Source organism: Elephas maximus, chromosome 2 (genome assembly GCF_024166365.1).
Source record: "Elephas maximus indicus isolate mEleMax1 chromosome 2, mEleMax1 primary haplotype, whole genome shotgun sequence".
In the NCBI taxonomy this organism is placed as follows: Eukaryota; Metazoa; Chordata; class Mammalia; order Proboscidea; family Elephantidae; genus Elephas; species Elephas maximus.
In genome coordinates this window covers 170,815,936-171,018,626 of record NC_064820.1, presented here as the reverse complement: position 1 = coordinate 171,018,626, position 202,691 = coordinate 170,815,936, and the positions used below count along the sequence as shown (strand labels likewise).

General features: G+C 44.2%; 2 protein-coding genes across 4 annotated transcripts; one reads left to right on the top strand and one right to left on the bottom strand.

The window, feature by feature from the left end:
* Window positions 1-1,688: 1,688 nt before the first annotated feature.
* Window positions 1,689-37,384, top strand: FAXDC2 (fatty acid hydroxylase domain containing 2). Its single transcript, XM_049874179.1, has 9 exons — window positions 1,689-1,849; window positions 25,266-25,313; window positions 27,402-27,493; window positions 27,626-27,729; window positions 30,972-31,093; window positions 35,212-35,417; window positions 35,855-35,960; window positions 36,336-36,502; window positions 37,228-37,384. Exons 2-9 carry the CDS (start codon window positions 25,266-25,268, stop codon window positions 37,382-37,384), a joined length of 1,002 nt encoding a protein of 333 aa, XP_049730136.1. The 5' UTR covers window positions 1,689-1,849.
* On the bottom strand, window positions 28,184-201,085 carry LARP1 (La ribonucleoprotein 1, translational regulator). Of its 3 annotated transcripts, XM_049874176.1 has the most exons (20): window positions 200,745-201,085; window positions 188,544-188,766; window positions 66,623-66,684; window positions 66,295-66,360; window positions 65,120-65,294; window positions 64,117-64,245; window positions 63,833-64,039; window positions 63,571-63,733; window positions 62,375-62,519; window positions 58,992-59,166; window positions 58,700-58,869; window positions 56,059-56,451; window positions 55,065-55,188; window positions 54,741-54,946; window positions 54,187-54,293; window positions 52,760-52,911; window positions 49,475-49,619; window positions 45,900-46,009; window positions 45,606-45,733; window positions 28,184-43,926 (listed from the first exon to the last, which is right to left on the bottom strand). In XM_049874176.1, the coding sequence occupies exons 2-20, from the start codon at window positions 188,563-188,565 to the stop codon at window positions 43,717-43,719; spliced, it is 2,889 nt and encodes a 962-aa protein (XP_049730133.1). In that variant the 5' UTR covers window positions 188,566-188,766; window positions 200,745-201,085; the 3' UTR covers window positions 28,184-43,716. The 3 variants fall into 3 exon arrangements, with proteins under 3 accessions (XP_049730133.1, XP_049730131.1, XP_049730132.1); XM_049874174.1 differs by lacking the exons at window positions 188,544-188,766; window positions 200,745-201,085 and adding an exon at window positions 105,668-106,395; XM_049874175.1 differs by lacking the exons at window positions 63,833-64,039; window positions 188,544-188,766; window positions 200,745-201,085 and adding an exon at window positions 105,668-106,395.
* Between the last annotated feature and the right edge of the window lie 1,606 nt (window positions 201,086-202,691).

Here is a 202,691-nt window from a genome sequence, read left to right as displayed (position 1 = left end):
GGGCAGTTCTACTCTGTCCTATAGGGTCGCTATGAGTTGGAATTGACTCGATGGCAGTGGGTTTTTGGTATGATGTCCATGAGGCAGGATTAGAGGCAGTTATGTTAATAAGGCAGGACTCAGTCTACAAGATTAGGTTGTGTCTTGAGTCAATCTCTTGAGATATAACAGAAGGGAGCAGAGAGAGGTACCTCATGCCACCAAGAAAGTAGTGCCAGGAGCAGAGTTTGTCCTTTGGATGGGGGGGGTCTCTGTGCTGAGAAGCTCCTAGACCAGGGGAAGATTGATGACAAGGATCTTCCTCCAGAGCCAACAGAGAGAGAAAGCCTTCCCCTGGAGCTGGTGCCCTGAATTCATACTTCTAGCCTACTAGATTGTGAGAGAATAAATTTTTCTTTGTTAAAGCCATCTGTTTGTGGTATTTGTTTTAGCAGCACTAGATAACTAAGACATCTAGAAAGGAAAGAGGAACCAGATTAAGGGAGGCCTTGGAGGCTAGGTGATGAGGTTTGATCAGTGCACAAAGCAGGCTTGGTCTGCCAGAGAATATATATCCACATATAAATAATTATCTGGAATACCAAAAAAAATACTGGTATCTGTGAAAGGAGAGATGTGGAAAAAAATGAACAAGCTGTACAAAATTAATTTCCGAGCAAGCACTGAATGTTTACTGAGCCCTTACTTCCTGCAAGGAATTGGGCAGGAGAAGATGACCAAGACATGGTCCTTTATTGGCCAAATAAAGTTTGACACATCTATACACTGGGCATCACGCAGTCGTTGGAAAGAACATGGCAACTCTAAAAGGCACTGTAACAATCTCCACGTTTGAGTGTTACGTGAAAAATGCAAGGTGCAGAACAAGCACATACGTTGTGTGGTTTCTAAAAGAGGAGGGGAAGACATATGTTTGTATTTATGTAGACAAGATCTGGAGGGATATACAAGAAACTCCTCACAAGGGTTGCCTCTTGGGAAAAGTAGGGGCTTGGGGAGGAGTGAAAAAGACTTTTCAAAAAAAAAAAAAAAGACTTTTCACTGCCCACTCTTGAATCTTTTGCATTTTATACCATATGTACATATTGCCTAATCAAAATTAATTTTTAGAAATTAAAAATTTTACATCAGTTCCTTTTCCCAAGAGTGCTGAGCATTTCACGTCATGGATCCTGCATCCTAACTTCAGACCGGTTTCAACCAAAGTGTAAACTTAACCTGTACAGGTGTGCTTTTCCTGCGTCTAGACTGCTAAGTAACAGCTGATGCATCTTCCACCCTTGCTGCGGCCTCTGTTGCCCTCAACAGCATCAGAAGCAATGAAAAATGAAAGCACAGCCCTCTGGTCCAGGTAACCTTTTTTATCAAGTCAGACTGCCTGCCCCTCTGCCTTAAACATTCTCTGATATCCACACCTTTTATTGAACTTATCTCCTATGGGACAGAGGGGCTGCGATACCTTTTCTCAAACTGAGGAAGGTGAAGGCAGTTAAAAAAAAAAAAAAGAGCCCACCCTCTAACCAAATGCGCTTTTTCCAGCTCCCATTTGAACTGTGTATTTCCTCTAGGCTTTTTTTTTTTTTTAAGGAGATGTGGTCTACCATCTCTTCCGCCCTTTAGGAAGAATGTCGTTTTTGTTTCCAGCCCACAGGGACTCAAAAAAACTTTTCTCTTGTCTCATCACGTGCCTGGCCGGAACCAGTCGGCAGCTCTGTCACGCAATCTCATCGCCTGCCTCTCCACCCACCCGAGCAACCACTAGATTACAAGGAAGAGCGGCCGGGAGGAGAAAGCAGGCCTGAGCTCTGGCTGGAACCTCGGGGGAGCTTGGAAACAGCCGACTCCGGAGGTAAACAGGAGCTTCTGGGGGTTGCTGGGAGGGAAGCTGTTTACGAATGTCAGGACGGATCCAGGTTCATGTAAACAAGGGCGAAGTACATTTCTTGCTACCTCCACCATCCCCTTCCTTCTTCACTTACAATACAGGTTGGATTTGCCTGTGGACGAGGTCCTGGGACGTTTTCTTAGCACACCAAAACCTCCTGTGGTCCAGTCAATTCAAGCTCATAGCGACCCTAAAGGATAGAGATGAACTGTCCCCTAGGGTTTCAAAGCCTGTAAATTCTTTACAGAAGCAGACTGCCACATCTTTCTCCCACAGAGAGGCTGGTGGCCGGTGGGTTTGAATTGCCGATCTTTCCGTTAGCAGCTGACCGATTAAGCACTGCGCCAGTAGGGCACCTTAGTATACAGAATACCCTAAATGCCTCTCTCTGAGGTCTGCTCGGTCTGCCTGTGTTTATACCAAATACTGCCTCTGTTATCTTGTTTTTCTAGCAATTGACAGGTAATTACATTAACTCTGATGGACTGAGTTTGGCTTCAAAGTCATGTGAAGAAGCAGCTCCCAAGACAACACAAAAGAGGAAAATCAGACTAGAAGAGACTTTTGAGAAGCAACAACATCTAATTGCTTCTCTTCTTTAACCTGCCAGGGTCACCTGGAAAGGATGGGCAAATTACAGCAAAGTCTTAAAACACGTCTGGAGAGAGATGAGATATGGGGTGAACAACCAGTCAGAGCTGTATTGATGTAACAGACTGGAATTTATTGTCAGTGGCTCTGGTTTTAGAATTGTTGGTGGCCTACTGAAACCTATGCAAGGACCTCCACAGAGGTCATTGGGTAAGGGGCATGCAGCCAGGGTGGGCAGACGGAGGTGAACAGGAGGCCAGTGTTTTTCAGGATGCTCACTCAGGCTTTGAGGGCCTAAAGCAAGCGAGACAAGATGCAGACCTGTGTGTTGCTTCCGTTTCATGTGCAATTCCAACTAAATTTCTCTGGTTGGGATATAGAGATTCAATTCCATTTGCTAAAACAAAGTCTCAGAATATGAGTTTACTTAGGTAAAAATGTCCTTGGCAAAAAGGGGACAGGGGCTGAAAAGTTCAATAGCAAATGTTGGACTTACTCTGAGGGCAAAAAAACAACGGTTTTAATTAATTTCTCCCTTCTTTCATTTATTCAACAAATACATCCTGGGTATCGGTCACATGTCGGTAGTGTGCTGGGGGCTGTGAATCTCACAGTAAACATGAGAGGCAGGCTCTGGGCCTTGCGGGGCCTGCAGTCAAGAGGAGGAAGCAAACTCTTAAAGGGTGCAAGTGCCTTGTGGCAAAAGGAATAAAGGGAGCATTGCTAAAAGTGTTCAGAGTAAGTAGTTTTTGCCTGAAAGTTTAGCCTTTTCCATCATGTGTTCCAGCCACTCTTTTCTCTCTATAAGCCTCAGAAATGTACAGACCTTGGTCATAGCTGCCCCTCAAAACCCTCTTCACCAGAGGTTCTGACTGTGTGATTATGTTTGAGCCAATCTGCTCAGCCCTGGACTACAGACAGCAGAGCCTGAAGGCACAAGGGTTCTAGTGTTTGTGTCAGCGCTACCACAAGCCACTAGTAGCCAAAAACCTTCTTCTCCCTATGTCATTTCCCCACTTATGAAATAGTATTTGCACAATTCAAAAATCACATGTAGCACCAGGCCAAGAGTTAGAAAACCTGGATTTTTCCAGAAACCTTGTGAAATTTAGAGCATGTCATTTATGCTATCTAAGCCAATCACCTTAGTTATAAAATGGAAGGGGTAGACCAGATGACCCATGAGGTCTTTTCCTCTTGAATAAATGAGTCTAATTTCATAAACTGTTTAGGAAAAAACAATACACATGTACATAAAAATGATTTTTTTTTTACCAATAAAATGGGAACATTCATCAACAATGCTGATTATCTAGAATCTGAGAGAAAATCTGAAAGAATCAGGCTGCAGACAAATAAAATTAAGTTCTCTCTTCTCCTCCCAATCCTGCCCAATTTCCCTGTTCTATGTTCTGAGGTCATGAACATCAGATGTAGCCTCATCGTGTCATTTACCTAGATTGGAGACTCTTTAATAACGAACTTTCACAGTCAGAATCATCTGCCTTCAACAGGGCCACATTAAAATTATCTAATTTGAATAATCTCACAATGTGTCTTAAATGCCCTGAAAACTCATTGCTGTCTCGTAGATTCCGACTCATAACAACCCGATAATACAGAGTAGAACTGCCCCATAGGGTTTCCAGGGAGCGGTGGGTGGATTAGAACTCCCAGCCATTTGGTTAGCAACCGAGTTCTTAACCACTGTGCCTCCAGGGCTCCAGTTCCCTGTAAGGGGAGAATCAAATTGATATTATAAAGTGTTAGAATCTTATTTTTAATTCATTTCATTTCTTCCTCTTTCTTGAGTACATTTCCCTCCCTGAATAACTATTTCATATTCTCCTACATACCTTCTCATTTGGAAAATCAAAGTTATTTTGTATTACTTTATAAAGCAGGTCAAGAAGCATGTCTTATTCATCTTCTTATCACCTGTGTAACATCGTGTCTGGCATGCAATGTTTCTTGAAAGAATGGTTAATATTTTAGAGGAAACATGTCCCATTTTCCCTTTGTTATATATAAAAAAACTAATCCATTATCCATGGCTAATATAGGTCGGCAGTTCAAATCTACCAGGCGCTCCTTGGAAACTATATGGGGCAGTTCTACTCTGTCCTATAGGGTCACTATGAGTCGGAATCGACTCAACGGCAGTGGGTTAATACAGGTCAGTCTCATTCCTATGTGACTCTACAATCCCTGACACCCACTATATTCATCAACATCAGTACAGTTTTAGTCTCAGTTGGTATAATGGGCACTGGATTCAAATCTACCACTAAATAATTACGTAATTTAAAGCCAACTACTATTTTTATACCTTCATTTCTTCAGAAGGAAAATGGGAGTATCAGAATAGATGAGGCTAAGACAACTTGTAGTTCTTAGATGGGAGACTTCAAAGAGTAGAGGAAAAAAGAATTAGAGAGGAAACAGGAATTAAAATGTAATAATTGTAATATTTTAATATATTAAATCTTTACTAAATGTTCTAATTGATTTTATTTACCAAAAATTTTAACTTGACAAACAATGTTAAGGAACTTTGGGTGAAGACCCACCATGTTTGAGGTCTCCCTCAGAACCTTTCTGACTGACTCTGTTCACATAATGCTGAAAGCATGTCTGCAGGCAGGTAGAGAGGCACAGAGAGCAAGCTACTTTGGTATAAAATATTCAGCAGAATGACACGGTATATAGTTTAGAGGAGGCAGCCACCTAGGTAAATATCTTGGGAGATGGCATATGGGCCTACTGGCTTAGCCAAAGAATAAATGGCATGATAGGAAATGCTTCATTGCTTCTAATGAAGTCAGATGTCAGTAGATAAAAGCTGCCACTCCTACAGCCAAAAGGACCTTCCCACAACCAGAAAATAAAGTCATTTTTCCCTTTGGCCAGAACGTTTACATGGAGCAGAGGGGTCTAAAGTCAAACTTACGTAATCATCCCCTAATCACCAGTCTTAGCAACATCTCATTTCCATAAAACAGACACAATGGGCCTCAGTGCCCCACCCTGTGGGATAAATCACAGCTGCCAAGGTCAAGATCTTATTGTACTGACAGCCATACTAGTCTCTCTTGGCTTTTAATTTTGATATCTATTTATACCCAACCTACATCTCATAAAGGCTTGAAGTAGCTTCCAATAAAAGATATGTACAACAGCTACAAATAAAAAACAAAAGCTGATTAAAAATCACTAAGTACCTTTTATATTGTTTTGATGGGGTTGTGATCACAAGAAAATAGCCAGGTGCTTTAATTGCTATTGCTTTGATTTTTGAACCAAAAAAAGGAGAGGATGGAGGAGAAGAAATCATTAGGGCTCTGGTTCTTAATCATAGTTACCTTTAATAATCTAATGAAAGTGATGAATTCTGTTTTAGTCATCTAGTGCTACTATAACAGAAATACCACAAGTGGATGGCTTTAACAAAGAGAAATTTATTTCTTCACAGTAACATGGGCCAAAGTCCAAATTCAGGGCGTCAGCTCCAGGAGAAGGCTTTCTCTCTCTGTAGGCCTTCTCATCAGTCTTCCCCAAGACCAGGAGCGTCTCCGCACAGGGACCCTGGGTCCAAAGGACAGGCTCTGCTACCTGCACTGCTTTCTTGGTGGTATGCTGGCCCCCCTGTCTCTCTGCTTATTTCCCTTTCCTTTTATCTCTTGTAAGATAAAAGGTGGTGTAGGCCACACCCCAGGGAAAGTCCCTAGATCAGGGAAGTGACCTTAGTAAGGGTGTTACAATCCCACCCTAATACTCTTTAACATAAAAATATAAAATTACAATCACAAAATGGAGGACAACCACACAATACTGAGAATCATGGCCCAGCCAACTTGATACACACATTTTGGAGGGGGATATAATTCAATTCATGACAGATCTCTCTACCCTGAAAAATAAATATGGAGAAATTTGTATACAGTTTCAGGGGAGACAAAGACTTCTTGAAGCTCTTCAAGGACTGAAATTAATCTGATTTAGAGTAATTAGTTGCCATCAAATTGATTCTGACTCCTAGTGACCCTGTAGGACAAAATAGAACTGCCCCATAGGGCTTCCAAGGCTGTAACCTTTACGGAAGCAGACTGCCACATCTTTCTTCTATGGAGCGGCTGGTGGGTTCAAACCACTGACCTTTCAGTTAGTAGCTGAACGATTAACCGCTGTACCACCAGTGCTCCTTGATTTAAAGAGAGAGCGAATTACTCCAGAATCTTCAATAAAATGCTTCCTACATTGAGTTCATTTTTAAAAATTTTAAATGCGTCTGTAGTTTTCTGAATAGTTAAAATATGCTCATGGTACAAACTTCAAAAGGCACAAAAGGGCATATAGTAAAAGGATAGCCTTTCTTCTAACCCTGTTCCCCAGCCACCTCACACAATAAGCAACTACTGTAACTACTTTCTTAGATATTCTTCCAGAGATAGTCTGTTATTCTATCCATTGTTGTTGTTATTCTGTGTATTATTCTATGCATACATGAGTAGCACGCACATACCTGCACACTTGCATATGTTCCACACATTGCTTTTTTCATTTACTGGTTCTGGAGAGTACACACAGGGTTGCCTTGTTCCTTTAATAGCTGCAGAGTGTTTCGTTATTGAAGGTACTATAACTTATTTGGAACCCTGGTGGTGTAGTGGTTAAGAGCTACATCTGCTAACCAAAAGGTCAGCAGTTTGAATCTACCAGGTGCTCCTTGGAAACTCTATGAGGCAGTTCTACTCTGTCCTATAGGGTCACTATGAGTCAGAATCCACTCGATGGCAACAGACAGACAACTTATTTTAACCAATCCTCTATTGATGGGCATTTAGATTGCTTCCAATCTTGGGCCATTAAAAACAGTGTCACAGTGAACATCCTTGTACATATATCATTTTATATATACAGGATTACATCAAGAAAAAAATTCTAAGTGTAATTGAGCGTTAAATTTAACTCTGAGCCTACTGGCAGTCAAAGCAAAAACAAAACAAACAAAAAACCAAATTGCCTAATTGTCTTTGCATTCCACAAGAAAACATGCCATTTCTTCCAGGGAGCAAATCTTCTGTGCACTGATTTCTTTATAGGAATTTATCATCTGAATCCTCCCAAGTGTATTGCTTCTCTTGGGGAACTAAGCAATGGAATGAGGTATATCTTCAATGGCAGTTCTGATATTCATGTGGCAGATTCTTACATCTATCCTTGATTTAAAAAAAAAAAAAAATCAAGAAGTATAGTCTGACTAAAAATTGGGCATTCCTTGGAGATAAACTAAAACAGTGTAGGAGGGAAAGGCTCAGTTCTGTGGTTGGAGGCCATGTATCCAAGAGCATGGAGAAAGCCTGAGCATTGTCCTTCTTTAAAGATTACTTGGGTGTAGATCTGCTGTCCTACTCAGTCCTTAGCTCTGGCCCAGATCGCTAGCCCAGTACTTTCTATATGTTTTTGGAATGTTGGGTTTGTGTATCTAGACTCAGTTTCAGTTTGCATCTCCAGGGCTTACCACAGCTCCTTGCGGATAGTAAGATCTTCATAAAGGTTTGTAGAAAGAGCGGATGAGCTCCTAAAAATCCGAAGTCATGTCTCTTTAGCATTGTAAGTTCATGGCAAGGATATAAGGTGGTGATAAGACACTTAGAAAGTGTCAAAGGACAAGACTTTGACTCCTAAGGGAAGTTACTGTGGCATAGTATAGCAGGGGCCTAGAAGCTTAGAAAGCAAACAAACCAAAACTCCCCTCGGCTTTTATCCCAAGCAGGCAGTCATCTCAAAAGAAAGATCAACAGACCCTTTCACATTTCCAAACAAGCACTAAAGAGGTAAATCCATGGTGATATGAGGGCTGTCCCTGACCACAACCCATTTGCAGATATTTCGTCTCCAAATATTTCCCAGTTTGAGGTATTTCCTTTGATGCTTGGTTTCTTTCTTGTCATTAAAACTCGTGACAAGCTTAGCCTTCAAAGGTACCTAGCACTGCCACCTCCCTAGTGTTTAATGACCCATGTTTTTCAAGATTGTAGCAGCAAACTGCCAGATTGAAAATGACCCTGGGTCATACCAGGATCCTATCATTGTATAAAGGACGGATTCCTGAATGGGCCATTATTGTCCTTGGGGATCCAGGCCAAACTCAAGATCAGCCAACAGGAATTGCTCAGGACAATAGAGGCAAGAGAAAATGGTTGCTTAAAAGAGAATTATTTGGAATCCTTGTAAACCCATTTATTAGGTAACATCTGTCCTATGGGGCATGGGTCTTTGCAATAGGTTTGGGCTCAGACTTCCTGTCCTGAAATCCCTGCCCAATTATTCTTCCTCTGGAACCCTCATGTGGTACAGAATATGACTACAGAACACCTCCTACCACTCAAGTATGCAAAGTAATCCCAGCTACCTTCTTGTATTGGGACAAGGAGTGAATGCATGTAGCTTCACTCTACCACTTCTCTTTGGTTGTCATGAGAACTCGCACTGAAGCAGAAATTCCACACCTACAAGTCACAACAGGTTCCCCTACTGTCAGCCAGAAATAGATGGAGTAGGAGGAGGGAACAGGAGTGGAACAGACCCAGGGATATGGGCAGGGCCCTCTATTATCAATTGTTGTTGAGTGCCATCAAGTCAAATGCCAACCGATGTGACAGAGTAAAACTGACTCACAGGATTTTGTAAGCTACGGAAAATAGCTTTGTATAATGAAACAGATCACCAGGTCTTTTCTCCCGCAGAGCTGCTGGGTGGGTTCAAACCACCAGTATTTCCATTAGCAGCCAAGTGCTTAACCATTGTGCCACCAGGACTCCTTTTGTTGTTGTGCCTGCCTTCAAGTCTGCCCCCAACTCATGGTGACCCTGTGTACCACAGAACTAACTGCTGCCTTGTCCTGTGCCATCTCCATGACTGGTTGCAGATTGGACTGGTGTGATTCATAGGGTTTTCACTGTCTGATTTTCAGAAGTAGATCACCAGTCCTTTCTTCTTAGTCCTTAGTCTGGAAATTCCACTAAAACCTGTTCAGCATCGTAGCAACACTGATGGATGGTGGCTGCATATGAGGTATTGTGAAAAAATGGCATGAGGGTGATATCCGACCTCCTGTCTCTTCACAAGGGGGAAGGAGAATCAAGATTAGCAGCCCAAGCCTGATTCCTGAGGCGGAGGTCGGACATACCCCCTCTCTCTGCCATCTTTACCAATTCGGATGCCAACCATCCCTCCCATATATTAGAACTCTTTAATTCTCTGCTGCCTTCAATAATTCATGGATAATTCACTGCAATGGCCACGCAGAACTCACAGACATTACTCACAATTATGGGGTTTATTAAGGAAGTAACAGTTACAATTCAGGCTCAGGAACACTCAGGATACAGTTCTTCCATCAAGATAGCCTCTTCCAAAAAATAGGGATAACGCTAGGAGCCCAAATACATGGCACAAACAGTATACAAAACATTATTAACAATGCAGAAGAGAAACCAGATAACTGGGAGCTCCTACAAATCAAACACCTGTGCTCATCCAGAGACTTCTCCAAAAGAGTAAAAAGATTACCTGCAGACTGGGAGAAAGTTTTTAGCTATGACATTTCCGATCAGCGCCTGATCTCTGAAATCTACATGATACTGTAAAAACTCAACTATAAAAAGTTAAATAACCCAATTAAAAAATGGGTGAAGGATATGAACAGACATTTCACTAAAGAAGACATTCACATAGCTAACAGATACATGAGGAAATGCTCACAATCATTAGCCATTAGAGAAATGCAGATCAAAACTCCATCTCACTCCAACAAGGCTGACATTAATCCAAAAAACACGAAGTAATAAATGTTGGCAAGGTTGTGGAGAGACTGGAACACTTATACACTGCTGGTGGGAATGTAAAATGGTACAACCACTTTGGAGATCGATTTGGCGCTTCCTTAAAAAGCTAGAAATAGAACTACCGTACAATCCAGCAATCCCACTCCTTGGAATGTATTCTAGAGAAATGAGCCTTTACCCAAACAGATACATGCACACCCGTGTTCATTGCGGCAGTGTTTACAATAGCAAAAAGATGGACGCAAACAAGGTGCCCATCACCGGAGGAATGGATAAATAAATTATGGTATATTCACACAATGGAATACTACACGTCGATAAAGAACAGGGAGGAATCTGTGAAACATTTCATGACATGGAGGAACCTGGAAGGCATTATGCTGAGTAAAATTAGTCAGTTGCAAAAGGACAAATATTGTATAAGACCACTGTTATAAGAACTCGAGAAATAGTTTAAACAGAGAAGAGAATATTCTTTGATGGTTACGAGAGGGGGGAGGAGAGAGAGGGGTTTTCACTAGAGTGGGATGCAGACCTCAAATTCTGATAAAAAGACCAGACTTAATGGTCTGACTGAGACTAAAATGACCCTGGAGGTCATGGTCCCCAGACCTTCTGTTAGCCCAAGACAGGAACCATTCCCAAAGCCAACTCTTCAGACAGGGATTGGACTGGACTATGGGATAGAAAATGATACTGGTGAAGAATGAGCTTCTTGAGTCAAGTAGACACCTGAGACTATGTTGGCATCTTCCATCTGAAGGGGAGATGAGAGGGTAGAGGGGATCAGAAGCTGGCCGAATGGACATGAAAAGAGAGAGTAGAGGGAAGGAGTGTGCTGTCTCATTAGGGGGAGAGCAATTAGGAGTATATAGGAAGGTGTTTATAAATTTTTGTATGAGAGCCCAACTTGATTTGTAAAGTTTCACTTAAAGCACAATAAAAATTAAAAAAAAAAAAAAAAAGCCTCTTCCTGGCTGTGCTTGAAGGCACACCTCTCCCTGACCCTTGATCTCTGCCCAAAGGCACTCAGCTTTCTTTCTCCATGAGCTGGGAAGCCCACCATGCTGTCTCCTGCTGCTGGGTCTCTGCTGCCAGGTCTCTGCCACCGCCTATCGCTACCTTCAGTGCTACAGCTCTGTCTGTCTCCTGCTTCTTAGAGCATCTCAGCACAAGGTCCAAAGGACAAGCTTTCTGCTCCTGACTGTTCTTCCTTGGTGGTGGTGGGATCTTCTCTTTCCTGCCTCTGGGAAAGCCAGAGCCCAGCAGTATGGCAAAATTGACCATTCCCTTTGGTGGGTCACCATTACCTTATCACACAGTCCTGCCCAATCACTTGGGTGAGTTAAAAGACCATGGTTAGAAAGACCATGCAAAAGTGATCCATTGCACTGCAGGCCACCCCCGGCTTATAATTTAATGTTTAAATTGCCCGTCCCTATCAAACCAGTACTCAGAGGAGACAAGCATGCTTCTTGATCTTAAAGACTCTTCTGTTCGGGTTAGAACTTTGAGCTGTCTCCTGCTGCCGGTCTCTGCTACTACTTCTCGCTGCCTTCAGTGTTACAGCTGTCTCTCTCTGTCTCCTGCTTCTAAGAGTTTCTCAGTGCAGTGTCCAGAGAACATATTCTCTGCTCTGGCTGTTCTTCCTTGGTGATGGTGGGATCTTCTCTTTCCCGCCTCTGGGGTGGCTCATTTTGAGCCCAGCGGGATGGCAAAACTGACCATTCCTTTTAGGAGGTCACAATTACCCCAGCACACAGACCTGGCCAGTCACTTGGGTGGGAGTTACAAGACCATGGCTAGAGAGGCCACACACACACACAAAAAAATGATCTATCACACTGCAGGTACATTGGGTGATAATCGGTTATGTTGTTGTTGTTGTTTTTAGGTGCCATTGAGACAGTCCTGACTAAGCAACCCTATGTACAATGCAATGAAACACTGCCTGGTCCTGTGCCATCCTCACAATCATTCCTATATTTAAGCCCATTGTTGCAGCCACTGTGTTAATCCATCTCCTTGAGGGTTGTCTTAGTCATCAAGCACTGCTACAACAAATACCACAGGTGGATGGCTCTAACAGAGAAATTTATTCTCGTACAATCTAGAAGGCTAGAAGTCCAAATTCAGAGTGCCAGCTCCAGGAGAAGGCTTTCTCTGTCAGCTATGGGGGAAGGTCCTTGTCATCAATCTTCGCCGATTGAGAAGCTTCTCGGCTCAGGGACCCTGGGTCCAAAGGATGTGCTGTTTTCCTGGCTCTTGTTTCTTGGTGGTATGAGGTCCCGGTGTCTCTCTGCTCACTTCTCTCCTTTATATCTCAAAAGAGATTGACTTAAGACACAACCTAATCTTGTAGATTGAGTCCTGCCTCATTAACATAACTGCTGCTAATCCCACTTCATTGACATTATAGAGGTAGGATTTACAACACATAGGAAAATCACATCAGGTGACAAAATGGTGGACGGTCACACCGTACGGGAAATCATGGCCTAACCAAGTTGATACACGTGTGTGGGGGACACAATTCAGTCCATAACAAGAGTCTTCCTCTTTTTCACTGACTCTCTGCTTTAGCAACCATGATGTCCTTCTTCAGGAACTGGTTCCTCCTCATAACATGTCCAAAATATATGAAACCAAGTCTTGCTGTCCTTGTGTCTAAGGAGCATTCTGGCTCTGCTTCTTCCAAGACAGATTAGTTCTGCTGGCAGTCATGGTATATTCAGTATTCTTTGCCAACTCCATAATTCAAAGGCATCAATTTTTCTTCAGTCTTCCTTACTCCTTGTCCAGCTTTCACGTGCCTATGAGGTGATTGAAAATACCATGGCTCGGGCCAGGCACATCTTAGTCCTCAAAGTGACATCTTTGCTTTTGAACACTTTACAGAGGTCCTTTGCAGCAGATTTGCCTAATGCAATACATCGTTTGATTTCTTGACTGCTGCTCCCATAGGCATTGATGGTGGGTCCAGTAAAATGAAATTTCGGTAACTTCAGTATTTTCTCCATTTAACACAATATTACTTATTGGTCTAGCTGTGAGGATTTTTGTTTTCTTTATGTTCAGGTGCAATCCCTACTGAAGGCTGTAGTTCTGGTCTTCATCATTAAGTGCTTCAAGTCCTTTTCACTTTCAGCAAGCAAGGTTCTATCATCTGTATAATGCAGGTTGTTAATGAGCCTTTCTCCAATACTGATGCTGCATTTTTCTTCATATAATCCATCTTCTTGGATTATTTGCCCAGCATACAGATTGAATAAGTATGGTGAAAAGATACAACCTTGGCACACACCTTTCCTGATTTTAAACCACACAGTATTCCCTTGTTCTGTTCAAACAACTGCCTCTTGGTCTACGTACAGGTTCCTGATGAGCACAATTAAGAGTTCTGGAATTTTGATTCCTTACAGTGTTATCCATAATTTGCTATGATCCACACAGTTGAATGCCTTTGCATAATCAATAAAACACAGGTAAACATCTTTCTGGTATTCTGTTTCAGCCAAGATCTAGCTGACATCAGCAATGATATCCCTTGTTCCATATCCTCTTCTGAATCCAGCTACAATTTCTGACAGTTCCCTGTGGATGTATTGCTGCAACTGTCTTTGAATTATCTCCAGCAAAATTTTACTTGCATGTGATACTAATGATATTGGACTTCGTCAAATATCAGCTGCTCAAACGTGGATGAATTTACATTTGGATTCTCAATTCTGTTCCATTGGTCTATGTATCTGTTGTTGTACCAGAACCAGGCTGCTTTGAATACTGTGGTGGTATAATATGTTCTAAAATCAGGTAGTGTGAGGCCTCCCACTTTGTTCTTCTTTTTCAATAATGCTTTACTTGTCCGGGGCCTCTTTCTCTTACATGTGAAGTTGGTGATTTGTTTCTCCACCTCATTAAAGAATGTCATTGGAATTTGGATCAGAATTGCATTCTATCTATGGATCGCTTTGGGTTGTTGTTGTCGTTAGGTGCTGTTGTGTCGGTTCATACTCAAAGTAATCCTATGCACGACAGAACGAAACACTGCCCGGTCTTGGGCCATCCTTACAGTCGTTATGCTTGAGCTCATTGTTGCAGCCACTGTGTCAATCCACCTCATTGAAGGTCTTCCTTTTTTCCGCCAACCCTGTACTCTGCCAAGCATGATGCCCTTCTCCAGGGACTGAGCCCTCCTGACAACATGTCCAAAGTATGTAAGACACAGTCTCGCTATCCTTGCCTCTGAGGAGCATTCTGGCTGCACTTCTTCCAAGACAGATTTGTTCGTTCTTTTGGCAGTCCATGGTATATTCAATATTCTTCGCCAACACCACAATTCAAAGGCGTCAACTCTTCGGTCTTCCTTATTCATTGTCCAGCTTTCACATGCATATGACGCGACTGAAAATGCCATGGCTTGGGTCAGGCGCACCTTAGTCTTCAGGGTGACATCCTTGCTCTTCAACACTTTAAAGAGGTCCTTTGCACCAGATTTACCCAATGCAATGCGTCTTTTGATTTCTTCACTGCTGCTTCCATGGCTGTTGATTGTGGATCCAAGTAAAATGAAATCCTTGACAACTTCAGTCTTTTCTCCGTTTATCATGATGTTGCTCGTTGGTCCAGTCGTGAGGATTTCTGTTTTCTGTATGTTGAGGTGCAATCCATACTGAAGGCTGTGGTCTTTGATCTTCATTAGTAAGTACTTCAAGTCCTCTTCACTTTCAGCAAGCAAGGTTGTGTCATCTGCGTAACGCAGGTTGTTAACGAGCCTTCCTCCAATCCTGATGCACCGTTCTTCTTCATATAGTCCAGGTTCTCATATTATTTGCTCAGCATACAGATGAAATAGGTATGGTGAAAGAATATAACCCTGATGCACACCTTTCCTGACTTTAAACCAATCAGTATCCCCTTGTTCTGGCCGAACAACTGCCTCTTGATCTATGTAAAGGTTCCTCATGAGCACAATTAAGTGTTCTGGAATTCTCATTCTTCGCAGTGTTATCCATAGTTTGTTATGATCCACACAGTTGAATGCCTTTGCATAGTCAATAAAACACAGGTAAACATCCTTCTGGTATATTCTCTGCTTTCAGCCAGGACCCATCTGACATCAGCAATGATATCCCTGGTTCCACATCCTCTTGTGAAACCAGCCTGAATTTCTGGCAGTTCCCTATCAATATACGGCTGCAGCTGTTTTTGAATGATCTTCAGCAAAATTTTGCTTGTGTGTGATATTAATGATATTGTTCTATCATTTCCACATTCGGTTGGATCACCTTTCTTGGGAATAGGCATAAATACGGATCTCTTCCAGTCAGTTGGCCAGGAAGCTGTCTTCCATATTTCTTGGCATAGACGAGTGAGCACCTCCAGTGCTGTATCTGTTTGTTGAAACATCTCAATTGATATTCCATCAATTCCTGGAGCCTTGTTTTTTGCCAATGCCTTCAGAGCAGCTTGGACTTCTTCCTTCAGTATCATCGGTTCCTGATCATATGCCACCTCTTGAAATGGTTGAATATTGACTAATTCTTTTTGGTATAATGACTGTGTATTCCTCCCATCTTCTTTTGATGCTTCCTGTGTCATTTAATATTTTCCCCCATGGAATCCTTCACTATTGCAACTCAAGGCCTGAATCTTTTCTTCAGTTATTTCAGCTTGAGAAACACTGAGCGTGTTCTTCACTTTTGGTTTTCCATCTCCAGCTCTTTGCACATGTCATTATAATACTTTGCTTTGTCTTCTCGAGACACCCTTTGAAATTGTCTGTTCAGTTGTTTTACTTCCTCAATTCTTCCTTTTGCTTTAGCTGCTCGATGCTCAAGAGCAAGTTTCAGAGTCTCCTCTGACATCCATCTTGGTCTTTTCTTTCTTTCCTGTCTTTTCAGTGACCTCTTGCTTTCTTCATGTATGATGTCCTTGATGTCATTCCACAACTCGTCTGGTCTTCGGTCGCTAGTGTTCAATGTGTCAAGTCTATTCTTAAGATGGTCTCTAAATTCAGGTGGGATATACTCAAGGTCATATTTTGGCTCTCGTGGACTTGCTCTGATTTTCTTCAGTTTCAGCTTGAACCTGCATATGAGCAATTGATGGTCTGTTCCACAGTCGGCCCCTGGCCTTGTTCTGATTGATGATATTGAGCTTTTCCATCGTCTCTTTCCACAGATGTAGTCAATTTGATTTCTGTGTGTTCCATCTGGTGAGGTCCATGTGTATAGTTGCTGTTTATGTTGGTGAAAGAAGGTATTCGCAATGGAGAAGTCGCTGGTCTTGCAAAAGTCTATAATTCGATCTCTGGCATTGTTTCTATCACCAACTAGTATTTTCCAACTACTGATTCTTTTCATTTCCAACTTTTGCATTCCAGTCGCCAGTAATTATCAGTGCATCTTGATTGCATGTTCAGTTAATTTCAGACTGCAGCAGCTGATAAAAATCTTCTATTTCTTCATCTTTGGCCCTAGTGGTTGGTGCGTAAATTTGAATAATAGTTGTATTAAGTGGTCTTCCTTGTAGGCATATGGATATTATCCTATCACTGACAGCATTGTACTTCAGGATAGATCTTGAAACATTCTTTTTGATGATGAGTGCAACACCATTCCTCTTCAAGTTGTTGTTCCCAGCATAGTAGACTATATGATTGTCCAATTCAAAATGGCCAATACCAGTCCACTTCAGCTCACTAATGCCTAGGATATCGATGTTTATGTGTTCCATTTTGTTTTTGACGATTTCCAATTTTCCTAGATTCATACTTTGTACATTCCAGCTTCCGATGATTAATGGATGTTTGCAGCTGTTTGTTCTCATTTTGAGTCGTGCCACATCAGCAACTGAAGGTCCCAAAAGCTTACTCCATCCACGTCATTAAGGTCGACTCTACTTTGAGAAGGCAGCTCTTCCCCAGTTGTCTTTTAAGTGCTTTCCAACCTGGGGGTCTCATCTTCCAGCACTATATCAGACAGTGTTCTGTTGGTATTCATAAGGTTTTCACTGGCTAATGTTTTTCAGAAGAAGACTGCCGGGTCCTTCTTCCTAGTTGGTCTCAGCCTGGAAGCTCAGCTGAAACCTGTCCTCCATGGGTGACTCTGCTGGTATCTGAATACCAGTGGCATAGCTTCCAGCATCACAGCAACACACAAGCCCCCACAGTATGACAAACTGACAGACACTTGGGGTAGAATAGACATTTTTACAATGTTGAGTCTTTCTATCCATGAGCAAGGTATGTTTTTCCACTTATGTAGGTCACTTTCAGTTTCTTGCAGTAGTGTCTTGTAGTTTTCTTTGTATAGGTCTTTTACATCTCTGGTTAGATTTATTCCTAAGTGTTTTATCTTCTTGGGGGCTACTGTAAATGGTACTGATTTGGTGATGTCCTCTTCGATGTTCTCTTTGTTGGTGTAGAGAAATCCAACTGATTTTTATATGTTTATCTTGTATCCTGATACATTGCTGAAGTCTTCTATTAGTTCTGGTAGTTTTCTTATGGATTCTTTGGGATTTTCTGTGTATAAGATCACATCATCTGCAAGAAGGGATACTTTTACTTCTTCCTTACCAATTTGGATGCCCTTTATTTCTTTTTCTTGCCTTATTGTTCTGGCTAGGACCTCCAGCACAGTGTTGAATAAGAATGGTGATAAAGGGCATCCCTGTCTGGTTCTCCTTCTCAGGGGGAATGCTTTCAGGCTCTCTATTTAGGATGATGTTGGCTGTTGGCTTTGTATAAAAGCATTATGTTGAGGAATTTCCTTTCTATTCCTATTTTGCTGAGAGTTTTTATCATGAGTGGTTGTTGGACTTTGTCAAATGCCTTTTCTTCACCAATTGATAAGATCTTGTGGTTCTTGTCTTTTGTTTTATGTGATGGATTACATTGATCATTTTTCTAATGTCAAATCATCCCTGCATACCTTTTATGAATCCCACTTGGTCATGGTGAATTATTTTTTTGATATGTTGTTGAATTCTATTGGCAAGAGTTTTGTTGAGGATTTTTATGTCTGTGTTCATGAGGGATATTGGTCTGTAATTTTCTTTTTTTGTGGTGTCTTTATCTGGTTTTAGTATCAGAGTTTTGCTGGCTTTATAGAATGAGTTCAGGAGTATTCCATCCTTTTCTATGCTCTGAAATACCTTTAGTAGTATCGGTGTTAGAATTCTCTAATGAGTCCATCAGGGCTGGTTTTTTTTTTTTTTTTATTATTGGGAGTTTTTAAATGATCTCTTCAATCTCTTCTATTCTTATAGGTTTATTTAGTTATTCTACCTCTGTTTGTGTTAGTTTAGGTAGGTAGTGTGTTTCTAGAAATTCCATTTCCTCTAGGTTTTCAAATTTGTTGGAGTACAGTTTTTCATGGTATTTCTGTTATGATTCTTTTAATTTCAGTTGAGTCTGTTGTGATATCACCCATCTCATTTCTTATTCAGATTATTTGCTTCCTCTCCTGTTTTTCTTTTGTCATTTTGGCCAGTGGTTTACCAATTTCGTTGATCTTTTCAAAGAACCAACTTTTGGTGTTGTTAACTCTTTCCATTGTTTTTCTATTCTCTATTTCATTTATTTCTGCTCTAATTTTTATTATTCCCCTTCTTCTGGTGCCCATGGGGTTCTTTTGCTGCTCTTTTTCTATTAGTTCGAGTTGTAGGATTAATGCTTTGATTTTGGCCCTTTCTTCTTTTTGGATGTGTGCATTTGTTGGTATAAATTGACCTCTGAGGACTGCTTTTGCTGTGTCCCAAAGGTTCTGGTAGGATGTATTTTCATTCTCATTTGATTCTGTGAATTTCTTTATTCTGTTCTTGATTTCTTTTATAACCCAGTAGTTTTTGAGCAAAGTGTTGTTCAGCTTCTATGTATTTGATTTTTTTTTTTCCCCTTGCTTTTTCTGTTATTGATTTCCACTTTTATGGCTTTATGATCAGAAAAGATGCTTTGTAATATTTTGATGTTTTGGATTGTGTTAAGGCTTGCTTTGTGACCTAATATGCATCTTGATTGCAGGTTTGATCAATTTCAGACAGCAGAAGTTGGTGAAAATCTTCAATTTCTTCATCTTTGGTATTAATGGTTGGTGCATAAATTTGAATAGTTGTATTATTAACTTTTCTTCCTTGTAGGCATATAGATATTATCCTGTCACTGACTGTGTTGTACTTCAGGATAGATCTTGAAATGTTCTTTTTGACAGTGAATGCAATGCCATTCCTCTTCAACTTGTCATTCCTGGCATAGACGACCATATGATCGTCCGATTCAAAATGGCCAACACCTGTCCATTTCAGCTCACTAATGACAAGGATATCAATCTTTATGGGTTCCATTTCATTTTTGATGACTTCCAGTTTTCCTAGATTCATACTTTGTGCATTCCACATTCCATTTATTAACGGATGTTTGCAGCTGTTTCTTTTCATTTTGAGTCATGCCACATCAGCAAATGAAGGTCCTGAAATCTTTATTCCATCCACATCATTAAGGCCGACTCAACTTTGAGGAGCAGCTCTTTCCCAGTCATATTTGCGTGCCTTCCAAACTAAGGCGCTCATCTTCCAGCACTGTATCAGACAGTATTTTACTGCTATTCATAAGGTTTTCACTGGCCAATTTTTTTTTTTTAGAAGTAGACCGCTAGGTCGTTCTTCCTAGTCTGTCTTTGTCTGGATGCTCTGCTGAAACCTGTCCACCATGAGTGACCCTGCTGATATTTGAAATACTGGTGGCATAGCTTCCGGCAACACGCAAGCTACCACAGTACGACAAACTAACAGATGGGTGGTGGATGATCAGTTATAGTGTGGCTGAAACCCATTTTCTGTCTCCATGTGGAAGTTCGGTCTACTCAACACCAAACATCCTAGTTACTTTTCCTAAGTTAGATGCCATCTCCCTGGCTGGGTATCAAATATCCCAGTATTTCTCTCTGAGAGGCTTTTCCTCAAACCTGACTGTGCTTCTCTTCTGCTGTAAGATAATTCACATTGGAAGTAGTGGTGGTGAGCACCTTGCTTATCATTTCCTTCTGGTGTCCTACCTCCTGAAACACTTGAAGTACTTAGTAGGTCATCATGCCCTCTTCCTTTCTCCAGCCTAAGTGATCTCCAAGAAATAGGAGCCTTAGCTGGTAAAAATATATCTGGAGTAATAAAGCCAAGTACAATCTCACAAAAATAAAATATCCCTGAAGAGGAAGATTAACGGTATAAAGTCCAGCTTGAAAATTAGGTCCTGATTCTGGCTGTGCCACTTGTCACTTGTAAACTTTGGGACCTGACCTGCCTTTATCTAGGTTACTTCATCTTTGTCATCTGGCATGATCAGATGATCTGTAAGCTCCTCTTTAGCCAGGTTATAGCACTATCCGAGAGGGAGTAGCAAATGGGTTAATGTGCCGAGTCCTTCGTTTTGGCAAGGATGTAGAAAAATTGGAATTCTTATATGTCACTGTTGGGAATGTAAAATATTGCATCAACATTGAAAAACAGGCAGTTTCCGGAATGGTTAAATATAGAATTACCGTATGGCGCAGCAATTCCAGTATTAGACATATATCCAAGAGAAATGAAAACATGTCCACACCAAAACTTTTACATAAATGTTCATAGCAGCATTATTCCTAAGAGCCAAAAAGTGGAAAGAATGCAAGTGTTCATCAGCTGAGGAACAGATAAACAAAATGTATTGTATTCATACAATGGAATATTATGCAGCCGTAAAAAAAGAATGAAGTTCTGATATATGCTACAACATAGGTGAACTTTGGAAACATTATGCTAAGTGACATAAGCCAGACACCAAAGAACAAATACTGTATGATTCCGTTTAAACAAAATGTGCACAATAGGCAAATCTGTAGATTAGTGATTGCCTGGGGCTGGAGGCAATGGGGAGCGGGATGGGGAACTATGATTAAGGGGTACAGGATTTTTCTGGGGAATAACAAAATTGTTCTAAAATTAACTATGGTGATGGATACGCAACTCTATGAAAATACTGAAAGCCATTGTATACTTTAAATAGGTAAATTGTATAGTATGTGATTTATAGCTCAATAGAGATTTTTTAAAAAGGAGGGAAGAAATATAATTTTAAAGCCTCCTTAGCTCCACCAGCACAGCATGTAGACTTTTGGGTTTTTGCCATCTGGTGGGCGAGAAATAGTATTTTTGTGTTGTCTTCATATTTCTGTTTTTATGAGGGAGGTTGAGCATCTGTTCAGTTCAAAGGGCATTTATATTGGTATCTTTTTACCATATACTAAATTCCCAAATTTCTGGAGTTTCTATTATATTACATATATCAGCCTATTCATATGCAAGCACCACAATCTTAAGTATTAAAGCTTTATAATAAAATAGCAGAATACCAAACAAAGTCAAGCAGGTGGTAACTCAGGGCCAGAATGGGTCCTCCCACCAAACACATGCCACTGTTCAGGGCTGCCACCTTCCCCGAAAAGTCACAGGACCATTTCCAATGTGGAGAAACACTTGGCATGTGTTACAAAATAATAGGAACACCAAGAAATGTGATAAAGAAGAAAAGGCTAAACAAGGCCAGGATTAAAAAGGTCATTCAGAAAGCCATATAGAAGTTGCAGGAATACTTCTAAAGATACAATCCATCATTAAAACTATGCAATTAATTTCTTGAGAATAAGGGCTAGGGATGATGCTGTAGGAGGCAGAGTTCAAACTACAGCAAGGACAAGCAAAGTGAAGACCTTGACAGGTATGGTCAGGTCTATGGATGCTACATTATATAGAGTATGAACCTGGAAAAAAGGGCCTTCCTTGATGGACAAATCCGAACATCAGTTTGCCACACTTGATGTTCAAACTCAACGAACAGAAGACACAATGAAGAGCACTATAACCCTACCACCACCACAAAACCAAGATCTGTTCCTCTAAAAAATGGCAGATGATGCTGGCCTTGACCTCACTATGGGGTCATCATAGGCTCAGACAGACTGCGTTGGTACAAGTGTTGCTTTGACAAAATGGAATGAACTGTCCCAGAGGCTTGTCCACTTCAGTGATCGAGTGTAATTTAAAGAGTGGTGCTACTGTTTGTTTCTCTTCTGAAATATTCCTTGTGTGTCTGTGTACATACGTTGTACCTGAGTGGCACTGGAAACACTGTCTGTACCAGAAGGCTTCTTTGTCTACAGTGCTTTCTTTCTTTTAGCTTGCTGTACTTTGCCAATACATTGGAAAATCTCAGAAACCAGACTTTATAGTTCTGTAGAGCATGTATAAAAGTGTGAGGGTCATATTTTTATAGATACCTGACAGAACTAACATTAGCTAGTTACATATGAAATATCTTCTTCAAAAGTTAGGTCAAAATGCTGGTAACAAACAAAACAAACAAAACAGAAACAACCAAACAACCCTTTAATAACAAAGTATTATGTAATCTATTTAGAATAAAGGTTTCTTGTGTTTTAATTCAAAGTAGTTTTTAATCTCTGTACTCCTTGATTTGTGATGCATAAAAATGAAAGCAGGGAAAAGCACATTGACCTCAAATGCTCACATGACCAAGCACCTCATTCAGCGTATACAGTGGACAATGCTATTTTTTGTGGGTTTTGTTTGTTTTTACCATCTATTTTTTTTTTATGCAGAAATACAGGTTTTTAACCTGTGTTCAGCAGCTGTTAAGTTTAACATTGGAATTTTTATCCAGTAGTCTAATGACTACAGTTTTTTAAGGTTTTTGTTTGATAATTTTCCTTGACTAACCAGAAGAATTCTGCAACATCACATTAGAAAATAAAAATGAGCAAACCTTAATTGCTCCATTTGTTAAATATCAGTTTCAGTAAGATTGTCAGAAAGATGTATCCTTTCACACTTTCAAATGAAGTTCTCAAACACCTTCCTAGTGATTCTTCTTCTAGACAATCCTTGTTGCTCTGCATTTTAAAAGGAGGTTAATTTGCATGGGATTTGCACACTCACTTTTCCATAGAACTGTTGATTGGTTTTAGAAAATCTTGGCCAGCGTTTTTAAATCAACTCGTTAGAATTACTCTTAAATTCTGGTTAAATATGTTCATTCTTTTATCTTAAAGCAACAACCCTTTAATAGCTAGAAGAAATTAAGTGGGAATAAATACGTTTTTTAAAAAACCTTATTTTTTACAGTTGGTAGACCAAGCGTTCCTAGCCTACTCTCCCACACCCCACTACTCTCCCTTTCTGGCATTTTCCTGGCTATTTTTGCTTATTTCCCCATATAAATTTTAGAATCAATTTGTCTGGTTCTGGAGAGGGGGAGGACTTTTTGGTATTTATATTGAGATAACTTTGAATTTGCAAATTAATGCAGGGAAAATTGCTGTCTTCTGTGATGCTGCATCTTCTTACCCAATTACATGGTTTATTTTTGTGTTTGTTCAAGTCCACTTTTGTGTCCTTCAGGAGTATTTTAAAGTTCTTCTCATATAGGTTTTGCACATTTCTTTAAGTTTATTATTAGTTTAGCTTTTTTTTCTTGTCTCATCTATTATTTCTTCTAACTAGTTATAGATATGTAAAGAATATTGATTTCTGAGCCTTAATTTTATATCTTGCTACTGGTGGCCAATTGCCATGTAGTCAGCTCCAGTCCCATGTTTGTCACATTAGAACAGTGCTCCATAGAGTTTGCAATGGCTCATTTTTCAGAAATATATTACCAGACTTTTCTTCCAAGGCATCTCTGGGTGGACTTGAACCTCCAGTCTTGCAGTTACCCAGGGACCGCCAATGAAGGATACACAAATAAGACACAGACCCTACCCTCGTGGAGCTAACCACACACCTGCAGAGATCAGTCCTGTGCTGTGTTTGGCCTCAGAACAACCCTGAATGATGGGCACTATTTTTATTCCCCTTTTTACAACTAAGGAAACAGGCAGGATCAGAGAAGATAATTTGACCAAGGTCACACAACTAGTAGGTGATACGTACAATTGAGATTTGACCTTGAGAAAGATGTCAGCCCAAGGTTCACTGTCTTAATGACTTCTGTATATAAACTTATCTATGGAGTCCTGGTGGCACAGTGGTTAAGAGCTCAGGCTGCTACCCAAAAATGGTTGGCAGTTCTAATCCATCAGCCACTCCTTGGAAACGCTGTGGGGCAGTGCTGCTCTGTCCTATAGAGTTGCTTTGAGTCGGAATCAACTCAACAGCCGTAGGTTATAGAGTCATCAAAGGAGCCCTGGTGGTACTTGGCTGCTAACTGAAAGGTCGGCGGTTGGAACCCACCAGCCGCTCTGCTGGAGAAAGATATGGCAGTCTGCTTCTGTAAAGAGTACAGCCTTGAAAACCCCATGGGGAAGTTCCACTGCAGTGGGTTTGGTTTTTTTGAATGGGGTTGTCATGAGTTAGAATCAACTGAACAGCATGTACATCATGAATAGTCTACCAAGCACTTTCCTTTTAGTGAGCATTATGAATCTAGCCCGTGTGTGTGGTAACTGGACTTCACAGTGGTTAAGAAAGCTGGCCAAGTAAGTCTTGGGCAGAACCTGGCTCATAGTTCATTGGTGCCATAGATGAGGGATAGTTTGGTAGAGTGAGGGCTCAGAGGACAGAGTTCTTCTGACAGAGGGAGTACAGAGGTAGAAAGTCAAGCTATTCAAAAGCAGATTCTAGCACAATCCATTTATTAGAAAGCCAGTTCTAGGTAGACAGAAGTCCCATTCCCAGCCCCCTGACTCATGTTACTGAGGCGCAGACCTCACTCCAGACCAACTCAGGCAGAATCTCCAAAGGTGGGGCCCTGGCAGGGAGTTTTGTAAACTCCGCAGGTGATTTTAATGAGTGGAGGATCACTGTTAGCCTAGCCAAGTTCACCTTGACTTCCCTGGTTGCTTGTGAAAACCACATTCAGGCTCACCTGTGCTTTCTTATTCCAGATGAAAGGAGAAGCTGGAAGTATGCTACACAATGAGAAGCCAAAGCAGGTAAACGTCAGCACCCTACCCACCAAACTGCTGAGAAGGTAGCCAGTGGCTCTTTCCATACCTGCAGTTGCCTGAGGTCTCCCCCAGGGTTTCGGGGTGGTTGGCATGGGGGACGTGCTCCTTTCAGTAGCTGGGCAGAGACCACTGGACTTCAAACTTCCTTATACCCCAAGCCCCTTTGCCTACATGAGAGAGTGCATATGTACAAAGCCTGATAACTGTCCCACCATCATTCCTGGCCTATCTGCTGCAACACTTAGAATACCCCCAAGCCCCAGGCCTCGAGAACCACCCCTTCAGTAAAGTCTCTGGAGACAACAGAGGCCCACTGGGGCCTGGAAACAAACAGAGCCTGGGAACCAGCTCTTGACCCCAGTAACTTCTGCCCTGCATGTTCCCGTGCGTCACAGGAGACCTTTGTCCTGTTTATAATCCTTTCCTTTTGCCTGGGCACCTGGAGAGATGAGGAAACACCACCATCCCTGGAAAAATATTTTAATCCTGTACGTGAAGTTGGGGCTTTTAATTTGACTGTTTAGTTTAATTAAGAAGATGAAAAATTACTCAAAAGATTAGCTAGTAAGCTTAGGGGGCAGTGAGTTTATGTTATGGAGGAGGAACAACTCGAAAAAGGAGGATGAGAAGAGTTACACAACTCGAAGAATGTAATTAATGTCACTGAATGGTACATGTAGGAACTGTTGAATTAGTGTATGTTTTGCTGTGTATATACACAACAACAAGAATAAATTATTAAAAAAAGATAAAAAATTAAATTCAGAAGAGGAAAAATTCCCAGTGAGTCTGGAAAAATTCCTGAAAAGGACCCTCAGAATCCAAAAAAAGAAGAAAAATTGCAAAAGCTCCAGGTAACCAGACTGGCATACTTGGGGTGACCTCTGGCCCATGTTTAAAAAAAAAAAAAAAAAATTCACATTCTCTGATTGGTATGGGCAATCTAGCCCTCAAGAAAAAGAGAGGGAGGAAGAGAAAGAGAGCGAACTTGCTTTCAGAGCTCAGGATCCTGATGAGCACTGGTCCTCCAAAAGCTTTTTACTGGTCATGGAAAATAACTGACTTTTTGGTTATTTGATAAGACATGGAACAGGGTAATGTAGAGAAGAAATGATTCAGCACAGATTCACGTTGTTCAGAATGGAGCAATCAAAACACAGCTGTGCACCTTCAGATCTCAAGTCTGGGTTAAAACGTAGTATCCTATTAGATCACTTCCCCCAGGACAATCCCCCTTGCCTTCTGTACATTAGCTAACTGCAGAGAAGCCCCAGGTGCACACCTTTTGGGACTACCAGCTCCAGTTCTTTGCATTGAAAGAAGATGAGCAGACCTCATTTGGCTCAGAAACACATCATGTGAATGTGATGTGTGTGACTCTTGACCAGCCTGCAGCCCCAGGTAATCTCCCTGGAAGGCAGAGCAATAATAAAAGGCAGGACATGTGTTCATTCACTCTCCTTCAAGGGCAAGAAGGTGGTGTGGGGATGGGAAAATAAGGCCTGGCCTATGAACTCAGTGAAGTTCCTATGGCTGGGCAGGATTTCCTTATCCAGGATTCTGCAGCTCTTTCAAGGACAGCTGTTTGCCACCTGGCCTGCCCGTTGGAATCGCCTGGGGAGGTTTAAAAACCATGGCAGGCCAGGCCTGACCTCCAGAGACTCCTGTAGTTGGGTTGGGAAGGAACCTGAGCATAGGGATTTTAAAAAGTGCCCAGGTGATTCCAGTGTGCAGTTCATGGGTCTCTGAGTCAGCCAGACGCAGTGAAAGCTCTGCCTGTCCTCCTCTGAATGATACAATTGGCTGCTAATTTCTCTGGAATCAGGTGAGTTCTTTTCCCTGCCCCAACCCCAAGCTCTAATTTTCATAAGCACATATACAGCCAGAGAGCTCGTGGTAAGGAAGAGCCTCCCACAGAAGCTGGGAACAGGCCAGCAGATGGGAACAGGCCAGCAGATGGGTGTTGGCCTGGTTGAGATCCTAATCTGCATCACTCCTGCTCTGCCTCAGCAGCAAGCTGGGTATGAAGACAGGAGGCTCACTGGGGCCTGACACTTTCTTGTTCTGACCTAGGAGGGACACATCTGGGGTTCCATGAGAAGGACAGCTTTCATCCTAGGCTCTGGTCTTCTCTTGTTAGTGGCCTTATGGAACTCAGTCACGTGGTGAGTCTGCCTGGCCCCATTTTAACTCAGGACCTGGGGGTAATGTGGTGGTGGTCTGGGGGGAGAGTATGGAGTGAGGGGCTGTCTGCCCACCAGTCTTCACCCAGCAACCTCAATGGTTTTTCTTCCAAGGCACCTGCAGAGATTTTGGGGTGCTTCTGGCTTCTTTTGGCAAGCCCAGTGGGAAAGGCTGCTGTCTACATTTGAAGGGAAGGAGTGGATCCTTTTCTTTATAGGTGAGGCTGGCAGATCACTAATTCTTAGGGTTTGGGTACATGGTTGTAGCTTAATTCTTTTTCTATTGTTTTGTTCTCTACTTTGGGACTTCTCGGTTCATTATTCCAAGAAATGAGGATTTGAACTTTAAAAATGTGGTAACCGCAAAGACTGTTAAAATTGTGGGCAATTTGGAAACAGGACGTCTAAGGAAAGGAGCTGAGATGTTGAAAGAAAGAAAAGAAATGGCTTGTATAAAATGAATGCACTTAAAGCAACAATCCTACTTATAGCTGTAGCCCCATGAGAGCAGAGAGGTGCTCTATCTTGTCGGAAGCTGGGTCCCCTGTACCTGGTCCAACCAAGCTCTCAGTGTTTGACACAAGTAGTCACTCAGTATATATTTACTGACTGCATGAATGGCTGGAAACAAGTCTAAGAAAGTATAATAGAAGAAAAAGTTATTTAAACGTATTTATAACAGCAGTATCTACCATACGGAATTTCCTCAATCATACATTCATTTGATCAAATAATATTTATTGATGTTACTGTGTGCCAAACCTGCATGAGGATACATATGTAAGATGACGTGTTTGCCTAGTCCATTAAAAAACTATGTCACAGTCTCCCAGCCCTGAGCTGTATTTTCAAGAGCTCAAGTTAGATTTGGCTTTTTGTTGCACGTCTCACTGTATGACAAATTCAGACAGGTTTCTCTGCTGTTGGAGGGGAGATAAAAAGTATCAGTTGTTACAAAGCAAAAGTGCAAAAAAAATGGCCCTGAGGATTGTTTTCAGCCAGAAGGAAAACTCTGAAATGGGTTGAGCATTAAATATGACAGACTGAATGGAATCTTAAGCAGTTACTGGAAAGATCAACGCAGATTACAGATGTATGTGGGAAAAGGTATTATATATTGCTATACCCTCTCTATAGGATCACTATGAGTCAGAGTCGACTCAATGGCAGCGGGTTTTTTTGGTATTACAATAGGAGAAACTATACATCTTGGTGAAAATTTTTTAACTTGTTCCCCCCCACCCTTTAATTAGATCGTGGACATCTTTCCCTACCAATTAATAAAGACTTCGTTAATATTTAAAGTTGCTCAGTCTATTCCATTGTATGGAAATATTGTAATCTGTTTAATCACTTCACCACAATGGACATTTAGGCTGCTCAAATGTTTTACTATGATTTAAAAAAATGCTGCCTGCCTTTCCTTCCTCTTTCCCTTTGGCTGAAGGGTGAATCTCAGGAGTGACTTCATTACTAAGTTAAAAGGGTATCTGGGGGCCATACTCTCAGGTTTTTCCAGTCTCTGTCAGACCAGTAAGCCTGGTCTTTTTTTTTGTTAGAATTTTGTTCTATATTTTTCTCCAGCTCTGTCCAGGACCCTCTATTGTGATCCCTGTCAGAGCGTCGGTGATGGGAGCTGGCCACCATCTAGTTGTACTGGACTCAGTCTGGTGGAGGCTATGGTCCATTAGTCCTTTGGACTAACCTTTCCTTTGTGTCTTTGATTTTTTTCATTCTCCCTTGCTCTAGATGGGATGGGACAAGTGGAATATCTTAGGTGGCCGCTAACAAGCTTTTAAGATCCCAGACACTACTCTTCGAAGTGGAATGTAGAACATTTTCTTTATAAACTATGTTATGCCAATTGAGGTAGATGTTCCTTGAGACCATGGTCCCCAGTCCTCAGCCCAGTAACTCGGTCCCGCAGGGAGTTTGGATGTGTCTATGAATCTTCTATGACTTTGCCTGGGTCAAGTCCCTTTTTATTTTTTTAACTTCAGATACTGTCAAATTGCCCTCCAGAATGTTTATACCAATCCATATTCCCTGACGGTGCTGGCCAAATATCTTTCAAGGACCTACTACCACAAAGCAGTGTGGCTGATGGGGAAGAAATGGTACTGGAGGAAGGATACAGAGTCAGAGTTAAGTAAAGCATTGTCTTTGCCCTCTTGTGGTTTTGAATCTAGAGGAAGCGGCAAAACATGGACAAATAAAGTAAATGATACAAGAATGAGGTAACATGGTAATGTCACTTGAGTAAGTGCTAACTGAGGTGGGCAAAGTGCTGTTTGTTTCCAGTAGGAGACCAGTAATACGGAATAACTTCATGGAAAAGTAAGATGTGCAGCAAAAAGCCAAATCAGGCTTGTAAATCTTGATCCAAATTTCCTAAAATATTCTGTAGATCAGTGTTGTGGGATATTAGCAAGTATGGTGACCATATAATTTATCATCCACATCAGGACATTTGTGAGAGTGGAAGGAAGTGTCATCAATAACTGCTGTAATGACAGATATAAATTGAAATTGGCCTGGGCAAACAAGGATGCCATCCTATTCTTAGGTGTTTTGAGAAAAACGGGTTCTAGGGTCAAAAAAGTCTGCGAAATGTTGAGTTTAACAAAGTCTAACAGGTTTCTCTGCTGTAGAAATTCTTAGAGCTTTTAATATATAAATATGGACCATCACTCCAAGAGAGTATGATGACTCTAACCAAGGCACCCTGGAGAGAGATTTCTGCTGTGATAGATGCTGACTAGATGGCATCGAAGGTCCCACCGCTGAGTTACCAGGCCATCAGGGAGTAGGTTTCTTGACTGATTCCTAGTCCAGTGCTCATTTTGAACCATACCATACCACTTTCCTTGCTTCTCCCTTCCTTGACAATTCATAAATGGCTCAATGAATACAAACCCCAGACATCAAACTGCTGTTATTAGTTACCATCAAATTGATTCTGACTCATGGAGACCCCACGTGTGCAGAGTAGAGCTGTTCCAGAGCGTTTTCAAGGCTGTGACCTTTTGGAAGCAGATTACCAGGCCTGTCTCCCAAGGAGCCTCTGGGTGGATTCGACCTGCCAACTTTTTGGACAGTAGTCAAGCGCTTAACCATTTGCCCCACCCAAGGACTCCTAACATTAACCTAAATTCATTTATATTTTAGAGTCCATGATTTATCTCAGCATCCTTTCATATATATATATTTTGTTTCCAACCATCTTGAGACAAAGTTGTTGTTCCCATTTTACAGTTAAATTCAGACACACCCTAAGTGCCTTGTCCAAGTTCCCACAGCTAGTTTGCCACCCCAAGACTGAAGGTAGGCCCCTGATCCAGAACACTAAGACCTCCATGGTAAGGTGCTGTCTGCAGTCACCATGGAACATGTACTCAGTTAATACATGTGCTGCAAGAACCTGAAGTCCTGATTGTTCCCTTCTGTTTCCCAACCTTAGGTGCCATCCAAGTGCCATTTCTGTTCTTCTGGAGCTTCAATGGACTTCTTTTGGTGGTAGACACAACTGGAAAACCTAACTTCATCTCTCGCTACCGAATTCAGATGGGCAAGAACGAACCAGTAAGTTTTGCTGTAGCTTCTCCTGGTCAGAGCAAGAAAGCAAAAGCTAAACTCTTAAAATTCTCACCACTGGTTCAGGAGAGACCATGACCCCAGTGGGCCAAGTTAGCATCTACACCACCAGTTGCCAAGCTGATTCCAACTCATGGCGACCCCACGTATGTTGGAGTAGAACTGTGTTCCGTAGGATTTTCAACGGCTGATTTTTCGGAAGTAGATCATGAGGCCTTTCTTCCAAGGCACCTCGGGGTAGACTCAAGCCTCCAACGTTTTGGTTAACTGAGTGTGTTAACCACTTGCATCACCCGGGAATGCATTATCTATAAGGCCATCCCCAATTTAGAAGCTTAGAGAGAGGGGATAATTTGCTGAACATCTCAGAACCTGCTGGTGGCCAGTCAAGACTATGTTCCAGTCTCCTGATTCCCAGCCCAGGCTCTGTACCTGACTGTACTGCCCCAATTACTGTGGTCAGCATTTTAGGAACATAAGTGACCACCTCTGCTTGGCTCTGAGCTAGAGTCCCAGAGATGTTAGGTAGCTCCCCTTTATCCAGGGGATAGAGACAACAATGGCCCCTGCTGGACCCTGAAATCTGGATACCAGCTGTTGTCCTAAGTGAAGGGTACAGCTGCTGAAACAGTGGAGGAGCCTGCCATATTAGATGGGTGGTATAGATTCTCAATGTGTCGGGGGGTGGTTTTTTAAGTTGTCGTTAGGTATTAGAAATCTCATCAGCCAGATTCCAGGTTCATCACTTAAAAATTCTACCTTTCACCAAACATTTGAACATAATTCAGACAAGTTCTTTGCCACTGCTTAGAAGCATCATCCTTCCTCCATTGTCATGTTCTTCGTTTTCTTTAACGCCTCACCGGAAGCACATTTAACATCCACGTTTTTAGCAACATTCTGTTGCTTGTGCCATATGTACTCTCTAAGACTATACTTCATAGCTTTCCTCACTTCCTCCTGAGCCCTCACCAGAATTGCCTTTGATATCCGTAATTCTACCAAGTCTCTATATGGCAATCTAGGCTTTTACTATTGTTGTTGTTGTTAGGGGCTGTTGTTATAGGGACCATATCTATAACAGAACGAAACACTGCCCAGTCCTTTGCCATCCTCACAATCGTTGCTGTGTTTGAGCCCATTGTTGCAGCCACTGTGTCAGTCCATCTCCTTGAGGGTCTTCCTCTTTTTTGCTGACCCTATTTTATACTTTACTAAGTATGATGTCCTCCAAAGACTGGTCCCTCCTGATAACATGTCCTAAGTATGTGAGATGAAATCTCACCATCCTCACTTCTAAGGAGTAATGCTGGCTGTACTTTTTCCAAGGCAAATTTGTTTGTACTTCCAGCAGTCCATGGTATATTCAGTATTCTTTATCAACACCATAATTCAAACGCATCATTTCTTACTCAGTCTTCCTTATTCATTGCCCAGCTTAAGTTAGGTGAGGCCAAAACTAGGCTTCCCTGAGTACCCTAATGCATGCACCATGTCTTTCCTTGCTTGCCTCCTCACTTCCCATCTGGAAAAACTATTGGCTCTATTTTCAAAGCAGACCAAGAATCCAACCAATTCTCACAAATCTGCTGCTACTACCCTGGTCCAATCACCATCATCTCTTGCCTGTATTATTGCAATTCTAACTGATGTTCCTGTTTCTCCCCTTACTCCCCTATGGTCTGTTCTCAACAAAGCAGCCAGAATAATCCCGAGCCATCTTGTCACTTCTCTGCTCACAAGCCTCCAATGACTCCCCATTTCCCTTGGCTTCAAAGCTAAAGTCCTTACGTAACAATAGCCCTATATGATCTGGTCCCTCCCCATCTCTTTGACCTCACCTCCCACTTCTCTCTACTTCACACACTATTCTCCAGGCACATATGCCAGGAATGTGCCTGTCTCAGATCCTTTTCACTTTACCTGAAGGCTTTCCCCCCCCCCCCGATGTGTGTTAGGCTAACTCCGTCACCTCCTGAGTATCTTTGTTCAAATCTCACAATCTCAATGAGGCCTACTCTGACTTCTCTTATTTAAAATTAATGGCAACTGACCCCCTACCTGGCACTCTCAATGCCCCATTTCCCTGCTGTACTTTTTTTTCCCCCAAAGCACATAACCCCTTTTATATTTTTTTAATTGTGGTAAAGATATAGGTAATAAAACACTTGCCATTTCTGCATTCTTCACATGTACAGTTCAGTGACATTAATTACATTCATCATGTCGTTCGACCATCACCATTAACAGTTCGCAAATTTTTTCATCACCCTAACGGGAGCTCAGGATTCCTGGTGGTTCAATGGTTAAGTGCTCAAACCCACCAACTGCTCTGTGGGAGAAAGATGTGGCAATCTGCCTCTGTAAAGATTTATAGCCTTGGAAGCCCTATGGGGCAATTGTTCTATACGGTCGCTATGAGTCAGAATCAACTTGATGGCAACAGGTTTTTGGTAACAGAAGCTGTGGTCCCTAAGCATTGTGTCTTCTTCTCCCCCTTTCTTCCACCCACCCCTGCTGACTACTAGTAAACTTTGATCTCTATACACTTGCCTATTCTACTTAATATTAAGTGGGATCATACAATCAATATTTGTCTTTTTGTGATGGACTTATTTCACTCAGCATGTTTTCAAGGTTCATCCGTGTTGCAGCATACTTTAGGACTTAATTTCTCTTTATTATATAGTTTTTTATATTTGTTTTTATCTCTGTTATCCCCATTGGAATGTAAATTCCACAAGGGCAAGAATTTTTTTCTTTTGTTCATTGCTGTATTCCCGGCACCTAGAACACTACCTGCTATATACATGAAGTGGGCACTCAGTAAATAGCAGTGGAACAAAAGAGTGAATAAACAAATGCAACTTTCCTGTCTTGGTCAAGGTTTCTAGAAGGGTGTATGGCCTCGTCTTACAAACCAGGCTGGCCAGACCTGGCCTCACAATGGAATGGATCCCAAAGCTTGAAGAGTGAATTCTGAAGTCAGTTAACGCATGTCATGCCTGGGAAGGCTGGAGGAAGAGGAAGGCCTCAAGTCGGGGACCACTGTGAACCCAGGCCCATCTTAGGGCAGAAACCCTTTCTGCTTGTCGAGGGAACTCAGGGAGAAATCCCTTCTGACCAATTCCAAACCAGTTCATCAGGACCTAGGAGGTGGCCCCAGTGCTCTGACAAAGGAAAGGATCAGTGGTTACTGATTCTTGGAGCAATGCAGGCTGCACTATTGAGGTCCAGTGGAGCATTTGGGGCCAGCCCTCCACACCAGAACCTGGGGTGAGAGCTCAGGCAGGCCCCTATCCTGACAGCTCTGCCATGAAAACCAGGTCACAGGAAGTTAAGCAGTAGGGCAGATAGGCAGCTCCCTAGCTCACTTCTGTCTTGGTGCTGGAGGCTAATCCAGTGAGGCTGGATCACATGAGGTGGCAGAAGACCTTGAAGTCTGCATAAGGAGGGGCTATACGACTGAACTGAGATATCACCCCGAGAGTACACAGCCTTCTTCAAGTACCTGGAGGCTCCCCAGGGGTCCCTGCCAGGAATACATGGGGCCTGGCCAGTTTCAAGTCCCATCTCTGCTTTCATCTCGTCAGAGAAATGAGGAGAGTGTAATATTTGCAGAACCACAAGGGAGAAGCCAGACTCAGGCAGAGACTGAAGGCTGCTGGGAGGGGAGTTTCCAAAGGGAGGGATTTCCAAAAGCAGGGACATTACTCATCCACCTAATAAAACACAAACCAAACCCACTGCCCTCAAGTCATTTCTGACTCATAGTGACCCTACAGGGCAGAGTAGAACTGCCCCATAGGGTTTCCAAGGAGCAGCTGGTAGATTTGAACTTCGGACGTTTTGGTAGCAGCCGAGCTTTTAACCACTGTGCCATCAGGGCTCCATTCACCTAATAATAGTCAGGGCCTTATTGCTGCAATGGTTCTAAACCTGAGCGGGGTGGCAGTCAAGGGCTGCTGGCGATGACTAGGTATCACTCCCAGCATCCAACCCGTGAGGGCCTCCTGTGAGCTAGTCACAATGGAGCCTGTTTTCTAGAAGGTAAAGACTGACTTCTCACATTGTCGCCAATCTCCCTCGTTCCTTCTCTCGGGCAGGTGGACCCTGTAAGACTACGCCAGTCCATCTGCACAGTTCTCTTCAACCAGTGTGTGGTCTCTCTCCCCATGGTGACCTTCCTCTATCCATTCCTCAAGTGGTGGGGAGACCCCTGCCGCCGAGAGCTACCTACCTTCCACTGGTTCCTCCTGGAGCTGGTAATCTTCACCCTGATTGAGGAAGTCATGTTCTACTACTCACACCGGTGAGCAGGGTCCCTGCCTGAGCACAGTTGGCTCCTCACCCTCCCTAAGGTTAATTTATAAACAAGGAAATTCAGGCCTCTGAATTGTGGGTATAGGATCAGCACCCCCTGGCCTCAAATGCATTATGTGGTTAACAGGGAGGCAACTATTTGTCCCACGCTGACCACTTGAGACAGCTGAGGAATGCCCAGAAAAGAGCCTTGTCCATTTGCATGTGAGGCAGGGCAGTTCCCTACCCATTTCCTTATTAAATCCTTTCTGGGCACTATCCCTACTTTACAGTATATACAACTCAGGTAAATTGGCCAAGTAACTCCAAATTATGCAGCCTAAAAAGTGGGCCTGGGGCTTCAAGGCAGATCTGAGTGGTATGGTTTTTCATCGTATGGCGGGGGGTGGAGGACTGGCAAATTAACTTTTTTCCTCCATGTTCCAGGCTCCTTCACTACCCAACATTCTACAAGAAAATCCACAAGAAACACCACGAGTGGACAGCTCCCATTGGTGTGATAGCTCTCTATGCCCACCCTATAGAGCATGTGGTGAGGAGCGCTCCACTCTCCCCAAAGGCAAAGGGCAGAGGACCCCAATCACTTTCCCTCGACTTTTTCCTCTTCCCATTAAACAGCTACCATTTATTGCTGACACACCATAAGCTAGGTGCCAGGTTCTCTCATTTAATCCTCCCAACAGCCTTTTAAGTCTTCATTATGCTAGTGGGAAAGCTGAAGCTCAAACAGTTAATAATCTGTTCAAAGTTGGAGCTGAAAAATCTCTAGTGAATCAATGTCCTGAAACTCAGCTTCTCCAGATGTGTCAAGGAAGTCTTGTTGGTGCCACTCAGGGACAAAGTGGACACCCAACTGGGTCCCCTCCATCTCCCTGGGCCCTGCCTTCAATCATTCCTCCCCTTGCAGGTCTCCAACATGCTGCCAGCAATGTTAGGTCCTGTATTAATGGGCTCCCACTTGTCATCCATCACCATCTGGTTCTCCTTGGCCCTCATCATCACCACCATCTCCCACTGTGGCTACCACCTACCTTTCTTGCCTTCGCCTGAATTCCACGACTACCACCATCTCAAGTAAGGTCCCACTCCCCATAGCGAGTCCCTGCGCAATAACCACCACCCTCACTCCTGGGGCTTCTGATGGCAGACACTAGTGGGTGCTAGTGAGGGAGGGGAAGTCTGGCAGTGAGAAAAATCATCATACTGGGACCAGACCACCTTGCCTTTTGCCCTTTTCCTGACACTCGGTCCTCCTGTAACTGGTTTTTTACCTTTAAGTTCTGGATCCTTTCAGTGTCTAGTAAACTGTGCTGACTCTCCTCAGAAAAATGTATATATCCGTAAAAACCTTGCATGCACTTCAAATGGAGTTGTGCACTCTGAGAGCCCCCAGGCTTTTTCAGGTGTGGTCAGTGATTGTCCTGCACCAGAAATCACCTGGGACCCTTGTTTAAAATGCAGGCTCCAAGAATCTGGCAGGTAGGGCCTGGAAATCAGCACCACAATCAGCGTTCGAAGGATGCAGAACAAGCCTAGCTCTGCCAGGGGTTCTCCAACATGTGTGCATCAGAATCATCTGGGCAATGTTGCAGAGGAAGACTCCACTTAGCAGGTCTGGGGTAGCCCCAGAAGTAAACACTTTTAATAGGTCCCCAGGTGATTCTGATGCAGGTGGTCAGGATGATGGGAGAGGTGTGGGGGTACAAGGGCTTTGAAATGCCTGAAGCCCCACAAATGAAATGGAGGTCAGCATGAGGACTTCCGGCACCATGACTGCAGCACCTTCCTCTCTCTGCCAGGTTCACCCAGTGCTATGGGGTGCTGGGGGTGCTGGACCACCTCCATGGGACCGACACCGTGTTTAAGCAGACCAAGGCATATGAGAGACACATCCTCCTGCTGGGCTTCACCCCGCTCTCTGAGAGCATCCCCGACTCACCGAAGAAAATGGAGTGAGGGAGGGCCCGAGTGCCATCCTTCCTGTCCCCTTAGCAGTGGGCTGCCAAGGTGGCCTGAGTCCTAATGATTGCACCTGACAACTTACTTCCTATAGCCATGCACTCTAACGGCATCACGAGGATTTACAGGGCAGGGGGAGTGCCAGCTTCCTGGAAAAGCAGGGCCAAGGATGGGGCCAGGGCTCCCTCAAACTACTGCCCCTGATATTCCTTTAACGGACCAAGAATTGACTCAAGAAGGAAAAATAGCTCCCTAGGTTGGAGGCCAGCTAGAGGGAGGAAGCCACCTTGAGGGCTCCTGGCATGCCCCCGTGGCCTGCTGCTGTAGGAGAGAGGTTCCACCCCAGATGGCTCCTTGTGGCCTAGAGACAGAATGACAATGGTGATTGGGAGACCAAAGGCTAGTGGCTCCAGGGAGAGCTCCTTCCAGTGGCAAGGGATGGGGGAAAACGGGATAATGCTTTGCCACTTCTCGTACCAAAAAGTTTTCTCACTCCCTACTCCTGGCCAGGGCACCCTGGCAAATGGTTACGGGGAGTTCCAGTTCTTAACATTCCAGTCCCCACCACCCCCAAACACACACATAGTGATGAAGGCCCCAACTCAACTCTGCTCACCACCACCTTCTTCCATCTCTGAAAAGAAAAATACCAATCGCGAGAGCTCTTCCCTGGATTAAAACAAATACCAAAAAGATGCAGACCAAACCTCAACTTCAGCTTTATGTGGGAAAATAAAAAGACTGAGCACTGAGGGCCCTGCTAAGCTGGAGGCCTTTTATATACAAAACAGAGTGGCTGGCCTTCAGGGACACCCAACCCGGGTGCCCTTTTGGCCTCTCTGGAGCAGGGCCACAGAGGTTAGCGCTCTCCTCCCGTTTGGAGCCCAGAAGGCAAGTCCTCACTTCTACTACTGCCCCCCACCCCAAGTGGTTAACCAGTTGTCTCAACTGCATATGTTGATTTTTGCAGTGGTACCTTTTTCAAATGCAATCTTACCTGGAACCTCATTATATGAAACCACCAGAGCTAGTGGGGCTGAACTGAAGCAGTCCCCACCCTGGCCTCTGTTTCAGAAGCCACTGACGCTACCAGGAACCCTGTGGCTCCCAAGAGCAATTTGATCTGAAAGAGCACCGTCATCAACTGAATTTTTATATATACTACTACGTAATAACTTTTCATTCCTTTCTGCCAAGAAAACCACCTACCATTTTTATAAAGTATTTCAACTCTGATAAGACTAAGTCTCCAGGCAGAACTGCCAGAAAGGACTTGCTCCTAAGGGACCTAGGACCCTGGAGGACCTGCCCAGTAGGCCAACAAGGCGCTTACCAGGCAGCGTCTCCCCTGGGCCTTCCAAAGCTCTGCCAGCACACCTCTGACCCGGGTGGACCCAGGCTCCCTCCCCAGGACAGCTGGTGCCTGAGCTCTTCCTTCTCACAACTACAGGCCTGCATATATTACTTGTGCTGACAAACACTCGGAAAAGAAAGTCATTCTTTGGTGCATTTAAGAAGGGCAGGGTATGAGGAAAGAGTAGATAAGGAGGAAGGGAAAAAAATTTTTTTTTTCCCTTAAGGTCTTTACATGTTGAGGTACTGTGGAGGACACCTTGACAGGGGCAGAGGGACCTGACCCTATCTTCTGCATCAAGCAGGAATAGCCCTGAGGTGGGTAAACAGAGAATCAAGAGGAAAAGGCTGAGACTCTGAAATTTCCAGCAGAAAATGTGAATGTGAAAAGAGGAACCAGGTAAAATAAACTAGTCTCCTTTTAACTCCAGCGGATATTGTGGTTTCTTTCTCTCCACTGACTCATTCCAATGCTCAAGAATATATGCCATTCGCATTACACCAGTGCAGTTTAATCAGTGGCCTCTGTGTGTGTGGAAGTGAAGTTGAATTTACTCGTCTTCTGCTTCCAGAGTACCAATCGATTTAGTCAGTCTACAGGAGACCTGGGCACTATTTCCTTTGGCCTGTGGATGCCACTGGTGTGTTAAAGTACCTGCGCACCTGGACAGTAGAAAGGAATTCTCTGGAAAGTCATTTCTAATGTAATGTTCTGGTGCTGGCCATAGGAGACAAACAGTTGTCAGATGAATGAATAAGGCCATGCCTCATTTTAAATTCTGTAATTACACATCCAGGCCAGCAAATAAACCTGGATGGGAACATTCAGAATGTGTTCCTACTGCCAGCACCTGGCCTCCTGGATGGGAGGAAGCCACCAACAGCCCTAGGGACCATCATTGGGTGGGGGCTCATTGTCCCACCCTGCTCCAGCTTGTCTCAGGGCCCAGTGCTGACCTGGGTTCCCTAGGACCATGAGAGTTTGAATTGTTAGTCACGCCCTGCAGGAAAATCTGTTCAGTGAGGGGCTGGGGCTGTACCAACCCTCAGTGAGAAGCTAAAAGCACCCTTTCTCTTCCAGGCTAATACAAAGCCAGAAAACTTGAGAGCAGGCAAGTAGGCTGAAGCCCTGAAATTCCATCTTTAGGGTGCTGTGTCTGTCCCTTTTGTGGAGTTATAGCTCCCCGTTTTTCACAAGACACAATGTGGATGGGAATTTAAGCCTGGGAGAAGCTCTAATGACCACTAAGGAAGTCACCTGGACGCACTAGCAGCCTTAAAAGCTCTGTAAGGAGCCCCTGGCCTTAGGCAGACTCCCAAAAAGTACAATGGCAGAGTTTCCGCCAGTGTTTCCTTTTCCATCTGGGGCACTCTTCTCGCCAGCACTGCCAGTCCTCTGGGTCTGGAGAAACCCTTCCTGGGCTCCATCCTCACACCCAGCAGCTGTAACCCCGATGGGAGCCAAGCCAATATTTTGCCTTTTCAAGTTTTTATTTTTATACATTTTTTTTTGTATTAAAAAGAAAAGCATAATTACCACAAATTACAAAGGACTAAAGCAGGACTAGAATAATGAATGAATCACTTCAGCCTGGAAAGCAGATACTCTCAATAATATTAATGTTATAATACAAGCTCATTCAAGTATTTTACATGTTTTTTCTTTTTTTGTCCTTTTAAATGTGATATCCTAGCACAGGGTAAAGATAATGTACTATGAGCATAAGGTGGAACCTTCTCTGCAAAGCCAGATGACAAGTTTTCCTCTCCAGTGAGAAACGGGCTCTAAGTTCTTATCTTCTCTGCCTCTGCCATCAACATGGCCGAAGGAGAGGGTGGGGATGGGGCAAAGCTAGGGACCCCAGCACACAGAAGGCACTCTGGGTCCCATTCAGGAGGGGGCCAGATGATCCACACCACTCTACCCAGCCTTTTGGCAAGCCTCCCCACTGCCCTCCCTAAGACATTTTCCTTGCCCCTCTTCCCCACTTCCAGGGCCTTCTAAGTGGCTTAATTTCTTTCTGTCATAAAATCAAGGAAAGGGGGAAAAAAAGAGCTACAACGGAACAAAACAAAAACAAAACAACTGTGATATCGGGGCTCAGCACCACTATCTGAGCCCCAGGGGTCCAGGCTGGGGCAGGGCTGGTGGCCCTTCTGTACTGGTAGTGCATTTGCTCCCAGTTTCAGGGAAGGGTGAAACAGAAACCCGCCCCTCACCAGGGATGACACATACAGACCTTCTGGTATCTGATGCCCACAGGTCATGTTGGCATGGACCAACCTTGGAAGGGTGGACAATGAACAAAGGAATTTGGGGCAAGGTGTTGCTTTGTGTTTCTGGTCTTGGATCCCCAAGGGAGGATGGTAGGTGTGAAGTGGCTAGTCCTGATGGCCCTGCCACTCCTGAAATGCTTGTCACAGATACATCGGTCCTAAATTCAAGTGTCTTCAGAAAGTGAAGATGTAAACTACTCTTTGCAACATTAACTCCTAACATGTTACAAAAAAAGAAAAAAGCCCTCCCCTCCAATCCTCAGCCTATGTTGAGATGAAATCCTCACCTCACCACCCCAAAGGGGCTTCCTCTTTCTGGGATGTCTGTGGGGAGGATCAGGAAGAGGATGGCAGCCCCCAGGCCTGGGGATCAACTCTAGATAACAGCAGACGTTTTCCACCCTCAATGTTTCCTTATGCTCCCAAACCCAGCACAGGACAAGCACTGAGGTTTCCGTGGTGCTGGATACAGTACAGGGCTGAGTGATCCAAAGGAAAGAAAGAGGAAATGAAAGGGGGGAGGGGGTCCAAGAGTCCGGTGTTTGGTACAATGTGGGGCAGGTGCCAGACTGGACAGGGAAAGGCCTTAGATCCCACTGTCCTAGCAGAGACCAGACACTCACCTAACATCCTTGGCTTTTGAGAGGATTGCATCAGAGACAAAAATGGGCTTCCCACATACCAACCACTGGAAAGGCGGGTGCAGGCTAAAAGGAATGAAGTGCCCAAGACAGAGGGCAAGCATGGGATACTGTCTCCTACCCCCGACCTTTCAGCCCACCAGGAACCAATGGAGAAAGAGGGCCAAGGAAGTTCTAGCAATTTAGCAACAAGACCATAAACTCCTCTCCTGTTGCCCAGTTCCCACTGGGGGTGAACAGGCAGTCATGCCCTTACCCAACACACATCCCAAAGTCTGTGTTGGTCAGTCCTTCGTCACCCTCCCTAGCTTCTGAGGACAGTAGACTCCAGCCATTCCACTGTCATTCACAACCTAAGCAGTTAGTGGCTGGAGAAGAGAAGTCAGGTATACTCTATGTCCACATATACCTTCCTGCCATGGGGCTTCAGCCATTGGCAGGGTTCCCCCCAGCCCCCAACTCCTCCTCATCCCTTGTTCCCAGGCAGGGGCAACCGGAGGGTGGGCAGAGATAGCTCACATGGGGGGGATGCAAGATGGGGAGACCCCACCAGACCTGAGGGAAGAGAAGTCACGTCTTTCTCCACCTTTTATGAGGGACAAAGTCTCCTTGAGGTCTTAGAGATCTTCCAGGCCAATATAAGAAACGATGCCAAGCCTCAGCTGTCAGGTGTTCCATTTTCCCCTCTGGGGCGGAGGAGACATTCAAGCTGAGGACAAGAGTGTTCCAGATCCAGGCCAACTCTGTTCTCCAACAGTCTGAAGCAAACTTGGCTTTGGGGTTCCAAGGGTAGGATGAAAGATGTCACAGCAAGATGGGGCCTGGCGTGAGACAACAGCAAGCAGAGCGAGGACACAACAGAGGCAGCAGTGTACAGACACAGGACATCAGCTTCAAACGATGCAACAGCACGGATATTGTGGGCACAGCTCTGACGGGAGCTGCCCCCAACTCTCTTGCCTCCAGCCAGGAGGCATGGTACATGCAACTCAGTCCAGAGAAAGATTCTAGCCAATCCAAGCCCAGGCACATCCAGAGAAGGTGGGAGCTCTTCAGGTTGACTCCATCGAGGAAAACAGGCATTTGGGTATTTCAGATTCCCGCTCCACAATAAGGCAACTTTTAAAAAAATATTATTTCCAAGAACAAAAAGAAAAAAAATCCAAGGGTAGAGGAAAGACATCACTTTTCAGTGGATTAGGTGGGGGGTTTCTGGAAAAAAAAAAATTTTTTTTTTTTTTTGGTCTTTTATGGTCGATTTTGTCTTTTTTTTTTTTTCTTTCCTTTTTTCTATTTTTCCAAGGATGGAAAGGTCAGAGAAAAATAAAATAAATCATCTTTCAATAGTCTTTTCTGGTATGAGCAGCGTCTCTCTGGGCTGGGAAGTAAGGGCGTGGGGAAGAGGGGAGTGGGGAGAGGCTGAAACCTTCCTCCAAACCCCACTTTTAGATCCTTTGGTTTCCTTCTCCCAGACGCTGGCAGAAGGGTATGGTGGGGACAGCAGGCAGAAAACACGGTGATGGCAAGCCCTAGATGACCAAGGGGCTAGTGCTCCTGGGGCCCAGGGGTGCTGCCAGAAGCTTCCATGGGACATTGCTGGACAACGGGGCCCGCAGTGCCTTCTTGTGGGCTGCATAGTTGACTTGAGGGGGAGCAGGAAGAGGCTGCGGGTGGGGAACAGGGGTGTGGCCTACCAGCCACGGGTAGGCTACAGAGTGATTTTGGTAATCCAGACGAACTATCAATAATTTAAAACTTGATATATATATATATATATATATAAAAAAAAAAATCTCCCCCCTCTCCCACCCCCCCTTAGAAGAAGCTAGGGTATGAAGAGTCATGGGAGGGGGGGAGGGGGAGGGAGTATGTGGAGGCTCCTGCCCAGAGAGGTACCTCTGATAGCCCAAATGGTATTCACACCACTACTCAGCACAAGAGCCTGTCCCAACAACTCCAGGCCTATCCCTTTAAGCCCCCTCTCCTGGGACCAGACACCCCCATGGCCTTTCACCCAACCCACCCCCTTCCTCCCCAACCCCAGGGCTAAAGGGCCTTTCACTTTCCCAAAGTCTGTGTGTCTGAGTGCTGGCTTGTCCATTTGGCATCTTCTCGGATGGGCTGGCCGGTAGGGGTCGTAGGGGGTTGGTTGATCATGGTGGCGGGCCTGATGGAAGACTGGGAAGGGCACCTCTTTCTGCCCTCACCGCTGCCACCTCCTGCTGCCACTGGGTGTCGCTTGTGGTTGCCCTCCTCACCCATAGGGGGCTGCAACAGAGAAGGGTGTCAGGTGATTAGTGAGTACACTACCTATACCCACTGTGTGCCAGGGATGACCACCTAGAGACCATCTACTTCCTACTTCCAATGTAGACAATGAATAGGTTTAACTTTAAAAACTAGTTACCAGTTACACTTATGAAGCACTTCTCCACGCAAAGCATTGTGCTATTTTATGTACATTATCTCACAGGGTCCACACCATCCTTTGATGTAGACATGATCATTCCACCTTATGAATGAATAAAGCACAGAAAAAGTAATTTGTCCAGGGTCCCACACCTGGTAAGAAATGGAGATAAAACTTGGACCAAATTCATCCACCTCTGAAGCCCAAGCTTTCATCCAAACACGTTTCTGCTCCCCTTCTGAGAAGGGCTAGGTTGGTTCAAAAACAAAAAGCCAAACCCGATGCCATCGAGTTGGTTCCGACTCATAGTGACCCTATAAGACAGAGCAGAACTGCCCCATAGGGTTTCCAAAGAGTGGCTGGTGGATTTGAACTGCTGACTTTTGGTTTGCAGCCGAACTCTTAACCACTGCATCACGAGGGTTCTGGATTGGCTAAAAAGATGTTAAACGTGGAATACAATATGCTAAGATGCCTCAGAAGGCCCAGAGGCTCCTAGGAAGTGCCCCATTCCTCTCAAGGCCCTAAAGAGCACCATGAACTAAGACTCAAAAAACCAAGCTGAGCACTTCCTGCTCCACCCTAACAGGCTGGCCTAACAGGGGTTCTCCACATGTGTCTTCCCCCAACCCCACAGGCTGGAAGTACTCAGGATGGAAAAAACAGACTCAGCTTCGTATTGGGCGGCCTGATCGGCCCTGTCACTATCTTGTTAGGTGGTCACAGGCCTCTGTTTACCCATCGGTGCAATGATGATACTAATGAGCCCTGCCGACTTCATATTATAAGGGTTAAATGACGCCTATATAAAGTGCCTAGTACAGAGGCTGGCACATCGTAAACATTTCAATAAATGGCAGCTTTTAAAAATAAATGTGTAGGACTTATTTCTTGCTTTACTGCTAAAACATTAGAAGAGAATAATGACTGGCATTTCCTACTACATCATAAACTCCTTCAAGGAATAAGAGTCCTTCACTCATCTCCGGGGCCCCTGAAGCACCAAGGACAGAAATGTCCCATCAGTATCTGCAAAATCAATTGAACAAATAACTCCAACCACCACTTCCCTAGATTTACCCAAAAGCAATAACCAAGATCCACCACTAGATGTCATCGTTGAGACATTGTTCCAAGAATGGAAGACAATTGGACATCAATTCATAAACCCCTGCGGTTGGCCTCTCTCCCCCAGGAAGAGCAAATACATTTTATTTTGGGTGTCCATCCTAATCAACTAGTGGTGGCTAAATGGGGTAGAGCAGCAAGGAGGATTTTGAGATAAGAGGAAAAGAACATTATGATGGTTTAGCCACATGAGAAAGAAGGGTTGGGAAGAACAAGTATACAAACCCTGCCAGTTAGTCCTCACTGTCCATTCTCACTCTCTATTTTACAGAAAAAAAAAAAAAAAGAAGGCCCAAATGGGCAAAGCGTTCCCGGGTTTGTGGCAGAGCTGGGACCAGACCCAGGTATCCTGATTTCTGCTCCAGTTTTCTTTTTCAGGACAACTAGGGTGAGAAGGATTTTCACTTACATCTACTCGGAAGTCTTCAAGACGTCGGAATTTCCCGAGGTATTCTTGCAATTTGGGGTCAATGTCCAAATTTTTGGCTTTGGAATATTTCAAGAAGGCCCAGAACTTCTCTAGCCCATAGAGTTGGCCTGTAGAGAAAGAGGTGAAGAGGAGCTGAGCTGATGAGAAGAGGAAAGTGAGGCTCAGAAGAGAGGGAGGAGTGATGTGACAGACAGATCCCGGTCAAACCAGGCAGTGAGGGTGGAAAGTGGTCTAGATGACCACAGCTCACAGAGATCCAACTCTGGCTCTCACCAGCTTCGTAGTCCTTTACGGTTTCCTCCTGAAAATCCTTGAATATGTCTAACCGGAACTTCTTTTCCAGGCCATAACTGTAGTATCGAAAAAGGCACTCCAAACCATATCTGTAGGAGAACACAAGTCAGCAAAATCAGGACGCAGTTTCTTCATCCATGAAATGGGGAGTTAAATGTGTCTTTGCATAAGAGATGAACTAGGGAACACTTTACACACAATGAGCTATTCCTGGGAAGTGTACTAAAGCCTTCCAAAGGGGCAAATATTCTTTAAGAAGGGCTAACCCTTAATGCTGGTCTAAGTCGGTCCAACATTAAATAGCTTGCCAGAGGTCAAAAAGCTGGCCCATCCAACTCCAGCCCGCCACCCACACCCATTTATTTACTCCCACTTGTTTATACATATTGTCTCTAACTGCTTTCTGCTACAAAAGTGGAGTAGTGGCAACAGAGATCTTATGGCTCACAAAACCTAAAATATTTACTATCTGCCCTTTAGAAAATTTTGCCAATCCTGGAAATAAATTCTCTGCCAAGTCATGCCAATTCGTAGGTTTATTCATTTATCAGACTCAGAAATTTGGCTTCGAGGACTGTATGTTAAGTCCTGGAAATGATAAAAAAAAATCGAGATTTAGATTTTATAAATGTACAGAGATGCCTATGGCAGCATTACTCAACAAAATCTAAATGACTTATGGAAGAAGTTAAGAAAAATCATGGTAAATCCATATAATGGGATGATATCAGCAATGAACAATTATAATGTAAATGTATACTTATGGATCCTAAAAGATGCTTATCTTATCAGGCGGAAAAGACATGCACCAAAACACAGTGTTATATGTAGAACGATCCCATTTTTAAAAACCCAGACCAAACCCGTTGCCATTTGGTCAATTTTGACTCATAGCAACCCTATAGGACAGAGTAGAACTGCCCCATAAAAATCTCCAAGACTGTCATCTTTACAGAAGCAGACTGCCCCAACTTTCTCCTGCGGAGTGGTTAGTGTGTTCAAACTGCCAACCTTTCAGTTAGTAGCCAAGTGCTTAACCACTGCGCCACTAGAGCTCCTTCCATTCTGAAATCATGTATGTAACCTTTCCATGTGCATATGCACACAGGCTGGAAGGAACACACTTAAATATACTGACACTGGTTATCTTGGGGCGGTGGATGTTCAGTTGGTCTTGTAACGAAAAGACTGGCAAGAAGCCTGATGCAGAATGTTAACAATGGCAGTCTCTGGACTGAGGGATATCTCACCCCCACCCCAGCTTCTTTAAATGTTTCTGTGCTTTTCAAATAACTTAGAGTACATTTTACTGTGAAAATCAGGGGAGAAAAAGCAGCAGGAGTCATAAACTTTTTCAATAGCAACATATTGGAACCAACCTTTTTTTTTTTTTTAATTGTGCCTTAGATGAAGGTGTACAGAGCAAATTAGTTTCTCATTAAACAATTAATACACATACTGTTTTGTGATATTGGTGGCCAACCCCACGACGTGTCAACACTCTCCCCTTCTTGACCTCGGGTTCCCCGTTACCGGCTTTTCTGTCCCCTCCTGCCTTCTCGTCCTCGCCCTGAGGCTGGGATGCCCATTTAGTTCCGTTTTCTTTTACAGGCCTGTCTACTCTTTGGCTGAAGGAGTGAGCTTCTGGAGTGATTTCAGTACTGAGTTAAAAGGGTGTTTGGGGGCCATACTCTTACGGTTCCTCCAGTCTCTCTCAGACTAGTGAGTATGGTCCTTTTTTGAGAGTTAGAATTTTCCTCTATGTTTTTCTCCAGCTCTGTCTAGGACCCTCTATTGTGATCCTGGTGCTGGACTCAGTTTGGCGGAGGCTGTGATAGTTGCGGTCCATTAGTCCTTTGGACTAATCTTTCCCATGTGTCTTTGGTTTTCTTCATTTTCCCTTGCTCCAGATGGGGTGGGACCAGTGGAGTATATCAGATGGCTGCTCACAATCTTTTAAGACCCCAGATGATACTCACCAAAGTAGAATGTAGAACCTTTTCTTTATTGAGCTAGATATTCCCAGAGACCATGATCCCTGGCCCAGTAATTCAGTCCCTCAGGGAGTCTGGATGTGTCTGTGAAGCTTCCATGACCTTACCTTGGTCAAGTTGTGCTGACTTCCCCAGTACTGTGTACTGTCTTACCCTTCACCAAAATTACAACTTATCTATTGTCTAGTTCTAAGTATCTATTAATAGGAGATTGGTTAAGTAAATTATCCATACAGTGTAATACCACGCAGGATATAAAAAAGACCAAGGAACAAAACAAACAAACCCAATTAAAAAAAGGGCAAAGGATTTGAACAGACATTTCTCCAAAGAAAACATAAAAAGGCCAATAAGCACATGAAAAGATGTTCAACATCATTAGTCATTAGGGAAATGCAAATCAAAACCATAATGAGATACCACTTCACACCTACTAGATGGCTATCAAAAAAAAAAAAGAAAAGAAAACAAGCAGTGACAAGGATGCAGAGAAATTAGAACCCTTGTGTATTGCTTGTGGGAATGTAAAATGGTGCAGCTGCTGTGAAATAGAGTTTGGCAGTTTCTCAAAAACTGCAGAATTACTTTATGACAGATCAATTCCACTCCTAGGTATATTCCCAAAAGAACTGAAAGCAAGAACTCAAACAGACACATGCACACTAACGTTCACAGCAGCATTACTCACAATAGCCAAAAGGTGGAAACAATCCAAATGTTCACCCATGGATGAACTGATAAACAAAATGTGGTACACACATACAGTGTTTACAGTGTATACAGTGTACTATTCAACCATATAAAGGGATAAGGTTGTTACATGCTATGACATAGATGAACCTTCAGAACAACATGCTGAGTGAAATACTGCAGATGCAAAAGGTCAAATATTATATGATTCTACTTATCTGAAGTGTTTAGAACAGGCAAATTCACAGTGACAGAAAGTAGAACAGAGGTTACTGGGGACTGGGATAAGGGGAGTTATTGTTTAATGGTATAGTGTTTCTGTTGGGGATGATAAAGAAAATCTGAGAACAGTAGTGATGCTTATAAAAACTGTAAATAAACTTAACACCTCTGAACTGTATACTCAAAAATGGTTAAAATGGTAAGTTTTATGTATATTTTACCGCAACGAAAGAACAAGGAAGTTACTTATGTACAAATAGGGAATAATCTCCAAAATACAGAATTAAGGAAAAAAAGAGCAAGGTGCAAAAAGAGAATGTAATGTAGGCTATCTCTTGTGTAGAAAAAAGCAGTAGGGTATGGGAGACCACATAGATTTGTATTTGCTTGAAGTATTTTTAGAAAGGACCCATAAGATTCTAACAATACTGGTTGCCTTTCGGGAAAGAAACTAGATGGCAGGGGAAAGGGATGAGGAGATCTTTCATTATGTAACCTTTTAAACTCTGAATTTTGCACCATGTGATGTATTACTCATTCAAAAATAATAAAATTTTAATCAAGTGGATACACACACAAGGGATTTCCAACTACAGTCTGCACGCAGGCCCACCAGCACCAGTCAGCCTCCCACTCCAACCTGCTCACCTGTACCCTTCTCTGGCATCCTCCAGAGCCAGCTGCTTGAACTCCTCGTACATCTTTTTGTTGAAGTGATCTCGGAGGAAGAAGGACCAGAACCGGAAAAGAGTGTTCATCTCCTGAGACTGGCCAATGCCCAAGCGTTTCCGCTCTGACAGGGTAGAAAGGAAGAAAGACACCACATGTCTCAGAGCCAGGCTGGCTTTGCTTTGGGGGGTGGCGGGGGGTGCTGCAGCAGGGATGAGAATCCTGGGGCCTAAGGCTTTGTTCCCTTTTCTTACACCTCTATATCCTTGGCTCATCACCTACCCCTTCAGTCATTCAGCAGTAATTTACAGAACACTATTCTGTGTCAGAAACTCCAGTAGCGTAGCGGTTAAGTGCTATGGCTGCTAACCAAAAGGCTGGCAGTTTGACTCCACCAGGTGCTCCTTTGAAACTCTACAGGGCAGTTCTACTCTGTCCTATAGGGTTGCTATGACTCGAAATCGACTCAACAGCAATGGTTTTTTTTTTTTTGGTTACTCTGGGTCACGCAAGTGGGTAAGCACTCAACCATTAGCCAAAAGGTTGGCAGTTCAAACCCACCCAAACGTATCCTGGAGAACAGGCCTGGTGATCTGCTTCTGAAAGGTCACAGCCTTGAAATCCCTATGGAGCAGTTCTAGTCTGCACACACTGGGGTGCCATGAGCCGGAATCAATTCAATGGCAACGAACAAACAACTACTCTATGTCAGGCCCTGATGCTAGGCATAGGGCCTGGGCCTCACCAGAAGCATGTGGTATGAGCTTCTGAAACAGGTCATCCCGGCCTAACTCTCCGCCTCAACTGGGACTGCTCTCATGTGAAGTCAGAACATGCCAGTGTGTGAATAATTTATATAGTTCAACAAATTACATTCTGTTTATTATTACCAATAACTATTTCAGGAGTCCTACAATATTAACAAGTATAAGATACCAGTATTAAAAATATAACACACAATACCAAAAAAGCATAAGCAACAAAAGAAAAACATAGACATACTGGATATCATTAAAAATACAAACTTTTGTGCTTTAAAGGACACCATCAAGAAAGTGAAAAGATAACCCACAGAATCGGGAGAAATACTTACAAATCATGTATCTGATAAGGACCCATATCTAGAATAAAGAATCCATATAACTCAATAATAAAAAAATAACCTAGATAAAAAATGGCCAAAGATCTGAATAAACAGTTCTCCAAAGGAGATATACAAATGGCTAATAAGCACATGAAAAGATGCTCATCATCACTAGCCATTAGAAAAATCCAACTCAAAACCACAATGACACTAATTCACACCCACTAGGGTGGCTGATAAAAAAGACAGTAACAAGTGTTCGCAAGGATGTGGAAAACTGAAACTCTTAAACATACTGCTGATGGGAATGTTATAGTGCAGCTGCTTTGGAAAACAGTCTGGCAGTTTCTCAAAAGGTTAAACATACAATTACCCTATGACCCAGCATTTCCATTCCTAAGCACATAACCCCACCCCCGCCAAAAAGAAAACATACGTTCACAGAAAAACTCCTACATGTTCATTTCGGCATTATTCAAAATAGCCAAAAATTTGTAACAATGAGTGTTCAAAAACTGATGAACGGGTAAGTTAAATGCTGCGAATCTACGCAATGGAATATCCAACAATAAAAAGAAACAAAAGTATTAATACATGCTATGACATGAATGAACCTTGAAAACATTGTGCTAACTGAAAAAGCCAGTCAAAGGACCACATATCATATCATCTTATCCTATGAATGCCCAGAATAGGCAAATCCATAGAAACAAACAAACAAAAAAAGTAGATTGGTGGCTTAGGGGCACAGGGTTTCTTTCTGGTGTGATAAAAGTCTAACACTGATTGTGGTGATGAGCTGCACAGCTCTGTGAATATATTAAAAACCATTTAATTAGACACTTTAAATGGGTAAATTGTATAGTATATGAGTTACATTGCAATAAAGCTATTACTTAAAAAATCACACACCCACCATAAGAAAGAGTTTGGCAATGAACTGTTATGGACTGAATTGTGTGCCCCTAAAATATGTGTATCAATTTGGTCATGATTCCCAGTACTGCGTGACTGTCCACCATTTTGTCATCTGATGGGATTTTCCTCCGTGCTGTAAATTCTACTTCTGTGATGTTAATAAGATGGGATTAGTAGCAATCATGTTAACGAGGCAGGACTCAATCTACAAGACTGGATTGCGTCTGGAGCCAATCTCTTTTGAGATACAAAAGATAGAAGTGAGCAGAGACAGGGGGCCTCATACCACCAAGAAAAAGCAAGGTGAACAGCGTGTCCTTTGGACTTAGGTAGGGTTGCTGCACTGAGAAGCTCCTCGACCAGGAAGATTGATGACAAGGACCTTCCCCCAGAGCTGACAGAGAAAGCCTTTCTCTGGAGCTGGCATTCTGAATTCAGACTTCTAGCCTCCTACACTGTGAGAGAATAAATTTCTCTTTGTTAAAGCCATCTACCTGTGGCATTTCTGTTCTAGCAGCACTAGATGACTAAGACATGAACCAAGAACTTATGAACCGCCATTTGCCAAATGAAAGGGGGTCAGAGAGTTAATTACACTCAAATATTAAAATTGGTTTTGAGCACCTTAACAACAAAAGCAAGAGGGAGAGTATCTACAGTTAAAAGGCATCTATCTCACTTCGTTACAAAAGGAAAACAAGAACATCTCTAGAGGCTCTTTCCTCACACTATCTTTTAGGTCAGGTATAAGCAAACATTTTCTGTAAAGTGCCAGAGAGGAGTTTAAGCTTCCTTAGCTACATATGGTTTCTTACCTACGTACATATAACATACCTCTTAAAACGTAAAAACTGTTCTTAGCTTGACGGCCTTATAAAAACAGGACGTTTGCTAAATTTGGCCCAAAGACCATAGTTTGCCAACTCCTATTTTAGAGAATATATGCCTCACGCATATCCTTATGTGATGAGCAGTGGCCCACACTGGACAACAGCTGACTTGGCATTTTGTCACCTTACAAAAACACTTAATAGACATTTCTAATATCAACAGGTCAAAGAATAGGTATGCTCTCAGTACCAGATTTCCTTAGCCTCCTTCCAAAGCTATTCGGCCTGAGTCTAACTTTATACTTCATGCTGTGATGCCATGCCACTCTGTTCTGAGGTCAGAGAAAATAGTCACCTGCTCCACCAGCTCTCACGCTCTGGGAAAAGTGGTGGTCCCAGAGGCTCAGTCCTCCTCCCACCTCTGTTTCTTACCGTTAAGGCAGCGCCTACGATACTTATGGTAGACGTGTTGTGTGAAGCCATTTTCCTTGAGCAGTTCATGGGAAGGATGCTGGAACTTGGGCAATGACTGAGGGGTACAGCCATAGCTGCCAACTGCAGGTGTCCCTTCCGAAGGGCTGGAGCTGCAGAGGCCATGAAAGACAGTGTCACCAGGTTCCCCACAACAGCTAACCACAAGTTTAGGGAGGGCTCATCTAGTCTCTTTCATGAGCCAAGATCCAGCCTCTCATAGGGCCTTAAACAAACAGGCCCAGGTACTGTATTGGGTCTAATTTATTTTTTGCATCAACCCTAGGAGGTTTACAAAGGATATCACTGAGGCTCACAGAGATTGGGAGGCCTGACCACGGTCACGGAACTATTTAACGGCAGAGATGTGTCCAGTGCCAAAACCTGAGCTTTTAATCATTTATTTATCCCTAGGCAACATTTAAGGAGCCATGTGGTTTTTTGTTTTGTTTTGTTTTGTTTTGATGGCTCAACAGTCAAGCACTCAGCTGCTAACCAAAAGGTTGGCTGTTGGAACCCACGCAGTGGCTTCGCAGGAGAAAAAACTGGCAATTGGTTTCTATAAAGATTACAGTCTAGAAAACCCTATGGGGTGCTTCCACTCTGTCCTATAGGGTTGCTATGAGTCCAAATCAATTCAATGGCACCCAACAACAAGGTAACGGTCAGTCCACATTAATGGGTCACTCCATCTATACATGGTGGAATCCCTGGCGGCAGAGCAATTAAGAGCTACGGCTGCTAACCAAAAGGTTGGCAGTTCAAATCCACCAGCACTCCTTGGAAACCCTATGGGGCAGTTCTACTCTGTCCTACAGGATCGCTGTAAGTCAGAATCAACTCGACAGCAATGGATTTGGTTTTTTGGTTTATCTACATATAGTTTTCTCAAAACCATGCCATTTTTAGTCTCTATCACCTCTGTAGGGCGTAAAGTACATAGGCCAGGGGCTCCCAAATCTTGCTTCAAAACAGGGAATGCTGGATCCATTATACCGAATATAAATAAAAAGGACCTGGGCCCTGCCCCCAAAGATAGTCAGTAAATCTGGGGTAGGGCCTAGGAATCTGAATTTTTATTCAACTACTAGGCTATCCTGAAGCAGGCAGCAGATACCCACGTTTGGAAGTCAACTCACAGACAGTCTCTCTGGGAGGAGGTAAAATCTGGTCCTGTCTGGTTGTATCACTTCTTTAGAAAGAAGCCTTCTCCTTCTCAGACCCTGAACTAAACTCTCCATACTACTCCTGATCTAAAAATTTTAGATTAAGGTCCCTTTCTATTCTCTAATTTACAGACCATAGAAGTTCTTTTTCCTTGGTACAATCGATGTCATGGCTCGTCCATCCAACCCCCAGCTCACCTCCCTCCCTACTGCCCACGGTACCTGATAGAAGCAGTCCGGGGCCTGTGCTCGCGAGAATCCATCACCCAGCCCACATGACTCTCCAAGGGTGGATTTGAGCTGTGTCTTGTCTTCCTTTTCCGAGGCATCTGCAAAAGTCAGTCCAGGATTTGTCATTAATGCTATCTCCTACAAAGGCGGAGCAACAAGCACTCGTAGGACTAAGATCCCCTCATATATATTTACAAAGTATTTTCACATCTATTTTCTCATTTAAGTTTCCTAGCTATGAGCTAGGAACCTGTATGCCTATTTCACAGATGAGAAAGATGAAGCCTGGGAATCAAGTGATTTGTCCAAGATCTCACAGCTGGCCAGCACTCCTTTAGTCTTATCATGGCTACACGGGGCCACCATGCCTGCACACAGTCTATTTTGCAAATGTGGTCACTCAATTTCAGGTGAGGTCACCAGCTTAAGAACACATAGGGAAATGTGGCATTTTCTGGGTTCAGACAGGTAAGAGAGAAAAGCCAAGCACTGGAATGCAGTGAAGTAGGCCCAAAACTCTTCGCAGCCCAGCAGGAGCTCCTCACCTTGGCATCTATTGTCCGTCCTTCCTTCACCACCGGGTAAAACCGTGATGTCTGGCTTGAGTCTTTGAGCTGCGGTGTGCGAGGGGTCCGGGGAGTCCTGGCATTACGGTAGTTTGGCGACTCTGGGACGGTGGTTGGTAGAGAGCGGGCGATGGTGGAGGGCTCAGGAGCACCAAACAACTTGTTGGCCAGAGCATCCGTGGGAACTAGAAAGGCAGGGAGAGGTCAGGGGCAGGCCTGTCACCATCCATTCCTGGAAGGCCCCCAGCTGGAGGGTTCTGGATCCTCCCACACAGGCCAGGGTCCCAGGTGTCTGCCCCTCACCTTGCTGGAACCGGGGTGGCCCAGGAGGGACCTCCTGGTTGGGATCCACAGGAGGCTCAGGGGTCAAAGTGTCAAACTGCTCCCGGCTGATCATGTTGACTTTCTTGAAGTTCTCAACTTCTTGCTACATAGGATCCAAGACGGGTGGGGAAAGGTGTTAGTAAGATGACTGCCTCGGCCTGTTCTGAGATCAGGCCTTACAGGAAGTTGGAGGGAGAGCTCCCACGTCCACATACGTGGAATTCTGGTCCCCACGCTTTCAGCTGCCCAGTCACCATTCCTCAACCCCAGTTACCTTGGCACAAGTGTGCTAAGCCAGAAGAGGTTACTACCTGCCCTGCCCTCTCTGCAGTAAGGCTAAGATCAGGTTGACACCAGCTCCCCAGGAACTGACTGCAGACTCTCCCCAAGATGCTCCAGTACCTCCACAATCTATTCCTGCCACTGTCTTCTTACACAGTGGCTGTGTGACTCTCTCCCTGGCTCCACCAAACACACCACTTATCACATAAGCCCAACATTACCGACCACCAAACATATCCACTCTGTGAAAACCTCGAACAGACATGTCTTGACTGTTTCCAGGCAGCAGCAATCTGTTAAAAGAGCTATCTGTTCTCTATCTTCCATGCTTAAAGCAAGCTCCTTAAACTAAAGGCTTTTAAACTTTGACACATGCCCAAATATTTAAGAACAGAAATGGCAATCTAACTCACTGTATTCCCCACAAAAGTATCACCAACCGCTGGGACCTTAAGTACAACTGCTCCATGAGACAGTTAACTCCCCTGACACATGCATAGCTTCTTGGAGTTTACAAAGTACTTATACGTTTCTTCTCTCTCTTAATGCCCCAGCAAGGTATCAATTATCATTCCCCTTAGGCTCTGGATCAGAAAGACCTCCTCAAGGTCACATGGCCAATCAGCCTTCCTCTTCTCCATACATCACAGGCACCCCAGGCCCCACACTCACAGAGATGTCCAGGACTCACCTTGATCTGGGAATATTCAGGTTCAAACTTCTCAGTCCACAGGTCCTGCTCATAGTAGAAGAGCCCATCATTAATGACCTTGGCCAGCTCAGCGCTCATCTTGGCACGTGAGGTGTGGTTGCCTGTGCGGTCCCCCCCTGGGTGCCGGCGCATGTAAGGTGGTGTCTGGGTAACAATGAGGATCTTGTTGACGTCCCGGTCGTCAATCTCATAGTCAGAGTCCTCATCAGACCAGGCGGTGAAGGTGTTCTTCCGCCCATCCATCTGCTCCATCTCCTCATCAAACAGGAAATCCAGTTCCTCTTGCTCATCCTGATCCTTGGACAGCAGCTGCTGGGAGGGCAGTTGCTGAGGCACAGAGGTCTGGTGGAGGAACCTGGGCTCTTCTGATTTCTAAATTAGGAACAGACCAAGGGGAGAGGAAGTCACTAGCATGCCCTTGGGCCAGGCTTGGGCTTTCACACAAGAGGGCCCCAGCCCCTCAACATGAGTCTGTCAGAACTGTGGCCCTGGTCATTGGTGTCCTCCTTGGAGTCAGCCTGATGGGGAAAGCATGTCCCATAGGAGTTCAGGCTCCTCCACTCACAGCCCACAGCACAGTCATTCACAAACAATTAGAGGATAAGTTTCTTATAGGTAGGGGCTTGTGCCCTTATTTACCTTTATATCCTACATAGCATGGAATTGGGCACATAGCAGACGTTCAACAGGTTGACTTAACTATTTATCCACCTACTCAGCATCCCCAATAAATGGGAAGCTCCAAGAGGCAAGGACCACAGCTGCCTTGCTTTCCATTATATTCTTGGTACCTAGGCTGGGACCTACCAAGTGCAGACGTTCAATTATTTGATAGACGAGCAAGTACATACTACTACCAGGCCCTGTATGAAGAATGTAAAAACAGAATAATGAAGACAACTAGGTCTCTGTACTCAGGGAGCTCACAGTTTAGTGGGAGAGAAAGTCAACCAACCAGCCAACTGCAATGTGGTATAGTAAAGACATAAACAGGTTTCTAGAGTCACAGAGGCTGGATGAACCCTGAAACTATTGTCTTAAGATAATCTTTTTTTTTTCCTGTAATTTTTATTGTGCTTTAAATCAAAGTTTACAAATCAGATCAGTCTCTCATACAAAAATTTACATACACCTTGCTGTATGCTCCTAATTGCTTTCCCTCTAATGAGATAGCACAGTTCTTCCCTCCACTCTCTCTCCTCGTGTCCATTCGGGTAGCTTCTGGCCCCCTCTGCCCTCTCATCTCCGCTCCAGACAGGAGATGCCAACACAGTTTCATGTGTCCACTTGATCAAATAAGCTCGTTCTTCACCAGTATCGTTTTCCATTCCCTATCCCAGTCCAATCCCTGCCTGAAGAGTTGGTTTTGGGAATGGTTCCTGTCCCAGGCCCTAAGATAATCTTTAAACCTTAAACCAAAAATATTCTTCTAAATATTCTTAAAACTAAACAATAGTTTAGCTTAAACTGACAACAGCAACTTGAAAAATTAGATAGGAACCTTAGGGGGCAGTGAGTTTATATTAATAGCAGAGGAACAATTCAGAAAAGGAGGGTGAGAATGGTTGCACAACTCGAAGGATGTAATCGATGTCACTGAAATGTACATGTAAAAACTTGAATCGGTATGTTTTTGCCATGTATATTCTCAGCAACAACAAAATAAAATTAAAAAGATACAAATAGGAGCATGGGAGCACACAGGGAGGGGCACTTAATCTACCGGAGGGAGGGGACAGTGGTGGTTAGGCAAGGCTTCCTGGAAGAAGTGGCTATTAAACGGTGATCTAAACAATGAGCACAATAAACTAAGGTCATCTCTGAAGCCTCACAAGCCCCAGACCAAAGAGGCCCCCAAAGCCCAAGATAGACAGGATGCGGATAGCGGTATGAACACAGAATAAGCCCACACCTGGAAAAAAGGCAGTAATTTTAGTTTGAGAATGAAACAATTCATTAACATTGGCCTCATTCTGTACCATACGCATAGTGTTTTATTATTTCTGTAGCAGTCTAAGTCTTCTGTCCTATCATTTTAAGATGGGAAAAGTGAGGCCTTGAGATATTAGACAAGCTCTGCAAAGTCACCCAGCAAGTCAGCAGGCAGAAGACCTGTGTTCTAGTCTAGACTCTAACTCCACCCTCTGGGCCATCCATCTGTTCCCTCTCCCTTCCCTCTTCTGAAGACCAGAGGGGCTTATATGGGGACAGAAAGGACAAACTCCAGGAAGGTAGTTAAAATGAAGTGATCTAAAGAATGAGCACAAGTAAGCCAGGTGATGAGCATGTTAGGCAGAAAGAACAATAAATACTAAGGCTTAGATAAAGCAAAAAACTGCTAATCATCAAGAAACCTGGGACAGGGCTTCCGGAGGCTGCATGATCTCTTCCTATGAAAAATGCCACTCAAGAACTCATTGGGCTAGGGCACCCTAAGAGATGGTCCCCGTGCAAAATAGAAGTCAGGCCACACAAATCTTCCTGAATGACTGAAGACCTGAGCTCACATTATGACCCTGCCAGCCCCTCAGAGCCCAGAGCTCTGTGCCTATGTATTATCTCCTTCAAACACTCCAGCCAAGGCTCCTATATGCCAGGCCAAGAGACAGACCATACCCACCTTCGGCCGTGCTGGGGAGGGACGAGGCCTCTTCTTCACTTCAATCCAGTTCTCAGAATCCAGGTCAGGTAGACTGGCAGACAGGCCCTTGGGCAGTGTCTTCAAGTTGCTGACCTCCTCCGTTTTGGTTGGCACTGGGGTGACTGCCCGAGGAGAGCCAGGGGCTGATTCTAAAGGGTAGAAAAGTGAGGTCTTCATCCCTCCAGTTCTCCTTCTGCCGCTAGCCCTGAGCAGGACTGTTGGCCAAAGGACGGGCAACTGGAAAGCATCCATACGTCAGCCGGGTACCCACCTGTCTCCTTCTGGTAGTGCTGGCGAGGGACAAACTCGGGGCAGTTGAGAAGCTGGGAGAAATCGGTCTGGGAATAGTCTACTATCGGAGGACCAGGAAGAGGCCACTTCTCAGGCTCTTCCCTTCTGCGGACCTTCTCATCAACTATCTCCACCACCTTGCTGTCCTTCAGGGCCTGCAGTGGGGGAGAGAGGGGAGAAGAAGATGAAGAGGAAGGACTGGGACAGGCTGACATCTGGGAAGCTGGTAAGAGGGACTGGTCCCTGCACAAGCCCAGGAATGAGTCCAGTGCTGGCAAGGGTATAAGAAAACTGGCACCATGATCAATCTTCCATGACTGGTGGACACGTGAGATGTTCAAACTTATAGGAGGGGAACAAGTGAAAGACACACCTACCCTTTGACCCTACAATTCTACTTCCAGGTATCTGCCCTAGAGAAATACTTGTACAAACAGGTGACAATGTGTGTAAGATTTAGGCAAAGGCTATTCACAGCAACAATGTTTGCAATAGGAAAAAAAAAGGAAACTAACTTGTACACATAGACAATTTAAATAAACGACGGCATACAATTCAATGGAATACTACCCTCATGTCATAAAAACAGCTCTCTACACGTGTTGAGGTGGAGAGACCCACAAAATGTATCATTACGTGAAAAGTGCTGTGTACAGGTCAGTGTGCATAAAATCCCTTCTGTGTTTGAATTTTTACATGTATACATACATACATATGTATAGACCAATCTTTTCTAAGATCACAGGTTAAGTGTTATAGGTGTTTACCTCTGTGAAAAAGGATGAGTAGTGGAGGAGTTTTTTTTTTTTTTTTTAATTTTTATTGTGCTTTAAGTGAAAGTTTACAAATCAAGTCAGTCGCTCACACAAAAACTTACATACACATTGCTACATACTCCCAATTGCTCTCCTCCTAATGAGACAGCCCACTCCTCCCATCCACTCTCTCTTTTCGAATCCATTTCGCCAGCTTCTAACCCCCTCTACCCTCTCACCTACCCTCCAGGCAGGAGATGCCAACCTAGTCTCAAGTGTCCACCTGATCCAAGAAGCTCACTCCTCACCAGCATCCCTCTCTAACCCATTGTCCAGTCCAATCCATGTCTGAAGAGTTGGCTTTGGGAATGGTTCCTGTCCTGGGCCAACAGAAGATCTGGGGGCCATGACCACAGGGGTCCGTCCAGTCTCAGTCAGACCATTAAGTCTGGTCTTTTTATGAGAATTTGGGGTCTGCACCCCACTGCTCTTCTGCTTCCTCAGAGGTCCTCTGTTGTGTTCACTGTCAAGGCAGTCATCAGTTGTAGCCGGGCACCATCTAGTTCTTCTGGTCTCAGGCTGATGTAGTCTCTGGTTTATGTGGCCCTTTCTGTCCCTTGGGCTCATAATTACCTTGTGTCCTTGGTGTTCTTCATTCTCCTTTGATCCAGGTGGGTTGAGACCAATTGATGCATCTTAGATGGCTGCTTGCTAGCGTTTAAGACCTCAAACGCCACTCTCCAAAGTGGGATGCAGAATGTTTTGTTAATAGATTTTATTATGCCAATTGACTTAGACGTCCCTGAAACCATGGTCCCCAAACCCCTGCCCTTGCTATGCTGGCAAGAAGAGGAGTTTTTAAAAAACACTCTCCTATACTCTTTTTTTTTATACTCATAGGGTTGCTGCTATGAGTCGGAATCGTCTCGATGGCACTGGGTTTTTTTTTATACAGTTGTAATTTGTAATTTTTTTTCAATCTAAGCATGTTTGCTTTTATTTAAAAAACTTAGAAGGTTTTTAAATCGAAGAGGCAAAAAATGTCAACATTTGACAACATTTGTTGAGGTTATGAGGGAAGAGGCATTCTCACGTACTGCTGGTGGCAATGCAAAGGATACAACCCCTACAAAGGGAATTTGGTAATATCTAGCAAAATCATATACACGTTTACCCTTTAATCCAGATATCCCACTTCTAGAAATCTAGACTAAATACACGCTGGCAAAAATATGAAAAGATATATATACAAGGCTATCACTAAAGCACTAATGCAGTTCACGTATTAGTAAAAGACTAGAAACAACCAAAATGCCCATCCATAGGGGACTAGTTGAATAATCTATGGAGTATCCACATAGTGGTGTACACTATGCAACTGCGAACAGGAATAAAGAATCTTTCTATATACTACTACACAGTGGTCTCTAGATACAGCAAGCAAAAAAAGTCAAGAGATGCAAGTATTATATGCTACCACTTATCTAAGAAAGGGGAAGGATACAAAAAAAAATTAAAAACCTCTAGAAGCAATAACCAACCAAGGTGCAGTAAGCACCCCTTATAACTCAGACTGTGGCATGTAAACACCATAAATACCACACCCCCAGACCCTCCTCCCCTAAAGGAACTATAGTTCCTCAAAAAAAAAAATGGCCAATTTCAGAATTGAGACAGGAAATGTACAAGATGAATCAGGGTATGGGGTCCCACTGGCCAAAGATGGGACAATTTGATCCAACATATCAACTGCCATGGATTGAAATACATAAAACATGTTTGATTCCATAAGCTTGTAATCATACTAAAACAAAACAAAAGCAAATAAACCTTACTGATGACCTTTGAAGATTACTAGGGATTCAACTCATAATTCTGAAAACTGGTTAAAAAAGGGAAAAATCAAGCATTTATCCTGCTCTTCCTGTATAAACTATACCTCCTTGGTAACTGAATAGTGAATAAAGAAAAATTTCTCTTTAAAGAGGTATTCCAGATAACAAAATGTTGACACGTGGACAAAATTAGAATATTTCCATTTTGCAACCCCCACTGAAACAGGCAATGATCATCAGTGGCAGCGTACCACAAGAAGAGAGACAATCAAGCATTATGCACCACCGTAAAGAACACATCGTTATCTAAAAAGTATTCCTGATGACGGAGAAAGAAAAAACAAACAAACCCGAATCTGTTCAGGCCTCTAGATCTACAAAAAATTATGTACTGAAATATTTGTGGATGCAATGCTAGGTTATCTGGAATTTTCTCCAAAGTAATATGGGGGGGGAGGGGAGGGAAAGGAGATGGGGGTATAGATGAAACATGATTTGACCATGAGTTAATAATTGCTGAGGCTGGGTGATGGGTTCATTATACTAGTCTGTCCACTTTTGTAAATGTCTGAAATTTTCCGGAAAAAAGCAGAGAAAGAAAAAAAAACACAGCTAACCAAGCCTTGGGATTTTAGTAGAAGTACCTTTTTTTTTTTTTTTTTTAACCCAGAAGGGGGCTCCCCTCCAGGGTTTTCTGCCTTTGCCCAAACTCCAGCTCCATAATTAAGGACCTTCCTCTCCCCTTCACCCTAGCCCCGGGGAAGCAGACATACCGCAAAGATGAGTGAAATGTCAGTGGTAAGGGCCTGCACTCGGTGGAAGGAAGCAATAAGGGTGATGGGAAGAAAACCGTTGGCATCCATTTTTCGTCGCAGGAAGAAGTCTCGCTCTAAATTGTCCACGCTGAAGTAGTATTCACTGAGTGGAGGGGAGAAGAGGCATCACTGAGGGGTTCCTGCACCATTTACATATGTGCCTTCCGGTCCTGCTGTACACCCAGGTGACTTAGACAGGCTCTAACCTACCTGCTTCCCCACTGTACAGTCTTAAAGGCTAAAAAGAAATGACTTTATTCTTTCATGGCCCCTTGACCTTGGTTCAAACCATTTTCTGTGCCCTTCACTCCCCTGTACATCTGGTAATCTGCTCATCCTCCTTTAAAACCCAGTTCAAATGCTGTCAGTCGCTTTCTCCTCTGCTCCTAAAACACGTATCACGCTCCACTGCAATCAGTCTCCCTGCATGACTCTCACTCCACTATGGACAATGTATCACAGTGGTTAAGAGCAGATGCTTTACAATGAGACTGACACGTGTTCAAATCTGTGTTTTATCGTTTACTATTCTGTGAGACTCTGGGCAAATTACTGGTTCTGTTTGCTTGTCTATAAAATGGGGGTGGGAAAAGCCCCACCTCATCGGAATTAAGTAGATAAAATGTGTAGGATTAAATATGGTAATGCCTGTAAAGCACAGAGCACTGGGCCTAGCCAATAACAAGGACTCAATAAATGTTTGCTAGCATTTTTAATGGCAGCATAAAAGAAGAAAACCACCGCCACCAAACAGAACCTAAATGCCCATCTGTGTTAAGATTATTCTACTTTAACAGAAAAAAAAAAAAAAAAAGGCGGCGGGGGGTACAACAACATAATTATAAGCTTCCATCTTTTCAAACCAAACATTACCAGTTCTGGGTGGTGGGTTCTAGGCATTTTCCCTTTTTGTTAGTGATAATTTCTAATATTCTGAAGGTAAATACGGTATTGCTTCTGTAATAAAATGGTAACTTTATGGAAACTTAGTTTAAAGGATCAGAGAAAGGTTATCCCTCCTGGTGCCAGCCAGAGGTGGCAATGCTACTAGTTCCAGAAGGGCTTGCCAGTTTTGCTCAGCCTAGCTGACACCCTCGGGTGGTCCCCAGCCCCCACCCATCATCTCTCCAGGAAGAAGGCTCCTGCCCACTCACATCTGGCGCTTGATGTAGTCTTTGAGCAGCTCCTGGTCCACGCTGTAAAGCTCGGTGCTGCTGACATTGTCAAAGTAGTAGGTGATGTTGTTCATATACTTGGGAGTGCGAGGCCCCTCTGCAGTATCAAACTTTCGGTAGCCAAACTGGTAGTCAAAATGGGCTACAGGGAAAATGTGTACCATGAGGGAGAGGAGATCCCTGCCTGCCACTCCCGCCGCACCCCCTTGGACATCCCGGAGCCCAAAGGGGCCTCACGTACTTCGAGTGCCACCCCGGCCGCGTCCCCGGCCGCGACCACGCCCCCGTCCACGGCCACGGAAGGAAGCCCGCGCCCCACCAGCCCCATCACTCTTCACACTCGATGTCTCATCCTGGTCGTGCCAGGCAGGCTCCGGTTTGGTCTCTGGTTGCCAGGCTGGGGTGGGGGGGGCCACGGGCACGGGCACATAGGTGGCAGGCTCAGACCCTATGGGGAGAGGGGGCACTGGGTCAGGCCTGAGAGTGACCCCCATGCCCAGGACCTCCATAGTGGTTGATGCATACCTTTGATCTCCCCGCGGCTGGCAGGTGTGTGTCGAGGCTCTGGTGGCCGAGTGGGGCGTGAGGCCAATTTCTCCCTGGGTGCTTCAGGCTTCATGTCTATTTGCAATGGAACCCATTTGTGTTTGTTCCCTGGGAGATAGCAGGGGCACGTGAGAAAGGCTTGAGGAAGAGGCTTTGGGTGAATCACAATCTGGTGACCTAGGGAAAACACCTTCCCCACAATGGACCTCTTTTCCACCTCTAAAATAAGAGGCTGGTAGACCTCGGTGTGATAGTGACTCCCAATATCAATTTCTCCATAGTCATAGAACCCCTTCTAGAGCTAGCCACAGGGATGCCCAGAATCAACACTACACTTTCCAGTCTCCCTGCAGACACATGCCAAGTTCTGCCTATGAGATCCCAGTGAAGGTAGCCAATTCCAGGTTGTGTCCCTAAAAGGAAAGGAGCTGCCCATCCCTATTTCCCCTCCTGATGGCTGGAATGAGAAGGGAACAGCAAGCCATCCTAGATGATGAAGAGCCAAGGACCAACAAGACACAAGTAATTAAAGAGTTGCCATACTTGGCCTTGTCTACTTACACTGAGCTATTAGAATAGAGAATATCTTGTTTAAACAACTCTTAATTTGGGTCTCTGTTAGAGCAGCTGAACCCATATCCTAACCATTTCAGCAGGTCTTGGAAACTCTTGTTTTTTAAAAAACCTTACATGGGACACCAGTACATGAAAAGACAGCAAAGAGTACTCTGCAAGCATGGACCTTGTCATCTTGTTCACTGCTATAGACCTACTGCTGAGACCACCACTAACCAAATGCTTGTTAATAAAGAAAGCCATGCATGGATGGGTGGCTGAAGTGAGGAGCTCTGCCCAGTGGCCTATACTAATTAGCCTCCCCCTGGCTTCTCAGGGGTGCCTGAAATCCACCAGCCCCCATAGTTCCGACATTGTACAGTTTTGCCCTGACACCTTCTCCCAAGTCCTGCTCAAAGTTACGTACCTTTCTTCTTCTGCCCTCCTCGTTGGCAGTCTTCATCCCCATTCTTCTCCTCCCCTGATTCATCTGACTTGGTTTTTGGGCTCTCCTTACTATCGCTCCCCTCTCCTTTCTCCTGTTCCTTCATGTCCTTCTTGGGTGGTGGCTTACGGGCAGGCTGAGGCTTGTGGGGCTGTGGCTGCAGCAAGAAGTAAAGTAACAGGGAGGCAGGACTTGTATGAGAGCCTCCTGGGATGGGAGGAAGGGAGCTCCCTGTCACTAGGACAGGGCAGAAGAAGCGGTAGCATAAGATGGCAGATTAGACTCGGGTATATTCTAAGATCCTATTTTCATGCCTGAGATGCTTTTACCGGGAAGCCTAGCCAAATAGACTAGGAAGTTTGAGAAAAGAATTTATCTCCCCAGTTTCTCAGATTCTAAGTGATGGGGACAACCCCCAGCACAGATGGGCCAGGACCTAGAGGGGCCAAATGTTTACTCCTTGCCACAGGACACCATCTAGGTAGAATCTGTGGGATGGAAGAAATGCTGGCTCCTGGTCTGTTCACACCAAGCCTACCTTTGAACTGAAGTTGGCCACAGCCAATTAGGACTACAGGCCACAAGTCCAAAACAAAAGCATTAAGAGGGAGAGGACTGAGCAGGAGTTCCTCCTCTACTGGGGCCCAGGAGAGCTATTCCTTTTCCTCCTAGCTGAGGAAGAAGGAAGGTTCCAAGACATGTGGACTGGAGGTACCTACTCGGCCTAATAACCACTCTCCTGTTTCACCAATAGGCAATGAAACGTAGTGGTGGAAAATACAGACTTTGGATCCATACAACACATCTGATTTCCATTCCCCACCTGCTCATCTACTCTGTATAATCAAGGGCTAGTGATTAACCTCTCTGAGCCTTAGTGGTCTCATTTATACACCAGAAATTATTAAAGGACCTATCTCAGAGTCCACTGTGGGGGTTAAATGAGATGATGAATGGACAGCACTTGACAGTCCCTGACACTACAAAGGCTGAAATGACGATAATTCTTAGCTATTTTGATGCTGCTCATATTGCACCAACCACTCCTCCTACAAAGACTGAGAAAAGGTGGAACCCAAGGTTCTGGAAGCTTGTGAAGGCCCCAGATGTGTATGTAGATAGAGTTCAAATCTGCCCATCCCTCCCCAGAGACTCACCTGCACACTCTTGTGGGCTATCTCTCCCGGTGTGGGCCAGTTGATTGCATCTCCAAAGTCACCAACCTGCAAGGCACATTTTATGAGAATCCTGGGGGTGACCTTGCCTCTGTCATTCAGCCCCTCACCCAAGATCCAGTTCTACCAAGAGATCAGAGGCCAAATCAGTCAGTCTACCAGAACCATCCACACTGGGGGCCCAGAAAGGGCTTTTCTGCTATTCAGAGAGGATCCAGAACTAGCTGGCAGCCCAGGGGCACTCACTAGGGCAAGAAAGATGCCACTATCTCCAACAAGTCCCCTCAAACTGCCCACTCCTACTCCTTACCTTGCTGCCTTTACGCTGTTTTGGAATTGCTGCTCTCACAACCTTGGCCGGCGCGGAATGTTCTGTGGAAACAAAAAGGGGAGAGTGTGGTTATACTGAGCCCAGGGCGGGGAGGCCATTACCAGCGCCTCACTTTTATCCATCCCATCCCCACAACACACTCAAGTGACTTGCAGGTTTCCAAAGGAGGAAGACATAATGGACAGGGAAAGGAAACCTGCTCAAACACCAGTAACAACTTCATCATCCTCTTCCTGAAGAATCTGTGGAAAGTGAGACCATGGAAACAGCAGGGAGCAAAAGCCCTGGAAGCCCAGACTCTGAGGTTGAAGGGCCCTGACAGAGTGTGGCTCTATACCATCTTGTAAAACGAGGACTGAGGCCTGGAGAGGGTAAGTCTGTAGCAGAGTCGGCATAGTAATTCAGGGCTTCTGAATCATGGAAGGTTTCATTACCTCTGAAAGGGCTTTTGTGGCTCTAACATTCTAGAAGTCTGTGTGTAAGCAGATCAGGACTAGTGGTCATAAGGAAGGCAGTATAAAACTTCTAAGCAGGCAATCAAGAAGTCCAGGGACCTCGCTAAGCCACCAAACCCCAGGGCTAGATCTGTCCTTGGTGGCTGACCTGTACTCAAGGGAAGGGCTGGCCACTCAGGAAACGCTTGCCTGCCTTTCAAGTTTTCAAGGAAAAAGTGGGCTCCCATGTGACCCAACAATTCTGTGTTTAGAAATTTATCCTCATGATACAAATTAGACAAGTGTTTAGAGCTACATATAAGGATGCCCACCAATGTTCTGTGTATACTTTAAAAAACCTGAATGCCCCACATGTCCAACAGTAGAGAACTGGCTAAATAAATCAAAATTCATCAATTGTTAAATAGGTCATTAAAACGGTAATGATCTCTACTAACATAAAAAGATGAACACAAGGAACGAGAGAAGGTTATGAAACAATTCTGTTTTATAAAACAAAATAAAAAATGGGTATATGTACATACACACAGTAAGAACTATAACGATATTACTTTAAGTATTATCAGTAGTTATGTAGTATGCTTATGATAGTTTTTTCTGTTTGAAATTCTCCAGTAGTTTTTGAAGTTTTAACAATGAAAGACATGGGGCTTTATAAAAGAAAACAAGTTTTTTTTTTTTTTTTTTTTAAGGAAGTGGTTCTAATAGGTCCAGTCCCTTCTACACCCACACTTGTTTTCCCAATATGATTCTGAGCCCTTCCTCCCCCAGAGACCCACCGGAAGAGACATCCTGGGGCTCTGCTCACCCACTCTCCTCCCATCACCTTGCTTCCACTGTTTGGCAGCCACTGCCAGGACAAGAGCTGCCCCTAGTCCCTGAGCAGAGAAATTTGCCCAGCCGGTCTCAGAAGGAATGCTGTACTCCTTGATCAGACCCATGATCCCTTAATGAGTAGAGAGTGTCCTTGCCTGACTCCTTAACTACGAGGCCACTGCATTCCTGGCCTCCACCTCCTGCCAGGCCACTTCCCCCTCAAGACACCTCACATACCTTCTGAGAGCTGGAGCTGTGGAACTCCAGCCAACAGCATCCCCACCCCTAGTGCTGGGTGTTGGAGAACTAAAATATTTCCTTCAGTCCCAAGGGGATGAAGCCCCTAAGTCTAGAAGGCTACTCTGTCCCCGCTCTCCTGCTAATCCTGGGATGTCACACACAAGCCAAGGCTGAGGATCAAATGAGGAACAAACAAAGACCAGGTAAAGGCACCTTACAAGAAATATGAAATCTCCCTCATTTACACCTGAGCTATGGACCCACCCTATGCCCCCTAACAATACTCCATGCTACCAGGAGGGGGGCAGGCCAAAGGATCTGCAACACCAAGTTCATTAACAGGAAATCGGAAAGGGGAATCAGGTTCAGAGGGTGAGCTGTTCCTGAAGACTTTCCTCAAAAAGGTGAGGCAAAGTTTTTTCTGGGGTTGCCTGTTTCTTCTTATAAAAAACCCTTTCAAAATTGAGGAGGGCCACACACTGTGATCACCCTGACCGGCATTTTATTCACCAAGATCACAAAGGGGCATGGTGAAGTACTGAAAGTTCAGGCTCCAGACCAATCAGTGCAAGAGCCCTCCCGCCACTAAAAGTCTCCACGGATTCCCTAATCCCTACCAACCCCAAGTTGATGAGGGGCATGTGGCTAGTCTGTGCAAACACAGAAATATTTTTAAACTAGTCCTGTGCAGAAGCCCAAGTGAAGTCTGTTTAAAAGCTCCATCTCCAGTTAGGGTCCCCAGCTGTCCCAAGGATTCAGAGTCCTGATCTTGCTCTGTTCCCAGCTGGGACTCAGTCTACCACTGCCCCAAGAAAGAACAAACTCCTCAAAAGGCAGAAAATCCACTGGGGACAGAAAAACACTTCTGCCTTTAAGCAAAATTCACAGATCTATAAAAATCCAACAGGGCCTCAGGGAAACCGAGGAAGCCCTGGAGGCTCACATGAGGGGCCATCAGGCTGGGAGCGGGGGGCAGGGAGGCCCTGGAAACAACACTAGGTCTGACTTGACTTCAATTACACTGGAACCAAATGAGGAAATGAAGCAAAGCTGAGATCTCTTTCTGGGTCCCCTCCCAGCCAACCACGCTCATCAGGCAGCTGCCACTGTATGCATGTACACACACAGGTATACGAACACACACACCAGTTCCAGCCGGACCTGGCATCTCAAACAGCTCACAACGAAAACCAATCCCTGCTCAGGCACCAGTTCCCACTTCCAGTGCCATCACAGACAAATCATCTCAAACAGCTCACAACGAAAACCAATCCCTGCTCAGGCACCAGTTCCCACTTCCAGTGCCATCACAGACAAATCAGAGAAAGTAAAGCCCCCTGCATTCTGAAGTTTATGGCTGCCACCACCCACCAAAGCCCAGCTCAGGAAACACTAAACACGCCACCCCTTACTTGCCCAAGACAACAGCAAAATGTTGTTAGCTGCTATCAAGCAACCCCACGGAACAAGAGAACATCGAAACACCACCCCCATGATCAGTTGCAGATTCATCCTTTGTGATCCATAGGTTTTCAGTGACTGTTTTCAGAAGTAGATCGCCAGGCCTTTCTTCCCACTCCATCTTAGTCTTGAAAGCTCTGCTGAAACCTGTTCAGCATCGTAACAACAGGCAAGCCTCCACTAACAGACATGTGGGAGCTGTGCATGAAGTGCACTGGCTAGGAGTCAACCCTGGGTCTATCCCATTGAAGGTGAGAATTCCACTACTGTACCACCAATGATCTCACTGTAGAATGTTACTACAGGAAAAAGGACAATATAGATCTAGTCCAACCTTCTCTATTTGCAGTTAGGGAAATGAGGCCCAGAAAGGTGAAGGCCCCAGGGCTAGCTGCAGACTCAGAGTGGGAGCTAGATGTCCTGACTCCCTTTCCAGTGCTCCTTTTAAGCTCATTAGCAATCCCAGGGAGCCTAATGGCTCACATGTGGCCACTGGTAGAGGAATGGGTTAAGAATCTTTCTACAGGAATCTTAGGGCACTGGTAGAGTTACTGACGGCAGGGGGAGGTTCTGACACTGAGGTAGAAGTGTGGAGAGGTGGACCCCACTCAGGGGCCTGGCAGAAGGGAGCCACACCCAGCCAGCCTATCAGTCCACGGGCCTCTGGGGCCCAGCATGCTAGCAGGGAGGATGGCCGACTGAAGCTCCAGGAGGGTCTTCCTCGTCAATTAAGGCAAATGGAAGACTAAAGGATATCTGGAAGAGGAGGAAAGCCATGTTCTGTCCCATAGGACCATGGTCAGTCAGGAGCTAGTACTGACTCTAGTTCTAGGGATAAAGGGGCTTGCTTCCTAAATACACACATGCATTTGTGTATTAAACAAAGCACACAGGAATTTCTATATGCAAGAAGCAATCTGAATTTGGTGGTAGTGCCTACGGAACCTTCCAGGAAGCGCAGATTTATGCCAAATTTACTTTGCTTAAGATTATTGGGGGCAGCGGCTAAACCACTACATATTGCTAGTGAGTGCCAAAGGATGCCAGGACAGAGAGAAATTAATGATTGGGGTGGTGGAAGCAGGGATGGCTGCCCCGCTATAAAACAGAGTGGCTGAATCATACCCCTATGAGCATCTACCTCTCTGAGATTTTGCTTCTTGGCACCTCAACTTTCAAATGCATAACAACGTCCTTTCATTCAAACACTATACTGTACAGGAAAGCAGGACAGCTCCGTGGTTAATTAAGCACATGAACTTTGTTCTGTGATGGTCTTGTCCCTTGCAGGACCTCTTTGAGCCTCAGTTTCCTCATCTATAAAAATGTCATAGCTACCTCCTAGGGCAGTTGTGATGTTTCAATGAACAGAGTATAGTAGAGCACTCAGCACACGGTAAACGCAAAATATCAGAATTCAAATTCACAAAGGAAGCTTAAAATTTCCCCGCAATCCCTTAAAGAGAGAGAAAAACCATCACAACCATCTATCAACATGAAAGAAAAGAATCAGTAAGCATGGGGAAAACTCCTGGGGACTAACTAGTCCAGTTCACCCAATCCAGTTCACAAAACTGAGGCACCTTCAAGCAAGGCCCTGCCTTTGGGCAGTGGTTCCCTGGGGTTCCGCCCCAGACTGACCTGCAGATACAGGAGATTCAGGGCAAGTTTCCACAAGAAAGAGAACAAAAAAGGAGGGAATTTACCATAAGTTCCCAATGGGGGGCTCTGGCCTAAAACCTCTGCTGTGCTAGAGAGGAAGAAAGACCGTGAGGGAAGCCTGGAATTCCTTTGAGTGGAAGAAGTCTAGTCATTCAGTCAGGGAGAGAGTTCAGGCCCCAAGGAGTCTCTCTTGGCCTATATATATATATATAAAAAAAAAAAATCCAAACCCACTGCCTTCAAGTTGATTTCGACTCATAGCGACCCTATAGGACAGAGTAGAACTGCCCCATAGTGTTTCCAAGGAGCACCTGGCAGATTTAAACTCCTGACCTCTTAGTTAGCAGCCATAGCATTTAACCACTATGCCACCAGGGTTTATAGAAAGGAATAAACCTGTAAACACCTGGTACCGGGCCAGATGAAAAGATAGCATTTTTCCACATTGTTGTGTTTTAGAAAGGTTCTAAGGCTGCTGACCTTTTCAAATAAAAGCTATCAAGAAGGGCCAGATCTAAGAGGGCTAAGAAGCAAGAAACTGGTTTAATCAATGGGAAGCCAGTGAAGGTTTTTAGGGGACAACACGCATGGGTGAGTCAAATTCATTCAAAAAAAAAAACTAAGAAGAAGGAAGAGCTGGAATTGAGGGACCTGTCAGGTGAAAGGTGAGACAAGGCTGGGCTAGAGCCCTGGCTGTGGGAATGGGGGCAGGCGTGGATGGGAGAAAGCCTTTAAGGACGGAGAGTGGTTGGCAAAGGACAACCAGATACTAGGCCTGACAAATGCCAGGGAGAATGGGGAAGACCAAATGTTTATTTGGGGGCAAGCATCATCTTCTATATATTGGCATCTGAAAAGACTGAGTCTACCCTGACTGCAAAGAACTTCTTTTAGGGGTAGGGGCTGCATTTTCCAGGGTCCACTCTTACCTACCCTGCTGCCCTTCATGTGGCCAACTCCTGCAGTCAGCAATTAGGTCTCAGGGCAGACACTGCCTCCTTGGGGAACAGAAATGCTCCTTACTGCACTGTAAACATCAAATGTCAGGTTGCCTCTCTGTCCCCATCCACCCCCACCAAAGCATGTGCTCCCAGAGGATACGGACCACTTTCAGAGCAGTAGCCCCAGGGCCTACTTCACAGACACTTGTTTAATAATGGTGAGTTCCTGGCCAACAGCCTCAACCCCCAGCTGGAGCCCCCCAGTGGCAGAGAAACAAGCGTCCTTGAAGCTGCTGGCTTCCAGAGCAACCCAGATGCTAGCCTGGCCTTGACTCAGAGGTAACCAGTTGGCTGAAATCAGCGCTGGGCCCTAGTCCAGATCCCAACACTCATCAATTTCATAACCTTGGGGATACCACAACACCCTCCCTGAGCCTCACCCTCAACTAAAGATGGCTAACATTCCTTCCTTCTCCTATGTTACAGAGTTGATATGAGGACATGTGAGATGGATGAAGTACTTATTTGATGACAAGGTTGTGGCTGAACAAGGTTAAGTAATATTACATCTACACGAGTGAGGGGAGAGGGTTCAAGATCATCAAAGCAGAAGAAGAAAAATGCTAGCAGCAAGATGTACTCATTAATTACAACTGCAGATAATATGTAATGAGTTGTTTACTAGATGCCACACACTGTTCTCAATTCCTTGCACAGATTTTCTTATTTGATCCTTAAAATAGCACCGAGTTTGTTTCTGTAATTGGTACCATTTTACAAACGAGAAAACCAAGGGGCATGACGGAAACGTTATTTGCCATGATCACAGCCAGCAAGCTGTGGTACAGAATTTGAAGCCAAACAGTTTGACTCTAAAACCTGTGCTCTTAGCCACTAAAGAGGGTGGAAGAGACCCAGGGGTCCCAAGTTACCACCTCATTATGGCAAATAGAGCAGGCTCTCAAAGGCAGAACTTCAAGGGCATCACTGTACACATGGGGAAAACCAAGGCCCACTGGAGGGATGTCTAAGGTCACAGAACAGGGCGAGTGATGCCCCTGAGATCAGACACCAGTGACCTGACAATCCTCATCCCTGCCACCAGGCATACTCAGCTAAGGTCCCTTACCTCTAGCACCCCGAGAGCCCCATGAGGAAAAGGCATTGTTTTATGCCCACCTCCCAGTTCCTCCAATCCAGCCATGCCCTGGGACCACAGCAGAGGCTGCTCAGAGGGGCTCTAGGTGACATGGACTCAGGAGTTCTGACATAAGGGAGGCTGCCACCATCTGCCTGAGCTGCAGCCTGGGATCGTGTTTATGGAAGGCAGCTGAACCATCTAAGGGGAGGGTGAGGTGGGTGGGAAATGGAGTCTGGGTTATACCGTCCACCTGTGCCCGTCCCTCTTGGCCAGCCTCAGGGCAGAGTCTGTGAAAAGCCTGGCATTTTCTCAGCTGTCGCCGAGCCTTGGGATGGGGTGAAGTCATACAGAAGCAGCTTGAGACTGATAGGCCTTTCACCCCATCCCCACTGGCCCTAGCACCCTCTAAGCAGAAACATTCTTCCACAGAGTAAAAGAATGCCGGGGTACCTTGCCTCACCTTGTTCATCAGTTCACACCGCCACAGTCACCTCCCAGAGGCCTCTCTCTGCCCAGCCCTCAAGCCCCTAATCCCCCAGACCTGCAGATGAAATACAGGAGGGGGCTGAAGGGCACTCTCAGAGACAGTGGGCAGAGAGAGAGAGGAGGAGAAGGAAACTTCAGAGGATCAGACTATCTTGAGGCCCCGCTGAAAAAAAAACTGCCCAGCAGCAGCCAGCCCAGGAGTGCAGAGTCTGCGTTCCCTTGGCTGGGAAGGAGGAGCAAAGGGCGGGCAGAGCTCTGGTCACATGATACTGGCCAGCCCAGCCGACCCAACCCTGCCCGGGCAGTCTATCTTTAGCCCTTGGCGACCCAGGCATCTCAATGCCCCACACTCCCTGTCCAGAAATGGCTCCTGCCCAGCTCTCAGGTACCACCCCCACTGCTGGTACCAGTCCTTGAAGCCCTGCCCAAAAAATGATTAAATAATAATCATGACAGCTTAACCATATCAGTGACCACTGCTGCTAACAGAAAGGCTGGTGGTTTGAACCAGCCACTCCAAAAGAGAAAAGACGTGGCGATCTGCTCCCATAAAGACTGCACAGCCTGGGAAACCCTATGGAGCAGTTCTACTCTGTCATACGGGGTCGCTTTGAGTCGGAACTGAATCCACAGCAGACGACAACAACTAAAGCCTCCGGCCTCCAAGTGGTGGCTCTCAAATCCAGCCTTTCTGAAGAGTATATTCAGTTCCAGTTAGACCAGTAGTAACAATAACCATCTTTCAGTGAGTGCTGAGTAGGTGCCAGGAGCTGGTCTAAATGCTTTATACATGTGTGATTTCACTTAAGAACTTCGAAGAGACACTTTATTATCCCAGTTTTTCAGAAAGTGAAACTGAAGCAAGGGACTTGTCCAAGGTCACACCATCCATGTTGAAGCAAGATGGCTGATTCCTCATTATTCACAAGTCCCAGTGTAAACTCTCCTCAAGGAGGCTTTCACCGACTGACCAATGTAAAGCGCTACCCAACTGGCAAGCCTGGATCAAGTTCTAATCCAGTCTACAACTTAGTGCCTTCAGAGAAATTATCTTCAGAGCACTTACCGCTACCTGAAATGGCTGCATTTGTGTGCCTCTCACCCTCGCTAGACTGTAATCAATTACTAAGCCCTTACAATATGCCTGCTGTTGTTTGTTAGGTGCTGTGGAGTCAATTTTGATTAATAGTGACCCCATGTGACAGAGTAGAACAGCCTGATAGTATTCTAGACTGTAATATGTATACAAACAGATTGCCGGGTCTCTCCTGCAGAGCCACTGGGTGGGTTCAAACCACCAACCTTTTGTTTCACATGTAGTAGCTCATTTACTTTTCATAACCACTCTAGGAAGTAGGTATGATGATTACTTACTTCCAGTTTACAGATGAGGAAAACTGAGGCTCAGAGAGGCCTCCACACCCCAAGAAGTACTGTAAAATCATGAGAAGGCTGGCTGGCAACCCTGGCAAGCTAGAAAGCACAGCCACTAGAGCTAAGGGGGCAGCACCCACTCAATAGCAGCTGAGGCTCCACCCATGAACACAGGCATATTAGCTCTGCCAGATTTTCTGAGTTTTCAAGAAAAGCAGAAAAACAGTTTTCTATGAAAAATTTCATTCTCAACAAGAGAGTCAGGCCAACCACCAGGCACAGAGCTGGGGCCTGGATTTCATGAGTGAACCCTCTCGGGCAGTCTTGAGGCACAAAGCATTGTGCTGTTGCATGCCTGACAGGAAGCTGCTGACATTAAAGCAGTTTTCCCACAACCCCAGAAGTCAGTAACCACCTCTGGGGTTGCAAACTCATTTTTATTGTCCTAAATCTAGGGTACTATCTGCTGGAAGGAAAAGCTTCTGAATCTCCAAGAAATTATTCTGGATCACCCCCATTACTGTAGTAGAGAGGTTGATCCTGGACCCAGTCTGGGCTACAACACAGTTAAGAAATCTCAATGTACAGATAGGAAAACTGAGGCCCACAAGGGACCAGGCTGTGCCCAAAGTACCAGGGAGTTTTTAGTGGAGATCAACACCGAGTTCCTGACTTCCAATCCAGGGCTTCAACTACAGATCTGAAAGCCAGTTTCCCCCCCTCAACAAATATGCTGTGTACATCTAAACCCACTCTCAGGTGGGAAGGGGGGGCAGGGCCTCAGGGACCCAAAAGCGTTAAGGAGCTGATGGTGCTTGTAACAGAAAACCAAAACCAGACCCATTACCCCAAAGTTGATTCTGACTCATAACGACCCTATGGGACAGAATAGATCTTCTCCTTAAGGTTTCCAAGGTTGTAATCTTTATGGAAGCAGACTGCCACAGCTTTCTTCTGTGGAGCTGCTGGTAGGCTTGAACTAACTTTCGGTCAGCAGCTGAAAACTTCAACCACTGTACCAGAGAGCCCTGAGATTACCATCTGCTTTTAAGAAACACGACTTCTCAAGTGGAAGTAGAATAGATGTCAGAGAAAAGGAGTGCTCTGGTTGAAGTGGGTCTGGGAGGGGCCCAAATGCCATTCCCAACTTTTCCTCTTTACACTGTGCCAGGAAAAGCTGAACCTCTCAGCTCCCTCTGGAAGATATTGGGAAGGCAGGCCCTGGAAGCCTCAGGTACTCTCCTGGCTATCACTGACCTGCTATGTATCAAGCCTTGGCAGGCTGGGCACCCTCACTAAATCTCTGTTTCCTCCTCTCTAAAATGATCAAGTGATAACAGCTTCCACCTTGCCCTGCTGGCTGGGAACACGTGGTAACCTATAAACTCTACAAATGCTGGGGGGTCCCAGAAGCTGATGGAGAGCTATATAGTTCTTGGATAGAGACTAGTTCCCCAAATCCAGGTCACCTAAGCCAGTCCTGCTCCCCAGAAGCCGCTAATTTGCTTCACTCAGTGGAGTTTGGGTCAGCCTGGAAACCTCTCAGAACCCTGGTGGTGCGTAGTAGTTAAGAGTTCGGCTGCTAACCAAAAGGTCTACAGTTCAAATCTACCAGGTGATCCTTGGAAACCCTATGGGGCTGTCCTACCCCATCCTATAAGGTCGCTGTGAGTTGGAATCGACTCGACTGCGGTGGGTTTTTTTTTGGAAGCCCTGTCAGTGCTACATGCTACACCTCAACTGAAGAAAAACAGAGCCCCGGGACCCCACGGATGTTGAACAGGACATGACTCAGCAACCAGGGCACCACTCCAAGTGCAGATCTCCACTCCCTACTTGAAGCATCGGCAGTTACCTTATTCCACCATACCCTTTCCCTTCAGCATATATAAAGGCGTCTGAGGTCTAAGCCCTGATGTGCAGTGGTTAAACCAGTCAGCTGCTAATCAAAAGGTCAGTGGTTGGAACCCACCAGCTGCTCCAAGGGAGAAAGATGTGGCAGTCTGCTTCCGTAAAGATTTAGAGCCTTAGAAATGCTATTAGGATCTCTATGAGTCAGAACTGACTTGACAGCAGTGGGTTTGGTTTGGTGGTTTTTGACCCCTATCCAATGCCCCACCAACAACTTATTATTAGGCTGCCCTGGTGGCGCAGCAGTTAAGAACTCGGCTGCTCACCAAAAGGTCGGCAGTTTGAATCCACCAGCCGGTCCTTGGAAACCCTGTGGCTCAGTTCTACTCTGTTCTATAAAGTCGCTATGAGTCGGAATCAACACGACTGCAATGGGCTTTTGGTTTGGTTAGGTTAAGAGGCAGGGCAGAGCAGCAGTTAACAGCATGGACTTTGGAGTCCATGCTTGGATGTGCCAACCGCAGCTATCGATAAAGTAACTCACAAGGCCGGGGCAGATGGGTCAAATCTGACCAATCTCTCATGCAGCTTCTAACTTGACAGGCATTAGCTAAGCCACACATCAACGAGTGCCAAGCAACTAGGTTCATGAGGAGGCGAGAGGTACCTTAGGGGAAGCTCCTAGGAATCAGACTTATCCTCTCATTTTCCTGAACTATGAAAGGGGTACATGATAGCTTGCTCACAGGATAGCTTGACAGCAGTAATTTTTTTCTTCATTGGGGCAATCCTCGAATCTGTCTGGTGCAACTGCAGGAAGGAATAAACTTGCAAGATTTAGCAAATAAAAATTCAGGATACCCAGTTAAATTTGAATTTCAGATAAACAGTATATGATTTGCTTTTACTATAAATATGTCCCTTGCAATGTTACAGATATACTAAATTAAAAAAAAAAAAGAATTGGCTGCTTATCTGAAATTCAAATTTAACTTAGTCTCCTGCATTTTCTATTTGTTAAATCTGGCAACCCACAAGAAGGAAGGACCACTGACTGCCTCATGTTCCAAATGGAGAGTGGGGGAGTGACTAGAACCCTGGGCTGGGAGTCTGGAGACTGGGTGCCTGTCCTAGTTCAGGGACTACAGCCCTTGCTATAGGAGTTCTGGGTGTGGAGAATCCTGTCCTCTGCAAATCATCGTCCTATTCTTGTACCTGTTGATCACCCTAACCACGTAATTTTAAATACACCCAGGTTTCTGAGGGGACAAGCTACCTCAGACACTACTGCTACAAAGGACTTTAGCCTTAAGATTTTAGTATGCACAAGAATTATCAACCGAGGAGCTTGTCAACATGTAAATTCCCAGTTCCTCAAAAAGCTGAACATGGAACAATCACATAACCCAGCAATCCCAGTCCCAGATATAAACACAGAAGAAGTAAAGGCAGGAACACAAACAGAAACCTCAACACCAATGTTCCCTGGAGCACTTTTAATAGTAGCTAAAAGGTGGAAACAACCAAAATGTCCATCAACACATGAATGGAAAAACAAAATGTTGTATATATACACAATGTAACACTACTCAGCCATAAAGAGAAATGAAGTCCTGATGCATGCCACCTCATGCCGAATGAAATAAATTAGTCACAAAAGGGCAAATACTGTATGATTTTACTTACATGAAATAAGCAAATATATAGAAACCAAAGACTACTAGTGGCCACCAGAGGTGGGAAGGAGGGACAAAGGCGAAGTTTTTGCTTACGGAGCAGAGTTTATCTTATTAGTGGTAGAAGGATTTGGAAAAGGATAGCAAGAATGGTTACATAACTTGAAGAATATAATCGATATTACTGAATTGTACATGCAGAAATTGTTGAGGTGATGTATGTTTTGCTATGTACATTTCACCACAATTAAAAACAAAATAAGTGGATTCCTGGGTAGCACCTTCCAGAGATGTTTGTGTCTGTCCCCGTCCCCGTCCCCGTCCCTGGGAATCTACTTTATAAACAAGCACCCTAGGTAATTATGAGGTAGCTTCTCTCTGGACAAAGCTGAAGTTACTCTGACTTTACCCAATGTTTTTCAGCTGTTAATTTTGGCAAGGGTTAACCAAATCCACAGCACTGCATTTAATACTTTTAAAACAAAGTTAAGAGTTTTAAGCCAGGTAGTATGTGCATGGGTTTTTGTCTTAATATTTTTCTTTACATCCTACACTTATATTCTTTTGTATGTATTAAGTATTTAAGAGTTTCTTGAATAAAAAAATAAAACAGCACAGCTGCATGATGGAGGTGGGCCCCAAACCCTCTCTCTACTCTGCCTCCCCACTCAGCTAGATAGCGGTCCTGAGCATAAGTCAATTTGAAAATGTTTCACTTTACCACTGTGGAAACAGGGGACCAGTGAGTAGTACTACGTTGCAATACCATACCTGTGGTCTAAGCAGCACCTGGTGGGGGGTGGGAGGAGGCTAGGTTAAAATGCAGGTTCCTGCCTCCCCCAAGTTCTCGTCATCAGTTTTGGGGGCAGAACCTGGATATCTGCAGTTCTAACAAGCTTCCTGCACAATGCTGATGTCAATTAATGAATGTCTGACAACCAAGTTGCCAGTGAGACTGCCAGGAAGGGACCCTGGTCTTTAGCTCCAGCCTATGGTTTCACACATGCACAGCTCACAAGTGCAGGAGGTGGTAGCACGTTCTAATTACACACACATACAGCACTAGAGGAGGGGTATGTGAGGCACTCATCCCCTCCATTTGCCCACCAGCCCAATTTCCAATATCAGAAACCAAGAATGGTCAGGCCAAGAAGCCATTAACTTGAGTGCCTTGACAGTAGAGAGGTCACAAGGAATACGTCTGGGCTGGAGTTAGCCCAGAGTTGAAGAACAAAGGCTCTGAAGCAAACTGTCCATCTGCTTCCTCCTTACAGCTAAATGCCAACCACCCTCCCTTACCCCTGCTGTTTGTTCACCCCCAATCCCTGAGGTCTGGGTCATTAAATTAATAATAATGGCTACCTCTCACTAAGCATTTCCCCAGGAAGCCAGGCCTCCTGCTATGGGCTTTTGGTGCATTATGTTTTTTAATTCTCACAACTAAGGAACTGTTATCCCAGTTTTACAGAGCAGACTCAAAGAGTAAGTGATTAGCCAAAGGTCACACAGTGAGGTGTCTGACCCCAAGGATCTGAAATCCCAGGGTACCCCAGGCCTCTCTCAGCACTGCAGGAGATAAACACCAGTTTCCTCAGGTCCCCAAAGGGCTCCAGCTCAAGCTTGTAGACCCTACAGGAGACTGAACCCACCAGTATGCAGAATCCACTTCTCTGAGCCTATTAGCTCACCTGCCAGGTGGGGATAAACTGCTCAGCACACAAGAAGGGAAAAGCAATTAGGAACCAAAGCACTGTTTATTGCAAAGGCAATGCTCTAGGGCCACCTATAACATGAAGGCCTAGGCTCTGGCCAGCTCCAAAGCCTCAAGGGAATTTTAACCTCCTTCAGCTGAGCAGAAAAGAATGGATGGGGGAAACTGCAGAGATCCTGCAGGCAGGAGGGGGTGGGGAGCAGGGATTTTGTATAGGCCCCACTCTATGGTACAGGAGAGAATTAAGCAGAGCATAAACCACCCAGCCAGGTAAATCACCTTTCCTTACTCTTGGTGACCAGGGCTAATCAGTTCATAAGGTACTTTCTCATCCATCACTACATCTAAGCCTCACAATAACAATCCGAGGTACATACAGTAGACAAGGCTCTCTCCATTTTACCGAATGCAGAACCGAGGCACAGTGAGCTTCCCTGGGTTGTCTCAAGAGTATCAAACTGATTTATGGATCCCAGTCCTGGGATCCTGCCACTGTACCATGAGGTAAAATAAACTTAATCATTGGTATCTTGGCTAATTTGTGGCAACAGTGGTGAACAAGACAGCCCCAATCCTGAGAGTTCAGTCTATATAAGGTCTTCAAGCCTTTTTTTTTTTGTGCTTTAAGTGAAAGTTTGTAATTCATCAGTTTCTCATACAAAAACTGATACATTGTTACATGACCCTAGTTGCTCTCCCTACAATATAACAGCACACGCCTTCTCTCCACCCTGTATTTCCCATGTCCATTCAACCAGCTCCTGCCCCCATCTTCTCATCTCGCCTCCAGACAGGAACTGCCCACATAGTCTCATGTGTCTACTTGACCTAAGAAGCATACTCCTCATCAGTATCATTTTATGTCTTACAGTCCAGGTTAACCTTTGTCTGAAGAACTGGCTTCAGGTATGGTTTTAGTTTTGGCCTAACAGAGAATCCAGGGGCCATGACCTCTGGGGTCCCTCCAGTCTCAGTCAGACCATTAAGTCTGGTCTTTTTACTAGAATTTGAGGTCTGCATCCCACTTTTCTCCTGTTCCATCAGGGATTCTCTGTTGTGTTCTGGGTCAGGGCAGTCACCGATGGTAGCCAGGCATCATCTAGTTCTTCTGGTCTCTGGCTGATGGAGCCTTTGCTTTATGTGGTCTTTTCTGTCTCTTGGGCTCATATTTTCCTTGTGTCATTGGTGTTCTTCATTCTTCTATAAGGTCTTTAATCTTAAACCCCGCCCTGTGATCCGTTGACCTTAATAGCCTCATCTTACACTGAGGACCCTTAGCCAGCAAACAGCTCAGGAAAAGCCTGGGATCAATCAGTGATAACTGCCATGGGAAGGGCGAGAGAAGGGACAACAGCCACAAACATGAGTATAATTCCAGTCTGGTAATGACTTTAAAAAAGTTCTTCATCTCAACAAGTATTTATTTAGCCTATACTTGAAATCGCTATGGCACAGTTCTACTCTGTACACAGGGGGGTCTCCATGAGTTGGATCAAATCCAAGGCAACTAACATATTATATGCCAGGTACTGTGCATACAGAAGTGGGTAAGGTTGCCTAGGGTCTAAACTGTGAATCCAGCCAGGCTGATATGAGAGCTTATATGGGTGGTGCTGGGTTTAACGCACTCTTCAGGCGCCTCTCTGTCCCCAGGCAAGATCCGCAAACCTTAAGCCTGGATTCTTCCAGCGGAATCAGGACAAGGCCTAGGAACAACAACACTCAGAAACCCATGCGGGAATTGCGCAATCGGTGCCTCTGTAGAAAGAGCACTGGCATGGGAGTCAGGAAAACGGCATACTTTCTCAAACTCAGCCTCGGATCACCCTACCTCACCACCACCAAGGCAGTGCAGTGGCTATAAGCCTGGGCTCCAACAACCAGGGCCAGAGTCCTGGGTCTGCCACTTGTACCTGCATGCCTTTGGGTTTCTAAAAATGAGAAGAGAGTTCCTGATTGAATGAGATTGTGAGGATTAAACGACCTGATATTTGTAAAGTGCTTGGAAGAGTGCCTGGCACTCAATACTTTCAGTCATTATTTTGGAGGTTTGCAAAGCCTCCTGAATATCTGATTAAGGCCGTGGACAAATCTTTCCACCCAAGCCCACTGGTGAGCCTCCTGGTAAGTACCTTGTTCTGGATGTTTGCTTAGTGCCCCCTTCCAGCTCCAATGCTTTAAAATGTGGCTCTGCCTCAAGAGCTCAGAAGTAAGGCAAAGTGGAAGGGTGGGGCTTGTTTTCCGGAAATTTAGAGCATTTCTGGGCAACACCTCCTCCATCTGGGCAGGACTTCCAGGCCCTCTCAGGCTCAAAGTGTGTCAATGGCTGGCCAAGCATGCAGGAGGGCAGAGAACTAAAGGCACACGTGTGAAGGAAGAGGAACTACAGCACCCGCGCTGGATATGCTTTGGGGTTCATGCTGCCAGGCCTAGTCCTCTTCTAATCTACAGCACCATCAATGCAAAGGATCCCCCCATTTTTCCTTCCCTTAAAGCAATAAGGCAGAATGAAGAGAGACCCAGGTTGGGTACTGTGTTCCCCTTCGTGCCACCTGGGAGACTCCGGCCAAGAGGCAGTCTCAGTTTTCTATCAAATGAGAGTCTACCGGATGGCTTCCAAAGCCACTTTCAACCCTGACCTGCAAGTCTAAGGTCTCCAAAGAGCTGCCACCTCAGAGGGGCAATGGCAATGATGATTCAAGTCAAGAGGTAGAGCAGGGAAGGCTTAGAATGGCGGCAAACATCCCAGAGCAACTAACTACAAGCCTAGCTGCAGAACTCTACTCCTAGCCAGCAATCAAGGCATTGCCAGTCTGCGCTGACCGCACGATCCTTATCCAATTCTTGGCAAGGGGGCATCCCTCTTTAGTGGACAAGCTGCTATGCCCACAGCTCCTGAACAGGAGAGTTAGCAAAGTCAAAGGACTTCTTTTTTCTATATGGGTACAGAATGACCATTGAGTTCTCAGTATCATTTATGACTGGGCTAAGTGCCTCCCTTGTGTTATTAATAAGACTGATGCTTATATTCATTGCACTCTCCTGGATTTTTTCCTGATTAGTTGTGTTTGAAAGGCGGAAAAAAACAAAACAAAAATCTGGCTCTTCCAGTCTGAGCTCTGACCCTGGACAGATCCCTTAATCTCTCCAAAGCTCAGGTTCCTTCTCCATAAAAGGGGGTCACCACCCCCTACCTCAGGGGCATTTGTGGGGATGGCAAGAGATATGAATAAATGGTTCTGAAAAGTCTTAAGAGCTATCCCAAAGGCAGTACCAATCTTTTCAATCCATGAGCTTCACTACTAGATCCCGAGAAAAATCAACAGATGGTGGCCTAGAATCCCCAGCTCTTACAGGTGCCATCTTGGACAGCATTTTGCCTCAGGGTAAAAGAGCTCCCACGGGAATGCAAACCAAGTCACCTCCTTAGGCTACTAGCTCTCTGGGACAAGCCGCTTCCCAGCCTGTGGAGACCCGGCTCAGGGCTGTTGTTCCCTGCCATGCAAGAGCATGGGATGGGGGTACAATGAAGGCACGTAGGCTTTCTGGACCCATGTGGTATTCAAACCCCCAACCATCAGTAGGCTAGTCCCTTTCATCATCGCCAGCCCTCCAACTGGGTGGGTGGGTGGGTGGGTGGGGAGGGACAGCAAGCAGGTGGTGTGCTAAGAGGCAGCCCAATTTCACAGGCTGAAAAACTGAGGAACAGATTTGAGTGTCGGGGAAAAAGGAAAAAAATAAAACTAGGCTCCTGCAAATCTCAGTTCTGCTGAGGAATAGATTAGGTTCTTGCCACACAAGTGGCCTGGTGTAAAGCACACGTGTCCCTGCAGTAGAGTGCAGAACTGTCTGACAAACCACTCAATCATTTAGAGATTTTTAAGTCCCGACCTCACCTGTGCCAGCCCATGTTCCTTCCTGTATCAGCGCAGGCCCCACTTGTCTTTCTCCCACTGCTTATTCACATTTTTTGTCCCCATGAAGCACAGACCAGTGCCAGCCAGCCTCCATGTGGATTCCCAGGACAAACCCAAGTGGGAGGCCTTTGCCCATCCCGCAGCAGTTTCCTCTTTGAACTTTGACTAGTTCCTGAACTAAGCATTAAGCTCTTAGAAGGCAGCCGAGTGTGGTGGAAAGAGCACTTGTCTGGGAGTGAGGGTGCTGTGTTTTAAACACTGCATCCCTGTATGGCATTCTTTGTACGGAGCTTCCCCTATCTGGGCCTGCTCTGCTTCCTTCGGACAACGCAGGTGTGAGCTAGTATGTGCATGTGTGAATCCTGGACCAAGCTCAGTGTTCTCAGATCAACCCCAGGGGGTCTGCAGGGGGCAGTGAAAAAAGGTGAGGCCTCCCAGGCAGACAGAGCTGGGGTGTGTGCACCTTTACTCCCTAGCGATATAACTCTGGGTTCAGGAAAATGGGGAAAACGTTACCTTCCTTACCGAGGCTGCTTTGAGGGTTACAAGAAGGTAAGTGTCAAGAAAGCCTTTGTTTTTAAGTGAAGGAAAAAAAACAAGTCACAAACTAAGATCTCATTTTGTTTTTTTAAAAAAAAAAGAAGTATACACATACTACACTCAAAGAAAAGTCCAGAAATGTGTTAATATGGTAGTCACTACTCACATGTGGAACTGAGCACTTAAAAAATGTGATTACTAATAAACATTATAAAAAAAAAATTGTGGCTACTGTGAACTGAGAAGTGTTTGAAGTGTAAAATACACACCGGATTTTAAAGGCTCAGTACGAAGATTACAAAATATTTCATTAATAATTTTTATACTGATTACATGCTAAACCCCCACGTCTGTCAGCTTGTCGTACTGTGGGGGCTTGTGTGTTGCTGTGATGCTGGAAGCTATGCCACCGGTATTCAGATACCAGCAGGGTCACCCATGGAGGACAGGTTCCAGCTGAGCTTCCAGACTAAGACAGACTAGGAAGAAGGACCCAGCAGTCTACTTCTGAAAAGCATTAGCCAGTGAAAACCTTATGAATAGCAGCGGAACACTGTCTGATACAGTGCTGGAAGATGAGCCCCCCAGGTTGGAAGGCACTCAAAAGATGACTGGGGAAGAGCTGCCTCCTCAAAGTAGAGTCGACCTTAATGACGTGGATGGAGTAAGCTTCCGGGACCTTCATTTGCTGATGTGGCACGACTCAATATGAGAACAGCTGCAAACATCCATTAATCATCGGAAGCTGGAATGTACGAAGTATGAATCTAGGAAAATTGGAAATGAAATGGAACACATAAACATCGATATCCTAGGCATTAATGAGCTGAAATGGACTGGTATTGGCCATTTTGAATCGGACAATCATATAGTCTACTATGCTGGGAATGACAACTCAAAGAGGAATGGCGTTGCATTCATCGTCAAAAAGAACGTTTCAAAATCTATCCTGAAGTACAACACTGTCAGTAATAGGAAAATATACATACGCCTACAAGGAAGACCAGTTAATAGACCATTATTCAAATTTACGCACCAACCACTAGGGCCAAAGATGAAGAAATAGAAGATTTTTATCAGCTGCTGCAGTCTGAAATTGATCGAACATGCCATCAAGACGCATTGATAACTACCGGCAATTGGAATGCAAAAGTTGGAAACAAAGAAGGATCAGTAGTTCGAAAATACGGCCTTGGTGACAGAAACAATGCCAGAGATCGAATGATAGAATTTTGCAAGACCAACGACTTCTTCACTGCAGATACCTTCTTTCACCAACATAAACAGCGACTATACACATGGACCTTGCAGATGAACACAGAGAAATCAAATTGACTATATCTGTGGAAAGAGACACTGGAAAGCTCAATATCATCAGTCAGAACAAGGCCAGGGGCTGACTGCGGAACAGACCATCAACTGCTCATATGCAAGCTCAAGCTGAAACTGAAGAAAATCAGAGCAAGTCCACGAGAGCCAAAATATGACCTTGAGTATATCCCACCTGAATTTAGAGACCATCTCAAGAATAGATTTGACGCATTGAACAATAGTGACCGCAGACCAGACGAGTTGTGGAATGACATCAAGGACATCATACATGAAGAAAGCAAGAGGTCACTGAAAAGACAGGAAAGAAAGAAAAGACCAAGATGGATGTCAGAGGAGACTCTGAAACTTGCTCTTGAGCATCGAGCAGCTAAAGCAAAGGAAGAATTGATGAAGTAAAACAACTGAACAGAAGATTTCAAAGGGCCTCTTGAGAAGACAAAGTACAGTACTATAATGACATGTGCAAACAGGTGGAGATGGAAAACCAAAAGGGAAGAACACGCTCGGCGTTTCTCAAGCTGAAAGAACTAAAGAAAAAATTCAAGCCTTGAGTTGCAATAGTGAAGGATTCCATGGGGAAAATATTAAATGACGCAGGAAGCATCCAAAGTAGATGAAAGGAATACACAGAGTCATTATACCAAAAAGAATTAGTCGATATTCAACCATTTCAAGAGATGGCATATGATCAGGAACCAATGGTACTGAAGGAGGAAGTCCAAGCTGCTCTGAAGGCATTGGCGAAAAACAAAGCTCCAGGAACTGACTGAGTATCAATTGAGATGTTTCATCAAACAGATGCAGTGCTGGAGGTACTCACTTGTCTGTGCCAAGAAATATGGAAGACAGCTTCCTGGCCAACTGACTGAAAGAGATCCATATTTATCCCTATTCCCAAGAAAGGTGATCCAACTGAATGTGGAAATTATAGAACAATATCGTTAATATCACACGCAAGCAAAATTTTGCTGAAGATCATTCAAAAACGGCTGCAGCAGTATATCGACAGGGAACTGCCAGAAATTCAGGCTGGTTTCAGTAGAGGATGTGGAACCTGGGATATCATTGCTGATGTCAGCTGGATCCTGGCTGAAAGCAGAGAATACCAGAAGGATGTTTACCTGTGTTTTATTAACTATGCAAACGCATTCGACTGTGTGGATCATAACAAACTATGGATAATGCTGCGAAGAATGGGAATTCCAGAACACTTAATTGTGCTCATGAAGAACCTTTACATGGATCAAGAGGCAGTTGTTCGGACAGAACAAGGGGATACTGATTGGTTTAAAGTCAGGAAAGGTGTGTGTCAGGGTTGTATCATTTCACCATACCTATTTGATCCGTATGCTGAGCAAATAATACGAGAAGCTGGACTATATGAAGAAGAACGGGGCATCAGGATTGAAGGAAGACTCATTAACAACCTGCGTTATGCAGATGACACAACCTTGCTTGCTGAAAGTGAAGAGGACTTGAAGCACTTACTAATGAAGATCAAAGACCACAGCCTTCAGTATGGACTGCACCTCAACATAAAGAAAACAAAAATCCTCACAACTGGACCAATGAGCAGCATCATGATAAACGGAGAAAAGACTGAAGTTGTCAAGGATTTCATTTTACTTGGATCCACAATCAACAGCCATGGAAGCAGCAGTCAAGAAATCAAAAGACGCATTGCATTGGGCAAATCTGCTGCAAAGGACCTCTTCAAAGTGTTGAAGAGCAAAGATGTCACCCTGAAGACTAAGGTGCGCCTGACCCAAGCCATGGCATTTTCAGTCGCATCATATGCATGCGAAAGCTGGACAATGAATAAGGAAGACCGAAGAGCTGACGCCTTTGAACTGTGGTGGTGGCGAAGAATATTGAATATACCATGGACTGCCAAAAGAATGAACAAATCTGTCTTGGAAGAAATGCGGCCAGAATGCTCGTTAGAGGCAAGGATGGCGAGACTGTGTCGTACATGCTTTGGACATGTTGTCAGGAGGGATCAGTCCCTGGAGAAGGACATCATGCTTGGCAGAGTACAGGGTCGGCAGAAAAGCAGAAGACCCTCAACGAGGTGGACTGACATGGTGGCTGCAACAATGAGCTCAAGCATAACAACGATTGTAAGGATGGCGCAGGACCGGGCAGTGTTTCGTTCTGTTGTGCATAGGGTCGCTATGAGTTGGAACGACTCGACTGCACCTAACAACAACAGCAACACATGCCAAAACAATAATATTTTGGGGTTAAATATATTATTAAAATAGGTTTCACCTGTTTACCTTTTTAAACTAAGGCTACTAAAAAAAAAAAAAAAAGAAATTTAAATTAAATGTGTGCCTTGCATTATATTTCAACTAGACGGTACTCATCTAGAAGAATATACACCCCAACAATGCTCGATAATATTAACGGTGGTTGGTGGACCAGATTATGAGGGGATTTTATTTTTATTAATGAAACATATTTCAACATTTTCCTGCAATGGATTGGTGTTGTTTGAGTAATTTGAAAATGTTCCCCTACAAAAAAAAGTTAAAAGGCCTAACACATATTAATCTTCCCCATCCCCTTTGGTAACCCAGAGCCAGGGAACTTCCTTCACCCACCATGCCTGAAAAACCACAAGGTCAGCATAGCTCTTTCCAGCAGGCCTGCACGTGGCCTGACAGAGCTGAAGAGGAACATATCTGGAGCAAGGGGTGTTAGGGCTTCCCAGCAGGGTTAGAAGTTCCGTGGCTTCTAGCTGGCCACAAGGGCCCCATATAGATCCCTGCCCTGTGAAGACTGATGATGTGGGTCCTTTCTCTCCCAGGAAGTTTTTCTAGCGGGGTGTGGTCTGGGAGAATGTAAAACCAGAAGACATATAAGGCATGAACTCTGAAGTCAGCAAGCCAGAGGCTACTGCACAGCCTCGAACAAGTTCTCTGAGCTCCTGTTTTCCAGTCTGTAAAATGAGGAACCCACAGGGCTGTTATAAAACGAACTGAGATGATATATAGGGTGTGCATGGTGTGCAGGATGACCTCGGCACAGTCTGGCATGCTCCCTAGGGCATCTGTCCTCAACAATGCAAGCCACACGTGAGGCAGATTCTAGGACACCTGGCTGATCCATGGACGTGACAAAAACACACCAGGGATGGATGAACAGATGGTGCACTAGGAAGCAGCCCATTTTACAGGCTGGATTTAAGAGCATGGGATGCAATCCCTTCTTACAAGTTGTGAGAAACGTTCAGCCAGGAGAAATTTAAGAGCAGGGCTGAAATCAGCACTCGGATCCCCAGACTGCCAACCCAGGGAGCGTGCTCTGAAACCCACCCTGAAGGAGATTTTACCTGAAATAAAAAGCCCACACAAGTTTCTGACAAGAAGAACATTCAAGATTAGGCTCATTCCCCACTTCCAGGCCCCACCACCAAGACTTTGTAGCCAGCATATCCCACTCCCACCTGCACTCAACTGTACCCTGGGGCATGGGCCTGGGAGAGGCCAGGGAAGCCCACAAAGAGCCCTGGAACCCAGGCCAGGAGGCACCAGCACTCATTCTGCTTCTGGGGTCAAGAGACCCAGAAACAGGGGAAGACTTCTGCCTGCCTCAGGCTGCTCTGGTCAATGGGCACAGTACTAGTTCAGCTTCAGGACAAAGTTTGAGAGAGAAGAAACTGTAATCAGAAAACTTCCTCTTTAGATTCAAGGCAAAACAGCAAGGTACTTTACAAAAATCAGGCTTAACTCACTATGCTATCACTCACTCCTCTCCATCTCCCACATGGAGTACTGCACAAGTCTGTGCTTTCCTTCTCCCACCCATTCTAGAACTGAACTGAACCGAGTAATCCTAAAGCTGAGATCAGGAGCCCTGGTGGTACAAAGGATTAAGACGTCGGTTGCTAACTGAAAGGCTAGGGGTTCAAACCTACCCAGCTGGCTCCATGGGAGATAAACCTGGTGATCTGCTTCCATAAAGATTACAGCCAAAAAACCCTACAGAGCAGTTCTACTCTGTCACCACGGGGTCACTGAAAGTTGAAACTGACAGCACCTAACAAATAACACCCAAAAACCCAGTGCCTTCGAGTCGATTCCGACTCATAGCAACAAAGCAGAAATCGGATCATGTCACTTCTTCCCACTGCTCTCAGAACAGGATTCAAACTCCTTAAGCTGGTTTCCAAGACTTCCAAATTCTGATTTTTTGAGTCCCTCTCCCCACTCTGCTCCATTCACACAGGACCTCTCTCCATTCCTTGAAGAACTCTAAACTCATACTGCTTAGTACTTGGCTGCTCCTCCAGGCTAGAATACTCATTACCTAGCTCCTTATCAATCCCATCTTGGGTCTCTTTTGGAGGCATTCCTTGACACCTTGACTGAAGCTGACCCCAAATGCATTCCAAGCACTCTCTATTATGTTGCCTCACTTTGTTTCCTTCACAGCACTTAACACTACTGGAAACTACCATGTAGTGTTAAAGACAATGGCAAATTAACATTCCTCTCTTGAAAAGGTGGGGCCCATGTCCCCTTCCCTTCAATCTGGCAGGATCTGTGCTCACTTTGATCAAAACAGTATGGCAAAAGCGATGTTGTGCCCAGGCCCAGGGTCACAGAATACTTGGCAGCATCTACTTCCTGTCCCTTGAAACACTCTAGGAGCCCGAAGCCACATGTAAGAAGCCTTAGTCCGAAATTTCCATGCTGAAGAGGGCTTCTGCAGGTACTCCACTTAACAGTTCCAGCTGAACTAGGCCATTTCTGCCAAGGTATCAAACATGAGAATCAAGCTGTGGTGTGCCCTCCAGACCAGGCTATCGGCCACTTCTGTCACTGCCATGTGGAACATAAGAATCACCCAGCTGAGACCTGTCTGAATCCTGACCCACAAATCAGTAAATAACATGGTTTTATTCTATTCACTAAGTTTTAGATGATTTGTTACGCACCAATAGATAACTCGAAGTACCTTGCTGGTTTACTGTGTCTCCCACTAGAATGTAAACTATTAGGGTAGGCCCCTTCTGTTTTTCCCAGCAGTATTCCTATGGGCTAACAAATAGGAGATTGCTCAAATAAATGTGTTCGATAGGTAATTTTCAATTTGGTGTGAGCTAAGTTAGTTCCTTTCATATAAACAAAGGTTAGCCTCAAGCCCTGGTGCTTTTCTAGACAAGCCTGGCACTCTGAATACTGAGACATCTCTTGAAATGATCTACTTCCTTTTCCCTGAGTTGGCTGGCACTTTGACCCTGGCCTCCACCAGATCTAGGTTCTAAGTCTCAGACCCAGAAGCGAGTCTCAGCAAGCATCCAGCCCAGCCAGATACAAGATGTCAGAATCCTCTCAACAACATCCCTGCCAAGAGATGGGCCACCACTGTTTGCACACTCTGCAAATCTTATGGGGCAGCTCATCTCCACTTAGATAGAAGATATTTTCAAAAAGCCTAGGGCAGAATGCCTCATCCCTAGGGAAAAGAGTCTCAAAGCCTTGACCATTCTCAGGGATGATACTATAAAACTAGTCCTAACTGAGTGGGCGAAGTAAGCCCCATAAGATGAAATCCTTCATTTCAACAAACTAGATCTCCAGTTCAATACATTAAACTTAATCCTAGTGGGAAAGGGCCTTAAAAGATCTTCTAGTCCAACCACTTCATTTACAGACAAGGGAAAGAGGTCCAAAGAGGTTCAATAAGTTACCCAAGGTGTCTCACTCAGCAAGTAAGCCAAACAGCTGGGGACAGAAGGCTGGTCTCCAGCCTCTCCTGTCCAGAGCTTCCTACACTACTACAAAACTCAGACGAACAACTGTGCAGAGGAGCATGGCTGCCTTGTAGAAGGCTCTTTCTCCAAAAAACCTTAATTTGAAATCCCCAAACAATAGGATCACATGCACAAGGTCTCTAGCAAGGACCTTTCCCCTTTGCACCCTGAGGCTATAAACATTTGACTTAGCCACTCTCGCTCCTACATGGTATCTCAGCTGGAAGAGGTCTTAGAAATTGAGGTCAAAGATGCTATACCCACTTCACAGATGAGGAAAGGGGTAACTAAGGCTCACTGGAACCTAAAATAACCCAGGTCCCCTGGCAAGACCATCCCTCAGCTCCCAGAGGGCATTCTACTGCTGCTCAAAGGCCTCAGACCACAATGCCCAGAGGTCTCTTGTTTCCCCCAACATATCCACTCTCCTTGAAAGAACTCGGTAAGGAAGCCAGAGTGGCCACCCCTCTAGGGAGTGCAGTTCCCCTGTCCTTGGCCTTAAAGTTGTCTTCACCCCCTCCTCTTAGGCTCTTCTCCCATAAGGATGCTCCTCTGTCTGTGGGTTGGACAGACTGCTGTCCATTCTCTTCTTTATGATAAAACATACAAAAGGCCCATAGGCTTCAAAAGAAGCTTCGATTAGGGACAGCAAACTCAAAGGCCTACCAGGACCAGGCCATGACATCCCTCATCTAAAGGGGAGCTAGGTCCTGTCACTGGACAGCAGTCATGAAGGAAAAGCCCCAGTGCGGTCAGGTCATCTAATTTTTTTTTTTTTCTTAACAGTTTTATTCAGATATAATTCATATACCATGCTATTCATTCGTTTGAAGTACACAATTCTATGGTTTTCAGCACACCCACACCTCACTTATCCATGTTAGATTCCAAAGACCAGGTCGTTATATGAAAATTGCTGTTAATGCTAAAATGGAGGATGACCACATCAGATCACAAAATGGAAAATAATCCATTTGGGGGCACGGTTCAAAGTTATTACTTGACCACAGCCAAAAACCTACTGACCCTCCACCTCCTACCTGCCACCAAGAGCTTTATCTATAGCGCAACAAGAAGCACGTCTATGCAAATGCTGTATTTCAAGACAACCTGCTTTTCTACCCACTCCAAGCTTTGAGTCTCTGGGCAAAATAATCCTAATTCATCCAATCATTTCTTTCTTATAGAGAGGTGTGTGATTTACTGTCCTGTGTGCCACCTGCTCAGTGTGTTCCTGATTTCCTATCTCCCTTCCACATACCCTGGAATCAGCATCCAGCATCCTGCTTCCAACTTTGCTCTCAACCACATCCAAACTCCATCCCTACGCTAGGCTCCACTTTAGGCAAAACACAAACCAGGCTATTCCACAGACATCATTGGTCTGTCTACCAATGGTCACTGTTGAAATATATACAGAACAGGAAAAGCAAAGAGCCTGCCACTCCCCAAACAAACCCAAAGCTGCAGAAAGAAACTAAAGGTGGAGTGGGAGGGTTTTATTGCAAAGAATCTGAGCCCATCTCTTACTCTAACATCCTACCAGTAGGGCATTCCTAGGAGCCACAATTTGGGCTTCTTACTGCCAGGATGACAGCCCTCACTGATTCCTTAGAGCCCCCTCCACTGAGGAGTTGCATAAGAAGCCTGGTGGCACAATGGTTAAGCGCACGGCTGCTAACCATAGGTTTGGTGGTTCTAACCCACAGGCTGCTCCGAGAAAGATGCTGGCAGTCAGCTTCCGAAAAGATTTAGAGCCTTGGAAACCTTACGGGCAGTTCTACTTTGTTTTATAGGGTTGCTATGAGTTGGAATTGACTCAACAGCACACAAAAACAATATGGAGCTTAGAACAGAGCTAGAACTGGCTTTAAGAGGTGACACGGGCTGCTTAGTCCTGTGAGTGCTCACGACCAAACAGCAGGGACCAATGGGCAGAGGATCCAGGAAGATAAGAAAGGGCTGGCTTTAGCACCTGACTTCTGTTAGCAAAACTGAATGTCTGGGCCAAATTCAAAGCCTCAAAAGAGGAATAATCAATACCTTCTCGATTACTACTTATTACTGTGTGCCAGCCTCCCGTCTAGCACTTACATATCTTCATCTAGCTCACCTTCAGCAAGGATCCTAGGAGGGTGGGTAATGCAGAAATAACCCCATTTACTGAAGTCCAGAAGTTACGAACTAGTCCAAGGATAATGAGCTGCTAATGCCTGGGCTAACTCAAACTGTGGCTGACTCCAAAGTTCATGCTCAACAATCCTGTTCTACTTCCTTCCCAGAACTGAAATGAAAACACAACTGCAATGGAAGTCAAAGGCTTGGGTTCAAGTCTCAGCCTTGCTTCGAACTGACTGATCTTGACCAACTCATATTTCTTTTCTGGGCCCAAAGTAAACCAAAAACCAAACCCGTTGCTGTCAAGTCGATTACAACTCATAGAAACCCTACAGGACAGAGGAGAACTGCCCCGTAGAGTTTCCAAGGAGCACCTGGTGGATCTGAACTGCCAACCTTTTAGTTAAAAGCCATAGGTCTTAACCACTACGCCACCAGGGTTTCCGGGCCTTAAGTACCTAACCTATAAACGAGGGGTTTAGAATTCAACGTCCTCTGGAGTCCTGGGCTCCCTTCTAGCTCTAAATACTCCCTCCCCGAGGGAAGGGAAAACCAAGCCCCTGAGGACATAGCAATGGGACAGAGCTGACACCTTGAAGTTGAGCTGGGGAAACCCGATTTCTATAGTCCAGCATCCTTGGAAACTCACCCTAGCAGCCTATCTTTGGGCAAATGCAAACCCACTATTCTCAGCACAGGTTGCAAAAAACCGCTGCACTCAGCTGAGGGAAGATGGCTTTGATGGGAAAGAAACCTTGTGCACGTGGCTTTGTGTGGAAAAGCCTGCAAAACCAAACTGCAGAGAGCAGCTGGTGGCGGGCAGCCCAGCATGTGGTCCTAGGAAGTCCTCCTGCACCTAGGAAGTCCTCCTGCATGGGTGCCTCCCCTGGTAGATGTGGAAGATTGCCACCTGGAAGTTTGCCCTCCTACTACTTTCTGGGCTTCCTTCTCTTCCCACTCACCAGTGGCAGCAGGAACAAGCAGCCTGGTGGCTTCTGATGGAAGCATGAACTCAGTCTGGGCCAGCCCATTAGCAATCATGCTTCTTCTGGCAATTGAGACGCGTTCTGGTTAATCCAGACTTCTGAAGGATCAGAGAAATCCCATAAACCATAGCCACTTCCAACATCTAAAAAGGATGACAGCTGATAACTGCCTAAGATCTGAACAAGAATGACTCAGAAATCTGCTCCCTATTGTAATCTGGGAATTTAGCCCCAAAGGATCAGGCAGGAAATCCCAAATCTTCCATTCTTAACACTCACTACAAGGCATGACTGCTTACCCTTCCCGTCATCTACACTGTAATCACAAAGAACTGAGTTCCCTGAAACCAAACAGTGAAAGGCTTTCCTGCCCCAAGGCCTCTCCTCAACCAAGAAGGAGGTCTCTTGCCAGGCCTTTGCTCAGTTTAGCCATCGCTTCCTCCAGGGAGGCTTCTCTGACCTAAAGTGACATGGGTTCCTTGCTACATGCCCAAAGAGTCCCACACTTCCCCAGAGTACACTGGATTGTGAGTATGTCTGCCCCCTGACAACAGGGATTTTATTATTCACTGTGGACTCGACAGCAACGGGTTTGGTTTTTGGGTGGTATCCCCTATGCCTGACACACACAGTCAGCACTCAAAATGTGCTGAATGAATGCTGTTAAAAGCATGAGATTCATTCATTCATTACGTAATCAAATGTTCTTCGAGCTGCCTACTATATGCCAGGCACTGTTGTAGGTGCTAGGGATAAGCAATGATCACATATCAAAATGCTGTGCGACAAAAAAAGAAATTTGGCAACCATGGTGATTGTTGCAAAACATGGTGAATGTAGTTAATGTCCCCGAATTGTACATGCAAAAATGAATGAAATGGGAGAGGGTTTTTTATTGATTAATCAGTAGATAAGAACTGCTTTGGGTGAAGGGAAAGACAACACTCAATACATGGAAGGTCAGCTCAATTGGACTGAACCAAAAGCAAAGAAGTTTCCGGGATAAAATGAATGCTTCAAAGGTCAGCGGAGCAGGGGCGGGGGTCTGGGGAACATGGTTTGAGGGGACTTCTAAGTCAATTGGCAAAATAATTTTAGTATGAAAACATTCTGCATCCCACTTTGACATGTGGCGTCTTGGGTCTTAAATGCTAACAAGCGGCCATCTAAGATGCATCAATTGGTCTCAACCCACCTGGAGCAAAGGTAAATGAAGAACACCAAGGTCACATGACAACTAAGAACCCAAGAGACAGAAAGGGCCACATGAACCAGAGACCTACATCATCCTGAGACCAGAAGAACTAGTTGGTGCCCGGCCACAATCAATGACTGCCCTGACAGGAAGCACAACAGACAACTCCTGAGGGAGCAGGAGATCAGTGGGATGCAGACCCCAAATTCTCATAAAAAGACCATACTTAATGGTCTGACTGAGACTAGAGGAATCCCGGCGGCCATGCTCCCCAGACCTTCTGTTGGCACAGGACGGGAACCATCCCCGAAGACAACTCATCAGACCTGAAAGGGACTGGTCAGCGGGTGGGAGAGAGATGCTGATGAAGAGTGAGCTAATTATATCAGGTGGTCACTTGAGAGTGTGCTGGCAACTCTTGTCTGGAGGGGGGATGGGAGGATAGAGAGAGAGGGAAGCTGGCAAAATTGTCTCGAAAGGAGAGACTGAAAGGGCTGACTCAATAGGGGGAGAGCAAGTGGGAGTAGGGAGTAAGATGTATGTAAACTTATACGTGACAGACTGATTGGATTTGTAAATGTTCACTTGAAGCTTAATAAAAGTTAATAAAAAAAAAATGAATGAAATGTTGTTCCATATATTTTCCACAATAAAAATTAACAAAAAAAAAAACAAAGTCCCTGACCCAACGGCGGTAAAAGCTAAGAAGAAAAATGAAGCACGGTAAGACTGATGGGGATAGGGAGTACAGGGGTCACACCTGGTCATTTTCCACAGGGTGGTCTGGGAAGTCTTCTCCATGACAGTGATAATTGAACAGGGACCTGAAGGAATGAGGGTGTGAGCCACTTGACTATCTGGGCACAGAGTACTCCAGGACAAAAGCCCTGAGGTGAGAGGAGTGTCTGATATGCTCCAGGAAAAGCAAGGACAGGTGTAGCTGGAAGGGAATGGGGAAGGAGGATGCGGTGAAGGATGAGGTCACAGGTCGGGGGGTGGGGGTGGCGGCAACAAAATCATGCGTGGTCTTAGAGGATACCAAACGACTCTGGAGACGCTATCAGGGTTTTGAGCAGGAGTGGTAAGATCTGACTTTTGTTTTGTCAGGGTTCCTCTAGGTGGTATGTTGAGGGCAGACTGTTGTGTATCTGCAGGTGCACACGCAGGCAGCAACAGGAGCAGAAGGGAAACCATTAGGAGGCTGCTACAGCAGTCTAGGTGAGAAGTGATGGTGCATAAACCAAGACGGTAATAGAGCAGGAGGTGAAAAGGCGCTTAGATTGGACATATTTTTTCAGGAGTCAATAGGACGTACTGGTAAATTAGATCTGGGGCTACAGAGAAACAGCAGTGTTAAAGACGAACCAATGTTGTTAGTCTGAGCAACTAAACAACAGAGTAAGTCTGAGCAATCAGAAGGACAGAGTTGCTTAACCTCTCTGAGGCTCACTCTCCTTATCTATGAAGCAGAGATAAAAAGAACACTTACTGGGCAGATTTCATGCCACAGAAAATGTAAAGGACTCAGTAAATGGTGCCCTATAGGGTCGCTATCAGTTGGAATCAACTTGACAGCACGGAGTTTGGTTTTGGTTTTTTTATTCCACTGTATTACTTATGTCAGGGCTATCAGGAGCTTTAATAAGTTTGTTGTTGTACACCATAGAGTCAATTACAACTCAGAGAGAACCCGATAGGACAGAGTAGAACTACCCCATACGGTTTCCTAGGCTGTAACCTTTACGGGAGCAGATTGCCAGGTTTTTTTCTTCTGTGGAGCAACTAGTGGGTTCAAATCACCTATCTTTTGGTTAGCAGCTGACTGTTAACCGTTGTGCCACCAGGGCTCCTTTTAATAAGCTCCTACATGTGAAAAGCAGAGTCCCTGTAAGGATGATACAGTTAACACACACAGTTGCTAACCAAAAGTACGGTGATTTGAGTCCACCCAGAGGTGCCTCAGAACATCTACTTTCAAAACATCAGCCATTTGAAAACCTATGGAGCACAGTTCTACTCTGATACACATGGGGCTGCCATGAGTCGGAAATGAGAGGACAGCAACTGGTATATGTGAAAAACAGCGAAAACCATGCAGAGCCCAGGCAGACCATTCATCCAGATGGTTCCCAGCCACTGATAGACTCTAGTTCCTGGGAGAAGCTTGCAAGTTCATTTCTAAAGCAGGGAAGAGAAAAAGGCTATCTTGAGTTGCTGGATTGTCATGTCTTAAGGGCAAAGCATCTACTACAAGTCTGAAATGTTATTACAAAGTACCCTATCAACAAGGGCCTCTGATGGAGGGGTCATCTGGGTTTACTGATAGTACCTCAAACTGATAGGGAACCCCCTCACCACGCATGACAGATTTATCCAGCTGGTGTTACAAAATTCATCAATAGAAGTCCACACCCCTCACCCTCGGCTTTGTCAGTCCAAAGGCTCAACCAAAAGAAAAAAGATGCCACATCAAGACTGTCCCTCTAATTCTGGGAAAATCCCCCAAGGATGTACCCCAGGCTATCTGTCATAGGAAGCTGGCCAGTTGGCCCTGGTAACTATCACAAATAGCCCTTCTTGAAAATTAAGCAAAATTCTGATTATCCACCCCCACTTAGGAAAGGCATGGATAACCCCTCAGAATATGTAATCACCTCAGACTACATATACCTGGCTTTGGAATATAAACCACTCACATCTGTATAAGACTTTTTAAGGTGCTCTGGTAGCTCAATGGTTAAGGGCTTGGCTGCTAACTGAAAGGCTGGCACTGACTCAGCAGTTTGAACCCACCAGCCGGCTTCACAGGAAAAAGACCTGGCTTTTTTTTTATCTACTCCAGTAAAGATTACAGCCTACAAAACCCTATGGGCAGTTCTACTCTGTTCTATCTATGGGGTCACTTTAAGTCAGAATCCATTCCACAGCACACAGCAGGGCTATTTAACTGATGAACTAGGCTACCCCATACTTGGTATCAATTTGATTGTCAAAACAACCTCTGAACAGGGATTAATTCCATTCTGTGAATAAGGAAAAGAAGTTAGGCAAGCTGCCCAAGGTCACAAAGTGAGAACGAAGTGGGCCGTGTTCTTGATTTAAATCCCTCATATTCCCCCTTCCATCTTATGTTTTTTATTAGTCAGGTATCAAAATTTATTTCATGAATCCCAAGCAGGGTAAGGCCATTCTCCTTCCTGGCCACTCCCTTAGTCACTCCAGACCAGCCAGGGAGGTTTGTGAGGCCGACTGAGGCACCTGTGAGCCCTCCCGAGGCAACACCCTAATTACCCCCCTTCGAGCTTGTCTTGGTTTTGCAAACGGGGCACTCCCATCTGCCAAGCTCTTCATTTTAAAGAGGTTTTCACGGTTTCAGGCCTGCTGCTCCACCCCCACTTCCCAGAGGGAGGGAATCCGTGCTGAGTAACAGCTATAAAATGCTTACTCTAGCCTAGGTCCCACTGAAGAAGGGGGTTGGGGGGGTGGGTCATCAGGACTCTGCCCCTCGGAAGGTTCAGGGTTCAAGTCTATCCGTAACTTTCCTCCCACCCCCAAAGGTCCTGGAACCACCTGCTAAACACCTCCCTTCTCTTCCCTGGCAGGCACTTGCTTCCCCGTTTCACCGTTAGAATTCAAGCGTAAAACTCAAATTCTCAGCCTAGCAGAGGAGAGGGGCCAGGCCAAAGGAAGGCTCCCTGCGAAGGCCACCTCCCCTTCTCCCCTTCAGAGGGTGTCCTAATCGTGTGTTTTTAGAAGAGAAAGTGAGTTGAGCTATAAGAAAAAGAACTTTAAGCCCTCATTTATCAACTCTTAGCCTTGAAGTTCTTAGACAGGGGAACACAACAGAACTACTTACAGAATTTAAAAAAAGGCATAATGCCTTTATCATCCCTGAAGAAATAATTCCTTGGTGTAGTGGTTAAGTGCTACAGCTGCAAACCAAAAGCTCAGCAATTCAAATCCAACAGGCACTCCTTGGAAACTCTATGGGGGCAGTTCTACTCTGTCCCATAGGGTCGCTATGAGTCGGACTCGACTCGACAGCACTGGGTTTGGTAATCCAAAGTGGTCAAATCTCATCAACTGTCGAATCGTCTTCTCACAGTTGGTCTATTCACAGCAGAATCCAAACAGGGTCCACACACTGCATTTGTCTGACTGCTTAACTTTTTCTCATTTATAACAGCTCCCCTTTAAAAATGACATTTATTGAAAAATCATATAATTTGTCCTGTAAAATTTCTCACATCCAGAAAGTGGTTAACTGCTTCCTCACAGTCATTTATTCCTCTATCCCCGTTTTCTCTCTAAACTAGCAATTAGATCTAAGGTTCTTTTAGATTTGGGTTCAATTTTTATTTAGCAGGGGGAAATTTTCATAGATGCTGCTATGTACTTTCTATTATTATATCACAAGGCATACAAAATCCCATTACTTCACAGGCTATTCATCAATGCACCGCCAAACAACCAACCTAGGTCCTGAAGCCAAAAGTCTCCAGCCTTCATGAAGGCTTGAGGGAGCTGGGATTCATACTGGAATTCCTAACCACGACGGCAGATACGGAAACCCTGGTGGTGTAGCGGTTAAGTGCTACGGCTGCAAACCAAAGGGTCGGCGGTTTGAATCCACCAGGCGCTCCTCGGAAACTCTATGGGGCAGTTCTACTCTGTCCTACAGGGTCGCTATGCCGACTTGAGGGCACCGGGTTTGGTTTTTTTGGTTATGGCAGATATAGGGTCACTGTGAGTTGAAATCAACTCAATGGCAATCAGTTTAGTTTTGGTTTATGGCAGATATATACATATACGTATATAAAGCTCTACTATGGTTTCTTCTGTGGAGAAAGGATTTATTGGGGGGGAAACAAAAACAAACTTTGACGACATTTAGACCTAATCCAATTCCCTCACTTTGCAGATGAAGAAACAGAGGCAGAGAAAGCATGGGGTTTGCTGGTAGCCACACTGCTGGTCATAAGCAGAAATCAGAAGTGGAACTAACACTTCTAATTACGACATTTATTATAAAACTTAAAATAGAAAATTCTCATCAAATGAAATAGGCAGCATTTACTAGATGCTTACCCTGAGCCTGGCGCTACGCTAAGGGCTTCATAAACATTACCTTAATTCTCACAACCATTTGAAATACAAACACACACACACCAAACCCACTGCCACTGAGTCGATTACAACTCAAAGCAACCCTATAGAACACAGTAGAACTGCACCATAGTGCTTTCAAGGCTGTAAATCTTTATGTAAGCAGGCTGCCACATCTTTCTCCTGCAGAGCTGCTGGTGGGTTCGACCTTTTGGTTAGCAGCTGAGTGTTTAACCACTGCACCAATTATTCTCATTTTGAGGATGAGGGAATGGAGGCTCAGAGACGCTGAGTAATTCACCCAAGATTACACTGCAAGTTAGAAGCAGAGCTGGGACTGAAAAGTACGCACTATAATTCCAGAGGCAGAAGCCTTACTTCCAGTCCACTTCCCATGGTGGGAAGAAGGGGACCAGGATCTGAAGCAGCTCTGAAACTGTGAGGTCACAGAAGACCGATGGATGCCCCAACTACTACAACTGGTGGAATCTGGGGAAGGGCCCAAGTCCAGGAAGGAAAGCAGAAAAGGAGAGCAGAGGTTTATCTGGGGCCAACTCAGCAGATCCCTAGGGTTGCTGTGGGTTACTGGGATTATAACCCTTTTTATTTTGTGCCATCAGTGTGTTGCACTTCAAAAGACCACAGAAAAACATGATGCCCAGACCCTGACCCCTCCCCCATGACTTTTCTTTAAAGAGAAAGTGAGAGAAAGGCTATAGTAATAGTTTTCTTACCACACCAGGTTAGAGGAATACACAACCAACCCACTGATTACCCTGCTGGGGTGGGTGGAGGCTTCTGATGATGATACACTCTCAAGTCTCAACCCACCGCATGTGCACCAGCCACAGTGAACTTCTGGTTCTGTTAGGCTGGCCTTCCCTCACAGCTCTGAGAGCACGTGTGCACTCCCCCAAAAGATAATCTTTATGCAAGACAAATTAACAATTAAAACATTTTTAAACACTCATCATGCCACATTCCTAGCAAAAATAGCCAAATCCTTCATGTTAGAAACCTTTAAGATTACACATACCATGCCCTTCATGTCTGTGCACAAGCAAAAGCCCATTTCTAGGGTGACAGATTCCATACAGTTAATGGAATACTGATACAACACCAGAGGCTGCATTCTCCAACCTTTCCTTTTACAGGTAGAGAAAACAGAGACCCAGAGGGAAGAAGCCTCTTCAGGAAAACTTCCACAGTCTCCCGATATCTAACAGCCACATGCCAGGCACTAGGCTAAATGCTTTACAAGTAGGATCACAATGAATGTTCACAATAACCCCAGGAGGTGGGTAAATCATAATTAAATCTCAATTTTACAAATGGGAAGCTGAGGCACAGAATGGTTAAGTAATTTGCCCAAGGAGGCATGGCCAGCAAGTGAAAGAACTGGCACTTGAACTCATGGGGTTTGGCCCCAGAACTTTCACTATATGTTATCTCTTTCATACTTAAAAGCGGTGTGACTAGGACAAGGAAAAAAAAGCTTTTTTTTTTTTAGTGTTCTCAAAACACTTTGCGGGGGGAGCCGAAATATAAATCCCAAAACTTAAAATGACAAACGTAGACTTGGGAGCTTAAACCAGAAGAGAGAACCCCACAAGAAAGGAGGAATGTCTCAAAACATCTTTTATTACTAGTTACTGCATGTGTCCCTTAAAGTACTAAAACACTAGCATCTGAGCCAAAAGCAGGGCTAAAAATAGGCATTTGCAGCAAGCTTGGAAAGCTTGTAGCTTGCTTATGAGGCATTCACTTCTGTAGACTACTAACACATGCATCACAGAACACAGAAATTCACAAGACCACACAGCCACTCCACTGGTGTCACATTTAAACTTGTCCAGGCTACAAATAAAATGAAGGCTGGAAAAAGGGCCTTAGAGGTCCATGTAGACTCCAGAGAAAGCCACCATCCAATCACCCAACAGACAGTCCAATCACAGAATTTTCTCTTAAAAAGCACCCAAGCCCTAACAACAGGCTTAAAACAGAGAGGCTACTGGATTAATTTGGAGTTAATCTGTCAAACACTACCCCAAAGGTACAAGATCAACACTCTTGCCTTAAAGTTCCAGGAAGACAAGAACACGGCAAATCTACCCCACTCAGAACTGTGCTCTGGGTACTTCAAACAAGTCTGCTCTTCCACTCAGAGGGGAAAGCAAGATGCCAACCAAGTTGTCTTCTTCCCACAATCAATAATCCCAGTGACCTATCAAGGGCCCCTGGACTTACACAAAATGCCAGCTCAGGCACTCAATACCACCTTATATCACGGCTGATTTAAAAGCCACAAGGCAGATTCACCATTAGCTAAGCAGCAGCCCGAGGTGAGAAGCCCAATTTAAACTTCTGAAGAGTGCTCTCTCTCCTGGGGATGATTATACCCCTTTGAGTTTAAGGTGGGGGGGGGGGCGCGGGGAGGGACCAAAGAGTGTCTTAAAGTTGCTCTCCCTCCCTCTGTGGGTGGATCAGGGAAGGATTTGTAAGAAAATGGAGGTTTCAGCACTGCCCTTTGCATAAGAGGGTTCTAGAAGGGGCATGGGGGAAGAGGAGGAGGGCAAAAGGAAGAGAACATGGTTTGAGGCATTATTAGTAAACCCTAAATGTCCCCTCCCCTAAATGAAGCAACCTTGAAAAAAATAAAAATTGCAACATGCCATTTTCAGGTTTGGTTATCATAATTTCCCTAAGACTAAAGGAGTGATCTTACTCCCTTTGATATGAAGGCATAAAGCTCCCCCTTCAACTTTCCCCGTTTTGATCTTCTAAACCATACTGCCTCAGCCAGCACTCTGAAACGGAGTTTTGAAAGAACACTAGGGCTAAGGCCACAGGCCATCATTCTAACTGCAAACAAGGTATTAACACTGGCCCACATCAAAAGGGCCCAGAATTAAAGAATCGAGGCCCACTGTGCCCCCCGAGTCCCAGCAAAGCGGGGACGGGAAGTGCGCCCCATTCAAGCTGAAGATCTATTCCCGGTAAAAGGAGGCCAAAAGCAAGCTCCATATTCTGCACCGCTTCTCTCCTCACGCTGACGAGGCTCTGCTGGGATTTCCTGCACACTCCTCTGAAAGGACAGTGTCCAAAAAGAAAAAAATAAAAGGGAGGTGGAAGGATAGACTCGGGGTGCGCCCGGGGCCCCAGCTTCGGGGCCCCAGCTCCGGGAGCGCCGGCCGCCGGTCACATGCCGCTCCCCGCGCGGGGAGGCACCACGTTGTCCCGGCTGCGGAGGAATGCCGGGAAGGGGGAGACGCGCACTTACACTCGCGCACACGCACACTACAGGACGCGCCGCGCCGGCGGCCCGCACCCGCCAGTCACCCGGAGCGCGACGACCCGCGCGGAACGCAGAGGCCGTGCGGCCGCAAGCAGCCCGCGAGTCGCGGGCGAGGCGCATGGCGCCCAACTGTCACCCGCCCGCCCAGCCCGGCCACTCCCTCCCCCGCCGCCGCAAGCCCCTCGTGTCGCCGCGTGCCCCTCACTCGTCTCACATTTTCCGCCAACCCCCTAAACGGATCCCCCCGCATTTGCCATCGGCTCCCTCTCAAGGCGGAAGGCCCCTGGGATCCGAGAGGGAAACTACCGAAGTCAGTGACACGTTGGGTTTCCTCGTCGCCCCATTCTCCCTGTAACTGACCCCTCAACCCGTCTCCAAATGGCGGTTCTACCGCCTACTATCATCTACTCGAAAACAAAACTTGTTAACTTTTAAATCTCGAATCCCTATACTCGGTGTGAACTCATCGCTGAGTGCTTTGCTGCCCATGACATATGCTCATTAAACATTTACAACATGGGGACTATTGCAACGCTACCAAAACGGGGAGCGTGGGGCGGAGTGAGAAGAGGGGGCTTCCCGAGTAAGGGAGGTTTAAACCAGAAACCGCCTTTTACACCAACATGCGATGGGGAAAACAGGGCCATTTTCACCGAAGCCAGCGCCCACCCTCTCCCGGTGAGGTAGGCCCGGACCACGCCGTTGCCCACTAACCGCTGCGGCCCAGGCGGTGTCCGTGGCCTCCGGGAGGCCGGGCCTCAGGCAGGAACAGGTTCCCGAGTGTGCGGCGGGAGCAGGGCACCACGACCCGAACGAGGCGTGAGACAATTCAAATAAAAAAAAACGAGGCACCACGACTCGTGGCGGACCCCCGGGCCCTGGAAACCGCTGGGGGAGGGGACGCCAATGTCCCCGGAAGAGGCCCCCGGACCCAGAATAGCAGGCTGGGAGACCCACCTGGAGGGGACTGTCCGTTCACCGTGGCCAGGGCCTGCGGCAGCGCGTTCTTAGTCCACGGGTTCACCTTGGGCGGGGGGGCCTCCACGAAGTCTCGCCGTCCGCCGCCGCCCGCGGCTCCGGTTGCTCCTCCGCCAGCGCCCGGCTCGCCGCCGCCGCCCTCCTCCCCGTCGCTGACGGCCGGGCCTTCGGCGCCTAGCGGCTGCAGCGGCCGCAGATTCTCGCGCTCCTGCTGCCCGGTGCCCTCCTTGTACGGCTTGGCGCAGGGCGGCCGGGGTCTCCGGGTGCCTCCGTCCGGCTCCCCCACTCCGACGTCGTTGGCGCCAGGCTCGCCCTTGCCCTCGGGCGGCGGCGGCAGCTTCTTCCTCACCAGCCCCCCGTGCTCTTCGGCCTGCAAGAGCTGGGCGCCCCCCGGCAACAGCGGCTCCACCTGAGTGGCCATCTGCGCGCCCGCCCCCCCGGAGAAGCCGGGCGCGCCCGAGGCTGCCTCCCCCGCCTCGAACTTGGCTCGCAGAACGCCCGCGACTCCTTCCTCCGGGGCGCTGGGCCCCAGTCCCTGCAGAAAAGGGTCGGGGTTCACGCTAGGCGCGGCCCCCCCTTCCGGTCGGATGCGGCCGCCGTAGATCCAAGGCCCGCTGGCGGGGCGGGGGGGGTGGGGGAAGGAGTGCCCCCCACTCTGCGGTCCAGGCCGCCTCGGCGCACGTCCCCCCCCCGCCCGTTCCTCGTAAGGCGCCCCCACCCCAAGCTCAGCGGGCTTCTCGTCCCGTCCCTCCCTCCCCCCCGCCCCCGGGGCGGCCCGGGCTTCCCGGCTCGGGGGCTGCAGCAATATGGACGGACGGGGGAGAGGCGCGGCGAGCCAAGCAGACCACGCGATCCGCGGCAGGCGGCGGGCGGGCGCGCGCCTCGCGGCGCGGCGGGCGAGGGGAGGGGACAACGCAGCGGGAGCGCGCCCGCCGAGGCCAGCCCTTGGCGACGGGCCGGCGGAGGCGACGGGAGCGCGCGCGCGAACGGCCTCGCGTCCCCGCCCCTCGTCCTGCCCCGCCCCTCGCCTCCAAGTCCTCCGTGCACCTCCCTGGCTGGGGTGGGGGCGCTCAGACAGGACGGGGGCGAGCACGTGCCTGATGCAATTCGGTAGAGGGGGGCGCATCCAGGGGGGGTAGGAGAGACGGGGGAGAGAACACGGAGGACTCTTAAAGGGCCAGCGCGTGAGAGAGGCCGCAGGTGGAGCACATGCGAATGGGCCACGCGGCCGGCTCGGCCTGCTCTCGTTCTTTAGGTTGGGTGTCAGATTCGGGGGAAGGAGCCATAAAAGTCACCCCCGCCTCCCAGGATGCTGGTAGAGGGTCCGCATCCTCCCAAAAGTCGCGCCTACACCGCCCCCTCTCCGCATCCCTCTATCCTGGCCTTTCCAGGCCCCGCATGGGTGACCTTGGGCAAACCGCTTTCAACTCCACCGGCTGCGCTGGGTTTCTCCCCTCCAGGCTGACCCGGACGTTGCCGGGGGACCGGGTTCGACTCCAGGCCCGGCAGGCGGGCCCTTGCCCTTGGGCGCTTCGGGTGCCTAGGATGTGGGAGTGGAATTACCAAGGTCCTCACTCCAGTCAAGCCTCTGAGTATTTGTGAGCAGGAAACAGCTTTTCTTTCTAGTGGATTGTGGTTTCTACATAGTTGCTTTGGGAGGAGTTGAACTAGTGCCGATTCGAGACTCTAGGGATTGAAATTTTGTCCTGGTCTTGCCTCTTATGAACTCTGCCAGTCAGTTTCCCCCACCGTAGGCCTCAGTTTCCCTATTGTAAAATGAAGAAATGGTCTATGACAGTGGTTTCATGCTTTAGTGTATATTCAATTCAGTTAATATTTATTCACTCCGTGCTCTGGGTGTCTCTACAGTGCTAGGAAACAGGGTTTGGTAATAAACCAGGCTAACAAGGTCCCTGGCCTCATGGAGCAATTTACATTCTAAACGTGGGGAAAGACAAAAATGATAAACAAGTTCCTGTGTAGAATTAATGCATAAACTGTAGTAATAGGCTAGAACAGATTTGTCCTTCTAGTTTGATGAGGGAACACCTCCCTGAACACAGGTTCCAAAGTGTTTAGAAAAATCAGGCATGGTCTGGAATTGAACCCAGAAATCTGTTTGTCTAACATAATACCCTTAGAACTTCTACACCAGGTGGTCCCATGCCTCACTTGGAGAAGTTGTGTCCTGTGCATTCTGAGGGTGGTCCAGGTTTAACAGAGCTGAGATCTACCTACTTAAGACATAAAAGCCAGGAATGTTGATCTCCAAAATAAGAACACATGACCTGCTGGACAGGGGAGAGGATTTATCAGAGAAGACTCTTGTAACTGCTCCACCTGGGAAGTCTCGGTTGTACATTGTAACCAGGAGTACTGGGGAGAAGTGCTGGTGGGGATAGCCAAGCTCTCCCATAACTTAGCACCTGCCTTCACTTGCTCTGTACATTTGCCTGGAGCCCCCTTTCCTGGCGTAAAAATTGTAATACATAATGCCTGATTTGTTCTCACCCTGTGGGCTTTTTTGAGGAAGCAAATGAAATGCTTCAAAAAGAGGTACCAAGGAAGGTAAGGATTAAAGGGATCACAATCTAAGCACATTCTTCAAAATTGTGTTATATCTACCCTTAATCCTTCCACCACCCACTGCTGTCAAGTCGATTCCGACTCATAGTCTACCCTTAATAAACAAAAAAAAAAAACAAACCCAGTGCCATCGAGTCGATTCCAACTCATAGCGACCCTATAGGACAGAGTAGAACTGCCCCATAGAGTTTCCAAGGAGGCCTGGTGGATTTGAACTGCCTTCCTTTTGGTTAGCAGCCGTAGCACTTAACCACTACTCCACCAGAGTTTCCCTACCCTTATTTATTGATAAATATTTCCTGAAAAAAATTATTCACTCAAAACCTCTCTGAACTTTGTAAAAAGGAACATAGTCATCGTTGTTGGCTCTTTCTTCCAACATTTCTGTAGTTGGTCATGGATGGCCCCCAAACAACTTGTAAGGGGGCCAGGTCTCTGTGTGGACAAGTAACTGGTTCATGCTACCCAGCAGTCAGAGTTGGAGCCAAACAAGCACTGCCAGACCCTGTTATGTAGAGACTGGAAGGGCACAGAGATCCATACACCCCCAGGCTTGCCCCAGAGAGGGGCCCTTAAACACCGATGCGCCATTTTACAGATGGGCAAACTGGGCCCAGAAAAGGCAAGATACCTACATGAGACTACATCTTGAATTTAGAGGCTGTTAGAGGAGGAGTCTTAATGATTGCTTAATGTCTTTGTTTTGCAGTTGAGGAGACTGAAGTTCAGAGAAATGAAGCTACTTATCCAAGCTCACACAGCTAGTCAGTGGCAGAGCCAGGCCTTACACCCAAATCTCTTGATCCTAAGTCACGGAGCTGTTCTACACAAAATGATGGAATTGGGGTTTGAATTCAGGTGATTTGATTCCTGGCCCATTATGTCATTCCATGAGTGCATTCATTTCTAAATATTAATAATGACCAAATAATTAAGAGTGTTAACAAATGGGTAAGCACTGCATTACCAGCTGACAACTTGGTTATTCAAAGACACCCATAGGTGCCTTGGAAGTAAGGCCTGGTGATCTGCTTCCAAAAGGTCAAAGCCTTGAAAACCCTATGACGTACACAGTTCTCGGAATGCAAGTGGTCGCCGTGAATCAGAATAAACTTGATGGCAACTAACGACTTATATTGAACAATTACTATATGGCATGTTCTGTGAGAAATACTTGATATTCATTATCTCATTTAATCCTCACAGTTACCTAATGTTATAAAATTGTGCCCCTCAAAAATACGTGTTGGATGAGACTAAATGGGTAGCTCCTGTCCAGAGGTGAGATGAGAAGGCAGAAAGAGATAGGAGCTGGTTGAATGGACACAGGAAATCAGGGGTGGAAAGGAGGAGTGTGCTGTTACATTACAGAGATAGCAACTAGGGTCACATAGCAATGTATGTATACATTTTTGTATGAGAAACTAACTTGAGCTGTAAACTTTCACCTAAAGCACAATTAAAAAAAAAATATGTGTTGGAATCCTGACCACTGTGCTTGTAATCCTGTTTGGGAATAGGGTTTTCTTTGTTATGTTAATAAGGCCCTATCAGTGTAGGGTGTGTCCTAAAAGTAATCACTTCTGAGTTATAAAAATAGCAGAGTAGACACAAGCAGGCAAAAAGGGGAAAGGAAAATGCCACTTGGAGATCATCAAGGAACAGAAGCTGAAAGAGGCAAAGATGTTCCCTCAGAACAACAGAAAGAGAGCCTTCCCCTAGATCCAGTGCACTGAATTTGGACTTATACCCTCTAAAACTGCCAGAAAATACATTTTTGTTCATTAAAACCACCCACTTGTGGTATTTCTATTACAGCAGCACTAAAAAACTAAGATACTTAATGAGATAGGCATTAATTATTGCAAAGTATCTTTTTTTTTTTTTTTAATCTATTGAGCCTCTACTAGGTGTCAGGCACCAGGCCAGCCCCTGGAGCTGTTATTATCTTCAGTTACAATGGAAGGCCACTGAAGTTCATAAAAGAAAGTGAGAAGGGTGCCTGGTTACAGCTAGCAGCTGAGTATCGGAGTAAGGTTTTTCCAGGGCGGTTTAACTCCCCTGGTCTTGTTCTTACCCACAACACCACACTACCTCCCTTCCCTCTACTGTCACATCCACAAGTATTTATGAAGTCATTAACTACTCAGGCCTGGGGAAGATACTAAAAAGTCGAATGCTGTCTCTCTAAAAGGTAAACTCTAACTGGGGGGACTTAAGTAATTAAGCAATATGTGACCTCAGGCCAGAAAAAGGTAAGATAAGATATGCTTTAGACAGAAAGTGACAAGGAAACAAGTTGGCTTGTGGCCAGGACTTAAAAAACAATGACAAAATCAAACCAAAAAAATAAAAATGATAAAGTGGGTCCAAATACCTACTTGTAATTAATTGTGTGCTTCTTTGCCCCTAGTGTAGACAATTTCCTGAGGAGAAACAGAGGAGGCCAAATGAGGGACTAGAGAGCTGGGAGAACTGGTTTATAACCTGGGCCCCATTTCTTGGTTTGCTGAATGACTTTGAGCAGCCTCCTGAGTCTTCATTTCTCCATCCACAGAACGGGATGCATAATACCTGCTCATCCGGCTTATGGGTGTGAAGAAAGATGCAAGTGCTCTTTAATCTATAAAACATTATTCTGTCTTTTTATGAGGGGGAGAGATGGTCCCTTGAGTTATTTCATTTAATCCTTACTAACCCAGCCCAACCCAGTGCCTACTAGGAAGGAACATTTAACACACTTGGATGTGCAGTTTTATTCCTCTTTGTGTTTGATTTTCCAAAGACCTTGAGTTTTTGGAAGAACTTGGATTGTATTGCTTATCTTTCTCCTGAGTTTTTGGAAGAACTTGGATTGTATTGCTTATCTTTCTCCTGATATCTTTTGTACTTGAGGCTTTTTTACACTGAGATGGAAAAGGAGGGGCAGGGTCAGCAAAGGGAGGGACCTTGAAACAAAGAGACCCTGAAGACTCCTGGGCCTTCTGGCAGATGCCATAAAATTACTTCAGTTCATGGAAGGAGACTCTACCAAGATTTCCTTTTGTAAAGTAGATGTAAACAGCAATAGCTAACATACAGAGAAGAGGAAATGGAAGGGGAAGGGGGAGGGCATTGGACTATTCCCACAATGCCTTGCTTAACCCTTTTGAGTAAATATGACTATTCCCATTTTACAGATGAGGAATGTGCTAGCAAACCTCTAAAACTGAGGCACTTGGCATAATAAAATAGCTGACATGAGGTCTGAATCAAAACTCCATTTTGTTACAAGCTCCTGTTTCTGCATTCCTGAGAATGTAACCTTGACTTCTTCCCATACATATGAATATTGTCTTGGGCCTCTGGTTGGGTGGGACCAGAACACCCTGGCCCAGACTAATCATATTGTTTAACTCTGCCTGGCTCTTGCCCCAGGTCACTCTTAAGGAAATAAGGGTGGGGGTCAGGAATGTGATTGTAGTAAAAGGAGTTTACTCAAGATGTTCCAGGAAGAAGGTAATTAAAAATCGAGTTGTTGATGATGTACCCACCTTGTGTCCATGTGACCATCACATACTTCCCTTTTCCATCTTTACTATAAAGGTACACCTCTCCCTCCGTTCTTTGGAGCACTTAGTAGATCCCTCTCTCCCCTGCGTTTCCCCAATTTGAGAATTGTATTACCCTCAATAAATCTCTTGGCTTTTTACTTTAATAAAGTAAGTGCTCCTGCTCTTAGAGATTTCTTGGTGCCAGAGGGGGATCAAAGGCACGTTATCTTTGGTGGCCCCCTGGGACATTGGGGACCCAGAACTTTGGTACTGGCACAAGCCCCATGAACCCCTTCCATCTCCATGGATTCCTGGACACCATCCCAGGTAAAATGCTTCTCCAGTCGAGCTCCACTTCTTTTGTTGATGTTCTTCAAGATTTATTGTTGGATTCTTTCTTTTACTTTCATTCTCAGTTTAGGCTCTAAACATTTAATGAGTTCATTGCCATGTTAAGTCTGGTAGGGCTGTTACTGCAGTACTCCCAGGTCTGTACTGACTCTAGTTTGACTTTTGGAGGACCAAAGGTTTTAGCCCATTAAGCCTGAACTCACTCTTTGCTTTCTTTTGAGTACTCATTTCAGGTCTAAGTGCACCATTAGGTTTTGGTGTGCATTCAGGTTTCAGTAACATGTGTGAATCCACTGTGTTAGTAGAATGGGGAATGCTAGTTCTAAGGACTTGGTAGGGCCGCCCTTGGGATCCCTGGATGTTTATATGAACAAACACTTCGGTCCTCATACCCTCCTATTTTTGTAACACTGGCATGCTTTTACTAAAGACAATTTAGAGAATAGTGGCTACTGTGGGGCTCTTTTGAACTGGATAAATTAATTTTCTGCACAGTAAATTGGAAAAGGAAGGTTCCCGGATTTGGCAACCACAATGGGATGCCTATTTTGATTGGTATTTGGAAGCCTCCAAAAGAAGTCAAGAAAGTAAAACTGCCTCTGTGCAGAATAAAAGTAAATTGGAAAAGGAAGGTTCCCGGATTTGGCAACCACAATGGGATGCCTATTTTGATTGGTATTTGGAAGCCTCCAAAAGAAGTCAAGAAAGTAAACTGCCTCTGTGCAGAATAGCATTCCAAAATTGACCAAATGATGAAAGGAAATTAAATTTCAGATGCCTGCCCCCTATTTCTTCTACCCCTGTTCCTTCTGCCCCTCTGCTGGCTGACTCTATATCCTTCTCTACCTTCTTACTCCTCTACTAATACCCCTCCTGAGCTCCCTTTCTACCCCAAGGAATCTGCTAAAAATCAGCTAGAAAAACCAGTTATGACATGGTACCAGAAATGCCTTTTAAATTAAAATACTCTTTTCTGAACCCCGTGAAGACCCTCAAAACTTTGCCCAGGAATTTAGAGTTCTGATGAAAATATACGAACCTGGTTCACCAGACCTGTATAAATAAATATGTCAGTAGGAGCAGGAGAGGCTTTGAGATGGATGGAAAATACAGTATGGAAATATCCAGAAAGGTCATTAGCTATAAAAGCCAATGCCTCTGGCACAGAACTAACTCACAGATTCTATCCCCAAAGTTCTTTCCTAGGAAGATAGTTTAAGCCAAAGTCCAAGGTTGTAAACAAGAAAAACATGAGAATATTGATAATTATAGGGACTGCTTAAGCAAATTTTTTGCTGAACACTTGGGCTTAAATCCAACAGCCTGGAGTGGAATAGCTTTCAACTCCATATTCCTAAATGGACTTCACCCTGAATTATCTGAGCTAGTCAAATGCCACAGATTGGACTGGGAAGCTATTCCAAACACTGCTAGAAATTTTATTTGACTCTGGGAGACCAAAGTTTACATCCTCGATAAATGAGCCTGGATTTTCCCCTACCAGGGCACTGGTTTGGGGTTTGTGTTCAAAAACACTATAAGCTGAATATACTAGAAGTAATTTGGAATTTCAATGATCACTTTGGGAAAATGAGTTCCCATCTACTCTGTTATTTTTCCTTCCACTTTGGAAAAATGAGCTTCCATTTGTTTTGCCTTTTCTTTTCTCTTTAGGGAACTTTTGTTTGGTGCTCAGGGTTGTTGGAGGATATGAGACCCCCTCCATTTGAGACTCTGAGAAGTTAAAAAGTTTTGCCTGGAACCTGTTTTTCTGTTGAATTGGATCAATCTTACCAAAGAATTGCTGTATACATTTTAAGAAACTGGGTTGTATACATTATGTGATTTTGTATAAGCCTGATCTTTGAGCTGGCTGCACAGACTGGTGAATTTATATGGTTTTCTGTCTAATTTTGTTCTGAGAGTCTGCCTCTAGTCTAGAGAGTAGTGTATGACTTTCTGTCTTGTATTGATTTGAAGGCTATGGCTGGTGTTTTTCACAGGGCTATCTAAAATCTCAGTTCTTTTCCCTCCCAAGAAAAACTGCTTCTTGCATCTATCTTATGATCTAGACTTTTAGTAGTTACTCTGAGAAACTTGAATTTAAACTGGTCTATTTGAAAAGTGCACTAAAAAAAGGATGGATTGCTTATTTCTGGTATGACAAGGCCTTAAAAAGATAAAAATTATTCCAAATTGCATCTCTAAGTGATCCTATAAAGCATGCAAATGATAGGGTTATGAAAATGCAATGATTTCCTACCTCCAGATGGTATTAAGTTAGAATTGGTTTAACGATAAATAAGTGCTTATATAATTTAATAATCCAAGTATTTCTGGGAACTAATGAAAATGAATTTGTTTTGACAAAGATTTTTATGTTCTGTAGTATGTCAATCTTAAACCTTTCTAAGTAACTTAAGCTAGATATTATATGAAATATGTTTTATTTAAGAAAAAGGGGTGATTTTGTCTTAAAGTAAAATAGGAAAGGGAGGCATAGGACAAGCCTAGAGGGAAAAAATGACTAGCCAAGAATTGATAGGGTCATTTACAAAATTGCCATAGAATTTTATTTACTGGGTGTGATGGTTTGCATTGTGTCCCCCAAAAAATATGTATCAACTTGGTTAGGCCATGATTCCCAGTAGTGTATGGTTGTCCTCCATTTTGTAATTGTAATTTTATGCTAAAAAGGATTCAGGTGGGATTGTAACACCCCCCTTACTCAGGTCACCTCCCTGGTCCAATGTAAAGGGGGTTTCCAAGGCATGGGGCCTGCACCACCTTTTATCTCTCAAGAGATAAAAGGAAAGAGAAGCTGAGAGTGGGGGACATCATCCCACCAAGAAAGCAGCACTGAGAGCAGAGTGTGTTCTTTGGACCCGGGATCCCTGTGCCTGAGAAGGCCCCTGACCAGGGGAAGTTTGAGGACAAGGAATCTTCCTCCAGAGCCGACAGAGAGAGAAAGCCGTCCCTTGGAGCTGACACCCTGAATTTGGGCTTTTAGCCTACTACTGTGAGGAAATAAATTTCTCTTTGTTAAAGCCATCCACTTGTGGTGTTTCTGTTATAGCAGCATTAGATAACTAAGATACTGGGTAAATAAAATTTGTGATAAAGAGAAGGCAAAACTGTGTACCAAGAGAATAGTAAAAGGGAATGAATTTGGTTATCTTTTGTCTTTCAAAATACTTAGGCCAACTTAAGCATATGTAAATGAATTCAGATGACTAATTCTTGTCTCTGACAATGAGCCATAAGAAAGGGGGGTGGGACAGGATTAGGCCTCCTGAGCTCCAGCCTCTGAGGCCATGCAGCTCCAGGGAAGCTTTTAAGGGACTAGTCCCAACTAGATAAAGACCTTTAAAGAGAAAAGAAAGTAAGAAAAATGCTGTCTTACTATAGTTATCAGAAATAGACTGGATGCCCATCATAAAAGAACTGTAAACAAGTTCTCCGCTATTGTAGAGGAATTCTATGAAACCAGAAGGTAGAAATCACAATGAGACACACCGGAAATGGCCTGGGGAAATGTTTACAACCATAGCCAGAGACTTAAGGTTATATCCATATCAATGAATTGGTCAGGTTAAGCAAAGGTGCTGATTTCTAAAACGAGTTGACAAAAATCTTAAAGGGCTAAAGTTAGATTTGGGAAACTATAGGAAATGGTAAAAGTTTGAATAAAAACTTAGAATATTTAAACTTTATTTCAACAGTAATTATGTTTTATGGTATAGAGGCTAAAAATAATTTCCAAAATCTTTGGAATATTATATTGAGTTAATAGATATTTGTTATAATTTAAGTTTATATACTTTTGCTTCTTATGCCACAGAGAAAGGACATATATATTATATATATATATTCAAGTCTGCTAACAAGTATGTTTATTTTTGCCACTTGAAGTGTTATAAGAGAGACGCAACAAAAACAATGCTTAAAAGGTTTATTTAAAGGGAATGTTTGATATGTTCAAAGCTCTTATCTGTTGAGGCTAAAGTTTGATGGCTTAGTTTATCAGATTATTAAGAACTTGAGTGTCAAATAGTATACAGAGCAAAGAGTCGGATTTCTTTCTGTTAAAATATCAAAATGTTCTTTAATTACTGAATTGAAGAGTTAATTTATTCTCCACGTAGTCTGCCTTGAAACTAAGAGTTTCACCTCTCATTGGAATAAAATTCCTGAGTTGAAAACCAAGTTGCATGGCTTTGGGAGAAAAAAAAAACTAAGGCTTTTAAGATCTGTGGTTAAAAACTCAAGTATTGTTTCTTGGTGACCTATGATAAACTCCTGACAAATCTGAAACTTTGTGGAAAGCCACAAAAGATTTGTTCCTGCTTTATAAAAGTAAAAATGCTTAAAAAGGGGTTTATTTAATGTGTTCTAAGTTACATGGAATGTGAGAAGTGCATGATTTTCTTTGGGTTAAAATTTTTTTTCATGTGTTAGTATTTCCTCTTATGTTATTACTTGATGTTAGACAACAAGCACATAATATTATGTCATAATTTTGTTCTTTCAATTGCTAACTTAGCTACAACTTTGTTTCCCTTAAACCTAGCATCATCAAAGCCAATGATTTCAACTGGGGAATTCATATCATTTACCCATGGAGTTTTTATTACACATATTTAGAGACTTGATAATCTTGGTATATTCTTGGTTTATGCTGACTGTATGGTATTATGTCTCAAGATTATCATGTGTTATATCTGAAGCTCTTTGAACATAAGGTTAATCATTATATTTAGAGATATTTTTATCTAAAGTTTTTTAAATTGACTCTATTTGGCTTTGCATTAGTTTTGTAATTAATCCACATCAAGCCTTTCATCTTTAAGAAGTATTATTATGATAAGTTAATCATGGCCGTATTAAATTTTTTCATCTGCAGATAAATTTAACTTTGCTGGCTTTGCTAAAAACACTGGACCAAAATATTTCAACAAAAGATGTACTATATTGGACCTAGGAAAAAAGACTTGATATTTTGAATGTGAATATAACTGGATTAAATCAAGATTTTTAGAACCCATGCAGAAGCAGATGGGGTTTTCAGACCCCTGTTGATCCAGAATTATAGGGAACCAAAATCAACTACACAGGTATGAGTAAACTAAAAGAACTACTATAAGGTTTATATGAGAATATTGCCGATGTTCAATGTTCTATCAACTAGATATAAGAAATGATTTTTTTTCCTTTTTTTTTTTTTTTGGTAAGAATCAGCTATTTTAGTAATTAACAACACTATGCTGGCTACAGAATATCTTACAGTAAGGGCTCTCCTCATCTATTTGGATAGCCCAAATGGCACATCTTGGTTATGTGGCTCTAACTTTTGGCCTTGGCTGCTACCCATTTGACACCCATTTGGATTTGTCACTTATCCAAAGACTTAAAACAAAAACTAAAACACCCTTGCAGCCAGATGCAGACAATTGCAGAGGTAGACAGCTGATCTCAAGATCATAGAGGAAGACTTCATGCAAGTTACTAAAATTTATGGATTTTGCTTAGTGATTGAGGTTATTATTATAATAGCTTTGCTGCATGTTTGTAATCTTATTTCTTAGTAGTTCTATTCATTATGAAAATCCTTTTAAGTTCTATCCTATTCTTTCTAACAACAATGACCTCTAAAGTTTGGAGAGAAAATACATTTGTTAAATTACTCCAATTGGCAGCTAATGCCAGTAATTTGACTGAATGTTGGATCTGTCACCTCTCTCCTTAATCTAGAAATGAAGGTTCATCAGAAGGCTACTTGGTTACACTCAATACCTCCCATGTCTGGATCTCCCCTTTCTGATATTTTTAGCTGGTTGCTTGAAGGTATTGGTTCCTGGTTATGCTCATTGATACAGCATCTAATATATGTAGCTCCGCTGCCACTCCCCTCACTATGTAAAAAATCATGCACTTAGAAGAAACCAAACTTGCAGGAGAAACTGATTTCACAGCTTGAGTTAATTTTTTTTTGTTTTTCTTCTTCGTGTTCCCCACAGCCTTCAGCCCATTAATTCAGTACCTCAGGGAGTTTGGATGTGTCTATGGAGCTTCCATAACCTTGCCTTGTACAAGTTGTAGTATTGTGTACTGTCTTACCCTTCACCCAAGTTACCACTTATCTATTGTCTATTTAGTGTTTTTCCACTCCCACTCTTCCCCTCCTTCATAACCATCAAAGATTGTTTCTTTTTGTGTGTAAACCTTTTCATGAGTTTTTACAGTAGTGGTCTCATACAATATTTGTCCTTTCGTGATTGGCTTATTTCACTTAGCATAATACCCTCCCGATTCATCCATGTTGTGAGATGCTTTGCAGATTCATCATTGCATAGCACTCCATTGTGTGTATGTACCATAGTTTGTTCATCCGTTCATCTGTTGATGGGCATCTTAGGTTGTTTCCATCTTTTTGCTATTGTGAACAATGCTGCAATGAACCTGGGTACGCATATGTCTATTTGTGTGATGGTTCTTATTTCTCTAGGATATATTTCTAGGAGTGGGATTGCTGAATCATATGGTATTTCTATTTCTAGCTTTCTAAGGAAGTGCCATATCTTTTTCCAAAATGGTTTTACCATTTTGCATTCCCACCAGCAGTGCATAAGAGTTCTGATCTCCCTGCAGCCTCTCCATCATTTCTTATTTTCCTTTTTTTTTATTTGTGCCGGTAATGCTGGGGTGATATGCTATCTCTTTGTGGTTTTAATTTGCATTTCTCTAATGGCTAGTGATCGTGAGCATTTCCCCATGTGTCAGTTAGCCACCTGAATATCTTCTTTGGTGAAGTGTTGAGTTAGTATTTTTGATTGCCAAGTTGTTCCTCCAAATTTGGCCCTGTTTGCACCACTGACCTGATGAAAGTCAACTCACCCTGAAGATAAGCCCTATCAATGTGACAAGGTGAAGAAGAAAACTAGCCCAATAACCTTAAGGTCTGGTACTCTTGATACTTGGGCCTGTGACATACCCAAGAAGTCCTTTCAGAACAAAGGTAAGTCCATTGTGGATGTTTAGCATGCCCTAGCAAAGGCTTGAACAAAAGGAAGAAATGTGCTAGCAGACCTCTAAAACTAGGCATTTGGCATAATAAAATGGCCTGACATGTGGTCTGAATCAAAACTCCATTTTGTTACAAGCTTTTGCTTCTGCATTCCTGAAAAGGTAATCTTGACCTCTTCTCATTCATATGCATATAGCCTCGGGCTTCTGGCTGGGTGAGACCAGAAGACCCTGGCCCCTAACAATCATCTAGTTTAACCTAGCCACTCTTAACCCTTTTTTGACTTGTGCAACATATGGTATCCTACCTTTTTTTAAATTGTGCATTAGGTGAAAGTTTACAAATCAGTCTCTCATACAAAAAGTTACACACATCTTGTGCGTACTCCTAGCTGCTCTCCTCTTAATGAGACAGCACATTCCTCCTCTCCACCCTGTATTCCCTGTGTCCATTCAACCAGCTCCTGTCCCCCTCTTCCATCTCATCTCACCGCCAGACGGGAGTTGGCCACATATTTTCAAGTGTCTACTTGAGCCATGAAGCACACTCCTCCCCAGTATCATTGTCTATCTTATTGACCAGGCCAATCCCTGTCTGTAGGGTTGGCTTTGGGAATGGTTCCAATCTTGGGCTATCAAAGGGTCCGGGGACCATGACCATCGGGGTCCCTCCGGTCTCAGATTATTAAGCCTGGTCTTTTTACAAGAATTTGAGATCTGCATCCCACTGTTCTCCTGCTCCATCAGGGATTCTCTGTTGTGTTCCCTGTCAGGGCAGTGATCGGCGGTAGCCTGGCACCATCTAGTTCTTCTGGTCTTAGTCTGATGGAGTCTCTGGTTTATGTGGCCTTTTCTGTCTCTTAGACTCATCTATACCACATGTCTTTGGTGTTCTTAATTCTCCTTTGCTCCAGGTAGGCTGAGTCCAATTTATACATCTTAGATGCCCGCTTGCTAGCATTTAAGACCCCAGACACCTCTCACCAAAGTGGGATGCCCAATGTTTTCTTAATACATTTTGTTATGCCAATTTACCTAGATGTCCCCTGAAACCATGGTCCTCAGACCCCTGTCCCTGCTACTCTGGCCTTCAAAGCCTTTGGTCGTATTCAGGAAACTTCTTAGCTTTTGGTTTAGTCCAGTTGTACTGACTATCCTTGTGTTGTGTGCTGCCCTTCCCTTTACCTAAAAAAATTTATGTCTACTATCTATTTAGTGAATACTCCCTTCCCTCCCTCCCGACGCTCGTAACCATCAAATAATATTTTCTTCTGTTTTTAAACTTTATCTAGAGTTCTTACAATAGTGGTCTCATACAAATTTGTCCTTTTGCAATCGACTAATTTCACTCAGCATAATTCCTTCCAGATTCCTCCATGTTATGAAATGTTTCACAGATTCATTGCTTTTAATCATTGCATAGTATTTCATTGTGTGAATACACCATAATTTATTTAACCATTCATCTGTTGATGGGCACCTTGATTGCTTCTATCTTTTTGCTATTGTAAACATTGCCACAATGAACATGGCTATGCATATATCTGTTTGTGTGAAGGCTCTTATTTCTTTAGGGCATATTCCAAGGAGTGGAATTGCTGGGTTGTATGGTAGTTCTATTTCTAGGCTTTTAGGGAAGTACCAAATTGACTTCCAAAGTGGTTGTACGATTTTACATTCCCACCATCAGTGTACAAGCGTTCTAGTCTCTCCACAACCTCTCCAACATTTATTATTTTGTGTTTTTTGGATTAATGCTAGCCTTGTTGGAGTGAGAAGGAATCTCATTGTAGTTTTGATTTGCATATATTTTTTTTAATGGCTAATGATCATGAGCATTTCCTCATGTACCTGTTAGCAGCCTGAATATCTTCTTTGGTAAAGTGCCTGTTCACATCCTTTGCCCATTTTTTAATTGGGTTATTTGTCTTTTTGTTGTTGAGTTTTTGCAGTGTCATATAGATTTTAGAGATCAGATGCTGATGGGAAATGTCATAGCTAAAAACTTTTTCCCAGTCTGTAGGTAATCTTTTTATTCTTTTGGTGAAGTCTTCGGATGAGTCCTACCCACTTTGTAATGTCTCTGGAGTTCTTTAGAAGTATAATTTTCCCTTTGAAAGTTTTGCTTCCCTCTGATGAGGACTTGCGTAATAGTGAAAGGTGAAAGAAACATTCGTTGAAGCAAAATACCTGGAGTATTAGGAAAACCAGAGGTGCCCCACATACCCAAATGGAAGGTGCCCCCAATAATGCCTGCTACCCAACACCAGTGGGCCAGGTGGGCTTCCACAAATCATGTGTTTTCACATATTTCTCAAAATCTATATTACCAATCAAATATCTAAATATACTTAATGATTCAGCATGCATTCCACTACTGAAAACACACGGTCTCAACAAAAAATTCAAAGCAGAAAATAATTGGGTCTCGAAAGGATTAAGTAAATATTGGTGAGGGTCAGGCAGTTTAGCAGCTCTTAGTAAATAAGGGTGGGGGGTCAGGAATGTGATTGTAAGAGAAGGAATTTACTCAAGATGTTCCAGGAAGAAGGTAATTAAAAATAAGTTGCTGATGATGTGCCCACCCTGTGACCACATAACCATCATGCACTCCTCTTTACTATCTTTACTATAAAAGCACATCTCTCCCTCCATGCTTTGGAGCACTTGGTTGATTCCTCTCTGCCCTGTGTTTTCCCAGTTCACAAAATGTATTACCCTCAATAAATCTCTTTGCTTTTATTTTAACAGAGTGAGTGTTCTTACTCTAAGGAAGGAGCTCAGAGGCAGTCCAAGCCACTCAAGGAGGATGGTAAAGGACAAGGATGGACATGCAATGAAGCTCTGATAATTCACTTTTAATACACTCATCACTCTTAGTTGGATATTGGCCCCATTCCAGCCTGTTTCTCATTATTTTTTTTTTTCTTCTATCCATGAAGCCTCTCCTTCTGCAGTGTGATAGATCACTTTTCTTTTTGCCATGGCCTTGTAACTCCACCAAAAGACTGGCTGGGACTACGCAAATGAAGTGATTGTGGCCCACCAAAAGGATTGGATAGCTTACTAATAACGTAAATAAGGTGCATGGCACCCTTGTGGTGGTCAAGACCATGCAAACAAGGTGTACAGAACCTTAATAAGGGGATTGGTCAGTATTGCCATCCAGCTAGGTTTAAAATGAACCAGAGGCAGGAAGGGAGAATCTCAACGCAACCAAGAAAGAAGAGTCAGGGGTGGGGCATGTCCTTTGGACCCAGGATTCCTGCGCTGAGAACCTCTTAGATCTAGGAGACAGAAGAGCTATAACATGAAAGACAGCAAGAAGCAGCGGCATGAGATGGCAGGGATCAGAAGACCAGTGCAGGGCTTCCTAGCCCACAGAGCGAGAAAGCTGAGCACCTGTAGGCATAGCGGAGTGGGTGCCTCTGGGACCTTATCGGCAGAACTAAAAGAGCTTTGTAACTCTTGCCTGAGCAAGGCAGAGGCCAGGCCAAGGGACTGAGGGCCAGAGACAGACCTGCCTGCGGCATGGCTGAGAAGAGGCTGTTCTGATAGAATAACTGTATCCTGAACATTCTTGAACATGAATTATAACCTGTTAGTTCCCTACTAAACCCAGTAATTGTGAGTATGGTCTGTGAGCTCTGTGTTGCCATTGCAATGAATTATTGAACCCAGCAGAGAAATAGAGAGTACCATGGGAGAGCCATATGGTATCAGAACTGGTAAAAAGTTTGGAGGGTGGAGGCATGTCTGACCTCCACCTCATAGGAATCAGTCTTGGGCTGTTGATCTTGATTATCCTTCTCCCTAGTGAAGTCAGAAGCAGTCAGATGCCATCCACACCACACCATTGTTACATTCACCCATCCCCACTGCTCCTCCTGAAGTTACTGGACTTCTTGAGAGGTCCCATGATGGAATTCACCACTAATTGTTCTCCTCCTTGCAATCCAGCCTACCACAGCTGCCAGAGTCAGCTGACTCTTTGATGTGTTTTGATGGGCCCTACCTCCCAGAACACTGGATTGTGCTCACGAGTCAGCAAAAAAGAGGAAGATACTCAAGGAGATGGATGGACACAGCAGCTGCAAGAAGGGGCTCAAGCAAAACAATGATTGTAAGGATACTGCAGGGCTGAACACTGTTTGGTTCTGCTGTACTTAGGGTCACTATGAGTTGGAATCTACTTGAAGGTGCTGTCATGGACTGAATTATTTGGCTGGGCCATGATTCCCTGTATTGTGTGGTTGTCCTCCATTTTGTGATTGTAATTTTATGTTAAAGAGGATTAGGGTGGGATTGTAACACCCTTACCAGGTCACATCCCTGATCCAATGCAAAGGGAGTTTCACTGGGGTATGGCCTGTACCACTTTTTATCTCTCAAGGGAAAAAAGGAGAGGGAAGCTAGCAGAGAGTGGGAACCTCATACCACCAAGAGAGATGCACCAGGAGCAGAGAGCATCCTTTGGACCTGAGGTTCCTGGGCTGAGATGCTCCCAGACCAAGGGAAGACTGATGACAAGGACCTTCCTTCAGAGCTGACAGAAAGTGTTTCCCTGGAGTCGGTACCCTGAATTCAGACTTCTGGCCTACTAGACTATGAGAGAATAAACTTCTTTGTTAAACCTATCCACTTGTGGTATTTGTTATAGCAGCACTAGATGAATAAGACAGGTGCCTAACAACAACTAACCTCTGCTTAAAATCTCCACCTTCCCACCCAGTGTGACCTGACCCCAACCCTTCTGTCCTACTGCCTTCTAGCTGCACACCCTACACTCCAGCAACACTGGGCCACTCACCATTTTTTTCATGTGACAAATTTTTATTGAGCATCTTCAGTGTACCAGGTACTTCCCCAGGCCTAGACATAGAGAGGAGAGGAAGACACATATGGTCCCTGGCTCCGGAAGCATACTTTCTAACTCCCTATGGGCCCCATGTTTACCTGCCTCAATTCATATTCTTTCTTTCACTATGGCATCACTGTTAATAGTGAGGTCCTGAGTATGAACCCCAGCTTGATCACCACATAACTTTGGGGAAATATCTAACCTCTTTCTAAACCTCAGTTTTCCCATCTGTAAATTGGAGATGCTACTACTACTTATCTGACGTAATTTCAGTGAAGCTTAAATGAGATAACATGTGCAATGTAATCAGCACAGTGCCTGGCACATAGTATGTGCTAAATAAACATAACTTTTCATTAGTTCTGGTATTGCCAAAAATGCCTTTTCATTTCCACTTGTCCAGAATTCTACTTGTCCTTCAAGGCTCAGCACAAAATGGTAACTTATTCACAAAATCTTATTTAATATCCAGAGCTAGAGTAGATTTCTCCTTGCTCTTAACACCTAGTGGCAATTTCCTTAAATTATACAGTATTTTTTTTCTTTCTACGCTGAATTATGGTTACTTACGAGTATGCCAGGTCCCTGGGTGGTGCAAATCATTTGCACTCGACTACTAACTGAAAGGTTGGCAGTTTGATCCCATCCAGCAGCACCACAGAAGAAAGACATGGCAACCTACTTCTGTAAAGATTATAACCAAGGCAATCCTATAGAACAATTCTATTCTGTAACACATGAGGTCACCATGGGTCAGAACTGACATGATGGCAATGGGTGTTTTGTTTATGAGTATGCCTGGAAGAAAGGCCTAGCAATACACTTTCAAAAATCAGCCAATGAAAACCCTATGGATCACAATGCTGCAAGTTGTACATGCAGTCGCCATGAATCAGGGGCCAACTGGATAGCAGATAACAACATGAACATGCCTTATCCTTTAGTCTGGATTATAATGTTTCTTAGTGTCCTTTATAGTACACATCAGTGGTACCTTCTACACAGCAGGCCCTCAGTATTTTCTGAACAAAGGAATGAATGAATGCATCCAGGATCACTCCTGGTCACATCAGTGTTTTAGTAACTAGAGCAACACTGTTGAGGGCATGCAGTGAAGGTCTGATGGTGCTAAATAACACACACTTTTTATACTTTTAAATGATAAAATACAATATAAAAGTAAAATGTGCTAATTTTAGTAAACAGAAAAAATTTAAAGTCTAGCAAAAAAAAAAAACCAAAAACCCATATATAGGCCCTACAGTGGAGTGAATTACCTAATATGGCCCTTCTAGCTGTGGTCTTTGTGACTCAAACATAATGATTGAGTGGGACTATGCAAATAAGGTATTTGGAAACTGTGATAGTTGGGGTTATGTGTCAACTTGGCCAAGCTATGATTCCCAATATTGTATAGTTGTCCTCCATTTTGTGTTGTGGATCCTGACCTCTACAAGTTGATGAGGCAGTATTGGTGTAAGGTGTGTCTTGGGTCTAAGCCTTGCAGGAGGGTGTGACTCAAGTCCCACCCTTACTCAAGTTATACCCTTCCCTGGAGTGTGGCCTACATCTAACATGTACGTTTAGATGGCCTGGTGGGTCTTTCTCTGCATCTGGATCCCACATCCAGTTCATGATCAGTTGACCTCAGGCTCTTGAAACTTGAACCAGAGGCCTGCTGTCTGACCTGCCAATTCTGGAGTTCACTGGCCTCCACAGCCCCATGGGCAGGTGGCCTATCATCTGACCTGATTTGCTGGTTTCTGAAGTCTTGTGAGCCAGCAGCCTGTGGTCTGAGCTGCTGGTTTGGGTTTATCAGCCACTGCAGAGAAGCCTATGCTTGACCCACGGATTTGGGGCTTGCCAGCCTCCGCAACCACATGAGCCATTCCTTTATACAGTTTGTGAGTTCTGTGAGATGCTGCAGTGAATTACAGAACCCAAACACATGAGTACTGAGGGGAGAGGGAGTAGCTGATGTTAGAGATGACGGACTGGTACAGCAGTTTGGAAAGTTGGGCACTTGGGACATCTTTAACCTCTGCCTCACAGGAACCAGTTTTGTGCTGATACTTATAAAAGAAATTACTCATTTAGTCCACACCTGGAAGCAATCACTGACCACATGTTGGTGTATTTTCTTCTAGTCCTTTTTCTATATATATTTTTACATACTTGTAAGCTGTTTTTTTTTTTGCTTTTCCCCTTCATTCTGCTTTATGAATGCTGTCCTCACATCACTGCAAATTCTCTCCATGTAGCCAATTAAGTCTCATTAATTGAGCACCTACGGTATGCCTTACATTACAGTGACCTACCTTTTATTTGTATCACAACATACACTTTCCAAGGAGCCCTGGTGGTGCAGTGGTTAAGAACTTGGCTGCTAACCAAAAGGTTGGTGGTTTGAATCCACCAGCTGCCCTGCAAGAGAAAGATGTGGCAGTCTGCTTCCGCAAAGATTTACAACCTTGGAAACCCTATGGGGCAGTTCTGCTCTGTCCCATAGGGTCACTATGAGTTGCAATCAACTCAACAGCAGTGGATTTGGTTTATGGATACATTTTCCAAAGATCTTTCATACAGACGGACAGACATGGTTGTTCCCAGCTGGCAGCTGAAAAGCTGAGGCCCAAAGAAATTAAGTGACTTGCTCCAGGATTCCAAGGCAGCAGAATCAAGATCAGAACCGGGGTCTCACCCTTCCCATTCCAAACACCTACATCGCACAACAGACACAGACAACACACATAGAAAATGCAAAAAATTCCACGGTCAGCCAAACCCGGGTAACCATGTTCAAACATTCCAGTGTCAGGAAGCATCCAAGTTCACAGAGACAAGTGGAAATCAGCAGCCAAAATAAGGCAGGAGGCAGATTTTCCTGGAAACACGAACATGACTAGTCATAGGGTAGGACCGGCCAACAGACTGTCACTCAGTCAAAATGTCACCAAACTTCCAGGACAGAAGGGCCCTGCCCTAGGGGCTGAGGTGGAAACAATGAAGGGCATACTATGATTCCCTGCCCTGGGGAATAAAACTCTCTGTACCAACACTTTGTTCTCTTCTTCCCAGACTGCTTGCCAGTCCTTTACACGTGACACAGAAAAAAGGGCAAATAGTTTGGGGTCAGAAGAGTTGGGTTCAGGCCCAGCTTTGCCCACGTTCTAGCTGCATGACCTTATGCAAGTCACTTAGCTTCTCTGAGCTTTAGTGTCTCCATCTATAAAACGGTGGAAAAAATTACTTGGCCTTACAAATTTCACTACGATTTTGAGAAGACTGTTGTTGCCTTCAGTTGATTCCAACTCATGGCGGCGACCCCATGTGTGCAGAGTAGAACTGCTCCAGAGGTTTTTCAAGGCTGTGACCTTTCGGAAGCAGACCACTAGGCCTGTCTTCTGAGGTACCTCTGAGTGGGTTCAAACAGCTAACCACTTGGCCAGTAGTGGAGTGCCTAATCATTTATGCCACCAGGCGCTCCACTTGAGAAGATTAAATGAGCAAATACTTGTAAAAGTGCTTTATAGTTCCCGTTCTGCTACCCACTATCTCTATAACCTAGGGCAAGTTCTTTTGCTTCTCTGCCTCAGTTTCTTTATCTGTAAGATAGGGATAATAATAGCACTTACCCCCTAGGCCCCCACATGTCTGTCAGTCTGTCATACTGTAGGGGCTTGTGTGTTGCTCTGATGCTGGAAACTACGCCACTGGTATTCAAATACCAGCAGGGTCACCCATGGCGGACAGGCTTCAGCTGAGCTTCCATGCTAAGACAGACTAGGAAGAAGGACCCGGTGGTCTACTTAAAGAATTAGCCAATGAAAACCTTATGAAGGAAGGCCAGTTAATATGACTATTATTTAAATTTACTCACCAACCACTAAGGCCACAGATGAAGAAATTGAAGATTTTTACCACCTTCTGCAGTCTAAAATTGATCAAACATGCAATCAGGATGCACTGATAATTACTGGTGATTGGAATGTGAAAGTTGGAAATAAAGAAGAAGGATGGGTAGTTGGAAAATATGGCCTTGGTGATAGAAATGATGCTGGAGATTGCATAATTGAATTTTGCAAGACCAATGACTTCTTGTTCACCAACATAAATGGTGACTATATACACGGACGGAAACCCTGGTGGCATAGTGGTTAAGTGCTATGGCTGCCAACCAAAAGGTCGGCAGTTTGAATCCGCCAGGCACTCCTTGGAAACTCTATGGGGCAGTTCTACTCTGTCCTATAGGGTCGCTATGAGTCGAAATCAACTCGACAGCACTGGGTTTGGTTTTTTTGGTTATTATATACATGGACCATGCCAGATGGAATACACAGGAATCAAATCAACTACATTTGTAGGAAGAGATGATGGAAAAGCTCAGTATCAGTCAGAACAAAGCCAGGGGCTGACTGCGGATCAGAACATCAATTACTCATATACAAGTTCAAGCTGAAACTGAAGAAAATAAAACAAGTCCACGAGAGCCAAAGTACGACCTTGAGTATACCACACCTGAATTTAGAGACCATCTCAATGATAGATTTGACGTGTTGAACACTAATGGCCAAAGACCAGACAAGCTGTGGAATGACATCAAGGACATCATACATGAAGAAAGCAAGAGGTCATTAAAAAGACAGGAGAGAAAGAAAAGTCCTCAGTGGATGTCAGAAGAGACTCTGAAACTTGCTGTTGAACATAGAGTAGCTAAAGCAAAAGGAAAAAATGATGATGTAAAAGAGCTGGAAAGATTTCAAAGGGGAGCTTGAGAAGACAAAATAAAGTATTATAGTGACATGCAGAAAGACCTGGAGGTAGAAAACCAAAAGAAAAGAACATACTTGGCATTTCTCCACTGAAAGAACTGAAGAAAAAATTCAAGCCTCGAGTTGCAATAGTGAAGGATTCTATGGGGAAAATATTAAACAACGCAGGGAGCTTCAAAAGAAGATGGAAGGAAGTCACCATACCAGAAAGAATTGGTTAACATTCAACCATTTCAGGAGGTAACATATGAACAGGAACCGATGGTACTGAAGAAAGAAGTTCAAGCTACACTGAAGGCATTGGTGAAAAACAAGGCTCCGGGAATTGATGGAATACCAACTGAAATGTGTCAACAAACAGATGCAGTGCTGCAAGTGCTCACTCATCTATGCCAAGAAATTTGGAAGACAGTTAACCTGGCCAACTGACTGGAAGAGATCCATATTTATGCCTATTCCCCAGAAGGGTGATCCGACTGAATGCGGAAATTATCGAGCAATATCATTCATATCACATACAGGCAATTTTTGCTGAAGATCATTCAAAAATGGCTATAGTAGTATATCAAAAGGGAACTGCCAGGAATTCAAGCCAGATTTAGAAGACAACACGGAACCAGGTATATCATTGCTGATGTCAGACGGATCCTGGCTGAAAGCAGAGAATACCAGAAGGATGTTTACCTGTGTTTTATTGATTATGCAAAGGCATTTGACTGTGTGGATCATACAAACTATGGATAACACTGTGAAGAATGGGAATTCCAGAACACTTAATTGTGCTCATAAAGAAACTTTACATAGATCAGGAGGCAGTTGTTTGGACAGAACAAGGGGATACTGATTGGTTTAAAGTCAGGAAAGGTGTGCGTCAGGGTTGTATATCTCACCATACTTATTCAATCTGTATGCTGAGCAAATAATCCGAGAAGCTAGACTCTATGAAGAGGAATGGGGCAACAGGATTGGAGGAAGACTCATTAACAACCTGTGTTATGCAGATGACACAACCTTGCTTGCTGAAAGTGAAGAGGACTTGAAGCACTTACTGATAAAGATCAAAGACCACAGCCTTCAGTATGGATTATGCCTCAACATAAAGAAAACAAAAATCTTCACAACTGGACCAATAAGCAACATCATAATAAATGGAGCAAAGATTGAAGTTGTCAAGGATTTCACTTTACTTGGATTCACAATCAATACCCACAGAAGCAGCAGTCAAGAAATCAAAGACACATTGCATTGGGCTGCAAAAGACTTCTTTAAAGTGTTGAAAAGCAAAGATGTCACCTTGAGGACAAAGGTGCACCTGACCTAAGCCATGGTGTTTTCAATAACCTCATATGCATGCGAAAGCTGGACAATGAATAAGGAAGACCAAAGAACTATCACCTTTGAACTGTGGTGTTGGTGAAGAATATTGAATATACCATGGACCGCCAAAAGAACGAACACATCTGCCAGAATGTTCCTTAGAAGCAAGGATGGAGAGACTACGTCTCATATGCTTTGTACATATTATCAGGAGGGACCAGTCCCTGGAGAAGGACATCGTGTTTGGTAAAGTAGAGGGTCAGCGAAAAAGAGGAAAACCCTCAATGAGATAGATTAACACAGTGGCTACAACAATGTGCTGAAGCATAGCAACAACTGTGAGGATGGCAGTATTTTGTTCTGCTGTGCATACGGTCACTCTGAGCTGGAACTGACTCGATGGCACCTTACAACAAAAACAACCCCTTAGGGTTATTGTGAAGGTTAAGTGAGTTAATATGTTCAATGTGGTTACAACAGTACCTGTCATATAGGAAGTGTTGAATACATATTTGCTATTATTGTGCAGTGGTTAAGAGTTCAGGCTGCTAACCAAAAGGTCAGCATTTTGAATCTACCAGCTGCTCCTTGGAAACCCTATGGGACAGTTCTGCTCTGTCCTATAGGGTCACTATGAGTCAGCATCGACTTGATGGAAATGAGTTTGGTTTTTGCTTTATCATTATAAAGGGACGTAGTGGTCATTGGCATAGTCAAGAGAAGCATGAAGAAGGCAGAACAAGTGTTAACCCATTTTATAGATGAGAAAACTGAGGCTCAGAAAGATGAGGTGTCTTATCTGGAGTCACACTGCTAGCTGGTGGCAGCTCCAGGATTTCTAAAGTTTCCAAACCCAGCGCACTTCCCCATCAAAAAAACATTTCAGCCATTGCAGGTTGTTAGCCCTCTGGCCAATTTTGGCCCAGAGGCATGTTTTGTTTGGCTTATATAATATTTTTTAACTGAATTTAAATGTGATTAGATGGGCCCAGCACATGCTAGTCAGCCTCAGCACCACCTCCCCATCCCCCCCACCGACACTCGGTGTTACTCCCAGCCAGCCAACTACTCTCATGTAGGTCCGTGTACAGGCTGATGCCACACCTGGCTCCAAACCCCCAGGAACAGACAAGTTTGGTAGGCTGAAGAGGAGGCAGGGAGGATCACAGGTCAGAGGGATCGTGAAGACATAGTCAGGGAAGCCTTCCTGGAGATGGCTGGACTTGAGCTAGGGCTTGAAGTTGGGGAGTAGGATCTGTCCAGTTAAAAGGCAGGGCAGTGGGTAGGGCAGATTCCTTTACGGTTGGTGAACTTCAGGGATGTTTAAAAGTTCCCTTTCCAAAGTTTCCCCAGAAGTCTTCCTTGGTGGAGGAAAGAAATGAGCGGTCCTGAATTTCAGATAAGGCCATGTGACCCAGGAGGTCTAGAATCCACATGTATTGTCAGTGTTTGTTGACTGAGTAACCGATCTGTGTCATTATCCCTGAGGATTTAGCACTATGCCAGGCACCTGGAAGGAGGTGCAGTCATGTGAGAGAAGTGTAAACTATGGCCCCTACCCTCAATGATAATAATAATAATATAATGGCTAACATTTATTATACCAAAAATTAAAAAAAAAAGGGTTTTTTTTTTTTTTTTCTTTTTTTTTTATGAGCCAGGGGCTGTGGATCACAGAGTTTTATGCTTAGGGTGGCACTTCCCAAGGAATATTCCCCAGAATGTGAATGGAGAGTATACTGAGTTGGATTCTATTACCAAATCATCCGGGGAAACATTAGGTTAAGCTATGTTAGGTGAGTGTTTTGCTGTAGCACTTCTCAGGGCCTCTAACACTCATGGCAAATCTTTAAGAAAGAAATAGTGATTGCGGCATTCTTATGCGACACAGAACACATCTCCCTCCTACCCCTATTTTATGTGTGTACCAACGCCTGAGTCTGGTGTTCCTCAGAACCCCCTTTGGAAAACACTGGCTCGAGTTTGTCATGCTGCCTCTCCTTTGCTAGGGCAATACTGGAAAATGGGAAGTAGGAAGAGATCTGCCTTGCAGACCCAGCTCTGCTGCTACTTCCTGTGAAACCTAGAAAGGTTGTTTTTCTTCTCTGGGCCTCAATTGTCCCATCTCTAAAAAAGTCTAGGTGTTCTGGATGCTTCTTCCTATCCTAGCAGTCTTGACAGCAGTTTCTAACATTTCAAACCTCTCTGGCAAAAAGGATGGATGCTGGTCACAGGGGTGAGGTGAGGAAAGGCTGTTGCAAGCTGATGTGGCTGCCTGACTGCCTGACCCAGTGACAGTCACTGGATCAAAGAAGTGGTCAATCCCCATGGCTCTTGGGTCTCTAGTCCCACAGGGTCCCACACAGGGGTGGATTATCCAATAGGCAAGGTAAGCACGGTGCTTACCTTGCTTACCAGGTCATCTGTACTGAACAATTTCACAATTTTTTCCTTTTTTTTTTTTTTACCACTTCAAAGATTTTGCTTCTAGATATGGCTGGCATCTGTCCCTCTCCCAACCCCACAGCACCTTCCTACAGAATCAATGCCTCTTTTCAAATTTACAATCCCTGACAGGGATGGGGAGCTCTGGTGGCACAGTGGTTAAGAGCTCGGCTGCTAACCAAAACGTCAGTAGTTCGGATCTACCAGCCACTCCTCAGAAACCCTATGGGGCACTTCTACTTTGTCCTATAGGGTTGCTATGAGTTGGAATCAACTTGACAGCGACAGGGTCAGGGGACAGGGATAGATCACTCAGTAAGCAAGGTAAGCATGGGCTTACCTGTGCTTGCTTACTAATCTATAGTGACCAATTTCACATGGGTTTCATCACATCTTTGAATGGTTAAAAACATGTGAGATTGTTCACTAGGGATTGGAAAGTAAGCACAAGTAAGCCTGTGCTTACCTTGCTTACTGAGTAATCTGACCCTGGTCCCACAGCACTTGGGTCTCAAGGTCTGTTCGCCGTACATGATAGGAAGAAGAGACTTCAAATGAACATGAGTAGCCCCGTTTTACCTAATGTTCGTAAAGTGCATAGAGATTGCTAGAGGCAAGGAAAAGCAGGCCCGTCTTCTGTGGGTAGCATTGCTTGGTGTGTTTTCTGCCAGCCTCCCAGGGAGACCCTCAAAGGGAAAAGCAGGAGGTGTGCCAGCACCTCTGCCACTCTTTTGCATCAAACCCTCTAACAGCTTTCTATTGTAGCAAGAATAAATTCCAAACCTCTCATGTCAGCCCAGAAGACCCTGTGTGCTCCAGACTCCCTCTACCTCCTGACCTCCCTTCCCTGCCATATGCTAGCCCCTCAAACACACAAAGCTCATTCCAGCCTGGGGGCCCTAGGGCATAGCATTCCTGCTGTCTGGAACCCTTCCCCTCTTCCCACCACACACATACCACAAACTTCTCATCCTTCAAGCTTCAACTTAAATGGTCCCTTCTCAGAGAGGCCTCCCTTGTTCAACTTGGCTGAAGTACTCTGTGCTCTTCATAGCCCAGATCACAATCTCTGATTTTATGTGACTACCTGCTTTTTGCTCATTTCCTCCACTAATATGTAACCTCGGTGAGACTAAAGATCATGGCTGTCTTGCTACCCTTAGTATCCTCAGTGCCAAGCTACTGTTTGGCACAGAAGATACACAATAATTGTGGAATAAATGCTGTGTGGCCTCTGCAAGTTGCTTCCCTCTCTGGGCCTTGTTTCCTCATGTGCGAAATGAAGTAGTTAGATGAGGTGCCTGCTGAGAGCCCTTCAAACTCTGACTGTGCATCTGTGACTAATATCTGGGCCTTGTGCCCAGGAGCGAATCTGGCATTGAGTCTCTACAGCGCTGATCACGGTGCACTGATTTAATCAGGCAGCAGACACCCTGTAATTTAGCATTCTATTGTCCCTCCTCCCCAGTCCCCAGGCTGGGGACCACGCTGTCAGATTTCCAGGATGATCCATTCACAGCCACCCATTTCCCCAGCTCACACAGCCCAGTGCCACGTGGAGAGGACAGCAGACAGGCAGGGGCAGGCTGGGAGAGGATGTCCAATCTGAAAGCCTAAGCCAAGAGGAGGTCTCACCATTATCTTTAGCTGAAAGGCTGGAAGCTTTGAGAGATTTCATCAAATTCTAGAATCTCTGAGTTGGAAAGGGCTTTTGAAGACGCTTGACCCAGCCCTCTGCCTGACTGCCCTCTAAACATTCCCCAGCTGTGATCACCCTGATCCCTGGTGAAGCACTCTGAACGGGGGCTTCAACACCTCTCAGGGCTGCTCATCTGACCAATGAATGCCATTGCTTAGAGAGCTCTTTCATCAGCAGCATGGTGCAGTGTAGTGAGTCAGTACAGCATAGGAGAGAAGGGCCTGGGCTCCCAGCCAGGCTACCTAGGTGCAATGCCAGTTCTGCAACCTCCTTGTTGTGTGAGCTTGAGCAAGCCACGAAACTTCTCTGTGCCTCCATTTCCTCTTCTGTAAAATAGGGAGACTCCTCATTGGACTGTTGGGAGAATTACAAGTGTTAATACATAGTGGAGGGCAGTAAATGTTCATTACTTATTATGGATTGAATTTTGTTTCCCCAAAATGTGTGTCAACTTGGCTAGGCCATGATTCCCAGTATGGTGTGGTTGTCCACCATTTTGTGATGTGATATGATTATCCTATGCGTTATAAATCCTGCCTCTATGATGTTAATGAGGCAGGATTAGAGGCAGTTTTGTTAAATATATAATTTAATGAGGCAGAACTCAATCTACAGGATTAGGCTGCATTTTGAGTCAATCTCTTTGGAGATATAAAAGAGAGAACTAAGCAGAGAAAAGAGGGACCTCATACCACCAAGAAAGAAGTACTGGGAGCGGAGCATATCGTTTGGTTCTGGGGCCCCGGCATTGCTCCTAGATCAGGGAATATTGATGGCAAGGACCTTCCCCAGAACCAACAAAGAGAGAAAGCCTTCACCTGGAGCTGGTGCCCTGAATTCAGACTTCTAGCCTTGTAGATTGTGAGAGAATAAATTTCTGTTTGTTAAAGTCATCTACTTGTGGTATTTCTGTTATGGCAATACTAGATAACCAAGACATTACTATTAACTGCCACCTACTGAGTGTTGTTACTGTTGTTGACGTTGCTGTTTTTAGATCCTCTTGGGCTCTGGTTCTTTAGGTTGGTTGGTTTGCAGAAGAGACAGTGGGGCCCAGCCCAAAGAACATGGGGCTGGATATTCAGTGGGGTGGCTTGCCAGTAGCCTCACTTCATCTTTCTGGGCCCTGGGATCCTAATCTGAAAAACAGGATATTCCCTGTTCTGCTTCCTGTCATAGAAGCAATGTACAGATCAAATGAGAAAATGGACAAGAAGGCTTTGAAAAGTGAAAAATTCTACATAAATGAGAGGGATTCATCTTTTTTGTTGGTGGTGGAAGAGTCCTTTCCTCTTTTAGGCAGGCACATTAGCTTCCAGACAGCAAATAGCTAAACTTGACCTATTTGGCAAACAATATGTTTTTGGTGCTTTCCATGAATTTGGAGCTGGATGTTAATCCCTTCAGAATCTTTTTTTATTGTAAAAAATTGAGAAGGGTTTGATTATAAGCATTTGGGCACATCCCTACAGGATGCAGGGCTTGGTTTAGCTTATTTCTGCCATCTTTGTTTATTATTATAATTATTATTTCTCCAGTTTTTTCTTCTTTGGGAATTTGATTGGAAGGATCCAGATGGAGGGCATTCACTTTGCAAATGTCAGCAGGACAGGGTAGCTCTGAATACTGTATTTTTGAAAATAACGTGCCCACGTAAAAAATGTGTGCACACATATAACACACATAGCTCACTTATGAAAATAGTGAGGGGGGTTGCACAGTTGGCAAAAAACACATAATGCATGCGTTATTTGAGTAAAAATACAGTAATTTCAGGAGGTCTTATGTGACCTTTATTTAACACCTGTCATGTCATTTGGACCAACAGCTGGAGGAGGCCTTAGAGTCAGCCTTCTCACTGCACAGATAAGAAACTGAGGCGCAGAGAGGGGAAGGGGTTTGCCCAAAGTCACACAGCTAGTTAATGCCAGAGGCTTGACTAAATAACCAGAGTTCTTGATTCTAAACTCCATGCTCATTCCAACTGTTCTATGGAATCTTGCAATTTCTCTAAATAAACTTGTATACAACTCTTTAAATTCATAGGAGCTTACATATTGCAAAACTTATTGAACTATATACTTAAAATCTGTGCAGTGTATTATGAATTTAACTGAATTAAAAAAAAAATGATGACCTGGTACAGCAGAGTTTTATTTCATGAGGAGGTCAGCGTCCAAAGTCAGCAATCAGAGCCTAAATAATGGATACTTGAAGGGACTCAAGAAAAGGGACTCCACAGCGGAGGCAGCGTTTTCTAGGATGTTATAACAGCCTGCTGTGTCTTCAGAGGAGGCAGATTAAGTCGTTGGCTGGCGTGTAGGTTCAGATTGTGGGAAAAATAATGTATCTCTATAATAAGGTATTGTTCAATGTGGTGAGACGTGAATATGGTAACCAAGACTGCTAAGGGACAAACAGATTCACATATTTTACCTCAAAGATTCACACACACATATACACTCACTCACCCACACACTACCACACCATATACACAATTTACCTTATTGTGGTTGCGTTTGACAAATCTGTAGAGCCAAGGGTACGTAAGTTAGATATGCCTGTGCTGTGCCTTCATTGCATTCCCTCTGTTTCAGAGAGAACCTAAGGGACTTTGTATTGTAGGACCCTGGGGCTCAGCAGGGGAGTCAGGCCAGAGACAAGGATCTGTGGGTTCGTAGGATCTGGTGGCAAGAGTGAGGTCTAGCCATGTTCAGGGCCCTGAGGGGAAGCTTGGGGAGCTGGAGTAAGAAAACTGGAACAATGGAGAACACCTCACTCAGGGGGAGAGGTTAGGGGTGGGGAACTAGGGAAGAAAAAAAAAATTTTTTTTTTTTTTTTTTTAGGGAAGAAGAAGGAGATAAAAAAGCAGGAGATCAAAGAGAGAGATGAAGGCAGTAGCTTGGGGAAGAGGGTTTTGACGAGGAGAAAGCAAGCATCAAGAACTGACTTGCAGTAGCATTTAAAAAAACAAACAAAAACAGTTGCCGTTGAGTTGATTCCAACTCATGCAGACCCTATGTGTGTTAGATTAGAGCAGGGCTTCATAAGGTTTTCAAGGACTAATTTTTTGGAAATAGATCACCAGGCTTTTCTACTAAGGTGCCTTTGGGTGAACTCGAACCTCAAAACTTTCAGTTAGCAGCTGAGCTCTAAACTGTTTGCCCTACCCAGGCACTCCTGCTGCAATATTATAGAACTAATAATTGTCCTGCACTGAGTAAACACCCTCAAATTTGGAGTGATGGTGGTAGGGGAGACACAACAGAACATGTTTAACAACATGAAACTGGATAAGTTTCAGAACTGTTTGTTAATCATTTACATATTAAAAAGAAAATTTCATGCTTCTAGCTTTTCAAAAGGGTTTGTTCTTTTGGGGATTTTAAACATGCTTTCTAGAATCGTGTTTGCCTGTACACCACCTTTACTCACTGAAAACCAGCTGGTTACAAAATAGTCTGTTCAGTATGACCCTATTTTTGTCAGAAGTCCTTTTCTAATACATGTAAATTATTGCTGTTGGGATATACACCAAAAGATTAACACTGGTTATTTGAGTGCTGATTTTATTCTTTTTGCTAATCTGTATTTTCTGACTCTTTTTTTTTTATGGAGCATGTTGTTACTTATTAAAACAACAACAAGGAAAACTTCACCCCATCTCAGCCTCTGTCTTGATGTCCATAAAATTCACATAAGTTGAGTTTATACTTGTAAGGTTTTATTTTACATATAATTCAAAATCATTGCTAATAATTCATTTTAAGATAACACATAATATTTCCTAGGTAGGGTGGGCTTACTCTGTGCCAGACTTGTGCTTTACATGAATTATCTCATACAATAACCCTTTGAGATAGACACTATTATAAAACCCATTTTGCAGATGAGAAAACAGGGCTAGAGAGGTTAAGCAGCTTGTGCAAACTCGTTTATAAATGTCACACAATGGTCTGACTCCAGGCTGTGCTCTTGACAGCCTGGTGATCGTGCTAGACCGAAATGGTGCAAATTTACATGTCACCCTGTTCATGGGTCTCTTTATCAGCCATGACTAAACCAAAACCAAACCTATTGCTGTTGTGTCAGTTCCGACTCATAGTGACCCTACAGGACAGAACAGAACTGCCCCATAGGGTTTCCAGGAAGCATCTGGTGGATTCGAGCTGCCGATCTTTTGGTTGGCAGCTGAACTCTTAACCACTCAAACAACACTCCTACTGCCTTCCCAATGGCTGCAGGATATTTGGTTCAAAGATATGACAAAGGTCAACCTCCCATCAGAAATCTCAAGCCACTTAACATTCCATGTGAGTCCAGACAGGGCCAACGACTGAGATCAACCCAGGAATCCTGAGTGGACTGGGACTGTGGGACTGTACCCAGGACAGTCACCTTCTCATTTATATATTAACTCCACTGCCCACTCTGACCAACCAGGATACCCACCCACTTCCTAGAACCAACTTCAACCTGAGAGGAGAGCAATGTGCACACAGGGAAGGCTGTTTAATTGTAATGATATAATTTATCTCAAAAGAATGATTATGACTATATAATTAACACCTTGTATTCAGACACTTTCATCTCTAAGAAGCATTGAGAGTCTTACAGATTATCTAAATAGGTATCACATACAATTGCTGGAACCAAAGTCTGCTGTTTTAAAGATAATTAAAATTCCTTCCTCTTTGGAATTAAGAGCCTTGCCTATGGGATAAATAGTGTGCCCACTAGACACATGAATAGATCTAAACCTGGGAACTCTGAACATAGGACTGGAAATGATCTTGAAGAGTCATTTGCCCAAGAAAGATAAATAAATGATCTAAACATACAGAATAATTTCAAATCCCCTGCTCATGGCAGAAATTATTAATCAAACACAGCACTCTTCCCTCCTAGGCCTGGACTTGTCCCCAGAATCTTTCTTAACAGAGCATTTTAGGCAGCCACTACCAACTAATCAGAGTTCAACTCCATTTGCCAGCCTGGAAATTACCCACTGCCATCAAGTCATCATAGCAACCCTATAGGACAGAGTAGAACTACCCCATAGGATTTCCAAGGCTGCAATCTTTACGGAAGCAGACTGCCAAACCTTTCTCCTGCGCAGTGGCTGGTAAATTTGGACTGCTGACCTTTCGGTTAACAACTGAGAGCTTCACCACTGTGCCACCAGGGCTCCTAACCTGGAAATTAACCCATTGCCGTTGAGTCAATTCCAACTCATAGTGGCCCTATAGGACAGAGTAGAGCTGCCCCATAGAGTTTCCAAGAAGCGCCTGGTGGATTTGAACTGCCGACCTTTTGGTTAGCAGCCATAACACTTAACCACTACGCCACCAGGGTTTCCAACCTGGAAATTAGTTCACCCTTATCCTTCCAATGTACAGATAGGGGACTGAAGTTCAGAGAGTTAAATTAACTTGTTCAGAATCACACAGCCTAGTAATGCAAAGCTGGAGATCCCAAATTCTTGCTTTTTCCTTAATCCCCACCCCCGCCTCTTTTGCTGTGTTCAGAATAAACTTGATAGGTTATATATTTTGCTCCAGATTCCTCTTTCTTGGATGGGCTGTTTAGAATGCCTCTATCAATGATTTGCTGAGTGACTATGGGCCTATTGCTCAGTCTCCTTCAGAGTGAGGTGTTACAAATTCAAATGCAGATAGTAATCCAGGTACCGATTTCCGGTTCATTTAGCGGCAAGATGGGGTGTGTTTTTGAGAAATGTGAGCTGCTGTTGAAATTTCTGTAGTTGTAAAGAATGGATCAGACATTTCTGGAGCACCTTTTCTAGGTGATGTACTGTGCTCCTGATAGAATGTGTTTATGCTCTAAAAAGTATACAAATCCAGTAAGACATCGGCTATGGTAAGGCTACTTGGAGGGAGGTGGCGTTTGAGCTAGGTTTTGGAGATCCATAAAATTAAATATTTTTTCTAATTATAAAAGGGTCACATGGGCATTACATAATTATTGGGAAAGACAGGCTGTCAAGAGGAAAAGTCACTCATTTCTTTTACCCATCAGTCATATCAATGTTTTGTTTTATTTTCTCTAATTTCTTTTTACTCCATGCATAGGTATGTGGCTTTTTTTGTTTCATGTTGTTCTCAATCTATGCATGTCATTTTATATCTTTAAAAAGTTTTTTTTTTTTTTAATTTTAAATTTAAATATACTACGAGGATGTTCTGGAAACCCTGGTGGTGTAGTGGTTAAATGCTACGACTGTTAATCAAGAGGTCGGCAGTTCGAATCTGCCAGGCACTCCTTGGAAACTCTATGGAGCAGTTCTACTCTGTCCTATAGGGTCACTATAAGTTGGAATCGACTCGATGGCAGTGGGTTTTGGGATGAGGATGTTCTATAACCCAGTAACACTGCTCCTAGGAATAACTCAACAGAAATACATATATGTACACCAAAAGGCATGTATGAGCAGCACTTTTCATAATAGTCCCAAACTGGAAACAACCCAAATGTCAATCAATAATAGGATGGATAAATAAATTGTGATATATTCACACAATTAAAAAACTATACAGCAATGAAAAGAAACTACAGCTACACAGAGCAACATGGAAGAATCTCACAAATATAATGTTGAGCAAAAGAAGCCAGATACAAAAGAAAACATACTGTATGAATCCACTGATGTCATGTACAAAGCCAGGCAAAGCTCATCTATGGCGTTAGAAGTCAGAACAGTGCTTACCCTTTAGCGTGTGGTTAGTGACTGGAAAATACCATGAGGGGGCACCTGGCTGTAGGTTACACAGGTATGCACACTTAGTAAAAATTTATCAAAGTATACATTTATGATTTGTGTACTTTTCTGTATTTGTGCTACAGGTCAATAAAAAACACCCATATTGCCACATGAACCAGAGACTACATTATCCTGAGACCAGAAGAACTAGATGGTGCCTGGCTACAACCAATGACTGCCCTGACAGGGAACACAATAGAGAACCCCTGAGAGAGCAGGACAGCAGTGGGATGCAGATCCCAAATTCTCATAAAAAGACCAGACTTTAAGGTCTGAGTGAGACTAGAAGGACCCCGGTGGTCATGGCCCCCAGGCCTTCTGTTGGTCCAGGACAGGAACCATTCCCGAAGCCAACTCTTCAGACATGGATGGGACTGGACAGTGGGTTGAAGAGGAATGCTGGTGAGGAGTGAGCTTCTTGGATCAGGTGGACGCTTGAGACTATGTTGGCATCTCCTGTCTGGAGGAGAGATGAGAAGGCGGAGGGGGTTAGAAGCTGGCGAAATGGACATGAAAAGAGAGAGTGGAGGGAGACAGTGGGCTGTCTCATTAGGGGGAGAGTAATTGGGAGTATGTAGCAAGGTGTATATAATTTTTTGTGTGAAAGACTGACTTGATTTGTAAATTTCACTTAAAGCACAGTAGAAATTATTTTTAAAAACCCATATTAATTAATTGAAGAAAAATAAATCCATCAGTCAGGGATGACCAAGAATGTCACTTGGGGCAGAGGGAATAGCAAGAACAAAGGAAGGCATAACAATGGGAACATGTAAGAATGGTTAGGAAATGGAAAATAGGCCAGCTTGCTTGCAACATTGGTATTACAATATTTTGCTTAGTGGACACAGTGGGGTACAGAGTTGAGGGTTTCTATATGCCGAGTATGGTCTTTGGAAAGTGATGACAGTCACAGACACTTCCCCAACTCCAGCCTATCTCATGGAAAGTTCCACAGTCAATGGAGCATGAGTGTGGACGGTTCAGCACTGATTAAGCCCACTGCTTCTGTGGCTTCTTCTCTGCTTTGGGCAATTGAAAATGTGCTGGGGAGGAGGAAGGTCCTGAGGGCCTGGGTGTGCTTTCTCATTCCTCTTGCATTCTTTCCCACCCTTCCTATTTCCCATCCAAATGTTAGGCAACTTGAGGGAAGCCACACCATGGGAGGCTTAGAAGAATCTCCCTATCTTCAAGTCAGCTGATTAGCAAACTTAATTCCATCTGCAACCTTTATTCTCCTCTGCTCTGTAACCTAACATATTCACAGGTTCTAGGGATTAGGACATAGCCATCTTCTGGGACCATTATTCTGCCTACCACAACCTACTAGCACAATCAAGGGGGCTAACCTGTGGTTTACAGCCCTAACATTTCCCATGAGTCCACATTCCAGATAGTATAGGCATTCCAAGGTCCTTGTGTTGGAAGGAACCTGGATTCTAACCTTGGTTCTGTCAAAAATCCTCTGTGATTGTGCTGGAGGTCCTAGCCAGAGCAATTAGGCTAGATAAGGAAATAAAGAGCACCCAGATTGGTAAGAAAGAAGTAAAAGTATCTCTGTTTGCAGATGACATGATCTTATATACAGAAAACCCTAAAGAATCCTCAAGAAAACTACTGAAACTAATAGAAGAGTTCAGCAGTGTATCAGGATATAAGATAAGCATACAAAAGTCAGCTGGATTCCTCTATAGCAACAAAGAAAACTTCGAAGAGGAAATCACCAAATCAATACCATTTACAATATCTCCCAAGTAGATAAAATACTTGGGAATAAATCTAAACAGAGATGTAAAAGACCTATACAAAGAAAACTAGAAGACACCGCTGCAAGAAACCAAAAAAGATCTACATAAGTGGAAAAATGTACCTTGCTTATGGATAGGAAGACTCAACATTGTAAAAATGACTATTCTACCCAAAGCAATCTACAGATACAATGCAATCTCTATCCAAATTCTTATGACATTTTTTAATGAGATGGAGAAACAAATCACCAACTTCATATGGAAGGGAAAGAGTCCCTGGATAAGCATTACTGAGAAAGAAGAACAAAGTGGGAGGCCTCACACTACCTGATTTTAGAACATATTATACTGCTACAGTAGTCAAAACAGCCTGGCAATGGTACAACAACAGATACAGGGACCAGTGGAACAGAATTGAGAATCCAGACAAATCTATTCAGCTGATATTTGACAAAGGCCCAAAGTCAGTTAAATGGGGGAAAAGACAGTCTCTTTAACAAATGGTGCTGGCATAACTGGATATCCATCTGCTAAAAAATGAAACAAGACCCATACCTACACCATGCACAAAACCCAACTCAAAATGGATCAAAGACCTAAATACAAAATCTAAAATGATAAAGATCATGGAAAAAAAAAATAGGGATAATGCTAGGAGCCCTAATATATGGCATAAACAGTATACAAAACATTACTAACAATGCACAAACACCAGAAGAGAAACTGGATAACTGGGAGCTCCTAAAAATCAAACACTTATGCTCACCCAAGGACTTCACCAAAAGAGTAGAAAGATTACCTACAGACTAGGAAAAAGTTTTTACAAATCTGATCAGCATCTGATCTCTAAAATCTACATGATACTGCAAAACCTCAACCACGAAAAGACAACCCAATTAAAAAATGGGCAAAAGATATGAACAGGTACTTCACCAAAGAAGACATTCAGGTGGCTAACAGATACATGAGGAAATGCTAACGATCATTACCCATTAGAGAAATGCAAATCAAAAATACAATGAGATACCATCTCACCCCTACAAGGCTGGCATTAATCCAAAAAACACAAAATAATAAATGTCAGAGAGGTTGTGGAGAGACTGGAACACTCATGTACTGCTGGTGGGAATATAAAATGGTATAACCACTTTGGAAATCAATTTGGTGCTTCCTTAAAAAGCTAGAAATAGAACTACCACACAATCCAGCAATACCACTCCTTGGAATATATCCTAGAGAAATAAAAGTCCTCACATGAACAGATATATGCACAACCATGTTCACTACAGCACCGTTTACAATAGCAAAAAGATGGAAGCAATCAAGGTGCCCATCAACAGATGAAGGGATAAATAAATTATGGTATATTCACATAATGGAATACTACACAACGATTAAGAACAATGATGAATCTGTGAAACATCTCATAACAGAGGTATCTGGAAGGCATTATACTGACACTAGTCAGTTGCAAAGGGACAAATATTGTATGAGACCACCATTATAAGAACTCAAGAAAAAATTTATACACAGACAAAAATATCTTTAAGGTCACAAGGGTGGGGAGGGAGGAAGAGGGGTATTCACTAATTAGACAGTAGACAAAAACTATTTTATGTTAAGGGAAAGAAAATACACGGTACACGGGAAGTCAACACAATGGGACTAAACCAAAAGCTAAGAAGTTTCCTGAATACAGCCAAAAGCTTTGAAGGCCAGAGTGGCAGGGACAGGGGTCTGGGGACCATGTTTTCAGGGGACATCTAGGTCAACGGGCAGAACAAAATGTATTAAGAGAATGTTCTGCATCCCACTTTGTTGAGTGCTATCTGGGGTCTTAAAGATGCATCAATTGGTCTCAACCTACCTGGAGCAAAACAGAATGAAGAACACCAAAGGCACAAGGTAAATATGAGCCCAAGAGACAGAAAGGGCCACATAAATCAGAGACTACATCACCCTGAGACCAGAAGAACTAGATGGTGCCCGGCTACCAATGATAACTGCCCTGACAGGAAACACAACAGAGAATCCCTAATGGAGCAGGAGAACGGTAAGATGCAGACCTCAAATTCTCATAAAAAGACCAGACTTAATGGTCTGACTGAGACTACAGGGACCCCAGAAGTCATGGTCCCCAGACCGTCTGTTAGCCCAAGACTGGAACCATTTCCAAAGCCAACTCTTCAAACAGGGATTGGACTGGACTATAAGAGAGAAAATGATACTGGTGAGGAGTGAGCTTCTTGGCTCAAGTACACACATGAGACTATGTGGGCAGCTCCTGTCTGGAAGTGGGATGAGAAGGCAGAGGGGACAGGAACTGGTTGAATGGTCATGGGGAATATAGGGTGGACAGGAGGAGTATACTGTCTTATTAGGGGGAGAGCAGCTAGGAGTACATAGCAAGGTATGTATAAGTTCTTATATGAAAGACTGGCTTGATTTGTAAACTTTCACTTAAAGTACAAAAAAAAAATTCTGTGTGACTTCAGACAGATTAGTTTCCCCCTCTGATCCACAGTTTCTCCATTAACATTAGGGGAGGGTTAGACTAGATAACCTATAAAGGCCCCTCCAGATTGCCCATTCTAGGAATTTGTGAAAATGTCCTATGATTTTCATTTCATTTTCATATGCAAACTAGTCATACCATGTGGTCCCAAGTGAATGTTTTATGGCCAGTTTTATAGGGTCATCAGTTCTTCATTCCTGTTCCCTGTTGCTCTTATCTTGACCTGAATTCACAGAAGGTAATCACGGAGAAAGGATGCAGGCATGGGAAATCAGGAATACAAGAGGATGCCAAGGTCCTCTATAAGCCTTTGCCACCGAAGGATTTCAGGAAGGAAATCGCTGCAGACTTGGGTCACTCAATGTCCAGTACCAATATATCAGCCTCCATTGAATTCTACGTTTCCCTGCTAAGGTAGGTAAAGGAAGGAGGACACTCACCCCTACTTTATAAATTAAGAACATGAGAGGCCTTCAAGCAATCTAAGTTCTAATTCTAAGTGTCTTCTCACAACATGGTGGGAATCAAGAGAAGGGACCTAGATGGGCGAAACAGTGGTAAGGAACTGCCAACCATGTTTCTTCTACTAGATTAGAAACCACTGGAGGGCAGGGTACCAGTTTTGTCCCTCTTTATATTCCTAGTACCCAGCAGACAGTAGATACTTAGTGTTTGTCAAGTGGGTGGATCAACTAATATTTATTTTATATCTGCAATGTGCTAAGTTCTATACTCATTGGTTTTACCAAAATTTCACAATCACCTCCAGAGGTTGTTATCAAGACCTCCATTTTCACAAACGAAGAAATGAAGACTCAGGAAGTCAAAAGACCAATGTGTAAATTATCTTCTGTTTGCCTACTTGTTTAATGCTTTGAGTCCTTCAACTAGAATAATAGTTCTAAGAGAGTAGGAACCGGTCTATCTTGTTCACCTCTGCATAGCCCCAGCACCTAGGAAGATTCCTCACCACACAAGGTCTCAATAAATTTGTTAGCCAAAGGACAGAGATGTATAACTTTGTGTGCCATATGCACACACGTGTATGTTGGGGTGAATAAGTACACGAGCGCATAGAGGTGTCATAGTGATTTCACGTATTAAAATGATATATGAACAAGCCCTGTGAGGTCCATCAAGTGGTATGTAATCATAGCAGAGTGGTTAAGAGTGCAGGCTCTGAACTGAGTCCACTTGGGTTCAGATACTAGGTTCTGGCAGATGGTAAACGCTCAACATTGCTGTTGTTATTGTTATTTCAAGATGGGCTCAGAGGGGTGTGCAGATCATTAGTGGCAGAATGTGAACTGTAACCCAAGTGTTTCAATTCTCACTCAGGAGCTCTTTTTTATGTAAATTCACTGAAGTATTCTCTGAGTAGAAGATAAAAAATAATGAAGTAATCTTTTTTTTTTTTTTTTTAATATCTACATGGTATTTCTCGAAGTGTGGTGTTCAGATCCTGTTATGGATTGAATCGTGTCCCCCAAAAGTACATGTTGTAAATCCTAACCTCTATGCCTATGGTTATAATCCCATGTGAGAATGAGTTGTCTTTATTATGTTAATGAGACAGGATTAGTGCAGGGTGTGTCTTAAATCAATCTCTTTTGAAATATAAAAGAGATTAAACAAGCAAGGGAAAGAAGCAAGTATGGCAAAAGATAGATGTCAAATCACATGGAGATCTCCAATAGGAAACAGAAGCTAAAGAGACAAGGACCTTCCCCCTGAGTTGACAGAGAGAGAAAGCCTTCTGCTAGAGCTTGCACCCTGAACTTGGACTTCTAGCCTCCTAAACTGTGAGAAAAAAATTCTTGTTTGGTAAAGCCATCCACTTGTGGTATATTTGTTATAGTGGCCCTAGATAACTAGATAGACCCTATCTAAATTATCTATTGCTAAATAACAAACTACCCCAAAGCTCAGGGTTTAAAACAACAACATTCATTTTGAGGGTTATTTGGGCTGTACTTAGCTGGATGGTTCTTCTGCTAGTCTCCACGAGAATCACTCATGCAACTGTACTTATGCAGCTTGACAGGGGCTGAATGGTCTGTGCTGGTTGTTGATCTACTGCATCTTATCTCCAGATTGACCCTTTGTGCCTGCTTTATGACAATCTCTGGCAAAAACCAGCATTTGCATTGCCCAGGAGTGACAGATTAACCCATTGTTGGTAAATCCTTCCTGGACCAGTTACTCAGTCTCCTGGTTGGAGTCCGGAGGTCAGAGTCCAGAACATGGAGATTAGGAAGAAAATTAGGAAATGTCATCTCCAATCTAGCCTCTGTCTCAAACTCCCCATGTGACCATAAGCAATTCATTCCCCTTCTCTGGGATTTACTTCCCTGTCTGAAACAGAAAGGAGTTGGACCCGAGGAAAGATCACTGAGGCCCCTTCCAGCGATGACAGTCTAAGAATTAGGATTCTATGAGCTCTCCACTTCTGGGCTATAGTCAGAACCCATGGTGGGGTAGTGGTTAAGAGCTACAGGAGCTAACCAAAAGGTTGGCAGTTTGAATCCACCAGGCACCCCTTGGAAACTCTATGGGGCAGTTCTACTCTGTCCTATAGGGTCACTATGAGTCGGAATTGACTTGATGGCAACAGATTTGGTTTTTAGAGGCTATATTCCGTTCCTGGTGACCTGGCTCCTGCCTCTGGTTTGAATCAGTGTAGCAAATGGGATTGTGCAGGTGCTCCTCACTCTCTCCAGTGTTACTGGCTGGCCTCTGAAAATATCTTTCGTCTGTCCCAGAGAGAAGGCAGAATTTACCTGCCCCTCCTCCAGCAACTGAATTCTTCCGAGCCCTGTGCCTGTACAGCCTTACCCTACCTACCACTACCAGCCTCTAGGAGAGCTGTATTCCCAGTTTCCTGAACCTCCTCTTCTTCCCATAGCTCTCTGGGGCCACACTATTGACTGGGTAATACAGAAGGCAGGGAGGACTCTACTAAAGGGGCATGGCTGTCTCCCTGCAGGAGGAGGTAGGGAGGCTGGGGGAAGAGGGAAGTGTAAGGAGGCTGGAGGCAGGTCATGGGGAGTCTGGGTTGATATGCTCTCGAAGTTGGACTTGGCCTTGTGGGCAGTGAGGAGATACCTGCGGCCTTAGAGTAGATGGGCATGGTCAGAACGTGTGGTCAGAATGTATTTTGGTTCCATGCAAGGCAGACTGGAGCAGAGAGATAGATTGGGAGTTGTTAGAGAAATCAAAGCCAGAGATAAAGATATGGGAACGGGGACAGCAAAGAGGAGGTATTTAGGAGGCAAAATTGGCAAACTGGGTGACTGACTGATTGGCTGCCCAGCCACAAATGTGACTGCATTATTGTGGTGGGTAAGTGGAAGTATACTGTCATAGGCTGGAGAGAATATCCGATTTGTCCCAGGGACAGTTGAATAAAGGGTCTCGGGGTGCAGAGACAAATTAAAATCCCTCCAATCATGCTTTATCCTTCTTATCACTTCCTCTCATTTGGTATCCTCACACCCACGTATTACTGTCTCCACTTTGCAGGTAAGAAACTTGAGGTGGTGACAGATCAGGACCCTTGGGTTTAGGTCCCCTGACTCTCGGCCCAGTGCTTTGCCACAGAAGACTGCTTTCCTGAAATAGTGGGCAAGAAGAGGTATAGGAAGTTTGCCCTGCCTAGCTGATTCCCAGAGCCCTGATGGTGCAGTAATTAAGTGTTCAGCTGCTAACCAAAAGGTTCGCAGTTCGAATCCACCAGCCACTCCTTGGAAACCCTATGGGGCTGTTCTACTCTGTCCTATAGGGTCACTATGAGTTGGGATTGACTCTAAGGCAATGGGTTTGGTTTTTTTGTTTTAGCTGCTTCCTACTTCCTCCCCCTGGACTCAACAGCCCCAACCCTGCCACCAAATGGCAGTATGCCTCTGGCTTCACTTCTCTCTGCTTCAGCTTTGCTTTATGTCATATCAAGGGGGTGGGTGGGGCCAAGGGGGAGGTTTTCAATGTTCAGACACAAACAGGAAAACCCTTTTTTTTTTTTAACAAAGAAATCTTACATGAAGCACTAAAATGAACTCAGAAAAGAACCTTCTCAGGCTTAAGCAGAGGTGGTGGGTTCAGAGGCTGTCCGGGTAGACAGTTGTTCCACTTCCCCCGCCCCCCACCATTTGGCAGCCTCCAAGACACTTTCAGAATCTCCAAGGATCCATGGCCTTGAGTCTGCAAACCATTAGACTAGAGGACTTCTGCTCAAACGCTCTGGAACGGGGGTGCTCAGCCTGGGACCACAGATAGAATTAGGGTATCTCTGCACTTGGATGGAAAAAATTTCATCTTTATCTTCACTAACCTCTAACTCAAACTAAGCATTTTCTTCCATTACGAAGATAGGCAACACATCATAGCAGTATTGGCAGTTCCTGTGACTTTGTCACCAATAGAAATTACAGGTATGTTCACATCACATTACACTTGTGTTACAGATCTTTCAAAATAACATTTATGCTCATTACTTTGAAATTATAATAGTTATTATATCTGCCATCAAATCTTTTTACTGTGTTAATAAACACATATTACTATAACATAAAATTTAAAAATATATTTTGATAACTATTTCGATATGATTGAAATATTTCAATATGATTGAATATGAATATATTTCAATATGATTGAAATAACTATTTCAATATGATTGGTTTCCTCTGTAGTTCAGTGTATTTTATTTTATGCATTTAAAAACATTCTGAGAAGGGGTTCACAGGCTTCTCCAGACTGCCAGAGGGGTCCACGGCATCAAAAAGGTTAAGAACCCCTGTCCTAGGCCTTCACTCCCAGAACAGAAGGGGGCTGGGGAGCTCGTTGAAGCCTGCCAAAAGAGAGTATGTAGGGCCTAGCATCCCTGGAGGCCCCTCTGCTCCGATGTGCACTCTCTGAGCCCAAGGTAAATGAGACAAGAAACCGGGGCAGCAGCAATGGGACTCTGAGAAGTGGAGCAGAAGCCAACAGCCTGGGTGGCGGGGCTGGATCTAGTGGAACCGAACTGAATTCCTTCACCCCCACCCAACCAGGCTTTTGGGGGGAGCCAGACCCCAGGGTCCTAGTCTTGCTTCTTCCATTTCTCCTCCCAGTCTTTTTTCTTTCTGAGCTAACCAACAGTGGCTTCAAGGTCAGGAGATCCTGCTTCTGCATCTGACTCTGCTCTGCCTTGCTCAGTGACCTTGGGCAAGTCAGCTCCCCTCCCAAACCAGTTTTCACAGCTGTATATGAGGAGGTTGGGCTGGCTCTTGAAGCGCAAATTTTTGATAAGTACTGCTGCTGCTTGTTGCCATGCCTGCGGTAGACATTGCTAATAAATATCAGCTTACGTTCATTTCATTTCATGATGAAGCTTCAGAAGCCGTTTCAACACTCTACCAATTGACTGGAATTGGCACATGGTGTAAAACTGACTTGCCCTCACTGGACTAGTTGTTCTACATCAAAGGTACCACCCACATTTCCATCTCTGATATTCCATGGCTCTGAAGATCTCAGAAACCCAAGTAAGACACTAGATAGATGTAAGACCTAGAAAGCTTGGCTATTTCTGGCCCATAGATATGTGTGTGTGTATCTGTATGTAACAGAAAGAGAAAATGTTCTCAGCTGGGCTGTAGATGTTCTCTCATGTACCCTATAGCAGGAATAGGGTCAGAATAGGACACTCAGATGCTGACATCTCAGTAGGACTCCCCATGGTTCAATCAGGCCTCCTAGAACAGATGAACCAGGGCACATGGAAGTAGGCTCTTTGACCACAGTTGTTGGGAATGGGCATTCTACTAGGACTGGTGGCTCCAGGTCCTACTTGTCCCCAAGTGTCCTGTGTCACAGAGAATATCAGACAGGTGGTACAGCATAGACTCAGATCACACAGCCAGATGGCCAAGAAGTGGATGAGCTAGAGGCTGTGCCTTCTCCCCTAAGCAGCACAGAAATCCACACAGGATTTATTTCAGAGTATACCTAGCCCGGATTATAGCTAAAGCCCAGACAGGTGGCATAACTTACCTAATGTCACAATCAGTCCAAGCAAGTGCTAGGACCAGAGCCCAGGCCGGCAAGGAAGGCAGAGAATGTAATGCAGAGCCTATAAAAATCACAGGTCTATGGGGACCAGGCTGGTATCATAAACAAGAAAGTGGGCTGGGTGGATGGATGCTGGTAGGAAGTGGTGGGGACTGTGGCAAACTAGAGGTCTCATGTCCTGTTTAAAGGAAGCAGCTAACAGTCAATTCAAGTTGATTGTTGGCTATGAGAATGCGGACCCAAATCCTGATTTTTAAAGCCAAGTCAGAATCTAGATTTTATGAAATAGCCCATTTTTAAAAGTTGGCATCTAAATTTTTTTAAGTGTTAGAAAAACACTATGAAGGTGAAATAAAACTCATCTGGGGGCTGCAGTATTTGGCCTACTTTCCCACTTCTGATGGAATGGGTAGGACCTCTAGAAAGGTCTGAATCCCAGTTCTACCGCTTGTTAGCTGAGTAATCTTATTCAAGATTTATAGCCTTTCTGAGCCTCAACGATCTCACCCATAAAATGGGAATAATAAGCTGAGGTACTCTCAGGTTTAAGGTAATGAGTGCAAAATACCTACCACAATCCTTGGCCCATAGTAGGTGTTCAATAAATGTAGTGACTCCACCAAAGTGCCTCTAAGCTTTATGCTGATTTGGAGGAGCCCTCAAACCCCAACATGCCCAGTCCACCTAACCAACCATTTTTCTCCAGTATCTGGGTTTTCAGTGACCATGGAACTGTAACTCAGACACCTGAGGCACTCAAACATGCTCACACACACCCTGCATACACCCCTGGGAGGATTTTGAGATGCCAAGGCTGGTTACTATGGAGAGATGTTTAGGAGCCTTCCCTGGGGTTCAGCTGCAACCTTCCAGTGTTGGTTTAGAAAACATGTCTGCTGGCTAACACGACCTTTAGGGGCCTTCTCAACCTTACAGTTTCTTGGCTTTAATTTCATTAACCCCTGCGAATGCACACACTCACACAGATCATCTACCCAAAGACCTGAGCAAGACTAGCCACTTTTCCCTCTTCCTGGGAAGCTTCTGGTCTGGCTCTCACTCCACCTCATTCTCCCATCTCCAGTGGGAGGGGAGGTGTTGTTGTAACAGCCCTTAAAACCGGAATTCCCTGACATTTATTTATTCAGTAGGGACCTGTGGGAGAGAGGAGAATAGGGTGGCTGGAACTCATAGGACCAAATGGAAGGGGCTCAGTGCCGGGCTTGACTAGTTCCAAGGACCTTGCTCACCCAGAGTCTCCCTGGAGCCTCCTGTTGCCCAGGTAAAGTGTCAGGGGTGCAGGGGACCCCATTTTACAGATAGGGACACTGACTCGAGTGTCTTGTTCTGAACCAGTTTATCCAGCCCACTCGAGTCCCCCAAGATCAGGAACTTTAGGGACCTGGGAATCTCTAGTGGAACATGTATGGGGTTCTGTGTCCCTGTGTCCTAAGCAGAACCCCAGCTTAACAACAACAGTTACTACTTAGCCAGCACTTTCTATATCCCCAGTAGCTCCCCCATTTTAAAATTTACAGGAGATTGAGGTGTAGAAAAGAAAAGGGACTTTTACCCAAGGTCACTAGTAGGTCTTACGGTATTTGAACTCAAGGCTGGCTGACCCAAAGTGTATGCTCTAACCCTGTATTATACAGCCTCATGCATTAGGGCCAGGTTCCAGGACTGAATTTCAATTCCAGGAGTTGCTAGAAAATCCCATGACTCAGCAAGCTGCTTTCCCCTTTTTTTCTGTTTATGTGATTCTACATCTCAAAAAAATCCCATTAGATGTTCTTTTTTAAAAAGTAAAAGGATTGAAACAACAAAGCAGCCATGATTTTGCCATAATTGGAATAATTCTTTATCACCGGGGTCATGTGTTACAAATCATCCTTTACCTTATTTTGTTGATTCTAAAATGCATGTGTTTGTTTTTTTCATCTTTGAATTTGGGATACATCTTAGAATCAGTGGAACCTAAACTCCTGTGAACTATGCTATCTTATTTACCCCTAAGAATAATCCTGGTAAACAAGCACTGCCAAGATTATAATCCCCATTTTGCTGTTGGGAAAACTGAGGTTTACAGAGAGGTTAGGCTACTGGCCTGAGGTCACAGAGTGAGTCAGTGTAGAGACAGGACTGGAACCTCATCTCCTGATTCCCAGCAAAAGCTGTGTCCACCATCCAAACCTGGCCTCCAGCCCCTGTGCTCATGCCTACCTGTTCCCATCACCCCTGGTCACACCCTAGAGAGGCCTGAGGAGGACCTCAGCCCCTCATCCACTGTTTTCCAGCCTTGGCCAGTGATGGGATGAGCCCATTATGGGGACTCCTAGCACCGTCCACCCCAATACAGGAAGTTTTCAGGCCAAAGGATCTCACTTTTAAGACTGCACCCCATGTGTGAGCAGCAGTATTTCTGCCTTGTACCCTCACAAACCACGTGAGCTAACTCCCATGGTTCCCTGCCTGGGGTCCCCATTCTCTGGAAATAGTCACAAGTGTCCTATTTCTCATACTTCAAAAGGCCAAATGAAAATCAAATATTGACTCTAGATAAGACCTCACAGACAGACTAAAACAGCACATTTCCTTGCTGTTGGCTAAACTTACATCAGCTCAGTGGTGTGGCTTTGGTTTTTTCCTGTCAACCAGAAAACAAGGATTGGCTAGTATAGCGCCACAATTAACGTAAAAGGGAAAAAACCAATTAACAAATTATTACGTAACAGGTACAACTTGGCAGACAAAAATCTTTCAAAACAAGAGGTGTGACAGGGAAAATAGTAAAATGGGAAAGCTGACATGGAAGCTTGAGCACGTTTTCCCAGAAGGGGAATGGGAGGTTCAGAGAGCTGCAGTGGCTTGTTCAAGGTCACACAGCAGGGCTGGAACTAAAAAAAAACTAGCACCCACCTTTTCTGCCCCTTGGGAGGGTAAGATTTCCCACCACACCCTGCTGCCCTGAGGCCCAAGAAGCCCAGTATATCAGGACTCACCAGGGTTGCTGAAGGGGGTCAGGACAGGGAAAGTCTTCTCCCTGGCACCTGTGAGCTCCTTTCTGGTGGGCAGCTGCCAGGGCCACGCTTCTTTCCTCCTTGGGAGTCTGCCAGGGCAGCTAGACTAGGGAGCCTCCTGGAAAACTGCCTCTGGCCAAGATGAAGGAGGCCTCCCTGAAGAAAGTACCCTCCAGGACATGAAGCGACCAGATCCCAGGGTCACGGTGTGGCCAAGGAGGGCTTAGCTACTTCCAGGTGCACAGCTGCTTCCTGGCACCCACGGGGCAGCTCTCCAGCTCCCGAGGCTGCGTTTCCTGCCGGCTGCTGGGCGCCTTTAGGAGAGCAAACACAGTGCATTGGCTGAGCGAGGCTCCTCCTACCTCTTTACCTGGGCAGGTGAGAACAACTAGGTTAGGAGCAGGTCAGGGATTCAGGTGAGTAAACAAACTGTGGCAACCAGCTGGCTCTCCTTTCCTCCACAGCCCTGGCCCTGGGATCCTTCTTCGCCACCCTCTCTGTACCTGGGGTGAAAGACCTGGAGGTAAGAAATGGCAAAACATTCTGCCATTTGCTTACTGCTGCTCAGTTTGCAAAGCTTCGCTAACTGGTAGTAACCCTAGAATAAAGTTATTAGTGTCTTCTCTTTTGGTTGGAGAAGCTGAGACATTGAAGGGGTAAAGTGACTTGTCCAGCTCACACAGCTCTTGAAAGGAAGGTTGACAGAGTGGAATGGTGCGAGGATCCAAAACCAGGTTTCCTGCTTTCAACTTCCCACACAGTGTTACTGACTATACCACTTCACTTTCTTTGAGGCTTTTGGCAGGTCACTTACTGCCTCAGTTTCCACATCTGTAAGACGGTACGGTCATGCTTATAAGTGAGTCTACAGTACTATACCAGTTACTATCAAGTTGATTCCGACTCACAGTGACCCCATGAGTGTCAGTATAGAACTGTCTGTGCTCCAAAGGGTTTCCAATGGCTAATTTTTCTTTTTTCTGAGGTGCCTCTGAGTAGACTCAAACCTTCAATCTTTCCGTTAGCACTGAGCGCTTTAATCCTTTGCACCACCCAGGGACTCCACAGTCACTATTGTTGTTGTGTGCTATTGAGTCCATGAGTTCAATTCTGACTCGTGGTAACCCTATATGACTGAGTAGAACTGCCCCACAGTGTTTCCTGGGGCGTAAATCTTTACTGGAGCAGATCGTTGTGTCTTTTCTCCCACAGAGTGGCTGGTGGGTTTGAACCACCAACCTTTCAGTTAGCAGCCAAGTGCTTAACCATTGTACCACCAGGACTCCTTAAATAGTCACTATCAAAAAAAACCCTTTGCCATCGTGTGATTCTGACTCACATTGACCCTATAGGACAGAGTAGAACTGACCCTTAGGGTTTCCAAGACCAATCTTTCAGGAAGCAGAGTGCCACATCTTTTTTCAATGGAGCGGCTGGTAGGCTGGCTGGTGGGTCTGAACAGCCAACCTTTCAGGTAACAGTAGAGTTCAGTCATTATACTGAGTGTATTTCCTTGGATTTACAGCTGAAAGGGACTTTGGAGATTATCTAGTTTATGCATTTGTTCAGCAGGTAGTTATTCAGCAGCTATTATGTGCCAGGCTCTGTTTGAGTTCCTGAGGTTACGTCAGTGAACAAGAAGTCAAGGACTCTGCTCTTACTGAGTTTACATTCTAGAGAGAGGGGAAATAGACAATAAACAAGTAAACAAATTAGACAGGTATTAGTGATGTTGTTATGTGCTGTCCAGAGGATTCGAACCAACAAACTTCTGGTTAGCAGCTGAGTGCTTAAACATTGCATCATCAGGGCTCCTTACTGTTATCAGCAGCTGGAAGAAATGAAATAGGCCGATGTGCTAGAGTAACAGAGGGGTGCCGTTTTAGATTATGTGGTCAGGGGGTCCCTTTTTGAGGAGGTGACATTGGAGCTGAGATTTGAATAATGAGAAGAAACCAGTCATTGGAAGAGCAGGAGCAAGAGTGTTCTAGGTACAAGGAAGGGTAAATGCAAAGGCCCTGAGGCAGGAAAACAAGCTTGGTGTGTCTGGAGAACAGAAACAAAGTGGCTGTGGCTAAATATAGTCCAGTCACTGCACTCCCTCATTTTTTTTAAGGAAACTATTCAGAGGGGCCACTTGTCCAAGATCACACAACTAATTAGCCCCTCTTGAAAGTTCCTCCTTCCTTTCTTCCTTTTTTTTTTTTTTAATGGCTTAACATATTTAAAAAAAAAAAAATTAGGATTTATTTTTCACATAAACCATTTATTTTTCACGTCTCTAGCTGGTATGGAAACTCCCTAAATCACCACAGGAGGCCTCAGGTGCCCGTGTCTTTCTGTTTCCCTATCCTCACCACTGGCTGCACCCTCAAGATCTCTGTTCCAAGATAGACGCTGAGACTTCAGCCATCACCTCAAAATTCCAGGTTACAGGAAGGGTAAACGAGCTCTCCCTCCAGGTTTCTATGAAACCTTCTGGAAATTCCATTGTTTCGTTGGCCAGAACTTAGTCACATGACTACACCCAGCCACAAGACAGCAAAATGCCCAACTAAAACCAAGAAATAACATTATTAATGAAAAAAGAGATGCATATTTGATAGGCAATGATCAGTCTCTACAACAAGCCCCTTTTTATTCCTCTACCTCTTGAATCTAAGTTTTTTTTTCTAAATTTTACTTATTTTGTTGTTGAGAATATACACAGCAAAACATATACCAATTTAACAGTTTTTACATGTGCCACCTCCTTCTTTTCTTGATCCTCAAGTATTAGTGAGGAAAACTGAAGGCTGGGCCTCCTTAGCATATTTAGTTATCAATCCATCAATCATTTCACTACTCTATACTGCTATGTGAGAGGCACTGGTGGTTCAGTAAAAGAATTCTCACCTTTGCTGAGGCTGCAGTGTAGCAACGATTGGGCTCAAACTCAGCAACAATTGTGAGGATGGTGCAGGACCAGGCAATGTTTCATTCTGTTGTACACAGGGTCACTCACTATAAGTTGGAAGTGACTCAACAGCACCTAATGTTAATAACAACGAAGGAGACTCAGTTTGATTCCCAGCCAATGTACCTCCTGTGCAGCCAGCCACCCCCGTCTGTCAGTGGAGGTGTGTGTGTTGCTATGATGCTGAACAGGTTTACCCATTATAATGGACCAATCTGGAACCCAGGGAAGGTGAGAATTCTACCTCTGAACCACCACTGTCCCAAGGGTTTCATTACTTAATATAAACTCCAGACCCTCTCACCTAGGGTGGGTAAATATCACTAGGTGATCATGAGGTGATCATATAGTTGGTATTACAGGGTGGTCTTTCTGGCCTGGCCAGTCACCTCACTAGTATAAATCTTCAGGAGTGGTCTGGAGGACTCCTAGACAACAAAGATACTTCAATTGCTGGGGAAATTCAAAGGTTTTAGAGGCTATCTCTCTGGAATCAAACACAAAGACTAAATTCTTTGGGTAAACTTAAACTCTTTACTACACAGTCCTGAATTTGAACCAGAAGTTTTAGTATAAATTTTTGATATAGCTTACCTGAAAACAAACAAACAAATCATATTTCCTACCTCGGCCTACTGAGCTAGAAACCATGAACAACAGAGCAGCAGTGAGCAACTTTAGTGCCTAGACTGTGGTCTCTAAATACTATTTCCACTAAGAGGGACCAGGACTCCTTGAAAAAAATAAAGAGGTATGGAGCAGAAAGTGTACGATATATTCTTGTTGTCGTTGTTGTGTACCATTGAGTTGATTCTGACTCACAGCGATCTTTCCGAGGCTATAATCTTTACAGCAGCAGACTGCCACATCCTTCTCCCATGGAGCGGCTGGTGGGTTCGAGCTGTTGACCTTTTGGTTAGGAGCTAAGCACTTAACCACTGCACCACCAGGGCTCCTTTTACAATATATCCCTAGGCTAACTTTTAATGCTACAAATCAAGGACGTAGGGTCCTGTCAAAGGGACTCAGGAGACAAACTGACAACTCACATTGGAAAAAGTCAGGCCAACTGGAGCATCAATAAAGAAAATAACTGCAATGGACTGAGAAACATCAAATATATTTAAATCCACATGTTCATAATGACATTTAAAAAACAAACGAAAAAACCCTCAGTGATCCTCTCTGGAAGATACTAGGAAATCAACTAATTATTTTGAAAACTAGTAAATAAAGGGAAACAAGTAAGCATTTGTTCTGTCTTTCCTATAAGAACTCTGCTTCAGGGCAACCAAATAGCAGAAGAGAGGAAGTTGATTCTGACAGAAGCATTCCAGCAAATAAACAAAAAAAGGAATAAAGAAGGATTGACTCAGAATATCACCATCTGACAGCTCCTTATGAATTAATCAATCTAACCGATAATATTACAAAAAGAGAAACAACCAGACAGAATGGACCTCCTAATGGAATTAAACACAACCTCCTATGAAGAAGCCCTAACGGTGCAGTGGTTAAATGTTCGGCTGCTAACCAAAAGGCTGGCAGTTCAAGTCCACTAGCTGCTCATTGGAAACTCTATGGGGCAGTTCTACTCTGTCCTATAGGGTCACTATGAGTTGGAATGGACTCAACAGCAACTGGTTTTTGGTTTATAGAGGACTGAAGGAGCCCTAGTAGCACAATGGTTAAGCACTAGGCTGCTAACCGAAAAGTTGGTGGTTCGAACCCACCAGTCACTCCTAGGGAGAAAGATGTGGCAGCTGCCTCTGTAAAGATTACAGCCTATAGACAGAGCTGGAGGAAAATGTAGAAAAATTCTAACTCACCAAAAAAAAAAAAAAAACCAGACTCACTGGTCTGACAGAGACTGGAGAAATCCCAAGACTATGGCCCTGGATACCCTTATAGCTCAGTAATGAAGTCACTCCTGAGGTTCACCCTTCAGCCAAAGATTAGACAGGCCCATAAAACAAAACAAGACTAAATGTGCACACCAGTCCGGGGACAAGGACGAGAAGGCCGGAGGGGACAGGAAAGCTGATAACGGGGAACCCATGTTTGATAAGGGGAGAGTGTTGACATGTCAAGGAGTTGGCAACCAATATCACAAACAATATGTGTATTAATTATTTAATGAGAAACTAGTTTGCTCCATAAACCATCATCTAAAGTACAATAAAAAAAAATTAAAAAAAAAAAAGACTACAGCCTAGGAAAACTTGTGGGGCAGTCTGCTCTATGAGTTGGAATTGACTTGATAGCACACAGTAACAACAACATGGGAGAGTGAGGAAAAATTAACCTGATTTCTTTAACAAATGAATTTCAAAACATTAAAAAGAGAAAGACAGATACAGAGGAGGTAACCCACAGATTAATTTTTTTTTTTTTTAGTGGCACAACAAGGAAGCCTTGGTGGTGTAGTGGTTAAGTGCTATGGCTGCTAACCAAAAGGTTGGCAGTTTGAATCCACCAGGCGCTCCTTGGAAACTCTATGGGGCAGTTCTACTCTGTCCTATAGGGTTGCTATGAGTCGAAATCGACTTGACAGCAACGGGTTTGGGGTTTTTTTTTTTTGGTTTGGTGGCACAACAATTAAGTGCTCAGCTGCCAACTGAAAGGTTGGTGGTTCTAGAAAACTCTATTGGTCAGTTCTACTCTGTCACATGGGGGTCACTATAAGTGCAAATCGACTCAATGGTACCTAACAACAACAACCTATAGATTAAAAAGAACCTAAGAGATATTAACCAATCACAATGTATGGACCTTGTTTGAACCCTGATTCAAACAAAGTATATATAAAAGGGAAAAAACTATAGGGTACTTGTAGAAATATGAACACTGACCAGAACATTTGGTGGTATTAAGGAATTATTGTTGACATTCAGGTGTGCTTAACTTTTAAGATATATGCTGAAATATTTACAAATGAAACAGTATGATGTTTGGGATTTGCTTCAAAATAATAGCTGAAATTTAGCATTGATTAAGGGTAATGGTTGCACAACGTGATAAATGTAATTGATATTACTAAGTTGTATACCTGAAAAATGTTAAATTGGCAAATGTTGTGTTATATACATTTTTACAACAAAGAAGGAAAAAATAATGGATGGGAGATATCAAGGGAACATGATTGGTAGGGAGTTGACCATTATGGAAGGTAGGTATATACAGGTTCATTATAGTGTTCTACTGTTGTAAATAGTTGAAATTTTTCCAATAGTTATAAAAAGTTAAAATATATTTATAACATTTCATACTCATCAAATTAACAAAATATTAAAAATCTGGTGAATCCAAATTTTGGAAAGGATATGGGGAAAGGGGCTCTCACAGCTGGGAGAAGTGCAAATTTTTGAGACCAATTCTAACACACCCTGTTACAGATAGAATTGTGTCTCCCAAAAATACCTATCAACTTGGCCAGACCATGGTTCCCAGTATTGCGTGATTGTCCACCATTTTGTCATCTGATGTGAATTTTCTATGTGTTATAAATAATCCTACTTCTATGATGTTAATGAGGCTGGATTAGAGGAAGTTGTGTTAATGAGGCAGGACTCAATCTACAAGATTAAGTTGTGTCTTAAACCAATCTGTTTTGAGATATAAAAGAGAGAAGCAAGCAGAGAGACAGGGGGACCTCATACCACCAAGAAAGCAGCATAGGGAGCAAAGCTCATCCTTTGGACCCAGGGTCCCTGCACTGACGAGCTCCTAGACCAAGGGAAAATTGATAACAAGGACCTTCTCCCAGAACTGACACAGAGAGAAAGCCTTCCCCTACAGCTGGGATCCTGAATTTGGACTTCTAGCCTCCTAGACTGTGAGAGAATAAACTTCCCTTTTTTAGAGACATCCACTTGTGGTATTTCTGTTATGGCAGCACTAAATAACTAAGATAGAATTTGGTACTGAGAGTGGGGTGCTGCTCTAACAAATACCTAAAATGTGAAAGTGGTTTTGAAAACTCTGAATGGGTAGATACTGGAAGTGCTTTAAAGTGCCTAATAGAAAACCTTAGATTGCCTTGAAAAGACTGTTGGTGGAATTATGGACATCAAAGACAATTCTGGACAACTCAGAATGAAGTGAGGAGAGCTGTTACATGGAAGACAGTGTAGATAGCAAGAAACAGCAGCAGAGAAGTGGCAGCAATAGAAATGGCAGCAGCAGAACCAGGAGACCAGCGACAACACAGCACTGGAGCCTGCCCACAAAGCGAGAGAGCTGAGTGCCTTTGTGCAGGAGGCTTCCTGGAGGAATGGGGTGCCTTCGGGCACTTATTGGTGGAGCTAGGCTTGCCAACTCCAATGTGTCTGTCAGTTTGTCATATTGTAGAGGGTAGTGTGTTGCTGCAATGCTAGAAGCTAAGCCACTGGTATTCAAATATCAGCAGGGTCACCCATGGCGGACAGGTTTCAGCTGAGCTTCCAGACTAAGACAGACTAGGAAGAAGGACCCAGCAGTCTACTTCTGAAAAGAATTAGCCAGTGAAAACCTTATGAATAGCAGCAGAACACTGTCTGGTATAGTGCCAGAAGATGAGCCCCTCAGGTTGGAAAGCACTCAAAAGGTGACTGGGGAAGAGCTGCCTCCTCAAAGTAGAGTTGACTTTAACGACATGCATGGAGTCAAAGCTTTTGGGACCTTCATGTGCTGATGGGGCAAGACACAAAATAAGAAGAAACAGCTGCAAACATCCACTAATAATTGGAACCTGGAACATTTGGAGTATGAATCTGGGAGAACTGGAAATCATCAAAAATGAAATGGAATACATAAACATTGATATCCTAGGCATTAGTGAGCTGAAATGGACTGGTATTGGCCATTTTGAATCAGACAATCATTTGGTCTGCTATGTCAGGAATGACAACTTGAAGAGGAATAGCGTTGCAGTCTTCTTGAAAAAGAACATTTCAAGATCTATCCTGAAGTACAACGCTGTCAGTGACAGGATAATATCCATACGCCTACAGGGAAGACCAGGTAAAAAAAAAAAAAAATTTGTACTATGACTATTATTCAAATTTATGCACCAACCACTAAGGCCAAAGACGAAGTTGAAGATTTTTACCAATTTCTGCAGTCTGAAATTGACTGAACACGCAATCAGAATGCATTGACAATTACTGGTGGTTGGAAAGCAAAAGTTGGAAAAAAAAAAAAAAAAAAAGGAAGGATTGGTAATTGGAAAATATGGCCTTGGTGACAGATATGATGGAATTTTGCAAGACCTATGACTTCTTCATTGCAAATACTTTTTTCATCCACATAAATGGTGACTATACACATGGACCTCACCAGATCGAATAGACAGAAAACAAATCGACTACATCTGTGCAAAGAGATAATGGAAAAGCTCAATATCATCAGTCAGAACAAGGCTAGTGGTCAACTACAGAACAGACCATCAATTGCTCATATGCAAGTTCAAGTTGAAACTGAAAAAAATTAGAACAAGTTGACAAGAGCCAAAATATGACATTGAGTACATCCCACCTGAATTTAGAGACCATCTCAAGAATAGACTTGATGCATTGAACACTGATGACCAAAGACCAGACGAACTGTGGAACAACATCAAGGATATCATATATGAAGAAAGCAAGGGGTCTTTAAAAAGATGAGTAAGAAAGAAAAGACCAAAATGGATGTCAGAAGGGATTCTGAAACTTGCTCTTGAACGTAGGGTAGCTAAATCAAAAAGAAGAACTGATGAAGTAGAAGAGCTGATCAGAAGATTTCTACGAGTAGCTTGGGAAGACGAAGGAAAGTACTATGATGACATGTGCAAAGACCTGGGAGATGGAAAGCCAAAAGGGAAGACATTTCTCAAGCTTCAAGAACTAAAGAAAAAATTCAAGCCTCGATTTGCAATATTGAAGGATTCTATGGGGAAAATACTAAAAGACACAAGAAGCATCAAAAGAAGATGGAAGGAATACACAGAGTCACTATACCAAAAAGAATTGGTCAACATCCAACCAATTCAGGAGGTAGCAAATGATCAGGAACTGATGGTACTGAAGGAAGAAGTCCAAGCTGCACTGAAAGCGTTGGTAAAAACAAGGCTCCAGGAATTGATGGAATACCAATTGAGATGTTTCAACCAACAGATGCAGCACTGGAAGTGCTCACTCATTTGTGCTATTTGGAAGACAGCTGCCTGGTCAACTGAATGGAAAAGATTCATTTTTACGCCTATTCCAAAGAAAGGGAACCCAGCTGAATGCAGAAATGATCGAATGATGGCATTAATATCACATGCAAGAAAAATTTTGCTGAAGATAATCCAAAAATGGTTGAAGCAGTATATCGACAGGTGTCATGGATTGAATTGTGTCCCCCCAAACTATGTGTGAACTTGGTTAGGCCATGATTCCCAGCATTGTCTGGTTGTACTCTATTTTGTGATCTTCCTATGTGTTATAAATCATAATCTCTGCCTGTGGTTAAAGAGGATTAGGGTGGGGTGTAACACTATTGCTCAGGTCACGTCCCTCATCCAATGTAAAGGGAATTTCCCTGGGGTGTGGCCTGCACCACCTTTTATCTTACAAGAGATAAAAGGAAAGGGAAGCAAGCAGAGAGCTGGGGACCTGATAACACCAAGAAAGCAGTGCAGAGAGCAGAGCGAGTCCTTTGGACTGGGAGGTTCCTGCCTGGAGAAGCTCCCAGTCTAGGGGAAGAGCCAACAGAGAAAGAAAGCCTGCCCCTGAAACTGATGTCCTGAATTTGGACTTGTAGCCTACTAGACTGTGGGAGAATAAATTTCTCTTTGTTAAAGTGATCTACTTGTGGTATTTCTGTTACAGCAGCACTATAGATAACTAAGACAATTGCAAAGAATGGGAATCCCAGAACCCTTAAGAGTGATCATGAGGAACCTATACATGGATCAAGAGGCAGTCGTTCGAGAAGAACAGGTGGATGCTGCACGGTTTAAAGTCAGAAAGATGTGCATCAGGGTTGTATTCTTTCACGTTACTTAATCTGTATGCTGAACAAATAATTTGAGAAGCTGGACTATATGAAGATGAACAGGGCATCGAGATTGGAGGAAGACTCATAAATAACTTACGTTATGCAGATGACCCAACCATGCTTGCTGAAAGTGAAGAGGACTTGAAGCATTTACTGATGAAAATCAAAGACCACAGCCTTCAGTATGGATTACACATCAACATAAAGGGAACAAAAATCCTCACAAGTGGACCAATAAGCAACATCATGATAAAAAAACTGAAGTTGTCAAGGATTCCATTTTACTTGGATCCACAAACAACACCCATAAAAGCACCAATCAAGATTTGCATTGGGCAAATCTGCTGCAAATGACCTCTTTAAAGTGTTAAAAAGCAAAGATGCCATCTTGAAGACTAAGGCGCACCTGACCCAAGTCATGGTGTTTTCAATCGCCTCATATACATGTGAAAGCTGGATTATGAATAAGGAAGACTGAAGGATTGATGCCTTTGAATTGTAGTGTTGGCGAAGAATAGTGAATATACAGTGGACTGCCAAAAGGATGAACAGATTTGTTTTGGAAGAAGTACAACCAGGATTGTCCTTAGAAGCAATGTTGGCAAGATTATGTTTCGCATACTTTGGACATGTTACTAGGAGGGATCAGTCCCTGGAGAAGGACATGATACTTGGTAAAGTAGAGGGTCAGCAAAAAAGAGGAAGACCCTCAATGAGATGGATTGACACTGTGGCTGCAACAATGGGCTCATACACAATGATTGTGAGGATGGCGCAGGACCAGACAGTCTCATTCTCTTGTACACAGGGCATCTATGAGTTGAAACGGACTCAATGACACCTAACAACATCAACAACAGGCTTGCGAACCCATGGAGCAAAAAAGCTGAGTAAACTTCTGGCAGAGTCAGATGCCTCCAGGCACTTATTGGTGGAGCTACAGAGCTTTGGAACACTTGCCCTAGCAGGGCAGATGTGGGCAGCAGGGCCTGAGGGACCAAGAAGCTAAAGAACCAGAAAGTAGAAGCTTAAGAGACAAGGAACACAGGCAGCTGAGCTGCCTCAGTTTCAAAGGGTAAGGCCACGACCTCTGGGGTCTCAAAGGGTGGAGCCATGGCCTCTGGACTTTCTAAGGGTGGGGCTACAGCCTCCTAGATTTCATAGAGACGGATCTTCACCAACTCAGTTCCGGAGTGTGCGGCTGCTGTTCAGGAGTGCCAGTGGGACAGGGCCAGATCCACTGTCTAAAGCTGCGGCAGGGGGGTGGGGAGGGGTGGGGGGAGCTGCCAGGGGGCAGAATGGGGCCTGTGCAGGGCCAAGGGGGCAGGGTCGTCACTCAGATGGACTAGGAGAATGGGGTTGCTCAAATGTGAGAGAGCAGAGTTACTGTTCCAGTAGGCCTGGAAGGTAGAGCTGAAGCCCTGGGCTGAGGGACCTCCACCAGAATCCAGAGATTGCGGCCAATACCTAGAGTCTGGAGGGCAGAGCCATTGTGTAAATGGTCTTAGAGAACTGAGGATCATTTTCAATCCTTGAGGGCTAATGTAATGTGTTCTGCTGACTTGCTAGGTGCCTGTTATACCTTCTTTCTGTCCAATTTCTCCCATTTGTAATGGAAATGTCTAGCTTTTGCCTGGTCCACCATTGTACTTTGGAAGCAGTAACTTGTATTCTAGATTTCACAGATGAAGAGGAATTTTTGGATTTGGGACTTGGAGTTGATTTAAGACTTCTGCTATGATATAATGGGGTGAATGTGTTTTACATGTGGCAAGGATTTGAACTTTTGGGAGCCAACGGTGGAATATTATGGATTGAATTGTGTCCCCCCAAAATATCTGTCATCTTGGTTAGGCCATGATTCCTAGTATTGTGCAACTGTACACCATTTTGTCCTCTGATGTGATTTTCCTGTGTTGTAAATCCTACCTCCACGATGTTAAGGAGCCCTGGTGGTGCAGTGGCTATAAGTCTGGCTGCTAATCAAGAAGTCAGCAGTTCGAATCCACCAGCCACTCCTTGGAAACCCTATGGGGCAGCTCTACCCTGTCCCATATGGTGGCTATGATGTTAATGAGGCAGGATTAGCGACAGTTATGTTAATGAGGCAGGACTCAATCTACGAGATTAGATTATGTCTTAATCTCTTTTGAGATATAAAAGAGAGAATCGAGCAGAGACGGGGGACCTCATATCATCAAGAAAGCAGTGAGAGGAGCAGGGCAGGTCCTTTTGACCTGGGGTTCCTGCACTGAGATGCTTCTAAACCAGGGAAAAACTGATGACAAGGACCTTTCCTCAGAACTGATAAAGAAAGCCTTCCCCTGGCGCGGGCACCCTGAATTGAGACGTCTAGCCTCCTGGATTGTGAGAGAATAAATTTCTCTTTTTTAAAGCCATCCACTTGTGGTATTTCTGTTATAGCAGTACTAAATAAATAAGACACACCCAGTGATCTAAAACCTCCATTTTGGGGTACACACCCAAGAGAAATTCTAGCCCACTAGGAGATGTAGAAAAGCATTAAAAAAAAAATCAGAAATATTAGGAACAACCAAAATGAATAAATTACAGTATCTTTAAACTTTAGATAAGCGGTAGAGGGGAGTGGGGCAGATTAAAAAATGCAGAAATTTCTAAATGGCAGCTACAAGTAAAGCTAGGAACCAGGGATCCATCAGGTCAGTTTAGCTCAAAAGACATTGAGCTATGCCCACGCTGGGCTCAGGCTCGCCACCAAGCACTGAGGATACAGAAGTAATGTCCCTTAAGGGGTTAAAAGTCTAGATATTAGAGCTGGTGGGGGCCCAGCATATCATTTAGCCCAACCTCTCTATTTTACGGATGTGGGAACTAAGGTCCAGAGAAGCTCAACAACTTGCCAAGGGCATACAGTTGTTTTGTGGAGGAACCAGGAGCTGAGCCAGGTCTCCAGATACTGAGCAGAATCAGGAGATCTTAGAGCCACACATTCTTATGTCTGAATGCTGGCTCTGTAACTCACTAGCTGTGACCTTGGCCGAGTTATTTAATGTTCTTTCCTCAGAAGGATAATAATCCCTTTTTCATAGATTGATGTGAGAATTAAATGAAATGATATACATAAAGCACTTGACCCAGTTAAGAATAAGACCTCAATTGATAGGTCATTTATTCTTAGTTTTATTGACATAAGGAGTCCCAGCAGTACAATAGTTAAGCACTTGGCTGCTAACAGAAAGGCTGATAGTTTAAACCCACCCAGAGGCTCTGTGGGAGAAAGACCTAGTAGTCTCCATCTGTAAAGATTACAGCCTAGAAAAAGCTATGGGGCAGTTCTACTCTGTCACACAGGGTCGACAGGCATCAAAATTGACTCGATGGCACCTAGCAATAACGTTATTGGTGTAAAGTAATGCCTTAGCAAAAAAACAAAATGCTACATTCAATGTTTTTCTAAAATAGTTAAATTCATACTTGTTAGATCCAGGATGGCCAAGGCTCTGTACCTGGTTAAAGGCTTGTCCCAGGGCAGCTCCTTCTTTTCCAGGCCCTCACCTAAGTAGGTTGTCATCAAATGCTTACTCTGAACCAGGAGAAGGAGTACAAGGGACTCCTCACCACCTTCCCACTCTTCTGATGGTCTTTGCTCCTGGAGCCCCTTATTGAGACATTACATGGCAGCAGAGCTCTGTAATCTGTTTGCCTCCTGCTCCACCAATCTCTAAGCCTCTGATGTTAGTTGCCATTGAGACAGTTGTGATTTGTGGTGACCTTATGTGTTTTTTTTATGTATAAGAGAACAAAACATTGACCAGTCCTGTGCCATTTCCATGATCTTTGATATGTTTGGGCCTATCGTTGAGGATACCGTGTCAGTGAATCTTACTGGGAATGTCTTAGTTATCTAGTGCTGTTATAACAGAAATACTACAGTCAGATGGCTTTAACAAAGAAAAACTCATTCTCTTACAGTCTTGGAGGCTAGAAGTCCAAATTTAGGGTGCCAGCTCCCGGGGAAGGCTTTCTCTCTGTCGGTTCTAGAAGAAGGTCTTGTCATCTATCTTTCCCTTGTCAAGCAGCTTGTCAGCACAGGGACCTCAGATCCAAAGGATGTGCTCCACTACCAGTGCTTCTTTCTTGATGGCATGAGGTCCTTCTCTCTCTGCTTGCTTTTCTCTCTTTTTATCTCTTGTAAGGTAAAAGGTGATGCAGGCCACACCCCAGGGTAGCTCTCCTGAAGTAGGATCGGGGAGTGACCTGAGTAAGGGTGTGGCATCCCACCCTAATCCTCTTTAACATAACCTAATTTTGCCTTATTAACTACAGGCAGAGATTAGGATTTACACAGCATAGGAAAATCACATCAGATTACAAAATGGAGGACAACCACATAATACTGGGAATCACGGCCTAGCCAAGTTGACACACATTTTTAGGGGACATGGTTCAGTCCATGACAGAGGGTTTTCTTTGTTGTCACTGACCCTCTACTTTATCAAACATGATATCCTTCTCTAGCGGTTAGTCTTTCCTGATGATGTGTTCAAAGTAAGCAAGATGAACTCTCCCCATCCTCGCTTCTAAGGAGCATTCTGGCTGTATTTCCTCTGAACTGATTTGTTCATTCTTCTGGCAGTCAATATTCTATGCTAATACCACAGTTCGAATGCATCAATTCTTCTTCTTTTTTCATTGTCCAGCTTTCTCATGCATATGAAGCAATTGAAAAGACCATGGCTTGGGTCAGGTGTACCTTAATCATCAAAGTGACATCTTTGCTTTTTAGAACTTTAAAGAGGTCTTTTGGGTCCCTATAAATGAGAATAATAGTAGAACCTACCTCATGGGGTTGTTGGGCGAATTAAATTAACTAATGACTGGCATATAATAAGCCCTCAATATATGGACGCTATGAGGATGAGGATGCAAGAAGCCTGGCCCCTCAGGTGTCAGGCCACAGAGATACAGTAGTAAGTCTACTGCCCAACCTCAAAGTGCTTCAGTCCAATGGGGAAACAGTCAGGCATAGATCAGCGCCCAAATGATTCCAGCTTCTGTCGCCTCCAAGGAGGCTGGCTCTAAGAAGCACCCAGCCATACTCCCATGTCTGAACTCACCCACATGCTTACTTTGGCTACTTAGAGCCCCTTCTCCGGCTCTATAGAATTGCTGACTGCCCCTGGCTGCTACCAACACATCATGTGCACTTAATATTAAAGCCATCCAGAAAGTTCTCCATGGGGACTTCAGCACCGCTCTGGTCTGCACATTTGGGGCCTGGTGGCCAGAAATACCACAAAAGGACTATCCTCAAAGCCAAGTTCCTGTCCCAGTACCTGGAGCCCTAAGGCCCAAGGAGTTTAGATCCTTCCCTTTCCTGATGTCCTCTTCTCCCAAGGAGACTATGTGTGTTTTTCACCAAAGGCTTCATTTTTACAGAGCCTAATAAACCATTCCCAGTGGGCTCAATGACCATTTCTCACAATTTTCCAACCCTACAAAGCAAATGTCAAGGATTTCATTTTATTAGGATCCACAATCAACACCCATGGAAGAAGCAGTCAAGAAATCAAAAGACGCATTGCATTGGGCAAATCGGCTGCAAAAGACCTCTTTAAAACGTTGAAAAGCAAGGACGTGACCTTGAGGATTAAGATGTGCCTGACCCAAGCCATGGTGTTTTCAATCATCTCATACGCACGCGAAAGCTGGACAATGAAAAAGAAGACCGAAGAAGAGCTGATGCCTTTGAATTGTGATGTTGGTAAAGAATGCTGAATATACCATGGACTGCCAAAGAATGAACAAATATGTCTTGGAAGAAGTACAACCAGAATGCTACTTAGAAGCAAGGATGGTGAGACTATGCCTCACATAACTTTGGACATGTTATCAGGAGGGATCAGTCCCTGGAGAAGGACATCATGCTTGGTAAAATAGAGGGACAGCGAAAAAGAGGAAGACCTTCAAGAAGATGGATTGACACAGTGGCTGCAACAATTGGCTCAAGCATAGCAACGATTATGATGATGGCACAGGACCAGGCGTTGTTTCATTCTGTTGAGCACAGGGTCATTATGAGTCGGAACCGACTCGATGGCACCTAACAACAACAGAGAGCAAAAACGTGAAGTGTCAGGAGAAGATATGGTAAGACCAATGCAAAGCGAATGTAACCAGTTAAATATATTTGCTTGTCCTGTGGAATCATAATGGTTCCGGAATGGTGTAAATGGTTTGCAGTTGACTGCTAAATAAAAAGTTGGTAGTTTGAACCCACCCAGTGGCACCGTGGAAGAAACGCCTGGTGATATGCTTCTGTTAAGATTACAGACAAGAAAATCCTTTGGAGTAGTTCTACTCTGTGATGTATGGGATCACCGTGAGTCGGAATCGACTTCATGGCAACTAGATTGGTTTTTAGTGGGAGCAGGCGTCGGGGTTGTTCTTTTAAGGTGATGCCAAAGTTGTTAACTGCAGATGCTCATAGGCTGGACAGCCCATTAGACAGTATAATTGCCATGCACTGTGACCTCCTGGCAGGCAGGGGTTGTGCCTTGTTCCCCATTCTTTCCCTGCACCTAACACAGTGCCTGGCACTGAGTGGTCAATTAATAAGTATTTGCAGTCAGCTAACGGGCTTAGATGCCCCTGTTGCACACTCCCATAACAGCTTCAACTTTTCCTTGCCAGTGTTTACCACACTTGCAATTAAAAAATTGTTAAGTACAATTATTTGTTTAATGTGTGCCTCCCTGACAAGACTGTCAACTGCCTAGGGGCAGAGACTCCCCTTAGTGTTGTTCATCGTTGTATCTCCATGCTTAGACTGGTCCCTGGCATATAACTGGCACTGAATAAATGTTTGTTGAATGAATGTATGAGCTCAGATGGCAAAGATGAAAACAGTCAGTGGGTTAATCAATCTGCCAACCCTGAAGGCCTGGGCTACACTAAGTGTTGAGCCTTCTACCAGGCCAAACAAAACTGGTATAAGGTTGTTTATTTCAAGATGCTCACAGTGTTATGGGAGAGTGTGGGGTAAGTCTTTGGTAACTTCCAGGTTCAGCTATTCTTAAAAACAGCCTGCCTCCTGGAGTCTGTATCTATTTACAAAGGAGGCAAAATGGAGTGAGAAGCAGACTCATCTGCTGGCTAACTAGGGCCTTCTCTTTGCCTACAGTTGGGGATTTGGGACATTTGGCCTGGGAATCGAGACATCGCCTGGAGTTAATGATGGAACCTACTTCATAGAATTGTTATAGGACAAAATGAATAAAAAGATGTGTAAACATTTACTAACAAACAAACAAAACTCATTGCCATCAAGCTGATCCTGACTCATTGCAATCCTATAGCATGGGGCAGAACCACCCCATAGAGTTTCCAAGGAGTGTCTGGTGGGTTTGAACTGCCAACCAGCTCTAGCAGCCAAGTTCTTAACCACCACACCACCAGGGCTCCAACACAGTACTGGTACTGTTTTCAAACATTTAGTACAGGGCTTGAAATGGCACCAGTGCTCAGGAATGCTAGCTAGAGTAGTTGTTGTTGCTATCAATACTTTTTTGCCTTCTAAGGTTGCCTCATGTCCACTGGGATGAAGAGCTTTGGGGTAGGACTCTGGTGATAGGTGCTGGGCTTAACCAAGGCATCTCCTGGGGCCAACCTGGCCAGGCTGCCGATAAAAGGGAGTGAACCACATGAGTGACAGAGACCCAACTCAGACTGAGAGGCAACAGTTGGTCCAGGTATTCCATAAGTCCAGACGGTAGACTTACTTCATGCACAGCTGGATTCAGGGGCTCAAGCACTATCATCAGAACGTTTCTCCCTCCACTGCTCTACATTGCTGTCTTCTGTGGACACTCTAGTCTCAGGGAGGTTCCCAGCTCCCATTAGTGGGTGACATCCTATGCTCTCAGCCACCACAGACAAAAGAGAGAGTCTCTTTCTTCCCAAAAGTTCAGACAAAACCCCAGAATTGAGTCTTATTGGCTATAACTGAGTATAACTGATTACTCCTGAACAAATCACTGAGGCCAGGGGATGCAAGGTTCTAATTGGCAGAGCTGAGTCACACGTGCACCTGGGCTACAGTTGGCTCCACATGAATCACATGTATGACAAGGGGAGAGGAAGTTCCCCAAGCAACATATGGGTGCTGCTGCTAGAAGTGAGAATGTTGCTGAGTCCGCAAAACAAACATCCACTGCCGGTTGCAACCTCCCTGCAGGTTAGGTGAAAAGGGCAATGTCACAGCAAGAGCAAACAAACATCAATTCTGTTAGACAAATAACAGAGATGGGATCTGGAGGGATTCCTAGAGGGCAATAGGGCATTACTCAGCCGTCTGCCAGAACTCTTTTATAAGGCCTGGATTAGGGTGAGGGGAGTGAGGCACTTGCCTCAGGTGCAAAATTTTAAATGTGCAAATTAGTAATCTAGATAAATTATACTTTAATGGAATATTTTCAAAATCAAAATTAATACAAAAAATCCATGATGAACAAAATACAAAAATTCTAACTAAAAACAGGGTTAGTAACCATATAAGCACCACACAAGCCATAATGGAGCCTGGGGCAAAAGGAAAAATCAGTGCTACTGATCTGTCTTTAGTTTATTTAGTCATTTAGCTTCTCTTGTGGCCAGTAGTCCCCTGTATCAGAGACGCCTCAGATACTTTATAAAAATGCAGATTCCATGGCCCCATCCTAGTCTTCCAGAATCTGAATCTCCAGGGATGAGGCCAAGAAATCTGCATTTTGAACAAGTACATCTTCCCTGCCAAGTGACTGACAGCCATTGAAGGTTTTAGATCCTCCCCAATGAAGTTATTCCCATAGAACCTCACTGGATACTTTATTTTGGAACTTCCATTACAACAATCCTGAACAACAGCGGTAAGGGGCAACAAAACGGGAATGGTTAGAGAAGCCCAGATAAACAAATTAAGGTTTGCCAAGTAGCAAGAGACCACATTGAGATCTCTAGGGACACTTTTTCAGACAGGACATCGTGATGGCCCCTCACTCTACAATCCCACAGTTGGTATCTAGAAGAAATCATCCGCGTATTTTTCTCTTCTGGAGTGGTGCTGGCAACTTCAGGAACTATTTATTGAATTACCGAGTTTCTGACCAGTACAATAATTGGTTCTTGGGTGCTAGGAGCAAGCATGCCCATGAAGCTGTCCAGGGAATTCATTTTAGACTTTGGAAATATGGCAGATTTTTTCCAACTTTAAGGGAAATAGCTATTCGTTCATTCATTTTATTCACTCAACTAGCATGGGCCAATTCACTGGTGTCTTAGTTATCTAAAAAAAATCTAGTGCTACTATAACAGAAATACCACAAATGGATGGCTTTAACAAACAGAAATTTATTTTCTCATAGTTTAGGAGGATAGAAGTCCAAATTCAGGGTGCTGGCTTTAGGGGAAGGCTTTCTTTCTCTGTTGGGTCTGGAGGAAGGTCCTTGTCTCTTTGAACTTCTGCTTCTCGGTGGTCTTCATGTGGCTTGGCATCTCTATTTCCCCACCTCTGCTTCTGGCATGCTTGTTTAATCTCTTTTATATCTCAAAAGAGGTTAACTCAAGACACACCCTATACTAATCCTGTCTCATTAACCTAACAAAGACAACTCATTCCCAAATGGGATTAACCACAGGCATAAAGGTTAGGATTTACAACACATATTTTGGGGAGACACAATTCAATCCATAACATTCTACCCCTTGGCCCCCAAAATTCATGACCTTCCCACATGCAAAACACATTCACCCCATCACATCATCCCAAAAGTCTTAAATCAACTCCAAGTCCAAAATCACATCTTCTGAATCATCTAAATCAAATATCAGTGAGACTTTAGGCATATTCCATCCTGAGGCAAAATTCTGCTTCATCTGTGAACTTGTGAAATCTAGAATGCAAGCTATCTGCTTCCAAAGTGCAATGGTAGAAGAGGGACAAGGTGGGTACAAATGGGAGAAATTGGAGGGAAGAAAGGGATAACAGGCACCGACCAAGTCCAAAACTCAGCAAAACAATTTACATTAGCTTCCAAGGTTTGAAAATAATCCTCTCTTCTCTCAGACCATCTGGGCAATGGCCCTGCCCTCCAGACTCTGGGTGTTGGTCATGCCCTCTGGATTCCTGGGGGAAGTCCCTTGGCCCCGGGCTTCAGCACTGACTTCCAGGCCCACTGGGGTGGCAACTCTGCTCCCTTGGCTTTGGGTGGCCCCATTCTCCTAGTTCACCTGAGTGGTGACCCCACCCCCTCATCACTGGCAGGCCCCATTCTTCTGTACCTTGGGCATGGCAGCCCTGCCCCTAAGCTTTGGGCACTGGCCCCATCCCTGTGGCACTTGTGAATGGCAGCCCCACACTCCAGAACGAAGCTGGTGAAGATCTGTCTCTTTGAAACCTAGGAGACCATGGCTCCATCCCTTGAAACTCAACAGGCCATGGTTTCACCTTTTGAAATTGAGGCAGCCCTTCTTCCCATGTCCCTTCTAACAGTTCTGCTGATCTTTGAGTTGCTCCAGGGATGGTCCTTTTTTTTTTTCTTGGAGGACAACAAATGTAGTTCCTTAACCTGTTTCCTGCCTATGGAATTCCAAGAGGCAGATAGCGTTCTTTCCTTTTGTTCTTTCTCTGCCCCCTTCAATCTAAACTGATGAGTTTTCTGCTGTGGTCACTGGTTAAATGCACCTGTTACAGGCTTAATCTCTTTAACAAAGGATTGTGTAGACACATCCTTGGTAAAAAATTCTAGAACATGTGTCCTTAGTTTGTACAACAGAATTTTCCAAATTTTTAAGTTTTGTTTTCATTTTGCACAGTTCATTTTTAAGTCCATCTCTTTTCTCTTGTGTTTTACTATAAGCGCCAAGGAGAAACTACGCAGCCTTTTAAAGATCTTTCTTAGAAATCTCCTCAGCCAAATATCCAAGTTTATCACATACAAGTTCTACCTTCCACCAAACATTTGAAAATAATTCAGACAAGTTCTTTGTCACTGCATAAAAAGCATCGCCCTTCCTCCATTGTCCAATCACATGTTCATCATTTTCTTTTAAAGCCTCACCAGAAGCACATTTAACGTCCACATTTTAGCCACATTCTGCTGTTTGTGCCTTATGTATTCCCTAAGATGACAGGGACTTTCTCTATAACACTCCTCTCTTCTTTCTGAGCCTTCACCAGAATTGCCTTTGATGTTCATAATTCTACCAACAATCTCTTCAAGGCAACCTAGGCATTTGGTATGAGGCACCTTAAAACTCTTCTAGCCTCTACCCATTACCCAATTCCAAAACCACCTCCCCATTTTAAGCATCTGTTAGAGATGTACCCACTCTTCCGGTACCAAATTCTGTCTTAGTTATCTAGTGCTGCTATAACAGAAGCACCACACATGGATAGCTTTAACAAACAGAAATTTATCTTCTCGAAGTTTAGAAGGCTAAAAGTCTGAATTCAGGGTGCTAACTCTACAGGAAAGCTTTCTCTGTCGGCTCTGGAGGAACGTCTTTGCCTCTTTGAGCTTCTTCTCCTGGGTTATCTTCATGTGGCTTGGAACCTCTCTTCCCCCATCTCTGTTTCTTGCACACCTCTTTAATCTCTTTTATCTCTCAAAAGAGATTGACTCAAGACACATTCTACATTAATCCTGCCTCGTTAATATAGCAAAGACAACTCATTCCCAAATGGGATTATAACCACAGGAATAGAGGTTAGGATTTACAACACATATTTTGGGGGGACACAATTCAGTCCATAACAGTTGGTGAATAAGATAATTACTCTGCTTTTTTTCCCCCAGGTTTATTAAGATATAATTTACATACCATATGCAGTGTGATGGATCACTTTTATAGGGCTACTCTTGCCATGGTTTTGTAACTCCCACCAAAAGACTGGGTGGGACTATGCAAATGAGGTGCTCATGGTGCACCAAGGGGATTGACTAGCTTGCTACTTATGTAAGCTTGTGGGGGTTGGACCATGCAAATAAGGTGTATGAAAACCTAACAAGGGGATTGGTCAGTTTGCCATCCTGCTAGGCTTAAAAGAGAGCCAATTCCGGAGCAGAGACAGAACATGACTACCACCAAGAAGAGACGGGAGCAGAGCACATCCTTTGCACCTGGGATCCCTGCACTAAGACCCTCCTAGACCCAGGAGACAGAGAAAGCTGAAACACCGAAGATGGCATGATGGTGAGAAGCAACGGCAGAGAAAAAGTGGCAGCGGAACCAGCAGGAGGCTTGCTGGTGGGGTGCCTCTGGGCACTTGTTGGAGCTAGAAAAAGTGGTGGCAGAACCAGGAGACCAGCAGGAGGCTTACTGGTGGGGTGGGGTGCCTCTGGGCACTTGTTGGAGCTAGCTTGCTGACTCACAAACTGACACACTTGGCAGTAGAGCTAGGTTCATCTACCCAGGAGCAAGAGAGCTAAATGCCTTCAGGCCAAGGATTACCGGCAGAGTAGGGTGCCTCCGGCACTTATCGGCATAGCTAAAAGAGCTTTGTAACACTTGCCCAAGCAGGGCAGAGGCCAAGGGGCCAGAGAGAGGTGTGCCTGTAGGGACAGCTGAGAAGAGGCTGTCCTGACTCAAGAACTGTATCCTGATCATTCCTGAACCTGAACTTTAACCTGTCATTTCCCTAATAAACCCTATGTTGTTGTTATGGTTAGGTGCCATCAAGTAGGTTCTGACTCATAGCGACCCTATGTACAACAGAACAAAACACTCCCCAGTCTTGTGCCATCCTCACAAACACTGTTATGCTTGAGCCCATTGTTGCAGCCACTGTGTTAATCCATCTCATTGAGAGTCTTCCTCTTTTTCCCTGATGCCCTACTTTACCAAGAATGACGTCCTTCTCCAGGGACTGATCCCTCCTGATAACATACCCAAAGTACTTTACCAAGAATGATGTCCTTCTCCAGTGACCGATCCCTCCTGATAACATACCCAAAGTACGTGAGATGTAGACTGGCCATCCTTGCTTCTAAGGGGCATTCTGGTTGTACTTCTTCCGAGACATATTTGTTTGCTATTTTGGCAAAACCCACTGCCGTCGAGTCGATTCCGACTCATAGCAACCCTATAGGACAGAGTAGAACTGCCCCATAGAGTTTCCAAGGAGTGCCTGGAGGATCTGAACTGCTGACCTCTTGGTTAACAGCCACAGCACTTAACCACTATACCACCAGGGCTTCCACTATTTTGGCAGTCCATGGTATATTCATTATTCTTCGTCGACACCACAACTCAAAGGCATCAATTCTTCTTCTGTCTTCCTTATTCATCATCCAGCTTTTGCATGCATGTGAGGCAACTGAAAACACCATGGCTTGGGTCAGGCACATCTTAGTCTTCAAGGTGACATCTTTGCTTTTCAACACTTTAAAGGGATCTTTTGCAGCAGATTTCCCCAAAGTAATGAGTCTTTTGATTTCTTGACTGCTGCTTCCTTACGTGTTGATTGTGAATCCAAGTAAAATGAAATCCTTGACAACTTCAATCTTATCTCCGTTATCGTGATGTGGCTTACTGGTCCAGTTGTGAGGATTTTTGTTTTCTTTATATTGAGGTGTAATCCATACTGAAGGCTGTGGTCTTTGATGTTCATCAGTAAGTGCCTCAAGTCCTCTTCACTTTCAGCAAGCAAGGTTGTGTCATCTGCATAACGCAGGTTGTTAATGAGTTTTCCTCCAATCCTGATGCCTCATTCTTCTTCATATAGTCCAGCTTCTAGGATTATTTTCTCAGCATACAGATTGAATAAGTATGGTGAGAAGATACAACCCTGACGCACACCTTTCCTGGTTTTAAGCCATGCGGTATCCCCTTTTTCTGATTGAACAACTGTCTCTTGATCCATGTACCGGTTCCTCAAGAGCACAATTAAGTGCTCTGGAATTCCCATTCTTCACAACGTTATCAATAATTTGTTATGATCCACATGGTCGAATGCCTTTGTGCAGTCAAAAAAAACACAGGTAAACATCTTTCTGGTACTCTCTGCTTTCAGCCAGGATCCATGTGACATCAAAAATGATGTCCCCTGGTTCCATGTCCTCTTCTGAATCCAGCTTGAATTTCTAGCAGTTCCCTGTCTATGTACTGCTGCAACTACTTTGGATTGTCTTCAGCAAAATTTTACTTGCATGTGATATTAATGATATTGTTCCATAATTTCTGCATTCAGTTGGGTCACCTTTCTTTGGAACAGGCATAAATATGGATCTCTTCCATTTGGTTGGCCAGGCAGCTGTCTTCCAAACTTCTTGGCATAGATGAGTGATCACTTCTAGTGCTGCATCCGTTTGTTTAAACATCTCTATTGGTATTCCATCAATTCCTGGAACCTTGTTTTACATTGATGCTTTCAATGTAGCTTGGACTTCTTCCTTCAGTACCACTGGTTCCTGATTATACGCTACCTCCTGAAATGGCTGAACACCCACCAATTCTTTTTGGTATGGTGACTCTGCATATTCTTTCCATCTTCTTTTGATGCTTCCTGGGTATTTTAATATTTTCCCCATAGAGTCCTTTAATACCGCAACTTGAAGCTTGAGAAATGCCGAGTGTGTTCTTTCCTTTTGATTTTCTATCTCCAGGTCTTTGCACATGTCATTATAACACTTACCTTTGTCTTCTCGAGCTGCCCGTTGAAATCTTCCATTCAGCTCTTTTACTTCGTTTCTTCCATTTGCTTTAGCTACCGAATGTTCAAGAGCACGTTTCAGAGTCTCTTCTGACGTCCATTTTGGTCTTTTCTTTCTTTCCTGTCTTTTTAATGACCTCTGCTTTCTTCATGTATGCTGTCCTTGATGTCATTCCACAACCTGTCTGGACTTCGGTCATTAGCGTTCAGGGTGTCAATCTGTTCTTGAGATGGTCTCTAAATTCAGGTGGGATATACTCAAGGTAGCACTTTGGCTCTTCTACAATTTTTCTAATTTTCTTCAGTTTCAACTGAAATTGCATAAGAGCAATTGAAGATCTGTTCTGCAGTTGGTCCCTGGCCTTATTCTGACTGATGATATTGAGCTTTTCAATCATCTCCACAGATGTAGTTGATTTGATTTCTTTGTATTCCATCTAGTGAGGTCCATGTGTATAGTCGCCTTTTATGTTAGTGAAAGAAGGTATCTGCAATGAAGAAGTCGTTGGTCTTGCAAAATTCTATCATGCGATCTCTGGCATCGTTTCTATTACCAAGGCCATATTTTCCAACTACCGATCCTTCTTTGTTTTCAACTTTCACATTCCAATCACCAGTAATTATCGATCCATCCTGATTGCATGCTCAATCAATTTCAGACTGCAGAAGTTGAAAAAAATCTTCAATTTCATCATCTTTGGCCTTAGTAATTGGTGTGTAAATTTCAGTAATAGCCATATGAAATGGTTTTCCTTGTAGGCATATGGATATCATCCTATCACTGACAGTGTTGTATTTTAGGATATATCTTGAAATGTTCTTTTTGAAGATGAATGCAATGCCATTCCTCTTAAAGTTCTCATTCCTGACAAAGTAGACCATATGATTATCTGATTCAAAATGGCCAATACCAGTCCATTTCAGCTTGCTAATGGCTAGGATATCAATGTTTATGTGTTCCATTTCATTATTGATGATTTCCAGTTTTCCTAGAATCGTACTTTGTACGTTCCACATTCTGATTATTAATGGATGTTTGCAACTATTTCTTATTTTGAGTTGTGCCACATCAGCAAACGAAGGTCCCAAAAGCTTGACTCCATCCATCTCATTAAGGTCAACTCTACTTTGAGGAGGCAGCTCTTCCCCAGTCATCTTTTGAGTGCCTTCCAACCTGAGGAGTTCATCTGCCGGCGCTACATCAGACAATGTTCTGCTGCTATTCATAAGGTTTTCATTGGCTAATTCTTTTCAGAAGTAGACCGCTGGGTCCTTCTTCCTAGTCTGTCTTAGTCTGGAAGCTCACCCGAAACCTGCCTACCATGGGTGACCCTGTTGCTATTTGAATACTGATGCCATAGCTTCCATCATCACAGCAACATGCAGCCCCTACAGAACAACAAACTGACAGATGCGTGGGGGAATAAACCCCATAATCATGAGTGTTGTCTGTGAGTTTTTGTGTGGTCATTGCAATGACTTATTGAACCCAGCTGATGAGTAGAGAATGCCATGGGAGGGATGGTCAGAACTGGTAAAAAGGTTGGAGCGTGGAGGCATGTCTGACCTCCGCCTCATAGGAATCAGCCTTGGGCTGCTAATGCTGATAATGATTCTTCTTCCTCCTTGTGAACATAGAAAAGGTCAGAGGACACCTCCCTTGCCACATCATTTTTACACCATATAATTCACCAATTTAAAGTATACAATTCAACTGTTTTTATCATATTCACAGAGTTGCACAACAATCATCACTGTCAATTTTGGAATATTTTCATCAACTCAAAAAGAAATTGCTTAACCTCTCTGTATCATTTTTTTCACCTGTAAAATGGGATCAATATTTTACTTATTTCATAGGATTGCTGTGAAGATTACATGAGAAAACGTATGTTATGGGTTAAGCACCAAAACTGCCACTTTAAAAAAAGAATAATTTATTTTGTTGTTGTTGTTGATGAAAATATACACAGGAGAACATACACAAATTCAACATTTTCTACATGTACAATTCAATGACACTGATTACATTCTTCAAGTTACGCAGCCACTTTCACCCTCCTTTTCCAAATTGTCCCTCCCCATTAACATAAACTCACTGGCCCTCTAAGCTTCCTATCTAAACTTTCAAGTTGCTGATGTCAATTTGATCCCATATAGATAGTTCTATGTATAGATAGCTCTTTAAGACAGCATAATGCTCGAAGCAGATATTCTTTACTAATTAAGCTAAACTCTTATTTGGTTTTACGAAGACTTCGGAAGGTATTTTTAGTTTAAGGTTTAAAGATTATCTCAGGGCAACAGTTTCGGGGGTTCATTCAGTTTCAATGGCTTCAGAAATTCTGGCTTTCCACCAGGATCTGAAATTCTGTTCAGCATTTCCCCTTTGGATCAGGATTCTTCTATAGAATCTTTGATCAAAATACTCAGTAATATTCAGTAATAGCTAAGCAAAATCCAGTACCAAACCTGCCACTTTTAATAAAAGTTCACCATTATCAATTTTCATTTTGGAGGTTCCTAGGCGTAAGGTTGTCAAGGATTTCATTTTACTTTGATACACAATCGATACCCATGGAAGCAGCACTCAAGAAAGCAAAAGACACATTGCATTGGGCAAATAAGCTGCAAGGGATCTCTTTAAAGAATTAAAAAGCAAAGATGTCACCTGGAGGACTAAGGTGCACCTGACCCAAGCCATGGTGTTTTCAATTGCCTCATATACGTGCAAAAGCTAGACAATGAACAAGGAAGATGGAAGAAGAATTGACGACTTTGAATTGCAGTGTTGGCAAAGAATATTCAATATACCATGGACTGCCAAAAGAATAAACAAATCTGTCTTGGAAGAAGTACAAACACAATGTTCCTTACAAGCAAGGATGATGAGACTACGTCTCACATACTTTGGACATGTTATCAGGAGGGATCGGTCTTTGGAGAAGGACATCATGCTTGGTAAAATAGAGGGTCAGCGAAAAAGAGGAATATCCTCAATAAGATGTATTGACACAATGGCTGCGACAATGAGCTCAAGCATAAGAATGATTGTGGGCATGGTGCAGGACCAGGCAGTGTTTCATTCTGTTGTACATAGGGTTGCTATGAGTTGGAACCGACTCAACAACACCTAACAACAATAGCTGACGAAACATGCACTATGGTAATAGCAAAGTTTCATTCATTCAACAAATGTTTATTGAGTACTTACTATGTACTCAGCACTGAGAGTGAAGTAAATTTGATCCAGACCTAGATCCTGCTCCTCACCCCCACTCCTCACCCCAGGAGCTCTTAATCTGTAATCTGAATGGGAAGACCCACTGGCAAACATCACCTACTATACTGTCATTCACTGGGCCTTAGAAAGGCCCAAAGTACTGCTATGGGAGCCCTGGAGGAGGAAAAAAAATTATTATGAGAATGCTGGAACATACAGAAAAGTAGAAAGAACACTACATTGAATGGCTATGTATCATATATTTAACAATTGTCCTCATTTTATATTTACTTCATCTCTCTATACATAACATTTGTGACTGAATGATTTTAAAGGTAATTACAGATATAGGCATAACTTGTCTTATTGTACTTTGCTTTATTGTGCTTCACAGATATTACATTTTTTAGAAACTGACGGTTTGTGGCAACCCTGCATTAAGCAAGTCTTTTGGCACCATATTTCCAACAGCATATGATCCCTTCATGTCTCTGACATATTTTGGTAATTCTCACAATATTTCAAACTTTATCATTATATCTGTTATGGTGATCTGTGATCAGTGATTTTTTATTTTAATATTACAGTTGCTTTTGGGCACCATGAATTTTGCCCACGTAAGACGGCGAACTTAATTGATAAATGTTGTATGTGTTCTGACTACTCCACCAACCAGCCGTTCCTCCATCTCTCTCTCTCTCTCTCTCTTTGGGCCTCTCTATTCCCTAAGACATGACGATATTTAAATTGTTGCTGTTGTTGTTAGGTGCCGTCGAGTCGGTTCCGACTCATAGCAATCCTATGCACAACAGAACGAAACGCTGCCTGGTCCTGTGCGCCATCCTTACAATCGTTGTTATGCTTGAGCTCATTGCTGCAGCCACTGTGTCAATCCACCTCATTAAGGGTCTTCCTCTTTTCCACTGACCCTGTACTCTGCCAAGCATGATGTCCTTCTCCAGGGACTGATCCCTCCTGATAACATGTCCAAAATATGTAAGAAGAGGTCTCACCATCCTTGCTTCTAAGGAGCATTCTGGCCGCACTTCTTCCAAGACAGATTTGTTCGTTCTTTTGGCAGTCTGTGGTATAGTCAATATTCTTCACCAACACCACAATTCAAAGGCGTCAACTCTTTTTCGGTCTTCCTTATTCATTGTCCAGCTTTCACATGCATATGATGTGATTGAAAATACCATGGCTTGGGTCAGGCACACCTTAGTCGTCAGGGTGACATCTTTGCTCTTCAACACTTCCAAAGGTCCTTTGCAGCAGATTTGCCCAATGCAATGCGTCTTTTGATTTCTTGACTGCTGCTTCCATGGCTGTTGATTGTGGATCCAAGTAAAATGAAATCCTTGACAACTTCAATCTTTTCTCCATTTATCATGATGTTGCTCATTGGTCCAGTTGTGAGGATTTTTGTTTTCTTTATGTTGAGGTGCAGTCCATACTGAAGGGTGTGGTCTTTCATCTTCAATAGTAAGTGCTTCAAGTCCTCTTCACATTCAGCAAGCAAGGTTGTGTCATCTGCATAACGCAGGTTGTTAATGAGTCTTCCTCCAATCCTGATGCCCCATTCTTCTTCGTATAGTCCAGCTTCTTGTATTATTTGTTCAGCATATAGATTGAATAGGTATGGTGAAAGAATACAACCCTGACGCACACCTTTCCTGACTTTAAACCAATCAGTATCCCCTTGTTCTGTCTGAACAACTGCCTCTTGATCTATGTAAAGGTTCCTCATGAGCACAATTAAGTGTTCTGGAATTTCCATCCTTCACAATGTTATCCATAGTTTGTTATGATCCACACGCTCAAATGCCTTTGCATAGTCAATAAAACACACATAAACATCCTTCTGGTATATTCTCTGCTTTCAGCAAGGACCCATATGACATCAGCAATGATATCCTTGGTTCCACATCCTCTTCTGAAACTGACCTGAATATCTGGCAGTTCCTTGTCAATACACTGCTACAGCCATTTTTGAATGATCTTCAGCAAAATTTTGCTTGTGTGTGATATTAATGATATTGTTCTATCATTTCCACATTCGGTTGGATCACCTTTCTTGGGAATAGTTGTAAATATGGATCTCTTCCAGTCAGTTGGCCAGGAAGCTGTCTTCCATATTTCTTGGCATAGACGAGTGAGCACCTCCAGTGCTGTATCTGTTTGTTGAAGCATCTCAATTGATATTCCATCAGTTCCTGGAGCCTTGTTTTTTCCCAATGCCTTCAGAGCAGCTTGGACTTCTTCCTTCAGTATCATCGGTTCCTGATCATATGCCACCTCTTGTAATGGTTGAATATCGACTAATTATTTTTGGTATAATGACTCTGTGTATTCCTTCCATCTTCTTTTGATGCTTCCTGCGTCGTTTAGTATTTTCCCCATGGAATCCTTCACTATTGCAACTCAAAAGGCTTGAATTTTTTCTTCAGTTCTTTCAGCTTGAGAAACACCGAGCGTGTTCTTCCCTTTTGGTTTTCCATCTCCAGCTCTTTGCACATGTCATTATAGTACTGTACTTTGTCTTCTCAAGAGGCCCTTTGAAATCTTCTGTTCAGTTGTTTTACTTCATCAATTCCTCCTTTTGCTTTAGCTGCTCGATGCTCAAGAGCAAGTTTCAGAGTCTCCTCTGACATCCATCTTGGTCTTTTCTTTCTTTCCTGTCTTTTCAGTGACCTCTTGCTTTCTTCATGGATGATGTCCTTGATGTCATTCCACAACTCATCCAGTCTTTGGTCACTAGTGTTCAATGCGTCAAATCTATTCTTGAGATGGTCTCTAAATTCAGGTGGGATATACTCAAGGTCATATTTTGGCTCTTGTGGACTTGCTCTGATTTTCTTCAGTTTCAGCTTGAACTTGCAAGTTCAAATATTGAAATTAGGCCAATTAATAACCCTACAGTGGTCTCTAAGTGTTCAAGTAAAAGGAAGAGTTGCACATCTCTCACTTTAAATCAAAAGCTAGAAATGATTTAATAAGGAAGGCATATCGAAAGCCAAGGTAGGCTGAAAGCTAGGCCTCTTGTGTCAGTTAACCAAGTTGTGAATGCAAAGGAAAAGTTCTTGAAGGAAATTATAAGTGCTATTCCAGTGAACACATGAATGATAAAGTGAAACACCCTTATTGCTGATAAACGGAGAAAGTTTTAGTGGTCTGGATAGAAGATCAAAGCAGCCATAATCTTCTCTTAAGCCAAAGTCTAATCCAGAGCAAGGCCCTAACTCTCTTTAATTCTGTGAAGGCAGAGAGAGGTGAGGAAGCTGCAGAAGAAAAGTCTGAAGCTAGTAGAGACTGGCTCATGAGGTTTAAGAAAAGGAGCTGTCTCCATAACATAAAAGTGCAAGGCGAAGCAGCAAATGCTGACGTAGAAGCAGCAGCAAGTTATCCAGAAGATCTAGTGAAGATAACTGATGAAGGTGGATATACTAAACAACAGATTTTCAATGAAGATGAAACAGCCTTATATTGGAAAAAGATACCTTCTAAGAGTTTCATAGCTGCAGAGGAGAAGTCAATGCCTGGCTTCAAAGCTTCAAAGAACAGGCTTTCTCTCTTGTTACAGGCTAATGGAGTTGGTGACTTTAAGTTGAAGCCAATGCTCATTTACCATTCAAAAAATCCTAGGTCCCTTAAAAATTACGCTAAGTCTACTCTGCCTAAGCTCTATAAGCGGAACAACAAAGCCTGGATGACAGCACATCTGTTTACAACATGTTTTACTGCGTATTTTAAGCCCATTATTTTTTTTTTTATGCGAACTCTGGTGGCATAGTGGTTAAGAGCTATGGCTGCCAACCAAAAGGCTGGCAGTTTGAATCCACCAGGCACTCTTTGGAAACCCTATGTGGCAGTTTACTCTGTCTTATAGGGTCGTTATGAGTTGGAATCAACTTGACGGCAATGGCCTTGGTTTTTGGTTTGGTCGAGACCTACTGCTCAGAAAAAAAGATTCCTTTCAAAATATTACTGCTTATTGACAATGCACCTGCTCACCCAAGAGCTCTGATGGAGATGTACATGAGATTAATGTTGTTTTCATGCCTGCTAACACAACATCCATTCTGCAGCCCATGGAACAAGGAGTTAATTTCAACTTTCAAGTCCTACTTAAGGAATACATTTCATAAGGCTCTAGCTGCCACAGAGAGTGATTCCTCTGATGGGTCTGGGCAAAATAAATTGAAAACCTTCTGGAAAGAATTCACCATTCTAAATGCCGTTAAGAACACTGGTGATTTATGGGATGAGGTCAGAATATCAACATTAACAGGAGTTTGGAAATTGATTCTAACCATCACGGATGACTTTGAGGGGTTTAAGACTTCAGTGGAAGAAGTAATTGCAGATGTGGTGGGCATGGCAAGAGAAATAGAATTATAAGTGGAGCCCAAAGATGTGACTGATTGCTGCAATCTCATGATAACACTTTAATGGATGTGGAGTTGCTTCTTCGGATGAGCAAAGAAAGTGGTTTCTTGAGATGGATCTACTTCTGGCGAAGATGCTGTGAGCATTGTTGGAATAACAACAAAGGATTTAGAATATTACATAACCTTAGTTGTTAAAGCAGCAGCACGGTTTGAGAAGGTTGACTCCAATTTTGAAAGAAGTTCTACTGTGGGTAAAATGCTATCAAACAGCATCATATGGTACACAGAAATATTTCGTGAAAGGAAGAGTCAATCGAAGTGACAAACTTCATTGTTGTCTTATTTTAAGAAATTGCCACAGCCACCCCAGTCTTCAGCAACACTACCCTGATCAGTGAGCATCCATCAATATCAAGGCAAGGACGTCCACCAGCAAAAAGCTCAGATGATGGTTAGCATTTTTTAGCAATAAAGTATTTATTAATTAAGGAATGTATATTTTTTTAGTCATAATGCTATTGCACTTAATAGACTACACTATAGTGTAAACATAAATTTTTTAAATTGGGAGTTAGCTGAAAGTTTACAGAGCAAATTAGTTTCTCGTTAAACAGTTAATACTCAAATTATTTTGTGACATTGGTTGCCAATCCCATGATGTGTCAACACTCTCCCCTTCTCCACCCCAGGTCCCCTATTTCCATTCGTCCAAGTTTTCCTGTCCCTTCCTGCCTCCTCATCTTTGCTTTTGGGCTGGTGTGTCCATTAGTCTCGTATACATGATTGAACTATGAAGCATGTCCCTCATGCATGTTATTGTTGGCCCTATAGACACGTCTAATCTTTGCCTGAAGGGTAAATCTTAGGAGTGACTTCAGTACTGAGTTAAAAGGGTATCCAGGAACCACACTCTGGGGGTTTCTCCAGTCTGTCTGACTAGCAAGCCTGGTCTCTTTTGTGTGTGTAAGTGAATTTGAATTTTGTTCTACATTTTTCTCCTGCTCTGTCTGGGACCTCTATTGTGATCCCTGGCATAGCAGTCAACATAACTATTATATGCACCGGGATACCGAAAACTTCATATGACTCACTTTATTGCAATACTCGCTTTATTGCAGTGGCCTGGAACAGAACCTGTAATATCTCCAAGATATGCCCGTATTCTAATACTGCAGCCCAAAACACTCCAGCATGCACTTCCAAAAAATAAGAGCATTCTCCAATATAACCACAATACACTTAGCACATCTTACAAAACTAATGTTAACTTCCTTATCTCTAATACCCAGTTCATATTCAAATTTCCCTCATCATCTAAAAAAGTCTTTTATCTTTTTTTTTAATAATCCAAGGTACAATCAAGCATCACATATTCTATCTGGATGTTAGACACTCTGTTGTTGGGTGGGTGCTTTCTAGTTGATTCCAGCTCATAGTGACAGAGTGGATCTGCCCCATAAGGTTTTCTTGGCTGTAATCCTTATGGAAGCAGATCACCAGGACTTTCTCCTGCAGTGTCACTTAACCGTTGTACCATCAGGGCTCCTAGGTCTCTTTAAATCTAGAACAACCCCTGCTTCCCCCTCCCCCAAAGGTCATTCCACCATTGGTGATGCTAAGTGAGTTAGGTGGTGATGGGAAGATAGATGTCTAAGGCTAGGCTCTCTAAACCTGAAAAAACCAAACCTGTTGCCGTCAAGGCAATTCCAACTCATAGCAACCCTGTAGGACAGAGTATAACTGCCCCACAGAGTTTCCAAGGAGTGCCTGGTGGATTTGAACTGCCGACCTTTTGGTTAGCAGCTGTAGCACTTAACCGCTACACCAGCTAGGGTTTCCCTATGCTTCTCTAGAGAAGCAAAACCAGTGAAGTGTATAAATATCTATATAGGGAGATTTTTATCAAGGAAATGGCTCACGTGGCTGTAGAGGCTGGAACATCCCAAGTCTGTGGGTCAGGCTGGAGGCTTCTCCTGATTCATGTAGCCACAGGGGCTGGCGAACCCAAGATCGGTGCGTCAGACAGCACGGCTCTTGCTCACAGGCTGTGAAGACTGACAAATCCCAAGATCAGCAGGCAAGACCACAGGTAAACTGCTGGCTGAAGTCCCAAGAACCGGAGGCCAGATGAATAGGAGCCAGCTGCAGGATCCAAAAGGAACAAAAGCCTGGGAACCTTGCCAGATGGTCCACCTATATTAGATGCAGGCCACACCCCCCAAGGAAACTCCCTTTCAACTGACTGGCTACTCACAGCAGATCCCACCACAAAGGTGATCACATTATATCAATTCTCACCATGGATGTGATCACATCATCATATGACCACCAAACTACATCATAACTGCCAAACCACTGAGAATCATGGCCCAGCCAAGTTGACACACAACCTTAACGACCAGAAGACAGGAAGGTACTAGATTGCTTTATATGTAAAGGTTTAACTCTACTGGGGACGGGGACGAAAAAATCTTCAAGAAGCAACAATATTTGAATATGGCCTTAAAGGGTATGTAGGAGCCTACTGGGTGAAGAAATGGGAAGGAAAAGGGCTTTCCCGGTATCAGGAGGCACAGAGTTGGGAAAAGGTGTGACAAGCTTGAGGAAGTAGGAGGTGATAGGCAAATGTGCATTAAGAATTATAATAATAAATTTACTATGTTCCAGGAACTATGTTAAGTGACTCATTTAACCTTCACAATGTTCTACAGAAAGGGTGTTTCCCCTTTTTTAAGGATGAAGAAACCAAGGTTTAGTGATATGTAGTAACTTGCCTAAGGTCATATAGCTAGGAAGTGACAAACTCAGGATTTGAAGCCAGTTGCCTGATTCCTGAGCCTCTGCTTTTAAAATTACTAAATCCTGGTGGCGTACTGGTTAAGTGCTATAGCTGCTAACCAAAGGGTCAGCAGTTCGAATCCGCCAGGCGCTCCTTGGAAACTCTATGGGGGTAGTTCTACTCTGTCCTATACGGTCGCTATGAGTCGGAATCGACTCGATGGCACTGGGTTTGTTTTTTTTTTTTTGTTTCTTAAGCTCTACTTTAAACAGAGAGGAATGAGGAGGTGGAGAATGGAGCTGGAGAGGCCGACCTTCTTGGCTGTTCTAAGGAGTGTGGAAGTAATTCCAGGGCCAGTAAGGAGCAAAGCAAGATTTCCTCACTGGGGCCGCCCTGGCTGTGCCTAAGAAGCTCACCCTGCTATAGCTGAAGGATGAATGGGGGCACTGCATGGGTGGGTAAACTATTAGACTGAAGGCTGGGTGACCCTCCAGGTGAACTGGGCCCCAGGCAAGAGAGATGAAAGGAGGAATTCAAGAGTCCCACTTCTTGTATACAACCCTGTGTCCATGTGCACAGGGGGATGTTTACAACCCTTTAATATCATCGGCCTTGGGGGGCGGGGCGGTCAGGTGTCCAAGAGGCCCTGGTGTCTCAGGACCCCTGCACTCTTTAAAGAGCTCTAGTTTCCACATCATTACCAAGGCCCTGCTTCCAACTGGCCACACAGACCACATCACAAAAGCCAGATGAAAGGACCTGCCTGAACCTCTGAGGCAGACAGAGGAAAAGCAACTTGCCCAAGATCACAGCCACATCATGGCCGAAACAGGGCTAGAACTCTGGTCGTGCCTTCTTGATGGGGTTTATTTCAGAATCAAAGACCAGTCAGGACACAATCGCTGAGGACTGGCCGCTGGGATGCCAAATGTCCCAGGCAATCCTTTAGTTATTTTATATTTCCCCATTTGGGAGTCCTCTCTAAATGAGACAGGCAGCTGTGGAAGCAGTGGCTCCAGGCACAGCCTCCTTCCGGGTGCCCTCCCTGGCCTGGCTGTCCTTGAACTGTTCTTTGGCAATTCCAGGGCATCATGCTCAGCATGGCCTGTGCTTCACCAAAGCACAGCAGATGGACAGATGGACACACACACACACCTCGGCCTGGTCTTCCATCTCCAGTCGGGAGTGGGGCCCACTTGCCTGCTGTCTGCTGAGGTAGCCATGGCAAGCCTCATCCCTGCTGGCTCATCCTTCCAGCCTAGGGCAGGGAGGGTGTATGGATAGTCAGGTACCTCCACTGGGGCCAGGCTGCCTGGGTTCAAATCTCTGCCTTGTTACTAGCTGTGTGACCTTGAGCAGGTCACTTCACCTCTCTGTGCTTCTGTTTCTTCCTTCTTAAATCAATGAAAATAATGGGGCTTCGTAAAGTTGGGTGGGAGGATTAAACAACATAACAAGTATTAAAGAGCTTACAAGGTGCTTGCCACATGATAAAAACCAAACCTGTTGCCGTAGTATGGATTCTGACTCATAGCAACCCTATAGGACAGAGTAGAACTGCCCCATAGAGTTTCCAAGGAGTGCCTGGTGGATTCAAACTGCCAACCTTTTGGTTAGCAACTGTAGCACTTAACCACTACACCACCAAGGTTTCCTGCCACAAGATAAAACCTGGTTATTATTCGTTTAGGAGTTAGTAGGCTTAGGTGCCTGCCCTGAGCCCTGCTACTAACCTTTGCATTTGCTATTCCGACTGCCAAGAACACCCTCCCATTCATCGTGGTCTAGTAATTTTTGCAAACGTTTCAGATCCTGCATAAAATCTGCCTCTTCCACACAGCCCATCCAGATTAACTGCACCAAGTTTAAGGCCTTCCTTCACTCCTAGAAGTTAAAGCTCAGCTGGCACTGGCATTATCTAAACTAACTAATAGGAGGGGGCCAGGTTTGGGGATGGGGAAGTTCATAGTGGTAACCTAGACTCAGAAGGTGGTTACAGTCCAGGCTTCAGCTAACTGCTGGTTACATACTTTTGGGTAAATCACTTCATAATTGTGTCTAAATTTCCTCTGTAAAATGGAGGTGATAATCTCTGTTTGACCTGTTTCACAAGATGAAAGAAGTCAGATCCCTGACTGTACTTTGAGAATGGATGGAAACAAGCAAAATGCTTTTTCAAGGAATATTTAATAACCTGGAAAAACAATAGCAATGAATAGTGTCTCTTCTTCTTCTCTGAATTAAAATTTTAATTTCAAAATTTTACAAAAGGAGCTCATTAATATATTCACAAGGTAAAAGATTCACAAAATACTGTTAAGTGAAAAAACATAATCCACTGTATAGGAACTATGATTCAAACTTTATTTTTAAACAGATATAAGTTAAAACACTAGAAATAAAAAAAAACTGTAAGGAAATCCACCAACATGTTAACAGTGTTATCTCCGGGTGCTAGGATTACTAGTGATTACTATTACTTTCTTTAAATTTTTCTATATTTTCTTTTTTCTAATGAGGCTATATTATTTTTATAGACCAAAGAAAACTACAGTCATTTTTAAAGAAAAAGCAAACAATGTAACTTGAAAGCATTCTAGGTGTGATGCAGTGAATTACTTAATATGGTCCTTCTAGCCATTTTAGCCATAGTCTTTATAACTCCCCCCAAATGACTGGGTGGGATTATGCAAATCAGGTGCTTGTGGTCCACCAAGGGGATTGGATAGCTTGCTGATAATTTAAATAAGGTGCATGGCACCCTTGGTGGGGGGGGACCACGCAAATAAAGTGTATGGAACCTTAACAAGGGGATTGGTCAGTTTTGCCATCCCAATAGGCTTCAAATGAGCCATCCCAGAGGTGGGAAGGGAGGATCTCACCACCACCAAGAAAGAAGAGTCTGGAGTGGAGTGCATCCTTTGGACCCAGAATTCCTGCACTGAGAAGCTCCTAGAGCCAGGAGACTGGGAGAGAGAGCTGTAACACCGAAGACAGTGCAAAGTGGCAGCAGAGAAATTGTGGCAACAGAGACAGGAGACTGGCAGGGGGGATTGTGGTGGGCTTTCCGGCCCACAGAGCGAGAAAGCTAAGTGCCCTTTGGGCAGGAGACACCTGGTGGAGCTAGGTTTGCTGACCCGCAGAACTAGAGTTGAGTACCTTTGGGCTGAGGCCTACTGGCGGAGTGGGGTGCCTCTGGGCACTTATCAACAGAGCTAAAAGAGCTTTATAACATTTGCCCAAGCAGGGCAGAGCTAGGCTGAGTAGCTGAGGGCCAGAGATACCTGCCTGAGGGCATGGTTGAGAAGAGGTTGTCCTGATCAAAGAACTATACCCTGAGCACTCCTGAACCTGAATTGTAACCTATTACTTCCCTAATAAATCCCATAACTATGCGTATGGTCTGTGAGTTCTGTGAAGCCGTTGCAACAAATTATTGAACTCAGCTGCCATGAATTGCATTGTCTCCCAAAAATATGTGTCAACTTTATTAGGTCATGATTCTCAGTATTGTGTTGTTTCCCTCCATTTTGTGATTGTAATTTTATGATAAAAAGGGTTAGAGTGGGATTGCAACACCCTTACTAAGGTCACATCCCTGATCCAATGTAAAAGGAGTTTTCCTGAGGTGTGGCCTAGGCCACCTTTATCTTAAGAGAGATAAAAGGAAAAGGAAGTGGGGAGTCGGAACTTCCTACCACCAAGAAAGAAGCACTGAAAGCAGAGCCGGTCCTTTGGACCCAGGGTCCCTGTGAGGAGAAGCTCCTAGCCCAAGGAAAGGTTGATGAGAAGGACCTTCCTCCAGAGCCAACAGTGAGAGAAAGCCTTCTCCTGAAGCTGACACCCTGAATTTGGACTTCTAGCCTACTAAACTGTGAGAATATAAATTTCTCTTTGTTAAAGCCACCCACTTGTGGTATTTCTGTTGTAGCAGCACTAGATGACTAAGACACCAGCAGAGAAGTAGAGTGCTGTGGTTGCTGTTGGAATTGGTAAAACGGTTGGAAGGTCAAGGCATGTCTGACCTCCACCTCATAGGAATCAGCCTTGGGCTGTTGATCTTGATTCTCCTTCCCCCTTGTGAAGTTAGAGGAGGTCAGATGTCTCCGCGATGCCATTTTTATACTAGGTTAAGCAAAAGCAAGTTAGATGCCACCGATGTATCAATTATGAGTCCCTGGGTGGTCAGTGCTCCCATCTGAATACAGGGATAGTAATACTTTCTTTGATCCAACAGGTGGTGCAAATAGTTAATGTGCTTGGTTGCTAGCCAAAACACTGGAGGTTTGAGTCCACCCAGAGTTAGCTTTGAAGAAAGAACCGGTGACCCACTTCAGAAAAAAATCAATCTTGAAAACCCTGTAGAGCACAGTTCTACTCTGACACTTACGGGTTGCCATGAGCCAGAAGAGACTCAATGGCAATTTTTGTTTGTCTGTTTGTTTATGCATCAATTATGAGAAATCTTGTAGAGGAAAATTTTGCCTTCTAGAAGCACCACTCCTTTCCAGGATGGTGACTCTGAGGGTTCCAGTCCTCCCTACCTTCTCTCCCTTAGAAAGGCTACCAGTAACATCTGTCCAAGAGCAACAGGTTCAGGTTTTTGTCTCTTTGAAACCCTCATGCAGAGCTCCCCACTCCTCTGGTTTCCAGAACGTCACCAGCATCCTTGGCATGAAGTTCCTCCTTTCGATGTCAGGCCCAGCAAGGCCAGGGGAGGCACGGGCAGTGCTCCGTGGGGGCGGGGAAGACCCTTAAGCCCCTGCAGAGTTACCAGGTTACCTCTTAATTAGCTGAGGAGAGAGTCATGGCTGTCTGTGACTAAAAAAAAAAAAAAAGCTGTGGCATTCATGCCTCCTCTCTTTGGTTTATCATGCCTCTTCTACATGTTTGTTACAGTCCATGAGGCCCTTCTTAGAATCTTCCACAGCCTTACTGAGCCTAGACGCCCAAAAACCTTCAGTGACTCCTCATTTCCTTCAGGGTGGGCACTGGCCAACGTTCTTATTCTGGCATTTAAGGGCCCACAGAATCTGACCCAACTTTCTTTCTGGACATGCCTTTTTGTTGTTGTTGTTACTGTTGTTGAGCTGCTATTTCTTTCTTTACAGTTCCTGTGTGCCAATCAAAATGACCTTCTGGCCAGCTCCAAAGCCAAACCAGGAAGGGACAATAATGAATGAAGAGAGCTGGATGTAAGAAAGCAATGGGGAAAGGTGGAGACTGTGGCAAACTGGAACAGACGCCCACTTCTTAGTGCCAGTGAATTGCTACCTAGTAGGGTCTTCCAAATTTTCAAGAGAATTGCCAAATTGGTTTCTTTATGCTAAATATCCTGATTTTTTAAATATTGGTAGCTAATTCACAAAACACATTTAGTCAGTCTGCTGATCACAGTTTGTAATTCATCTCAGGAACACATCGAAATTTTCTCCCTCTGCACCTTTGCATTTGCCATTCCCACTGCCAAGAACACCCTCCCACTCATCTCCATCTAATGAACTCCACCTATTCTGTCAGGTGCAACCGGAACACCACCTCTTCCGTGAGCCTCCCCCTGTTACCTCAGCTGGAAGTGACATCTCCCTCCTTGGGTTGCACCACTCATTCAGCTCTTTGCCTGCCCTGCTCCATGCCACAGTTGTTTCAATGAGTCCTAGCTCTACTGGTTGACAATAAACTCCTAAAATACAATGTGCAGGCACCATGTTAGGCACTGGGGATACAGCCTGGAACAAATTGGTCAAAGTCTTTGCCTTGCGAGGGTTTGGGAACCATGGTTTCAGGAGACATCTAAGTCAACTGGCATAATAATATTTATTAAGAAAACATTCTGCATCCCACTTTGGAAAGTGGCGTCTGGGGTCTTAAACGCTAGCAAGCGGCCATCTAAGATGCATCGATTGGTCTCAACCCACCTGGAGCAAGGAATAATGAAGAACACCAAAGACGCAAGGTAATTATGAGCCTAAGAGACAGAAAGGACCATATAAACCAGAGAATACATCACCCTGAGACCAAAAGAACTAGATGGTGCCCAGCCACAACCGATGAGTGCACTGACAGAGAAGCCCCGATGGAGCAGGAGAGCAGTGGGATGCAGACTCCAAATTCTCGTAAAAAGACCAGACTTAATGGTCAGACTGGGACTAGAAGGATGCCGGAGGCCATGGTCCCCAGACCTTCTGTTAGCCCAAGGCAGGAACCATTCCCAAAGCCAACTCTTCAGACAGGGATTTGACTGGAATATGGGATGGAAAATGGTACTGGTGAAGAAGAAGCTTCTTGGATCAAGTAGACACATAAGACTATGTTGGCATCTCCTGTCTGGAGGGGAGATGAGAGCAGAGGGGGTCAGAAGCAGACCGAACGGACACGAAAATAGAGAGTCGAGGGAAGGAGTGTGCTGTCTTATTAAGGAGAGAGCAATTAGGACTATATAGCAAGGTGTGTATAAATTTTTATATGAGAGACTGACTTGATTTATCAACTTTCACTTAAAGCACAAAAAAAAAAAAAATCTTTGCCTTGACAGAATACACAGCCAGTGGAGGAGGCAGATTTTAAATAAATAATTCCCCAAATACCTAATTCCAGTTGTGATGAGCTTTATGGAGTGACGAACATTTATAAAAGGGATTTAATCTAGGTGGGAGGATTAAGCAGGTGCTGGTCATGAGGCATCTTGGCGAAGCATCAACACTAGAGCTGCCATATCACGTTGTACTGTTTGTACACTGCACAAAGGTATCCAGCTGAGGGGGCAGGTGTGAGCTGAAATCCAGTCTCTGCTCAACTGACCAAGCTGTGCCTTTTTCTGATCTGCACAAAGATGCTGTGTAGGCTAGCAGGGGCATTAAAAATTTTTTGTATTTTGTTCTTGTTGTTAGTATACGCAGCAAAATACACACCAATCAATGGTTTCTACATGTACAATTCCATGACAGATTACATTCTCAAGTTGTGCAACCATTCTCACGCTCCTTTTCTGAGTTGTTGCTCCCTCATTAACATAAACTCACTGCCCCCTGAGGTTCCTATCTAATCTTTCGAGTTGCTGTTGTCAATTTGATCCCACATAGATAGTTCTTAAAAGAGCGTAATGCACAAGGCAGACTTTTTTTACTAGTTAAACTACTGTTCAGTTTTAAGATGACATCAGGGGATATTTTTGGTTTAAGGTGTAAAGATTATCTCAGCCTCCATGGCTCCAGAAAGTCTACAGTCTATGAGAATTTGAAATTCTGTTCTCCACTTCCCCCCTTTTGATCAAGATTCTTCTATGGAATCTTTGACCAAAATATTCAGTAATGGTAGCCCGGCACCATCCAGTTCTTCTGGTCTCATGGCAAAGGAGGCAGTTGTTTATGCAGGCAATGAGTCACACATTCCATATTCTCCTTCTATTCCTGACTCTCCTTCTTCCTGTGTTGTTCCAAGTGAATAGAGACCAACTGTGGTGTCTTGGATGGCTGCTTGCAATCTTTTAAGATTGTTTTAGTTATCTAGTGCTGCTACAACAGAAATATCACGAGTGGGTGGCCTTAACAAAGACAAATTTATTTCTTCACAATAAAGTAGGCTAAAAGTCCAAATTCAGGGTGTCAGCTCCAGGGGAAGGCTTTCTCTCTCTGTTGGCCTTCTCTTCAATCTTTCCATGATCAAGGAGCTTCTCAGGCACAGCGACTCTGGGTCCAAAGGACACGCTCTGCTCCTGGTGCTGCTTTCGTGGTATATGAGGTCCCCCTGTCTTTCAGCTTGCTTCTTTTTTTAATATCTCAAGAGATTACTTCAAAACACAATCCAATCTTGTAGATTGAGTACTGCCTCACTAACACAACTGCCGCCCACCCTTCCTCATTAACATCACAGATGCAGGATTTACAACATATAGGAAAATCACACAATATTGGGAATCATGGCCCAGCCAAATTGATACACATATTTTTGGGGGGACATAATTCAATCCATAACAAAGACGCCAGGCAGTACGCAATGAACTAGGAGGTAGAACAGAAGCACTAAACACATTATTAGGCCAGTTACCTGGGATGTCTAGCAGGGCTACATTTAATTTCTTCCTTCCCACCTAGAATAAAGCCTTTTCTAAATAAACTTTCGATCTAAGCAAAATCAGTGACTTTCTAAAGTGCAGTGAATTACTTAATACAACCTTTCTTGCCATAATCTTTGTAACACCCACCAAGTGACTGGGTGGGACTATGCAAATGAGGTGCTTGTGGACCAACAAGGGGATTGGATAGCTTGCTAATAATGTAAATAAGACACAAATAAATAATAATGTAAACAAGGGTCCTATCCAGGGTGGGATCATGCAAATAAGGTATATGGAATCGTAATGAGGGGACGGGTCAGTTTGGCTATCCCACTAGGCTTAAAAGGAGACATGGACAGAGAGAGAGAGGAATTGTAACATGGAAGACAGAGAGAGACAGCAGAGCCAGTAAAACCAGGACAGAGAGGGAGAATTGTAACACCAGGGACAGTGAGAAGCAGTGGCAGGGAAACACTGGCAGCAGAGGCAGCAGGACTAGGAAACTGACAGGAGAGTGGCAGAAAACAGCACAGTGGGCTTTCTGGCCCATAGAACAAGAGAGTTGACTGCCTTCGGGCTGAGGCTTACTGGCAGAGTGGGGTGTCTCTGAGCACTTACTGGCAGAGCTAAAAGAACTTTGTAACATCCGAGCAGGGCAGGGGCCAAGGGATCATAGACAGGCATGCCTGCTGGCACAGCTGAGAAGAAGCTGTCCTGGTCGAAAAACTGTATCCTGAGGATTCCTAAACCAGAATTGTAACCTGTTACTTCCTGTGAAGAGCCCTGGTGATGCAGTGGTTAAGAGCTACGACGGGCTATGGCTGCTAACCAAAAGGTCGAGAGTTCGACTCCACCAACCGCTTCTTGGAAACCCTATAGAGGAGTTCTACTCTGTCCTATAGGGTCACTATGAGTTGGAATGGGATACAAATGAAGCCTGCTTCCCCTTTCTACCTGATACTTCCCTAAATCCCTACTATAGAGACATCTGGGATCAGGGAAGGCCTCTCTGAAGAAGTGACACGGGAGCTTGGACTAAAGGGCAAGAAGGCGCCAACCAGTGAAACAGCATGCAGAGAATGTGGAACAGCATGTGTGAGGCTTCTGAGGGGAGAAGTACCATCGCTACGGACCTGGTAGGCATTAGGGTGGACAAAGGGGGGAGAGCAGTGAGGGGTGGGGCAGGCAGCAACCATACCATGCACGATCTAGAAGGCTACAATGATAGTTCGATTCTTATCCTGAAATGTTGTAGAAAGCCCCTTCCCTAATCACATCACTGGTAGTGTAGTGGCTAAGTGCTGCAGCTGCTAACCAGAAGGTCGACAGTTCGAATTCGCCAGGTACTCCTTGGAAACTCTGAGGCAGTTCTACTCTGTCCTATAGGGCCGCTGCGAGTCAGAACTGATTCAATGGCAATGGGTTTGGTTTTTGGGTTTTAATCATGTCACTACGAGCATCACCCCCCATGAGTGTGCCCACAAAGAGTGCACAGTAACAGATCCACCTCAACAGAGCGCTTACCACAAGCAAGACACTGGGCTAGAGCTGCAGGTTCATTCTACCTTACCCTCCTAAAGAAGGAAGTACTCTTTGATTTCAGTGGAGCAGATGAGAAAACTGAGGCACAGAGGGTGAGCAGCCTGCCTAAGGTCACCTGGCTAGTAGGGGGTGGCTGGGATCCATGCCCAGGGATGTGGGATTCTCAGCCCCTGCTCTTGGCTGCCATACAACAATGACCCTTATGAATAAACAGGAGCAGAGTCCAAGTAGGGCCTGGTAGCCTGAAGCACTGGCATCAAGTGGAAGCTTATCAGAAATGCAAGAGCTCAGCTCCACCCCAGATAAGATTTACAAGAATCTTGTGCACATTACAGGCTGAGCAGCACTAGAAAATAAGCCATTCAAAGAGGCATACTGCCTTTGCAGCCCTTATATGACAGACTAGTGCCTCATAGGCCAGATCTTCAATGTCCTGAAAATAACTTATTCTTACCAAACTTGCCAGAATTGTCAACTGTTCCAGTCAGCCAGCTGCCCCAGTTTTGTCTTTTATTAAGACTCCATGGGGAAAGCTGTGAGAAGCTATCGTTAACCCCCAAAATGGGGCTGCTGTACAGTCTAATTCTGCTTCATATGGATCTGCCTTCATCCAGGAACAAATCTAAAGTCATTTGGGGTCCACTTTGATCTCTGGATCATTTTCTGGGACCCACTTTTCGCAAGACAATTCCTTATCTTAATCTGTATACCAAAGGAGGCAGAGTGGATTAGTGGTTGAGGGAAAGCCGGGTTCCCATTCAGCTCTAAGGCCACATGCTGTGTGACTTTGGGAAACTTCCCACTCCAATCCAAAAAAAGGGGTGAGATAAACTATATCAGGAATCACTAGATCAGGGACCTGGCAGGTAACATCAAGTCAGTACAATGTCCTAGGTGACAATAGGGAGTAGTGGGGACTGTGGCAATCTAGAGGGTGTAATACCCTGATTAAAAGGGGCAGCCCCACTCAGCAATAGGCCACTGCTGTCATGGAATTGGGGTCCAGTGTTGCCAGATATTCCAATTTTTCAAGAGTTGGAAATTTGGTTTCCCCTCTCTTAAATATTTTGATGTTTAAATACTGGCAACTACGTAGTTTAAATTTAAGGGACTCTGGTTGTGCAATGGTTAAGCACTTAGCTGCTAACCAAGAGCTTTTAGTTAGAACCCACCAGCTGTTCTTTGGGAGAAAAGACCTGGCTATCTAAAAAAAAAAAAAAAAAAATTTTTTATCTGCTCAAAGGTTAATGCTTAGAAAATCTATGGGGCGGTTCCACTCTGTCCTGCAGGGTGGCTATGACTTGGAATCAACTTGACGGCAACGGGTTTGGTTTTGGTTTTCATGCATGGGAATCGACTCCACGTCACGTAACAATAACAGTTTAACACTAAAAAAAAAACAACAACAACAATACTATGTGGACCAAATAAAACTCAGCTCTCTACAGGCCAGATCTGCCCACGTGCCGCGTCTGCGAGCCATGGCTTGGATGCCACCTTAATGTTATGTGTAAGTTTGTAATTCTGTGTCTAAGTCTTGCTCTTTTAAAATGCTGCAAAGCGACTCCCTGGCTCCCCGGAGGGCAGAAGGAGATTCGTAGTCCCCTCCCCCCCGCCCCCGCGTCCCTCGCCCCCATCGATGTCCCCTCCCCAGGTCTCTCCAGGAGAGGGCCATGCGCGGGGACCCAGCACTGTACGTGGTGACGGGTCTCAAGGCGTCTCTTTCTTCACACCCTTCCCTACCTGCTCGCCTGCTCCCCGGCAAGGCCAGCACTGCCGCAGCGATGACTCAGCCTTTTGCGGCCCTGTCTCCAAGGGAGGGGTGACGGGGAGGCAGGGCACGGGTGGGGAGGGGCAAAAGGAGAAGGTGGAGGAGAGGGGGAGGGAAAGAGCGAGTAGGCGACTGGTGAGGGGAGGGAACGAAGGAGGGAAAGCAGAGACCAAAGGAGGGTAGAAACGGAGGAAAGGGGAGCTCCTGGGAGCTGGAAGCCCAAGCCCCAGGCTCCGTCTCCAGCCGGCTGAGGTGGGCTGGGCCGGAGGAGCCCAGAGGTGGAGAAAGGAGGGCTGCGTTCGTCTCCCATTCCCCCCTGCCGTCCGGTCAGCACCCGGGAGCTCCCTGTGCACACGTGGTTCACAGCCACACCCACGGACCCACCCCCTGAAGTTGTGGTCTCTGCCTTCTCCGCTTTTGACTTTTTCCTGTGTTGGGTGCTCTGTGGAGGGAGGAGGGGACAGGGAAGCACTGGCCTGTGCGTCTTTAGATACGAAACGCTTAGGGAGCACCTCCGGGCGGCGGCCTGTGGGGAACTGGGGACTTAGAAACGGATAGAAACGGGGGAGACGGGACCCAGCTTCCTGGGTGCTTGCAGGGGAGCGAGAAAATCCACACCGCATATTCACAAGTGGAAAATTGAACGGAGAAATGATCCTACTGGTCGTATTTTGCTGGTCTACACAAGTAGCTATAACACAAGGTTGAATTTGGAGGGCACTACACGGAAGTTTCCTTAGCAATATTTTGTAATATAAATGAATTGGTGAATGAATAAAATGTGCTATGGAAACATGTCTATGTTTATATAAGGGAATGAGTGGGTTTTTGTGTGTCTTTTTGTATGTCTGTTTATATGTGTATTTCGGAGGATATACTGGAGTGTATGTGTATGTAGCAGTTCGAATCCACCAACCTCTCCTTGGAAACCCTCTGGGGCAGTTCTACTCTGCCCTATAGGGTCACTATGAGTTGGAACCAACTCGAGGGCACATAACAACACAACATGTGTGTGTCATTGAACAATGTATGTTTACGTATGCCTTATGTATGTAAGCACATTTTAACTGTGTATGGGTACCCTCTGTGTGTCCTCTGTGTGCCAGGCTGATTTTTTGAAGTAGATTGCCAGGTCTTTCTTTCTTTCTTTTTTTGAATATTTTATGGCTGTTTATGTGAAAGTTTACAGAGTAAATTAGTTCCCATTCAGCAATTTACAGTATACACAGCTTGTTTTATGACATTGGTTGCAAACCCCTGAATGTGTCAGCACTCTCCCCCCTTCTTCCCTGAGTTCCCTGTATTGCCAGGCCTTTCTTCCTAGTCTGTTTTAGTCTGGATGCTCTGCAAAGAACTGTTCAGCATCCATTGCCACACACAAGCATCCACTGACAGACAGGTGGTGGCTGGACTTGAGGTGCATCCAACCTGGGTCCTCCACACGACCCAGAGAATTCCACCACGGAACCACCACTGGACCCGCACAAAATTTGTACATACAAATTTAAACACAGACTTAGGAAAACCATAGGTCTCATGTATACCAAACCCAAAAAAACCAAACCCGTTGCCATCAAGTCGATTCCCACTCACAGCACTCCTACAGGACAGAGTAGAACTGTCCACAGTTTCCAAGGAACAGCTGGTGGATTTGAACTGCCGGCCTTTTGGTTAGCAGCTGAACTCTTAACCACTGAGCCCTCGTGTATACACACATGCTCAATATTTACACACACAACACTACACACTTACATGACAGCAGCCTTGGTGCTATTTACATGTGGGGCTGAACAATTCTTTGTTGTGGGGGCTGTTCTGTGCATTTGAAGAAATGCCCCCTCCCAATGGTGACAACAAAAAATGTCTCCAGACATTACCAAATATCACCTGGAGGCAAACTGTCCCCAATTGAGAATCAC

Coding starts and splice junctions, on each gene's coding strand:
- LARP1 (XM_049874174.1), bottom strand. CDS start 106,109: ATGGCCACTCAGGTGGAGCCGCTGTTGCCGGGGGGCGCCCAGCTCTTG. Junction 55,189..56,058: donor CTGAATATTCCCAGATCAAG/GTGAGTCCTGGA, acceptor GATCCTATGTAG/CAAGAAGTTGAGAACTTCAA. Junction 52,912..54,186: donor CCCCGGACTGCTTCTATCAG/GTACCGTGGGCA, acceptor TGGCCTCTGCAG/CTCCAGCCCTTCGGAAGGGA.
- FAXDC2 (XM_049874179.1), top strand. CDS start 25,266: ATGAAAGGAGAAGCTGGAAGTATGCTACACAATGAGAAGCCAAAGCAG. Junction 27,730..30,971: donor GTGGATCCTTTTCTTTATAG/GTGAGGCTGGCA, acceptor TCCCAACCTTAG/GTGCCATCCAAGTGCCATTT. Junction 35,961..36,335: donor CCCACCCTATAGAGCATGTG/GTGAGGAGCGCT, acceptor CTCCCCTTGCAG/GTCTCCAACATGCTGCCAGC.